General features: G+C 38.4%; 1 protein-coding gene across 3 annotated transcripts; it reads left to right on the top strand.

Moving 5' to 3' along the window:
- Positions 1 to 20,304: 20,304 nt before the first annotated feature.
- cpne5b (copine Vb) lies at positions 20,305 to 193,226 on the top strand. 3 transcript variants are annotated; one of them, XM_036151206.1, is made up of 22 exons: positions 20,305 to 20,450; positions 20,599 to 20,874; positions 56,797 to 56,837; positions 57,132 to 57,178; positions 67,391 to 67,494; positions 71,172 to 71,211; positions 73,507 to 73,521; positions 78,956 to 79,032; positions 130,109 to 130,172; positions 143,389 to 143,492; positions 145,807 to 145,911; positions 154,637 to 154,678; positions 154,880 to 154,955; positions 157,826 to 157,879; positions 158,477 to 158,538; positions 163,169 to 163,215; positions 171,160 to 171,341; positions 171,629 to 171,756; positions 176,002 to 176,104; positions 181,408 to 181,465; positions 183,734 to 183,807; positions 186,792 to 193,226. In XM_036151206.1, the coding sequence occupies exons 1-22, from the start codon at positions 20,440 to 20,442 to the stop codon at positions 186,981 to 186,983; spliced, it is 1,902 nt and encodes a 633-aa protein (XP_036007099.1). In that variant the 5' UTR covers positions 20,305 to 20,439; the 3' UTR covers positions 186,984 to 193,226. The 3 variants fall into 3 exon arrangements, with proteins under 3 accessions (XP_036007099.1, XP_036007100.1, XP_036007101.1); XM_036151207.1 differs by lacking the exon at positions 73,507 to 73,521 and having other exon boundaries at positions 20,306 to 20,450; XM_036151208.1 differs by lacking the exons at positions 20,305 to 20,450; positions 20,599 to 20,874; positions 56,797 to 56,837; positions 57,132 to 57,178; positions 67,391 to 67,494 and having other exon boundaries at positions 73,514 to 73,521.
- The last annotated feature ends 13,488 nt before the right edge of the window (positions 193,227 to 206,714 follow it).

Below are 206,714 nucleotides of genomic sequence, written 5' to 3'. Positions count from 1 at the left end.
TTTTTTGTGCATTTTTCCATGTACTTTGCAGATCTAGAGAATGCCATACGAATGCCTGCACATGCTAGGGGGTTTGCAAGTTTATTTGTTAGTACACAGACTAGACTTTTTGTCAAAGCAACAGTCTCCACCAACAGTTTTATATAATCACTATCATTGCTGTTCAGTCTTTGATGAACATTCCAAAATGTATATATAAACTAAATATAACTGTATTAACATAATGAGAAATAACCAATTACATGAAAGATGACACTAGGTTCTTCACTAGGGATGCTCATTCTTAGTTTTTCCATGGTTGTTTTTGATTTCTGTGTGTTATGTTTGCGTTCAGAGTCAAAGTCTCACCAACATTATGACTAATCAAAGATTCTTGATTAGTCAGGATAGAGTATAAAGACCAAATGTTTTTTTTTTCCCCCAGGTCCAATCCTTTTTCTTCAAATCTTTCTAAAATAGATCTTATTTGAATTGAGCTGTTACTTTCTCACTAATTCTGAGATTCTTGACCCAATTTGTATTCAAGGTGTTTTACCTTATTATATTTTTAAAGATCCATGTCCAGCTTTCATGCTGATTTATCTTTTTTTTGCCAGGTGTTTTCATGATGTGTTTTTTGTGATTTTGTATGTATGCCTGTGTTGATTTCATTAATACATTTAAGCAGATGTGGGTCTATGCTGTCTACAAGGCAAATCTACTTGAAGGTCTTAACTAACAAAGTCACCTTACCATAATCGTCTCAACTCTTAAGGTTAGGACTGAAAAGTAAAACTAGTTATTTGTATATTTACAGTACTTCCACCCTGTCTGTGTTGCAAAGCAGTTTTTTGATATTGTTTTTATGATACCTACTCCCCAAAACATTTTGATTATTTACGTAGTTTAAATGCATTCACCATGGCTAATTATTTTTCAACTCAATTCTAGGGTAAAAGGAAAAAGTTTCAAGATTTACTGTGCAGTTAACTCTGTGGTGGTTAGTACGCAACGTGGGATATCTTCCCTTTGCAATACTTTATTTCATGTTAGGTTTTAATGACTTCTCCTTGATTTTTTTTTGCACTATTTTCAGAAGAATATTTCTCCCTCTCGTTTTTTCTGCACATAAAAGACAACTTGGCAAACAAACTCTTTCTAAATTGTGTCTTTAGGCGTTTTGTTTCTACCAGCCTGTCATAAAGACACATAATTTGTCCCCATTTCTTACATTGCATCAGTAAGAAATGCCAATGATAACACAGTTTGACAGGCATAAAAATAGTACCTTTGCACAAGAGCTATTAGCTGAAACCCTGTCATGGTGTACAGTAGATGGATTCAGTGAAGGATGATGCATCTCTCTGGTTCTGTGTCAGGTATATGCAGGGGTTTTCTTTCTATTTTTCTTCAGGGCATACTTTTCAGAAACTCAATTTCCAGACCTGCCACTTCTTTTTTGGCATTCCTTCTCTATTTTTCTCCTTTTATTCAATGCACATCACACCACATTGAAATATGTGGACGTACATTATTGGGCAAATGTCTTTAGTCTCCCCTCATTTTGTTTTATCTTGCATTTAAAGTTGTTCTGGAAACCTGGTCGGTCTTGAGCAATTTGATCAGGGCCTTTGAAGGTCCTTACCAATTTGTCTTTATAAAAGCAAATTGTATAATGGTGCAAGGCAATTTAAGGTGGTTGGGTGAAACTTAAGGACATAGATCTGTTTATAGAAATTCTATTTACATTTGAAATCTGAAATATTTACATTCCCTGTATAAAAAGAAGTTAACCATTTTCTTCCCCTTGCTGCCTGACATTGAATTAGACTAAGCGTCTGTTTTTAGGTCAGTTGTCATAACTAACATTATTCATGTTTGCTAAATCCCAAAATAATGAGGGATTTATGTTTTAGGTTTACATGTATTACTATAGGGCTTCATAAGTTTATAACAATAGTTTGTGGGAATATTGGCCTATGTATGTTAGTCTGGTTTGAAGGTCACCTTGCTCTCACACACCTCTGCAGATCTGCTCACAAATTTTCAAACGTGTTTTTGTCAAGTGTTTAAATGAAAAACAATTGGACTTTTTGTCTTGCTTCTTGAAGAACTTTTTCTTATCTAAAAGCCTTCTTAACTTCTGAACATGGTTGGGAGTATTATTCTTACTGCTTTTTAATTGCAGCAAGAAATAATCACACAATCAGGGCCTTAAAGGTCATACAAGTCGCTGACCCCACCCTCCAAGCGGTTTCAGTGTCTGGGTATTTGCCACTTGTGTAATACTTCTCAGTATTGCCCTTGTTTTTTTTATTTACTTAGTTGGCTTCTTCCCCTCTTCTGTTGAACCACCTGTCTCAACTCTCTAAACCTGTAAATTCGTGTCTTTGAAAGAGTGTCTCTTTACCTTGAGACATACATAAACCGCAGTCTTGGTCTGATGAGCTGGCTCTTTGGTGTTCATGCATCCTTTGTGTATTTGCTGTCTTGTTTCTCCAGTGTGGAAATCTGAACAGTTCAAGTCATTTACCGGACTGTTGTAGTGTTGATCCCAGTCTCCAGTCTTTAGAGTCTTCCTTTTCTGGATTCCCGTGTATTTAGCTCCATCCTTCTTCATCTGACCAGCTTTCCTGTCCCCGCAGCAGAAAGGTGTCTCCACAGTATGACGCTGCTATCACCATCGGCGTGTTGAACTATGCACATTGTCAGCAGTTCCACGAAATATAAGCCAAAAAGTTCAGATTGTGTCTCTTGTCTGAGCAAAGTAAATCCTTCCAGATGGTACTTGCTGTGTTGCCTGCATGGCTTTATTTACACTTTAAAGGAAACTTCTTATGCCCAACAATGGTTTACTTCTTGCCACTCTTCCATTAAGGCTGGACATGTGGACTGCACAACTAATAGTTGTGTTGACACATTCTCCATCTGAGCTGTGGATCTCTGAAGCTATTGCATCTTCTGCTTCTCTGATGAATGCACACCTGACCCACCCCATCAGTTTAGAAAGAAAATAAAGTCTGGGCAGGTTTGCGGTTGAGCCATCTTTGTTTGTTTGTCAGACAATGGATTGAACATTTCTTAGCAAGATATTCACAGCTCTGGATTAGGGCTGGATGATATAGCAAAAAAGCATATTGATGAAATAAAAATCAATAATGTTGATCGCAATCGATAATTAACAAATTCAAAATATATATTTTAAACGTAGCCCTGGCCATTTTATGCGGTTGCTTAGTCCCCTGTTTTTAGATACAGAATGCACAAACACTGAATTCAAACTCAACCCTTTATTCAACCAACTTTTTACCAAAACTGCAAGTTTTTATCAAAGAAAAAAGAACGTAACCTCTCTGAACTCTTTGAAGGTGGCAGAGCTTGGTGACAGAGTGTTCCAGGGTCTGTGATTGTGATTGGTTGGGAGGATGTAGTGAATGTAATATTAACCAAAATGGGTATAATGCAAAAGGAAGGAGAACTGTTATTCTATTGAACTTTTTATTGATGCTTTTTTCCTATCATCAATATATATTATTAAATTATCGTCCAGCCCTACATAGGATATTGTACTCTGTCCTAAACCTTTACTCTTCATAACCTTCTCTTTGACCTGTCCGCTGTGTTGCTCAGTCTTCACATTTACTAATGTTCTCTAACAAACCTCTGATGCCTTCACAGAACAGCTGGACTTTTTTTTTACTGAAATTCAATTTACTTAGGTAAGGTCTGAAGGCAACAGATGCTCAGGGACCCAGAGTGAAAGACTGAGTTTCAAACTAGCGACCTTTGCGGCCTCTCCAAGATGCAAAAATCCAGCTCTCTAACCAGTTGGCCACTGCTCCCACAAAGTAAAGGTGAGTGAGTTCAAAAGCTCTCCACGCCTTTCGTGTTTGTATAACACTCGTGTTTGTATAATCCTCCTTCCATTTTACAGTAATGTGCTGGTTTGTTTTTCATAAATCACATGAAATCCTAATTAAAAAAAAAATCCAAGTTTGTGGTTGTAATGCGGTAAGTTGTTAAAAGAAGACAAAGAGAAGTAAAAACTGTCAAAAGTATGTGCAATAAATGTGGAGTCACTGATGCTTAAAGCCATCACCTTTATGTCAAATAAGAAACCAACATTTTCTGGTAAACAAATAAGCAAGAGACTTTCCGAGAGGAATGACTCATTTACATCCTGGCTGTATGACATAAATTCACTGAGGATTTTAACACTGAGCAACATAATAAATAATTATTCAAAAAAAAAAAAAAAAAAGCAACCCTCCAACTGAGCCTCAGATACACAGCAAGCATCTGTACGACTGCTGAACAAAGTGACTATCGAGCAAAAAGCATTCTAATCCCATTGTGCACTCCCTCTTTGAGTCCGAGTATGCATTCGCCACACTCTCTGTGTTACCAGGCTTAACCACATCAGAGGGCCACACTGTCATTCATGAACACAGGAGGATAATTAAAAAACCCAACATGTTTTCAGTTTTTTTCTGTCTTTGACGATAATTAGTCTTTTTTTGCTGACAGTCTTTGGATTATGTTAACTATTTTATCATTCCAGCCATCTGCCACTCTAAGAAAAGTTTCCTCAAGTTAAAATGATAATTAGAGGCACTGAGTTACTGTAGACTTAAATAATACAACAGTCAAAAGCAAGATCAGTGTTAAATGTGTTGTAGTTGGATGAGAATGTGCAAAGGTCACAAAACTAACAATGCCTCAAAGCTCCTACTTTGCTGTGTTCTGTTTACACTTGGGCAATCTGATGCTCCGACATGCTTTAATTATAATAAACAGCATAGTCCAATACATTCATTTATACACAACATTTTGGCTCCTTTTGTATGTTGATTATATTCACGCATGCACTTACATTCTCAGGATCTGAGAATTAATCATCTGAGGTTAGGATACCACAAATGAGCTGTTTCAGTCAGCCGCCTACCTTCGTTCATCATGGGCTTGAAGGTCATATTAGTGCTGAAGCTTTAAGAACGTGTATAAATCTATTTTGTGGAGTTATCATAAAAAAAAAAACGTACATTTTAAAAAACAAGAATTGGCTGCAAAAGTAAGATTTGTTTGAGGAGTTGTTTCTAATCTACAGAGTCAAAATTATGTATACAGCTTCAAAAATGTGCATGCGCCACTATTTATGATGGGATAGATGTCCCTAAGCAAGTTGCAGAGAATCTGCACTCTTTTTTGCTCTCATCAACAAGCTCATGGGATAATTATCAGTGGATATTCGACCACTCCTCTTATAGGAATGGATAGAAGTCATTTAAATTGGATGGTTTTGTCATGAGACCTAGCATTTAATTAAAGCCCATACCATATAATTGATGTTGAAGGTGGAGCTAGTCCCAAAGCCCAATGGTAGTCTCCTCTATCCACAGACATTTGCAGCTGCCCGCATAGATAATCCAAATCCACTTGAACAAAAAAGTTTGTGAGACAAGGCAACGATAGAGCAATCTGGTCACATTGACGACCTCTTATCACAAGAGGAAACAAGGAAGGGTCACAAACCTAGGAAGACTGAACCAGTTGTCAAGCATGGTGTTGGTTGCATCATGCTGAGGGTCAATATCGAAAACAGATAAATAAATCCAAGTCCATCCACTTTTTGTTTTTAAGAAGTATTCATGTTCGATGTTACAACATCTATCCACTGCAAAAATAAATGGTTCAAATACAACATTAAAAGGACAAAATCAATATGAAATTAATGCTGATAATGCGTAAACCTAAAATGCTGCATCTCCAGGAGCCATTCAGTTGCTTCCAAACAGGAATTTCCAAACATTTTGTGTTGAGTTTACCCATCCAGCTCATTTATGGAAAATTCACAAATGATCAGAGCAATAATTAACCTGTCTGGTGGTTCACTGTGAAAAAAATTTGTACGGTTTGTAACGTTTTTTTTTTTTACAGATTTTCATGTCCGGTGTTTATTTGCACAGGCCACCAAAAACACTTGTAGTACAGCTATCAAAGCAAAAATGAGCCATGAAAGATAAGGGAGAAGACTCATCAGCCATCTTTGATGTGCTGTAAATGCAACACTGTGGCTGCTGCAGCATTCGGTTGCATCACATCTTACACATCTTCCTGTCCGCTCTAACTGGGCATCACCCCCAAAAGGTTTAATAGATGTTTCAATACATCACGTAAAGAGAATCTCTTCCTGTGTGAACCAGTCGTGTCAAAAGCAGCTCTGGGCAGTTTCTGAAAATATTGCCTTGGATGTTGTCCAGGGCACACGGGAGAAAATTATATAATTTTTACTGTGGAAAAAACTGATTAATAGAAGAAAAGCACAATTTAATCTGAATTGCGTAGTCAAACTACATGCATGAATGCTTGTTCTTTGGTTATTTATGCACAGTATGTTCTCTCACATGCAATTTGTTCTGTATATTTCCCCTGCACAGTGAGTTCCTGGCTTTTATTTCTTCTTCTTCGAGACTTCTGCCTGTTTTGTCTCTCTCCACGGCAGGAAGTTGTAGGACACCAAAGCCGTGAGGAGGTAAGTGGCCATGCCGGTGTATTCTCCGATCACCAGACACAAGGGCTGCGCCAACACGAACAGGCAGAACACGTTCATCGATGCCCCGTCATTCAGCTCCACCTTGTCCTCCTTTGAGGCTTTCAGCACGCCAAAGAAGTAGATCAGTGCCACGGCGGGATAGAAGGCGAGCTCCTCCATGCTGAGAAACAGGAAGCACCCACGCACTGTCGAATGCTTTAAAATGAAAGTACACAGGTGTTAAGGAGGAAGCTTGTAGAATCCAGAGAAGCGATGACTTTTCGGGACACACACTCACCTGGCTGTGATTTACACTCTCTTCTTGTCGGAAATCCCTCTGAGGTGTGAAGGCGGATGTGACAGGAAAACAGAATTGGACCTTTGATCCTTTGCCATAAAAGTCCTGTGAAACATTACCTACCCTGCTGGGCTCCTTATCAAGACATTTAACCCTCATTACCATCACTACGACATGTGAGGATTATTTTATTTCATTTTTAATTAGAATAAACCCAGCTTGTAAATTCTCCACCTGTCCAAACCAATTACGCTGTCCTTTCATGTGCATCATTTCAAAAATGACAACCAGCTTCCCTCAACGGTTACATCAAAGTGGTCGTCAAACTTCAGCACAAGTTGGCTTGTGTAAATAACATGTCCTGAATTGATTCTGCTAGGAAAACTAGAGCACATAGAGTCACTTGCAAAACTTATTCACACCACTTGAACATTTTCAAAGTTTTTGACGTTGTTTTTGACATACACTTCAGGTATTTTTTTTATTTGGATTTCATGCTCTGAGTGTCAAAATACTATGTTGCTAATTGAAAAGAAATTGACTCATAGTTTTCAATTTTCTTTTCCAACAAGACATTTTGTGTTTAGCTTCCTTTATTCTGATGTCCATAAATAAAATCCAGTGGAAATATATGTATATGTAGCTGTGAAGACCTCAGAAGTTTATCTGACAAACAGCATAATGAAGACCAGGAAACTCAACAGACAGGTCAGTAAAAGATGTGGTGAAGTTTTAAGTTGGTCAAGATAACATTATTATTATTATTTTTTTTACCAAGCTTTGGATCTCATGGAGCTGTGTTTGAAATGGTGATAGTGTTGCACCACCCTTCAAAAATATGGTCATCCACCTGGCTTATGTATTCTGGTCAGTGAAACAAGAATTTACCTTTTTGGTCTGCAGGCAATGTGCTATTTGACAGAAAGCTAACTCTGCCCTAAACTTACCTCTGCCAAGGAAAAATGTAGTAGCAGAATCAAAATGATTAAAAGCTTTACATGGTCTCCAAGCCGCCTTTTGAAATTTGCTACAAGATATTTAGGAGACACAACATACATGTGGGAATAGGGGTTCTAGTCAGAAGATTTCAGAACATTAAATTTGCCCCTCTGGCCAACATCCAAAATGTCATTGGTGGAGGAAAATACTTCTTCTAGATCTGAAGACATCAGTCACATGGCAAAGCATGGTGGTGGCAGCATCATCCTGGGGGAATGCTGTTATTCAATAGGGCTATGGTAGTTGAGCACAGCTGTCTTTGAGCTTAAGCTAATGTGGAATGAAGAATGGGCAAAAATGTCAACTTCTTGAAGTGTAAAGCTGTTGGAAACATCATTCACCTTCATAGTTATTTGCACCATTGCTTTGATCTACATTATATCTCTAGAAAACGCATTAAGGTTTGTAGCTGTAATTTGACAAACTTCCCATGGGTAAAACATTTTCTGCAGGGCATTGTGACAGGTGTAATTAAAAAAAAACAAAAAACAGAAGTGTAGACCTTAGATTTGGTATTTTTGTACTTTTCTGAAAGGTCATTATCTTTCATGAAAGGAAACACCAAGACTGGAGTCATCGCCATATTCTTCCGTATATTCTATGTTAAGCCAGAGTTTAGGGAAGTGGACTTTAGCAAACAACCTTGCACACACACATTCACACCTGGGCAATTTAGTGAGACCAACTAACCTAATATGACCCATAGGCATATTTTTGGACTATGGGAGGAAGTGGGAGTACCCAGAGAAGACCCACACATGCACAGGGAGAACATGCAAGCTACATGTAGAAAGACCCCAGGGCGGGATTTTAATCATGGACTTTCCCTTTGCAAAGCAACAGTGCAGTGCAGCCCCTATAGAAAATGTGACTGACTAATAAGAGCCATCAGTATAAACATCAAGGCGAAGTCAGGCTGTTTCATCTTGTTTCATTTGATTAACAAACCAAACAAGAATTTTGTAATTTAAGTTTGGATCTATGTCATCAAAGCTCGGTAATGTAGGTGTGATTTTAATCATAAAATTGGAGCTTTCAAGGTTCAGATCAAAGCTTTAATATAATTTCCACAGTTACATTTGATGATAAAAAGCATTGTACTTTCACACAAGGTTCATTAAGTACATCTTTACCAATATCAAACAGGACTCATTCTTCAGCCATTTGGCCACATCTCATGCTGGTGTTAATAAAAGGCACAGTTAAAAATATGTTTTCATGCTAATGCTGAATAAATACATATAAAGCCGCATTATTCCACCAGTCATGACCCAAACAGAGCGCTTCCTCCGGATGTTTTAAAAAGTCCCTGAAGAGTCGTGGCCTTTATGCATTTGTGAGCCAGGCGGTCGAATACACATTTCAACTTTTAAACTCAGTCAGAGCTTGCAGCAATTTGCTGAAAACTAAACTTTCAAGACAGGCTTGGCTGGTGAGAAGGACCAAAGTGTCAAGGCAACATCCCTGGAGATGGTAACTTTCCCCAACCAATAAAGTTTTTTTTTTTTTTGAGTGTTGCAGCCTCTGATTTACCTCTTGGAGCTTGTTTTTGTATTGTGGAACAACTCATTGACAGATCTAGTAATTGTCGCTTTGCTCGCAGCTCTAATGCATCATCGTGTTTGAATCCTTGTTGCTCTCTGAGGGGACAAGGGGACCTGAGCCAGCCAGTAAGCCACAGGTCAACCGCGGCTGCTGCACGTGTGTGTTGGCTTGCCGGTGTTGATGCAGTCATTCATGAAAGGCTTCTTTGTGATGCTTGCCACCCGATGAGGGAGTTTTGATTCTGGATTAAGCAACTGGCTCACAGAGCAGGATTACTCTCTGGGAGGGAACATGTGGCCCTTTGAACTGGATTTTTCAAACCTCTTCCTTCCCTACGGGGTACAACTGAGGAACATGCTTGCATCTTTCAAAGAGAAACATACAGGGCAGGTCCAAAGCTTATATAGACTCCTGATCAGCATGAATGTCGTTGTATTCATTGTGGGCTTTTTCTGCGTTTAATCATTCTTTTTGTGGGTGGGTTGACAAAACTCTGCTTCATAGATCTTTAAAAACAAAGAATGGGCTGGTTAAGTCTGAATCTATGATGGCTTTGAGGAAAGAAAATAAACATACATATATTTACAACACCAGATGTATTTGAAAAATATTTAGCAATATACAGACAAACCCCTAAATCTTTGTTGGTAACAGTTTGGATCAGATGACCCAGCATGGATCAAGATGCTCAAATAGGACATTGATCCCAAATATAATTAAAAACTGTTTTTGGATTGGGTGTTTTCATTTGGATCTGTCATGAACATTGAATATTTGAGTTTTGATTTTGTTGGGATTCCTGGATTGTGCTTTCTTCAGTTCTTCATCCTTTAGCGTTCGTTTATTTTTTACCTTTAGTCAGTTTGGTTATTTCATTCTGCATCACTTTGGTATCTTGTTTCTTTCTGATATCTGCATTTCCTCCCTCTCTGCCATGCCCGCTATTCTCTTTCTCTCTCTGCCATCAGCCTTCATTGTTCCCAGCTGTTGCCCATACCAATCATCTGATTACCTCCTGCTCTCCATAGTTTCTTTCCCTCTCCTCCCCAGTAGTTAAGCAGCCTGTACTTATCTCCCAGTTGCTAGTTCATCCGTTTTTTCTTTCTGGATTAATGCCTGTTCCCCTCCGTGTGTTTAATCTCTTGCTGCCTTGTTTCTCTGCATTTGCTGTGACATTTTTTTTTTAAAGTTTCCTTGTTTTCCTCATTTAAATATCTTCACCGTTCACACTTTGCGCTTGGGTCTTTCTTCAAAAATCATGGCAAAACTATGCATATATATATATGTAAATAACAGACAATTGAGATAAATAAAATTGTGATGTCTCATTCTTCTTTAAATATGTATCTGCCTCTCCCAAAAGAGCATGTCTAGAGTGTTTCCTTAAAAACCTATGATGAATAGGATGATAATAATAATAATGATCATCTTTACTTGTCATAGCAACTTTGAACATTCAAGTGAATTTTGTCCTTTGTATTTAACCTATCCCTCAGGAAGAAGTGGGCTGCTACTCTGCTGTGCGTGGGGAGCATTCTGGGGCTGAGGGTCTTGCTCAAGGACCTGGAGTGGCAGTTTCTGGGAATCAAACCAAGGAATCCCACCAGGGAGGTGGGATTCCCTGATTCCCTTTCAAGGATAAAAGCACCCTGCTCGAACCACCAGGCTACCACTCCTCAGAAATGAGGTTCATTCTAATGATGAATTTAAGTAATGTTCAGAAAATAACAATAAATCCTCAGCAGATCCAGCAAATAATCACAAATCAGATGTGTTTGGTCTTCATTCAAAATATGGTTTGTTTTTGCTATATTGTCATTTCAGATGATGTTTGCTCTCACCGCCATTTCAAGAAAACAATTTCAAATCAAGGTGTCTGATGAGGAGATTTGCAATCACGCTGGTATTTGTCATTATATTGTAAAACAGTTTCTGACTCTCCGTGTGCTGCTATAAGCAAGGTTGTTGGAATGTACTTATCCTAAATCACATTAGCTTTTGGGTTCAGTTCATGTGAGACTGGATAAATAAAAGGTTCTTAAATATTAAGCTAACCTCCTGACAGTGTTAAAACAGGCCCCAAGCTTGGATTTATCTTATTTCAGTTCACTTTTTCTTAAATGAGATTTTTAGTAACAAAACTTTGGAAAATGTTCTACAAAGTCTTTGCTGAATACAAATAATCTGACTGCAGTCAACATTCTCATTAAACCATTCTATTAAAAGTTTAGATGGAATGGCTGAAGTGTCTAAAACCTGCTTTGGCATGCTAACAGTTCTGGTTCAATAAAGTTATTGTGAAATGGATCAATGGGGGCTTATTAGAAAGTTAGCAGACATTTAATTGCTCTTTAAACTTGATAAGGTTGCTGCTAATATTTGTCAGTTGATAATACTCTGCTCTGAAAATCTATGCATTAAAATTATGTTTTCTGGTTATGGGGTTCTGCACCCATTGATAAATGAGAGACAGAAAATAATTTGTTAATATCAAAGAGAAGGATTTTTTTTTGCCTATTGCATAACTGCATTGCTTTTGAGTAATGACACTTTCACTACACCCACTAGAACCCATGCAATTACTTTTGGCACTGAAATGACTAGCTGATGTCAAATTTGGAGAGGAAACCACACGTTCCTCTTAGGACAGCTGAAAATCCAGTTACTCCAATTAGCAGCACCGAAAAGCTTTAAGAAAGGACATCAGAGAATAGATATATCACCTAATGAGATACAGTATGTTACTTTGTCAATATACAAAAAAATCAGAAAACAATGTAATCAGACGTTTACTTGACATGACATTTGTTTATTTTTGCATAATTGCGGCCAGACAGGCAATATTTTTGGATGGCATGACGCAAGTCATGAATAAACACAGTAATTACTGCTGAGAAAACTGCAGGAAGCCAAAGAGAAAAGCACTGGGATGTAGGAGAGGATACATTTGAATCCCCCCATGGTGTTATTAATGTCACCAGCAGAACAAAGCGCTGACCACCTCCTGGTCCACTGCAGTTGGATGACAACAGCATTTAAACTGACATCTGCTTTGGAAACCCTTTCATTTGAAAATTTGACTAAAGAACGGACCATTTCGATGTAATTCATTAAAAGTAAAAATGCTATCTAATTGTTTTACTGGGTCTAATGAAAACTGTTTGACAGAGAAAAGAATCGATGCACCAAGGTTACTGGTGTTAATAAGTGCTAATCATTCTGCCTTCATTATTTTTGAAATGTCAGCTTTTAATTAGGAAGCTGTCCTCTACATAGCTGAGTGTTCTGAATTTATTTTTTGCTGTAGCTGATGACAAAAAGTTGCAGTCATAGATTTTTAAATGTCTGTTATTTGGATTTCATAGAATGGAGCAACATGACATTGTGTACACTTGTGAAGGATGGAAAATACTGTTTTTTTTCTTCAATATTACAAAGAAATCTAAAATAAAATTATCTGGTGGATTAGTATTTAAGGCAAGGCAATGCACGTTTTTTTATAAAGCACTTTTCAGTAACAAGACGATTGAAAGTGCTGTACATGAACAGAAAAACATTACAAAGGGAAATATTACATAGGAAAAGAAAAACATTACATTAACAAATGAATAAGCTTAGTAATTCCTTGAATAGACTTCTTTCATACATTAAAGATACAATCACATTACTTAATTATTTCTATTCATAGTAAGGAATAAACAATATAAACCCTTGGGGGTTTCTGTTCTAAAATAATTCAATCCAACTTTTCTAAAGCTACAACTAGAATAACTTCTTTTGTTTCATTGTGATGAATACGCTAAGTAAATCCTAGACTTATTTAGTTCCACTGGAACAAGCTTCATCACTTACATTCAAAGCTTAATTGTTTCTATTCATACATTAACTAAATCCTTAAAACTACAACTTATGGTCTCTGATCTGACCTAAGACTACAGCTAACGCAGAAGTCAAGCAGAGTGAAGGAAAATTGCACAGCAAAGGTGGTGTGTGCTAGTGTAGGTCTGTGAACTGTGGCAGATACCACTCGCAGTCATAGTCACTGATAGTGGTGGAATCTCCGGTCCTTTTACCCAGGAGAAGCTGAGGTAAAAGGCATCTAACCACCCAAAGGAGACGGTAGCTTTTACACGGGAAAGGCCAATGAGCTGGAGCTGAACCCAAGACAGCCGCGCCGGGGAATAACACTTCCACATACGGGTCACATGCGTAAGGCCAGCGCCACTGGCGTGTCGGATTTGGACAAGTTTTGAGTTTTAAGCAGGGTTGTTAAGCAACATCCCAAGCTTTGAACATCTCAAGGAGCACTGCCCAATCCTCAAAAATTCAGGAAGCTCACGGTATTTTTGAGGAGAGCAGCAGAAATCAGGTGGAAGAATCTGTTGACTTGAACTATTAGTCATGCTCTCCAAACATCTGGCCTTAAATTAATGTAACAAAAAGAAAACCATCATTATGGGAAGCTAAAAGAAGTCCTTCTTGTTTTTACCACAAGCCACATAGAGAATAAAGCAAATATGTGGCAGAAAACTGACCTTGTACGTCCCCCTGTAGTCTGACATGAAACATCAGCATCAGGGGAGGCAGCATCAGGCTGTGGCTATGCTTTTAACAGCAGAGGCAAGGAAGTCGGTAAGAGTTGAGATAAATGCCAGATGGAATGTCTTAGAAATAAAATGTGTTAAAATAGAGGACTCCAACCCTGGTCCCCAAGGTCCACTGTCCTGCATGTTTTAGATGATTCTCTGCTCCACCGCAGGAGTTTCAATTGAGGACTTTAGCTCAGCATGCCATCAAATTCAGCAGAGACCTATTAATGACCAATTCATTTAATTCTGTTTTTTTTTTTCAATACCTAGGACCAGGGGTGAGGACCACAATGTTAGATGCTGTAAAACAATTTAGAGGGCGCTTGGAAGTAATCTTCGAGCACCTCAACTGACCTAAACCTCCAGCTGGAGTTTAAAGAGAAATGTATGAAATCTAAACTTTAGATCAAAGCCAATTCATGGGTTAGACTGGCCCATTCAAAATCCAGAGTAATAAAAAAAATACTGTCTCTCGATGTGCAAAGCTGCTGGAGATATTGGCCCTAAAGGAGTAGCAGCTTTCATTGCAGCAAAAAGTGCAAAGTATCAATGCAGGGGCTTTGAATACAAATACAGAGCACACTACTGGGAAAATTGCCAACAGGAACTTTTGAAAATCATCTCGCATTTGCAGTTCGTCTGGTGATCTATCCAGAGCGTACCCTGCCTCTCGTCCAATGACCACAGGAGATGGGCACTAGCCAGTGTCGGATGGAAGGATTTGCTTTCCATTTTACAGTTATGTGCTATGCTCTGTCATTTTATCACATTAAACCTGAACAAAATACACTGCAAGTGTGTCGTTTTAACAAGACAAAATGTGAAAACGTTAAAGGATATGAATACTTTTGTAAGGCACCGTAATTCAGAAATACTTAGTGGTCATGGTGCAAACAGTTATTACTGTTTATTCCTGCTCTGATCAGGGGACCCTGCATTTTGGGGCCAGATATTAGAAAGGGTCCAATGTTAAACATAGAGTTTATGTTTGAAACATTATTTAAATTTCCTGCTCTGCTAGAGAGAACGGATATTGATCAGGTCTTGTGCGGCCTTTTTTCTACCCCCCCCCCCCTCCTTTTTGGTTCCCCAACTCTGCTCCAGCCAACCCACTCTGTGGAACATCTGCAATAACACGCTCTCCCACACTGAACCGTTAACCCTCAAAATACATGAATCATCCAGGAGAGAGGGGTTTGTGTGTGTGGTTGTGTGTGCCTCTTTATCTCTGTTTACGGGTCATTCAGTGACATATGAGAAAATAATTTGGTTTTATGTGTGCACAGCGCTGCATACTTCTGAAAGAATGATTGTGTGTGTCCCCCCTCGTGTGTCTGCATGCATGAGCGTTTCTGATGCAGAGCTGGAGGGCTGTGTGGGCAGAAGCATCCTGTGCTGGTGTAAATAGATTTCCAGAATCCAGACGTTAGGTGTTCTACGCAGGAAATGGAGCTGTGTGCTTCTGCAGCTTTTTATGAAAGGCGGGAAAATGCTCTATGCCTGTTTGTGTCTCCCCCTGTGTGTGTGAGATATGGGTGAAAAATAGCAAAAACAGGGAAAAAAGTATAAAGCAAAAGGTGCAGTGATATGTCTGACCATGAAATGCTTTTTTTTTTTTTTTTTTTGCTTTTTTATGCGGCTCTCCAAGTTGTTCTGAAGTAATTTGTGTCCAGATGCATTCCAAAAATCTATGGCAAACCACTGGTCAGTGGGTTATTCATGACCACAAGTGTTGCTGTGTATTTGCGAGTGGATCCTTTGTTTATTCACGAGAAGAGGCAGAAAGCAATGAGCAGTGTCAGAGCAGGTGAGATAAACAAGTGAGGTGGAGGGTTAGAAGATGTCAGACACCAACAGGGCTAGAATTAGCTGTTATCCAAAAGTGATAATCTGTTTTTTTTTTCTTTGCAATTTGGTAATTGTGTAAGTTTAGCATAAATATGTTTTACAGGTACAACAGGAGTTTAAATCTGAATATGATTTCCTTATCATGATTAATCCTAATTATTAAATCAGTCAGCCTAAAGCCTGAACTGCTAGTCTTCCAGAAATGCTGTACAGTCATGCACTGATGAAAAACTAAGTCTTAGTTGTGTTATGCCATAAGCTGGTTGAATATGCTTATTATTATTATTAATTATAATTTGGTATTATAATTTAAATAATAAATCATTCAACTCAAATTTCCGCTATAACAAATATAGTTCAAATGGTGGTGATGTTAGCTATAAGCTTGTAAGTATTTATACCACTAATGCATTAGTTAATTTGCTGTTATGAACTCAATTTATGCTGGAATAAATGATCCGGTCGGACTGTTAACCGACCAGGTTTATCCAGCAGGCTGTGAGAACCCCAATGTAACTGCAATTAGAGTTTAAATCCTTATTCCTTATCACCATCCAATGATATTGTCTCTGTATTAATATCAGATGTTAACTCCAAAGGAGGTTAGCTCTGATTTCTGAATACCCATGCAACTGTGAATTGGATTGAACACAAAACAATTTCTATTCCGCAGTCGTTGGTTTTATTGAACCAAAAGCAATTCCCTGTTACAGTAATTCTCTGATTCAAACAACTTTGGAATTCTTACTCATTACTAAACTAAAACATGCAAAATATATATGTGGAAATAAAGAACAAAACAAAATAAACAATGGATTAAAATGAGCGGTTAGCAGATCTTAACTTAACTCAAAGTTGTTTAACACCGCCCTCGAGACATCGGCATTTCACGTATCAGCCTTGATAGACAGAACAGCTTCGGGAATCTCACTGGACGCTTTGATGTCTTACACAAAGCTAGTTCAGCTAAGCTACCTACAGTTCAGATACACGTGACCCTCCCAAGATGGCTGCTACGATGACGTATGAGGGGAGGTCCTAATGACGTAACCACGCTTACGCTGATGGGGTAATGCCTCGCTTCAAGAGGGGGCAGCTAACTGGGAGTTTAAAGCAAAGCCCGCGACTTGAGCTCGGACAAAGAGATTAAACTGATAAGGAGAAGCGAAAAGAGAGAGGGGGGGGAGCAGGGAAAAAGATGCAAAGAAATAAGGCGGTAACCCACGGCGGGGTTATTGATGAATCACAAATCAACACAGCAAAATCAATTGTAAAATACATGCACATACAAAGAAAATGTTCAGCAAAATAATTCCAACTTCGTCGTGGAATAAAAGCATTAACCAACACCTACAAAGTTCTACGCCCCAGGCACTTCTAAACACCCTGTTGGTGAGACAGAAATAAAAGGGGAGAGTCCGTTACTTTGAGATGCCTCGGGGCTGGTCCGGAGCGCTCCCGAGTGTTGCGGCTTTCTGGATGCGTCTTGACGAGCGCAGTTATCCGCAGGCTGCAGCGGGACCGGGATGGGAAGAAGCTGCTTCGTTTCTTCCTCCGGGTCCACAGTCGCTTTGTTGGCCAGACAAAGCGGGGTCCTCTTCGATCACTGGGAGATATGGCGTCTCTCAGTCTTTTGATCAGAGGGAATTTAAAAGTACTTATTTTAGTCGACCTCCTGTCTGCACAGGGAATAGTTTGGCTTCGAAAAAACTCTCGGTCCAGCGAGGAATTCGAGCACGTGTTGTGGGATCACCCCAACGGAAACAGCTGTGTCTTCTCGGGTTGGCTAAAGCCAGGGAAGAAGAAAGATTTTCGTGGGTGATCGGCTTTTATAGCCATCACCATAGCAACCTTATCTTGATCGGCGGCCATTTTGCCGTGTTGCGTGATGGGAGTTGGTGGCCATTTTGACCACATGAGTTGGTGGCAATTTTGACCACATTGCATCATGGGTAACGCAGTCCGTTACGTCCCGAATTGATGCAGCTTTGTCACGTATGAACTGGCACAACAGTTGATTACATTGTAACCAACCATAAATTTTATTTTCTTAGATTCCAGTCAATAATTTTGAATAATCATAAAAGCTCAACAAGTAAAATACAGTTAAATGAAAAAATAAAATAAAAAATAGGAACCCCTATGACAACCTGTTCATTTTTCAACATGTCATGTTTGTCCCTGAATAAAGTTTTACAGAAAAAGCCCAGATGAAAACCACAGCCTCTAGTAAACAGATTAACTTGGACACCCAATATTTGGATGACAGCAGCATTTACATCCTGCATTTGCTGAGAATTCTCTTGGGGGGGGGGAACAGCTGAGCTATTGCTGCCAACAACTTCATGTTCTCTTTCTATAGATGTTACACTTGGCCGTGCCTTCTGTGTTTAACCCTGTCTGTCTCCTGGACATAGCTATTAGCAGTTTTAAATGCGACTAACTGTAGGTTCTCTCTTTCATCCTCTTGACTTGAAAACAGACTGAGAGCTTTTTGCTTAGCTGTATTACTCTTTTAGATTAAGCCACTAAGGGAGCAACTACTGCCATTTAACTTTTTACTTTTCTTTAACATAGAAGGTCTTCCTGGATCAGTGCTTCTGTGTTCTTTCTGTGGGCGTGTGCTTCGTCTTCTCAAGGTGTGTTCATACCGAACGCGATCCAGGTGAACATTTTGCCTCTCTCTCCCAGACAATCCTTGCTGACAACACAGTCATTTTACCGCTTCAGCTCGTCATCAAATAGTAGGAGTGTCTATCAGCTTGCCAGTGACCCTCCTGTCTGTTCAACTCACCATTACAGAGATGGATTTTACCACACATTGCTGTATTTAATGTGAAAAGCCTAACAATGGTGTTGGCACCCCTAGGTTCACCAGTTTCTCCAGAGACTCACCTGGTTTAGCGAGTACCTTTAGCTGCATATGGATGATGGTTGCTTCCAGTGGTACTTCCATCTTTCCAGGATCCTGCACGAGGAGCTGCTGCACCGTGTCAGGGCCGGAGGACAGATCTCCCTCCAAGACACCAGCTACAGTTAGTTACTCAAAAGTGCTATATAAATCACAATCATAAATTATAATTATACTTAAACTTGCCTTACCTTACAGGCTGTCTAAATATATGTAACACATAAAAACATTTTTGTACTTGAATAAATGGACGAGGAGGACCCATAACACAACATGAATTGACAGAAAAGTTCAAAAGTTTGAACACAAGCTATATTTCCCTTTGCTCTATTTGCAGATTTGCTTCGCTTTATTTGTGCTACTACCATGCCGTTCACAGTTTTGCTTCGCTCTAGTCTGTTCGGCCATTTCGTGCCGTTTGCCTCGCATGAAATGACTTGTTTGCAGTGCATACCATTAATTAGCCCTTGAACACACTTTCTCATAGGGATGACATGTAAATCACTTGTTCCAAACATTTTGTTAGTGTTCAGTGTAATGCACCCTTTAAACCCCCCTTCACTCGAGGCAGTGAGGGATTCACTATTAGGCTGTGAAAAAGAGCAACCTGAAATGCATGTAATTGATGTGGATTCTGTTTATATGATTTGATTGAATTTTTATTTTTTTGGTAAGGCACCATGAGAAGACATGTACTGAATTGGCTTTATGCATATATACCGAACATCCCAAAAAACTAAACAATAATACGTTGAGAGTGCAAATAACCAATACATATTTAAGATTTAATATTAATGCCACCCCCTTATCGTTGCCTCTCTGGGCAGTTAACCAATTCAACCCTGTGAAAAACCTGAAACATGAGTAGATAATGGTATTTGTTCACAAAAATGTACACATTACAAAAATGAAAGTAAAATGCAATACAATTTAGGGGAAAAACTCAAGCGGGGCAATGTTTCGTGTACACGTTGTAAGTAAAAACACTCTAAGGAGTTGTTGTTTTTCGTTACTGACCTCCAGCGTTTTGCTCAATGAGCTGTTCCGCTGCTGTGGTGCTGAAACGCCTGGCCATGCATCTCAGAGGATTTTCCCAAGCATTTTAAGTTACCTCGAAAACATAACTGCATCTACAACGTGATTTTGTTCATTTGTTTAAGATCAGTATTTCTTGATTTTATTTTACATCTTCATGTGTGGCGTTGGGATGTAATTTTAGGTAATTCAAATTAGAGACTTAAGTGTGTCATTCATCCTGTGATGACAGAAAGCTTTTTCCCCCCTTTATTTTATATTCATTGCTTTATCTGCCACCTAATCTTTCTATTAACAGACAATATATATATATATATATATATATATATATATATATATATATATATATATATATATATATATATGTGTATGTGTGTGTGTGTATATATATATGTTGCAGGGACCTTTGGTTAATATTTTTAGAAATGGGAAACCTTGTCATAAAGCAAAACACCTGTAACACAACATTACATCACATCGTCATTAAATTGCCAGTACTCCCTTACAGCTCCTCTTCTGCAGGGTGACAGCAGCAGCAGCAGTACCGGAGTATATGGGCTGGGTTGGCAGCACTTGAGTGTAATTCCATGTGGGAGGAGGATGGGTGGGTTTAAGAGCAGCTATCAGGTCTTTTCTTCTCACACGCTCCGTTGTGCGCACGGACTGAGGAGAAAATCAAAGAGCAGGTCCACCTCCCCATGCGATGTGCAGCAGGTCGGTGAGGGCGCAACAGTGATCTCAGATACTGTCCCCGCATTTCGATTAGATTCACGCCGTTTGGCGAGTTAACTAAGTCCGCAGCAGTTCTTAATTTTTTTTGCCGGTGTTTTCATTCACTCACTGCTCCCTCCATCTTCTCCAGCTTCAACATCTGTGAAGTGGCTGCCTCACCCGGTCGGACCGGAGGCCGTCTGGTCTCCGATCTGGTCTCAGGAGTCACCAGGGGAGACTCGACGCGTTCCGTTGGGGCCAGGCTGTGCGCCTCTCGGATCACACCGGAGCCGGCTCGGGCTCTCGCTATGGAGGTGATGGAAGGGGACGTTATGGACAAGCTGGAGGACATGTCATCGGTGTACGACTTTGACCCGATCACTGGCAACATTCCGGCCACGAAAGTGGAGATCACCGTCTCTTGCAGGTGAGCGACCGCGGAGCTGCGCGTATAAAAGTTCGGGAATCGGGAGGGCGTGCGGGGAAAGTTGTGAAAGAACCCCGCCCTTTCTTTGGGGTTTGTTTATTGGCAAACTGATGCAAATAAATAAATAAATAAAAATGCCACCTTCAGATAAATTACGATGTTGCTTATTTTGGATTCTGAGCGTGTGTAGGTGTGAGCGTGCGCGTGCGCGCACGCGTGTTTGTGTCTATTTGGGGAGGGGTGGTGGAGGTGATGGCGACTCCAATAACTCCTCACATATCAGTACGGTTTTACTTAAATAAAAGCAACATGGCTCTCTATCCAGGGCACATGGCACACTGGAGGTGAAGGTATGGGTGGGAGATTATAAGAAAAATAATTGCATGTCATTTGTGCCTAAAAAGGTGTTTTGTTGCTTATTTTCTGATCTAGTTTTTCAATAACAAAATGAAAATATTCGAAACAAAAGGTAACTGTTGTTTGTACCTGTCATGATCGTAAGAGAAACACCCAAATGCAGACAATAAAGGGAATAGCTTACAGATGTGGAGGCACAAGCAGAGCTAGGCATAAAAACAGGACATACAAATGGAGGGACAGAGTATGAGGCTGTACATCGCAAGAATCCAGCAACTGGTGGAGAACTGGTGAGTGTATATACTGAGAGAAATGTGGAGAATGACTCTAAATGCAGGTGAAATAAATAATAAGAAGGTGCTGTGGCAGAATTAACACAGGGAGACCAAGGAACAGAGATTAAGCATGAGTGGAGCTGAACAGAGATACGAAGAAACTGTCAAACCAAGGGGAAAATCTAGCAGAGATCTAATAATACCCAGTCTACAAAGAACCGAGCAGAACACGAAAACAAAGAAACCAAACACAGAGGAATGAACCAATAAGGCATCACCTTAAAGAAACAAAACAGGAAGATAAAAACAGAGATACAAGAAGAACCCAAAAATCCAAAACCGAAGGATCATGACAGTACCTGATTAAATTTCCTTCACTGTTTGCCTGTCCAATTACTGGAAATTGGATCTAGGCAAATCCTAAATTAGTCATAACACCTGAAGGAGAAGCAGAATAATGTGTATTATTCGTACAGACTAGAAGTTAAAATCTTCACTATTATTACTATTATTATGATTATTAATCAATTAATCAATAATAATGATATTATTAACAACAATAATAATAATAATAATGATGATGATAATAATTTCTTTTTTATACTTGTTTTTCAGGAAAAATTACACTATTTTTTTATGACACATCAGTAGTGTCTTTCCATCTGAAAGCCTCTTTCACACTGCAGGTGTGTACAGTTACTGACTCATTTCAGCACCAACAGACCAATACATTTCTCAACCCTTTCGCAGCTGGATTCTTTAAAAAAAAGGAACATTAAAATTTTTAAAGCTTTGCATCAAATTCACACTGTGGCCATGTCCCTGGCCTCAAACTCTCTCTCTATTCTATTCAGAAAATGTTTTTAATGGGTCTGCTACACCAGATCTATCTTCATACAGACAGCCTCTCCCCTTCATTACAGAAAGTATTTTTTAAGTTTGGGGCCACAATGCTCTTCCTGCCTTAAATTCTCCGGAGTGGGCATGCATGAACACAAACGCACGCCACACTCACACGTTTCCACTCTTTGATGCTGGGTTTTAGGTTGGTGTACCATCAGAGCTGAGTGAGTTTGAGTTATAACAAGCTGTGAGTGCATTATTGATGGGTCCTCTGACCTTCAGAGAAGCTTGCTTCAACATCTCTCGAATCAGAGTGGAAAAAGAAAAGAAAAATACGCACCCTTTCAAGAGATTTGCTGAATGAACAACGGTGATGTTCCAAGCAGAAATCTAGTACGAAATCAGTTTAAATGGAAAAAATGCCAGCTTGAGCACCAAGCAGAGCCTGACATAAATTTGGGATTTGAACCATTACAGCCTGGTAAGTCTTCCTGGCTGGGCTCACTTCATGCGCAATACGCAATTAAGCACCATCAAGGTAAATCATGAGTTTTATCCTGAAACCCCCCTGCATCTATGCAAATTTCTCCTCTGATAAGCAGCATCAGTATGTCCCTATGTTGACGTGTGTTGGAAAAATAGGTAACATAGAAGAGTGGTAAGCATTATTCCTTCTTGCAGAAAGAAGAGGAGATTGGGGAGAAACCAATAATTGCAAGAGGAGGGTTGGTGCTATTCCCTAATGCTGCACTCCCAGTGTTTCTGTAGAAAAGTGCCCATTTGAAGTGCAAAATATGTACATTTTCAATGCAAATCATATGGAAGATAAAAAGAACATGTGGCTTACAGTAATTAAGCTCATCCACTGCTCTGATGTGCTGTGGTTTGCAAAAGTAAGGCATAGAAAAATGTCTTTTAGTTTTTTCTTCTTCCTTCAAAGATATACAGTACTGCTCCAAAGTTTGGGGTTATTTAGAAATTTCGTTATAATTAATGTTTAAAAAGCACCATTTTTGCAATGAAAATAACATTAAATAATGGGAAATACATTTTAGAAATGATCAATGTGGTATTCTGTCTATGATGGATTGAGCTCAACCCTATTGAGCTGTTGTTGGAGTAGTTTGACCGTGTGGTGAGTAAGAAGTGCCCATCCTGCTAATCCAAATTGTTGGAGGGGTTTCAGGAATTATAAGGTGGCTCTTGCTGTTTACCTCAACAAACTAGCTACGTTTACATACACAATAGTAATCTGATCGGAATAAAAATGTGTCATGTAAACACGGCAATCAGAATATTGTGATCAGATTAAGCTCAATCTGAATGAAATTGTATTCCAAGTAGCTATGTTTACATGCCCCAAATTTCACAATCAGATTAAAATATTTTCGGATTAAAAAATTGGTTTGTACCGTTTATTGGGCACACAATCAGTTAATCCAATCACTGTGCAGTATATGCACCTGACTTTATTAAGACTATAACCATTCTGACATGGGCAATTATCAAATTCCCTTAAAAAATCAGAAGAAAAAGATCTTCCGTCTTTGCTAAACAAAGAATAGCAAACAACGCAGTGTATCACAAGTTTGTTTGTCTTCCGAGCGCCCTAGCTGGACTTGCACGATGTTCTAATTAAGGTTGAAAAGTAACTGAGTAAGCAACAACTTTGAGCTCCTTTATTTTTCGAACAGAAAGGTTCTAACGGGAGCCCCGACAGTTTTGTTTCCCGGCTAATTTCTGCCACTCAACGCGGAAATCCGTCACGTTTACGTAGGACTCGAGTCTGTTCACCACATTTGGAATAACTTGAGCCTGACAAGGGTTTACATGCACATTGATCGGTTTATCAATCGGCATAAACCACCCCTCTCATTCGGATTACAATTTCATTCCGATTGAGTTTAATCCGATCATCATATTCTGATTGGCCCTTTATTCCGATTACTTTTGTCCATGTAAACATAACTAATGAGATGGGTGATCTATGCCAATTGACAATCGGATCGGTATGCATGTAAATACTTGCCAGGATCAAATTATTCTGAATGTCTCAAACTGACCCCAGTGTGCATGTTCGCCTCACCTCAACGTGAGATAATTTGTACTTTGAGTGGCAGACATATGTCCAGGAGCAAAACTGATACAACCAGATACAACCTCTCAATTTGAAACATTAAAAGAGCTTAAAATTATTAATAATTCAGTAATGTTTCAACTGTAATTAGAACCTTGTGCAAGTCCAGTCTGGACGCTTGGAAGACAAACTAAGTCGTACACTACTGCTTTGTTTGCCATTTTTTGTTGCTCAGCAAAAACGGAAATATTTATTCTGTAATCCCTTTTTTTTTTTTTTTTTTTTCCTTTTTTTATCCAAGCTGCTGAAGGTGTAGGGCTGCAGTTGCTGCAAATGGAGTATTCTTTGATGAAAGCAAAGTTTAAAGGACAAAATTATGAGTACAGATCATTATTTCTAAACCTTGTCAACGTCTTGACTATATTTTCTATCAATTTGGCAATTAATTGATTAAATGTGAGCTTTCTTGGAAAAACATGACATTTTTTGGGCGACCCCATACTTTTTGAGCAGTAGTGTGTGCATATTTATATATATCAACAATAACAATAAAATAATAAAATTTCTTCATAGAGTAAATGTTTAAACAGTTTTATGGTATCTGTAACCCTATGGGATAATTTAATTCAAATTTCACATGTCTAGAGACACAAATGAAGAGGAATTTATCTTATTTTCTGCCTTGTGACGCCCCTCATCCCATACCTCCCTGGGCAAAGACCTACTGTATGTTGTTCAGATGAAGAAAATCCACAAAATACATTTGTTTCTTTAGGGACCACTTGTCTTGAGGTCTTCCATTGCTCATTTTAAGGCATAAGTGATAATTTATTGAAAAGAAAGCATTTTGTAGAAGTATTTTTTTCTCATCTCAATTTATCAAGGATTTTTTGGCTCATTGAACTGAATAGTTTCATCCCTTAACACTTAAATATGCTTGACACCAAGGTGGTGCAACACTAGCCCAAAGCAGAATTGATCCATGCTAATCTGCCTGCTTTGGTTCTTTAATGAAATTCTATAAAATTTTCCCCACTTTTGCTTAAATCATTGTGGTGAAAATATTTTCTAACTGTGGTCCAGGACTTTTTTTGTCATAAATGCTCTGGGTTTGCTTGGTGTGTGTTTGCTGACTTCTTCAGACTAAATATTATGATGAGAAAACACTGCAGGCCTACTTCTGATGAGTTCTGCATGAGGGTCATATTTGTCCAGATTTTTCTGCTCAGTGGAAATAAAGAATTCCCCCTTACAGACTTTGCTTTCTCGTTTGCTGAATGTTTAGGATGTAGAGACTTAAAATAAGTCACCTGGTGTTTCCTGGTGATTAATGTGAGTACTTCGCTCTTACAAACAAAACACATCCAAACAAATACTTGAATGTAGAAAACTTGCAAGATAGTTTATTTTAATCTCACAACTGCAATTTTTTTCAAGAAGCAGAAGAAATAGACATCTTTCTGTGACATTGAGACAACAAATAACCTTGTTGATCACCTAAATCATTTGCCCAGATGCTCCATGAGTCAGAAGCCTTTTCAGGAAAGATGTTTTTTGTGTCAGGTACTGTTTCCACTTCCTTAAAGTGAATGTTCTCTGTGATGCCCCCATCCATGATGATTGCTGTTCCTTGAGGGTAAATACCCCTTATTACAAGCTACAGCCGCGCTTTTGACAACACACTATTATCAGGACCAGTGTCAAACAGAGAGGGGTAGGTGGGCTCTTGATCGGGCAAATAGGGGGGAAATTATATGGAATTGGTTGGTCAGTCATTCAGTTTGAGAACACAAGTCAAGGGTTTGGTGGTAATAAGATGCAGATAAGGCTTTTAGAAAAAGAATGTGTACTTTGTTTTACTTTTGCTTTTGTAATTGCAAATTTACAAAAAGAAACTTTAAATATTGACTTTTGAACAACCACATTTTAAAAGTTTTCTGTTATTACCATCAGCAACTTTAATGTATTCTATTGGAATTTTACATGAATAAGGAAAATTGTATATTCCGCCCTAGCCATTTCTGTCCAATGGGAGAAACGTTTGTCAAAAATGTGTTTTTTTTTTTTTTTTTTTTTTACAAGTTATAGTTCACTTGCAATAAGTGCAATGTGAAAGCAAACTGCACCAAACGAAAAAACAAAGTAACGAAGTCCGCTTTTGTTCCTGACCAAACAAGCAGACCAAAGTACACCTTTAAACTGGTATTTATGATCCCAGAGTGCTTGCCAGTCAGTGGTCTGGTTCCCAAAGGTATAAATATGAAGACGCAAAAAAGGTACTATGTGGACAGGAGAGCAGATGTGTAATCTGTTTGCAACAAATCCACCATCCTCCATTCTGCTCCATCTAAAATCCTAGATGGAGCTGAATGGACAAATGTTCTCCAGCTTCTGCTCTGCTCACTTATGTGTGTATGTACACATTTGTATGTTGCCTTCAAAACTATTTGGGCCTCTGGGGGCAACCATCTGTTGCAGAATGCCTTCTTTCTGCTGTTTTTGATGGGCCTAATTACTCTGACCAGCTGCGTGTCGACAACCATCACCAGAGCCCAGAATCAATGAAACGTCTTCCCTGAAGGTCTAACTTGAGGAATAAGTTTCTAAGCACACAAAGTACCAGAAGCTTTTGCACAGCACTGTGGGATTAATGGGGACAAGGGAAGTTATGGGATTTGTGAGGTGTGACTCCTAACAAGGACAGAGTCAAAAGTTGCATTGAGTGAATGCAGAGCAGAGAACCAATTAAACTAATAACGGATTGTCCTTTTCCTAATTGTGACACGTAATCCATGTTCTTTATTAAAGTGAAGATAGCTCTTGAATTCTTGCATGATTTGTGGCTTCTTGTACCGTAATTACTCATTTCTTTGAGCAACTTAAATATAGGGACATGGGTTTCTTTTTGTTTGTTTTTTCCTTTGTGCAGTCAGTGCAAGTGTTGCTATAATTAGATTCCTTTTTTCCAAATGTCTGCATGACCTACATTTGCATAAATATTTCGGTTTATGAGAACCAGGCCTTTCAATTCCTAAAGCTTTCCTCGAAGATCTTAAATAGATTTAAAAGCATATCCTACAGTTTAGGACAGCCAAAGAGGGGGTTCCCCTCATTGCACATCATAGCTCAGACCTTAGCTCTTTCACATGGCTTGTCTTTGTGTTTGAGCTCCTCTCCTGCAAATAGGCTACATACCGCTCCAAAGAAATTAATTAGTTGTACAAACAAAACCTTTTAAAAAGATGGGTTTGCACATCGCAACATAATTATCCTGGACATGACAAGAGACCACCACTACCACTTAGAGCTTGGTGGGACTCTTTCACCCTGCACAGCTCTCAAACACTCATAACCTCGTTTTATTTTCTGGCACAATAAGCTGGGCACTCGGCCGAGTGTCACACAGTCCAACTTCTCTGGGGTGTGAGATAGAGGTACGGATGGAGAAAGAATGGGGAGATGTCAGATGAGACTGAGATGACAAATTGATGGTGGCGACACCCCAAATTGCTCTATACTAGGAGAACAGGAAATTCAATTCCTTATGGTCAGTAAAAAGAAGAGATTTAGAAATGAAACTTATGAAAATTGCAAGTAAAATGGCAGGAAAAGCCAAATATATAACAGGAAGATAGAATGTCAATTGTTACCAGTATAACAAGAGGATCATGTTGGGGTTACATGTATGGTTACTGTATGGTGTCTTGGAAAAGTAACATTTCCACATCTCGAAACTCAACTGAAATTTCATTGGGAATTTATTTGGAATACCAAAATAAGCTGTGCAAGATTGTAAAGTGGTAGAAAAAGGATACAATCGTTTTTAAAATTGGTTTGATCATGTACAGGGTAAATGTGAATCAAACAACTTTGTGAACTAAACTGTGATGTAGAGCTAATCAGCACAGCTAAAAGGGCAGGCCACGCATTTGTATTCAGCTCCATTCGCTCTGATACCTTTACATAAAACTGTCCCCCAACAACTGCCTTGGGTAGCCACCTAGTTGGCCAGCAGAATCAACCTCTGTGTAATTCATTAGAATAAATACAGCTGTTCCGTGAAGATCTCATAGATTTGTCTCATTACTCTATGGAACAAAAAGCATCATGAAGCGTTAGTAGTAGCATTCTTTGAGTATGTAGTCAAGTAGAACCAAGGGTCAGATTAGGCTGGAAGGTGCACAGCAGTTGCAGCTACTTGTCTCTGTGCTGTCCTGTCTTCTGCGATGCAGGGAGACCGCTTCATTGATGTAATTAGAGACAGACTTGTCTCTTCCTCTAGAATCTATGCTCAGATTCTACAGGATTGGGACCATAAGCAGTTTTCGGCCCTAATCATTACCGGATACACAAGCGGTGATCTTAAAGATTTTCTAGGCTTCTTCTTAGAAGGTTCAAAGACTTTCACTTGGCCAGCAAGTTTTAAGATGTTCACGCGTGAATAAGCGCTCACTTACAAGGTGAGCTGTCAGGATCGAAAAAGAGCAACTTTAAAGATATCATGTCAGCAGAATTTCCGACACTACTATGAATGCTTGGAGATGTAGTTGGATCAATCCTTTCTTTTCAGGTTGCTTGGCCCAGCAGTTGGGATATAATATTCCATGGTCTGAATATCTCACATAGCAATGCTCAGTCCGTGTGTAACAGAACCATCAAGACCAAAACTAATTAGCCAGTAAGGAGAGCTGGCTGACTGTGAAACCCTCACCCACACTTCAAAAATTAAAGAAATGAATAATAATAATAATAATAATAATAATAATAATAATAATAATAATAATAATAATAATAATAATAAATCCCCATGTAGTCATAGCTTTTCTTGCTCTGGACTGACCGTGATTCCTTTCATATTGCTGTGTATCTTGATTCAATCCAGTTCATTAAAACTAATTATATTGAAATTCAATTCCAATCCACTTTAGTCTGTTAGTGTGTATAAAGTGCTAATCTGCTAAAATACTAACCAAGGAAATAAACAGACTACTGCAAATCCTCACTTTGATGAAATACCCCATCGCGAGAAGGCGCTGAACATTATCTGTCATTAAAAACCGCGAACCAATTAGTAATCTTTTATCTCTAATATTGAACATGGTTTCGTCTTCCAGAAGCTACACTGGGAGCACTGTTCCACACAATCCTCTCGGCTCTTTTTCTGCACCATCGCAGTTCAAGAAGTCAGTCCGAGGTTCAAATATGATCGTTATTTTGGGATCGCTAGGAAGCTAATTAAGTTACAACATGTGGATCAAGAAGGATGAGAAACATATAAGTTTTAACCGTTTTAAGCAGGTTTTTACTGAGAAAAGCAGCCCCAATGAACCACCTGACGATCTGAGGTCTTTTGCAGCTTTAGGGAATAATTATATATAAACTCAAACTGTTCTCCACTTGCAGACACAGCTTGCTTTACTGAAATTTAGTACAGCTTAGGATATCACCACCCTCTAGTTTATGCATGCAATATACTCTTTTTATTTGTGTGGCACACCCACACAGTTAAAAAAAATGTATTTCCTTAGTGCTTAAGCTTCTGTAAATATGATTAATACAAAATGGCTTCAACGGCGATACACTCGGCTCCCTGACTGGAACCTCGACAAACTCGGCCTTTTGGGGCCAAACGTTGCAACTCGCAGCCTTAGATTTTCACATCCGCCGTTTCATCTTTCGCGGTTCACTTGGTTGCTTACGGTTCCTCGACAGCAACATGCTTCCTTTGGGAGTTGAATGAAAACGCTGTAAGCTAGAAACGGTGCATGTTAAGAGGAGGGTGTCAGAGTTGTTCTTTTTGTTGTTTTGGCTTTTTTCATTCCTGCCTACGAGACCACACTGAACTGCAGCCGGCATAAAACGTTTGCATACGGGAGAAAATTCAGATAGCACCGAGGTGCTTTTCTTTCAACCCAACCAAACATATTTTCAAATTTTCAGATTTTCCACACTCGTTCGCTAACAAAGCGACTGAGTGTGTTATAGACTGTGAACACTATTTGTCAACATTTGCCATCTGTCACAGTTCGGTACATTCTTTTTTTCCCTTTTCAACTGCTGTCTGAACTCTAATTGACAGACTGTGACTAATGCTTTCACTAAATCAATAACATGGACTGTGGGCATGTTGGAGAGATAAAGCGAGCTCTTTTTAAGAGCTTGCATCCACGATTTAATTGCCAAAGTTGCCTTTACTTGCATGTTTATGTTAACAATACATAAAATATCCTGATCTCTGCCATGAAATGCAAAACTTGATTTGATTAATAATACATATATAAAAGATGAATTTTAACCTGTCATCCAGTACCAAATAATTCCCTCCAACCCGGACATAACCGCTGTTCTGTGTGTCAGAGCTCTCACATCAGCAGCTATAATCAGCTGTGTCAGCTGAGAATAAAAATGTCTAATTTCTGCAGCCATCAAATTCCTCCAGCCTGCATCCTTGTATCGTGCTCATATCTTGCAGCCCCTGTCCCTGAGTGAGAGAATCTCCTCGAATGCAAACAAGGCCTGGTGAGCCAGTGGATGACACCCCTGAACATAAGCGATGTCAATTCCAGTGGAAGGAGGCTAACACTCGTTGGAAGTGTTAATGATGGTTCACTGTCATGCCGGCTTTAGTGGCTGAGAGACTGAGACGAGGCTTTGATCTGGGCTCTCAGGCTGACAGGGCTCGCAGGGGTATCTGGCGAGAACAGAGAAGTCATGGGCGGACAAAGTCAGATTTATCGGGGAAGGGCTGGAGCATTGCCGAAACACCATCTGTCCCTAGGACTCAAGGAGAGTTTGACCAGCAAACATGTATACACGAGGATAACTGCCACCCCAAATTCAGGGTTTTTTTTTGGGGGGGGGGGGGGGGGGGGGTCGGAGAGGATCATGCCACATCTACTTGGTGTTCAGAGTCACAGAAAATAAGCAAAAGCTTTCATGTGAGTCGTTTCTAAAATAGTTAGATTATTTTATTGAAGTCAGTACACTGATATTTTCGTATTAAAAATTCTCAGTTATCTGGGTCATCGCAACAGGAAGCAGGCTTAAATTAATTTAAACATCTGACTTACAATGCGCCTAGGAGGATGGGCCTCCATGTCCTTTAAAAGAAGAGCAGCACACCAACAGCAGGTTGCTCAAGTACGAACCACCACATTTGACAGACTCGTGGTTAGATGTCGAAACGTTTTCAGAAAGAATTGAATGAAAGTCCGGTTGCGTCAGTTTTAAAGTGGAGACAAATAATTGCTAATGCTGTTAAAAATGATCTTAAATTATTATTTAATTTGTTCATTGCTACACAGTGGAACAGTTCTTAGCAATGTGGCATTGCACAAGAACATCCTAGGTTTAAACCCTGGCCATGGCCTTTCTGCATGGAGCTCGGTGACAACCAGATAAACACCTGCAACCTGACAATGCTTGGCTGGACAGACTTGACTTTGACAAGAAATATTTTGGCATTTTAATGTCACAACATCTTGTGGCACTTTTTACACCCTTTATTTGATGTGCAGCTGAAATAGTGAACTTTTTACATAGAAGATTCATATATCCATTCATTTATTCATTCATTTATTGATTTATTCATTCATCCCTAGATTTTTTGAAGCTATAGAATAATGCTTTGTAAACAGGAAATCCTGGTATCCATCGCTACATTTTCTTCTTGTCTGGTTGATATACTAATTTAAATGTTTTACTTCAGCTACCTTAAATGTTGGGAATTACCTGAGAAAAGATTTACAAAACAATATCGAAGCTTTTCAGAATAGTGTAAAGGAATAGTAATCTGACTGTATGTAAGGCAGTAATTAAAACAGAAATTATTTTGGCATTTGGCAAATAGAAATAAACCCCTAACTGACCTCAAACAGGTTGGGGAATGTCAGTCTGATTAGGTGTCATAGAGGAAAAGCATGTAATGTATCATTTTCATGCAGTTTATGTAAACTTGTCTCAACTGTATACACTTTGGTTCAGTTTTTAATAAAATCGACATTATCAAGTCACACTTGCATTTGGCTCCTATTGAACACTTACTAGTTTTACTATGAGATAAGTCACTGGAGTAATCTATAAGCAGATGGACTGCATAATATTTGACCTGGAACTCATTTGTTATCTCAGTTCTCTAATAAGCATTGTATAAACGTTACCCCTGAATATACTGTTTGTGTTTATATCATCGGCATCTCGCGATTGTTGTACTTCTGGTTAGTTACATCTCTTTGTTTTTTATCTATTGTTGCTCTTAACAAATTAGACAAGGCTATAAAGCACCATTCGGACTCTTCAAACAGTGGTCATTGAAAGGAAAACAAAGCAGGTTGTTGAGCAAGCAGGTGAAGGATGCCTGGTGTAATCATATAGAGGCCAGATCCGACAGCTTCTTGTAATAAATTAGCGTTTATCCAAAAAATGCTGACGGGATTCACTCCCTACCAGCATAATGAGCTGAACCTCCGTCATTAATAGCATTGTTGTCATTAAATAGCCAAAACAGAAAGGCTTTCAGTGAATTTTTTTTTTTTTTGTTGGAAAATGTTAACATGAGTGCTTGTTTACAACAGCGAAGAAGAGGGTCACAGAATGAGTCATAAATGCAACTAAAAAAAAATTAAATAAACCAGCTCAGCTACAGACGTGGAGTCCCCTCAACGTTCCAGTCCAATAAATCACTTTGACAACGTCTGATATGCACCAAAAGTTCTTAGCAGAAGCATCGTAAAGTTTTAAAATCATATATACCTGCCAAAGGGGGGAATTTGCAGATAAAACATGGAAAAATGGAAAGTGGCAAACTTCTCTGCCTTCAAGATCCCGATAAAAAAAAGACACTTGCATGAAGAGTCATTCACCTGTGTGAATTGCACCCATTGTGCTCACCAGGAGCATCTGTTGACGACGTATGCGATGGACTAATGGGAGCTTAATAGCTCTGTCAGAGCTTTTGAGGAAGGTGAGTCACAGCTGTGGACAGCTTCCACTCCTGTGCAATCAGACAAATAGAGCTCCTTTTTTTTTTTCCTTTTTTCTTTTTGGCTTGGACCAAATGAGCACCAGTGGTTCATTTTAATTCCTTACAATGAACTAATTTGACTTTTAGTAATCTACAGTCATGAACAGAGGATATGAACTCCCTGCCATTGGTGGATCTTCCTCCAAATTTCTCTACACATGCTGCAGTGAATCTCAAAGCCATTCCAGTCCACATTCCAATAGTAGCCTCCATTTGTCTAAACAACCTTCCTAAACCACCATGGTAAATTTAATCTTATAATTAGAAATAATATGTGACAGACATGCTTCAGCTAGTTAGTTTCATGCCAGTTCTGGTCTGTATAGTATTAGTTTGCAGGAACCGAGAGTCCTACAGGTATCTATCTATGCCACCTTATTGCTAAACATTTAAATCCAGTGTAGCCAGACTGTATTTAATCACTTATGGTAAAAGCATGAAGGCATTCACACAATAAAGTACAATGCATTGCAAAGTAAAAGAGCTTTGGCGTTTGACTCTGCAGCAGATTTGTTAAAGTAGGACGCCATGCGCTCTGTGACAGCCGTCAGTAAAAACATTATGGTAAAAACATTTCAGCTTGTGATCCCTTGACGCCCAAAACCTTAGATTGCAGTTTGCCATTTCTTCTTAAAATCCACGTTTCATGATTGCAACTGAGAAATGAATGTGAATATTCATTTATTTCTCATTATTTCAGTTTGGTCAATGCTTGTTGAGTGAGCATCTTGTAGTGAAGGAGGCGTTATTGAGTTTACTCCTCAGAGTAGATATGAAATTGCTTGTCCATTTCCAGCCCATAGACCCATTTCAGCTCCGCCTGCGCTCCCTTCAGTGCAGAAAGGGGTGATTGTTCGAGACGGTCATGTGTGGTTATGACAAAGCTGGGGATGTGTGAAAGTGTGGGGGCGAGATTGCTGGATTTGATTATGGAGCAACCACTTGCCCTAAGGGGAACAATGTGATGAATAAGAAAAAAACAAAAAGGTCTGTTATTGAGCTTGATGGGGAATATCTTGTTTCCCCGGCTGCTTTTATAGCAACTTGATTGCATCTTCAAGTGGTTTTGGACGAATTTTGTTCTATTGTGTCTGCAAACATAACTGTACATCCACATTTCTTTTGACTTTCAGCACAGGTAAGGCAAATAACGCTGCATGCCTTTTTTCTTCAGTGTTGCCATGACAGATACTTCTCTAAAGATTTCCAGGATTCATATGTAGTAAATTGTACCATGTAAGACTCGATTAGTTTACTTTTTAAAATCTGAAATGGTAGCTATTAGTCTTGTTCACATTGACTTAAAGATATGTGCAATACAGTGGATAGATCATTTTCTCTGCACATTCATTGTTCACATAAACGTAAATTCTGAATTTCTTTAAAGCTACAAATAGAATTACATTGTACTAAAAGTTTATGTGCAACTATTTTTATTTTTTAACCACAATTTGTCTACAAATAATGATGTACACCACTTTGTACGTTTCACCCATGCATTATCAACAACCGTTTTCACTGTGTTAGCTGCCACTGAAATTTGAACTGAGTCAAAAAGGAATTAATTAATGAGGATTGAGTTGTTTCAGTAAATGAATCGGCCTATTATTCAAAAGGAATTAGGGAGACGGACAGAACATATTGTCAATCTCAAATAAGCTCCTTCTCCTGCCGCAGAGTTATTGTAAAAGGTTATTGCGCTGGGCTGGAAGTATCTCCTTTATTGGTACTTATTACAGTGCGGCTAAAGAAGCCTGAGACTGAAGGTCTGCAGCGGTTTAATCAAAGCGGTCCATTATGGAACAGCTCGAGCAACATCCATCTTCCCAACATTACTTTTAGTGGATTCCAAATTCATGTTTGGGTCATTGCCTCTAATGCTATCGCTCCAATGGATTATTACTAAGGAAGTGGGAACACAGACTTATGATATGCAACCAGTTCGGGTCATCGGCTTGTTCAGGATTCCATCAGCATGACCTCTCTTCTCCCCGAAGCAAGTCCTCTATTTCATCCCTGACCAGGCAAACCTAGTGTAGAAAGGACAAGGAAACTGTTTAGAGCAGTATCATTTTATTTCTATAAATCCTATGTTGTATTTTCTTTGGAGGAGGCATTCTCAAAGTGTTGGAAAGGTGTTAGTGTGACAGAGAAAAAGGTGAAAGAAATTGCGGTGTGTGCACTCATGTAACTTTGCAAAAGGTTGGCACGATTATACTCCTAAGGTTGATAGACGTAATTTAACATCTGTACAATCTCTGAAACACTAACTACATTAACATGGACAAAAGTATATTGTGATCAAACTAAGCTCAATCGGAGTGAAATTGTTTTCCGAATGAGAGTGGTGGCTTTGTTTACTACTTTTATTGTTCAGTACAGACGGACATTCTTCTTCTTCTGTGTTTTTGTTTAAGGAAATTTGACCAATGCAGATGTCAGAGCAGTTCTATTCTTAATTAAGCCAGGTACATATAAACACATTATGGTCTGATTAATTGATTGTGCAAACATATAAACAGTACAATCACATTATTTTTTAATCTGAATACATTTTAATCCAATCGTGAAATTCTGTGCATGTAAACATGGCTACTGTTTCTGCTCCTCGGAGTAACATTTCTTGGATTTCACAATGTGTTGCTAACAAAAAAAAAGCTTTCCACCTAAACTCTTGCCTCTCTCTGTGTTGACTTTGTCTGCCTTTACACTCTGAAAGCCTGACTGAGAGACATTAGAGTTTGCAATACTTCCCTGCTGTCCCGTTGGAATCCATAGAACTGCAAATCCAATATTCCCACTGTGTAATTTTTTTCAGCACTCATTTGTTTCATTTTAGAGGGACTTTACACTGACCTGTGGTGATGGAAATGGTTCTAAAGAAAGGTGGGGTTTAGGTGAGGGTCTCGTTTTGGGGATGAAAGGACAGGTTTTAATCACAATGTCGAGCTGCTTGACTGCATGCTGGTTGTGCACCAATACTGTAGATGTGACTTGCACAGCTTGTCTTATAAGTGCTATTTGATCTCTCACATCTGAAGGAATACTATTTTATTGAAATCTTCTGTACTACAGAAACACAATTTTATATCTTTGTACAGCTAAAAGCAGGAACCAGATTTGTACATTTACTGAATAGAAAGACAACTTTTTTTTCACATTCTCTGACAATAAATCAGAAAAAAATAATTTTCCTTTTTTGGTCAGTTAGAATAACCAATCTTATTTTTTTATTGTTAAATGCAAGAATAATGAAAGAGGTTTTATATTTATATGTAAGTTGGCATTCAGGTACAGCTCATACATTTTAGAAATTGTGAAAAAGTTCACTGTTTTTGGTCGCTCATTTCAGAAAGTGAAAGTCAAATTATATATAAATCCATTTAACAAAGTTAGAATATTTCTAGCCTTTTTTCTTGTAATTTTCTCTTTTTTCTTGTAATAGCATACAGATAATGAAACCCCCTATTCAACATCTCAGAAAACTCAACTATAGTATATAAGACCGATGAAATAAGTATATTTTAAACAGAAATGTCAGGCTTCTGAATGGTATGTTCGGTTCTATGGACTCAGAACTTGGTTGGGGCCGCATTTGCAAGAATTACTGCATCAATGCAGTGGCATGGAGGCAGTTGACAGATGGCACTGCTGAGTTGTGTCAGGTTTCTTTGATAGTGGACTTTAAGTCATCTGCCTTGTTGGACGTGGTGTTTCTCATCTTACTCCTTATAATCCTCAATAGATTCTCTATGGGGTTCAGGTCAGGTGAGTTCGCTGGTCAATCAAGCACAAACTCACCTCATTATCATTAAACCAGGTTTTGGTACGTTTGGCAGCATAGGCAGGTGCCAAGTCCTGCTGGAAAATCAGACCAGCATCTCCAAACAGTTTGTCAGAAGAAAGAACCAGAAAGTAATCCAAAAGATGCTAGACTTGAGAAAGCAGTGTACCAGCAAAATTACGTGACAAGACACCTCAAACCCTCACTGACTTTAAAAATGTCACAGTGGACTTCTAGCAGCATGGATTCTATTCCTCCCCACTCTTCCTTCAGACTCTGGGACCCAGGTTACCAAATTAAATGCAAACTTCAGTTTTATCTAAAAAGAGGACTTTGGACCACTAAACAACAAGCCAGTTATTTTTTTTCTCCTTAGCCCAGGTTAGACACTTGTAGCCAATGTGTGGGATTTTTCTATGGATATTGGCTGTTGATGTGATGAATCCAGCCTTAGTCAACTCCCTGTGAAGCTCTCCCAAGTTCTTGAATGGATTTTACTTGACAACCCTCTCAAGACTGTTGTTATCCCTATTCCTGGTGTACCTTTTTCGGTCACACTTTTTCCTTCCACTAAACTTTCTAGGAGTATGCTTGGATGCTTGGAGGGTGTCAATGACTGTAATCTGGACATCTCTCCAGTCAACAGTCTTCCCCATGATTGTGTAGCCTATTTACTGAGACTGAAACACCATTTGGAGGTACAGGAAACCTTTGTGGGTATTTTGTGTTAATTAGCTGATTAGGGTGTGACACCATTGGTGTGCAATATTTAACTCTTTCCACAATATTGTAATTTTCAAAGCAATGAATTTTGGGATTTCATCATCTTTAAACCCATCCATCCATCCATTTTCCGAACCGCTTTATCCCTCATGGGGTCGCGGGGGGTGCTGGTGCCTATCTCCAGCGTTCACTGGGCGAGAGATCTTTAAACCATCATAATCCAAATGTAAAGAAATAAAGGCTTGGACCATTTCTCTCATGTAATAAAGCTAAAATAATTGTTTAACTTTCTGTAATATTGAACCTTTTCTCTATATTCCAGTTTGAGATGTATCTGTAGCATGTGGTAGAATTGCCTTTGAAACTTTATGACTTGGGTCAAATATTCCAGGTTTTCTTTCACAAACTTCTTGCAGTAGTTGGTTTTCATTTTGCTCCATTGTTCCTGACAGACATAGTGTAACTGAATCAAATTTGTAGGCTGCCTTTTTTAAACAAAACTTTCCTGCTCATGTAACAAATATAATATTGTACCTGAGATCTGGGAAAGGGGCATGGCCACTCCAAAACATATATTTTGTTGACTGCCACTTTGTGAATAATTTGACATTTTCATTCACGTAGACGTAAACTGCAGTCATCCTAAACATTACTGAGGTAACTGTGGAATAGTAAGTATTAAAAAGGCCACCTAATAAAAGTTTTATCATAGCCTCTGATTTGATTTGTTAAAGTTATAGAATCAGACAGACAAATATATAAGGTTATGTGCAAATTCTGGCATTTTAAAGAATACAATAAAAATTAATAATCAAATAAATTATATCATTATAAAATAACAAATTCCATCAAAAACACATTTCTAAATTTAGTTATTTATTTTTTTTTTACAACATAATAATCTCTTTTGACACAATACATATTATAGGTAATGTATATATCTGGGGCAAAGCACCTCCACTGAAAATACTTACTCGTTTCTGTCCATCCACCTGACCTCCAAATGACAAAACAGGCTCAGTAGATAGAAAATATGGGGAACAAAAAAGCTTCTGCACATACATTATGTTCCACTTTCACATAAACTGTGTAGGTTTGTACCTGAAGCATTTCTGGTTAAAAGATCCTTGTTTTTCATTCAGTGAAATAACTAGAGGTAGGTAAAGTAGCCAGAGACTTAACTCAAGTAAACATGTCGTTATGTCAAAATAATATGACTCAAGAAGAAACAAAAAGTAGAACAATGTTTATTAATTTGTCAGGACATTTTGGGTCTGATCAACAGTTTTTGAGCTTAATGTGTGTCAGACACATCATCTGATCTACACTGGAAGAAAACCTGATTTGTTTTTCCCATAATAATTTTTTTTTTGGGTTGCCCTGGAGGAAATAGGACGGTCGGATCAGTTGTAGAATGAATTCAGCATCGTCAGCGCATGCAAACATGCATAGCGGCGCGATTAAGAAAGCAGTGACAGGCTCACCTCAACTGTGCCGGGCGCAACTGTAAACAACTCTGTTGGCATAGTTACTTGTTTCTTGAGATATTTTTGAAATGAGCAGAAATTACTTTAGCAAAGCAACATGCATCTGGCACAACTTTAAATTTGTCCAATTCCTCAAAATATTATAACACCTTGTAAATATTTGTACATTCGCGTGTAAACATTAGCATTTAGATTAAAGTATCTTGGCGCAGAGGTGCAGCCTCGCAGATACACGGGAATTAATGCGGTCTCTCACTCTGGATGTTATTCATGACGAGAGAATGATCCACGTTTTACTTTTGGTGTAGCTAGAGGAGCTCATTAGCCCAGAGAGAAGGTCCCAAAGGCAAACAGAGGTGGAAAGCTGACATAAAAATGTTCTCTCTGCCGTGACCCAATTCTCTAGTATAATTATGCAGTTCATAATGAATAAGTGTGATGAAGACTCAAAAATTCATACCTCAGGATATTGTGTTTAAAGTTAGAGTTACTTTTCGTTTTCTCATCGCATTTCACTTTCACTGATTCATTTCAAGAGCGAAATTGTAAAGGCAGAAAGTTGTACATCTCAAAGTTTGAAATTGTCGAATTGGTTAGAAGGTTTAAACGCTGTTGCCTGATTTGCAAATGAAATGCAAGCGGGTACCTGTGGTGCTTTTTCTTCTTCTAATTACTTGTTTTTTGTTAAAGATAACTATCAAATTTTCCAGCTCACAGAAAAGAAAAAAAAATCTCATATGCAACAATTCATAAATATTCCATGAATCTCATTTTGTCAGGGTCCTAACCTTTCAGTATGAGCTCCTGCTTGTTAGGAATTTTCTGATGATCCCGATCTTCCCTGGCAGGTTGCAGGCTCCTAATGTGTATCTGGCTTGCAGGGCGGGAGGCTCCCTGGAGGAGATCTCGGTCTGAATAATTCAGCAGCTGGTGGGAAAAACGATCCTGCTTGGTTCTGTCATCGATCTGACACTAAAGCAATGCCACTGCAATAATTTCACTTAGATGATAATTGGGAATTTGGGGGGCTACAAACTGGACTTTATTTATGAGCTGGTTCTGGTTTTAGCCTTTTTTATTTGTCTAAGGTGAACAAGAAATAATAATAACATGTGGAGAAAATATGTTCTTAGTTGTTTGAAAACTTTACAATAAGCTGTTTATATATATATATATATATTTCTGTTCTATACAGAGATATTTTTTTATTCAATTTTGCAATTAGGACAACAATAAGACAGTAAAGTAATAACAGAGAAAACATTATGAGACAAATAATATGTGTGAAAAAGAGACAGTGAAATGTGTTGGGACAACTCATCTTACTTTAATAAGAGTGTGCTCCATATGCTTAAGCCACTGCTTCATTCCTTTGCTCATAAAGATATTACTGTCATTCTTCCACCCCCACAGCTCCCTATATTGCTCATATTACACATTTCCTTAACTCTCCATCTGTTCACCCCACTCTTCTCTTGTTTTCTGTTCTCAAGTCCCCCTCCAGTGTCCTCTCTTTTTCCTCTTAACTTTTTCTACATCAACCCCTTGCTTTTGCATCTCAGCCATTCAATCTATTTGTTCCGCCTCCATTTTCATTCAACATATCAAACATAAGCCTTTATACCCAATGTCCTTGAGGCAAAATATCCACCTTGTATGTGTTTGTTATATTTTTTATTGCTGGGGCGATTTCTTATTTTTACCCAAACACTTTCTGATTTGGGTTTAAACCTGGGGTTTATGAAATATAACAAAATCTTTCTCTACATTAACACTCAATGGCCACTTGCCATTGCTAGACATCCTTAGTTTTTTATGGCATCAATTCGACAAGGTGTCCAAAACATTCTTGGCAGATTTTTGGTGCAGCCATGATGTTAATCCAAAATTGCTTTCTGGGTTGAGATCTGGTGACCACAGAGACTATGTTGGTCCAGTGAGCTCTTTGACAATGACAAGAAATCAGTTTGAGATTACTTAAGATTTGTGCCATGGTGCATTATCCTGCTTGAAGTTACTAATAAGATGATGGGTACACTTAGGTCATAAGGGGAAACAAATAGTCAGCCTTAACTGGTCATGAAGGGCTCATTAGGGTAGATTTGGGATTTGTATTGCCATTTATTTTTGTGTTATCTGCTTTTTATATTGATGTGTTTTGTATTGGTTTGAAAAGTGTGAAAAGTTGCTATTTAAACAAACTTATTTCATAACCTACTTTCCTACTTGTGACGGTTTAGCATGTTGTACATCCAGTGATGGTATTCAACATGCCTTGGTTGTAGTGAGTGGTTATTTGAGATACTGACAACTTTCTATCTTCTGCCCATTTTCCCCTGACCCCCGACATTGACTAATGTAGTGTTGTTCACAGAGCTGCTGTTTGCTATTTTTATTTTATTAGACCATTCTCTGTAAAACTTAAAGAGGGTTAGGTATGAAACCCAGTAGAACAGCAGTTTCTGAAATATTAAGACCACCTCTTTCTGGCAGCAACAACCAAGCCTTGTTCAAATTCATTTAGTCTCAACCTTGTCCATTCTGTTGCCCAGTTTGGATTTCAGCAAGTTGTCTTAAGTACGTAGATGCATTTAATTGATATGTTTGATTGGCTCATGTATTACTTCTGTTAATCAACAACAGGAAGACCCATCAAAGCAACCGGTGAGAATATTTATAAATATAACTGTTCTGACTTTGCATATATAGTGCCATCAAAAAAAGTCTTCGCCTGCTTACAGGTTTCTTCAGTTTTTGCTTTTTTGTTACACTTCCATTCATCCATCCATCCATCCATTTTCCAACACTTTAAAATCAGCTTCTCCTACGACTAGCTCTAACTCAATATCAGGTGGTTATCAATTGACCACAAACTCACTGGGCTGGAGACGGCCAGCCAGACCATTCACATCGAACTTCCACAGCTGACTGCTCAGGTAGCTCACCTCATACATTTGCTTACCTCTGTTGCAGTGTTACAATCTGCTCAAGTTCCCCAGGCTCCAGCTTTTGAAGCCCAACTCCTGTATCTGGCTCCGTCTTCGGCTGCCCCTCAACCTGCAGCTGCACCGGTAGTCCCCCATAGGGCATATGTTCCGGATCCACCCCCATTCTCCGAGGCTTCCTGTTACAATGTCAGATGGTGCTTAGCCAGCAACCCTCGGCTCTTGCTTCAGACCTATCAAGAATATATTATGTCATGGGTTTGCTGTGGGACCAAGCTCCAGCATGGACCCTAGCATTCAACTCTGCTAAAACTTCAACAAGGCTCCAATAATGCTGCAGAGTTTTCAGTGGACTTCCACACTGTGGCCGCCGAATCCGGATGGAACGATCAGTCTCTCAGAAGAGTGTATTACATTGCCTTAAATTAGGTTTTAAAAGACGAACTCTTGGTCAGAGGTGAAGCTAACGATTTGAACACTTTGATCACTCTATCTATCCATCATGACAACAGGCGTGAGCGACGCCGGGAATGGGGCGGCCCGACGTCACGGAGGTCGAGTGAAACCACAGCATGAGAGACTGAGAGCTGCTTGCTGTTAAGCTAGTCCTGGAGGAGTGGCAACATTGGCTGGAGGTTTCCACACAACCATTTATGGTCTGGACAGACCACAGGAACCTGTCCTACATACAATGCACTAAGAGGTTAACACCTCTTACGATTTTTTTCTCACGATTTAACTTTGTCCTGACCTTCAGACCAGGTTCAAAGAATGCCAAGCCTGATGCTTGATGAGTCGGGACTGATCTCGTCAGTCCCAACTCACCCAAAGAGAAACCTGAGACCATCCTGCCAACCTCTTATGCGGTGGCTACCCTTTCCTGGGAGATTGAGCAGTTGGTGAGGCAAGCCCAACTAGTACAACCCACTCCCAGTGACTGCCCAATCGACTGTCTTTTTGTTCCTGAGAGGGTTCGACCTAAGCTTCTGCAATGGGTTCACTTCTCCAAATTTGCCTGCCATTCTGAGGCTCAACGAACCCTTCTTCTTGTACAAAGGCACTTCTGGTGGCCATGTATAGCTCAGGACAATCGAGGAAAGTCCAGCAACAAACCACCCTTCGGTGATTTGTGGCCACTACCAATTCCAGGTAGACCCTGGTCCCATATCTCACTGGACTTTGTTACTGGTCTACCCATGTCCTGAGGTAACTCAGTCATTTTAACCATTGTTGATCGGTTCTTGAAAGCAGAACATTTTATTGCTCTCCCAAAGTTGCCCACAGCCACAGAAATGGCCAAGCTACTTGTTCTCCATGTGGCATTCCGCTGGATGCAGTTTCTGACCGGTAACCACAATTCACTTCCAAGGTTTGGCAAGCCTTCTTTCAGGCTTTAGGGGCCACAGTGAGCCTCTCATCTAGTTTTCACCCACAAACTAATGGCGAGACAGAGAGCGTGACTCAAGACCTGGAGGCAGCTCTTCGCTGTTTTATCATAGATAACCTGACATCCTGGTACCAGTATTTACCATAGGTAGAATATGCCCACAACTACCTCACCAGCTCAGCTACAGGTATGTCCACGTTCGAAGCATCACTAGGATACCAACCTCCTCTGTTTCCCTCTCATAAACAAGAACTTTCTATCATCTCAGTTCAACATCACTTTCGCAGGTGTCACAGAGTCTGGTGCAGGACAAGAGCTGCCCTTTCCAGGACTGTGAAACGTAACTGCCTCCTTACCAAGCGCCACAGGAACCCAGTCCCCAGTTTTCAACCGGGACAAGAAGTCAGGTTGTCCACAAGAAACTTGCCTTTGAAAGCCATCCGTAAAAAAACTCTCACCCCACTTTATTGGACCTTTCACAGTTGACCAGATCACAAACTTGGTGACCGTTCGCCTGAACCTCCCCAAGATGATGAAAATCCACCTATCCTTCTATGTTTCCCAGGTAAAACCTGTTGTTACCAGTCCATTGTGTCCTCCTGCCGGGCCTCCCCCGTCTCCCAGCATTATTGATGATGCTCCTGCTTACACGATACACCACCTCTTGGATGTTCGCCGTCGTGGGCGGGGTTTACAGTACTTGGTGAACTGGGAGGGGTACGGCCCTGAAGAATGCAGCTGGGTATCCCGTTCTGCAATCTTGGGCTCTTGACTCATCCAGGACTTCCACAGGCATGTGGGACGCCGCCGGCCATTTTGAAGGACCCCTTGAAGGGGTGGGGGACCTGCCACACCTGTGCTGTGACCATCATACTTGAGCTTCATCACCATGATCAGCAGCTGCTGCCATATAAGGACGGATCCTCCATCTGCACAGTGTCAGCTTGTTGTTTAACCCCAGTGGTAACGCTTTCAGCCCCTTTTTTCCATTTGAGTCAAGTTTGACTCAAATGGAAAAACTGATAACAAGGATTGCCTAACCACTGACTGAACTTACAGATCTGACCACTGCCTGTCTGACCAAGAGAGCCACAAAAATGAATTCAACCTAACCTAGCCAACTGGACTCTGTGTCCATCTGTGCCTGGAATGTATCAAATACAACTGACTGTAAACAAAGGTTGATTAGGTGACCTGTTTGATTGAGCAAAACTGGACAAATAATGTGAACAAAAACTTCTTGGTAGCTCTTTCTAATGGTTATGTTTGACAATGAAATTAAATTCATAATGCATTTTTCAAACCTTTCAGCTGTACTGTGCACAGGCAAGATTTCAAGCACAGAGCTTGGGTTGTATGCATTCAACTCAGACATATTTAACTCCCACAAACTGTTCTTCTTTCACCAGAAAAATACATCCTACGTGGTAACCTTTCACTGATATATGCTTAAAACTGGCCTTGTCTTTGATGCCAGTTTCTATGGAATACTGTGTTAACATAATTTGAATGTGCACATTACAGTATTGAATGTATTTTGGCAAGAAGAAAATTAGCAACGGTTAATCTCTCCAGCCTGTGGAGCCGCTCATTTATGGTAAATTACGCCATACATTTCTGTCACAATGTGCTTGTGTGGGGGAAACTATGCATATATGCTGCAATAATGTGAGGCAATTGTGAACAAATAAGCACGTGCTTATAAATCACTCCACAATTGAGCAGCACATCCATTAGGTCCCAAAGTTTTCCCTATTAGCCAGTGGCAGCCTATTTGTGCTGAGTTGTGCTTTGTTCCCAGTCAAGAATCTCAGCAGCTCAATATTCACATCTTCAAAGAGAGCCACTGATCCCTAGATATTTATCACCCTTCTCTCAGTCGGCTCTCTGAAGCGTTAGAGTTAGAATGATGAGGAGGCTCCCGCAGGTTAGAGGAAAGGGGAAGTCTAATTATTGTAGTTTGTGTCAGATTTCTGTAAATAAAGTCAGCAGTATCTGTGGGTCTGTGAAACAGACGTTTGTTTCTTCTTGTGCAAGAGGAACTCCGTTATGCTTGGTCTATTTCTGATATAGTCTCCTAGGACGGCACTCTTCCCTCTTTCCAACTCCATAAGCACTCACACGTTCTCTGACACATTTTTTCCTCCTCTTCAGTCTTCTGCTTGCATCTTATCTTTCCTTACATTCACACTCTCTTTTGATTTCACAAATACCCATGAGTGCATAGCCATAAATATGAAAATCTGGCACCCTCCTTTACAAGGATCTAGTTCCTAAGAAAAGAAAATCATATTGTAAAATAACTTTGATTAAGTTAGTTTTGAAACCCTTTTGCAGTATTGCTGGCTCTTTTGAAATTTAATTTATAAGATTTAATGTAGTGACATATTTTGCTCTAAATAGGATAAAAGAGATGCAACTTTGTGGTGTAGTTGATTGACACAGCACCTAATTAAAAAAGTTTTCTTTTGTAATCCTATTGAAAGACAAAAAATGATTTCAAAATTGTAAAAGTTTTTTGTGATTGCTAATTTTTGCTTTTCTCTGTGGAAAGCTGTGACCTAAAATTGCTAACACTCCCAGCTTACGGTGAGGAAAAAGACCTCATTTTGGAGCGAGAGCACTGCATTTTACAGTAATTACTGGAGTCTGCTTGCAGACAAGCGCTCTTTTCCTCCATATGAAAGCCTCAAAGTCTCTGCATTTTTAACAGCAACAACTGTTTGATTTTCGTTGGGCTCATTTAGGCGCTGCCTTCACCTGTGCTATAAAATACTGGAGAATTTCTGGTGTTGGCATGTTGTCGGAAGAATATTTTGGGTGGGGATTACTTTCAGATTTAGGACAGTACCATTGTTGTCTGGGGTGTAGGCAAGGCATTTGGTGTTGGGGCTGCACTTGACATTGGGATAAAATAATTGCTTTGACGGGGTCTCGTTTCAGTAGACCTACTTTTGCATTTACCCAAGTTAAACTCCCAATTGTTTGTGTGCTTGTATAGAACTTTCAGTTATTGCAACATTTTTGCCATTATTCTTTAATCTCTTACCCGTCTGGTGTCTATATAAGTCTGAGTGGAAGGAACATTAATGATACTTTTTAAATTTGATAAATATAAGAAACCATCTGAAAAGTGTGAAGAATATTTTCATCATTCCTTGGAACCCATTTCTGCTACAGTGAAAGCTGCAAGTCATTTAGGGCATGTCTGCACAAGCTTTGCACATCTGAAGAGTGACATTTAGTCCATCCTCAGTCAGACTGGGGGTGAAATGTTTGTGAGTATCATTTTTTAAGTCTTGTCAAAAATTCCTAATTGTATCTAGGTTTTGACTTTAAGTTGGCCATTCTAATGCATGGGTGTGCTTTAATCTAAACCTCTCCATTGCAGCTCTGGTTGTACATTTAGGGCTGCTGTCCTGCTTGAAGGTGAACCTATATGCTCCAGTCCCAAGTCTTTTGCAGCTTCCAACAGGTTCAATCGTAGGAATCCGCTTTATTTAGCCCCATCTGTCTTTTCTCTTGCTGCTGAGGAAAAACTTCCTCTCCACATTATGCAGCCACTGCCACGTTTCACTATGGGGATAAGTGTGTTTTGGTCTCGTCTGACCAGATAATCTTTTTCTGTATGGTTGCCATGTCACCCATAAGGCTTGTGACAAACTGCAAGCATCACTTAAAAGTCATGCTTTTAAGCCATTGCTTTTCACATTGAAATCATTCAGTTGTGGTCTGTATAAAGTTAGACCTGCAATACTTTGGTTTGAATTTCTCATTATTGTAGCTCCACATTCCCTCTTTTTATCCCTGTTATGAGGTGCATCTGAGAGCAACTCGTTTTTGTCATGATTGCTTACCGATGTACTCAGGACGCGCACACAGGACTAAAGGTTTTAAGAGTTTTATTACAAGAGGTTGCTGGATGGTGGGTGAGGAAGTCCGGAAGGTCAGTGTTGCAGAGGATCAGAGATGTAGGTGATGATAGGAGCTGACGGCCCAGAGCTAGAGTCCATAATAATCAAAAGTGGCCAGGAAGCTCAGTGCTACTAGTTAGCAGTTCTCTGGAGACACCGGAGCACAGAGCAGAGCTTCTTCTGGGCGGCTAGTCAGGTTAGCAGTTCTCTGGAAACACCAGGACACAGAGCAGAACTTCTCCAGGAACAAACAGAGAGTAAACAGTCCTTAGAGTGACTGGCAAGACTAACCTTAACAAGAGAGCAAACAAATCTTCCAAGGCAAAACGATGACTGGCATGGAGAGGTGGGTGACTGAAGACGGACCGGCACAAGAGTGAGACAGAGGGAGGCTTAAATAGGGAGACTAGCAGGTGAAATGCATCTGACTGAATGATTACCAACAGGTGTCACTGACTGCAAAGGGAGTGAAGGGAAAGCTTAAGTGAGGGGAAGGGAGGAGCTAAGACTAACAGAAATAAAGGTCAAATCATAACTACAACCTAAAAGAGCTGAAAACTGAAATATAATATTAAACAGAAAGCTAAGTCTCTACCATGACAGTTTTAGTTCTGTCTTTTTGAATCTAAAGGAGGCACTTCAGACTCCGCCCCCCTACAGGTCGAAGAGCGTTCCACTCCATGCCGTTCGGCCATGTTTTGTGGTATGCTAGGGAATGGTGACATTAATTGTATGGGTTAATACACCCAATGACCGAACACTTTCACTTATCTACTTGTAGCTTCGGGATCCTTTAGCATGGACTACAAAATCCCGTAAAAAATAAAAATGGTGGATTTGCAAAATTGGTAAGCTGGAAGTTCATGGCCTTGTTTAGCAACTCTGCAGCAAATTATCTGACATAATTGTTCAATAAAAACATAATAGAAAACAAAGACAACTGAACAGTGTCATGATGCTTTGGTGTTTGTCTTTTTTTATGTTCCTGGATCATGCTTTCTTTAGTTAGTTTTCCTTTATTAGTTGTTAGTTTTGTGGACTATTTATATATCCTGGTCATTGCCTTTGTTAGATTTCTTCAAGCCAGTCCCTGCTCAGTATGCTCTCTTCCCCCTGGCTGTTTGGTATTCTGTTGATTATTACTCACCCGATTCTCATGCAGCAGATTACTTCCCAGCTGTATTTAAGTTCCTGGTTTCTGTTTCTTCCCGGCTGGATTCTCGGATTTCTGTTGGTCATCCTGTGAACATCTGTTGTCCCTGGCGCTTATGTTTCCCCATTCTTGTAAGTTTTTGTTTCATCACTAAACCGTATCATCATCCCACCATGGCTCTGCACTTTCCCTGCCTTTAAAGATATCTGGGCAATACCTGGACAGACTACATAATTTTTTTCCACTTCACACTTTTTAGATTTTTTTTTTTTGTGTGTGAAAGAAGTGAAAGCTATAGTGAAAGCTTTGGCTACTGATTAGGTAATGACCATGTTGAGCTGGTTTTGACATTTGGTCCTACTTTATCCTTTTTTAGATATTGGATGGGAGAATGTTCCATAAAATGTTAAAAGCTAATGACTTTAAACCTTTTCACAGCTTTATTCCTGTCCTTTCTGCTCAGTTCCTTGGTCTTCATAATCCTGGTTGTTCACTAATGTTTTCAAACAAATCTCTTAGGCATCCATTGGACCACTGTTTATACAATGAGATTAAATTACTTGAAGGATGATCCTTTTACTAAGTAGGGGTCTTTTAAAATAAAATGGTTGTACTGGATTTTATTTAGGGGTATCAATATTAAAAGGGTCTGAATAAAAATCTGCTTCACACTTATTAGATTTTTTTGTGACAAAAGTGAAATCAATCATTTTGTCTTCCCCTTCATAATGATGTGCCACTTTTAGTTGGCCTTTCCCATAAAATCCCAATAGAGTAAATGTAAGTTATTTTTGTGAAGTGAGAAAAGATGAAAAGGCTCTTTTGTGTAAATAAACTTCGATCCAAAATCGTGTTCTTTCCATTATCCCCCATTCTGATAAAACATAGATGAGGCCAAGTACTTCAAATTGACCAGTGAGACAACCATCACGCAGCTCTATCTTTAACAACAGCCTGGAGCACCCTCAGACCTGCAGACATTTATTTTTTTTCATCTGTCAATCTACTGACGCCTTTCTCACCAACTCACAAATAAGACTGCAATACACCTCAAATTCTCCACCGCAAGAGACCATTAATTTCCAACCTGGAGCTCACAGTCGATGCCTTTCCATCTCAGAAGCATAGCCTCAAACGTGGAGTTGCTCATTCTGACACCAGTCTCTCCACACATAGCCCTAAACTATTTCCCATCTTTTCTCATTGTGATAGTCCTAAGGACTAGATTAACAATATGCCATTTTTGAAAAAGCAGTGATCTGCTCTATCAAACTCTTTAGAAATACTGCTCTTAATTTAGTGAGTGTAAAAAAAATGGATTTACAAATTAAAAATGATCCGTCTTAAAGGACATGGATACTTTTAGACACTGTTTGTCACCTTCTAATTTTACAGTTTTATTATTATTATTATTACTATTCACTATTTTGTCACACTTGACAAGACCAATTTTAGCCATTTCAGAAAGGGCCCTGTTTAGGTAATTTGTTAATTCTACATGTCTTGCGGTAATCAGACCTGGGGGTGGCTAGTAAAATTTAATTCACATTGAATTCACCTTATAAATGGGTTTATGTTTTCACAATGGAAAGTTAGGTTCAGATAGCTTTATCCAATCACTTGGAAACTGAAATCCTCATTTGAAAACTGATTTATTATATTTACTCAAAGTAATGTTGTCTGTTATACATTTGGTTGATGATCTGAAACATTTACTATAACAATAAAATAAAAACAAGAGGAATCTTGTTTTTGTAAAGGGCCAAATGCTACATTGTAACTACATGTAGAATGTATGACCTATATTTATTTATGGCAGACTATGTATATTTCAACACAAATTGCATTCTGAGTCCATATATTTGTTCTATCATGATAAATGTGATTAAAATGATAAAAGGGGCAAAACATATGGAATACCATGTTTTTATTTCTCACTTGTTTTTTCTATATCATTAAATAAAAAAAAAAACAGTTTTTAATAAAAGGAAGGAAAATAAAGAGTGGTGATGGGATGAAAATTGCTTGAGGCTCTGCTTACCATGACAGATAATGGTGATGCCATTAGGGGATTGATACACAGCCAGCAGATAAAACAGAAGGTGGAAATGACAGAGATAAAGAGAAGGCAGCAGTGGAGGACATATGGGCCGGTTTGATTTGTACCAGTGAGTGTCCAACAACATGAACTAAATTAGGAAGGAACAACTGGTTGGTACTTGCAGGATTGGGTGATAATGTCTGCATTGGCAAATAAATAGGTTAAACAACAACAGCAACAAAAAAACGCACAAAGATGAACACACGAGGATAAAAAATTTTATTCTGAAGAAAAATAAGAAGCAGGGATAGTCTATTTTCATGTCATAACAAGAAACAGAGTGAAACAAAGCAGTTTCCTTTTAGTTTCTTTTAAAATTCTATCAAGATATACAAGACAAACAGCTTCAATTAGCCTTTCCAAAAAGGCTGATACAGGTGGGGTTATTAGAAACAATGTTTTCATATTTACAGACCTTCTGCGTGCATTTCTTCTATGTTCATGGACAGCTTCAGCGGCAACCTTTCCATGAACTCACAGTTCCCTCTAATGTGTGATGGCAGTGTGGAAATTTCAACACAAACTGCATTCTGAGCTAAAAAATAAAAAATGAAAAATGAGGAGGGGAGGAAACTGAACATACAGAAAACACACATCTTCAATTTGCTGTATTTTGCTGCTGCTAAAAAAGGAGTTTTGTCATTACATATATACTAGAATGTATAATGAAGCTAAATAGCTTTTTTCTTTACTTAAGTGCATTCTTTGTATGATTTCTCAAAGAAAAATGTAAGCTGTCCATTGTTCACTTTAAAAGAGTATAACAATGGGTAATACAGTTTGGTACTTTGCATGGTTCTCATGGCTTGTTTATGGGGTACCTACAGTCCATTGTAGGTACTTTGTAGATACCCCTGTAGGTAGACAGTGAATGAAACTCTTGCAAGTACACAATTTGATAACTCATGAGGACAGATACATTTCTGGGCTTTACAAAGTCCATGTTACATCAAATACTGAGTGATAGATAATCATGGGCCTAAGGCATGTTTTGATGGTTAGTCCACCACGGCTATGCTTCACTGAAATACAAAACATTATATTTATCTGGAAATAAACTGTCCTTTTCCATGCTTCTTAAGATCAGTGATGCAATCAATCCTTTAACGAATCAGAGTGACAGAGAGAGTTAAGAATACTCATGAGAAACTAAACAGATATGAATTGATATAAAACATCCTGTTTGAGGGATTTCTCTCTTGCATTGTCCCATCTCCAATAAAACTGAGAGTTTTGTTTGGCACACAGCTTAATCTCATTTTCACTATTTTGGTATATATTCTTTTTCAAGTTGTATTACATCAGTGTTTATAACATTCTTGAATGTGTTGTTAGTCTTCTATCACACACTTAGTGAATTCCAATCATTGAGATGTTGTTAAAACCAATATGTAGCCGTCAGCCAGCTACCAACAGGCAGCGAGCATTGGGAAGAGTAAATAAAGATGGAGTAAACTTTGAGGAGGCACATGAGCTGTAATAAGCATCAGTTTTGCTCCTCAGAGAAAAAGCAAACCATTCTCTCAACTAGACCTAAGTGTGGACTATACATTTTTATTTGTATTTGTTGTTTTTCTTAACAAAGAAATTACTAAAATTAGCATTTGCTACTGTTTCTCATTAATATTCAACAGTTTTTTTCAATGGGATTGTTCCTTTTTTCACAAACAAACATTGATCTGCAGATACCGATTTTATCTTATTAAAATATATCTTAAACAAGAATAATAACATTAAAATTTGTTTTTAAAACATCTTGTAGTAAGTGGTCATAAACTGTGAGACAGTCTCACACTGCTGTGGGAGGGAGCAGTGATTAAACATTATTTCAATATTTCAAAAATGAATACTAAATTATCATGTATTGGACAATTTAAACCGTCATTAACATCTTTAGTTGGTGAATGGAGCCGCTTGCATTACTAAAATTGCAGTCTAATTGTGTTTGTTCCAAAGAACAGAAGTTTACTTCCCTCAGCCTTCCTGTTAGCTCCTGGATATCTTGCTCTCTCTTTTTCTTTCCCTCTGAATTATCTCAGCATACATAAAACCTAATTATAGTTTCCTTTTAGATTATTTCAACTTTGGGCTTCCTCTGACATCTTCCTGCAGCAACAACATTTTCAAAGGCGCAGGCTGTTTTATGTTTGGCGTATCGGCACAAAGTATGATGCATTCACAGATCAGATCTGATTTTTAGGTTTCAACCCTGATTTGATTTGGTCAGGGCAAATCAACCCGGTAAAGAGGCACATCCAGTTACCAGATGCGTTTTTTGGTGCAGTCATGTCTAAGGTATAAAGCTCCAGAACTAGAGATCTTCCACATAGCAAAAACAGTTCTAATTGTGCAATGTAAGGTTTGAATAGCCAAACTGCTTTTTGGATAAAATTGTCAAAATGTTTATTTGAATGTATTACTCCTTTTGTTTTGAGATGCAACACAGCCGTTAACACTTGTGCATTAAAAGTGACATTGCCAAAACTCGGCCGCATTTAGACAGCCACAATAAACCACGAATGGCTAGAATTGAATTGCTGCCTCACACACTGCATGCTAATGTACCTTTGAGGGCTGTTAGGGCTGGTGCGTGGAAAGGGTCCAAATGCAATAAAAAAAGTTTTATAGGGATAAAAGCTGAATAAATTAAACTTAACAACGCTGCCAGTTATCAGAAACAAAGCACCATGGAGACATTCTTTTATGCAAGTTTAGAAATTTAACAATGGAAATATTTCTTCCAAAATTACCCCTGTCTTGTTGGAGCAAATTAAATGAAACATATACATTATAAAATGACAATGTGCAAATTTTTTAAAAGTTATGTTGTTCTAATCAAATTTGCCATTTATTTATTTATTATTTATTTTTAAGATTAAATCAAAGCAAACACAATGCAATGTAATTTGATCCAGCACAGCTTTAGTCATAAACCATCACAGTAACAGATCTTTTCAACTTTACACATAAAATGAAAAACACAATACCTTAAGTCTTTTGTCCCTCTTTTCTTAACTTGAAAAAAAACTCTCTAAGTGTGATCTTCAAAGCTGTAAAGGAGGGACCAAGAAATGGAAGATCTGAAAGAACAAACAGACTGAGGCTGATGAAAGAGCATAGCTTACGGTTTGCAACGGAGGAGGAAAATGGAAAAAGCAGAGAGAAACATAAACTAAGACCTGGAGGAGACAGCAGGCTTTGGAATAAGAGAGAGCTCTCATGTCACTGTGGTGACCCTGTGAACAAAACAAAACAAGAAGGGTAATAGCGCTAGGTACACAGAAGCACCCCCTGGCAGACATGCAAAGGTCAAGTGAGCCTGATGGAAGTACAGACCCCTCAAACATGGGCAGAGATTAAGTCAGACAGAGAAAGACAGATGAATGAAAAGCACATTAACACCAGAAAAAGCTTAGACTATTTCTTTGGTGTAAAATGCTGTCGGTTTGTTTTGCAAACTTAAGCAATACAAATAAATTGAAATATCTCACAATGTTATGGTATTTCCTGATTGAATAGATGAAATTCTATTTCCCCATCCTGACTAAGCCCAAAGCAAAATATCACCTGGAATGGTATACAGAAATAGAGCTACAAGTATACATATTTCTTTTCCTTTCGGGACGGGTGGGTAAATATTTAAAAGACTGAGGATTACTGCACTGAGAGGGAGATGAGCAAATCAGGTGAGTAAACAGACTTATCACACCAGCAATCAGGATGCCTTTGTACATGATCTCACACACTGTAATCTTCTGGGGTGATGTTCCTGCTGGTAATGTTAGTTTGTAACCCATGAATGCATAAATGAGCCTGTTTGTGCACAGTCTATTTTTCACACACAACAATTTGCTTGATACAAGATGTAAAAGGTGTTTGAGGGTAAATGTAAAATTTTATGGTTTCAATTTTTTATTTTTTTGATAGCGTGAATTTGATCTGCGAAATCAACCTCTGCTCTACTATTAAACTTAAATGACAGGTGTCTCATTGCTTTATATATGTTGTGTTGGGTGTTAAGATCTGCATAGAAAGATTTGACTATGTCGGGCCTGAATGCTTCGCTCTATGTCTATTTATTTAAAGGGTTTTGTTATAATCACAAGACATCTGGATAAAATTATGACCATAATTTTAAATGTGAAATTTGATATTTTTGTGAAATCACCCATCTCCAGCTACATATCTTCATGTGTGTTAAGTTGGTATGCTGATTTAGAGGATTACACAGAACAGTGGTTGTATACCTTGCTGTAACAATGTACAACAAGACACTATGACTGCTAAAACCCTGGGAACCTGCAAACATATTGACCTTACAGCTGTTTTGTGGATGACAAAAGTTGGATTTTGTTTTTCTTCATAGCACATGAACATTTTGGATGACTACAACCAGAAAAAGCTCCATAAAACTACATATTCACACAGACCAGGCATCAAAGTTTTGTCTCATATGTTGTACCTAGATGTAGAGATGCAACCTCAGCGCTTAACAAATAACAATTACAAAGAGTCAAACTGGACCCCAGCTGTGTTTTCTATTGCTTATTTAGATGTCTGGTCAAGTTTACAGTGGGCACTGTAAGAAAATATGAACTAATCAAGATCCTAGCGGGATCTTATATGCACATTTCAACTTGGTCTTTTAGGAAAGGACTATTTTACTGTTTTTTTGTTTATATTCAGGAAAACTATACTGGAATGACACAACAGTGACTCTTTGACACAACCATAATATACATGTACAGGCAGAAATTATAATGGTAAATACATATAAATAGATAATAAAAAAAGTCATTCCTATATTGCCTTGCAATATAGTTGATGATAGACTCCATTATCAAAATTGTGTCAAGCCTTGAACTATCACTGTCTGTAACATTTAACAAGGTTGGAGCATACAGAGAGTGGGTCTTCTGACCACCCCTCTTTGCAAAGATTCATTTATATTTAGGATTTTAACAAATCTTTAGATGCCAACAAATTTGTTGTCTCTTTCTATCAATTTGTCAAATTTGAACAATATCTTACAACCAAAACATTTCTTTGCAGACCGCAGTACTTTTTCATCTCTAGAGGAATGTGTCCTCTCACACCTCAAATACTTGCAGAAAATCAGTGAAAGAGGAGGTGATGCAACACATTGATAAACACCCCTGCAAACCTATTTGGAAATATTTCCTTGCATCTAACCCAAAACACAACATTTTACTTGACATTTTTTGCTTTATGACTTTTTTTTTTGGGTGAGGGGGGGGGTGGTCTTATTTCTGAATAAACTCATTCTCCCTGTGGAATTGAAAGCATAGGTCCAACCAGCAGAATGGTTGAAAACATCTGGCTGAGTTGGGGAAAAAAGACAATAAGAAATGGATTACTAGCATGAAAACATACCTGAAGCAATTTAGTTTCCTGTCCCCTTCCTGAAAACATTCTGATCTTTCTATATGATTATATGCCAAGAGTTGAACAGGAGGGAGAATTACAAAACAATGTTTACTTTATAGAGGTAGAATTTTTCTTCCTCTGTTGTATGGTTGATTTAACTAATTTAAAAGTGTGCTACAAATTATTGCATTCCTTTTATACAATTTTCCCGTATGTAAGGTTTTGCAGTATGTTTTTGTCTGTTTAGAAGCCTACCAAAGTCAAGCTTTAAAACAGAATGGAAAGTTAAGACTGTTTAAGATAACCTAATGTAACAATAAAAAGCCACTAAAACTAAGAAATTAGGTTTTCAGATAATCTGAAAATAGTATAAAAGAAAATAACCAGTTTTAAATAATGCTTTTGATCTTTATTACTGAGCAAGAAGAATACTAATTCTTTCAATTATGTTCTCTTTTTCCACCAGAAACCTGCTGGATAAAGACACTTTCTCAAAGTCTGATCCAAGTAAGTACTCAGTAAAGACCAGCTTTAATTGTCTGTCAGCATTTTTTTAATCAATTTATGCAATTTTAACCCTTTAAAACACTGTTTCAATCATACTCTAGTGTTGCATGTCCCTTTTCTTTTTCATGTTGTGTTTTTGTCAGATTTTGAGATCAATGTGTGCTGTGATTTTTTTTTTACTTTGTGTTTTTTCAAAGCTATCCTTAAACTTAAAATATTTTCTGAATTTTGTTTGAGCTAGTTGGATTTTACATTTGGTCTTTCTCTCTCCTCTGTGTTTTTTTCCCCCCTCAGTGTGTGTGCTGTATACGCAGGGGGTTGAAACCAAACAGTGGAGAGAGGTGAGTGTACCTGTGTAAACACACACATGTCAACACAACAAAAAAAAAAACAAACAAGAAATTAATTCTTTCCAATTAAGCTACAATACTTTAGTCAAGACATTTAATTTCAGTAGCTGTGTCACTGAGAGCTTACGGCAGTTTGTTATAACGATTCATTAAAGCTTCTCAAGCATCAGTTTTCTGAAAATGTCAAGGAAACATCCCCCTAATTGGGGCTTTAAAGCAAAAGAAAAAGAAAAATGAAGGGGATGATCAATATGTTGGCATTTTGGGGACTAAAAAGCTCTCTGTGGAGGCATTAATGCTACTCTCACTGTAGCTTGCTTAGTTTATGTAGCTAATTTAGTATTAGTGCCAGTTCTTTCTTTGTCATATGATCTGCTTGTTTGTTTGTTTGACTTGTAAATCACCCTAATAATGTTGGTGGGCTGCAGTATTTAGTCTGACTACCCAAGAACAAAAAATAGTCAGGTAGACACAAATAACATATTAAAGTGGGCATATGTGCCTATGTATTTCTTATTTCATTCATTTATTGATATTTGACTGCAATATGCTGCAAAAGAAAATATGATAAAACAAAAACATCTGCAGTTCCAGTTTAGTTACATGTGACATGTATGTGAACAAAGTAATTGCACATTGTGAAGTAACATTTGAAACACCTGTGGGAAAATGTTACACATGCTGATATTGTGCTGCCCCAAATGCCAGATATGGTGTCACACTTTAAAAGGCTTATTAAGACCCTGGTTCAGACAGGAAACCTCTGCCGAAGCAACCTGGAGCCTGGCCGTGCTGAGGGTAGGCAGCTCACGGCAGAGGGTGACAGGCAAAATAGTTGAAGCTTGATCTGAATCCGAGAAGACAGGCGTGGGTCATACATGGGCTGACAGAGACAGACAGACAGACAGATCCGTAGAGCTAGGCAAGGTTTGTGGTCATGAGAACAGTCCAGGTTATGTCCAGGAAACAGAAGGCAGCATAGATATCTGACAGGGGCTTGGCAAGAAAGAAAGACATGTGGAAACGTGGTCAAGGTCAAAGCTTGGAATCAGGCAGGGAAAAAAACGTTGAACATCTACTGGCACAAGGCTTTGAATACTCTGATAGCTGTTGGTCGGTTGAAGACCAGTATATACAGGCAGAGGAACAGGTGAAGGGAATGAGCTGTATTGTGCTGCCGCAGGAGGCAGCTCACAGGTGCATCAGATTGCTGCAGAGCAGGAGGAGTGAGAGAGCATGCAGACAGACAGGCCAGAACATGACAGAACCCCCACCCTCAAGGGCAGATCCCAGACACCCACAAAAACGGTAAAAAAATAAATAAAATAAAAAAATCAACCCCAACAGGGTGTCAGAGGGGGCCTCGGAAGGAGGGCATGGGAGGGTCTTCAATTGGGAGATAATACGATATCCACATATTTATACATTTCTCTGTGATTTAGAAAATAAAAACACCTAAAACAGGAAAAGTTAACCTGAAAAAAATTAATAGTTATCATCAAGCAAAACCTCATTAGATGAAACCCTTTTACTTTGATGGATGGTATAAATTGTGTGCGTTGAAATAGTTAGTGAAAGATTTTGATTATTTTAGAAGATGGTCACACCTAACTATTTGCATAGTTGAAAATATGAAATAAGTTAATGTAAGACACACAATGGAAATTCCAGAATGCATCAGACCATAAAAAATAATCTTTGTGTGCCTGACCTTTGATTGATGTGAAATCATCCGTCCGTCCGTCCGTCGTCTTCCGCTTATCCGGGGTCGGGTCGCGGGGGTAGCAGCTTCAGTAGGGAGGCCCAGACGTCCCTCTCCCCAGCCACTTGGGCCAGCTCCTCAGGAGGAATCCCAAGGCGTTCCCAGGCCAGCCGGGAGACATAGTCCCTCCAGCGTGTCCTGGGTCTTCCCCTGGGTCTCCTCCCGGTGGGACGTGCCCGGAACACCTCTCCAGGGAGGCGTCCAGGAGGCATCCTGACCAGATGCCCGAGCCACCTCAACTGGCTCCTCTCGACGTGGAGGAGCAGCGGCTCTACTCTGAGTCCTCCCCGGATGACTGAGCTCCTCACCCTATCTCTAAGGGAGAGCCCAGACACACTACGGAGAAAACTCATTTCAGCCGCTTGTATCCGGGATCTCGTTCTTTCGGTCACGACCCAAAGCTCGTGACCATAGATGAGGGTAGGAACGTAGATCGACCGGTAAATCGAGAGCTTCGCCTTTTGGCTCAGCTCTCTCTTCACCACAACGGATCGGTACAGCGCCCGCTTCACAGCAGACGCTGCACCAATCCGCCTGTCGATCTCCCGCTCCATCTTCCCCTCATTCGTGAACAAGACCCCAAGATACTTGAACTCCTCCACTAGGGGCAGGACATCCTCCCCAACCCGGAGAAGGCACTCTACCCTTTTCCGGTTCAAGACCATGGTCTCGGATTTGGAGGCACTGATCTTCATCCCGGCCGCTTCGCACTCGGCTGCGAACCGCTCCAGTGAGAGCTGTAGATCACGCCCTGATGAAGCCAATAGGACCACGTCATCCGCGAATAGCAGAGACGCAATCCTAAGGCCACCAAAGCGGATCCCCTCAACACCTTGGCTGCGCCTAGAAATTCTGTCCATAAAAGTTATGAACAGAATCGGTGACAAAGGGCAGCCTTGGCGGAGTCCAACTCTCACCGGAAACGAGTCCGACTTACTGCCGGCAATGCGGACCAGACTCTGACACCGGTCGTACAGAGACCTGACAGCCCTTATTAAAGGGTCCGGTACTCCATACTCCCGGAGTACCCCCCACAGGATCCCCCGGGGGACACGGTCGAATGCCTTCTCCAGATCCACAAAGCACATGTAGACTGGTTGGGCAAACTCCCATGCCCCCTCAAGAATCCTGCTGAGGGTGTAGAGCTGGTCCAGTGTTCCACGGCCAGGACGAAAACCACACTGCTCTTCCTGAATCCGAGATTCGACTATCCGACGGACCCTCCTTTCCAGAACCCCTGAATAGACCTTACCAGGGAGGCTTAAGAGTGTGATTCCTCTGTAGTTGGAACACACCCTCCGGTCCCCCTTTTTAAATAGGGGGACCACCACCCCAGTCTGCCAATCCAGGGGAACTGCCCCCGATGTCCACGCAATGTTGCAGAGCCGCGTTAACCAACACAGCCCCTAGATTATGATGTGAAATCATAATCTAGCTAAATGTATTTGTGCAAATGTTTGTATTTAAAAGTACTTATGCTACAGCTGCTGCTCATATGTTCTGCTACACAATTAACAGATGGCTGTGTAGGTGTAGGTTTTTATTCAGATTTAGCTTAAGTCTATACAGTGTATGCTTGAATGCATTTATAGGTGTGGAAATATGTTGATGAAAACCTTTGTTTATTTTCCTCCCACTCCTTTTATTTATTCTAGTTTGTAGCTGATCACATAATTAAACAGACATAATACAGTTAGGATTATGCATTTCAGTTTATATAAAGCCAAATTTACCTTACACTTTTCTCTAGGAAACCTTTGATTCCATAATTATTCTTCAAGGAAAAGGCCCTTTATGTTTCATTATAAAGTTCTGGGGCCTCATATATAAAACATTGCGTAGAATCCATATTAAATTTGTGTGTGCATCTGCAGTTCCATTTTTTTTTGGACCATAAGGTGCACCAGATTATAAGGCACCTGTGTGAATTAACATGCCTATGTGTGTCTATGTCCACACATAAGGCGCACCAGATTATAAGGCGCATTAAATATTCTTCCCAAGTGTGTAATATCACTCTGCCCCTCCCCCATACACAGCTCTCTCCTGAGAGAGGGAGAGCTATCCGTCTCTGTCGAAAGGACAGAGTAGTTGGACTATACTGCCCTGTTTTAACATAAGGCTAAAATAGACGTAACATTTATATTGAATTAACTTGCTTGGTTTATTGTTGCTGGCGCGTACTCCGGGCACGGGCTGCCTTACATGAATGCATTAATAGTTTCGACAATATAGTCGGGCAGTCTTGTAGACAGATCAGGTAGAGACACAGTGTACCATAATGCTCCAAAAATCCATTGAGCGGAGCGGCTTCGTTGCTAACCAAAGTCGTACTTACACATTTTGATTTTTGAGTGCATCGTACCCCATAAAATAGGTCAGTAAGCACAACAGTAATCATATATAAGGCGCACCAGATTATTAGGCACACCATAAATTTTTGATAAAATTTAAGGAGCTTTATAGTCTGAAAAATACGGTACATAAAAAAACGAAAATGGCGTAGGCCAAAAAAACTTTAGATTCATAAAACCATGCGCACGCACACTAGAACGCAATTCTCTTGTGTAGATCACAGCTGCACCTAAACGTTTGCGTACCAGCTCCCACTTCATGTTCTGCTCTCTTCACCTCCAGATTTAACAGTAAGTAGTCAATGCAAGGCACCTGATGAATGTTAATGTGTATTTTTATGTCAGCTGATCATTTTTTCTTCCACGGTGAACTGACAACTATGGAGAAAAACCAAAGAAACTGTGAAAAGATTTCACAGAGAGAAGTTTATTAAATGTGAAAATCAGAGCTAAAGGCACATATGTTGTCCACATTAAAAGAACTTGTTAAAAAGTAAACTTGACTTCAATTTCAAATGTTGGATGATAGCCTTGCAGAGGTTCCATGTTGAAATTCCTCTGAGACTGTGCGTTCTGATTGATATTCTGGGGAAGAATGAGAGCCCCACCCCTCTCCAAAAAAAAAAAAAAAAACACTGCAGAAAATATTTTAGGATGCTAATAGGTGAGCGATGTGACGCTGCATCTGCTCAGCTGAAGCTGCATGGATGTGAGCAGTATTAAAGCGCCCCTTCTGCGCTCTGGGTTTTGGAGAGCAGGTTAAGCCCAGCACATGAGGTGGGGTGGGGGGGGGGGTACTCACTGTCCGCTGTAGGTTATAGCAGAATCCAGTGCTTGGACTGCATATGAGCCAGTCATCATCATCATGGTCAGAAAAGCTTTGATCCCTGAAACCGTGTTCCCTCCCAATTCTCACATTTACATGGTCTTCCAGGAGTGCCAAAGCATCCACCATTACACACGAGTGTGTTTGACTGTTTACAGCAATTAAAGTAATTACTTCACACCTTGTCACAGTTTATGTTAATCTGTGGTACACATCAACCTGGTAATCACTGGGGAGAGGAATGTGAGGGTAGAAAACCCAGATAGAATCTTTTGTGGACTTTCATTTTAGATTTAAATTATGAGAATTTATTTATTTGCTTGAAAATTCCATTTGTATAGCTATGTGTCACCAGTGCAAGCATGAATAACACTTGGTTTTTGAATGCTTATGGGTCAATCCATGACTGAAGTCTGATATGGAGTCACATTAAATGTTTCAGAGGAATCATCACGCCGTTTGGTTGCAATTCATGACTTTACCATCTGTGTCACCAATTTCCCTATCTCCCATTTGACCATATGCATGGGTCAGAGTTGTTGTGAGGACCACACATTTTACCATCAAGGTTTTAAAGAAATTGTAGATCCAAACTTTTGCGTGGAAAGTGGCAAATGCAATTTTCGGGCTCCATTTTGTGCATACTCCAGGTCTATAAATGAGACCCTTGGTGAGTGGCATTGAACACAGTGAGTACAGTGGCTTAAAAAATCCTCTCAAACCAAGGTTGAGCATTGCCTTTAGTGTAGATAACCTTCTACACCACAGTACCCTGCTCAAGATTGGTCAAAAATTACTTTAGGGCAATTTCTTGCTTTGACTGATTGCACTCAATCAGCAGCTATTTTCCAATGGGAAGGATGTATATATAACTCCAGTGCAGTTTAAGACCTGAGAAATGCATGCATCAATGGCATAAGCTGTGGAGTTTATCTGTTACATTTCTTTAAAAAAAGATTTTATGGAAATGCGCTTCCAACAACTGATCAAGGTCACAGCTTGTTGGCAGTTCTTTTAGAATAGAATAGAATTAAACTTTATTGTCATTGCACTGTCACAAGTACAAAGCAACGAAATGTGGTTTGCATCTATCCAGAAGTGCTATACAGGATATACATATTATTATAAGTGTATGTATGAGTAAAAAGTAATAGGTTACATCACAGGTGGACGGAAATAGTTCTCAGTATCATTTCTTGTGATTTTGGTGACTATGGCTTACAAATAATGAAAACACAAAGTTCCAAGTCTCAGAAGATTTGAATATCGTGAAAAAATTATAATATTGGAAATGTTGCAAACTACTGGTGTCACTCCTCAATCAGCTAATTAAGTCAAAACACCTGCAAAGGTGTCCTGGGCCTCTAAATGTTCTCTCAGTCTGGGTCAATAAACTAAACAATCCCAGCTGCTGACTTGACAGATATCCAGAAGACAATAATCGACACCCTTCGCAAGGAGGATAAGCCACAAAATTTGTAGTAAGTTACTCCACATTACTCCAGACTTTTTGAATTGAGGAAGCTTCCTGGAGAGTAGGCGAAATGTCTTCAACTACGGAAAACAAGTCCAGTTGTTTTGTTTTGTTTTTTACTTTTTTTTTTTTTTTTGGAATAAGCATCTTGCGGACTGCTTTCAGATTAAGCTTGTTTGGATGGCTAGACATGGATGTGTGATATGGCTGTATTGTTTTAGCCATTTGAAGAGTGAATAAATGTGAGGGAGTCCCAAATTATTCCACTCTTGAAATGGAACATTTTTACACTTTACAAAAAAGTTTATAACGTCCTCCCAATTTTTTCATGGGGCTATATGTGTTTCTGTGAGTTCCTTTCACACAATCGCAGCTCGAGCTCAAAGCTCAAAGCTCAGTCAAACCCCAGGATTATTTTTTTTTTTCAATTTAGCCACACAACGCTTTTCCACAAAGTTCCTCCCTGAGCAGCCAAAATGCTCCAGACGCTCTTTAATTCCTGGGGGTTTACTGAATGCTCTTTGTGTTTGCCGTGTGTTTCTCTCTTTGTTGGGGTTGGGGAGAATTTTTAAATACACCACAGAGCTTTTTAACTGAAGGCCAAAACGGGGGAAAAAAAAGGTTTGTCTCACGCTAATTCACACCAGTGTCATTTACCTCTGCCTGTGGAAGCGGAGGAAACCACCAAGCTCATTATTGCAACAGTATGTAACCGTCTACCGAACAGTCCATGAGGATAATAAAATCCCTTGTTGGTCAAAGAAGTGCACAAACCACCGCTGTGGTTTGTGTGTGCTCCGGGGAAGAAGATAATGAAATTTTGGTCAGGTTTGGCACAGAAGACCCACAGAGACAAAAGAGAATTATCCCTACATCTTAGTATCGCTCTCCTTAGCTGGGCTCTCGTGAATGTTTGCTCAGACCCACAGTGTGGCGGAGCTTTTGGAAACGTGTTCACACATCAGACACCGAAAGTCTAGCTGTTGCCTGAACAGTTCAGGTTAGCCTTATGTGCTACGAATCTGTGTGAGTTACCGTCCGTGTATGTGTGTGATATCGAGGGTGAAAACTCAGGGACTTCATGCCAGATTCTCATTAGCCGTCTCCTGCAGCCAAGCGGCATCTAATGAACTCTGAAGAACAGCATTGTCTCCTCCACTCAGCGGGGAAATCACATTACAGAGCTCATCTTTAACCATCACCCGCCTCTTTACTAACATGTGCTCACAGCTTCATCAACACCTCGGGGTCTCTTGGAGATTCGAGGTGCAGCACGGATTAAATTTATGCCTTTTATTTCCGTTTCTCCCTTGCTTATATACAATTCAGTTAGTGAGTTCTTTGGAAAAAGAGGTATTAAACTAAGCAAGGAGCTAGTCAACAATGTGTCATGTTCTCCTAAGTGCCTGGAGTTTACTCTGTCGGCTTCCTTACTGCAGACATTGAAAAGTCCTTTCCGACATCCAACAGTGACCAGCTTTACTCCTACTGGGAGAAAAAACAGAATAGCTTAAATTTGCAAATAGTTGCGGCAGAGTTTGCAGCTTGGTATGAATTTATTGTGCCCTTTTCAAGAGTCAGCAAATTCATCTGAAGCCAGATACTTGCATAAACTGGATTAAACAAAATCACAAAACCTTTTTTAGAACTTGCATTTGTTTTGGTCATTCCATATCATATATTTCTACATTTACTTATGTCAACTGGATGCTTGTCTATGTGTGAGCACCCTATCCCCAATGCAACTTCCTCGTATGTGTAAAATGCTACTTGGCAATGAAGCTCATTCTGATTTTTCACTGCCTGATATTAAATCAGAGGGAACATTTCTGGGTTTAGGTCAGTTAGGATTTTTAAATGATTTCTGTTTGCTGAACGAGAAACGAAAATATTCTGATAATTTTTTACATTTTATTCAGTAGTATTCTTAACATTTGACCCAAGTGAAACTGTATGACCTGGGTCAGATTTTTTGACCATACAAGCTCCTTACTGTTTTCTGAAATTTTGTCCCAGTCCTCCTGACAGACGTGGTGTAACTGAGTCGGGTTAGTGAGCTGCCTTGCTCACACACACCTTTCTGGGCTTTGTGACGTCTTCTCCAAAACATTATCTTTGTTGTCCTTAGCTACTTTAGCATTGTCCATTTGAAATACATTTTTAGGCGTAGATTATATGGCTGATGTATGGAGCTGTTGCTTCATTGTTTCCACATGCAGTTCCTCATAATGCCATCTATTCTGTAGAGTGCATCAGTCCCCCTGCAGCAAAATATCCCCACAACATGGTGCTGCCACCCCCGTACTTTAAAGTTTAGGCTTGCAAACTTTACCCTTTTTTCCTCCAGATATAATAATGGTCTCTATTGCATAACACTTGCATTTTAGTTTCATCAGCGTGTGTCTCTAAAAATTAAAATCTTTGTCCCCAAGAGCACTTACAAGCTGCAGTCGGACTTTTTATTTTGCTTTTGGAGTAATGGCTTCTTCCACACAGACTTGTCTTTTTACCCCATGTCAGAAAAAGACTGGTTTTACTGTTGACAATGGCACTCTCTCACCAACTTCAACCATAATCACGAATATAGCGCTTTTATGGTCATTCTGACCCCTGAAAGTGCTTTTCACTACAGCCACAATTCCCCTACCCTGCTAACAAAATCTCATATATTCGTATGTCGATGCGTGGATCAGAAATCTTTATTCCATTAGAGATGTTCACAATCATATCAACTATTGCTGACCTTATAATTTAAGGGTAACCCAGACGTGTAAAATCAGCACATCACCAGGGTAATGATGCAGTCTTCTAACTATTCTAATTGAAAGAGATTGAGACAACTACCAGCACTGATTTAGCTGTGTAGAAGTAACATTAAAAAAAATACTTATAATTGAGTGTATGAGTCAATACTTTGCACATCAAAAGTTATTGATTGACATAAATAAAAAGAATCTTGGCTGTTGGTAACGTTGTAAGATAAGAAACTCTTTATGGACTCACACCAGGGTGGCAAACTTTGAAAAGGGCAGAAATACAACAAAACCATAAACGGGGAATGTCGTGAAAATTGTCCACTCACTACACTATGCGTCAAATACAATTGGTGCAACAATGTATTACGTATGCTTGATACGATCTCATGTGAAACTCTCTTTAGCTAATTGTGCATCAGCAGGCATAGTTTTAGTTATCTTATTAACCTTTCTTTGGCATATTTTCCTGTGTTTGGCACATTGGAAGTGAAAACCCTGCTAATTAGGAAGCCCTAATCACTACTGCTCTCCACCTCTACTTTTCCCACCCTCGTACTCTCACCTCCTTTTTTGTCCAAAGCCCCTACTTTTGAGTAATGCCTCTTTTCTTATGCCTACTCTTTTTATCTTTTTATGCCATTTCTATTCCTAGTCTCATGTTTCTCTGCCTACACATTTTCCACATGATCTTTTACTTATCTCTTCTTCCTGTAAGATTCTGATGGTTATCCTTTTGTAATTAGGGATAAAGGTGAGGATCAGAGAAGTAAAGGAAATGCAAACCAGATTTGGTCCTGCACAGCAGCTGCTTGTGAAAACTTAGCTAATAACAAAGCCTGGGATAATTTATGGGTATCCCGTACATTATTCAGATTCTCTGCAATCTAATCCTCAGTGACCTAGGAACAGATTACTATGCAAACAAACACCACTAGCTTTTTAAGAATAATTTTATTTTAGGATTTTTTTTTCCCGTCTCCTTTCTTCTTTTCCTGTCTGCTGACCTTCATCTGGTTTATTTTCCTACGCAGTTTGGAAGGACGGAGGTGATAGACAACACCCTAAACCCCGACTTTGTCAGAAAGTACATCTTGGACTACTTTTTTGAGGAGAAACAGAACCTTCGCTTTGACTTGTGAGTTATTATTTATCATTTTCTCTCCTGTCTTCTGTCACTCTCCCTCAGTTTGGTTCTGATTTTACTGACAGAACAATGGGTGTAGTATTAAAGCTTCCTGGTTGGCAAAACAATTAAATTTTCAGTTTAATCAGGTGAACAGACATTTTATAGAGCTCTAAAAATGTGTTTATACTCTGTTAAGTCTTCTAACATTTTGTCACATTACAAGCTTTTTTGTATTTTATTGAAATTTTATGTGACAGAAACAAAAAGGCATATGATAGTGAAGCTGAATAAATATAATGTATAGTTTAAAAAAAATTCTATTAAAAAATGTTTCATGTATTTTTAATCAACTCGTGCTCAGATGATACTTTGTAGAATTATATTTCAATGCAACGACAGCAGCTAATCTTTTTGGGTATGACCACCATTTTTAAACATCTACAGATTGAAGTTCTGCCGACTCTTTAAATATTAATAGTTCAAGCTTAGTTAGATTAGATGCAAAGCCTCAGGTCCTGCTGGAAACAAAAAGCTTCCCCATAGCTTCCATCATCTTTGACCATGGGGTAATATGAAGTGTTGATTTTTCTATTTCTTAGCATAATATAGGCGAAATAAATCAAGAGCACCCTGTTGCAGTATGATGGCACTAACATTTTTACAATCAATGCTGGAAGCTTCTTATCCACCAATGTTAGGGTTGGGGTTAGCTCTCAGGGGAGGGGATAAACCACTAGCATTAAATAAGATTTAGGTATTAAATCCACTGACCCTAATTTTAAGTTTCCTTATGTTTCTCCGCATATAATATGAAGAAGAAATGTCCAAAACTTCTGGTGTAAACCTCTGGCATTGATTATAATATGGCAGTGCCCTGTGACTGCAGTAGGGTGCCTTTCACAAAGGTCCCATTTTGGTGGCATCTGATCAGAGCACCTTTTCCTACATGTTTAGTACCTGGCGTGTTGTATATTTTGTGCTTTTTTTGTTTTTAAAGAACTTTCTTTCTTGCCACCCCATCCAAATAGGCCAGATTAATTAAGTGCTTGACTAATAGTTGTCCTGTCAAAAGATTGTCTGAAGTGTGAATCTCTACTGCTCTCCCAGAGGTATGTGATTAATGTGCAGCAGACAGTTTAGTTGGACAGTCATGTCTTGGTACAGAAAAATGTTCTACATACATTGTACAGTGGAATCAAACTCACTACACTCTCAAACAGGGTTTATAAGATACAAACATTTTTGATGCATGTTAGATTTGGACTTTTCAATTATCTTTTTTTATGTTAACATTTTCCAAGAGGCCATTTTCTGCAATAGTACATAGTGAAAATAAAGCTTAAAAGATAAGCAATTTTTGTATAATCTTTTAAACACATTTTATATGGCGCTGTGCTCAAGCCCATAATGGCTGTCGTTCTGCAGACTTCTATCTGGAGATTATATCTCATGACTAGTTTGGGAACAGTTTTGTATGCCAATGGGAGAGCTGGAGGTCTTGGCAGGGGAATGGGAAGTCTGGGGATCACTGTTCAGACTGATGCTACTGCAGCTCAGTTTCAGATAAGGGGCAGAGAATAAATGAGTGTCTGAGTTTGGGGAAATATCCGGTTAACCTTGAAAAAGATACAGTTCTCAATATTCGTTGTAGGACACCATAAATATTTGTTTAAAATGATGTTAACTGAAAGCAACATACGACTCCCTCTTCTAACCACTCTGATTCTGTGTCTATAGTTTTTTGCTAAAATAATAATACCCATTGAGCTTTTCACATTTTTCTACCTTACACCATCAAATTTCTATCTATTTTATTGGTTATGACCAACAGAAAATAGTGCATAATTCAACCCCATTTACTCTGATACCATTTAGTCTAATCCAGAGCAAACGCACACGCTCAGAAGTCACCTAAAGTGTAAATGGAGTCTACATGTGTGTAATGTAATCTCATTGTAAATCTAGATATTGATTTGATCGGTGAGTGATAATGTTGTGGAGAACTTTAAAGCGTGGTTAACTTATAGAACACGCTTTGAACATCTCATAGAGCTCTGTTCAATCCATCATCTGAAAGTGGAAAGCATTGCAGTAGTAAGAGTACGGCACAACCAAAAACTTGCCATGACATGATCATCTGGCAGAGATAAGAGAACATTAATCAGAGAAGCAGCCAAAACATCCATATTCTGGAGGAGGTGCAGAGATTCACAGCTCAGGTGGGATAATCATTTGAATAGATGGGTTTTAATTGTGTTCTTCACAAATCCAGGCCAGAAAAAGTGTCAAGATTGATGTGCTGTTGAAAGAAAGCCTTAAGACATCGGGGACACAGCAAAATAGTATAAGGAGGTCTTTTGATCTGATGAGACTAAAACTAAAGCTGCACATCACCCTGAACACACCACCCACACCCTGAAACCTTCATACAGTGTGGTTATGGTGGTTTAAAAGGTATTCATGTATCAAAATGGCCTCCTCAAAGTCTAGACAAATAACAATCGCAAATTACAGTCTATAGGTGTGCAAAACTTATACAGAAATACCCACTAAAAAAATCAGCTCGAACACAAATCCCTTTCACACATTTAAGATTTTTATTCATAAAACATTTTGATAACCATGCATAAATCTTATACGTGCATACTTCAAATTAGGCTCTTCCTTCTGTAATTCTTCTGGTCTATTGCATAAATGTCTAACAAAATAATTTCAGGTGAGTAGTTGTAATGCAACAATGTGGTCTGTAAACGTTTAAGGAGTATTAATTATTTTACAAGGGAGTATGTGCTAATACAAACTGTCATAATTGGGTTTCGATATTAAGTAACTGGTAGGTTATGGATTTTTTTTTTAAAAGGGGTAAATTATATAATTTATATGCATGCAAAGAAAGCGTCGCACCCTTGGCAGCGTTGTCCAGATAAGTATTAGATCAGCAAACTGTTTAGTTAACAGCTCTTGCGTAAAAATGCCTGTCTATATATTTTTTTATAACTAAGTTCATCAGTTAAAAAATAAATATAAGATGATTTGTGTGACGCTACCCACACTGGATTAAAAAGGATCCATTGTTTTTGTCGCATGTTTGATATTGGTCCTACACATACGCTCTCTTTCCCTCACTTTCATTGTTTTATATTCACATGCAAATGAGATTAGGTTCACCTCTCAGGAAATAAAGGTTGGGTTGAACCCATCCTCATTTACTGAGCTGTGCAAATAATAACATCTGAACAGATACTTAGATCCAGGTTCTTTTCATCTTTGCCTCTTCCGAATTAACACATTGGATTAGTTTTTGTCTACCCAGCTCATCAAACACATCGGTTTTAGGTTTACCACATTCAAATATGATCTTTTTTTGACTGTGTTACTTCTTTTTTTTCTTTGCTCATTTATTTTCAAGTAATGCTTAGCTACAGTTGGTTGCTCCTGTACCTCCTTTGGTTGTTTGTGACAGCATGTCCTTGAATTTCTGAAATCAAAACTAAAAGCCAAAATTTTAATAGTGTACGGCACCAACAACACCTCCCTAATTCCCCCCTAGTGACTGCAATCCCTTGTAGTTTGATTACAGCTTTTTTTTTTCTTTTGGAGTATGCCACACAAAATATCTCAACTTGTACATAGTTTCTCTAGTAAAATATCTGCCTTGGCCTTTTTTTTTTCTTTTCCTCTTTCAGGTATGACGTTGACTCGAAAAGCCCAGACCTGTCCAAACATGTAAGTGCTTGTTTTTAATTTGACCTTAGACCTTAGAAAAATGGAATTTAATCTTGAGTAAAACCACAGCTGCAGGCTTGAAAAGCATCACTTTGTCAAAGCTTGATTTTTAGCTGATGAATCTGTCATGTATTATTATTTTTAATTTTTTTCTGCATGTTTTGATTGGGTGTTTCTCGCAGCATGTTCTTTTTTTTCCCCACAAAATGGAATAAAACAAACCCCTTTTTTGCCAGATTTTTTATATATCCAAATGCTAACTCAGTTTTTTTTCTTTTTAAACAATTTGGTTGGATAGTGATGGTTCATTCACGGATGATGCCCTGGGTGAGACCCTCATTCTGCCTTCCCATACACAAAGCCCAATTGGCATACAAGAAAACTGTTAGAACAAATCCTATTGAACATTAAGAGCAAACTATATTGATCTGATTTAAAAGGAAGAAAACAAAAGGTGTGCATCCTTAAACTAATACTTTCTGAATCACCTTTTTTATTCAATTCCAGCATTCAGTAACGAGAGTTCACACCTACCAGCAGTTATGTAAGGTCTGATTACCTGTGACTAAATCTCATCTTTCCTTGAAGGATTTTTCTGAAAGTTGCTGATTTGCATTCACTAAAGCAGCACTAAGTAATTTTCAAGTGCCGCTCCCCCGACAGTACCCATTTGAAAATAGCACTGTTATAAACACTGACCGCCCTCAATGTGCTTCGGACCCCACGGCTACATCAGACTGTCACTCTGAAAGCAGCAGGAAGATGCATATCATGACAAAGTGTCTGAAGAGTTAGTATTATATATAATCTCATACTTTAACAGTCATTTAAACCGATGATAGTCCGTTCTTGGAGCCAGGGATGATGGTAGAGTGTTTTAAGCAGATGGGGACTTCACACAGTTCTAAAGATTTGTTGAATATGTTGGTAAAGATCGGGGTTAGTTAGTCAGCCCAAGTTTTTAAGCAGAATGGAAAGACATCTTCCAGATCCAGTGCTTTCTTATCACACAGATGCTCGATTTATTGATGTCAAAGTCTACGGCAAGAGCGCCGGAGCTACAATGAATGGCTAACCGCTAACAAAGCCGCTAAGCTAACCGGATTCATAAACACTAGAAGTGCGCATGCGCAGCCAGCAAGTGGAAACCATGAAAGAACGAGCTCGGACATTGGCGTTTTGTGAGCGCGTCAGAATGATTGGCATGTGGGACAACCAACAGATGAGGCGATAACACCTGAACTTGAGGGACAGAGGGGAATGAAAGCAGGAGCAAAACTCTGTCAAATTAATGTTCTTCGGACAGATGGGCATGGATTTGATAGTTTTTACAGGTGTGCAGCTCCTACAGAAACAGAAAACGATGTTTTTAACCTCCTTTTTGTGGGTACATAATGTATGTACTATTTCAGGATGGAATTACAATTTTACCCAGTATTACACAAAGTGTTTCTGAACAGGATTACCAACTCTAACTTTAATATAAGATTGATACTGAACTAGTGCTGGTCAAATAAAGTCAAGGCTCCCTGAAAACGGAGCATTTTCTTACACTTTGGATGGCCCAGGTGGAACCCATTTGCCTATCACTGGACATGTAACCAGACAATATAAAACTTGTTTGGCATTGGGCTCAGTATGGGAAAGTGATAATGACAAACATTTTTTTTTTGTCCCTCTGATGTGGCGTCAATGAGACTTCCCCGCCCTGGGCAAAGAACCCTATTCCCCATTTCCAAAATTTCCACTGTTGTTAAATGTCGAATTTAATGACATTGCAGTTCTTATCCACTGTCTACTCCTATGAGTTTATAATTTAGATTTCTATTTTTACAGTTTACAACCTTTTGTAATTGTTGTATTGGGCCTGCAGTGGCAGGCACATTCAGATAAAACTTTTATAATGCAATGCTTTTGACCATTAGTTTCCATTTGAAACCATGCCACAGATTATGTTTCACGTTATTTTCTTTCACTGACAGCCCATTAGTAGTGTTTTTCCTATGAGGACCGGAAACTATGGTAACAGAAAGCATTGACAAAAGTTTGGAACAAAAATAATCATTCTCAATGATTATTTGATGTGTTTGGATAAGGGGGGTTTGTATTTTCCCATCATTAACTTCACCTGTAACAAGCTCTGTGTTTTGGTTCTTCCGCCTGGTGTCAATTAAAACAGCGCCATAGGAGGTTTTAGGTATTTGCCATTGTGCTGTGTCTTGGTATATGATGTGCTCTGTTGTTACTGTTGTTGCTGTCGTTGTTGTTGCTGCTGCCGCCCAACTTTTCTGGAAGCCCGCAGAACTCAATGTAGGTCCCTGCATCTCCTCTCACACTCACACTGCATGGCCGCTGCCTCACATTAATGATCTGTCTTTCAGAGGGAACGACTTTGTCAGTCATTAGGCCAAGCCAACTGAACATCTCCAAATCCCCGGGGTGCATCACAGAGGACACAGTGTGAACAAAATGTGTAGTCATCATTTATTTTTGGAATTTATAAATGGGGAAAAAACACCCATATTTCCATGATAACTTGCTGCTGGCCTCAACAGTTTAGAGTGAGTGCCATCAGTTGGCAGACTGGAGCAGAGATTTCTCTGAAATGTAAAACATTTCTGGCTGAGATGAATTATTTAATGGGCCCTGTCTGCAAGGGCCAAAGATAAGGACTTTTCGGTTTGGTTTGGATTGCCTCACCTTGCAATACTAAAACCAAATTGCAAGTCTGATTCTAGACCAAATGCTAAAGTGATCTTTGAATAACATTTTGTTGATAAAAACAAAGTGTTTTGGCAAAGTTATGATACCCCTTGAAGTCTTTCACATTTGGTAAGGTAATAATCAGTTCATTGTATTATATTGGGATTTTATATGATAGAACAAAAAAAAGCAGTGACTGACTATTAAGTTGAAAGTGTACATTGTCAAATTTTATCAAAACAAACATAGAAAATTTTGAACAATGTGTAATGCATTTCAATTCCTTCTCTTTAATCCAACACCCCCAAATAAAATACAATGCAACCAATGTCCTTTAAGAATCCCCAAATTATTTAAAAGCCCCCATTCTGCTCCTTTGTGCAATTTAATCTGAATTTAAACACGTGAACGCTGAAGATCACTGGTGAAGAAACGGCTTCATAAAGACCAGACACATGAGGGATAAAGTTTAAATGAGGGCTAGGCTATAAACTAAAATCCCAAGCAATGGAAAAGTCACAGAGCTACATTCTCTCTTTCAAAAATTGCAAGAGATAACATAACTGCAAACCTACCAAGACATGGCTATTCAGCTAAACTGACAGGCCTGGCAAGGAAAGCAATTATCATAGAAGCAGCCACACGGTATATGGTAACTCTGGAGGAACTGCAAAGATCCACAGCTCAGGGAGGAGATTGAAAGGACAGCTGTTAGTTGAGCGCTCCACAAATCGGGCCTTTTTGGAAAGGGGCAATCTATTGTTGATAGGAAGCCATAAGAAGTCCTCTTTGCACTTTGCCACAAACTGTTTTTTTAAAGGAAAACAATTGTGTGGAAAAATGTGTTCTGGTCAAATGACACCAAAGCTGGACTTTCTGGCCTACACGCAAAACACGGTACGTGGAGGAAAAGGAACATTGAACACAAACTTAACCCACTGTCACCACTGCGAAGCATGGTGGTGGAAGCATAAGGCTCTGGGGCTGCTTTCCTACAGCATGGATATGGAAGCTGGTCAGAGCTAATGGAGGATGGACAGAGATTACCAAAGAACAATCCTAGAATAAACCCGATCAGAAGCTGAACACCAGGGCTGAAGTTTCCTTTTCAGCAAGACAGTGACCCTAAACGTAAAACCATAGTTAGAACAATTAATGTTTGGTAGATCAAATGACTTTCATAAGTTACACATGCCATTGTCAAAGTCTAGTCTAGTTTGTGTTGGTCTGTCACATAAAATCCCGATAAAATACATAGACGATTGTGGAAAAGTTCAAGGGGTTTGAATGCTTTTCTTGTTGTTACAACACAATTATTTTATATAAAATAAGTCTCCATCAGAGTCTCAGATGAATGCTTCTTATCACAGAACATAATGTTTCAGCATCTGCATCCATTTGGCCTTTTATATACTTTAGGTCATTGACACAGCAGTGGTTTTCAATAGGCAGAAAAGAGCTAAAAACATTGACTCTGGGTTATTTCTGACTAATAGTAGCAAAAGGTCAGAGTCAGGTCCTCTTGTCTTAACAAAACATCAAATTATCAATTTCCATAAACATTTACATTTGTTAGATACTAAAGTAAATATGAAAATGGCTTTATGGTGTTAGGCACAATGTTTTGTGAGACATATGTTGAGAAGAAAATAAACATTTGTCTCAAATGGTAAGAATGGGGAACCGTTTAATCCTGCAGACATTTCAAAGATGTCTGCATGAGTTTATTTGATTTGTGCCACTGGGAGCAAATATACTACAAAATGTTTAACTTTTAGTGGTACACGGGCAAAAACTAGGTTATCTTGAGACCTGAGCCTTTTAAACTCTCTTTTACGTAAACCTTTTTAAATAACTGAATTTTCATTTTTATCCATTTTATTATGGTCATTTTTTTAGATTTTAGATATGGCATTGACTGTCTTTCCCTCAAACAGCTGTAGTTCACTTATAAATGAAATCTCTAAAAATGTTGCTTGGTCGTTATCCATTGCTTTCACATTTCAGTGTACTTGGTGCAACTTATTACTTTTTTACATGCAGGAATTTGATGCTCAGCATTTTTGTAAACCCACATGATTTGGAAATAAAATGACTTTTTGTATGATATGCAGCATTTCCATAATAAGGCAGGCCCGGACTGTGGTGCCATTCTGCTTTTTTGAAATAAGATATTATCCTCGGGTAACCTGAATGGTGAAAACTGATGGCAATGGATCTTGACTGGACTGAAATATCACATGTCAGAAGTGAAAACGGGATTAGATATTTGTAGAATCCCTTCATGTCTTCCATATTTGTGGTCAGTCCTGGTTGTAATTATTACTTAGGTTCCTTTAACTGATCATCTGCTAAAGTGCAGTGTTTCACAGAGTTTCATAGACATGTGATCATTATGGTGAGCAACATTTACTCAGTGCATTTAGTTATTGAGTCCTTGTAAAGCATAAATCAACTGCATCATTTGCATCCTTAGAGAATAATTGTGTTTAGTCCTGGCTTTTAGCGTAATAGATGTGTATAATAAAGCGCATTGTTTGCACTTTTTAGCAGAAATTGTTGCTGCTACATTTAACTTTTGGTATGTTGGTGTTCGATTTCAGTAACTCTTCATATTTCAAACCAAAGATAAAACATTGATGACCTACTGTTCAAATGGTAATGTTAGTAATGTTAGTTTTTAAGAAAAGTTTTTAAGAAAAGAAAATGAGGAATGGAGTGGCAGATACAGTGCTTTGCAAAAATATTCAGACCTTTTTTTTTTCTTTTTTTCCAAATTTGTCACATTACACACACAAGCTTCAATATGTGTTATTTAATTTGGATCCATTTTAAATAGAAGGAAAATGATAGCTGTTTTTTTAACAAAATGATAGTTGGACACAAAAATGCTAAAGTATGGTGTGCATTTGTATTGAGCTACCCCATCTCAATTGTACCTGTTGCTGCAATTACGGTTGCACGTCTTTCGGGATGTCTCTACCACCTTTGCAAATCTAGAGACTAAAATTCTTGCCCATTCGTCTTTGCAAAATCATACAAGTTTAGTCATTCTTGGAGAGGCTCTGTTGAACTCGTGTGTCATGTCATGCAACATATTCTCAGTCAAATATAACTTTTGACCAGGCAAGGTGAACCTCCGCTGTATTTAGCAGCCTGACTTTTTCCATCAACTATGACTGGCTTGCCTATCTCTCCTGAAAATAAGTGCCCCTAAATCATGATCCTGTCACTGCCATGTTGGTGGGCATCATGTGTTCAGGATGGTGGGCATTAATGTTGTTGGTAGGCATAGCCTTTTGCATGTAGGCTAGTGAGCTAAATTTTGGCCTCATCTAACCAGAGCACCTTGTTCCACGTGTTTGCTATGTCTTCTACAGGCTTTTGTCAAACGGCAAATTGAATTTCTAATAAGAATCTTGTTTATTTTTCTTGCCACTTCACAAGGAATGTTAGGTTTATAGAATTCAGGACAAGCAAGAGTTTCTCCCTCCTGAGTTGCAAGTCTATGTAGCTCCTCCTGAGTTACCACTCATGACTGCTTCTCTGATTGATGCTCCCCTTGCCCAGCCTGTCAATATAGGTGGGAAGTCATGTTTAGTAGGTTTGCAGTTGTGATGCACTCTTTCCATTTTCAGATGATGGATTGAACAGTGCTGTGAGTTTTACTCAAAGCTTGGGATGTTGTTTATAGCCAGCTGTATTTAGATTGATATCGCTCCGCCTAGCTTCACTCACATCCATCTGGGACATCGCCCATAGAGAGTGATTTCTCCAACCAATTTTATTGTCTAGTCAATCAGGACACAGGGCTGGAGTTTCATAGATGTGACGTAGTGGAGAAGCGACCGTGATGTGAGACTGTTTTCATTCAGAAAGAAATGGTGGCTCGCATCAAGGATGCAAGCCTTAATTTTGATGCTGCTATTTCTTCCGTGTTGTCCAATCTACCTAATATTGTTTCATTAAAAGAACATCAGAGAACGGCTCTGAAGGCTTTTGTTGATGGAAACAGTGTTTTTGCCCTTCTCCCGACCGAATTTGGCAAGTTTTGTTTTCTGGGGACACGCCCGCGGCGGAGCGGTTAGCACAAACCATGTTAGGAGGCCTTTAATCCTCGACGCGGTCGGCCCGGGATCGACTCCGACCCGCGGCACTTTGCCGCCTGTCTTTCCCCCTCTTCCTGTCAGGTCACTGTCAATAAAACGCGTGCCACTAGAGCCGCAAACACATTTACAAAAAAAAAAAAAAAGTTTAGTTTTTTCCTGCGTCACTCTCACAGCTTAACGGGTTAGCTTCGGTGTGAGTGGTTGAAATAGCACGTCGATAAAGATGACAGACAAGTGGCTTATCCAATCATATGCAAGGATTTTTGATAAGGCCCAGCCTTCAAAAAAGGCAATTCCTATGGAGATGTCCCAGATGGATGTGAGTGGAGCTAGGCGGAGCGACATCCATCTGGCTAAAGTCAGGTTAAGCTGTATTCACATTGTAAATGAATGATACACTTGGGAACTCTGCTAATTTATGTGACTTCTGAAGGCAGTTGATTGCCACCCTTAAACCAAATCCAGTGCAAAGGACAGAGAAATGATTATAAAATTCAGACTTGTATTTTTAAAATTCTGATCCAAATATAATTTTCCCTCTTCCTATGAAATACCCTCCGAAAATAGACATTTCTGATTATACCACGACAAAAAAAGAAAACGTTCTTGGGGAATGAATACTCTTTCAAGGCACTGTAGATGAATGGTGAGATCAGTCACTGCTTCAAATTATTTTACCTAAGATAAAATATCACACCGTTTTTAACAATGAATGCGTAATGCACAAGCCCTATTGTGAAGTTTAAATTTTGATCTGCAAATGTGAATGAGCACTGGTGTGCAACTTCTTTGGAAGAAACCAAAGCTTGAGAAGGTCACTTGCATGAACCTCAGTAAAAGTTGCCTTCTAAGTCTGCCCATTAATTTTTCTCTCTCTCTAATTGAAGTCCCCCTTCTGTTCTTTTCAACTTTCCCTTTTTGCTTCCCTCCAGGACTTTTTAGGTCAGATGTTCTGCACACTCGGGGAGATTGTTGGATCACCAGCCAGTCGACTGGAAAAACCACTGGGGTGAGTAAGAATTTCACGCTTTTTTTTTTTTTTTCATGCTCCCTGACTCCAAACGAGATTAAGAAACAGTTTATTGTGCTAAAATGGGGAGTCAAGAGAGAAGAGAAAAAATATTTTGGAAGCAAACATAATCACCTCTATTGAAGTGCATTAAATCAGCCATAAGGATTACTTCGGGTTTAAAATTTTGGAACTCTGCTTCATTTTCTGTGAAGGATTGGTAGACATAGAAGGAAACATGCTAATTCTGGAAAAATGAACCTGAGTCAGTAACAGAAGGAGAGTGAGATAAAGGAAAATGGAGGGGGAAAGGAAATAAATTTGGTTGAGTTAGACAGACATGTGAAAAAGACACTGCTCAGACCAAGAAAGGGTTAGTGTGGAAGAAGACAACACATCTACAGATGTTTTCCATGGATAATTATTGTCATTAAAGAAAAGGAAGAAGCAGAGAGCAAAATTACCCAAATTACAGCTCCTCCTTTTCGCCTGTGCTCTCATTCAAGTGCAGCAGAATGGACTGTTAATGGGGGCATCCTGTGATCTTACTTTTTACATCTGTCAACTGTCGTGTTTAGTGGCTGTTTCTGAGACTATTGTGCACATTAGGTGAAGACTAAGAAAGGCACCCAATATGTCTTACTTCTGATTATTCTATCTGGAGCCCCTTAAGTACCTTTGAAGGTCGTAATTATTGTCACTGAGTTTTTGGGGTAAATAACAGCTTGTCCATAAAAACTATAGACTGTGTAGAAATGTTTAGTCACTGGTGATCCATTGATTTGTTGACTGACTGTTTAAAACACCATATCCACTATATAATTTTGTGTTCTTGTGAAATATAAAAACACATAACCTACAAAACATCACAACATGTTCTTCTGGACTTTAGAAATGTCAATGGGTTTATGAGAGATGATTATTAGATTTTATTTTGGATTTTTGTTTTAAGTGCTCAAATAAGAAACCAGTCACCCATAGAGTATACATTGATGTGGCTTTGTTGCGCTGAAATGATAACAGTTTAAGAATTGTTAAGGAAATATGAATAGAATAGTTGGATTTTATTTGTTTTTATGATATTGTTTTTCAGAAATGTTGTGATGGTCAATGTTAGAAACAAGTTTATTTTTTATTTTTTTTTAAGAAAATAAAAAAAAAAACCTCTGCAGCAGAGTTGTTTTATACTCAAGCTAAATTATGTTAATAATAATAATGAGATGGAATAAAATCATTACAATATACAATAAATATTGATAGTAAAAACAATAAAACAGACTAAGCACACAGCTAAACAAATGCAGTTGAAAGCAAATGTTTCCACGCACTGTATAAAAATACACATACGTTTTTGACACTTTCATCTGTTCAAACAATCATATTGAGGCAACACATGATGAGAATGTCAAGCCATCATGCTCTTCAGGAAGAAGATGGCTTCTGTGTCAGGTCACATTAGCAACAAGTCCACAAGGGAAACCCAGACATCCCCAGCACCAATCTCAAGCTCACTCTGGGGGATCTCAGGGCAATAACAGAATATGCTGGAGTGACTAGATATCGCTTATAGCCTCAGTCTGCCCTAGGGTCTCCTCCTAGTAGGACATGCCCAGAAAACCTCCAAATGAGGCGTTCAGGAGACATCACGGTCAGAGGCTTGAACATCCTCAACTGACTCCTGTAAATGTGGAAGAGCAGTGGCCCAAGTCCAAGCATCCCTGCTCTATCTCTGAGGCCCAGCTAAAGCCTGGTTCACACGACAAGATTTTAAAATGGAGACACCACACGTAACGATACAAAATTGGAGATAAATCAGGTTTTCTCATACCATGTGTGGTGTCCAGTTCAATGGCAAGTACAACACATCACACACAAACAGATTTCACTCAGAATCATTCAGATGTTAGACGGGAAATCTTACAAAACCTCTCAAGACCAAACGTGAGTTCAGAGTAAATAAACATGGACAACGAGGACGAATAATGGTGATAGTTTGTGGACTCATTTTAACAGAGAAAAAAGATTACAAAAAGAAAAGGAATTGGTAAATGGAGTGGAGACGACGCGAATGGGCGACTCTATGTGTACTGCACCATAATATGGAGGTGAGCTGTTTTTTTTTTCTCTCAGGGTTTCCCTCACCTTGCTTTCTGATTGGCTACACGTCACATTCAACAGGCTGTGTGCTCGTTTTTCCTTGGGAAATACCCCACACGCTAGGATATCGGGGCGGGACAATCCAACATGTTGAATATCCTCGATTTGAGGTCGGTGTAATGATTCTGCCTGATCTCACTCTCTCTGAAAGTTTCTGCCTGCCCAGCTCAGCTCCTGCAATCAGGTCTGAGCAGTTACACCTGCAGCAGCTCCAATGGGGTACCGCGCACGTGACGTCACCGTCTCAAGAGCAACGCCCCTTTTGCCGCTTAGGTAGGGCATACAGGAGAGAACGCACGGATAACCCAGCTATTACAAGCGCAACAGAACCAGCGATATGACCGACTTTACAGCCGTTAAACTTTCCCAAGACGATGTCCCAGGCACACGGTTTACTGGTCGCACTGTCGAAGAACACACCAACCTTCAGCTCAAACGATGGATTGAGGTTCGAGGGCTTAAAAAGACTGAAAAACTGGCCGAGTTGATGAACGGTAAGCTTTGTTTTTTTTTCCTGCGCAGCGATCATGGCAGCGTCGGCCGTTTTTTTTGTTGTTGTTTGCAATCACCGTCCAGGAATGGGTATATGTTTAATGTTTGTCTCATTTGAAATGTTTTTGAGTAAGCCTGGTAGCAGGCTATCATGTTAGCGCCTGCTACCATGATAGCCTATATGCTGTCATGGTAGCAGGCGCTACTTTATTAACATGTCGGCCACCAAAATACTCTTACCTTGACTTGATGTCGCTGGAATTGGGTCAGGATGTTCTTCGGTTGTGCCCTTTCCTCCGACAAAATGCTTGCTACATATGTACTTGAATTTGGTAACTTTTTCCGGGTTGAACTGTTGTGTAGGCCGACCGCCCCGGTGTGCCAAGCGCACACATTTCTCCTTGGCAGTCTTGAAGAAAACATCCTTCATATGCGGCCGATCAGCGTAACTCGAGTCGCTGTTGCACTTTCCATAGCAACAATGTTTAAAAACCATGGTCTTAGATTTGGAAAAAGCAGTCGTTTACCGAGTAAAACCTAGGCTAACGCACGTCTCTTTTACAGCAAAACAGCGGGGTTTTCCGGAGTTTGCCCCACTGCGTACCACGTGATGTGACGTCATCGTGACGTTGTGTTTCTAAAAATAGCTTGCGCGCGGTACCCCATTAAGTGGAGTTGCTGTACCTGGGGAGACCACTATATATTCTTGACTCTCCCAGTGTGTAACTGCCAGATCCTTGAAAGCCTTTGTGCGAGTAGACCATCCAGCCTTCTTTGTTTGCCTGCCTGTGCTTGATCAGTTTTGCCTCGTGGATTTTGCCTGTTTGCCTTGCCCCTGTTGGACTCTCCTGTTGGCCTCTGTTTCTGGACACTGAAAACCTGAACTTGCTCACGGCCAAGCTTGCCTGCTTCTGCCCCTTTGAAAATATCTGCCTATGGATTCCCTTTCTGTGTCTGTCCCACACCCAATCTGCCTTAAATGGATCATTTATTCAGTGATTCAGATCAGTCAAGTGGAGCCCTTGGACCCACCGATCAGAACCAATGTAACCTCCTGGGTTCTGAATAGGTTAGTGGCTTTTTATTCAGTGCATGTTACATCACACTGAGTTGGTCTCGGCCATTAACTTGTTCTACTACTTACAGTGGTTCCTGAGTGCTCTCCAGTCAGCTTCTCTTCCAGCAACCCCAGTATTTCAATAAACCTTTTAAAACCATTTCTTTTGTTGGCTGAATTATCGGGTCTCCAGCTTCTGAACTATTACAGAAGAATAATCGGGCCTCTCGGAAGGGCGAAGATACGGTAAAAATTGGCCTAAAAATCTTGCCGTGTGAACCTGCCTTAACCCATAGAGAAAGCTGATTTCAGCCACTTGTATGCAGAATGTTGCTCTTTTGAGAGGGGCCCAACTAACAGAGATTATAAGATATCAAAGATCTTGATGACACCACTAAAGAGGCAAACTCTTACAGGGAAAGGGACATCCGGCCAACCTCCTGGATACACGACAACATTGTAGTTTTGTCAATGTTTAAAACAGACCAACAATGTCTAATTATCGTTAATGCCATGGTGTAGTCTAAATCAAGAGTTAAGGCCTAATTGGCAATGTTAAGCATCACTCAATTCATATTTATCTCCAAGTAAAAAAATCTAGGACCTCTCCTAAAAATTCTGTTTAGGAGACATGGTTATTCTGTTTGTTTTCCAAACCAAACTTCCTTCAACAACAACAACTGAAAAATGGGGCCCAATACATCTGGCACTGCAAGTTTACTGAAAGAAGGATGTAATATGTTGAAATTGTTGCTTATAACAACAAACAAACATGTCAGATTTTTGTACTTGTTTCTGTGCTTGAAATGTACCATCATAACTATACAATAGAAATGAATATTGGTTTGTACCAGCAAACCTATAATAATGAGAATGTTGCAAAGCAGTAAAAATATTTTTGTATTTTCGTGTTCTCTTCTCTTTGGGATTCATTATGTTTATTTGCTTTAAGGGATGTCAGCAGGTGCAAATATAGCTGAGCGCATAAACTTTAACAATGCTATTACAAGTATATCAAAACATTTCTTTTGAGCTCAGAACACGTATGATATGCTTCAGTGAAAATAAAATGGAATACTCGGCAAGTGAGTTATTTTTATCTTGACTCTGCAGCTGAGAGATAACACAACTACCTGCCAAACTGTATTCTTAGGACAGCTTTTAATCATTAAAAAAACAACAACTGATAAACAACTTACAAAAAAGAAACTCCCCATGGTGGGAAACTTCACAGCCAAAAAAAGCTAAAACAAAATTGCCTTTTCAACCTTTATATAGCGTATGTAGGGCAAGCCTGCCTCTGAAATGCCAGCACACGCTTTGTTCTACGTGCCTTTCATGTCATGGCTGGGAAATGACTGTACATACATAACTGATTTATTTTTATTTCTGGTGGACTGACACAGTTTGATGAATACAATGTTGAGCTCAGCCCCATTCGGCGTTCTGATGAATGAGCGTGAGATTTTTGTGGATGTGTGGAACAGCTTCCTCCTCCTGCATTATAGATATGAACTCTGGACTGCATGTAGATGTAAAAAGAAACCGTAGATGTGCAACTTTGGGTGTGCCTCCCGAGTATAACTGTGTTGTGCGTGTGTTTGATCTTCTTTGAGGGGAGGGAAGGGGCCATTTCACTGGGGTGGAGAAGCAGTAAACACAAACATATACTCACACAGCAGTAGATGGTATGTTCCCTGCTTGGGTTTGCTTCAATGTGATGCTGAAGGATGATTCATAGATCAGTGTGTAAAAATTGAATAGCATTTTGCCCTCGCCGTGCAGAGCCAGTGGGAGATTGTTTTCGACCATCAGCTTCTTTTTCCCACCTGCTCATAAAATACATCAAACGGAAAAAGAAATCACCTTGTGTCTGACCGTCTCTTCTAACCAATGTTGGTATTTTAGCAAAAATACAGGACAATACTTCTTTAGAAAATACAGATCACAACAGCGTAGATCTGGAATTTGCTTATTTTATAGGTGTCAGATGTATTTTGTCTTGTAAACTGTATGCGCACATGAGCTTGTTGTTTTCATTTTATAGTGCATTCTGCACTTTGTTTTATTGGCACATAAATGTTTTTTAATTTTGCCCTCTGTCTTTTTAATAGCTAATCATAAGGGCTTTAATCTTTCACAAATTACGGCTTGTTTAATTAGGCAGCGTGCAGTGTGGTTGCCATTACAGAAAAGAGGCTTCTCTAATTGTAGAAAGAGTGACATTAATGAGCAGTCAGGGATGCACATAAACGTCAGAGCAGAAAGAAGGCAGATAGCGGAAGAATTTGAGGAGTAAATATCTTTAACAAATGGGACTATTTGTCACAAAGAATATGCAATACAATGGAACCAGAGATTGTGCTGACTAATAATGTATAGGAACTGCGTTTGTAATCAGATTAAAAAGTTTTATTTTAATCTATCAATCAGTCAGCCAACCAAAATTATCTGAAATGCGTCATATATAATTTATTTACAACACTGAGCAGCAGAATAATAATTTTACATATGGCTGGAAATAAAAACCTCTAAATAAACCTATTCAAGATCTACATCATGCATTCAAATAGTCACAGCGCTTTGATCAAAAATATGCAAAACAAAAAAACACAAAAACAAAAAAAAAAGACTCTTCTTAGCATTTTCATAACCATGGTAAGATCTTTTTAGTTCATTATCCACCTCATACCAACAGCAGGCATCTAAGTCACATCCTCAAAAACTTAAAGGAGGACATCGACACTGATGTAATACCAACCTAAACAGGACTTCATTTGGATGGCAGCTACGGAGGTTCTTATGCGCAGTGAGTCTTGTCACTGTTTTGAATGCAACATAAAGGATTTCCCTAAGCTAGTAAAATGAACAAGTCACATTCTCCATTGTAAAAATATACACCACTCCCAGACCCTTGTTGCACAGAGACTGGTTCGACTTGTAATCACTGAGAAATAGGTCTACAAGCTGATGGGGAGCCCATTCATCCAACTGCTGGATGCTGGGAGAATATGAAAAGGTGTGGATTTTTTAAAGTTTTATTTTATTGCAATACAAATGTAAAATGCCATCAAACATAAATCCTGTATTTAGTATTTAGAAGGATGGAGAGAGCGAGGGAAACGGCCAAGAAAATGCTAAGAGTGATTGGCGCATGGGAATCATACGCACTGAGCCCTTCATTTTCACAGATGACACGCAAAGTGGTCTGTTTTACCTGGTGCAGAAACCTGCCCCATCTGCGTCCTTCAGCGTGACTAATGAGCTGAAAAGTTAAAGACAATCCAACTGAAACTCATGGTGGAAATGCAGAAACCTCCTATACTTCTAGGGAAATGATGCAGGATGTTAGGCAAAGTCCTATTGTTATTATGCTAACCGTGATAGTAGCATTTTGATTGGATGACTCAGAAAGCTGCAGCAATTAATTTATGTGTAAAGTAGTTAGAGTTGATGTTGCTGAAATCTGCCATCATTTAGCCAATTTGAACAGTCTTGGAGATCCTAGAGACTGTAGGGAAATCTTGATTAGCTGTGAGGGGAGCCAAATGAGTCAGATCGGGCAACAAAGACTTACCTGAGCTGTTCTCGGATTGATCAGTGCAGAATCTATACTTCTCACTCATCCCTTCCCATATTTTGTAATCAACACATACTGTAATCTTTCTCAAGATTACTCTTTCATCACTTTTATGATGTCAACAAAGAATCCTGATAAATGTATCAGGCTTCGAATTAGGTGTTGCTATTGCACTATGACACAAACATGGGACTGCTGTTTTGTTCAGTTTGTCTATGTCGATGTGTGTCTGTCCCTACCAAATAAACTTTGAAGTGAAATGAAAATATATTTTTGCAGCTATAGAATATCTAAAGTCTCAAGTTTCAAACCCAGTCCTATAGTTCTGTAACAAATGTGTGCTTTGTTCACATTCAGCCGCCTTTTTCTCAAACTCCCAACAAAGGGAAGGAAATAAATGATAATGTATTTTTAATAAACGCCTTGTATGTTACAGTTAAACCCCAAGTTATTAATAACACCTGCAGATATAGGTGAAAGGTAATCTTTAAATTTGACCCACATGTTGTTTTTTTCCTGTGCGAAAGTAACAACAGCGTTTTGGAGTGACTCAGCTAGAGTCCCGACTTGAGTCTGATACAATCTGTGGAGGGAGCTAAAACATAAGAGTAATGGAAAGGAGGGCTTCCAGCCTCAAAGACTTGGAGCTCATCACCAAAGACAAATCATCAAAGCTCCAGTGCAAAAAGGTAGTACATAATTACAAGAAGGGGTTGATTGCTGTAATGCAAATGAAGATTGTTTTAATTTCCTTTTCACTTTTTATTGAAATGTAAATGAAAATAGATGCATTATATTTTGTTTAAACTGATACTCCTTGTAGACCCTTTTGTTTTTATTTTTAGACGTCCCCTTCTCACTGCCCACCGGAAACGAACATCTTGGCTGAGAAAAAATAATGTTGAATCAAAATCTGCCAAGGGTTGGAATAATTTTGGTCTTAACTGCATACGAAGGCCCTAGGTACTTGTGGTGAAGGCTACCCACAATAAGGCCAGAGTTTGCCATTTCATGTACTGCCTGGACCTTTTCTGTTCTCGTCGTAATCACATCCAAATAATGACAGGACAGAGCAGGCTAAGTGGAACAAAAGAAGCAATGCTGGCTCTAGAAAGTCAAGGTTTAATTGAGATGCTGAATAATTTGTTCAGACATCCACAATTATATGGCTCAGCTGAAGGTCCGTAAACAACACCTGAAAGGAGTCTGTTTCCTTGGAAACATCGACTCACTCAGCAAAAGCAGTAAAGATATGCCAAATTAAAACACTTAATTTATTTCTCTGGGCTTCTCTTAGTGTTTTAAAACGTTGCTGAGCTGACCAAAATGAATAGCCATTTTCTGCATTGTGCAGATGTATAGTGTTGTGCCAAAGTATTCTTACTCTTTGAGCTCTTTCACATATTGTCATATTTTAACCAAAAAGTCCAATGTGTTTTATTGGTATTTTACATGATACAACAACACAAAATAAAGAGGTTGAAGTAAAAGGATTAAATTTAGTTTTTTTGCATTTATATTCAGCCCCTCTGTGTCTATACTTTACCAAATCTTTGACTGCAAGAACAGATTTTGGGGTATGTCTCTACCAGGTTTCCACATCTACAGTACTGGACTTTTTGTCCATTGTTCTTAGTAGAACATCTCAATCAGACTTGATGAAGAACATTTTTCAGACTCCATTTTGTATTTATTGTATTCAATTTGTTATTATTGCGCCAATTCACAACACGTGATCGATTTCTTGTATTTCTTCCAATTCTGAATTGGACTTGAGTGTTTACTACAACTGAGCAAGAGGCTTTGATATAAACCAAGATTGTCCTGTATTTAGCTCCTTCCATCTTCTTATCGAGTCTCACCAGCTTCCCTTTCCTTGTTGAGGAAAAGTATGCCCCCAGCATGATGCTGCCACCACCATGTTTCCATCTTGTTTTTTTTTACTGTGCAAAGAAAACACCATTATGTATTACTTTATTACTAGATTATGTCTATCAAGTAAAATTTCATGCAATACATTGAAGCTTGTATAAACTGGGGTATAAATTTTTTTTGAAGGAACTGTAATAAATGTATCTAACCAGTCAGTGTATTCTCTGTTAAGCAGTTCTAGAAAATTTTAACCCAATCGTATACAGTATATGTGAATGGATCTTATATTAATTCTTCATATGTTAAATGAGAATCTTTGTGACTGGATGCAGCACAACTTCACCTTATCATGAAACGTAAATGTAACAGATTATTGCGGAAATATGTGTGTGTACCCGTGTGTGGAAAGGGAGAGAGAGAGAGTGGTGACGGAAAGAGAAACACAGAAGCGAGCCGCCAAATGAGACATGTGTTTCATGTGAAGATCAAAGGCGCTTTGCTCTTTTATGATTGTTGCAGATTTGACAGTGCTTTCTCTCAAGATTTAAATGCATGAAAAGTGAATGCAGCATGTTACGTAATTAAATACTTTTATTTATTATAATTTGGATCATATGAGTAACAGTTTTTGTATTTAATAGGCAAACCGACATAAACTCTTTATTCCTAATAAAAAGCTTTTATGTTTCCCCACTCATTCATAACTCCCATTTATTTAGGTTACAATCTCAACTGAATTAATTTACAGCCATATTCTTTAATGGCGTTTCAACAACAGTATGCACAAAGTCCTGTTATGGCCTTAATTTTACTATGGTTAACTCCCTTTTGGTTATAAGATCAGTCGTTCATGAATAATGTCTTTAAATGTGGTCACAGATGGACATCTTTATTCTAACTTTTACTTTTCATTCGTCAAATTTCGGGGAAATACAGTAGGGAGATTCAGGGTTAGATGTTTACTGATACCTGTTAGAATAAATATTGTACTTTGCAAAGGATTTCATGGGTCTCAACATTTTTCACTTTATAATTGGTCACTGCCACAAAATTCCTTGTATTTTATTGGACTTTTGGGACTATTTCATAAAAAGTAGTGTATAATTGTTAGGTGGAAGGAACATTATGCGTGTTTTTTTTTTTTTGTAAATATCTATAAAGTGTGGGATGCATTCATACACTGATAAAATTCAGAGGCCTTCAAACATCATGTAATTAGTAAATTGTCAATTATATTGTTATCTCAGTATGGAAACAGCTGTTCTATGAAGTTTGTTAGGACATTAATCAACTACATCCTGACTTCCTTTGTGTCTTCCTTGGTCGTCTTGATGCAGTTTTTAAGAAGCTTTTGTAATGGATCAAATATTTTTTGCGTTATGACACTCTGCTCACCTTTTCACAGCATGTGTGTATACATGAGCACAATGTTAACACCTGCAAAGAGATGAAAAGCAGTGAAAGTACAGCATCATACATTGTCTGTACACTAGAGTCAGTGTCCGTTATTATTGAAGTTGGAAGAGACTCCACTGTCTCAATCATGGTTTGGCTATGAAAACATGCAGCACTGCAATCCCCATCATGAAAACATGGTCATGGCTTTCATCAGGGTGTAGGGATACATTATTTTAGAGGTGACAGGGCATCTGGTCAGACCTGATCTGTAGATGGATGGAGCTAAATAGAGGGGGAGACCAGAGAAAAACCTAGATGCTGCCGTAGTTTTGAGACCGGGTGGAGGCTCACATCCTAGTAAAGACCATGTCTGGGATGTTCTATCACATAAGATCCCAATAACATACATTGAAGTTTGTAGTTTCTTTTCAATCTATTGTATATCTCAGGATGTATTTGTGTCTTAATGGCATCACAGTTTTGTGGGATAACGGCTGGTCTGGCACAATCTGAAGCTCAGGCCTATGAATTTTCATGATGCTTTCACAGATTGTATGATTAGACAGTTAACAGCATGGCTTTCTGCTTGTTTACGAGTGGAATCCCCCTTGATGGTGTGGCATTTATGATCGAGCTATTTTATTTATTTATTTTTTGGTAGATGGAAAAGGATGTTTAATTTGTTCTTCTTTTTTGCCTTGTGACTCATAATTACTCAGAGAGGTTGTGGTTTGGAGGCTGGTCAGAGAGGCCGGTGTCTGTGCTCAGTGATGAAGGGAAACAAAACCGCTTTCCAGCAGTTAGAGTAAACACCTCCGTAATGTGAAATGAAAACATGGGTCATTATATTACCATAAGAAATAAGCCTTCAATTATCCAAACATCCCATGAGATGATGTAGCATTCTGTTGATGGTTCTGTCCTAATGTGACTGCAAAAACATAGATATAAAAGAGAAATTAACCGTTCGCATTGTGTCCTGAGGTGTTCGCTGCAAGCCTGTCATTACGCCCAGCAGAATTGCCAGTCATTTGCTGAAGTGGTAGATATGGCGAAGGAAAAACTGAATGAAATTGTTCAGTTAATGTTTTTGCTTAATGGCAGTCTTTTATAAATTCAGCAGATAAAATAGCCTTTACCTGTAAATGATTGAATTAGAAAGTGATCCACAAAAGATTGTGGCATCAATGTAAAATTAGTGATGTAGTTTCACTCTGATGCACCTAGTATAAACCCCAAACTTGTTCAGCCTGTTTCCAGTGCAGCTTGACCAGTGCTGAATGACATAGATGGCTTCATCGGGGATATGACACTGATTGACAAGTTGTCAGAGTTACTTCACTTTACTAAGCATACAATATCACATGTCCACATTGACTTTGTGTTTCAGAAATCCCAATAAAGTTCTGGCTTTTCTGAATATGCAACCAATAGCATAAAGTATTGCAAATTAAGTTGAGTTAGTATGAAGAACTTTACTGCAATATATTTGCAGTTTTAACTTTAAAGCACAAAAGAGACCAAAAAGTGACATGAAGAAAGTGGTTTTGCAGTGTGAGATTTTACTGGTTTTGGTATTCCATGAATGTCAGTGCAGATTACTAGATTCTTAAATGTCAATAGAGGCATCCATGCAAAAGTAGGATATCTAGCAATAAGAAAAAAGTCCAAAACACAAAACTCATACTTGTTCAATGTATAGTAAAAAGGTTTGGACCATCTCAATTTTATTCATTCATTTGGAACCAAAGATTCTTAGATATTTTACCAGTATTGTGGATGCAATGAATAAAGTATGAGAAGTAAAATATCTCTGGATCTGGTGCCAACATTTGACTGTTTTTATATGCTTCAACCAAATGTAAAATTTCTGATTTTCCCCCAAGCCAAAAAGTTTCCAATCTAAGGAAACCCAGCAGATTGCATCAAGTCTTGATAAGCTGCATTCACTCCTCCTGAAAGAGACTAGAGCCACAGGGAGAGTCGTCCGCATTGTCCATGGCTTTGCAGCAATCCCTCATACTGAGCATGCATGAAGCATCCCCCCCCCCCGGATGATGTCACAGCTAATGGAACCCCTGACCAGGTGTACCTACTATGAAGAGAAAAAAGACAGAGAGAACATAAAGTTAAAATAACAACAAGCAATACAAATCGGAGAACAGAAAGAGAAATCAGCAGAGAGAGAAAATAGACCCTGATGTCCTCCAGCAGCCTAAGCCGATAGCAGCATCACTACAAAGATAGCTTAGGGTAACCTAAGCCACTCTAACTATAAGCTTTGTCAAAAAAGAAAGTGTTAAGCCTAGTCTTAAAAGTAGACAGGGTGTCTGCCTCACGGACCAAAACTGGGAGTTGGTTCCACAGGAGAGGAGCCTGATACAGTAGCTAAAGGATCTGCCTCCCATTCTACTTTTAGAGACTCTAGGAACCACCAGCAGACCTGCAGTCTGAGAGCGAAGTGCTCTGTTAGGAACATACGGGGTAATCAGATCTCTGATGGTGATTGATTATTAAGGGCTTTATATGTGAGAAGGAGAATTTTATATTTAATTCTTGATTTAACAGGTAGCCAATGAAGGGAAGCTAAAATTGAAGAAATATGATCCCTCTTGTTAATTTTCATCAGAACTCTTGCTGCAGCATTTTGGATCAGCGGAAGATTTCGAACTGCATTTTGTGGACTTCCTGATAGTCAAGAATTGCAATAGTCCAGCCTTGAAGTAACAAATGCATAGACTAGTTTTTCAGCATCACTCCTAGACAGAATATTTTTAATTTTGGCAATATTTCTCAGGGGAAAAGGGAAACCCTGGAAACCTGTTTAATATGGGATTTAAATGACATGTCTTGGTAAAAAATAACACCAAAGTATTTTACCTTTATACCAGAGGCCAATTTAATGCCATTCAGATTAAGTGATTAAGAAGTTTATCTTTCATGGACTCTGGTCCAAAGATGACAACTTCTGTCTTGTCTTTTTTTTTTTTTCGGCAAGAAAAATAATCTGCCTGTAAGAATAGGCAGTTGTAATGTGCTTCCAGAGAACGAGTCATCATCTATGTGTGATGGTAGCTTTCCATTCTCCTGAGATCTCCTAGGACGACATTTAATTACTCAGCAGTGTCCTCTCTTGTAAGTTGTTTAGACACTGCTTTTAATGAACTCCTGTATAATTATTATTCTATTAATTATAGCATAATTGTTATAGTTACAAGCAGTATATTTATTTTAGTGTGAGACTCAGTTTGCTGCTCCAAATTTCTCTACAGGTTCTGACAGCAAACTCAAACTCAATTTTTCAGTGAAAATTAGTTTTGTCCACTAGTCATTGTCAACAAAAACATTTCAACAATTTGCTGTTTTGCTGAATAGTTGAGGAGCTCTGTGTTTCTTTTTTCTTTTACTCTTAAGCATTGTGGTAGGTTCAGATCACAATGTCTAAAATTTGCCAAAGTTAAAACCTTTTCCCCCTCTCTTTATCCTTTCTCAAAGGTCCAGGGATAGTTTGTTAACATGTAAAAAATTGTATATTTCACTCACACGTCAAACTTTTTAGGAAGGAAATAACATTTAAGTTATTGAATGAAGACTTTTTTCCATTTTTATCAGTACAGGAAGCCTCGGTTTGGGCAAAGAATGAGTCAGCTTCTTTATCATAAGACAACAATTAGCCCCAGCTTCCGAATCGTCAATATCCTGAGCAAATTTGCTTCAATGGGAAGAGTAGAGCCGCATGTTGATGTGCCGCTGTGTAAGGCCTTCAACCGTGGGTTTCCTACCTATTCTAATATTGGTGTATGAATGTGTGCCTATTTCTGAATGTGGACGTTCTGTGAAGCTCTTTGAGTGGTCAGTATGACTATAAGAGCATTGTATTAGTTGAGTCTATATGAGGCTGCAAACATGACCTTAATTTTCTTCTCCAATGTCATGGGCTTGTTTGGGTGTTTTCAATTCAGTAAAAAAAATAAGCCGCAAAGGACAAAGTTAGGATTAGAAGTTATTATAACTTTGAGAAAAGTTCAAAGAAGATGTATTAGATACATTTTAATCAGATTAGCATATAACCGGTTTCTGGTGAGATTCACACATATACTTCAATTTATTTTTCAATTATATTTTTCTTACTGCATCTTTTTTGTATTAGATGTTTCCGTTTCCATGATATGGTTACTGTGCTTTAATGCTGCGTTTATTCTGTGATATGGACCTTAAAAGTCATATCTCTGCATTTTTTTTAAGTTCAAAAATCTATTTTAGGTCGCAGAGACTCATTTACATTAATTGGAGATGGAAATTCTGATTGAATTCCTTTCAGTCTGGAATAGATTATGTTGTTTGAGGGCACATATTAAACACGCTACTCCAAGATCTAGTTCAGAGCTCTTGCTGTGAATGCATGAACTTTCTTTCAGACGTCTATGTCAGCATAACACTCTTCATGCTCGATTATCTGCATGGAAACAGTAATACATTATGACAAGACTATGAGTCGTCAATTTCAATCACACTGCCAACTGGAACAGATCAGTGGCATAGAGTTGGTTTTGAGCGGCTCAGTGATTGCGACTGGGAGGTCTTCTGTTTTGTCTGTCTGTCTTGCAGATCATTGCGCTACGCTTAAAACATCATCGAGCCCATACTGGATTGAGTAGCAGTTGTAATTTTCACACAAGGTTACATTGACTTCAGTGACAATTATTACAATTTAAAGGGAAATAGTTAGAAGTAGTACTGCCTATCTTGCGGTTGGACTTTAACACGTAGTGTGCAAAAAATATTAAAATATAATATTTTAATATATTTAAGTTTCTGTTAAAATATAATTATCTTTTATTATCCTTCAGTGGGGAAATTCAGGAAAAAGAAGAGTTTTCGACTCTTTATGCACAAGCAGGACGGAAATGAAGAGGAACAGAAACACACAACAGGTCTAAAAATAGATTTAAAAAAAGAAAACCCTGGACTGAAACAGGTTGCCCGCTTGTGCGGTATCGGAAGAAGGAAGTTGTATTAAGGAGACATATTCATCTTATCTGTTCAGACTGCTTCAGCAAGATTGAAAATAGAAGAATTTGAATTTCTCTGCAGGCTGGCTATCTGTGTGGCTGCTCAGCTTTCTTCTCAGCTCTCTGTTTCTCACTGACCTTACATAAAACCTCAGAATGCCTTGTGATAGCATGGCTTCCAGCATTTTCTGTCCTGTACTTTCAGTAATCTTTGCTCTGCTGGCTGCGTTTGGACTATTTGTGATATGCAGATCCACACAAATAGGCAACGAGAATAGGACTGGCAGTTCTAGGTGATGCCTCCTCCGTGTGACATTCATGTGATAAAGCTCATATATGTATGGCACCTCTGGGAGAAATAGCTCTGCTCAGGATAACATTATCTGCCATGTGAACCTTAGCTTTTACACCGTCCTCTGCTGTGGGGTCTTTGTATGTCTTGTATGGAAGTGCAGTTTAAAATCCAGAAGTGGGTTGGCTTTTTTTAATTCATATAACTTGGCTCAAACTTTTTGAGATACCTTATTAATCCTACCATTGTTCCATGGCATACACCAACCTCTGTCTTGAAGTTTAAAGATTTGGTCTGATGCTGAGTGCAAAAGGGCCAGTATTGTATCTTTCTTGCTTTGGCTTTTTTGTATAATGGTTTATAATCCTGTTTTCACAAATGGGATTAACATAGTTATGCGAGGATGTAAAAGCTGCATACCAGAAGGTGTGGTGCCAAGGGCTGGGGAAGGTCTGGTATAGGGCACTGAGAAACCTGTATCCTCCTCTGGTCTCATCTTTCCTTGACACTGAGACAGATCAAGTGTGTCCAACGGCAACACTTCCACAAGCGAACTTCTGTTTGCTAACAGATGTGCTCAATCATGCGTGCACAAAACATGCCCACAGAGATCACAAACAAACTGCATTAGATCCTCAGCTCAGCCCCTGTCATGAATATCCTCAGTGGCTATTCATCATTTCCAAAGACCCTACCCACACCTGTCCCTGACTGAATTATTTTGTCTTAAATGTACCTTTCATTTTTTGCCTCCTCAAACACCATTTCTCTCCCTTTATCTCTCTCTCTCTCTCTCTCTCTCTCTCTCTCTCACACACACACACACACACACACACACACACACACACACACACACACACACACACACTTTCTATGCCCTAACCCCAGACATAACCCTAAACTTAAGGTCACAGGGGCATACCTAACCAAAAACTGAACTTAAACTCAATTCACACCTTAGCCCTAAACCTAATTGGAAAACTGGCATTGGAAAATGTCCTTACAATGCCAATTGTCCACACAACATTGGTCTATTGTCAAGTTTTGGTTCTCACAACAATAGACATACATGCGCGCGCGCAGCCACACACACATACACACACACACCTCCTCAGATTAGACCGAATTCCACCAGAGCCGGCGGCGATGCTTTGATTGTACTCCAGGGAACTCTTGTTGGTGATTCAGGTGGCTATTGGAGGAGAAATTTATTCGCTGAGATGTCTACATTGTAAGTGTAGGCTACTATGGAGACAGAGGATCATATTGTAACTATAAGATATAGGGCTTATATCCTTCAGGGGGTTGTTTGGGCGGGCAGGAAAGAATGATAGCTCGGAGTGTAATTACTACTTGAGGGCTTCTTTTTCACATGAGTACCTCTTCCTCATCCCATGTCTGTTCGGTTTAAGGGTCTGGGTTGATGGGATGTTAGATTTCTTAGTAGGGTCACAGCTGTTTCTTTGTCCTCAAGGTGCATAGTTAGATCAGTAGAAAATAAATTGCAATGAGATGACAGAATAATTTTGCAAGGCAAACTTTGTGTTAAACCAGCACATCAAAGTAAAGGTTAACTATCTTAAGACTTAAATTAAAAACATATTTCAGGGACTCAAATCGACTTGTACCTCACAGCAATTCTCTAAGAATAGCTCAGCAGAAGTAACACCTCTGTCAAGCTTGCGCTGGGTTGACATGCCTCGAGCTCATGAAAGATAGAACGGCTGAAATGGCTTTATCAACCGCGGCTATTGCTGCAGTTGCTTCAGCATGTCCAGCTGCATTACAGATTACATCAAAGGTAGACATGCATGAGGCTTCTGCAATGTGTTGAAGCCAGGGCTTCATGTCAAATGGACAGTTTGGATTTTCTGAACTGATATTCTGTGAAGTTCTTATTAGCAATAGTTATTTTTGCCTGTAGTAGCTAAATGTCATATACTGAGTTTGTAGAAGTCCTCAGAGTGGCAGGAGGTTAACAACTAGGCTTATCATCTTTTAGCTGGTTTTAGTTAATAAAAAAAAAACTGTTTCCATAGAATTATAGGGTTAGGAGTATTGATTAATTAATTACAGGGAACTGCCTGCCTTGGTGGGGTATTGTCTGCGAGAGTGGTTGGCCCCCCATTTGGTGGTCTGTAGCTCCCAGTGGTGTGATGGGGTGGCTGGGGGCCATAGGGGCTGCTCTAGTCTCTGGTAGGCAACCCTCCCTCTTGACCTCTGAGACTGGCCTTCCATGGTAAAATACAATGTGTTACAATGTGTCAGGATTTGCTCTGATGAGCCCCGACACAACCACACACATTTTAAGAGTTTTATTTAAGCAAGGATGAGTTGTGGAGAGAGAGAGCTGCAGGGCTGCGCGTGCTGTACTATAGATCCAAGGAGACGCTCAGAGCCAAGGAGCATACAGTGCAGGCGTGAGAGCGCTGAGGTCCAGGAGGAGCCGGAAGCTCAGCAGCAGAGAGGGTTCTCGGAGCGCTGGGGTGTGGTTCAGCCAGCAGCACAGCAGCAAGAGTAGTTGGAGCGCTGGGGGAGCAGGAGAACCAGCAGCACAGTAGAGAGAGTACTTCCAGGCGGGCAGGCAGGCGTCGATGAAGGGAACTCTGACAGGCAGACGTATGAAGCTCTGGTTAGCAGGCATGGGAGCATTGACTAGCAGACATGAGACGCTCTGACTGGCAGACATAGGAAACACGAGACAGGACGAGGTTTGGATGAAGACAATCCGGCAGGGAAGAACAGACTGAGAAGGGCTTTTATAGAGAGGTGAGCAGGTGGAATGAGTCTGGCTTGATTGGAGCATGACAGGTGTAGTTGATTACAGTGGAAGGGAGCCGGGCAGTATGGAAGGCAGCGAGCACCAGAAAGTTCATGGAGAGACAGGCAGGCCAAAACTACACCATGACATTGTTTAACGTCGCTTCTTCGTGGTATGCTTGTGGCAGGGAGCATGCAAAGAGGGGAAAAAAACAGCTGAACATGTGTTAGTGATGCTATACCAGCAAGCTTTATGTCCTTTCTGGACTAAGAGCATATTTTGTTTTTACTCTATTACCATCTGGTTCAGATTTGGTTGTGAAAAATGTGCTAAATGTTGAAATCACATTTATACAAACATGCAATCACTGTAAAAAGTGATGCAGAGAAAGATGATATACTTTTGAATATAGAACAAAAAGACAAAAACCTTGTTCTGGAAAATAGAGTAGTGTTTAACTTTATTCCTAGCATAGATGCATGAATTAAGTGTATGACTTGTAAAATAGCTGGTTTACTAGCCACAAGACATTTTTTATGTAGCTGCATCTGTGTTTGTATGGTTGGGTGAACTGCTGCTAGAAAGCAAAGCCACATTTATTTTCTTATTGTGTCAAATATTGGTATTTGACAAAAACAATCACAATTAATTAGATTTTTCGATTTTTACTGTGTCGCGCAACTGGAATATGTTATATTTGCTGATCTTCCTCATATAGACCACCAAAGGACCCCTGCTAAAATTGATACAGTGTTCGTGTTGCTGTATTAAAGTTGTGTTGGGGTGGCAGTAGCACAGGAGCTAGGAGTTTGTCCTGTAACCGGCAGGTTGCTGGTTTGGACCCCTGCTCCAGCCGTTTGTCATTGTGTCCTTTGGCAAGACACTTGACCTGCTTTGTCTGTTGTCTCTTGTCAGAGAGCCCGGTGGATCTGATTGTATAGAAGCTGCCCTTCTGTCAATCTGCCCCAGTACAGCTGTGGCTTACCACCTTCAAGAGTGAATGTGGGAGTGAATGACTGATTGTAGTGTAAAGAGCTTCAGGGTCCTCAGGACTTAATAAAGTGTTATACAAGGACAGGCCTTTTTTTCCTATTTAACAGAGTTGACACTGCCGGCTGTCTCAATCAGTTGCTGAAATTCTCCTCCCAAACTCCCAAAGAATGTCTGAAACAGCACAAAACCATCAATATTCTAAGCAATTTCACAAGTTTACCCTCCTCTTGGGAGTGGAGTAAAGTTATTGTAAGGAGGAAATTGCCTGGCTAAGAAAACAGCAACAAAATTAAGAAGATATAGAAAGTCATTATCTGCTAACAGTGTTGTGTTGTATCCCACACACAAGCATTTTCAGCTTATTTTTACACAACCGCTTATCTAAAATGATCCCCATAAAAAGATTTATGTAGACACAAAAATCAAACAGAAAATACACTCTCATAGGGTTGTGTTTAGAAGAGCATTAGATGACAACTTAGCTGCAATTATCTTAATTAAATATCAAATTAGTAACTAAGTTCTGCTTGAGACAATTGCCCCATTAGTTCCAGTGATAGTAATCAGCTTTTGTAATTAAAACCCTTATAAAACAAATACTTGAGAAATGAGAAATATGATCATTATCTGTACAATAAATGAAATAACATTATAGAATTATTATTATTATTATTATTATTATTATTATTATTATTATTATTATTATTATTATTATTATTATAGTAACTGTAGTGGTATTTCTAATTTTTAATCTGTCAGTCAAGCATTGACTATTTCTCTAACATGATTCACAGCTCAAACACAACACTTCCATTAATCAGATTGTTTTAAGATTGAAGAGGATACTGTAAACTATTTTAATGAGATGTTTACTCACTAAATTGCATCTTTCCATGATTTAAATTATTTACGTAAATTTTAGTTTTCAGTGGGCAACACATTCGTAGTAATGTTGCCTTGTAGCAGGAGTGTGCTTGGGTTAGAATCCCAGCCTGCTCAGAGTTTGTATGTTCTCCTTCTTCATGGGTTTGTTATCCAAGTACTCGGTCCCACAGTCCAACAAATAATGACACAAAAGCACTAGTTCCACCGGCTCAGTTTGGCTCCACCAGTTTTTTTCAGGGCCAGCCTTGGTTCCTCCAGCCCTACTAAACAGCAGGGTCAAACCAAGCTGACTCAAGAGGAGTTTTGAGTGAACACACTGCTTGTCAGTGATTGGCAGAGGGGCATGGAGGAATTAAAAGGTTTTTCTCAGAGGAAGTCCAGAAAACTGAACAGCAACAACACTAATATTAAGGACCACTAGGTATGGAGTGGGTCAAACTGAAATATAATTTTAGTATTTACAAACCATGAACCAAAACCTGAAGGAAATAAAATAAAAGATAAAAGATACTTCAGCTTTCTATATCCATACACGCTGTATCAGATCTGTGGTTTTATCAAGACTTTCTCTCACTTTATACACACAGAAAGCTGTTAAGTTTTGTCTTTGAGGTGTCCATCCATTCACCTCATGCGGTAGAAGGCAGCGGCTGTCTGCCTTTCAGACTCAGAGCAGATGGTGGGAGCAGCAGGGTGCTTTCGTAGAGGTGGCCACTGAAAGCAGCTCGTACTTGGCAATCGCCTGAAAGCAGGAGCAGCCCACAGCCTTGGAGTCAGTGTGAAATGATAAAAACTATAAAAATAATTTGGTCAAATAGTTTAAGCTATTAATCCATTCTTGTCGCTCCCACCATGGCTGAGTCAAAAAATCTTATAATGCTGTAAATTTTAACTCTGAGGCAAAGTGGAGCAAGTAGACAGCTCACTCACTCACTCACTCACTCACTCACTCACTCACTCACTCACTCACTCACTCACTCACTCACTCACTCACTCACTCACTCACTCACTCACTCACTCACTCACTCACTCACACAGAGGCACAGGGACACAAACAGGCAGAAGCAGTGAGCTGTTCCTTATGTTACTATTAGTTTAAGATGATGTGTGATCCATATGTTTTTCCCAGTGAATCACCTTATCTTTAAAATATTTAAAATATCCTACACAATCTTGCATATACAATTATACAAACATTATTTGTCTATTTGTTTTGTTTTATTTATGTTTTATTTAACCTTTACCATTTCTCGCAGAGTTCTTTAAAGTGTTAATGTCGCAAACAGGGTGTGTGGTAATTCAGTAATCAAATTGGTGGGATCTATAGTCATCAATTGGATAGTACCAATGTTTGTTACCATGGAGACTTAATTACCCGGACCCAAGAGGCTGACCAAAGAGGCCCAGTGATTTATTGGGATGGAATTGGTCAGGTGCTATTCCCAGTCTCAAGTACTGTTTAATCTCTTGACATTTGAAAGAAGACCCCATTGATATTCTCCAGACATTTGAAATGCACTTTTGGTTTTTGTTATATGTAACATAAAAATAACTTACCTCTGTATTTCTCTATAGCAACACATTTAAAACTACTGCTCGTGACCACTGTGCCCTATTGAAAAACTATGAAAAAGTGGCATGACATATATTTTAAGTGGCAGATTCTGTAAAATGTCTGCCCATTATCATCTTTCCTTTTTTGAAGTGTGACAAAAACAGTGTCTCTGTAAGGAAAGATGGGTGTACAAGGGAGGAGAGAGGGAATATTTTTTTTTCTACTAACCCCTCCAGCTCCTGCGCTGACAGAGAAGTCTTTGATGCTGTGATGGAAAGTGACGGCTATAGTGCCCAGAGCAGCTTGTGTTCGCAGGACCAGGTGAAGTGAAGCAGATAGTTCAGAGTTTCTGAGCTCCATGGAAATGTGCTCACCAGGGTCAGGTTCTGACCCCTCTTCTGCAGGTTCATTAGCTGAACCTTTGGCCAGTACTAACTTCAAGAGGGACGATGCACAAATAATAGAAAAGCTATTCTTGTGTTGGAAGAGGGTCATAAGGATTTCAAAGACTAAAAGCCTGAAAAAATAATTTTTACATCTGTAAATGACATTCGGTTTCATGTTGCCATTTTTTTATTTTTATTAATTGCTTCAATTTGCTTTGTTCCTTCAAGAATTTACTTCTCATTTACCTGCCTTTTGTCTGATTAGGATGCTCTGCTGATTTATTGGTTGGGCAATCACTGGAATAGAAATCAAATTGGCATCTTGATTGTTTATCATGGTCTTTGCTGTTCAAATGATCTGTTACTTAAATTTGAAGGCTTTAGCTTCAATATGCTGCCTTAAAGTGCCACAAAAGCTTATCTAAAAGTACAGTTGGGAGTTCTATTGGTATTTTTGGATTATTATTAGTTCCCATCAAACATCCCAATGTACTGTATGTATATTTATGTAATGTTGAGATAATTGATAATTGGGTTTACCTCAATGAATACCAGACACTAAATGCAGATACTTTAAGGACATTATGAATTTTATTCTTAAAAGATAACTTAAATTTATATTGTAGGGTTTCATTGATTGGTCTTTGTAATAGTAATCTTTACCCCAGTGTAAGGTTCAGCAACATCAAAAATCCAAATAGGCATTTTGCATCCTTTTGTGGATAAAATAAAATGACAAAAGCTGCAAAACATAAATGACCCTTCAAAATAAAAAAAATAACTTATTGGGATGTTTGAGAACCTACCTCTTAAAGGGTATTTTTTTGCAGTAAGATTAATGAACCACGTTGTTATTTAAAGTATTTGATTTTGTGTATTAGGTGCGTGGATAGATGAACTGGGTCCTCGTTTACAGGGAATTATTTTCCAGTAGCTCTGAAAAACGTACATTGCTATGTAGATAATACAGTTAAAAACTTTGGTATTCACATCATCCATGATGACATTTCAGTTTTTCTGTGTTGGAACAAAACTCTAATGGAGTGATTGCTCAAAAACTATTCTCTGTTCTCCAAAGTGAAGACATTTAAAGTTAAGCTCAATACCTCCTATTTGTTACATCTTGACATTTGGGCTAGATATTATAGAGACTTTCTACAAAACAGAAATGTAACAAGGGCTGGTAAAATTGTCAAATTAACTATTTGCATTTTTTTTTATTATTATTTTGACGCAAACTGGTGTGTGCACTCCTTTGCATTAATAAAGTTATGAGTTACTTACTTCTTCACTAGAAATGTTCCCCCGAAAGGTGTGGCTGCTTTTCTCCTTTACCAATATGCGCATGTGTGCGCATATTGGTAAAGGACAGAAGGCAATGTGTGAAAAGGAAAAGGAGGGGCTGGGTTTTGTTTTGGTCTGCAGAGAGTGCTCAAGCATCACCTAGTGGTGAAATTTCGCTTATTGATCCTTTAACTATGAGTAAGTCTACTGAGTGTAACTATGTAGAGGCATGTATGCAGCACATCCAGGAGCTGCAAGACTCCTTGGCTCTGATTGGTTGTTAGCCATGTCAATCGCTCTTGTATACATCCTGCTCACGTTCTCCCCCACAGTGCTACCTTCATTCACAATGTTGTTTTAACCATGCCAAAAATCCCACAAATGTATGCTCCCAGGACTTAAAAAAACGTCATATCCGCTGTGGAGGAGGAGTTGTGGCGGGAGGACTGTAGCAGCAGAGCACCAAAGAGCAAGGGGGAGGGACCTGTAAGGTGTGCTCTTCAGATTTTTACGCTATAAGTCCACAATTTTCTCAACTGCAGCTTTAAATTATCTTTAACATAAGCTGACTTCAAATGTGATAATATTTTAAATGGATGTGCATTTATTTACTTAATTTTGATGAACTGATTAACAGACCTAGAAACAACACCAACATACACTCAATTTCCTCCAACATTTTCAGAATCTGTCTTCTCAACTCTAAATGGCAGTTGTACACCCACCCAACCCTGTGGCTCTGAATATATATATTTTTTAGATTTTGTTGCAAATTGATCCTTTCATGCATGAACTGAGCAAAAGTCAAATCAGTCAATGGTGAAATCAAATACGTTCGCCTTTGAAGTGAAAAGTAGAACGCTCACAGCGATGTCTATGAAATAAAACAAAGAACAATGGATCCTGTCGAGTGCAATATGATTTTTTGTCTTTGCTAAAAAGGAGTCTCCTTCAGTGAAGGTCCTCCTTTAGTGAAGGTCAGCAGCAGGAAAAAAGATACTGTAATAGTTTGCATGTGATTGATCTGTTCATTCATGTACAAATAACCACAAGGTTATGTGTATCTAAATATAAAGCTGAACATAAACTTTATAAACACAATAATGTTACATAAGCTAACCGTGTTTCTCAATTTTGGGCTAAACCTTTCCCGTCTTAGGTCATTATGGATTACCACAACAACCACAACATACATTACATAAACATAAAAATATTTGCTAAATACCAGAATAATGAGAAACAGATATATATTTTTTGAGCTTTTTAGCTTAAAGTCAGAAATTAGCAGACACTAAGTTTGGTATGCTGACTTTTGGTGAAGTGTCTTGCCCAAGGTTGGAGCAGAGGATCGAACCGGCAAGTGCAGAACAATTGCATAATGAACTCCCTAACTACTGCACCACTGTTGCCCGTTATGATATCAGGGCTTTTAAAGCTTCCAAAAGTTTAATTCACAACATTTGAGGCAATGGGAGAGCACACCTGTGGATGTGTTTTATGGTAAGACCTCAAACCGATTTCCCTGTTCTGTGATATCATGGAAAAAATTATCAGCCAAGATATCATGAAGAGAATTGAGGACTACAAAAAATCTGGTTAATTTTTAAGTATGTTCCAGATGCCCGATTTTTTTCAAAGTTCAGCTGTTCAAGCAATTATATTTTAGTCTATACATCATGGCAATGTCCAGCCATTATACTACTCTGAGACGGGTGTTTCAGATAAACTTCTTTTGGTGCAAAATATGCAACTCAAGGGTAGGTACGGGAGTGCCACTACTTACAGTGCAATCAATCATTTACTGGCATTGACTCTAAATCCATTTGGTGAAGAAGAAGCCATTACTCAGCAATGTAACAAGCAACTTAAGCCAGATTAAAGTTTGGAAATGGACTCAAGGACAAAAGCATACATTTTTGGATAAACGTCCTCTGTTAAAACTAAGATTGAAATGTTTGCATATAACATTTATTTTGTGGTCTTCACAAAATAAGACACCCGGCACTACAAATTCCAGATCTCAATCTAATTTCTAATCAGAATCTAGTTTCGGGCAGAGGAGAAAAAATTAAGTTCTGTCGTGAAAGATGACCCAATACTTCAGAAAGCTATTATGGGAAGCTTGTGGAAGGATTCCCAAAAGGTCATGCAGTTCAAAAGTCAGATTTACCAAATATTAAGGATGTGAAGTAAACTTGTGAATTTGAATAAAGTACATAAAATAAAAATCTTTGTCTCTTTACATCATCAGCCAAACACAAATAATTCCGATGATCCTTACTGACCTAAAGCAGGAAAAGTTTAGTCAGATTTATAACAGAGAGATGTTCTTTCATTCAGTGTATGTAAATATTTGGTTTCAATTGTAAATAAAAAGAATTGAGGTTCTCCAGTTGGACCCAGGACAAAAAAAAATGAAAAGAGAAAATCATTGGGGAAATTATTAATGTTTCATGACAAAAGAAGATAAGAAAAAACAACATTTAACCGGTGAAAATGCATTAAAAAGAAAACCATTGATTATTACATCTGGGAAAACAATGGATATAATAAGCCCGCCGTCTGGCTGTTCAGTCTAATTTGTTGTCTTGCCCTCCGGTTGGACTCATTTACCTCAATACAAAATTTAAATTATAAACTCATTTAAACCAAGGAGCCCTTATAAGAAAAGAGCATAGTGTTTTCCTCTGAATTAATTAAAAAAAAATTCCCATACTGCTGCTATGGACAGTATGATTAATAGAATGCAGATATCTATCAAATAACAGTGAATGTATTTGCACTATTAAAACAGCAGTCTTTAAAAAAATTAACATTATCAATAAAAGTCACTATTTACGAACCAAAGATTAAGCCAAAATAAATTAAAGAAGAAAACAAAAACAAGCTGTACTCCTGATAAACCTTAGAAAAATATACAAAATACATACAATTCATAAATGCTGAAGTAGGTGTTAATTATTTTCTGCAAAACTGCAGTGTACAAGGCAGTTTTACCCATAAGCTGTTTTGATTTAGTAAAAAAAACAAAACACCATCTAAGCTGCCCAGGCTAGTGCCTGATTGTGAAATACTCTGACAGGGGAGTTAAAACTTTCATGAGCAGAACCACTTTGCATGTATAGTAACAGGGCCAGGGCACAAGAGATAATGAGATTTCTTCATGGGTATTTTTTGCTTGTGGGTTGCAAACAGCAGCTGTATTGTCTTTTGTATCATTCAGAATGTAGCTAGCTCCCCTATTTTATGCTCTAACCTGAAGTCAGTCAGATTCTATTGATGAATTGCACATAAATTCATACCTCAGCTGTAGCTACAAGCATTCACATCTTTATTGACTGAGTGGTTGTAAAAAAAATCATGTATTATTAAACTTAAAAATATTTAGTAACTAGCTAATTTTAGGTAAATTCTCTGTGAGATTTGCAAAAATTCAGTCAGAAGCTTAAGCTGCAAAAAAAAAAAAAAAAACTAATTTCAGTTATATATTTAAAGATATATTAACCTCAAAGGGAGGCTATAGCGTTTTTGGTTTTAACATATAAAATGGTTGTCGTCGTCGTCAAGCGCTTTAACACCAGCCACAGCATCAAAGCAATAAAATGACACTAAGGACTAAAATAAATAAATAAACTAAGCACACAATAATAAATTAAGAAACACAATAAAACGATACAAATACAGATAAAAACTATAGCATTAAAATTAAGTAAAATCCCATCTAGGTTGGGTTGCAGGCCAGTTAGTAAAAGTAAGTTTTCAAATAGGTTTTAATAACGGGCAGTGAAGGGGACTGTCAAATGTGCAAGAGTAGAGCGTTCCATAACTTTCTCCTGTAAGCTTCCGCTTTGAGCTGAGAACCACCAGGAGAAACTGATCAGCGGGCCTAAGAGACCGATTGGGGGTGTGGCAGTGGAGAAAATCTACAAAGTAGGGCAGGGCCAAGTCATTCAAGACCTTAAAAACAAACGGAAGGATTTTAAAATGAACTCTAAAATACACTGAGAGCCAATGAAGAGAAGCCACGACCGGAGTAATGTGATACGTTGCACCAGCTACGGACGAGGGGCTGGTGCAAGTTTACACCACTCTGTTTGCCAGAGCTGATGTTCCCCTATGCACCTGCACGTGCTCTGCGTTCCTGGGGTGGTTAGTCCTCAGGGTTCCCAGAAGGACAGTTGGTAAGAAGTCGTTTTAATGCCATGCACCAACACTAGGAAACAGTCTATCTCCAGGGGCTGATAAACCTTTCCCGAATGTTGCTATACATAATAAAAATCATACTGTACATAACGACGCACACACCAGAAGCTATTGTTATCAGCTCCACCTAATAGTTGTTCCACATGGTGCGTTCACTGATCCAAAATGAGACTGGATTTAAAAATGTTTTACCAACTAGTTCCTGGTTGGGTGCTACTTACATGAAAATTGGCCACTGTTGCTCACTAGCACATTTATTGCTGAATCTGTAAGGTTTGCATGAGTTTATGATTTTGCATCAAAGAAAACTGATATTAGTATACTTTTACAAGGCTCTGCATGCTTGTTTTAATTGTTTTATTCGCATACAGAAACATATGTTCTATCTATGGTTATACATGTAATCATGCGCACTAATCCTGTGTCAAAACCTCCACAAAATTGGGCCAAAATTGTACGTGCATTATTGGTACTGACTAAGGAGCAGCTTGGAAGCGAATTGAGTCTCTGTTTGCTGAGCTCAGCCATATGATCTGGCCGACTGAAAAGGATAGGAATTTCATCATTAGCGAGTGCCTATGAAAGCATGCTTTGCCATGGCGATACACACATTTCCACACAGAAACAGACCCAGGAAGTGAAAACTTCATCAGTTTTGCTGTTGCAGCTAGTTACTGACAACTTTTGACAAGGTGTTTTCAAATTGTAAGACAACCCAAATTCTTCCTTACATGACGCTTCTTGAAGGAATGTGGATTTCTCACGATAACTTCGGATTTGTGTTTCCTGGCATCTCGTGTGTGAGTTTAAGGCTTTAGAATAACTCGACTCTCTGGATCTTTTAATGCAGCTCTTGAATGGTAGGATTTCTTTCCCATTGCCAACAAAAATCCCCCTCTATTCTTCTCCATGTTGTCTTCTTGTCCTCCAAATGACCTTGCCTGAGAAAAAGGTTACACTGATCTAATCTGGTCATGCTGCTCTCCCTCTGGATTTCATGTTGATAATCATGTAAAACTGAATGAGGGGCCAAATGTATATATATTTTTGTTTGTTTGCTTGTTTTAGAACACCTCCACAACTGATTTTGATGGAACAGAAATAATAGCGTTCTTGTATATTAGTAGTTTGATTATAATCGTCGAATTGAACCAGAGTTTGAGATTCTTTAGTTTCAGTGCTTTACTTTTCGAACAACAGTGTCCATTTGTTATTTAAAAATATAGTGGACAGTCTGCTTTCAGCTTCAAGTTCTGGGGGTCCTCCAGAGTGGCTGCTATTGCCCAAAGTGCTCCAGTGATCACGGGCACTCCTGTTGTTTTCACCTTCCAGGCTCGTTCTAGTTCTTCCCTGAACCCTTGGTATTTCTCCAGTTGCTCATGCTCTTTTTCCTGACATTTCCATGACTCGGGATGGCTACATCAACAACAACGACTGTCCTCTGCTGCTTATCAATAATCACAATATCTGATTGGTTGACCGTTACCATTTTGTCAGTTTATATATGGAAGTCCCACAGGATCTTAGCTCTGTCATTCTCCACCACCTTGGCAGGGGACTCCCATTTTAACCCGGGGGTCTCCCGTTGGTATTCTGAACAGATGTTTCTGTATGTACACTAGCCACTTGGTTATGGTGTTTGATGTATTCCTTCCCTACTAGTATCTTACCTCCTGCTGTTAGATGCTGGATGGTTTCTGGAGCCTCTCTGCATAGTCTGCACCTGAGATCTTGCATTGTATGGTAGATCTGGACCTCTATTGCTCTGGTGCTCAAGGCCTGCTCCTGTGCTGCCATGATCAGTGCTTCAGTGCTGTCATTCAGTCCAGCCCCCTATAGTCATTGTTAGTATTCGGTCATATCAGCCACTTCAGCTATCTGTTGGTGGTACATCCCATGCAGGAGTTTTTCCTCTCCTCAGTTCCTCATCCTGCATATGTACCCTGTACATATACAGAATTACATTATTTATTCCACAGATAAATTAAATTTGGTTTGTAACTTTAATTCAGGATTAAACAACTGTTAAATGGCACTACCAAGCCTACCAATGTTTTAGCATCAACCTTGACAATTATGAGACAAAAAATAAAGACTACATATTTTTTATGACCATCAGGAATATGCAGAATAAAATAATCCCCAGTCTACGCTACTAGACAGATTCATGAGAAAAAAACGACAGGCTCTGGCTGTGTGCTCTCTGACTCCCTCTTTTATGCCTTGTGTATCTGTGGCTTGTTAAAATGTATGGCTTCATTGTTCCCCTGCGAACTCTGACACTGCCCATCCAGACGGTGAGCTGGATGTTAAAGTTTCTCAGACAACCCCTCCAGAGCCATTTCACAAAAAAAAAAAAAAAAAAAGACAATCCTCACTACTGATGCTTTGGTACAGGAAGGGAGCTGTTGTCTGTATGACGGCTCTCCCACATCTGATACCCAAGTGGTTAATATCTCTGTGCAGAAATCTGTTCCTTTTCCAGCAGGCAGCAGCTGATCACATCTCTTGCTCTCCAAGCTGAGCCATCTGTCTGAAGAGCGATTTTTATTTATTTATTTATTTTTAGTCTTTGTGGATTCAGTTGGAGCTATGAGTTAGAATGACATATGAGGCTTTTTTGCATTAAATGAAACACACAGGTATTTTTTGAAAGATTAACAGTCGCATCTGGCAATGTTGCATTATACCATCATAGTCACTGGAATTAAACTGTACAGAGAAACATGTTACTCCACTTTCACTAAGCACAGCTTGTTTAACATTTGGAGGCAGCTCTTTTGGCAAATGAGATTGATTCCACCCCCCCAAATCGAATTAGTGGACTCAGCAGTGTTGATGGAAAACAAAGCATTACAAAGATTGGCTGCCTTTGTTTCAATAGTAATTGCCTGTGGTGTCATTTGTTTCCGAACCCAAAACAGGCAATGTTTTTTCTTCTGTTTTTTTTTACCTTTTGTTACTCAGGGCTATAAAGTAAAGGATGGTTTAGAGGTAATGTGCACTGAAATTTGTAATGATCATTTTATTGTGTTCTCATTTAAAATTCACCTGCTTAATGTCACATTTTCTTCACTTAGCTTTCTTTGAAAATCCATTACTTCTTGTATGTCTTCATGAGGTGAAAACGGGTTTTGCTCTGAAATTCCCATCAAACCGGCGTGATGTGATACTTTCATTAGCTGCAAATAATACATGTCTTCGGGACATGCTGGGCAGTGTTAGTTTTGTGAAACAAATACTAACATGTGGGACTGAAATGCTAAATCTTGATCTCATCTGACTAGAGCACCATCTTCCACACATTTGCCGTGTTCCCGACATGGCTTGTGGTAAACTAAAAGGAGGACTTCTTATCTTTGTGTTCATCAGTGATTTTCTTCTTGCCATTCCTACTATTGGTGTAGCACTAATAGTAACTCTCAAACAGATTCCGCCTTTTGAGCAGTGGATCAGCGAGCAGTGGATGGCTCGGGATGTTGTTTCATCCCTGCTGTATCCACTGTATTTTCTGACTTGTCTGCTATGTTCCTCATTCTTCTTGATGCTGTTTAATTACTAATCTCTGAAAAACCTTGGAGCCTTTAAACAATTACAGTTAAACATGATCTAAATCTGAACCGTACCGAATCAAACAACTACGACTTTAGTTCAGAACATGGAGCACGTATTACTGTAAAGTACAGTAAAGACTAAACTTTGACTGAGAACGTATTTGGTTGTGAAATGTATGCTATCAGAAGTACATTGTATATTATATTGTATATGCGGATACAAACATTGGAACTGGCTGTTTCCAATATAGATATCCATGCAGGTCATTTTCACCAACCCAGGCATTTCTGTCAGCTTCCTTCAATATGAGCAGCATGAGCCTTGGCTGCAGATTAATATTCAACAGACATCTGCTGTGAAAGTTTGCCAATAAAGACACTGTGACAGGGCATACTACTAAATCAGCTTGGTGGGATCCAGACATGTAATAAACTTATCAACCTTTGGATGCCTTCATCTAAATCGAATGTCAAATACAGAAATGTACTTAACATCTTTTTAACATCTGTTCTCTGAGGCGGTAACTCCCTTTGTTTCCAGACGTGGACGAGGCTCGCTGATGGATGCAGGCTCACACATCTTTCTCTCTCAGGCAGAATTCGAACAGCGACTCTGCAGTTCATTGCTCCTCTTTCCTGGGTGGCTGCTCACTCTTTGCCTCTGTTTGATTAATGACACCACCCCTCCGGTGGCTGTTGTAATAAAGTCAAATGAGGTCCCGAATGGCTGAGGCTTTGTGGAATCAGCAGCGGGTAATTGAGGAGGTGGTTATCTCAGGTGGCTTTGTGTCCTTATAGCAATAAAGCAGCACTTCTCTTTCCCCCCTTTGGCAGAGTTGGCGAAGATGGTAATTGTGTTAGAGAGTTTGTGCTTCATTGCACATCGCTGTTTGTTTGAAAGCTCTGTTTTAAAGGTTACAGAGCCGGCCATGCGGAAGAAGCATCTCTGGTTCCTGGACACATGAAAGAGTGCGCAGACTGTCTCCTGAATAATGCAGCGACAGAGAAGTGATCACTGACACAGTGTAATCCACAGTATCTTCTTTAAACAGCTGTCATGTCTCTTTTGTAAAGGAGACATGTGCTTCTTCCTGCTGTGAATTTGTCAGAGGAATTTCCAGGGAAAAAAAATCCACTTAATACTTTTAATCCTTCTTCTTACAAGACAAAATTGGATTGTCTGTGATTTCAGACAGTCTATTTGGAAAGCTAATGGGCAATAGATGGTGCAGAGCACTCCGCTTCCTCTGGGAAAATAGTGCTGATTCAAATTCAGTCCATTCTGCAAAACACAAACCAAGCCAGACTGAATGATGTGACTCACGATTTTGTCATTTCTGACACGACAAATACAGACTTTATTATTGGCTTCTTACAGCCTGCCTCTCTGTAAACTGTTGTATCAGTTCTTTTATGTAATGAAGTGCTAATGGACTTACTTGCTGGGTTAAATTCTGTGTGGAAAACACTAAAACTTTATTCAACATGCACCATTCAAGCCTTTTTTAAATTAATTCCTTTTTGTGTGCGTGTACATAATATCTAATCCCTTTATCAATAGTGACTTTATCATTTTGTTAGTTGTATTTTTGTTTTAAACTGTCGGTGAATAAAAATCTTTATATTTTATGACAAAGCCTTGACTTTTTTGTCTTCTAGCACATCAAAAAGTGGCCAGTATACATAGCATGCACAATTATTAGGCTGGTTGTATTGTGAGGACTGATTTTGATAATGAACAACATCAGTTAATCCAATTCTTTTTATAAACCTCAAATCTGAATATTTAAGACTTAAATTGAGGTTTTTGCTTTATTAGAAGAATATGTGTGCACAATTATTGAGCAACTAAATAAAGAATGAAACAGCTTACATCTCACCTATTTATTTTTATATCATAAAGTGAGAACAATAAACAAGCAATTAAACATTTACAGATAAACCTTCTGACGTTTCAAATAAAAGTAAAATCAGTGACTAATGAAACCCCCTTTTTCAATAACAGTTCCAAGTCCTGCATTCATGATCTCTGCCAGTGTCTTAATTTGTTGATGATCAATGTTTTGGGTAGCAGCAATTATACCTCACCAGATACTGTTTGAAGAGATATACTGTTTTCCTCAAGAAGACCTTAAAAGGTCTCACTTGGGTTTAGGTCAGGTGAGAACCTAAACCATATCAATATTCTTTTATCTTCCAGGTTTTATCATGTTAGGTTTGCAGTTGGACCCAAATGCAGACAGAAGCACAGGGTGGGAATATATAAAAAAGGCAAAAACTTAGAGAACTGCACAAGAGGAACATAACATGAAGTGTGACTGAGACACTAGGGGAATGACGAGGGGAAACAGGTATGACGATGGAAGGATCCAGCAGGATATTATGAGAAGCAGTGAGCAAATATAAAGAGACATGGGTGGAGAAATGAGGAACAAACCAACAATTAGAGGAGATGTGGAGCAGCTGTTTAAGAATGAACTCCAGGTAGCTGAGGGAGGGAGACCAATTAACACAGAGAAGGCTGGACTAAGATACAAATATACACAGGAGAAAATCTAACACACCTAATAGGAACAATTCTAAGTGAACAAAGTACAAATGGATAAACTAGAAAACTGAGCACAAAGGAATAAACTAAGGCAAAGGGGCAGTTTGGAGCCTTTTACTCCTTTGCTTTTATTCTCCACCGAGGAAACGCGGACAGAGGGTCTGGATGCATTTCATTGACACGTAAAGTAGAGTTCTAAGTTGCATCTATGTTAAAGTTGCACGAAGGACAAAGACTTGCACACTTTAGTTACACATGTAAGTCTTCTACATTTTCAAAACACTGCTGTTTTCGTTAGGTACACTTGCATCCCAAATCAAGACATGGACAAACATATTTCTGTAAGTATAAATTAGGGTTGTGTATCTCTAGTCTATGATCGATAGAATATGCATCTCAGTGTACTGCAAATGATCTGATTCATTTTAAATGAGTGTGGGAAAAACTATACAATACTCCATTCACAACTCTACCACAATTTTGTCAAGTTCTGGGATAAGGAAAACAAAGAACACAACCAAAGTACAAGTCAATGCAATGCTACCAAGCAAAGTGATTATCCTATGCAATTGAGTAAACATAATTAATTTGACAAGCAGATTTTGTCTGGTAATTCTATTAAACTTTTATATCCATATCTCTTCCTTGGCAGTGCAAGTTGTGGTCTGCTTCCTAACAATATGTCAACAAGAGTAATAACAAGTGATAACCTACAGAATCACATATTTGGATGGCCTCTAAATAAAGAGGACCTTTGTTAATGAGTAAATATATAAATACAAGAATGTCAAAACGGATGTATTTATATTTAATGTCCAGCTCTATCAGTGCATTCACACTTGGTGATTGTTTACAAGACACATGTTGGTTTAATGATATTGCATCTGTTCACGTACAACCAAAATCAGAAACAATTGATGTACTTTTTTCTTCAAGGGCCTCAAGTTTTACAATGAAATAGTTAAACTGTTTATGTTGAAAGAGAAAATTGTAGGCACAGGATTAGAAGAAGAAGTAGAGTTACCAAAGGGTAATAAGCCACCTTGGGTTGTTTCCCCTGCTCAACTGGTCTTGGAGCTTGCTTTACTTTATTCATGTCTTTTCCTACTCATGAAAGCTGGCACTAATCAGCTTGTTCTTTCTAAATATCATCTCTGTTCTGGAAGGAAGTAACCATTTTCGTCAGGAACTAGAGGAGAGCCTACGGAGGCTAATCAACATGTTTTGAACACCATGTTAAAAACTTTAGATTAAAATATTTATTTAGATTTTGATCAGTATAAGACCAGTAAAAACAAATGTATTAAAAAAGTGGGATTAGCTTTGGAGTAACTTAATTTGCTGTCTTCTTTGTTTGCTTTGTTCTCACCTGCCACAGAGTTTAAGTAGGTCAGTATGCCATATAGAGGTAGGCTAATGGCTGATACTTTCCGGGAAGTCAACAATTTATTTTCCAAGTCGGTTCTTAAATGCTGTTGCCTTAAACTTGCTTAACCCTCTTTTTCCCCAAATCAGCTGGTCAGGATTGTGAGACGTTCACAAAAAACAGTTGCTTAACACAGCGCGCATAATTGAAGATGCTAGTGCTTCTGTTTGTAGGGATACTATTGTCAACATGATTTGTCTTACTACACTGCAAAACCCAGAATAAAAAAAAAGAAGAAGAATCAATACTTTACTGGATAAGATGTTTGTAGCACACAATGACGTGGATCTGATCTGGCTCTTATGTTTTGAAAAACTGTAGCAGTTAAGAACTGGTTCAAAAACCAGCTCCAAACCTTTTAGTTGATGTGGTGTAAACGTACAGCTATTGCTTTACAAATCTTGTCACCATTTTGTGCCTTAGACTATAATTGCAAACAATTTCATTCAAAGAGCTAAATATAATGTTTTTTGTGAATCTCTAACTCATTTTGTTGTAAAGGAGTTCCTAAGGGCATAGTTAGAAAACTTTTTTCATGGATGGGAAACGATGAAGCATTGTTAAAACTGTGTTCCCCAGTGACTACCATTTGGCATAGATGTCATTGTTCCTCATTTTAACTCTGGAGAGAGAATATTCATATTAGAAATGTCAGGGTTCTCTGTGTTGGCTGCTCTACTCTACTCCTCAGGTGTGTCTAGTTGGCTGAGGAGGCGTGGTCCGCACCTGCAGCTCGTTGCAGGCGGCTTCCTCTGGCTTCTTAAGCAGAGCACTGGCAGATGGAAGACGCCGGAGCCTTAACCAGTCGTGATTTTGGTGCTTGGATGCACTCACCTGTCTTGACGTCCCGTCCGAAGAAACAGACCAGCAGACCTGTCTGCTCAGATTTTGCTCTGGCGCTCCCCTCATACTTCCTGGAAGTTACCCAGCGAGGCCTGAGATCCCCTTTCCCGGGTTCTGTTGGTTCTGTGCTCACTCTGGTCAATCCATCTGTCAACCGCTGCCGATGAGGTCGCCTCGGATTCCTCGCCAGCTACATCTGCCGCCCTCAGCCACTAGCCACCTATCTCCATCTGAGTAGTCACATAGAGTTCTCCTGACGCTACTTCTTCCCGGTTAGGTCCGCCCAGCCTAATGGTAAGCAGCGCCACTCCTAGCAAGTTTCCTGGCTCTTATTTCAGAAGAACTCACTTGCTCTTTCTTACAGACTCTCCAGCCGTGACGTTCTGACCCAGCCGAGTCACCTGTAGTTCCGTCCATAGACCTGCCTGTTTTCCTTTAATAAAAATCTTAAAACTGTGCATTGCCTCCCGTTCGTATCTGCATGTGGGCTCGTCATCTAAAAACCATGACAGAAGAAGGCTCCGGCCACCAGAGTCCAGCGGATACGTTCGGGCGGCAGATAGCCGCACAGCAGGAACAAATGCAGTCGCTAGGTTTTGCTGTCAATTCTACTCAGGAACAGCTTCAGAGATTAGCCGCTCAGGTTAGCCTACTTGTGGACACAGTCACTTCCGCGAAGACGTCACCTGTCACTCAGGATCACGTTACCCCGCCTTCCGACGCTCCGAGCATGGAGAATCAGGTTTGGACTCCACCACTTGAGGGCGCGTCACCTTGTCCGGAGAAATTCTCCGGTGACGGTGGAAGTTGCGGTGGTTTTCTTTTCCAGTGCAAACTGGTGTTTAACCGTTCTCCCCAGACTTTCGCCTCTGATGAGGTAAGGATATCTTATGTCTTACGTCTACTAACGGGTAGGGCTCTTAGGCGGGCCGAGGCTCGATTCCCTGATTGTCAGTCGTTTGGGATTACTTTTCAGGACTTCATTGCTGAATTTAAGACAATTTTTTCACCTGAGTTGGATTCGGCACAACAGTCTCGTCATCTCCTCACTTTGAAACAGCGCGGTCGACGCGTATCTGATTTTTCCGTAGAGTTTCGTACGTTTGCTGCTGCTGCGGGTTGGCAGCCGAGACCGTTAAAGGCAGCTTTCTTTCAGGCTCTAGACGAGTCGTTAAAGGATGAGTTAGCTCGGGTTGAGGAACCTGAGGATTTTGAGGAGTTTGTAGCACTTGCTATCCATTTGGATTCCCGATTACGCAGCCGAACCCGTTTTAGATCCAACCTTGCCTTGCAATCATCCACCTCCACCTCTTCTACATTTACCAAGAAGGAACCCCGTTCTTTTACACCTCCTCCTGAACCCATGCAGTTGGGGCAGGTTGGTCTTTCCAATAAGGAACGTCAGCAGCGTGTCTCGGAAAACTTATGTCTTTATTGTGGAGGTGAGGGTCATTACCTCAGAGATTGTCCTGTTCGGCCAAAAGACCGAGTCCGCCACTCTTAACGGGGGGATCGGTGGACAGGTTGGGATCTATTCCCCGGGAGGCTGTTAAGGCGTCATTTGGTTCTCGTTGTTGTTTACCAGTTACTTTAATATTCGACCAGGAAAGTTTTGATGTTTCAGCTCTAGTAGATTCAGGCTCTGATTTTAATCTCATAGATCAGGCGGTTGTGGACCAGCTTCGAGTACCTGTCGATCTTTTACCCGAGCCACTCCAGGTCTCGTCATTAGATGGGCAGAGATTGACTCTTATTACCCATCGCACCCGACCATTGGTAGTGATAGTTTCCGGTAACCATCGGGAACAGCTTTCCTTCTTGGTCTTCCCGGTAAAGCGTTCACCTGTGGTTTTTGGAATAGCCTGGTTAAGGGTCCACAATCCGCAGTTTAATTGGGCTGAGTCCCGACTGGAGTCATGGTCACCTACTTGTCATTCCCGCTGCTTGCAGTCCGCTCGGCCCGTAGCCGTCTCCTCTACTTCCTTGACAGATTCCGGAGACATGATTGACCTCTCTCGCGTTCCAGAGGATTACCACGACTTACAGCAGGTATTTAGTAAAACTCAGGCTTGTTCTTTGCCCCCACATCGCCCATACGACTGTGCGATTGACTTGTTACCTGGGGTCCCTCTACCGGTGAGTCGGCTCTATAACATCTCTAGGTCAGAACGTCAATCGCTTGAGAAATACATCAGTGAGTCTTTGGCTACGGGGTTAATTCGTCCTTCTTCCTCCCCATTAGGGGCTGGTTTCTTTTTTGTGGGCAAGAAGGACGGGACCCTTCGACCCTGTATAGATTATCGAGGGCTTAACCAGATAACCGTCAAGAATAAGTACCCGCTTCCTCTATTATCATCAGCCCTCGAGCCAGTCCAGAATGCCAAGATTTTTACTAAGCTTGATCTGCGCAACGCTTATCATTTGGTTCGGGTGAGACAGGGGGATGAGTGGAAGACGGCTTTTAAGACTCCGTTAGGTCACTTTGAGTACCTAGTCATGCCCTTCGGCTTGTGTAATGCCCCGGCAGTTTTCAGGCATTGGTTAACGACGTCCTGCGGGATTTTTTGAATGTTTTTGTTTTTGTCTATTTAGATGACATCCTGATTTACTCTCGTGACCTAGAACAACACAAGCAACATGTGCGACTTGTTCTCCAGCGATTACTAGAAAATCGCCTGTTTGTAAAAGCCGAGAAGTGTGAGTTCCACCAGACTTCAGTTTCGTTCCTCGGTCTTGTTTTGGAAGGCGGTCAAGTGATGTCAGACCCAGAAAAAATAAAAGCAGTAACGGAGTGGCCAGTTCCTGAGTCACGTAAACAGCTTCAACGTTTCCTTGGGTTCGCTAATTTCTATAGGCGTTTTATCAGGAACTACAGCCAGATAGCTTCCCCGTTACATGCTCTTACCTCCACCAAGGTCCCTTTTAGCTGGAGTCCTGAAGCCGATGAGGCATTTAATTGACTTAAGTCCCGTTTTTCCCAGGCTCCCATACTCGTTCACCCTGATCCTGCGAAACAATTCACCCTTGAAATAGACGCTTCAAACACAGGTGTGGGAGCGGTCCTATCCCAACAGTCTGAGATAGATAAAAAGTTACACCCTTGTGCATTCTTCTCCCGTCGCTTGTCCCCTGCCGAGCAGAACTATGATGTAGGCGATCGTGAACTGTTAGCCATTAAGTTAGCCTTGGAGGAGTGGCGGCACTGGCTAGAGGGATCCGAGCAGCCCATCATAATATGGACAGATCACAAGAACCTCTCCTATCTGCAGACAGCCCGTAGACTCAACTCAAGGCAAGCCCGTTGGTCATTATTTTTTTCTCGTTTCAACCTCACCATAACCTACAGACCAGGCTCCAGAAACATTAAACCAGATGCTCTGTCTCGTCAATTTGCCCCATTTGAACAAGAGAAGGAGCCGGAACTTATTCTTCCCCCCACATGCACTGTTGGAGGTCTGCATTGGGATCTGGAGGACAGGATTAACCAGGCCCAACTATTAGATCCGGATCCTGGTACGGGTCCACCGGGACTAAAGTATGTTCCCCAATCTGTTCGTCCGGAGGTTTTACGCTGGTGTCACGATGCTAAGTTTTCCGCCCATCCGGGCATTTATAGAACCCAGTCTCAGGTGTCCCGGCGATTCTGGTGGCCATCGTGGACCAAGGACGTCAGAGACTATGTTTTAGCTTGTCCTGTCTGCGCCCAGAATAAGTCTTCTAACCAGCCACCTTCTGGGTTGTTGAATCCTCTTCCTATCCCCAAACGTCCATGGTCCCACATTGCCATTGATTTTGTTACTGGACTCCCTGTTTCCCAAGGCATGTCAACGATTTTGACTGTTGTTGACCGTTTTTCGAAGTCTTGTCATCTCATTCCCATCCGTAAGCTACCTAACGCCCTCCAGACTGCCCAACTCCTCATTAAACATGTTTTCAAGCTCCATGGTATCCCTGTTGACATTCTCTCTGACCGGGGTCCCCAGTTTATTTCTCAGGTCTGGCGGCACTTTTGCTCCGCTCTGGGTGCCCGTTACACGCTCACCTCCGGATACCATCCTCAAACCAACGGCCAAACAGAACGAATGAATCAACAATTAGAGACCACTCTCCGTTGCCTCACGTCATCTTCACCTACCGACTGGAACAAGTTTTTGCCTTGGGTAGAGTATGCCCTGAACTCTCACATCACCTCAGCCACGGGACGTTCACCTTTTGAAGTTGCCTTAGGATATCAACCTCCACTCCTACCCACAGACGAACTCAGGATTCCCTTCACCTCCGTCAACGACTATATTGCTCGCTGCCAGAAGATATGGAAAGAGACGGTTACAGCACTCACTCGCACCGCAGAGCGGAGTAAGAGGTTTGCTGACCAGCACCGCAGACCAGCTCCCCATTATCGCCCCGGTCAGAGGGTTTGGTTATCATCCAGAGATGTATTGACTAACCCATCCGCCAAGAAGCTTGCTCCCCGGTTTACTGGTCCCTATGAAATAGAGACAGTTATCAACCCGACCACCGTCCGCTTACGTCTTCCCCCTCACTCTCGTGTTCATCCCACTTTTCATGTATCCCAGATTAAGCCCGTTTTGGACAATGATTCATTGCATATTTCCTTGCTTAAAATTCAACACACATGGACAATTTCTGACAGAAGCTAAAAAGAAAACTCTCAAGAAAACTTTCAGGATGGAACAGAGTCTAGAAGCATAAAAATATGATATTTATAATGAACGCTTTTTGACTGGAGCTGCAAGAAAAATGTGGACGAGTAAACAAAAACAGAGGTACTTTATCTTTTTGTGGTAGACCAAGCAATTACACTCACAAACAAACTATTTTTTTGTTAAATTAAAAAAATGCAATTTGTTTAAGTTGTAAATTGTATTTTTAACCATTAAACAATACATTTAAAACGCAATAGTTTAATAAAACATGTCCTTTTGTACAAAAGGAATCTGTAATTCTTTTCAGACCCAAAACATTATATTATATTGTCAATAGAAAGAATTTTTTTTTGCTTTGATTGTTTCTAAGTCTACAAAAAATGTTGAGCCTATTCTCAGGAACAAATCAAGGTGAATTATGGGTCACTTTTTCTTTGAAAACACTTTCTGTATTTAGCCAAGTTTAATTAACTTGTGCCCCAAATTCTGCTTTTAAGTAAAAGTCACTGGAGCCTTGTGGTCCAATTTATTATGGAAATAAAATTAAAGCAAAACACGTGGTTAATCAAAGTTTAACAGATATTTTTGTTGTAACTACTATATGTATTTTCAGAAGTTTAGTGAAAATTCACTATAGTGAAAATATTGAGCTACAAATGTAAAAGACAAAAAACTAAAATGTATTAAGCAATCTCGCTGGAAGGCCACATTTGTACCATCCTTGGTCAGAAAACCTTCGTGGATCTGGGCAGCAAAAAACCTTCCAAGGACCACAAATAGCCCTACTTTAGACTTTGTGCACAAAGCCAATAGAATGATAAACTGTTTTCTAAAGACGGCCTTCAAAGAAATCATGATTAGTAATGAACAACACAAGCTATCAGTCTATTGGCTAAGTATTTCCTTACTGGAGCTGTCTGACACCAACACCAGAGATTCACAGTCCCTGTTACTCAAGGAACACATTTAGGGAGATCAGTTAACCCATAAAGTAGAACAAGGTTTATCACACCACTATGGGAGTAATTTACAAATTATTTCTTATGCCCTTCTATGGAACAATGTGTGAAGAACCTAAAATAAAGGTTAAATATGACAATCCCTCATACCCTATTGCGTTTCTCCCAGGTACTTTACCCTGAAAGAATTAAATGCCATGGCTGGGATTTTTTTAAACCCTAACCCTATCGATCGATCGATAGATAGATAGAGTGGTGAGCTATATTAGTGGCCATAGATGCCCTGGGACAGGCTGAGCAGGTAATTGGGTGAAGTGTCTTGCCCAAGGACCCAACAACTGAGACGGTGGTAGCGGGGGCTCAAACAGGCAACCCACCAATTGCAGGTCTCCCTAACTCCTAAGCCACTGTCGCCCTGAAAGTGAAATCTGAAATAAGTGTGAAAATGGCAGTTTTCCTTGCAGGTTAATTTTTCATAGAGGTAGTTGTTTTAGGAAAATTATGCTTGGATGCATTTTTATTTAAATAAAGAAATTGATGTGCAACACTGAATCTGGTTGTGTATGCTATATGCCACAGTTACAGAGCTCTTTTGGGCTCTCATTTATAAAGCTTGCTTATGCACAAAATGGGGCCTGAAATAGGTTTCCCCCACTTTCCTCTCAAAAGTTGGGATTTATAAAAAAAAAAAAAAAAACTATTTGACAGGAAAAATGTGCGGTCCTCATGGCACTCTGATGATTCCTCTCAGACGTTCAATTTCACTCAATATCAGACTTTAATCATAGATCGACTTCATTACAAGCATTCAAAACCGCTGTGTTATATATGCTTGTGACACATAAGCACCCTCAAAATAAATACAAGAATGCCCATAAGCCATCTAAAATCTTAAATAAAAGTCTGCACAACATTTTATCAGGGTTTTATATCTCATTCCTCTCCCTGATGATCACCAGGGTGAGATTAAAGAATAAATTGTGACAAGGTGTGCGGCAATTACTTTAATTGCTGTAATCAGTCAAATACACTTGTGTGGTGGATGCATTGGCACTGCTGGAAGATCTTGTAAATGGAAGACAGGGAACGCAATCTCAGCAATCAAAGGTTTTCTGACTAATAATGATGACTGGCCATCATGACCCTTTAGACTCAAAGCATTGCATTCGACTATAACCTACAGGGCAGACGGGCTACACCCCCAGTTTTTGGGTCCAAAGAGAGCTCACAGAAGGTGTCAAGTGTCCACATCCCATTAGCTTCCTAAACAGCTTTTTTGTTATTTTTTTTCAGTTTTTTGGTGGGGGGATGTTTATCATCTGGGGGGAGACCTCTCATTCCTCATGGTCTTCCTCCTCAGATTGTCAAACTGAACGCACAGCCTCAGAGGAGTTTCAACATGGAGCACAGTGTGAGTCTATCATCCGGCGTTTAAAACTGAGATCAATTTAACTTTTTAACAAGTTATTGTTAATGTGGGCAACATATGTGCTTTTACCTCTGATTTACACATTTAATAAACTCTTCTCTGTGATTTTTTTTCACAGTTTCTTAGTTATTTTTCTGCCATTTCACCATGATGAAACAGCCGATCAGCTGACCCATTTTAATACATATTAAAATTCATGAGGTGCTTTGCATTGACCATTTATGGTTGCATCTGGGCGTGTTGAGGGCAGAACATGAGGCAGTAGCAAATGTTCAGGTACATCTGTGATCCATAAAAGAAAATTGCATGCTGGTGTGTTTGTACATAGGTTTAGAAGTCTGAATATTGTTTGGCACACAGCATTTTTTTTTTATGGCATACGTACACTGGAAGGATGGATTCCATGCAAAGTTTTATAAATGAGACCCTATGTCATTACTTGAAGTTCTCGTATTACTTTTGCGTAAAGTTACACCTCACTTTCAGGAATTCTTCAAATCAGTGGCTTTTACATGCTTACTGAAAGGTTTACACTGAGAATGTTATATTTGATCAACACCACAAATAAATAAAGAAAAATAATCCCTAACGGCACCTACACTACCAGTCAAAAGTTTGGACTCCCCTTTGTCATTTAATGGCTTTTCCTTACTTTTATGACTTTCTACGTTGCAGATACATCATGAAGACATCAAAACTATGACTAAAAAGTATGTACAATTGTTTATCAAACCCAAAGATGTGAAATAACTTAAAACATCTTGTATATTTGAACTTTTTCTAAATCCCCAGTTGGAAATGGTTTTCCAAATCTGGAGTCCCCAGAGGTAGTAGCAAAAATGAAGACAAACACTTGAATGAGAAGATAAGTCCAAACTTTTGACTGGCACTGTATATGTATGATAAACTTTCATGTTTGAAATACTTTTAAATCTTCACAATTCCCAACTAAACTAAATTGACCAACCTTTACGTAATTCTCAGTGTCCACCGCTGTGGTTTGACTCATCAGACTGTACAGTAAGAATGTGACCTGACAGTGTTCAGACCTGCATGTGATCCTGAAACGATCTGATGACCGAAGACAAGCAGAGCAAGACACATTTTAACCTTGTCAAGACACACTTGAACTAACTTTGGCAAAGTCCCTTTGTCTCTAGTTAGTGATTGTTCTGTAAAAACTCATATCTGTATTTTGCCTTGAGCAAGATTGAAAGCAATGCCTTTTAGCTTTCTGTTTTGTTTCAGGTTTCTTGTATATTGCTGCAGTTTGGTACTAAGTAGCTTATTTCTTACAATGCCTTAAACTTTAATTCAATTAAATTTTATTTTTAAAGCGCCAATTCACTGCACAGTCATCTCAAGGCACATTACAAAGTCAAATTCAATCAAATCATATTGGTCAAAAAGTTTCCTAAGGATAGATAGGAAAATGTCCACTGTATTTTTCAGTTCACAAGTCCACTTAAATTGTTCTGTTTTTGCAATATTGTCAAGGATGCTAATTCCACTGTTGAAGTGAAAATTCCTATAAGCTAAAGTGTTTTTCATTTTTGTTTTTCAATGACCAAAAATTTGGTTGCATTGTTTGATAAACAATCCAGCTATAATTGCAGGCTAATTCAGTCATCAGCAAAAGTACCACTTTGATTGTCCATTTACCTTGATGTTTTCAAAAACACTCCGTTTTAATCATATTCCATAATCAACATCTCCAGCAGGACCCCTGATGGGCACGCAGAGTACTTTTGCTTCTGCCTCATCTTGCTCAGTAACGACAGGCTGTATACGATACGAGACGGAGAATGTCTCCTCCTCTTATTAGCCTTCTTCACCCTGTTAACAAAACAGACATGCAGATTGTGAAGAATTTGGTAACGTTATGAGGATGCTTGTGTTAAAAAAATTTAACTGGCTGCATTACGTGGGAACTGTACTCTCTGTAAAATAAAATATATTTCCATATACCCTCATTTCGCAGTTTCAACCACAATACTTTTTCTTTTTTAGTTGTGCTCACTTTTCCAATAGGATTCATCATTTCTCCTCTCCACGTTTGTAATAAATTCCCATGAGTCTTTCCTAATAATTCACTTTTAAGTGTACACAGACTCGCATATGCAGACTAAATCTATATTACAGCATTGAGGGGCAATACAATGCATAAATAAGTCAGCCCTAGCATCTGTCTCATGGTAATCTGTGATGTGAGGAGAAATTTAAAGCCTTTAGGGAGTTGAAAAGATGTCAGTCCCTGCAATGAAGCTGTCTTAAGTTTTGAGGCATCCTCTTCCATCCGTACACCCCCTCTGGAGGAAATAAGCAACAGATGTTTCTCTATAAGGTTGCTGTCAAGCTATTCTGTTTCAACACCATCTATGCTCGACTCACACAGGTCTTTATTGGTAGGCAGCCACTGTAACGCGGCAACAAGACACAGGATTGTAAACAGCTTTCAGTTTGTTTTAATTTGCACGAGTATTAATGATCTTATCTACATTAACAATGTGAGCAAAGAAAGTTTGGTTTCCTGACGAGAAAGATAATGTTTCCACTCTGTTGACTGCAGTCATGATGGTCGCTCACAGAAACACGATTAGATGAATCATCCTTCTCCTTTAGAATGACCATTGCTCTTGAGTTGCAAATGAGCCTGACGCCGTGCACTGTGAGCTAATTAGCACCTGAAATCCAGAGTTCAGCTGGAAGGGATGATGGCGACCCACTGGTAAGGCGAGGAGTCTGTTTCCTGTTAGTGGGCTGGGTAAGGTTATCTTCACAGGCAATGTGCACATCTTAGTATATCCAATGGCGTGCTGGATGGGCAATTTCACAGGCTCAAATATATCTATATACCCTTACAAACATTTAGGTTAATGTCTCTCAGCCAGTTACAGAGACATTAAATACTTTTGTAGCCAACAAGCTTCTGGCACAACCCTGACTAAATATGTCTCAGCTTTTATTTGTCGAAATGGTCGAGGAAACTTGAATCGTTTGCTCCTCTGGGACAGACTCAGCATTCAAGGAAAATCTATACAGATTCAGGCAATTTAGCCGGCCGAAGGTTAGCCTGCTTTGTCCATTCAAAATAAACTTTTTTGATGCTTCTTTGGGATTATTATCCACCTACTTATGTCCATGTTTTAACCAACTGATCCAAACTTTCACCTTTACAAGAAACCATATCGTTCAGGATGTTTAGGAACAATCCCCAAACAACCAAATCTCAAGCCTAACATAAACTGAAAGATGATGAAACACCAGTTACACCATACACAGTATAGCCAGTTTAACATCAGCATAGATTCAGAGGGGGATAAGCAAAGTGGACGCCTTCATCAAAAGCCAAGTACCTTCTGGAGAAAGGTTTTATGGTCAGATGAGACATAGATTGAGCTGATTGGCCACAATGACAGAAGTCACTATTTGTCCACCCGGTATATAGCACCAAGTGGACAAGATATTGGCCCTAATTTATGTTACTCCCTTAAAACAAAAAGTTGTTTGGTTTAAACACGGACACAATAGCGCATTCCAACAAGAAAATGATCCCAAATACCAATCATAGCTGGTTTTGATATGGATAAAATATCATAACATTTACCTGCTGGAATTGCCCCAATTCTGTAAACTCTGAACCAGTTTAATAAACTTTACATATTCAGCAAGCGGAAGGGATCAAATCACCAGATCTGTGTCAGAAACCTGGTTGATTGCTATTAAAGCTGTTTATTATCTTTTAATGCCTGAGTGCATTCTCTTCTCCACAATAAATATGCTTATTTATTTCTTGTTTCAATAACAATCTTTTTTTTTTGTTAAATTTTCAAAGCAGACAAAGAATGGTTCAAATAAATAAATAATAAAAAAAACATATTTGCAAATCATGAAACTTTTCACAATGAAGACCAAAATTCATACTCCTTGCATATTTAGATTGGATTTAGAAACATTTACACGGGTTTTTCTGTTGACTGGAATTGATGTTACAGTTTTGGAGCAGCTCTGCTAAAGGCCTATCTTGAGTCTGATAATCTGTGGAGTGAGCAAATGATTAGAGTGATGGCAAGGAGGTCTTCCATCCTCCTTGGATCATCGAATTGGATCATTGTGTTGATCATCACCAAAGATAAATCTATACCAGTGGAGACATGCAAAAAGCTGGAAAGCAATCCTGATTACTGTTATGCCACTAAAGATGTTTATCTTTGATTTCTACAATGAAAATAAATTATTCTTGATGTGCCATATTTTGAAATAAATAATAAAATCATTAAACAACATTTATTTTCAGAATTAATACTGCTTTTATGTTGCTTAATGTCTTTTATGGGAGGCTTGTTTCATTTCTTATCATCGTAAAAACGCTGTAGTTTAATGAAAATTGTTTTAAATCTGAATCTGCCAGGGATATGAACAATTTCAGCAAAATGTAAACCTCTTAACATAACTGCATGTCGGGTTATAAAGTCAAATAAACACTACTAAATCCCTTCCAAGTTATCACATTATGTCTAGGTAGGAAGATTAACACCTTTTTTTCTGAAAGTAGACCCTCGTCTACAATCTTCAAATGCGTCCAGAATAAAACAGGAAACAAACATTTTATGCAGACTACCTAAAGAAGTGCTCGTCGACTGTAATTTTATCAGCTGCAACTGGGTATAATGACTCTACATTTTAAAATAGCCTATCTTTTGGAAAATCATCAGTTGTAATATACTTTGCTGACTGTTTTTTAAAGTATTTCATGCGTTTGTCTTCACAGTGGAAAAAAGTGAGCAGTATTTTTTTCCAAATATAAAGAACTGAAAGATAATTATATAGTGTAATGGGTCAAACGTTTATCTCTTTGGTCGCTGGGTCAGATAAGAAAAATGACGCAGTCATTCTTTGGCTCTGGTTGGTTGATGAGAAGAACCCCTGTATAAAGTGCTCTAAAATAAAGGTCTGTGGCTTTTTGCTTTAAAGCGCATAAAAGACAGAAGCACGTTAAAAAATGCCCTTTGAAGTTTGTATCATTTCGTTAACCTTCTTCCACTCACCCTTAGGTCAAACTTCTCATTTTTCTGTCTTGATCTATTGAATATTTTCCAAGCTCTCTGTCAGCTGAATCAATGAGGAGCCATTGTTTGGCAGAGTCCTCCTCTGGAAAGCTCACAGCTCAGTTTCTCTCAAGAGGTCTGAATATCCACAGCAGTGTTTGACCTTACACACAAGCTTCTCTGATTGAAAGTAGCTACGGTGCTGCCGTTAAACTCCTTCTCCACTAGAAAAAAGTTGTTGGGGAATATTTAAACACTTATGCATAGTAACTTTGTACAGCAAATCTCACTTGGAATAGTCTGACAAGTTGTGGAGTGTTTCTTGCTAATCATTTGTCACAATTGATTTTCAATCATACTTATATCAATCTAATTTATGGCATCACAATAAATGCATATCTTTGCATGTTTCATATTTTATGAGTGGAACAGACAAAATACAGCATATCTAAGAGATACAGCAGGTGAGGACCTTTTTCGACAAAATTATTATCCAAAAAAAACAGGGGGGAGTGTAGAAGTGGGACCATCTGTGCAGTTCCTCTGATGTTCTTTTCTTAGCTTCTCATAACTTTCATAAATAAATGTAACTGTTTTACTCAGAGCATCTTTGTGCATTGGTTCAAGTCTATCACTCCCTGAGGGTTTCTCTAAATGCAGGTTCTCATTACGGCGTAAAAATAGGGTATGCATACTTGTATGTGTGGATGTTTAGTGTCTTGGCTCATTTTCTGTCTTCACAGAAGATATATTTTCCGGTTTTGCTTTTACGTGCATGTAATATCTATTAATACACCACCTACCTGTTTTCCATATTGGATGTTCCGAGAGGGTTGGGGTGTTGCATGTAGGTCTTTGAAGCTCTATATTAATCCTAATAAAGCAAATAAATAAACAAATCCTTTATTTTCTGCTGCTCTAGGTTAATTCAAAAAGAGCTTTTCAATTTTTCAACGGTGCATTTGCTAGATTACTATTTCAAATATGAAGTTGTGTATTTTGTGCCACCCTCACAAGGATTCTAATTTGTTTTTCTACCAAATGAATATCAATATAATTTAGAGTGCAAAATACAAATGAGACCGTCTTGGACACATTTATTTCCATTTTCTTATATTTCCTTAAAAACAAGTTAAAATATTCCTTCATTTGGTAATAACAAGCAGGAAGGGCAGGTGATGGGTTGTTTTTAATTACCATCCAATTATTAGACAATGTCCTGCAAAAGTATTTATGCATCTTGTACTTTGTCACATTTTTCATACTACAACAGCAAAGTTGCATGTAAATGACAAAGAAACATTAGATAGCAATTGTGAAGTTGAAGAAATAATTTTAAAACATTTTACTAAAAATACAAGGGGCATGCAATCAGTGCCCCTGAGTCATGATCAGCTTTGTCCATCTACACACAGAAATCTTTGTAAAACTGAAAATATGTTCAAATAGGTGAATTTGTCTGTCTTGTAACTGAGAGCAAAGTGAAACACATGCAGCACTAGGTGGGGGAGGGACAACGCGTCAATACGTTTTGGTTTGTAAAGTCAATACAAACTCACTTTACAATACAAAGTTCTCTGGTATCTCAATAAAGCAAATTTAAATGCATGGCACAGTGTGACAGAAAGTTTTAGCAGCTGTTAAATCAGGACTTTTTTAAAACTTTGGTATACCTTGGTACTGCTAACTGAGACCAAGATCAACTCAAGTGACTGCACAGACATCACTTGGAAATAAGATCTGATTCTTTAGTCCTAACATCATTTGTACCTTTTCCAGCTCCAGATGAATTTCAAAGGCTTTCCATGCGAGTATTTTCCTGACATTTATTTCCCATAAAATGCAATTTTGTTTGGAAGCCTAGTCCGACAAGGCTTAATACTTAAGTGTTTAATTGCTAGCGATATACACGGCCCACCACCACCACTGATGTGTTGAATCAAGGTATTAAATAAAGGATTTCTTCGCGAACAAAACTGGATAGGGTTACATGCAGGGTGAGGCAATAAATTTGTGGAGAAAGGCATAGAGTGTTTTGAATCTGTGGCTGACAGGGTGCCAAGAGTCTGAGATGGTGGGTGTGAAACTTTAGGTGAAAAAACAAACAAAACAGAAACAGTTTCATGCATCCGTCACTTGTGTGAACAGGTCGTTTTTTTTTTCCCCCTCCTGAGGATCGATTGGAGTCTTTCAGTGTGTGAATCAAAGGTCTCCATCTTCTGCTCAAAAACACTCAAACCTGATAGAGGAGCTAAAAACAATTTCTCACACAGCTGGAAAACACTCTATTCAGGCCCCTGACCTTAGCCTGTTGAGTTAAAAACCCAAAGCGTCAAAACCATCACTCTTTTATACATGCAGCTGTCATGGAGATCTAACTAGTGGACGTTTCAGCTTCCTTGCAGTTTCTGTTTTGGCAAACAAAATGGGTTGTTGCGTTTTGTTGCTGTAAGCGTCACCTATCCAGTTCCTTTCTAAGGAGATACATGGTACACGGTCGAGCATTTGCTGTTTTCAAAGCTTTGTAGTAGTATTTCGAGTATTGTCTCATTAAGCACCCTGTTAGAGCGCTCTCTCTCTCTCTCACTCTCTCTCTCTCACATACATACATCAGCCTTGGTTCACAGGCCGCTGTCTGTGTCTTTCCATCAACGCTTTCCATCTTTTCTCCACAGAGGGATCCCCGGGAAGAAATGTGGCGCAATCATCCTGAGTGCAGAAGAGCTCAGCAACTGTCGAGTGAGTAAACTGTGATAATCTCCCAAATATATGTTAGCAAGCAAATATTAGTTTCCAAAGCCTGGTTTAGAAGTCTTGAGCTTAACAGGATGAGAGAAATGCCAACCAACGATTGCCTAGCCACTTTGAAAAAAGGAAAATCAATCTGCCATAGAGAGATTTAAAATGCCATGCAGGTAAATCCCATTAATTAATTTCAAAGAGAGATGAATTTATGTAGGAAAAATCCAAATAATCATCTTTGAAAATATATTTTCATTAAAATATAATTCAATTCACTTTTTACACACCTAACTTTGGTCAAGAGTGCAGCAAGTTACGGAAACCTGCCAAACTAACTTGTCTTTTGGCCGTGGGAGGAAGATGGAGAAGCCAGAAAAACGCATACAAAATTTGCAAATTCAACACAAAGACAATATATTCCTGTTTTGCTTTAATGTTTGTACTGCAGTTATATTGTCTATCAATCCATAATCAGACATGTCATTTTCTTAACTAAAATTTTTATTTAATCACCATGTTGTAATGTTCACATGCAAACTGATCCAATAAAAGGTAATAGAGGAAATGTTTAAGCCAGCCTGCTTCTGGGTACTCTGATGTAATACCAAGGTGTTACCAAATGATATCAGGATGGGTACATTTCCTTATTCATTTAGGAACTAAATGCCAGGTATTAAGATTACATTACATTAAATCACATAATTTCCAAAAACACTGGTTTATATCTGACAAATTGCACACATGTTAATGCTTTTGATTTGCTTAATATATCCAATAATTGAGTTAGTGAAGGCCTTTGACTTTTGGATAATTTTTTTTTAAAGTATGGAAATCCACAGCAAAGCAAGCAAAAACCAACAATAAACAAAAACAGAAAAATAATACACACATGTAACTCTTCTAACTTCTCGACAAATCTGTTATTCTAGACATTTTAGTTTTTATTCTTTTATTTTTTTCCATGTTAAACATATTTCCTCACATTAAGACACAGACAGTAGCACAAACCTACACCTACATAAGAGAAACCATAGCTTTTCCTCTCTCCTAGAAGAGACCTGCTGTGTAATAAAATGGTGCAGAAACATGAGGTTAAGTGCTGTATGCCCCCCCACCCCCCGACATGTGTGTAGTTTTCTCAGGTGTGCACCTTTGAATGCTACACTAGAGCTCCTCTCACACAAGATCAGGGTAGGATAGAGAGCAAATTCATGTCAATTAAATGGAACACAAAGCAGAATTTAAAATGTAGAGGAAATAGAAGAGAAAGCTGAGACAAAAGGGGCATGAGTGTATTAGAAAGGGTAGAACGGACAGGCTGAATAGATACAGTAACATGACAATGAATCAGCACAGGACCATTTAAAGCCAATGTTAACCTTCTCTTGGACACAAAAAATGCCTGTTTAATTTTAGTTGAAGGCATAGCGTAGGTTAATTATGAAGAACTGTGTGACCTTGTCCCCTGCTGGCTGCTGGTGTTAATTGTGTCTCTGTGGTTACAGTATGGTCAGCTGAATGAGTGTTCGTGGCTGTGGCCCATACACACTTAAACACAGCTGAATGATAAATTAATACACTCATGGATGCCTTATTTTCTCTCTTACAACTTTCTCCTTCTTATTTGGAACATACAAACTGAGCTACTCTAGGCTGAAGGGCTGAAAACGTTTCTGACATTTAAGATTGCATGTAAGGAATATAAATAAGGTGCATAGCAGTGTTGGGCAAGTTCAAGTTTGACAAGTAGTTCTCGATTCTGTTTCACACAGTAAAACTGAAGTAATGTTCAAACTTCATTTCCTGAAGCACTCTGAAATAAATTCACAGTTTAAACATGAACTACTTCTCATTCATTCATAATATTAATTATTTTAAAAGAAAGAATCAAAAAAAGCATCCACTGCATACCAGTTGGAATACTGATTCTGTTTGAATTTGCGAACTGGCCCTTGGCAGCTTATTCACGTTTGTTAAATTCTCTCCTGTTCTCTTAGTTGTTTTAATATTGCATTGTTTTCATTTGGTTGACTTATCAATAATGTTGTACTCATTTACACATGAACCTACTTTATTTCTTGGAAAACAAAATAAGACCCTGTTTACATGACTAGCATCCACTCAAAAATGAGACTTTTGTTCCATTTCTGTTAAAATATTTACATAACATTCAAATTACAATATCAATTTACACAGCACAATAGAAACATGAAAACGATGTAATACCCATGCTGTGCCACTAGTGGTACTATGTTCTTTGAAACTCAGCATGCTGCAAGTAGTATGATAAGTTCATAAGAGTGAGATGGGTAATGTTCCCGCGGGGTTGTAGGGCTTTATCGGCGTGCAATGCTGGCAGTGATGGTAGTGTGCTTGCCCGGTGGGGAGGGATCGGCTTTACTCTGCTGATGTTAACAGTGATATGAGCCACAGATGCCAACCAAGCTGTAACAAAAGTCAGAAATAGAAGGCAGTGCCTAGATGGAGCTCTGAACGAACAGTGCAGTGAATAGATCTCTACGCCCATTCAGCAAAGTGCTTGTGTCTCATGATCAATGCGTGACACTTGAGAGCAGTGCACATGCGTACTGCCTAAACGCCGCCACAACTAATAAACCTTCGAGATGGCAGACAATAAAGTTTTCCTATGGACAGACAATGAGATTACTCTGTTTCTTAAGGTAACTTTTAACTATATGCCATATTCCCATCCATGTTTTCTATTAAGAAGAGTCAGCAACCAAAACTGTACTTTCCTATCTGCCTTTTTTCTCTTCTTTGTGGTTTTTACAATTGTAGGCAGCCATAATGTTGTGCCTGTGCATTCATTTCTGCCGATCTGTCATGCTATGCATGAGCCAGTTCCCTGGAAGAAAAAGTGCTTCTTTTTTTACACAACAACAGAAACCGAGACCTTTTTAAAACCATCACGCTCTGGAACCTGTTTTCAAACTGTACGATTGTAAGAAAAAATATTTGCCATTGTCATGTAAGTTAATCGTACAAATGCAACCAAACTGTTCCGTTTTAACCAGATGTCATTCTCCTAGTGCCTAATTTCAATAGATAAGCCATTTTCTGCTGTCTCTGATTTAAAATTTATTCAGATGTCTTTGATGCAAGTACAGTATTCTCATTTTGCTGCTTAATGAGGCTTGAAAGGGTAACGTAACAACCGCACTGCATCGTGGGATACCGGGGCTTCGGAAATCGGGTTCTGCTTATTGACATAGCTCTCATCCGCAGTGTACATACAGTATAAATATCTAAACTTTAGAGGAAATAAATCTAAGACTAAAAGGAGTAGTATGCACATGTATATGTATGCTCACCCATTTGGAAAGAGAAAAAGGGAGGTTGTGATAGTGTAACTATGCCTTTTATTAGTTTCACAGCAGTGTAACTGACTGCTCAGGCTGTAAGGTGTTCATTATGTTCATCAGAGTGACAGTGGGGGAAAAAACTGTCTCTGTTGCAGCTGGTGTTTGCAAATATTTGTAGCACTATTTGCACTGGTTAGAAGAAGAGTGAGGAGAGAACACACCTCTGGCGGGCGCCGGTGCTGATCATTTTTTGAGCTAGAGAAGATGCTCCCCAGCCTCACTGCCAGTTAGTGAAGAAGGTGATCTAATAACAGATAGATGCTGACAATGTGAGCTTCCGGTGGAGAATGTCTGGGTTGATGGTGTTGAAGACCAAGCTGAAATGCACAATTAGGATCCCTGGGTGGCTGAGGGGGTGCAGAATGAAGTGTGTTATTCAGTTTTATTTTGTGCATCAATGAAATGAGCGTTCTTCACAATTTTTATTTAATATTCAAATACTTGAGGCTTCAGCCTTGTACTATCAGTTTGAAACTTGCTGTAGAGCAGTAGTTCCCAACCCTTGTCCTCAGGGACCATTTTTTAGGTGTCTCTTTGCTGCCGCACACCTGGATGGATGATCAATGACAGGACCCTGGTACAGGGAAACGTCTAAAACATGCAGGGCATGGGCCCCTGAGGACCAGGGTTAGGAAACACTACTGTAGAGGACAAAACACTGCCAGTGTGTCCATCGGGGGTTTTAGCCGCTCAAGTGGCAACCAATCAAAATGTTGTGAGATCAGCTGACTGTAAAGGGTAAGTGTTCACAAAACATTGCTTGAAACATCATCAGTCAATTAAGTTAGTGCTTTTAGGGCTTTCTGAGAAAAAGAATATTGTTTGAAAAGTTAAACTGTTGCCATGCACTGTAATCCTACACAAAACAAACCTTAGAATAAAACAGAGGAAGGCACAAATGTACCGAATGAGATATTTATAGGGACAGAAGGATGTGGCTCTAATTTGGTGCTTTGGTTGTTGAAAGCTAAATTGGTTCCTTCAAAGACCAGAGACAAACTTACTCCACTACCAACTCTGACTGAGCAGAAATAACCTGCTGGCAAAACCCTTGTTAGTGCTCTGTGAAGGATAACTATGCACGAGCAATCAGAAAGAATCATGGCTAATCATAAGCTATTATATTATTTTATTAAATCTCTACCTTCCTCCATCTGAAAATGACAAATCCTCCTTTCTTTCAGCGACCAGCAAAGCAGAGAATTTGTACAATTCAGAGGTTTGTGTGCCTCGTTTCTGCTGGAAGCCCAGTCCAGTGGGGAAGTGCAAGGCAAAGTACCTGATCTGGACATCTTATTTAATGGCATGGTTAAAGCCAGATCATAATTAAATGGATAAAAAAGACAAGAGCTGAGTTGTTGCAATGGACTTGTCAAAGATCAGACATTAGACGGTCTGAATGTGCTTTGGCAGGACCTTAATATAGATGTACAGAAAGAAGTGTCTGAAAACCTCCATGAACGTGGGATTAAATTTCTCAACAATTTGATACTGTGATCAGTCATTTCAACACTGCTTCAAGTTACATATTGTAAGGGTTCCACAACTCAAAAACTATTGAGTTTCAGTTTAGGCAAATAATACTAATAATAAAAAATACATTAGCAAGAGACTGGGAAGACAAATTCAGAATAAATAACACCAGATGTTAGTTGTTTACAGCCCCTTCACTCTCTGACTGTCGCACTTTCTAATTTTGAGGCAATCCTTCATTACAGATCTGTATATTGAAAAAGCAAAATTAGTTTGAAATAAAATGTCTGTGATCATTTTGAATCGCCATATTTCCAAAGTAGAATGACAGTGATGAATGTCCACCATATGGCATAAATCCAACAAAAATGGAAGGAACAGAGGTGGCAGTGAGACAAAGATTGTTCTCCCATTTGATCAGGTTTATGAGCCGTGCAATAAAAGAATTAATTTCAGCTTTTCTGAACATTTCTCTAAGTCATCATGAAAGCTATTAAGACGTTTTGGATTGTGAATAACAAAATAGATGCCTATGCAAATTAGATTAATTTGAAGTTTTTAACCCTATAAAAGCCAAACCAAATACTTAGTTTATGAGTTTTTGAAACTATAAACACTTTCTGACATTCATGATAAACACAAGCCTCACATTAACACTCAAGTTTAATGAATTCATTTTAAACTGCTGTAGATTTTTTTATTGGAAGTTTCATTCTGATATTATAGCAAGGTGTGAAGGTGCTCTAAGGTGCTCATAACACAATTTCCTCTGGATAATCATTTTACATCCTTGATGACATTCATTTAAAATTGCATTATACAGGTGCATCTGAATAAATTAGAATATCATCAAAAACTTTATTTACAGCAATTGAATTCAAAAGGTGAAACTCATATTATATAGATTCACCACACAGAGTGGTATATTAAATCTGCGGATTTTGATCATGCCTTCAAGCCAATAAAACCAAAAATTCTGTTTCTCAGAAATCGGAATATTAAATACAACCAATGAAATATATTTTAATACAGAAATGATTTATTATGCCAACACAACATTGAGAACCCCTTGACAGTTGTAGGTAAGCCACAAAAGGCCACTGCTTGGGAAGCTAGCTCTTCACAGATTGGTGTTTCTAAGCACACTGTTGGGACGTTGTGTGGAAGGTAAAGGTGTGGTTGAAAGGGTTCACAAGCAACAGGGATAACCCCAGTTCAGAAGGTTTTTGGAAATTACCAAGACATGGACTACAGCCCAGGTCAGTGCTCCAAGAGCCTTAACCCAGGGATGTATACAGGGCATGGGCTACAACTGTTGCATTCATGGTGTTTAGCCACTTCTAAACCAGAGGAGAAGGATGTTTCCATCTTAAACAGAACTGTTGTCTGCATGTGTCAAATGCCACACCCTGCTTTCTTTGCCTCCTTTTCTCTATTTCCATTGTACCTGTTGTCCTTTTTGGTGCTTTCAAAGTTAATTTCACAGTTTGCGAATTTAAAACTCAGAATTGAGTAGGTTTTCAAGTAAAAGGTAGTAAGTAAAATGTAGAAAAATATCAAATAGAAAAAAAAGAAAATGTAGTGAAGCTGGTCGCACAGCAATTAGAGAAAGGAAACTACAATGACTTTGGCAGCAGTTGCTCTGTTTCACTAATATACAGTCTTGTTTTGCAAATAAATCAGATAATGATTTCTCATCGCAATAAATCCTCAACGAGACATAAGTAAACTAATGCTAGCAAAGAACCACCTCAATGCAGAAATCACGTAAGTACAACCTGCATATTTAACATGCATTTCAGAGCCAGCCGAAATGTTTGTTCTCATTATTCTGGCTGAGCACTCAGGCGTACGCAGCATGAAGAAAAACCATACAATCAGCAGGATATCATTCATCACTGTCTATCCCGTTAAGTCCACCTTCATTATTTTCTCTCCACCGTATCTCCTCCCTGCTTTATCAATTTAGCTTTTAACTGATTCATTATTCTTTCTTTCCCTGTCTTGTATTTGCCATTTATCTTTTTTTCTGTGTTTAATCCCAGGAGTCACACAACATAGGCCGACACTAATTCTGTCTTCTCCCTATATCTCTTTCCTAATTAGTTTAGCTTTACCTCCAGAACGGTGACACACATTCTCACACTCAAACAGATCTTTTCTCTTGTCACAAACAATCTTTCATTCATCACCGGGGGGTTAAATGTGTCTCTACCTTGCCTGCCCCCCTCTTTAAATATTGATACACTGATTCTCTCCATATTAGCAAATGGCAGTTGATCACAGAGCTTTGCAAGGGTCTGTGTACGTGCTGCAGAACATTAATGAGCCTGAAGCAGATGCATATTTAATACCCCGAATGCATTCTATCACCATAAATGCTTTTATGTCCCCATCAGCTCTGTGGAGATTGTCTTGTGAGTCCTCACTCAGAGCAGCAACACAGAGAAACTTTCACTGTTGAACAACCCGAATGTGTGACCAGCTTGTTCGGAAAGTCACTGAAAGTGTAATTAATTCCCACCGAGGAAGCCAGTAAAAGCTGGTTAGAACATTGGTAATGAGATCTATACTACATTCATTTACATCTAACATAAGTGAGTTTTATCTGTCTTTGTCCAGTTGAGTGTGTCTTTAAACACAGATATTTAAATATCATATTCTTCAGTGCCTCTAAATGTGAATGCAGCTGAGCACAAATGCCAAATTATGGCCCCTCTTATGAAGTGTTCTTCTGAAAATAAATGTATAGGATGTCATTTGCAAGCTTTGTGATACAGACCACTGCTCCCCTCTTGTGACCCTGGCTTTGTTGCATAACTATACAGTGTCGGCTCTACATGTGTGCTCTTTGTCCTGTGCCTTCCACACAATTCCTAAAATGGTAGAGGTGCTCATTTCCAAAGCCATCAACAAGGCTTGCATCATGTTCAAAAACATGCGATGGAATGCCAGTAATGCTGAAATTTGCAGTTGCTGTGTTGGCTTTTTGGCACTTTGCCGAAATCTCTAAACTGTACAACACATAATTATGAATTTTATTGATTCATAATGGAAGATGGTTGGACAAACCAAAAATAGAGAAAGAAATGTATACAGATGTTTGTTTGTTTTTTCACAGAATCTACCATGATTGTTTTTGTTAATTTTATAACTATTTCTTCAATGTTTCTAGCAGTGTTTTGATATTGGTTTAATGGTTCTATGAGAATTAATAAAATCATCAGAATATGACATACAGGTGAAAGGTAAAACTAAGAAAAAACATGTCTCCAGTCTCCTCATCATTACCAATTCAAAGACGTTCAAAGATATTAAGTGTCTTAATTTCCAGTCAATCTACAACATCTTCTATGCTATTTAATTAAATCAAATTTTATTTATATAGTGCCAATTTGCAACACTTTACAAAGTTAAAATTAATCAAATCATACAGACAGATTGGTCAAAAACTTTCCTATCTAAGGAAACCCAGAACATTGCTTCAAGTCTTGACAAGCAGTATTCACTCCTCCTGAAGAAGCGTAGAGCCACAGGAAGAGTTGTCTGCATTGTTGATGGCTTTGCAACAATCCCTCATACTGAACATGCATGAAGCGAGAGTGGAGAGAAAACTCTTCTTTAACAGAGAAGAAAACCTTCAGCAGAACCAGGCTCAGTATGAACGGTCATCTGACACGACCAACTGGGAGTTAGAGAAGACAGAGCAGAGACACAAAAAAGAGACACAACAAAGCACAGAGGCACACATTTTTCCAGGAATCCTTTCTATGTTATAGGGTAATGGCAGATGATCTGCCCCCCTGAATGGTGTCACAGCTACTATGAAGAGAAAAAAAAAACAGAGAGAACATAAAGTTAAAAGTTGAAATAACATCAAACAATGCAAGCTGAAGAAAAGTAGAACTCAGCAGAGTGAGAAAAATAGACCCTGATGTCCTCCAGCGGCCTACGCTTATAGCAGCATAACTACAGCGATAACTCAGGTTAACCTAAGCCACTCTAAGCCAAACTAGAAGCTTTGTCAAAAAGGAAAGTTTTAAGATTACTCTTAAAAATATACAGGGTATCTGCCTCACAGACCAAAACTGGGAGTTGGTTCCACAGGAGAGGAGCCTGATAATTAAAGGATCTGCCTCCCATTCTACTTTTAGAGACTCTAGGAACCACCAGCAGACCTGCAGTCTGAGAGCGAAGTGCTCTGTTAGGAACATACGGGGTATGTTCCAATGAAGGGAAGCTAAAATTGGAGAAATATGATCCATCTTGTTGACTTTCATCAGATCTCTTGCTGCAGCATTTTGGATCAGTTGAATACTTTGAACTGCATTTTGTGGACTTCCTGATAGTAAAGAATTACAATAGCCTTGAAGTAACAAATGCATGGACTAGTTTTTCAGCTTATTCCCGGACAGCATATTTCTAATTTTGACAATTTTCCTGAGGTGAAATAAGGAAACCCTGGAAACCTGGTAAAATATGGGATTTAAATGACATGTCCTGATCAGAAATAACATGAAGGAATTTTACTTTATTACCGGAGGCCTATTTAATGCCATCCACATTAAGTGATTAATTAAGAAGTTTCTTTTTTCAGGACTCTGGTTAAAAGATTATAACTTCTGTCTTGTCAGAATTTCAGGTCATACAGGTTTTGATGTCATCAAGACATGACTGCAGTCGAAGTAATTGATTGGACCCATCAGGATTTATGGATAAATATATAATGTCATCAGTGGGAATGAATCCCATGCTGTCTGATAGTTTTACCAATCCGGAGCATATATGTTTAGCATTTAGAGTTTCCTTTATATATATATATATATATATATATATATATATATATATATATATATATATATATATATATATATATATATATATATATATATATTAGTAAAGAGAATTGGCCAAGGACTGAACCTTGTGGTACTCCATAAGTAACCCTAGAGTTTGAAGATTTATTATTAACGAACTGTCTGTTAGATAAGATTTAAACCAACCCAATGCTTTTTCCTTAATCCCTACAGTGTGTTCAAGTCTTTCTTTTAGAATATTGTGATCAACTGTATCAAATGCAGCACTGAGATCTAACAGGACAAGTACTGATACAAGTCCATTATCTGAGGCCATGAGAATATCATTAGTGAGCTGCTTTTGTGCTATGATGAGCTCTGAAGCCTGACTGCAACTCATTACTTTGTAAATGTTTACAAACCTGATTAGCAACTACTTTAGAAATAATTCTACATAAGAAAAAAAGAGTAGATATAGGTCTGTAATTTATTAAGTAATCTTGATCAAGAGAGGATTTCCTAAGTCAAGGTTTAATAACAGCTATTTCAACAGCCTGTGGTATATATACATTTACAAAGGATAGATTAATCATGTCTCAAATGGGGGCATTAATCAAGGGGAATACTTCCTTGAATAACTTGGTTGGGATTGGATCTAACATACAATTTGAAGGTTTAGTTGAAGCAACACTTTTACATAACTCAGAAAGCTCAACTGCATAGAGGTATTTGAACTAAACAGTCCAAACACCAATCAGGTTCTACATATTCCTCTAACAATGCCTCACTTACTGAGGATGTGTTAATCATGTTTGGGAAGATGCCAATGATTTTATTTTTAATAGAATCAATTTTATTAATGAATAATCCCATAAAGTCATTACTGCTGAAAGCTGAAGGAATGGATGGATCAACAAAGCTATCACTCTGCGTAAGTTTGACAACTGTACTAAAGAGAAACCTAGGATTGTTTTTATTCTCCTCTATTAATGATGAAAATATGAAGCTCTACCTCTTCAAAGGGTCTTTTCATACAAAACGAGACAGTTTTTCCAGATTAGGTAGGATTGCTCTAGATGTGTAGAGCACCATTTTCTGTCTAATTTCCTAACATTGTGCTTCAAACTATACTGCTCTAAATTAAACCAGGGAGCCAACTTCCTGTGAATATTCACCTTCTTTTTCAATGGGGCTACATTGTCTAATGCAAAATGTAACGAGAAAATGACAGCGTCAACAAAGGCATCAACTTGTGAATGGGAAGAAACAACATTGCTTGTAGATTTTCCTGTACAACTTACAGGTAACAGTGACCTCTTGGAGGAGAACTTCTTGTAATGTTCTCTAAGGTTTACCAAGCCAATGCTTATACTTAATGAGCTGACAGGCATTTGAATCAGCAGTTTATTTTATGTTGTGCAAGCTTTTTATTAAATCCAAACAGTCGTAACAGCAAATATTTCAATACTTTCACACATATAGGTGAAAAAAATATGAATATGCTTTTACATCCATCGGTGAGCAGTAAGGCAGCCCACAGCCTCCCAATGGATTAAAGGAGATTTCTTTTTAAAGAATTAGACGGCAAGCCAGAGTGAAGTATGCGTAGGCGGGCTGTGTCAAAAGCCAGTCATGTAGTGTGCACGTGTCCTCGGGGTGAGGGCATGAATGCAGATATAGGTCCCTTATTTCTGCTGGAGCTGAGTGGATGTGATGTGTTCAGGAGAGTGCGCTGCTCGGTGTCTGCTTGTGTCAGATAAAGACACACAGCAGACACGGTAGCAAAATGCACACGGGCTCTAAAATAATAATCGAGGTGCAATATGTGCATGTAGGAATGCTCACTGTCACCTACCCAGTTGGACATTGCCCTGCGGATTTGCCCCATGACACAAAGCCGTACTTGAGGGACTTACCGAAATATTTCAAACCCATGAACAGAAATCTATGGTGATACATCTGAATGCCTGTTAATAAAGTTAATGTGTTTCAAAGATTAGTGGCGGCTGCTTTAAAGCCAGAGACAAGTCAGACGCCATCGCACAGGGTGTGCCAAACAAGCTGGGAGGGGTTGAGGCAAACAAGTGCGATTAGATTCAGTGACAAGCAAGTCATTTGTACTTAGAGATCACAAAGATGCAGCATTTCATTTGAAGACCTTTTGGATAAAAATTCACCATCAGGCTCATTAATGCCGACAGCATAAGTGCTGCAATGGTTTCTAGAAATTGTGTGGAAGATTCCCAATAACTGATTTTGTAAATTCTGATGCATTGATTCCAGTTTTAGCCAAATTAGATTTTTTAAAATCATTTTAAAAAGCATTGATCATTTTTAAAACCATGAAAACTGACATTACAATTCCTTCTTTCTGGAAACTCTAAAACAATATAATTATAAATTACTACTGAAATGAAAAGCTAGGGTGCAAGAAAAAAAACTTAGCCCTGAAAGCGAAAATGCTCTGTGCTTTGTGTTTGTTTCTCTGGGTTCCACTGGAAGCATCTGATGCGTTCCCAATGGTTATGACAGGTATCACAAAGGGTTAGCATGATGACTATTACTCATGATAGAATTAGACTAATGTTGGCAAGACCGTTAGTCCATGGATGCAGTTGCCCGATATGAAATTTAGAATGCCTTCATAACATTTAGGTACACACAAACACATAACTGCTGGATCATTAGGTCGTGTTTGTAGATAATGGTAGAGTGGTTTCCTGGCTGAGAGCCTGTAGTCTACAGAGCAAAAGGCTTAAAAGCTGGTGACAATTACAATACGCAGACGAACTCTTGACAGAGAAACTTTTTCTAAAAAAAGGTTTACTCTATTGTGAGATTGTGACAGATTTCATTAAAATCTCCTGAAATCGGCACCTGCTGTGTTTGTTGGTCTCTCTTTGCGTTTGCAAGTCTGTTGCTGATCAGGTTTCAGAAGATCTTCTGAACAGCCTAACCATTTTTAAATTTCCTCCCACGAATCAGTCAGTTACATCCGCAAGTGGCCACTTACAAATAAAAGAGGAAAAGATTGTCCTAACTTCACACAAAAGAAAACATTTCAGAAGTAAATAACTTCTCCCATTATGAAGATACTAAATAAAATGTCAAAATCCCCGAACACTAGGTGGGATTCTAAATGCCCGGTAGCACAGGAAACCTTACTTCATTATCCAGGGGTCACATGTCAATGCTTGAACAGAAACCTCAGGTAGAGCTGAAGCTCTTAAAGTGCTTTTATCTTCCACCAGCACTTTGAATCGTCTTGTTACTGAAAAGTGCTTTATAAATAAACTTGCCTTGCCTTACCTGTTTTGCATTTTAAGTTATGAGAATGCAAAGTCGGAAGTTAGCCTAAAACAATGTTGTTGCTTAATGTATATTCCATCAAAATACAAATCTGTTTTTTTTTTCTTTTTGGGAATGTACAATTGTCGAGAACTTATAGAATTAAAATTAATGATGCCCGTCTTGTGATATTTAGAATCAGAGATGGATTAGGTCAGTGTAAATAGCACCTTAAAGAGATCTGCTGTCACTGATTTCTATGCTTTTCTGCAGGACAGTGCCACAATGCAGTTCTGTGCCAACAAGCTGGACAAAAAGGACTTTTTTGGCAAATCTGATCCTTTCATGGTTTTCTACAGAAGCAACGAGGATGGAACGTAAGTTCATCTGGATTTTCTTCTTTGCCAGAATGTTTGGCATGAGATTATTTTTCAACCATTAGACATTGTGTAAGGCTGTGTTTCATACACAACACCATGGAAATCTTAAGGTACAGATTTTGTCCTCCACCTAAAGTCCATTTTAGATTTCAAAGCAAATGTGTTTCAAAGGAATTCACCTCTAACCTTGCCTTACCTTCAATGATGCTCAACGGCTCTTTGTGAGCCTGAGTGCCATAATTTCCTCCTGATAAAGCAGCAAAGCCTGACCGCTTGTTTCATAAAAACAACTCATATATTTGCCTGTTGTAGTGTTGAAATGCTATTCGAAAGCTTTAAAGTTTTATCTTTTTTACAGTGCCTTCAATGATTAACCACACCCCTTGAACAGATTCAATTTTTTATCATGTTACAACAATATTTATATGTTGGTCAAACACAAAGGTGTGAATAATTGTGAGGTGAAAGAAAAATGAAATATGTTTTTAATAACAATGCTCAAATAAATCTGAATTGGATGCACGTGTTCAGCCCCCTTTACCTTAACGGCACTAAATAAAAACAGTCAATCCCTGTTAAACCAGACTTTTATCATAAAAATATGACCCAAGCTTTGTGCATTTCACAAAGCACTGTTTAATTCATAATTTCAGAATGGAAAGAATATTGCACAGCTGCAGACTTGAACTGACATTAGGACTGGACATCAATCAGACAGGCAACCAAGAAGGAGAAGCTGCAAAGATAAGCAGCTCAGTTGACTACAACTATTAGTTTAATACAGGGAAGTCCTTGAGGAAAACCTGGGGCTGCAAAAGATTTGAGACCGAGGTGGATGTGTAAACACTAAAGAAGACAACAGCATCTACATAAAGCAATAGCTACAATGAAATAGTTTAAAATAAAACATACTCGTGTTAGAACGACTTGCCTTGAACAATGATGTTCATGGATGCTATCCATTCATTCTGACTGAGCTTGAGCTTTTTTTAATGAAGAATAAGCAAAAACCTTTGGTTGCTAGATGTTGAAAACTGGTAGAGATGTATCTGAAAAAGACATGTCGCTGTAATTGTGTTCATACAAAGTGTTGACGTTTCAGATTGTATTTGTAACTTTGAGTTGGTCCATCTCAAAGTGTTAAGAAAGTTCATGCGGTATGAATGTGTTTGCAAAGGGTTACTTTGTTCCAAAATCCATCAGTTTTTTTCCTCACAACAAGCCTTTTTTTAAAGTAAATTTGTAATTTAAATTTCTTGTAGAAAAAAATTTATAAAAGTGGGGCAGAAAAGATTTAATGAGCTAAACTGTGGGTTGCCTTCTTGCTCAATTTGAGAGGGAAATTACAGTGGTTACTGAGGCATGCACGTTGTAGGAGGCTGTAAAAAGAGCCGTGTATCCTTTTCACACCACGGATGAAATTCCCATGATGTAACTTATAAATGACTCCAGCACTGCTAACACCAAATAACGGCCATTAATGTAAAAATGTATGGAAAGAGGGGGATAACAAAAACTCAGCATCTTGCATTCTAACTTAATGCGGGAGAAAGCAGTCATTTGCAGAGGCAATTTACTAAGAGATGCTTAACATTCTCCAATCTCCTCGCAGGAGGAGAACTGCGCTCAGAGTACTCCCTGGTTGATCGTAGGGCTTCTTGTTTGTAGCAAACGTCAGCTGAATCTGGCTAAAGATGTCTGCAGGCTTTCTGTTGTCCCTTTTCCAGCAAATTTACCAGGGTGGGAATGGATTCTTTAGTCATACTACAAGTATCTTCTATCGGTGCCAGACAAAGGTGCAAATTAGAGGGTTTTGTGGTTAAATAAGCCATCAGGCGTTAAAAGGCTCTCGGCACTTAGTCGAGCAAAAACAGCCTAATCCAGAGCTTTGGGTAAGGCAAACACAAAACCTCGATACATGTTGCTACTTTTGAAAAGGATATTTGGGTGGTATCTACTCTGAAAAACATTTCATATATCGGGAAAAACCCACATGCAGGTCATTGTCATGCTTGTTTTCCGCACAGAGGATTTAAAAGCCAGGACAGAATTTTAAATTGGTCTCTGTGGTCTGAGATGTGGGACCAGAAGAAAACAAAACCCTATTTAAAGCATTTCTCCTGTCACTGCAAGATATGACTGACTGATCTCTCTCCTGCTTTTTCAGTCATGCACTCCTCCCCCTTCTTTGCATATTTAGTGTATCTCTCTTTCATTCCCTCCAGGTTCTGTAGGCAACAAAGAATCACATTTCTCCCTGGCACTCTTCTTGAAGATACACTTTTTTATGTCCGTTCTCTTCTGCCTCTAGGTTTACTATCTGTCACAAAACAGAGGTGGTGAAGAACACATTAAATCCAGTGTGGCAGCCTTTTACCATCCCAGTGAGAGCACTCTGCAACGGAGACTATGACAGGTACAACACAGCCTCCCCCCAACTCTGTAGGCTCTGTTGTTTCTTTATCCACTGTTGCTCTTTCCCCTGTATTTGTTCCTGATTAATAATACATAATAATATATTCACCATGAATGCCGTCTGCTGTCTCAGTCCATCAACTGTCATTACAGCTCATTGCAGGAGTGTGCTATGTGGATTGATTAGTGCATCCTGTTCATACATAAAAATACCTAAACAAAAAGGAGTCCGTACCTGTTAAACATTCAATGTTTCTATAATCATATTACCACATAGAGGCTGTTATGTGTCTATTCATTCATATGAACCTAAGTTCAAAAGCATCCCTTAATGATTTGTTGATCTCAATATGATCCCACTCTATTCAGAGAATTCCTTGAACAAAAAAAGTGTACATTTGTTTCAGTCGTGTGCAATGACCTCTTCATAACTTTAATGTGTCCACTCGTAGCTCAGAAAGGTAGACTGTGTTATCCGCAATGGATCAAAAAGCATGTGTGTGTGGGGCAAAAGCAAATGCAATATATAAAATAGATCGAGGGTTGTTTCAGAGAATCTGTTGACAGAAATACAATCTCACAATGTTTTATAATCACAGAGGAAACCTGTGAATTAAATAGGTCATTAGGACAAAACATACATATCTACAGTAATCTTGACAAGTTACTCAGGAGCTCGTTATTTCATTTATTCGGTTTCCACAGAAGGGAAGACCTGTCGCAATATTGAAACGTTTTGGATCTTGTTTATATTTTGATCACTTTGTAGTTCTCTAGTTTTGCCTTTTTGAGGGCTCTTTATTAGACGTGGCCTTATTAGTTTATTTGTTTTAGAATTAGTGATGTTTATTTCTTCCCCTATTTGAGTCATGTGCTAGCTATGTATGTATGTATGTATGTATGTATATATATATATATATATATATATATATATATATATATATATATATATATATATATATACATATATATATATACATACATAAAGGAAACTCTAAATGCTAAACATATCCTAGATCTGAATGAATAAAAATATTGTTATTAAATACTTTGTTCTTTACATAGTTGAATGTGCTGACAACAGAATCACACAACAGTGATGAATGAAAATCAAATGTATTAACCCATGGAGGTCTGGACTTGGAGCCACACTCAAAATTAAAGTGGCAAAACACACTACAGGCAGATCCTGTTGTGTGTCCCAGATGTGCTTAATTGGATTCAGGTCTGGGGAACAGGCGGGCCAGTCTATAACATCAATGCCTTCATCTTACAGGAACTGCTGACACACTCCTGACACATGATGTCTAGCATTGTCTTGCGTTAGGAGGAACCCAGGGCCAATCACACCAGCATATGGTCCCACAGTGGGTCTGAGGATCTCAGACTACCTCTGGCGAGCACATGGAGGGCTGTGCAGCCCCCAAACAATAGCCATTAATAAAACTAGCCTCCTTAAAAGAGATTTACGTTATTGACCATCCTTACAGTTAGTGGAAGATCATTTCACAGTTTTGGGTGCTGCAACAGAGAAAGCTCTGTCTCCTCGGCTCTCAAGATGACTTCAAGGAACATCTAAAAGCAACAGGTTACCTGATCTCAGAGTTCTGCTGGGAACATGCTTGTGTAAATGCTCTGATAAGTGAGGAGATTTCTGAGCATTTAAACATTTAAAATCCAAGAGTAAAATCTTAAAAACAATCCTAAAACATACAGGCAGCCAATGCAGGTAGGACAATATGGGAGTAATGTGCTCATGTCGCCTGTTAAAGGCCAGCAGACAGTTGTCCGTCCCAATATCACAGCATTTGTGAGTGCAGTGAAATCACTTTTTATTAAAAATTTAATTTTAATAAATTTTAAAAATGTATTTTTTATTTATTATTAAAAATGTATCATTTATTTTATTGAAATAATTTTAAAATGATTCATAAAATGTACTGATAGCCAATGTGGCGAGGCTAAAACAGGGGAACTATGCTCACATTTTCATGTACCTGTTAAGAGATGTGCAGTAGCATTTGGTACTCTCTGAAGCTGGGAAATGCACACATCACTGGTTGCAAAGGTATGGATTACTGTTTCAAAATGCTGATCAGAAAGAATATGCTTTACTTTCGCAAGACGCCTTAAGTGGAAAAGGCTGGATTTTACAACAGCTGTAATGTGGGTTTCCAACCTAAGAAATGACACCAGGGAATCATTTTCTTCCACTTCACAACTGGACACTACTTTGTGTTGATCTTTCACCAAAAATATTATTGAAATACATTGCCGTTTGGATCCAAGAGGACAAAATATAGAAATGTTTAATGGCTAAGAATACCTTTTAAGGCACAATATTCAAAGACTGAGAGAATCACTATTCCAAATACGCTAACATTTCAGAGCAGGAATAATAAACATTGTTTTGCTTTTAGTGGGTTGCTTAGAAAAAAAAAAAAAAACAGAAACTCAGAGTTACAAAAAATAATGCTGGGTTGCTTCTTTCCCAGCAGGCACATAATTAATGCAAACTTGTTTAGTCAAAGACGATAAGAATTCACTTTCCTCAAAGCTTATCTGCACATTTCTAATTTAAAAAGACAGTGGTGTGAAGAAAACAAGATAAATCTTGAGAGAACTTTGAGGATAGATGAAAGGATAGAGTGACAGACAGATTGCCTTTATGGGGGCAAATATTTCACAGGGAATATTCAGTTCATTTTTCCAACTCTTCCTGTTCTAATCTCCGTCTCTCTGTCTCTTTCTCTCTCAAAGGTGTCTGCCGTATCTTGTTTGTATGCCGTCAAATTCTAATTACGGAAACTGCTGAAAACCTGGTGTGAGAAAAAAAGAAAGCTAAGACAAATCTCGAACAGACAGACATTTGTTTTATGGATATGCGCGGGGTTGCCACAGTATGAGTAAATATGAAGCTTGGGTAAAAATGGGTAAAACCTGTCAGGCAGTCAATCACACAGGAGTCCAAACAAGAGTTTTGTACCTTGTCAGAGTGAAATATACATGGACATGAAACGCTCCTGTGCCAAGCAAACGTTGTTAAACGGCTTAAAATGCTCACACAAGTACACACTGAGTGAAAAGAAAAATTATCATGGCACAAACCAAAACGTCTTGACATCTTGAAATATCACCGACAGAACAGTTAAAAGAAGTTTTGAATTTGTGTGGATCTGAATAGTCGTCCTGTTGGTGCTTGCTTATTTTGGTTCTAAGCATACAGATTAAGCCAGATATGTAAAGTAGATACAATGTATGAAAATACATCCCTTTCCGCTGTCTTCTGTTGAATCAGACCTAACAATTCCAGGTCAGATAGGATTACCACAATTATGTCAAAGGGTTACATGCAAGAGTAATAAGGGAGAGAGCAGCAATGTTCTTTGTGTTTTTTATACCTTTTCTAATAGTCTGAACTTTACATATATTTTGTTAGTATGGAGTTGAGTTACTATTTGAACTGTTAGTGTCTCTGCCACGAGCTTCTCACAATAATTAGCTTGAATCGTGGCCCGTTCCTCCTGTGAGAACCGGTGTAATTTGGTCTGGTCTGTAGGCCACCGTGTTCATACTTTGTGATATTGTTTCAATATTTTCACACATGCCATCCATAAAGTACATCCATCCCTTTTCATCAAACATTTCCTTGCATGCCTGTTTATGACTTAGGTTTTTGTAGAGATGTCATTCCAATGTGTTGGTACGTGTCAAAGACCAGTTTAATCTACTCAACAAAAAATAGTGTTGTGTCCAGGTAAAATCTGGAATCTAATCCGTCACCTTCACCAAAGACTGAACCCTCCTGCTAAATGCAGTGTGACATGTTCAGCTGAGCTACAAAATTAAAAAAAAATAACTCTTGACAAAAAAAAAAAATGGCACATGTACCTTATCAATTCAAACATCAGAATCAGATAAACTTTAATAATCCCAGAGGGAAATTACTGTTTCAGTACAACTGCCATAACATACATCACAAGCATGCATACATTTGTACTGCATTACCTATGAATTATGCAGATTAATTAATTTTGGCTTGCATGTCTCTCTCATTTGTGGATTCCAACAGGCCGATGCGATGCTGGAGAAAATTAACAAATTGTGTCTTAAGATTTTCAAAGTGGATACATTGCTGCTCTCATAACGTCAAGGTATTTTTCCAGGATATAGGAAAACAAAGAAATGCAAGAAGGGAAAGTAAAGAGGGTTTTCCAAATTTGCAACAAATACAAATCTTTACACACTGGAGTGTGTTAAGCATTTGTAATCAGCCCTCTTTACTCCAATACCCATAAATCATTGAGGATAAAAAAAAAAAAATACAAGCCTTTTAGTCTGATACTCCTGGGCATTTAGTCTTTAAAGTCACCTAATTAGTAAACAGTCCACCTCACCTATTATGTTGGTCTACTTTATTATGTTGGTCTACTGTGTTATATACCAAAAAAATATATTACATTTTGTGACAAAAGGAAAGGAGGTGAAATGTTTTTGCAGGGCAATAAATTTGTTTTTTTTCCTGTTATGCAGATTTAAATCTTTGTGTAGAAATACCTTAGACTTCATTAGAAAAAATTTAAGTATTCAGACATTTGAAAGACGGCCAATGGTAGACAGCTGTTGGTCTTCAGTAAATGTGTCATAATTAGGTGTTTACGTTCCCTAGTTGTTACACAATGTACCCAAATTAAGGCATGGTTTTACATCTGCTTTCTGCCAGAAAGGCTTTTTTTATGTAAGAAAAGCATGAAAATCTAAGCTCTAAATCTATGCAAGTATACGGGTTTATCACAGTTTAATCATATCAGATGGTAGCCCTTATAGCCATGGATAAAACTCAAATCTACCTTCAGCTTTATTTGAAGAAGATGTGCATAACCAGCATGGCTCATTCATTAGACAGATGGTCCATCAAGTAGCAATAAATCCCTCGCTTCACTTATTATTGTGTTAAACAAGAAAAGACTGGAAAGGATATGACTGAGTTTAAGGCAAGAAGAAGAAGAACAAAGCTAATGAGAGAGGAGTAATAGATCGCACGCAACAAGGTCCAGGATATTTACTTTGTAGCGGAATAAATGAAGAAATTCAATATGTCACGGACCCTGTTGCAGATGAGTTAATGGCGATTCATGTGGGAGTGGGGAGAGAAACAGAGGAAGTTGGACGCAATTCAGTGTTGAATATTTTGGTCAGAATATGTGAAAGGAAAGTGCAACTTGTTGGATCTTTCTATATCACTACCTGGAGAATTACGTGCCTTTAGGTACAGTTTTTTTCATTGCAAACTCCGAAGGTGTTTGCAATGAATAAAGGTTCTTATTATAAATAATGAATTTATAATAAGAATGAATAAAGGTTCTTATTATAAAACCATCTTGGATTACTGGAAGATCGTCTTTGGTTCTGGTAAGGAAAGAATAGAAAAGAAGAAATGAAAAGAGAAGGTAAAGAAACCGCAGAATTGAATAAATAAAGATTAACCATCTTTTGGTGCCTTTTACCAAACTTCAGTGATGAGTAATTAAAGACGCCGCTGAATTTCAGAGGAGAATATCTCTGGTGGATCAGTTTTGAAGTGTCTGTCATTCCACAAGAACAAGATACACACAAGGATCTAAGCCTCATGGTACTTATCCACAGCTGTAAGATAAGATACCAAGATCCCAAAAAAAAAGACTTGAGTTAACATGATGGCAGTATCTAGGTCCTTCATTAAAGAGGGCTTTTCCACAGCCATACCTTCTCTTGATTTGTTCCTGTGTTTAGGCCCGTAAAAGATGGAACGGTTCAGTCTGTTCTTTTTAACTTCCCTCCTGCTGTCTTTTTTTTTCAGTGTATGTTCTCCTTTTCCGTATCGGTGGAGCAAGGCACATGTTTCCACCGGGATGACAAGCAGATTCTCTGTGGCTCACATCCTGAAAAGAACAAACCTTCAGTCTGAAACAGCGTGGGGCAGATGGTAGGGAGGAAGTTGGGCTTCTAACAGGCGTCTCTTAGTTCCTCAGTTGCAGGAAAGCTTCAACGATGTATCACTTGATTCTGGTTTCTTTGGATCTGGAAGGTGTCGGCGCTCGGGCGAGACGGAAAAGGAGAGAGGGGAGACGGGGGTGGGATCAATGTGACTATGGAATGAAAGTGGCAAGAAAAGTTTTTGTTTTTCTTTCTTATCTCTGCAGGAACACTTTCTGCAGCATTTGTGTAAAATGTTAGGGTATGTGTTTTGGAAGCAAACACATGCTCTGAGTTTCTATTGGACAAAAAAGCTTTGCATAACTTGGCTTTTTCGCTACGATACTCATGCAGCTCAGCCTTCATCCAACAGCTGTGACATCCAGGTGTATAGCTGAGTGACATGAATTGTTATCGAATGACAAAACCCCCTCAAAAAAATTATTTCGGAGCATCTCATGTCTTTGTTGATTCGAAAAGCTTTTACAGCATTACTTTGCAAACATTTCCATCCACCACCATTGTTTTCAAATGTTATGTTGTAAACTTGTGTATTACCAGGAAATGATGTGAAAGGCCAACACATTCAATTCAATTCAATTCAATTTTATTTATATAGCGCCAATTCATATAACATGTCATCTCAAGGCACTTTACAAAGTCAAATTCAATCATATTATACAGATTGGGTCAGATTATACATGACTGGGAAGTAGATGGGAAAAATGGTATATGGTTTAAATTTTATTTTATTTATTTTGCAAATATGTATATGTAATATGCATGTATTTTTTTTACTTAATTTCAGTCAGCCAGAATCTGTCCATTGTAGGACCATCTTTGACTTGAATTATAGTTGCACATCTAAAGACAATCCTGATCCTCTTGAAATATGACTCCAGCCCTGTCAGAATGGACAGAGACTATTTGTTATGAGCAATATGCAAGTCATGACATGAATCTCAAATGAATTATGGTTGGGACTTTGACTAGGCCATTCTAACAGATAAGTATCCTTTGATATAAATCTGTTTTCTGGGGGGAAACCTCCATTCATATCTCTTTGGCAGCTTTTCCTGTCCCTACTAAGGGAAAGTTCCCCAGTTTGATTCTCCCACCACCCTGTTTTATGGTGGTTTGTCCAGTGCCCATTCCATATTTCTTTGTCTCCCTCACATGGCTTATGATAAACTTTTAACAGGATTTATTTAGGCTTGCCTTTTAAGGAAAACTTTCTTGTCACTCATTAATAAAGGTTGGATTTTTGGAGTACACGGCAAGTAGTTTTTCTTTAAACCTAAGCTCCTCTAGCTGTACCTTAGCCCTGTTAGTTTCTTATTTTAATAATGATTTGTACGAGTTTAGATAAAGAACAATGTCTTGATAGGTTTGCAGCCGTGCCATCCGCTTTGCATTTTCCAATAGAGTGGTGCAATGCGCGATCTTCAATTACAAAAAAACAAACAAAAAACACAATAAACAAACGTCCTGTTTGTTTATTGTGTTTTTTGTTTGTTTTTTGTTTGTGGTGTTGCACGTGGAGGCCACAGACATTTTATCCCGCCTTAATTTTTTCAGCAGATTGGATATTTTTTCAGTTTTACTTTCTCTGGTGACTTTAGATGAAGCCCTCTGGGTTGATAATTTTCATCAACTGATGGGACATCCTTTTTGTTTTCCCAACACTGTATTAAAATTCTCCACATCTTTATCCTTTGAATTGTATGATGGGGTTCTCGCCATTTTTTTCACTAACGGTCACCTCTGATACCGCCACAGAACAGCAGTGTTTGTAGTAAGATTAAAATACTCAACTGGACTATACTTCCTGCTTAGTTTACGTCTAAGGCAACTGGTTGAGCTGGATTTTATTGAGGCATATCAGGGTAAAGGGGGCTGAATACAAATCCACAGCCCACTTTTTACATTTAATTTTGTAAAACTAGGTGTTGCAGAGCAGGTTCAACAAAAAGTCAAGTAACTCAAATTAATCGAGAATATTTATTGTTAGAAAAATGTATCACATAAAGCTCTAGTTGTTCCAACCACTACAATTCATATGATCCACAATGCCCTGAGAAATCAGTGGAGACCCTGACAGAATTATTAATAATGTATCACCGCATTAGCATGCAACAAACTTCAGCTAACACAGCAAACTTTAGGATTACCAAATAACTTTACACATGAATTACAGTCCCAGACATAAAGACTTGTGGCTCTAAATGATGGCTACTATAAAAATAGGGAGTTCTACCTAGAAGACACTTGTTTTTTTAAAGTAGTTACAATTTATTCAACTGAACTCAAAAAGAACAGGACACAGTAGATCTTAAACTAAAACATGAAAGTCAAATTTATTCTAAACACTTCATAAGACAAATTACTTAATAATCATTAAAACACAATGTATATATTTATATCATATATATGTTATATATTTTTTATACTTATATACATTTTGTTCAGCAATCACATTAAATCCCAATAAAAAAATTCAGTTAATGTGTTGTAATTTAACAAAATGGCATTATACGGGTTTGTAAGAAAGTAATTGTGTGCTACGTTGCTTAATTTGCTCAATTAAGCCATTTAAGCCATATTTGTATATCTTATTCTTTTTATATCTGTTATTAGTGACAAGTTTGCGAATAAATGGAATTTATGCTCTGTAAATACTCAATGATTAATGCTGTTGCAAAGGGAGCTCTCGTATTTTTTTAAGCATATATGTGCAAAGTTTTTCTGACTCGAGTGTTTTCTCTGCACAGAACAATCAAGGTGGAGGTGTATGACTGGGACCGAGACGGCAGGTGATTGAATATGCTTACTTACCACATTCACGTACAATTCTATGCAACAGCACAACACGTTTTGACATTCAAACAGTGCAAAAAGCCTCTCTGATCAACGTAAAAGATTCCCTTCTGGGGTTTTAGGTTTGTTTTCTCAACAACAACAAAATTCTCTGTGGTTTCTCTCTTTTCGTTTTGTTCTCACTTTCTCCTCCCCAGCCACGACTTCATTGGGGATTTCACAACCAGCTACAGAGAGCTAGCTCGAGGGCAGAGTCAGTTCAATGTGTACGAGGTGAGTCCTCTCACTGTTCCCACTGTTCAGCAACATGTCTGTTCGCTCCTCAGACACCCAATGCCAGTGTGGGAGAGTTCTCGATCCCGTAACTGATGTACTTGACACTTCCATAGCTTGACAACCATGTTACACAGTTTTCCACTGATGTTAATGGATTTTTTTTTCTTCATGAACATTTTCTACAACTGTAGAATAAAGCAATCAAACATAAAAGCAAACCTACTGACCAGAAAATGACTCACACTGAAAAATGTATGTTTTGGGCAAAAAATTTTTTGGAGCTTGTTCACATCTTAGCATTCATGGTTGTCTCTCCTCCTTCCTTGAGCTGCAATATATTGGATCAAACCTGATTTACTCTTCCCCCCCCTGTAATCAGTAGTGTGCTTACACGCATATAAATGGAACTATTAGTAGCAAGATGAAGGAAGATTAATAGAACAAGTCAGGGATTTATTTGATCCTTAAAATGATCAAATAAATCCTGAGTATTTTCTCAATGTACAGCTTAGTGTGCAATCTCGCTCCAATAATGTTGCATCTGTGAATCCCAGATTGAATAGCAGTGCATGAAAATGAAATAGCTGTACATAATGTTTATCCCAAGTTCCCATTTTTATTTTACTGAAAACAATTTATTGCAAAGTGTGAAGGTTTTAGAACCACAACTCTTTAAGCTGCGTTTAAAACGCTACCATTCAGAAAGAGGGGATATCTTTGATATACAATTAAAAGTCAGACTCTTGCCAATAATAAAGGATGTGTCAATGCCTACATGCCCCTGTGGTTTGGTGGCCTTCAGCAAAGGACAAATACCTGTCTTTTAGATGTCAGCTCCATTATGCTCTACGTTTGATTCTTCTTTACCTCCCAGGGAGACTGAAAGGCCCTTTGGTTTTTGCATCAGCAGATTGTTTGGTGTGTCAGACAAATTGCCATCCCTCCACGTTAAATTAGGGGCTGTCATTTTCACGCCTGGCAGCCATTGAGAATTGAGGTAATGAGCTCAGACGTCTTTGGTGTCTGAATTGGCATTTCTCTCTTGTTCATTCGTAAGAATGCAGCTAAACGTTAGTCTTGTGCATTAAACCTATTTCCCTTGACAATTCAGTTTTAGCTTGACATTCAGGTATGAATTTTCCGACTTTCATCATCTATCAGTATTTCTGAGTACGCACACACACACACATACATACATACATACATACATATATATATATATATATATATATATATATATATATATATATATATATATATATATATATATATATATATATATATATATATATATATATTAGGGCTGGGCAACGATTAAAATATTTAATCGCGATTAATCGCCCTGATTAATCGCGATTAATCGCGATTAATCGCATTGTATTTACAAACTCCAAGAATGAATTCAAAAGTAGTGTAAAGAGCACTTTTATTTTAATGTTCTGCTGCCATATGAACAAAAGTGTTGTAACATTTGTAGCACTTATTTTATACTGGATATTTTCAACCCATCTATTGAATTTAGTGCACTAGTTGATCTTTTCTTCATAAGAGAACAGCAAGCACTGCAGCCAAAATATGGCCTTTTTTGACCTGCTGTATAATAGCCAGTCCCTAAGCTTGATGTATCATGAAACTGTTGACCTTTTGGGTTTTGTGGTTTTTATTTTATTATTACAATTAAATAATAATAATAATAATTATTATTATAATAATAATAATGTTATGTTCAGTGTTTTTTCGCTAATCCACCTCTTATATATTTCAATCCTTATGTAATTTTGTCTGTGTTGTGTGCGCCTGCCTGTTGCTTTAATCCTATAAATTTCCCCGTCATGGGATAAAAAAAGGATTAGCTAATGTTATCTTATCTTAAATAACACTTTTTAATATATGTACTGGGTTCTTTCAAGGTCTTAATTACATGTTATGTGTGGGCTCCAGTAACATCCATCCATCCATCCATCCATCCACTGATCTACCTGGATGTTCCCTGGAGGACTGAAACGCCTCAGTCAGAGACGTCTGTCGGGGCAGTGAGAGAAGTTTCGTCTCCTCTCTCCGTTTCTGGGGCTCGACGTTTTCATGTTTTTTCACGTGCTTAGATAAATTTGTTGTGTTTCCACTGAAATGAACCGTCTTTTTACAAAACATACAGCTTAATTTAATTTACGGTATTAGAATAAAGCCAAACGGTGCAACTTCCCGTGTTCATGTTTTTTCGCTACTGCGGTCTCTCTCAGCTGTTTGTGTGTTAAGTTTGTGAGAGCTGAGTATATAATATAAGCATTGGCGCCGCTGAGCCAATGCTTATATTTACATTCAAAGGATGCGTTTTCAAGTGATAAAGTTCAACATATAGTCATGATATACCTTATTCTATTTGGACAATATCGACATAAAGCTTTTTGTTGAGCTTGATTTATGAATATAGCTGACTAAAAAACATATTAGCAAACATCAGGCTGTAATAATAAGGGGTCATTCCTCTAGTTCTGGTTACATTGTGTCCTCGTTGTGTCCTCTTTATGTTGTGGTGCTTTGTGTGCAACATTTCAAAGTTGCGTGCTGTTGCGTAGAGACTTGCACTTCTTATCTACAGGTTTCCAGCAACATTGAATGTATCCAGTTTTTTTACCTGCTGACTGGAATGCCAACAAAAAACAATTTTGGAAGTGCATGTTGCTGATTACTTACATTCATATAAGTGAAGGAAAACAACCTGTTTAATTTCAAGCCAGGGCAGAAAAGGGAAGAAGAAACTAAAAAGATACTTTGGATCACTCAATTCAGAACCTAGCATTGCCAATCAAGTTTTGATAAGTTGTTCAAGGATATTTCTTGTATCTAATCATGTTTAATCTTTTTAGGTGATAAATACAAAGAAGAAAATGAAGAAAAAGAAATATGTTAACTCAGGAACAGTGAGTATTGCTCCGGGAACAGATCATAAATAGAAGTTGACCCCTATTTCCTTTATTTTGAGAAAACTCTGTTTTGTTTGGTTGCTCCTTTTAAATTATCGTCCAACTGGTTATTTTTGAAAGAAGAACATTTTCTGCATTGTGGGGGGAAAAAAACGAGATGAAAGGGCTGATTTGCTCAGCTGTGTTATTGCATGGAAAACATGATGGTAAGGCAGATTGAAAGAAAAGAAATGGAAAGAAAAAATTATGGTGAAATATCTGACTGGCTGTGGGGGAAAAAAACATAAAATTGATGAAAACTTGAAAGACATCAGAAAGATGAGTGACACGAACAACCAACTCAGACACCACTTTTCACACAGCTTAGTCAAAAGTGTCTGCTAGAGTGAGTAATGCATACAAATGCATCCCATCTACTCTTCAAACCTGTCCTTTGGCATTGCAAATAATTCAATTATTTGAAAAGGCAGTTTGCTTTCATCCTTATTCGAAGGGCTGATTTGAGTCAATATGTGGAGGCGTAGGATGTGTTAGGAGGAAAACATCAATGCCAATAGGTTTAATCAATTCTTTCTCCTTCTTTTTGACTCACAGGTGACCCTACTCTCATTCTCTGTTGAGTCAGAGTTCACCTTCCTAGATTACATCAAAGGAGGGTGAGTGGAGTTGACTATTTGCACATTAGAAAAAAAAAACCATCAAATGGCCATTTTCTTTTCCTGGTGTTGCCCATGACAGGAAAAAGATATCCAGATAATTACTTTGCGGATTTGTCCACATCTCTCTCTGCACAGAGGAGCAACATGAGATGTATTCTCACACCTTGACGTACTCTTGAGAGTAGTGACAAGGCTTTATGCTGCTGTACTCACAATATTTTATCTGACGCCAAAGCATGGGGGATAAGACTTTTATGTGCTAAGAATTTTAAGCAGTTTTATTACGCTATTTATATGTACTATTAACATGTATACATTAAAATGTCAAAGAAATTCAAATAAATTAAGGCACATTTTAGCAACTCTTACACATGCCTGTGATAGTCTTTAGAAGGGTTATAATCTGTATTTACACATCATGTCATACAGGATTTTCCTGATCAGATAGAGACGATAAGTCAGTGGTTCCCAAAGATTTCTAGGTGGGTCCCCGTGTGATTTAAAAGAACGTTATATATATATAAGTTATATATAACATAGGGCTGGGCAACGATTAAAATATTTAATCGCGATTAATCGCCCTGATTAATCGCGATTAATCAGGGCGATTAATCAGGGCGATTAATCGCATTGTATTTACAAACTCCAAGAATGAATTCAAAAGTAGTGTAAAGAGCACTTTTATTTTAATGTTCTGCTGCCATATGAACAAAAGTGTTGTAACATTTGTAGCACTTATTTTATACTTGATATTTTCAACCCATCTATTGAATTTAGTGCACTAGTTGATCTTTTCTTCATAAGAGAACAGCAAGCACTGCAGCCAAAATATGGCCTTTTTTGACCTGCTGTATATTAGCCAGTCCCTAAGCTTGATGTATCATGAAACTGTTGACCTTTTGGGTTTTGTGGTTTTTATTTTATTATTACAATTAAATAATAATAATAATAATAATAATAATGTTATGTTCAGTGTTTTTTCGCTAATCCACCTCTTATATATTTCAATCCTTATGTAATTTTATCTGTGTTGTGTGCACCTGCCTGTTGCTTTAATCCTATAAATTTCCCCGTCGTGGGATAAAAAAAAGGATTAGCTAATGTTATCTTATCTTAAATAACACTTTTTAATATATGTACTGGGTTCTTTCAAGGTCTTAATTACATGTTATGTGTGGGCTCCAGTAACATCCATCCATCCATCCATCCATCCACTGATCTACCTGGATGTTCCCTGGAGGACTGAAACGCCTCAGTCAGAGACGTCTGTCGGGGCAATGAGAGAAGTTTCGTCTCCTCTCTCCGTTTCTGGGGCTCGACGTTTTCATGTTTTTTCACGTGCTTAGATAAATTTGTTGTGCTTCCACTGAAATGAACCGGCTTTTTACAAAACATACAGCTTGATTTCATTTACGGTATTAAAATAAAGCCGAACGGTGCTACTTCCCGTGCTCATGTTTTTTCGCTGCTGCGGTCTCTCTCAGCTGTTTCTTTGTTAAGTTTGTGTAGGAGCTGAGTGCGCGGGCCAGGCTGAGCCTGCGTGCTGATTGGCTGGCGCCGCTGAGCCATGTACGAGAGGGGAGGGGGAGCGGGAGAGTGCTGCCGTGTGCCTGCTGACTGACACTGACTGAAAGCATGTGAGCAACATGCGTTAATGCGCGATAAAATAAATATCGCCGTTAATAGTCTAATGAATTAACGCGAAATTAACGCGTTAACTTGCCCAGCCCTAATATAACAATAAATTAAAATGCAATCTTCTTTAAATCACAAACTAAATTTAACTGTTTATTTTACGGTGTAATTGAATTCGACATTGGCATCAATATATCTTTTAAGTAACCGAAAATTTGGCATTTTTCCAGTCTATTTCTACCATGCCCCCCACGCAATTATGCAAGATTGCAATAAGATTAAAAGAGATTAGATCTGTTTTGTATGAAATTACTACATGCGCCTATTGAAATATTGTGTACTTGCCTAGTGTTTTTATGGAATGTGACGGTGCGCGTCTTTATGCGGAGGCAAATTGATGCAGGATTTAGCGGATTGCCGGTTTGATCCCCCGCTCCGGTTGTTGTGTCCTTGCGGCAAGACACTTCACCCAAATTGCCTGCTGGCAGTGGTCAGAGGGCCCGCGGCGCCGATGTATGGCAGCCTTCCTTCTGTCAGTCGGCCTCAGGCAGCTGTGGCTACTAACATATTGTACCAGCATCAGGGTGTGAATCTGTGTGTGAATGATTGTCGTGCGAGCCATTTACCATGATAGAAAAATATTCCAGCATTGCCTTCCACATCTTATGCTTGAACATGAGTAATTTAATGTCCCACTTGGCCAAGCTGCCCTACATGTTTTGGACTTAGTGAAACGTTCAATGGTCCAACAAAGCTTTATATACTGCAGATATGGCGTGCTGTGAGAAATCTTACCCCTCACTCAGACTGAAAATAGGTGCATTTGTCCTGTGTCAGTAAAAACCTCTAAATTTCAGAGTGTTGTCACCACAACCTGACAGCAGTTATGTGGAGCATTCATTGAACAGAAAAAGATCTTTCGTGTACAATCAGCCAGTCACCGTTCGGCTCTGATCAATTAGAAAATCGTGCGAATCAAGCCTGTTTTATCTGTGCATCTCTAATTGTTTGGGGGGGGGGGGAGTGATCTGAGAAACTGTCAGACACCGTGACCCATTTCAAAATTTTTCCATCTAACTTCCAGGCTTTTTTGCTCTCACAGGAATTCATTTTAATACGAAATAAAAGGAAATATATTTGCGTATTTCAATACGTATGTGTTAAGAATATTGAAATGCTCTTTAATTTAATCTTACCATCTTGTCGTTCATTTTTATCTGTATTACATGTATTTCTTGGTTCAAAGCAGGTTCTGTCACTCACTGATATTAAAGTTTCACCTATATGTGTAGTTTGACGAGTTAAAGCTTAACTCTCTTCACGGGGGATAACAGCCCTTGAACCTCAGTTTAGTTCTTAGCACCGAAGGTTGACATGTGCATTTCAAGTATTTCTCAGGTAAAGTGCTGCTTTCCAGGCAGACCGGCCCGCGCTTTGATCTCAGCTGTCTCTTCACAGCAGGGAAGCTGTCACAGGTTTTTATGTCCTGTGGCTGAACTGACAACTGTGACAGATTTTGCTGACAGCTCTCGGCTTCGGCTGATTTATGATACAATAATCTTAAGGTTTAGTGACCTGACTTCAAAAAATATCATCAGTCCGCCCCCTAACTTTAACCTGGCACTTAAATATTAGCGAGCCAGTTGTTGCGTCAGACAGCAAAAATTTTCTTCACAAGCTGTAAGCTTATTTGTAATGATAATTAAAGCTGATGCTTTTAATTGTTTTGTGATAAGTAAGGTGGTCATCAAAGACTCAGAATAATTTATAACATTCAGAAAATAATAACAAATAAGTCCAAAATCTCAATTTAGTCTGAGGTGAAGCAAAGTGTCATGAAGCTGTTGATTTTTCTGTCGTACCCTTAACAGAAGAGGGACATTCAATGGATTAGGACACGATGCCTGGAATGTAATGAGGAGACATCTCTCTGTATTGATTATCATTCAGAGTCCTCTCGTCACCTGAATCATTTGGATGACATTACCTATTACCAGCAAAGAATTTTGATTAGATTGAAGTAGGGTCTTAAAATGGAAAAGAAAAACTGTCTTAACACATTAATTCTAATCTATTGAAAATGGTTCCATTTTGGGGGGAAAAAATAAATAAAAAAATTCTGTGATAGGACACCCTTAAAAATCGCAAAGAGAAGAAAATAAACAAAAAATATAATTTACCAAGTTTAAAATACATGAAGTTAAAACTCTAAAAACCTCTACAAAAGATTTTATAAAGTCACCTTTAGTTCAAAAGGTGAATAAAGGAAGATCATTTTGAAGAAAAAAAGAGAATCAAAGAGAATACATGTTATTTCTTATTACAGATTAACCGTTTGCGAACCTTATTCAGAAAAAAAGTGAATTAATTAATAAAATTAACTTTAATTATGTTGGCACGGTCGGGCTGCGGAACATTATGGTCCTCTCGCCGAGCTGAAAGGTTAATGGGAATCGTTAACACATTCATTTTACCATCATTCTTTTACTGTTCTCTCTGGTGACTTTTCTAGATAACGAGAGGCTGTCATTCAAGCCCCTTAAGGCCTAATTTTGTCGTAAATTAGCTAGACGTAGAAGGGAGCGCTTCGTCAGCAGGGAAAATTGGATTATGATTTGCTCTTAAGTGCTCCATCAGTCTAATAGCTTGTTACTAGGCTTGGTCTCTCAGAGACAGCCCAGGCCTCTCATTGAGAAGGTGAAAGTCAGATACCTTGGATATCATGTCCGAATTTTTAATTGGCAACTGAATGGTTGCTCTTTGTGCTCTAATAGTGTTGTTATGGGTTTGCAAAATGTTAATAGCAATATTAAGTCCTATAGAATGAAAGTACAGCTGTATTCTGAGATTTGTATAAAGCCCTTTCATGTGCTTTGAGGATTTTTTTCATTATATTGTGTCACAGATTGTGTGAGTGAGACCACCTTAATTATTAATATAGCTGGCTGCTCCCTGTCGTTGACTCCTTTTTTTGTGTGTGTGTCTCTTCCAGGACACAGATCAATTTCACTGTGGCCATTGATTTCACAGCATCTAATGGTGAGTTCAAAGTGTGTGTTAGGAGAGGAGGGCAGGATTAAATTGGTGAGGGTGTCTGACTGTGACATGTTCAGTTTTAGAATCAATCTCAGAAACAGACAGTGCTTTCATGCATACTGTACACAATCACTGATCAGTAAGCTTAAACTCCCTTCTAGGGAGTTCCTCCTGCTAAATGCTCTGCTAGTCTGCTTATTGCTGGCCTAGTGGTTAGAGACCTGAGCACTTATATCCTGGAGAGGCTGCATGTTCCCAGGTTTGAATCCTACAGACTCCCACTCTGGGTCCCTTAGCAAGACCCCTAGCCCAAAAATGGAGCCCACTGCTCTTAAGGGATAGGTTGGATGTACAAGACAGATTTAATTGGAATGTATAAAGTTGCAGTCAGAAATAAAGATAATTATTAGAGATGGAAATTGTGTTGCAATGTTTGACCCTTCTAATTCATTTTACCATTCATATCAGGGTTTTTTTCTCAAAAAAAAAAAAATATAGATGTAAAAAAATGTCCTCTATTAATAATAAGTACTATTAAATAATACATACATTTCAACCCTTTAACTATGAAAATGTACACCACTCAAAAACCCTGTCATTTTAGACATAATAGTGATTGATCCTACAGAATGAGATTGGTAAATGAATTGATCTGTTAAAATGATAAATAATACTGCCGATGCACAAAAACAAGCAGGATGCCTGCATGGAGGAGGAGTTTTGGTGAGTGACGTGATGGTGATGCTGAAGAGGTTTTTGTTTTCTATTTGAACTTCAGACATAAATGACTGGGTGCTTTCCTTCCTGGGGTGTTTTTGAACGGGGCCCTTAACCCACCCTGCATGTCACTGTCAATAGAACAGTATGCAGGGAGGAAAGACAAAAAAGACCTCAATGGTTTGACTTTCAGCCTTCTTTCCACATAAACAACTAATTGTTTGCCACTATGCTAAGTACACATCGAATTTTAGCAACACAAAACTAACTTGTTGCTGTTGACTGAAAGGATGGATTTTACATTGTCCAACAGTGCATTAAAGTATTTTATGTGTAAAGTTTGTGTTTTTAATATACTTGATGATGTTTGAACTGGTGAATATTCATTCATCTGTGCACACTTAACATGGCTGGCACATCAGTTGAACAGGCTTTATTTACAGATTAATTAACTCAGTCTATGCAGCTTTGAACATTCAGTCTGGGATTGTTGGCAGTCAGTAAGTATAGAAAAAAAAATGAGTGCCATAATGGCAACTTTCTTATTTTTACACAGCAGCACACTGGTTTTCATGCAGCTGATACCCACAAAAAAATGTGTTTTGAGATATGTCAAATTACATCACAAAATACGAATCAGCCTGATTCAATGGGTGATTTTTTTTTTTACCTTTTCCAAGAGCTAAGTATGGTTCCTGAACAGGATGACCCTCTGTCTCACGATAAAATGTTTGGGTTACAGTTACATTGTGGGTTTTTACCAGACAGGTGTCCTGTAGTTGCATCCCCCATTGTCTCAGTCATTTCACCCCAAAGACAAGGCTTCATTTTTCTAATGTTTGTGCTAAGCAGACATCTGAGGACTCTAGACATAGCAAGCTAAAAGGAAATATTTACCTGTGCCCATATTCACAAAGATCCTCAGAGTCCTCTCAGAGAGCTCCTATCTTAGCCTGAAAATTCCTACCAAGGAGTCTTAGCTTTAGTGTGATTCAGATCACTTCTGAGAGCTTCTCTGAGTAAGAAAAAGACAGAAATATTTATCTTAGTGTGGTTGAACTCGTTGCTAGGTGTGACACTGTCTTCTAAGAGCTGTGATTAGTTGATGGTACAGGAAAAAAAATGCAACACAAATGCGCACCCAGTAATCAAAGGAGAGAAATTAACCAATTGCAGCAATCACAAGCGAGGAGATAGCATCACATAATCAAACTTCTAGATTACCATTTAAGCTACTGACATTATCAGGCAATACAGAGAATACTTTCTCACCTCTTTGATATTTTTTGTAAATTTCTCCTTATTATTCATGATTATTCAATATTTTTCCTATTATTTATTTAACCTTGATATAATTATATTACTAGAGCCGCATCTTTAACCTGTCAGGCCACTGAAAATAATAAATTTTCCTCTATGGGGATGATAAACCTTGTCTTATCTCCATGTTAATATTTGTATAATTTTTAAAGATGCTTATGTGCTCATATCCTCCACTGTTTAGATGGTGGATCAGCCAATCAGCTCTCTCTGTTTCACCAATTTCACTGCTGAAGACACTCTTAGGCCCACTGAAAGGCGTCTACACTACTCCTAACATTTTTCCACTTTATGAGCTCCCTTAGGGCCTAAGGTGCTTTGTGAATAACTTTTATCTTACTGAGGTAAAATTCTAAGAAAAATCTTAGAATTCAAGAAAACATGAGATTTTTCCTAAAATGACATCAGTAAGAGCTACTTTATATCTTTGGATTCTTTGTGAATAATGGCACAGGTCTCATTACATACTCTGCTTTTTTCCATAGACATTGAATACTCTCCCACATAGACACAACGGTATCCTCTCAATAGCAGAGAATATCTATAGTCGTGTAATAGAATTACATCGATCAAAATGATTTACAATTAATCTTTTATCATAAAAATTTCTGAATTCATCTCTTATTGTATGTAAAGTATTTAATATTCCCAACGTATTGCTTTTTGCTTTGATACATGAATGTTTGAATGAAAGGAGCTGATGTATCTGTCTACACTTGTGTCCTAAAGAGAGTTTTAAACACACTCAAACCATTTCCCATCACCGCTACACAAGGGCGTAATTTGTGGGGGGTTAGGGGGTTATGACCGCCAAAAAAATTGGATCTAGTCAATATAACCCCCTGCCCCCAAAATTAATGTCATTGATATTTACAAAGGTATTTTCATTTGCTATCTCAATATCATCTGATATAGTAACCCAACCCCCACTGCCTAAACTTGGTATCACCCGACCTACCCGCTTTCTCAACCTAGAGTTCACTGCTGTACTGTGAACGCCATTGCTGGTGAGAGTGGATATAAAGATGAAAAGAGCACCAAAAAGCACGCCTGTACACGCACACCTGTCCACACACGGACACACTGAATTTCACCACAGGTGCATGCATTTTGGCTAGTTAGCTCCGAGATACAGTTGTACACAGGTACGTCAATAAACCCGTGACTGTCCACCACACCTAACACGACAATGACTCATTGATGATGAGTGAGAAAACAAAAAAAAAGGTACGTCCGATGCATGTGGCACCGTGAATGCAAAACTACGAGCACAACTAGAGGTGGACTGGAAATGTGTCAATTCTGGAGAAGACCAGAACGGCTGAGTCCATTGCTGTCAGCCTGCCTTGATCGTTACCTGGAAAGTTGCACAGATCGCCTTTAACAGGGCTACACTAGGGGAGACAGGCAGACAGCTCATAAGAACAGCCGCAAAGTCAAGGGAGAGTGAGAGATTGGTGCGTGTGGCTCATAGGAACAGGTGGAAGCCGAGCAGCATAAGGCAGGCTGAAGTAAGGGGTAAAACGTGGATGCTAACTCTGTCAGATATAATTGTAAGCTACTGAAAATCCCTTATATTCACCCAAAAAGACATGAAGTGGAGGTGTACTCTAAGCATCTTCAGGATCATGATGAGGGGCGGAGAGCAGAGGGACTTTTATTTGAGACTGAGCTACAGTTTAAGGTAAATGGCCTGGCTGACAGTGATAGAACATATAAATCAGTCTGTGAGCTTCTAGATGGATTTGCATAATGATGTCAAATATCTGCTCATTTACTTCTGTCAAAAACAAAGTACCTTATCCTAAAGTTGCCAAACACATTAAAAGGTCCTTTTGATCATCCCATTGTGTTTCAATGCAGCAGCCAATTCTACAGTCCAGTTCTACATGTAGAGAAAAAAAAAGTGTAGCTCAATAAACTGAGCAAACATAACAAAAGTGCAAAAGTAAGCTTCCTTCTTTTCTTTCATCTGTGCTGATCCTAAACATAAATGTCTGGGCTTTTTAAAGGTGCAGAAGAAATAAAATAAATCACAGAAATGAAGTACAAGTGCATCATTAAGTAGTTAAGTGTTCTATTTCCTTGAATAATACATGTAACATGTAATATTATATAAACAACTCATTCAACAACAAGAATACGGTTTACCTCAAGTTAAAACATACATGCCATTTTATGTATTCAATTATTAGTAACTGTAATATTAGTATTTATAACAAAATAAAAGATGAGTGTTTAAGAAAGGTCCAGGAAGAGGCTCTATGTTATATTTTAAACACATCAAGTTAAAACCTTATTCTTCATAGAAAGCTTTTTATAGCAAAGATTACATTAAAGAACACTGGAGATAGGCACAAGCAACCCCCGCGACCCCATGAGGGATTAAGCGGGTCAGAAAATGGATGGATGGATTACATTAAAGACTCAAATGTTCAAATAAGAACCACAGACTGTGTTGTAAAAAAAAAAAAAGTATTATTATTTGTTATGTTTGACAGGGCGAATTGAAATAGTTATTTCCTAAGAATCCAAAGGGCTGGTAAGATGTGATAAAACAAAACAGGTTCCCAAAGGAAGGAACATATTTTAAAGAATAAATTATAATCGAATGATTGCAAGGTTTTCAACATAATTAAGACATATTAAGATAAATCTTACCATTTTACTAAGATTTTAGAAAATCAACGTATTGTTATCTTTTGGGATGGATTAGCTGGACCAAAATGTGAGCCAGACCTGTCAAAATGAGAATAAAAGTTTATGAAAAATCAAGGCACTTTCAAGGATACTGAACATGGAAGTTTGCTTTTTTATTTAGATGTTTTTTTTTTGTTCAGAACCAAGGAGCAACCTGCCCTCCAGCCTGTAACATTGCATTTTTGATGTGTTGAGTGTTTCCATTAACTGTCCACAAGACATTTGCGTGTGTAGTTCTTTTTACATCAAAAGAGTGATGCAAGAATTAAGCTTGAATGTTTTTGACTTTTTTCATAAATGATGGCTGCACACACAAAATTAAATGAGTGGAAGGCACTGCAGTCTTGCAAGATCTCTAACACAGAAATTTAGTGGCTAAGTACACATGTGCAACTACATTAACTTTCCTGCCATCATTGGATAAATGCAAACTTATTTCATGATTTACAATGTCATGTTTTCATGTCAGCATAATTGCTGAAAATGACAGGCAGGGTTTTTGTCCACTCTTGTCTAAATACTTTCTACTTTTAGAATAAAAAGTTGAAAAAATACGTGTTTCATTAACTGTTGAACTGATGTGAAACAGAAAATGTTTAAAGTAAATATAAAGAAAATAAATTTACAATAAAAGCATTACATTTATCTGTAATACAGGAACGTCAAATTAGCCTGAATCCTTTTACTAAAGTAAATGATTAAATAAATACATAAATAGAATGACAGTTTAACCAAACCCCCCCCCCCCCCCCCCCCCCACCCACATCCCCAATGGTAGACCCAAAGTTACACCCCTTGTCACTATACTAAAGCTGAATTGAAATTTCCTGTACAGCGGGTAGCAGTGAGACCTGTCAATGGAGGTAAGCAAACCAGGATCCTAAATATGACAAGCAGTAATTAGTGGGAAAAGGAACGGATGAGTATTGTAAATTAAAATGGAACAGCGGTGAGGGGAGCCTCGCTCTGAGGGAACTAATAGAAGGAGATGACTTAATTCAAAAAGCAACACAATGAAAACACAGAGACAATGGAGAAGATGAAATGACCGAACCAAGCATAACCCACTCACTCTGAATTGCAAAAACAATACAACAAATCCAAACACAAAGAAAATTCAAAATGTATAACCCAAAGCTCAAAGTCCTACTGATTCCTACAATTACATTGTGGTTCTACTGAATATTTTAATAAATAAATACTAATTTAGAAAATATATCAATACATAGATAAAGGCAGTTAAATGGTAGAAAATAAGACAGAAATCTTGGCCCAGATTTGTCAGATTAAAAATAAAGCTCTAATTCATGATGTTAGAGTTAATAATCTGCTGCTGTATGTTTAACATATCTTTGTATTTCTTATTAAAAAACAGATACAAAAACATAACGAATGTTAAAGGGAAAACATTCAGTTTCTCTTGCTTTGACATTCTAAGTTATATACTGATTTAATGTTTCATATTGAATGAATTACATTACAGAGCTCGACCAATCACATTTATGCAGTGTCAGATACAAATGACAAAAAGGGGCAAAACTTGTCATCTACATTCTGAGCGGTTTAAATGACACATATCTGAAATACTCTGCTATTAACACCTAATATCATAACAAAGATCATTAATTGGTCAGGGACCGTGACTGGTCAACAAGGGCGTAACCATCCTCTCAGAAGTGTGTGTGGGGGGGCTTTTTAAAAGCCTATTTAGTGATTTAGCATCCTCTCACACTTCTCCAGTAGCTAAAGAACCACATAAATCAGCAACAGTGCAGCGACCAACGTTAGTTCTTTAAATGAACAAAATCTAAAGTTTTAGTTGCCAAATTCTGGTTGAGTTGACACAATGACCCTCTGACATCTACAAGGCAAGTAGCCAGATCATAAGGTGCCAAATGAAAACACTGAACATAAGATGTTTGGTTAACATTCCTGTAAGGAAATTATTACGTATCATACATTTTACCCAGCAAGTCGTAACCTCTCCTTACCTGTGAAGACCCAGCATTATTGTCCACTACTGCTGGCTTCTGCTCTCCCTGCTTCTGTTCTTTCTATTGTGGCAATAAAGATTTAGTTTGAATATGTGGAAAAGCACAATGAGAACAAGGTATACACAGAAATTTAAAAGGTTTGTGTTTATTCTCACCATCAACTAACTAGCAAAGGATGCAACACAGAGGTAACAATAGTACTCTTGTTAACTAGCTTAACATGGTATTAACGAGTCATCATTTAGCTAAAATTATCTGCAACAGCGTTACTCAACTTACACGGTTTATTTAGGAAAAAAAAAAGTTCAAAGTTTTCTGCCTGGGATCCATGGAGCTTGCTTATAGTGTGTTAAAAGACAGCTCTAAAAAACACATTACCACATGTAAATAATGGATTAAAAAGTTGTAGCGGCTGAAAAAAGTGTGTATGTGTGGGGGGGGGAGCACAGATTGAAAATATGGGGGGTGGGGGTACGTCTCCCACCCGTACCCCCCGTCCGTTACGCCCATCCACAAGTGCAGTGAATACAGCTTACGACTGCCATGCCAAAATACATGGTTAAACTCAGATTTAGCATGTGCACTTTATAGTGGATTAGTTCCGGTTCTTAGGAACTACCTGAGCAGGTCCCCACCCAGAGACATATTTCGGAAGAAGGCCCAGAAGAAGGCCCAGCAGAGACTGCACTTCTTGCAGCAACTCAAGAAGTACAACCTTCCACTAGAACTGCTGGTCATTGTCCACACTGCCATTATTCAGTCTGTCTTGTGCTCATCCATCACTTCTTTGGTTTGGCTCACCCACAAAACAGGACAAGTCCAAGCTTGGACGCACAATTAGGCCTGTAGACAGGATCTTCAGTCCCTGCATCCAGGACTTGTACAGGTCCAGGGTCAGGAAATGAGATGCTAACATCTTTGCAGACCCCAGACACCCTGGACACTTTTACCTTTAGGTTTTTACTACAGAGCGCTATTTGCTAAAACTACCCGCCACCAAAACAATGTCTATTCCCAGGCTATAGCTATGGTGAAGACTTAATAGTCAGGGTACCCAGATCAATACTATACATATTTGTACGGACTTCCCTTGACTTTCTCTTTTTGTTAAAAAAAACAAAAACAAAAGAACTGTATATCTACATATTCACAAGATAACATTTATTTTTATTACACAAAATTGACAATTAAAGCTGATTAAGTCATTTATCCACAGGTAATCCCTCGCAGTCTACTTCACTGCACTACATGAACCCCTACCAGCTGAACGCCTATGCCATGGCCCTGAAGGCGGTGGGTGAAATCATTCAGGACTACGACAGCGACAAGATGTTTCCAGCTTTAGGCTTTGGAGCAAAACTGCCTCCTGATGGCCGAGTGTCTCACGAGTTCCCACTGGTGAATCTCCTTTCACTCATAATAACACCATTCAGTAGATTTTTCATACAATCAAATGTTTGTAATGGATTTTAAATAACCCTGATAATGATGATGATGATGATGATGATGATGATGATGATGATGATGATGATGATGATGATGATGATGATGATGATGATGATGACGTGCACGTAACCAATATAAGACATCTAATATGAAACAGTTTACAGAATTGTATGTTTCGCCTTTTGTAATTGTATCTATTATAATGAAATACCTTCTTTTTGTTTTTGGATAATTTTCAGAATGGAAACATGGAAAATCCCTATTGCAACGGTATTGAGGGCATCCTAGAGGCATACCATCAAAGTCTGAAGACAGTGCAATTATACGGGCCAACCAATTTCGCCCCTGTAGTGAACCATGTTGCCAGGTGTTGAACCACTTGTGATGTTTTCACTTTTTTATTGTTATTGTTTGTGGACCACTGTGGAGCCATCCTTGTGCAGGGTGTCAACGACAGTCTGCTGGACTAAACGTCAACTCTGTCAAATCAGTATTTAGTAGAAAATGAAATTAAGATCTAAATCAGTTGAGCCATAACAATTACAATTGGAAAAAACCCAACAACAAATAGCTTATTATACATAGCTTTGTGTAATGAATTAGCAGCTTTCGTTTTAATTTGATTGACAAAAATGAATTAACTTTTCAGTGAGGTATTGAGATCCACCTGTAACTGTGTGTCATTTTTGTAGTTAAGTTCCATTATTAAAATTGTTAGAAATAATGCATCATAAAATTAATTTGATGGAACCCATATTCAGAGAGAACTGGTCACGTAGCTATTACCACTGTTAAGACAACATCAATTATTCAGATTTTTTAATTAGATTAAGCAGTCTCAATAGTCATCAAAAAGCATTTTTAGATTTTAAAAATAGGAAATATGTGTTTATATTAACATTTTTAGGCGTTTTAAGCTTTTACTTCCTTTAGATTTCTGTTTTTTTGAGCAATTTTTGTCCAGTTGAATACAATAAATATTCTGTAATGTCCATAAAAATGTAGATCTATTGTCACATATCGTGTGTGAGCCAGATGTCATTATTGAGGCTGATATCAAAGACTGACATTTAGCAGAAAACTGTCTAAAATGTGTCACAATCTGAATGGATTCTTTTAAAGCAGAAGCATAATTTCAAAATGTATATTAAATGTATATTTAGATATATAATAAATTTTATTCTCACTAATTTGGACTACAAATAAAAAATAAACAAGAGATATTTCATCATAGTCGGACAACATTTCCACAAGTCGGCACAAGCTCCAGATTACTAACATTCCCCCAGACGTTCTCCAGGTGTTAAAACCCATTAACACCTGACACTAACATCTGCTGCATGCTGTCTGATTATTTCCAGACTGAATACAGGGTGTGAACAAACTTGAGGTCAGACTCGTTCAAATAATTTGCAGAACTGGTTGGTAAAACTTTTAGTTTTAGTTTAAGCAGTCTAAATGCAATCCATCCTGAGACAAACTGAAGGACCACCCACACTGACATGACTCCCCTCAAACAGCATTGTTGAGAGGCCTTCTGTTTTACAGAAGTCTGCAGCAGCTTGGCACAGCTCTGTCACGAACAGCAGAAAAAGGCAAAAGACCTATAAATCTTATTCTTTTTTACTCCTGCTCAACTTCCCTTGAGTCTGAATACCAACTTAGAAAAGGTGATGTCTTTGAGAAACCTTGGGTTACCGCCTAAGCCCAAATGACCCGGTACCGGGCCTAGAGGGCGATGCCCATTTTTCACCTCCTCTAAAAATAGTTCAGATGTGGTCATATTGTTTTCTCTCTGGTCTCTCCTAGGTTTTCAAAAAGACTTTTAGTGTTTTTTTTAGAAGAAACTTCAGTCGGGCTAAAAATATTTGATTATTTTCTTTGTTTAATTACAAATTAATCAAAGACAGTAACATTGTGAAAGTCCTTCCACTGGAAAAAATATATATAAGTCATATAGAGCTGGACAATATGGCCAAAGATTATATTACAATATACTTCTTAATTTTGGTTGATACAATATAATTAGAATATTGATATAAAGATGGCCAAGAATGCCAACAACAGGTGTCTGTACAAGCTTATGACAAATATTTTACTATCTTTATAAAACTCCTCCAATATAGCATTTCAGAAATATTTGCTTTAAAAAATAAAACAGATAAAACAGTGATAAATGCTGTTATCAAAGACTAATGTATACTGAAATGTCATAACCCCGTTATATAATACAGTTATATCGCAATATATTTTGGTATTGAACTATTGTCAACACCTAATGACTCACCCTTACATTGGCACCAAAATGTTGCATTTAGACCTGATAATTGTGGAGCTATTATTTCAGGTCCAGGCGGAAATTGCTTCTGAAATCCTCAACATAGCTGCCACATGTTTAAAACTTAGTTTCTTTTGTACTATGTACATTAACCAGTAGTACACACCATACTGTAGAGTCTCTGTTTAGGAACATGTTCCTTCAGTGTTTTGAAGACATAAAATACAGAGAAACACATAATCCCCTTTTACCGCTACTTAAATTTAGTATCAGAAAACTGAGCAAATCCTACAAGAATGCACTCAGCTCAAAGATAATTTCATCCCCAGATGTAATGCTGACTTCTGACACAATATGAACCATTATTCATGATCTGAGTTGAGAAAATAGTAAAGGTTCCGTAAACAGCTTTGTCAAAATCAGAACTGCTTTCAACTCATCTACAATGACAGAAGTATTTTTTTTATCCTGTACAAATTTGGATTCTTGGACAACCCTGCTCCCCAAGTTTATGTCATTGATCAGTAAATATCAGGATGCAGTGTGGGTGAGACATTTCTCTCTGTAGTATGTAGTTTATTATGATCATGGTGGTCATTGTAAAATCATCCCTGTCAATCAAATGTCATTTATATGCAGTTTGGTCACTTCCTTTCACATCTGACATGCATAATAAATGTGTGTGGACCAGCTCAAAGCTGCCAGAAAACTGCCAACAAGGAGTTTTACTGCGGTGCTGCTTAATGGGTTAAAATCACCCGCATCTTGTGCGCTGCTGTAGAGCCCTGTCTCGCAGTCTGCTTTAGTTTTTTCTCATTTATTGCTCTCCGCTAAACCACGCAATTCAGCTCAAGAGTGTTGCAGCAAAAATACGACTATAAAAATGTGACTCAAGTTATTTTTACCATATTAATGTCTTAATAATGTTGTTCAAGCGTCTGAATGTGTTGCGGTGTTAACGATATTTCCACAAGACTGAGGGACGGTTCAAGGCCGAGGGATGTTTATTTGCATGTAAAGTGGCTAACTGAGATCTGATTTCAACCTAGATGTTGAATGGTGGTTGGTAGGCTTGTCTGCATACAGCTGCATCCACCTGCTTGCATATTTACCCAGGTCCAGTGTCATTTTGGACATAAGCCCTGTCCGGCACAAAGAAATGTTGAGAACTGGGGCACAATTTAATTTTTTTTTTTTGCAAAAATGTAAGAAATGGATATACTTTAATAGATATGCCAAATTAAACTGTGTCAAAGACTCTATGTGGTCTGTAAATGCAAGCCATTATGTTCTCTCCATAAGACAGGGACTTTCTCTGCTCTGTATAATTATGTTGTTGGTCATCTCAGTGAAATGTTCTGCTGGGGAGTCGCAGGCCATGACTTTCACCCTATCAAAACATCGTTAATAATCAAGCACATCCATCTAATGGCAACAGCCCATCCCTGGCAGTGTCCTCCCTCAGCAGGATTTTGAGCCCTGGACGCTCTGGCAGGCTGTCTGTAATTTGGAGCTCTTGCCTTGATGAGGACATCTGGTCTCAGAATGAGAAAAGGAGCCATCCCTTTGATTCAGTTCGCCAGAAATGCTAGTTAATTTTAAAATAATAATCAAATTTGGAAAACAAGCCAAACCAATTTTATGTTTTGTCTTATCTCCTTCAAACCACAAAACAAAAAAACAAAATAAAACTTGTTTTATTGTTTGGAGATGGGTTTTTGTTTGTTTGTTTTTTAATAAATTGTACTTTTAAAACTACAACAAGCCATACAGCTTGTCAATAATTAAGATCTGCACTAAAGCACCAAATGTTGTTTGATTTATGCACTTAATCCTTGAATTGAATTATGAAAACCTTGCTTTAGACATCGTTGTTTGAACATTTCCTTTTTCCAATGACAGCTCAAGAACAGCAGTAATATTACAAAGCATTTTTCATTTGATGTTGTGTGAGGAAATGTCAAAAGCAGTGAAGTCTTCCCGTGAATTTGAATTGTGTATTTGTAGTTTAGATGACTATAGCAGAAATCGGAGGCAACCGGACTTTTACCCAGTTCTTTCTGAAAAGTTTTGACACTTATCCAGGAGTCGTTGTCAATTGTAGTGGCTCGCACTTGAGCAACAGAATTGACAAAGACTCCTGGATATGTGTTGAAATGTTTTCAAAGTCTGGTTGCGTCCGATTTAAGCCTGTTTGCTGTTGCGATGACACGGATAACAGAGTTTGCACAGGTATTGAGAAGACTATATGAGGTAATCTTAATTTCAGGCTTCTTTTGAACTGTTGTGAATAACAAATGATCTTCTAATGTTTGATTTTGTCTGTGTATGCAGATATGCAGCGGCAGTGCAGGATGGCTCCCAGTACTTTGTCCTCCTAATCATCACAGATGGTGTCATTTCAGACATGGCCCAGACCAAAGAAGCCATCGTAAATGTAAGAAGTGAAGGCAGTTATTTTTTATTTCCTACACCGTATGAAGCGAGACACATCCAAGGATACAGATTTGAAGGCACTGGAGCTATGTGTTAAGGCAGAGGCAGGTATTCATTTTTTTGGTAAAGGGCCACCTGGCTTGTTGATGGCCAGATCCTCTGCTGAAGTTACTCTAAAAAAACAGTATGATGAAAAACTGCTGGTAACAATAGTCATTGCGATTTGATAAAACATGCTATTGAAATATGGACAACTAAAGCTTTATATTATCTAGTTTTAAACAATTATCATTTGCAAAAACAGTTGTGATAAAAAGTGTACTATTCTATTTAATTGTATCATTAGTCTCATGTAAAGTAATGCTGTAATCCTTTAGAACAGCAATCTGTTCTGAGAACTGTTTTACCTTTTGCTATGTTAAATGAATACTGCAAGAGAAAGGCTGAATGATGTTAGCTACTTACATTTTGATACAATTGCTTTCAATACTCTCTGACCCTTAAAACATCTTGGGCACAAACATATGTTCCAGGTGTAGGAATCTGTCACAGGGAGCCTCCTTCAACCATGCTGAACATCTTATTGGCAAGCAAAGGGTGTATGTATGACAAAGGGAAATACAAACGCAATATTGCAGTCCAAGAGGTCCTTTGAAATAACATCAACACAAACATTGATATTATGAAGATGATGTGTTGTACTGCCTTTCCATAGAAGTCCAACTACGAGACGGTGTTAATGAGCTATCCACCTTATTTAAAAAAAAAAAGTTTGTCTTTTTTTAGAAATAAAAGCAGCACTTATAAATTACCTTGCAAGAGAACACTTGATTGCATGTTAAATTGTAAAACCTTTCATTTACCACCATAAGCCAATCTATGTAAATGGATGTGCTAAGGTGTATACAACTGCATGGTAAGGATATTAGTAGTAGATTAAAGTCAATTTACATTTTTATTATATGCAAATACTTCTGAAATGTTGGTATATACATTTAAAAAACAATGTCATGGATGTAATTATGTTGTTGGTCACTTCAAATGCTTGTATATATATATTTAGATAGATAGATAGATAGATAGATAGATAGATAGATAGATAGATAGATAGATAGATAGATAGATAGATAGATAGATAGATAGATAGATAGATAGATAGATAGATAGATAGATAGATAGATAGATAGATAGATAGATAGATAGATAGATAGATAGATAGATAGATAGATAGATACAATAACTTGTACAAAATCATCACTGCAGAAAACTGTTTGTTTTGGTCAAGGACTTAAAAAAAATTCACATTTACCAAAAGCATTAGCTGACATTTAAAAGCCAAGACAAAAGCAGGTAACCCAAAAAAATCTAAAAAGCTTAAATGATTATCAGTCCTTTTTGTTATTTTCATACCAATCCAGACACAGCAGGAGCTTTGCATAAAGAACAGCTGTTCAGCAATATGCAGAAAAAGGCCCTTGAGCCATAGTTTCATGTAACAGTCTCAAAAGTTTTTAGAGCAAAAGAGAAGATATACAGTATTTGTTATTTCTTTCAGTTACAGATGATTACCTTTCTACCAAACACTATATGTTATAGATATTTAAAAGATTTTAATGTGTTTATGAATACAGCATAAAAATAAATCTAGTCCCCTGAGGCTTTTCTGAAACTCGTCATGTATTTTTTTTCCCTTCTTTCAGCTGTAAATAGCAGATGTCTGCTACTTTTTTTTTTCTTTTTCTTTAGCGTCTCCTTCTTTTCTCCACTCTTCCTGCACCTTCTTCAGCCTGCCACAGGCACAGAACACCCAGCAGACTGGATTTAAAGGGAATTTGCGACTGTTAATCGAAACATTAGAACAGCCACACCTTCCTTTTAAGATCTTGCCTGCTGCTCTATCTCACGGCCTCCAGCCCTGTGGACTCCTGATGCACGCTGCTTTCCGCTGCTCTTCCTTTTTACTCTGCATTGCTCCTGGATGAGAGAGAACAGGTTGCTGGGGTCATGCATATATATTCCTGAAACTAAATCGTGCTCCATTGCAAGTTTCACAAATGAGTAGAGGAACTTTTAGATTCAGAAAATCTAAAAGTGCTCAACTCTTCATAAACATCTCAGCACTAGAAGTGTTTAGTTAGGTTGTGAGCATGAGGCTGGTGATTTTTATCTATGTCCATACATAAAAACAGAGCACATTCAGCCTCTACCTCTACTCACTTCTTGGTTCTCTTTTCAGCTGAATTTCCTCTCCCTCTAAGAAATCGTAGAATCCATTTCCTCAAGGGAATTTTCTGGCTCTGCATATATACCAATCTAATATCTTGGTCTTCTGTCAGATTTTTACACTGCATCTGATTTTGTTTCTTCCTTTCTCATGTTGTGTTACATTTCTGTTCTTTAAGCTCTCCTAATTATAGGAATCTGTAAATTGCATGGCACTTCACAACCTTTTAAATTCATATCCCGTGTGTTAGGGGAAGTAAATAGGTATTCATTTTTCTTCTTTTAACAAAGTAAGTATGGGATACACTGTTTTAAAGTTAAGATATAATGCACAGTTTGTCTTGTTTAAACCACAAAGTTAACAGGATTTATTGGAATTTCATATGATATACCGAATAAATAGGGCACAATTATGACATGAAAGAAAAACAACACCTTTTTTTTCCAAAAATAAAAAGCTAAAATGTGATGTGCCTTTGTATCATCCTTCTATAATTAATCATTTAGCAACTTTTGTTGCACTCACTGCCACAATTCTTTGGGGAAATGCTTATGTAAGCTTAGTCCATCTATTAACTGATTTTTTTTTCCTATCGTTCAACAGAATCTGAATCAAATAAATTGTTCATCACCAGACTTCTGCAAAACTTGTTAAAATAATGAGGATGCAACAACAGCATTTAAAATGGCTATTTTACATGGCTTTTAAATGGACACATCCAAAACATGCAGGACCGCAGCAGTTGAAGTTCAGACTTGGACAACACTTAAAAGATAAATTCATTAAAAATTGAAATGTTTAGGTTCATTTTCCTGCTGGAAGGTAAACCTTTTCCCTGGTTTCAAGTCTTTTGCAGCCTCTGACAGGTTTTCTTCCAGGATCCCCCTTCCATCAAGTCTGCTGAAATTCCCTATCCCTGCTGAAGGAAAGCACTCCCCTCAGCATGATCCTGCTGCCACCACAGTAAGAGTGACGTCTTCAGGGTGCTGCTAATTTTGAGTTTTGCCTATAGTGCATAGTGTATCAACCCTCAAGACCTGAGTGGTCTGGTGGGTTGTAATTTGATTGGCTAAAAACCGCTTGACTCGATCTAGTCCTGATTGCCTTGGCTTGAGTCACCAGAAGGTCAGGACATTCGTAGGCAAATTTATGCAGCAGAATTTTTACAGGCAAATTTTTGCAGGTGTAATTTTCACTTGCAAATTTAAAGTTACAAAAAAATCTAATAATTGCACAGGTTAAAAAAAAATCTATGAATTCAATGTCTAAAAAAGTCTGATTCTATTGAGACCATATTTCTTCCATGTGGCATTCCAAAGTCCTCCGTGTTCACATATGAGTCGTCCAATTTTCCTCGAATAGACGTTTCACTCCATAAATTAATGAGGTCTAACATCTGGCTGTCCTTCCACTGAGCAGTACTGTGGCAGGCAGCTGGTGTCTGTCTTAGTAATGCTAACTGCTATCATTTCCAGCCGCCGGCAGCACAAAGTTGAGACAAATGTTGACGGAAAGTGACATCAAAGTTGCACTTAAATCTGCTTGGGTTGTTCCCACTGGAGTCACATTCCAAAACATCAGTTACGAATAAGATTCAGGACCACATATGGAAGTAGCTCCAATCTGATCTGAAGGTTCCCACTGGTTCTAAAAAGCCTGACCTGGTCATTTGACCCCCAAAGATTAGATGTGGGCCCCTTTTACCTGCATTAGCTTTATGTTCGCACACAGTTTTATAAACTTCAATTTTGGCCTCATCTAATCAGAGCTCACTCAGTGTTACCATAAACTTCCTTTTATGCTTCTTAATCATAGATTCAGGTGGAGGGTTCTGAAATATGTTTATAGTTTAACGCTGCTTTAAACTTCTCCACAGCTTAATCCCTGCACTGCTTCATGATCTCCATGACCAGCTGTGTGTTCACTGATCCTTTCTCTTACAAACCGTCCAGGCCTTTACATAACAGCTGGGATTGTTCTGGGATTAAGTTACAAAAGACTTGACTCTATTTAACAATTAGGTGACACCCGAAAGCAATCAGTTCACTTTATTTATGTATATCAAACAGGAGGAAGTCAATACAAATACAGTACATGCCACACTTTTTTACTTGTGAAACATTTCAAAGTGATGTGTTGTTTTGCTTTCACTTCATAATGACGCTTTAGTTTGTGTTGGTCTATCACATAAAATCCAAATAAAATTCATAGAAGTTTTGGTTTCTCCTGTGAGCTGATTTACACTCTACCATGGTCCGAAACAATAACTGGCAATTCTGTCAGTTGTTTGTTTCCATAATGAAAACCAAACCATTGTCTTATTTGACTTGAGGTTTGAGTTGGGAGTAGATGGGCAGGTGAACGGAGACAGTGGCTGTAATTATTTGACCTAGCACCTCCGTCCTTCCTTCCTCTCCTGGCTCATCCATCTGCTGCAATATAAGACGTATTCAAGCTTGCTGCCAAGAAATTTGTTCTTTTTTTTCCTCCAAGCCTACATGTCGACCAGCCATTTGTCCCCCCCATACTTCTCTTTTTATAGGTGAACACACTGCTGAGGCAGACTGCTATTGTAAGATAAGATCATAATGTTCTTAAGGGGGAATAAAACGACTTATCTGAGTGACTTGCTATGGTTAGATTGGTTGTGTAGCTGTCAAAGCATCGTCAGCTGAAAAAAATAAATCTGCCCCTGCCTTTCAAGTTGCACTGTTACTACAAGCAGTCAGTTTACTCCTCCATCTAGAGTCCAATAACTAACATTTAGTGTCCTGCTCGTGTTGTAATGGGGTTCAGTCATATCAAAAATATGTTAAGGTCAGTAGCATTTCAGGAAACGTCAAAAACAAGCTTAAAAAACACAATGTCAATGTATTAAATTCTTAATCTTTCTGATATTTCCTCAATATCAATAAATCGGTTTTCTTTTACTTAAATTGAGGGTCATTCATCATGTCAAATGTTAATATGCAACATTATTGTAATCAGATGGTGGCAACCTCAGACCAAGGAAATTTGCACATAGTGTTTTTTTCAGGGAACCAATTTTTCATATGTTTTGTATTCTGGTTACTTCGCAGGCTGCCAAGCTTCCTATGTCCATCATCATTGTAGGAGTGGGTCAAGCTGAGTTTGACGGTAAAATAACTTTAGTGTTTTTATAAACATATAGCACCTTGCCAAAGTGTTCATACTCTTTAAACCTCTTGCTACAACCTGAAACTTTAATGTATCCTTTAAGATTAAAAGTCAAATATGAACAAAAAGTAGCAATTAATTGTGAAGTGGAAAGAAAGCAAGAATTCCCAGAGTTTAATACCGCTATCACCATATGGCCAAGTGTTCATGGCAATGTGTATTTCTAATTCTCCGCCACACATGGGATGTTACATTCTACTAAAGAGTTACATTTTGTGCCAGAACACCTTCTAAGATGTTTGCTGTGTCCACTACAAAATTATGGCAAACTACAAAGATGATTTTTTATTTATTTTTTTAGGCTTTAGGATATTAGTGGCTTTTTTCTTGACACTTTTTTATTAAACATACAGGCCAGATTTGTTTTCTCATCTGAGCTTTGGATCTCTGAAGCTCTTCCAGTGTTACCATGGGTCTTCTGGATGCTTCGCCGATTATCTCTTTGTCAGTTTACAGTGGACGTCAACATCTTGGTAGGCTTCCACTTGTTCTATCCTCTTTTCACTTTTGGGATTGAACAGTGCTCAGTGAGATATTAAAAGCTTGGGTTATTGTTTTTAAGCTTTCCCCTACTTCTCTTCAACTTTATCCCTTAAATGTCTGTTGTTATTAATGGTTTTCATAAAACTATTTTAAAAATAATGTTCTCTAATAAACATCTGAGGCCATTGCAGAACAGCTGGATTTATACTGAGATAAAAATGACACATAAGTGGACACTTTACTCAACTAGCTGATAACTAAGGGAAATTGGTAGCATTGTATTTTTACACAAATACACACCACACAAATTTGTGTTAGCAAAACATATTATTTTTCTTCCACTTCACAGTTTTTTGTTGTTATATCAATGACATAAAGTCCCTGTATTTCAAAGTGTGTAAATGTAATGTAACACACTTTGTTAAAAATGCAAGGATTATCAATACTTTTGCAAGGCACAATGTGAGTGTTACGTTCTATCAGTATTTGGGTTTTGGTTGTCATTTGTTTGCGTTTTAGTTCATTTCTTTGTGTTAATTGGTGTTGGAAAGTTACTGCTGTATTCATTATTTTAGGTTTAGCTTATTACTGCTTTCTGGTGTTTTTTTATTTGTATATTCTAGTTTATTCTCTTAGTATTAGTCCTTTTCCCTTAGTTTTCAGTTTACTTTGTGTGTAGCTTAGTTCATTGTGTGTTAGTTAGGCTCCTTCTCTGAGTTCCCCTGCTCAGCACTGTCATCTCCTAGCTGTTGCTGGATCCAATGCCATTCTCCACTCTTTCCTCAGTAAATAAACTAACTGGTTTACAGAGGTTTTTTTTTACTGGTTCCTTCCTGCTTTGTGTAATGCTGCACTTTATTTTGCAGATACAGCCTTCTACAGGCTTTTCTATGGCAAGAGGCAAACAGAAAAATACAGCCACTCTCATTGCAAAAATCTGAGTAATTCAATATAATTACCCTGTACTGAGTGGCAAAGATAAACTAATTTTAGCATTTTAGCTAGGATATGTCTGATGCATGGTTGTCTCCAGAGAAACAAGAAAAGATAAAAGAGACAGGACGTTTTCTGTATAAGCCTGCTTTTATCTAAAGCACACTGACACTTTGTCACTGGCTCATGTCAGCTCTCACTTTGTTCAAAGGTTGAGGTCGTAAAATATTCAGAATATGGCAAAAATATACAGTACATACAAATACTTCTAGAGTACCGGTTGACAGAACAGGAGAACTGCTCAGAATGCTTTATTAAGATTAAAACCCATATATATATATATATATATATATATATATATAGTGTGTGCGTACATATACATAAAAACAGACATCCTTCCTGGCTGTGCTTCACAGTGAAAATTGCAGTTCAAACCCGTCTAAATTTGAAGAGAAGGGAATGTGTAGGTGGATGCATACATAATTGCCAAAGAAATGGCTAAGGTTAATTGCAGGGTTTGCAATGTCTAGTGCTGATGATTTGAAATTGCAAAGTCTATAATAGAGGATTTATTAGGTGATTAGACCGACAATAAAGACTGCACAGCTTAACGTATTTTACTACATACAACATGTATTATTATAAATGTAAGATAATACATAGATACATTGACACCTAAGCCTTTACATGAGCATGGAGCAGCCTTATCTTGGTTGTTATGGTAGCTGTTTTTGAAGAGGTTTAACACCACATAATTCTGTGCATGCATGCTTGTGCTTTTCTGTCTTGCAGCTATGGTGGAGCTGGATGGCGACGACATCAGGGTCTCATCTCGAGGGAAACTGGCAGAAAGAGACATTGTTCAGGTGACTGTTCTCCAGAGTATGGAAGATATTGGGGCTTTATTCTCACAAACACAACATTATGGCCTAAGAAACTCTGTGGGTATTTTAATCTCCATTAGACGTAATTGCCAAGTGGTGAATTAGAATAAAAAAATGTTGCATAGAGACAAATGTTTTTTTGTTTTTCACTAACTAACATATTTCGTTTCACAAATGATCAGCAACAGTGCTTTCATGTTCCATAATTTTGACATTAGCATTTTGTTTACTGATGTGTGCACATCCTAAAAGATAATTTGTAACTACTCACAGATGATGACATAAATCTATTTTCTGTGAGTGCATGTGGGACAAAGCCTTGAAAATGTTTTGTTATGCATGCCACTCCAGGAAACATTATGTGTCGCACCTGTGGAGCTGTTTCAGCTGCAGTGAGTTGCCATCTGTCCACATCCAAAGTTTTAAAATTTAGGATTCAAGCAATTGTATGCTTGAACAGTGAAGAATGATGTGCATACTTTCTAAGCATTCTTTATAAATACAGAAGCTTCATCCCTTCCATATTTAAAACTACTGATAGACGAAGAGTTGTTTTGGGTTATTTTATTGTCTAAAATAGATCACAAGTGTAAATCTCATATAGCTTACCATGTTTACCTATAGGGCTATGTTGGTGTTTTTTAGGGATAAACTTACATCTTATCAGAAAGGTTGTCATATCTAAAACAGGCTTTATGAATTTTCAAAGAAATTAAGCCACATTTTGTGAAATTAATCCCTTTCATGTTTATGAAGTACATGCATTGCTTATAATGTACTACCCTTTTTAAATCGGGTGTATAGTGAAGAGATTTTGGGTGCCCCCAAGTGGGGAAACAATTGTACGCAGAATTAATCACAAAGTAGTGGTCACAAAGTCTGTCCTGCTCCTCAGCCTTCCTCCTCACCTTCCCTATAAGCATTCAACATGCCAAGGTAAGTGAATTTTCTGGGGTGCTGACAGAGTGTTAACATGGCGCAACACCAGATAATATAGTGTTAGTATTGAGGCGTTGCTGTGACATTTGAGTAGTACTTGCAAAGATTCTGTGGCAGTGACATATATGGGTGATATACATAGAACATAGCCCTCAGAGTCCACCACATTAAGTTGGTAATTCAATAGAGGGAGGAACTATGTTATCTGCGGGGAGCACCAAGTAGAGCTGCTTCTTCTCCACATTAAAAGGAGCCATGCATCTGATCAGGATTCCCCCTGGGTGCCTCCCTTTGGTGGTTTTCCGTGACATTCAGGCGTAGGGGTTGAACCCAAGACAGCTTAGTTGAGGGCTATAGCCTTTTTGGCTATATGGTGCCCCTGCTATTCATACTGTTTTTCATCCTTTATAATGATGGTCACTTCCTGTCTGCATGTCCCATGTGATCTGTATGTCCCCAGTTATCCCCTGACAGCTCTTTGTTTAGGAGAAGCAGCTGCATGTGGAACCGCACTAAAATGTGTTACAAGGCCGAATTATCTGTCAGGTTTGAGTAGTTTAAAGCTGGACCAAAACGCAGACAAGAGCTGGGGAGCTGCATAGTATTTGGGAGGGTAAAGGTTTGTTGAATCCAAAAGCTACAAGCTTATAGGCGATGTATAGGTAAGGACAAGGACCGGGCAGAAACAAGGAGCTGACAAGATAGGTGAAGCATAACAGATGGTCTGACAAAGGCAGCAAGGAGACTGGCAGGTTAAATAGGGGAGAGAACAAAGGGAATGGCAGGTGAGAATTAGTAGCACAGGTGACAGAAATGAGAGTGATAGAGTTGAAGGAGAGAGGGAGAGAGAGCAATGTGGTGGCAGGGGTTGAAGGAAACCAGAACTTAAAAATTGAATAAACAGAATATGACTAAATAAACTCACCAGCTAAACTAAAGGCAGGCAGGAAAATAAGGATCTCACAGACACAAGAATAAACAACTACAATCCTAATAAGCAGACAGCCGACTGATGACAAACTACATCTGAAGATAAAGTAAAAATGTGGAAAACATAAACAGACTGACAACATCACAGCAGACAGTGATAGCCCGTTAGGATTAGCTTTTGCAAACTGCTTGCAGTGACAACGTATTTCTTGCCGTAAGGAAAAACTCACACTTCTGGGTCCACAGATCGCTGCTGAATTGAGTTAATGTTTATGCCACCTACTGAACTGACATGGATGTTTTGATATTTCTTGTCAGCATTTCTGCTTCTCATCTAGATGAAGATTTTATTTAAACAAAAAACAATGTATCTGTTTAAAGAGGTCTGGTCACATTCTCTGACCATTAAAAAAAACTATATTCATCTTCAGATCAAACAATATACGGCACGCGTTCGTTGTAATAGTATTTAGTCTTTCGTTTAAGTGCTTGAGTCCTTTTTGAGCCTGACAAAAATTTTGTGCCAGGCACGTTCAGCAGATATAAACAATGTTGAGCTATCTACGGCAGTACCACAAAAAATTATGAAGATGGCAATAATTAAAGCTAGAATCTGTGATTTTTCTGGAAGTCCCTTTTTTTTAATTACTGTGCATGTGCAAGACCGTCTTACCTACTTTTCAGCATTTCAGGGGGATCGCTTAAAAAAATCTCCCAAATCCACTCTGGTCTCTTCTTATAAACATGAATGGGGTTTGCTTCTTGCGACTCTCAGCCATGTTCACACACAAAAGTGTTTTATGTCTCTAACAAATAGTGCAAAGACAAAGTGTAAACCACAGAAATAAAATGTAATAACCCAACAGGGCACTCTAATTTAATCGGAAAACCTTTGTATGCAACCAGAGTGACCTACTGCCGTATTGCTTGTCTGGGCCCCTTTGAAGTAATGTCAGAAGTAATGTAGTCAAAAGCTAAACGAGGATAAAAATATCATGTTTGAAGGAGCCAACAGATATATTGAGGCAAGAGTTTTAAATTATGCTTTTTGCTTTATCCGTTAAGCTATGTCTTTTCTGTCTGTTATTGTTCTTCAGTTTGTTCCTTTTAGAGATTACATGGACCGGACGGGAAACCACGTGTTGAGCATGGCGCGGCTTGCCAAAGACGTGCTAGCAGAAATCCCTGACCAGTTTATCTCGTACATGAAGACCAGAGGGATCAAACCCAACCCTGCACCGCCGCCATACACTCCACCTGGAAACACACACCATCACACACAAATCTGAGACCCTTCTGGTGGCTTTTCACTGAGGACAGCTAGCATGCAGCAGCCACTCAGAGTCCAGTGGGAACTCTCTACCTCCTGATTTTATTTTACTTTTTTTGCTGTGAACAGGAGACCAAGAAATGGGTGTAAAGTTTTGTGCTGTACCCCCTGTTGACTACAGAAGCAGTATTTTTTTTTTCTTTTATGGCTTGGGTTTTGTTTCTACTGTGATGTTTCTTTGTAGTCTCTCTTCAGGAGATGCTGACCCAACTTTTCAGGGCTTGCTGCTGAAAGCCTTTCGGGCAGTGACTGTTTCACGTCTACTTTTGACAGCAGGTTGATTCAAAGAGGTCATGTCGTGGTTGAACCTTGTGCCTGTCTGTGCTCGTTTCTCTAAGTGTATCAGGACATGTAAACTTGACCCAAACCCTGCTTGTCACTCATCAGTGTGGCCTAATGCAGTGATATTTTTTTAGCCACCTTCTCCTTCTCAAATACGTTTTTATATTAGGGGTTGATCTCCATTTCTGATAATGACATTTCCGATACTTTCCAAGTAACACCACCTACTTTCCTCTTTAATACTAAATGTTTGTATGAGCATGTCGTATGAGATTTATTTGCATTTTTTAAGAATGGCATGGATATTTGATATATTTAATTTTAAAAGTTAAATAAACCTAATCAATTTTAATTATTATTATTTGAGTGACTGAATTTAAAAGCTAGCACAACTACAATGACTGTACCCAATTGTTCGTATACTATCAGTTGGGGAGCTGCTAATCATTAACCTTGAGGAAGTCATTTATCCTTTTCAAATTTTTTTAGTCTGCCACCAACATTTTATATAAAATTCAAAGTTAAGTTTAGGGAAAATTGATTCCTATCACTTTGTTTGTGGGAGGTTTATCTAAAAGCCCATTGTATATCCACACAGATGTTTATGGAGCCAGACCAAGGCATAAATGTAACCATCAGGAGTCACACAAGAACAGCTGAATTCTCGTGTAGAAGACAGAGAGTAGTTTTTTTTCTCCTTCTGTTTATTGACAATGAGCATACTTTTAAATATAAACTGTTTCAGGACACTCATTCAAAAGATGTAAGTATTTAACATTTAAAATTACATTTTTAAATGTTTTCTTAGCTCAAAATAAGCAGCAAATGCGCTAATTGCATATAATACAGTATATCACCGCAGCTATAATGAAATCCTTTCTACTACTTTACAATCACATAGAAGCAGACCCAATTAAACTTGGAATCAATCAAATTTTAAGCTCTTTTTACTCTTAGAAGAGATTAAAGAGATAGGAAACACTGCCTAATGAGGACGCCTTCAAACCAGACTAAGATCACACCTCAATGTAAAAAAATAAATAAAAAATAAGTCAGAACAAGGATGGTCCCTATAGGTTTGTTAAGAGGTCATCTGAGGTACATCAAGAACACAGTGCTCTCTCCATTATTCACTTTGGGGTGTGAGAGTTCCCTGATTGCTGAAAATGCATAAATGCATAAAAACTTATACATTGAGATGATGGTTGTTCATCAAAATCATGTTGGTTACCCAACTGTGTCTATGGTCCATCCTGGAGGAGACTGATAGCAGCAGGGACCACTTATCCATGAGGTGTGGCTTGGTCCATTTTTTTGGTCATCAGAAAATCTGAGCACTACTGCTTCTTTTCACAGAGCAATCACTGCTCTGTCGAGAATGAAAAAGCCGGCACCGAATGGTCCCCAGAGAGCACCTGATGTATGCTGAAGTAGATAAGTTGATAATGGTCAGGTGTGACTGGCTCCGTCTTGAGGGTAATTGAAGGGAGAACAGAGACCTGAATCGGAGTGGCTAATGTTATGGTGGAAATTGTTTAACCAGGTTATGGTCTATAAGATTCTGTTCGCATCCTGAGTCAACAAGGGCCTAAGTTTGAAGAGTGCCAGCATAGAGCATGATGGCAGCTGGGAGAAGACACCTTAGTGGAAGTGTCCATCGGTATACCTATGTAGTCTGACAGACTCTCTTTTGGTGGGCTTGGGCAGGATGCAATGAAATGTCCAGTTTTGTCACAATATTTACATTCCTCCGAATCCTATGAGAGTTGCCGTTTCTCCTGTGAGTGTACCCGATTTGCACAGATTCACCTTGATTGAAGGACTGGATTGGTGGGATGGAGTGGGAGGGCTTCAGGTGAAAGTGGAATAAGAGCTTGTTTTGGAACTGAATTATCGTTGCCTTTTCTTGCTTTTATTTGAGGTTATCTATCCAGGTACCTAGGGAGCTTAGCTCATTTAATGGACTTTGGCTCACTTCATATTGCAATTTTGTGTTTTATTGTTTATTTAAAGAGCACGTTACAAAGTTGTCCAGAGGCTAAGGGTTCCTGGGTGTGCAGCAAATCAGCTGGTGAGTGGGCAGGGTCAGGGCTCGAAGTGGAAAGCTGTTTATGACGACTATGGAGACAGATGTATGTTCAAAAACATGTTGGACCGGGAGCCATTGGTAAGGAGATCTATATGAGAATTATGGTTGGGTATATACTTTCTCAGGTACGCTCAGCAGTGGTTGACCATCAGGCTCCAAATGATCGTCAGAGAGTTCTTTAAGTATTCTGAAGTAGATGAATTGATAACAGCTAGATGGGGGTGTAGTTCTCAGCCAAGGCCATGCCATAGTTCTGAAGCTTCTGGAGAGAAAACACAAGCACACCCAGCACAAACATACTGTAGTTCAAAACCAAGACATAAGCACTCCCTTTCCAAGTTAAGCATAGACATTTGCGATGATGTTGACCTTAAATCTATCTGTAATTTAGTTGCTCTGAATTTTGACTAAATTAATGGTTAGAGGGTTAGGGTTACAACTACGTAGATTATAGGTAAATACTGAAATGATATAAATAACTATAAATACTTTAGGTTAAGTTTAAGAGGTTATCTTTTTAAAATGTGTCAGTTATGAGCTGATATGTCAAACAGCCACCACACAGTAGATATAAAAAAAAACTAGGTTGGGTTTTGACAGGCCTATGGTTCCCGTTAGCAGTGCCTGTAGACAAGAACATAACATCTAAATGTGTCCTTAGAGATTTTATTTTATTTCAACATATTAAGAGGCTATTTAAGAGGATGGATTATTTTTGTATGATATTTAGGTTGGAGTTATGCAACCTAATATAATTTTACTGATCTGCCATGGACATATAATCCAAAATGCCACCGAGTACAATTGTACAACTTGTATTCTTCAGAACTCTATATGAGTAAAGTCATAAAGAGCATAACGACTATCTTGATGTAAAATAAGTACAAATCTTTTAAGTAAATTCTCAAATTCTACGACCTTAGTGGGTTTTCCCTTTTAGGTATATACGTTTGTACTGCTAATTTGTTTATTTTAATTTACATGCAACAATAACTATTAAAACTCCACCTGATTTCTGGATGAGTAAGTCAAAAAGTCCCCAAAAAGAAGTTTAATGGCACGTTATAGTCAGGTGATGTACCTCTTTGTTCTATTTTTTTTTAGCATGTTTGGATTGGATTACACTTAATAGCTCAGAGCAGCTCTCTAAAATAAGCTTGAATGTAGTATAGGGTTTGACTTAGCTAAAATATACATATTAAAGCAGGATGTTGGATGACATTGTGGCATTGCATTGCTTTACAGTTACTCATAAAATAGAAGGTTTCCTAAAGCAATGACTAGTGATGAGTAGCCAAACATCACTGGAGAGAAAGTTGTAGCTCAAGAAAGTATCATTTGTAGTCAGTCTTCAGAGTAAAAGCCATTATTTATTTTCTATGCAAATGAACTCATTAAAAAGTTTACAAAATCATATTAGTGGGAAAACTCTGTTTTCTAAAAGGGCCACAAACAGCAAACTATGACAATGTTTTTGATATTTTCTGGTAGTATCACAATAGTAAGCTCAACTAGTGCTAAGCCTGTGAACATAAAGACACCATATGAAAAAAAAAGACTGTCGCTGGCTACATTTCTAATTTACATATAAATGCTGAGTTTAGTTCTCCATAAGCGAGAAAGTTAACGCAATGTAATTTCAGAAGAAATCTTCTAATCATCTTCTCTCAAATGGACATTAATTAGGTAAAAGCAATTTGCCGCAGCTTTTGTTTTCTTTAGCATTAGTATATTTAGCACTATACTGAGTATTAGCCTGATGACTTTCAACATTGGACTTTGATCTTCAGGGGGACATGAAACCTTCTTTTGTTCAAAGTCAAGCTGTGGCCTGAGTTAAAAACCTTCCCCTTACAAGCAATATGAAAAGAAACTTACAAAGAATAGAGACAAGAAGACATTTTTTTCCTCTTTTATAGTTGTTTTAGTTTGCACCTTTTAATTGGCACCATAGAATGAGTTACAATGACGATTTTGCAGAGGATGTTAAGCAGTTGAGATGACAGAAATATGCAGCTAAACATGTTCCATTTTTTCCGCTCCTTTGCATGCAGACTTCAGTCAGAAATGTAGGTCAATGTAATGCTGAGATATTTCAGCATGATCCCTTCATCAGATTTCTACATTTGTCAAAATTGTGCTATTCTTTATGTGCCAATTACAGAGGCTCTGCGATTAGAGCAATGCTGATATTGTATTTAAGATTATTTTAAACAAGAAAATATATATACTGTATATTTCTAGGGGTATACGGCCACCACTTCTGAGACGTATGTGAATGCATGGAAATGTTGGAAGACAACTGAAGCACTACTGGTTGGAATAATCTGTTACAAGGGTAAAAACACTCCTCATGTGGCATAGGTATCCACAGCTCTGTTTTAATTATTAGAATTTTCTTTTGTACACATTTTCTTTCCAAAACACAAGAAAGAAAAATTTGCGTGATTGGAACAGATTTTATTTCAGGCTGTATTATCTTTTTGAAATGTCCTCTCAAACCTCATCTTTTTGCAGAAATGTGCTTGGTCCAGTGGCTTTTGTCTTTTGTCTTACTAACATAAAGTAATTGTAATGCACTTCCAATAATTACCTACTGCAGTGAAATTAGTAATATTAAATAAAAAAACATTTCTCTAGTTTGTGTCTAATCTAAAGTGGCTCTGATTGATAGACCATATAATGAAAGAGTACATGTTTCTTTGAAAGACATCAGAGCAACAAAGAAGCAGAATTAATTTGATTCAAAAGGCTTGTGCTCAAATGTTTAATGTAGCGAACTATAAAGGCCTTAATCATTTGAACAGCAGTCACTCCATCCTATTTAGTCCTGTCCTAATAGCAGAAGATGGATGGGTAAGGTTAGGAGTAAAGTAACGTCCGGTTTGAATAAAGAGTCAATTATTATAACTCCTTACTGGTACAAAAGTTTGCCTTCACATCTTTGAACATGTCAGAAACACATTTTATAGAGTAACCACAACTAGTTTGGCCTGATAATGAACAAGATTGTCTTGTTAAGAGGAAAGTGTGAGTTCCTCTAAGTGTGAGTTCTAGGATTTAAAGTTGTTGAATTTTTAATAACTATCTTTTCTGTTGTTTTGCAGCTTTCTTGGGTTAGGATCTTAGATGATTTCAGCAAAAGACTGTCCTGGGCTTAAACAGTCCCTTTCACAAATGAAAGCACATTTTAAAAATGCTTTATAAAGAAAAAAAAAAAACATTTTTAGAAGAAGAAATCTCCTTCAGCCATTCAGATCTAATCTCTAAAGAGTAGGCTAACTGTAAAGGTTTTTATATATTTTTTGGATGATTGCTGTCTTAAAAATATTTGTTACATTTTTTAGAACATTATGAAAAGCCATTGATCCTTTTATCCTATCAAGCTCTAAAATTATCTTTATCAAATGCATGTTGTTTGTATGCCTTCTTCTATAGGAGAAAAAAATATATACAGCCCATACGGATTACATGCATTTCTGCACCAAACATTTCACTGAATATGGACTTTAGGTATCTCTTCTCTCTTGTGCCTGACTCCTGAGAAATGTCCCGTATCACCAGTTGTTATGAAGAAAATGAAAAGAAGCTGTAGCTAGTTTGCATGTTACAGTTAACACCCTTTTTTTATCTGTTTATCATTATTTTCGGTCTGATTCACCTGTTTATATCTCTATTATTTAAATATCTTCAGTTTTCTGTTTTGCATGACTCTGCTTCACGTTTCAAGGGTTTTTATTGTACATGAATAGTGTCATATGGTGGGTTGTGAAATGCTTTGTATTGGATTGCCTTAAATCAAAATTATTAAAAGCTGACTACTTTTATAAATGCTTGTGAAGCGTTTGTTTGATGTCCTTTGTCGGTACTGCAGTTTTGTGGCTTTGAATTAGCAGAGAAAATGAAGTCTCACACTGTGTTACCTGTTTGACAAAGCAGCAGGCTGCAAGACAACTAATTAAGCCTGTGAGTTAGATGTTATAAAAAATGCTATATTCTGGAAAACAGTTGCAAACTTATTTGCTTCATTGTAATTGCATTACTTTCCTTTGTGCTTTCCCTGACTTCACAAAAAAACTCAACTTTTACTTCTTAGAAATGACTCGTTATACTTTCCACAAACATTTTATAATGGCATTGTTTTATTCTTAATATTGCAATACCCTGCATTCTTATTATTCAAGTGCATATATCCTAATTTGTACTACATTTTCTTTTCAGTTGTGCTTAGGCTTGTGTGAAACACACAAAAAGGAAAAGACAAAACACAAGACAAGTTCATATTTAGCATCAGTGATCACTAGCAATAAAGAAATAAAGTTTTCAACTCAAATGTGAGTTCATAAAAGAAATATATTTATTGAGACTTCTCTGGGGAGGAGGAGGACATCAGGGGGTAATTAAAAAAAACTGAAATCTGGCAACATGCAAGTAGACCTAATGTTTGTTCGGGTTCTTACAAGCATTGAGACTCTGAGGTGCACTGGCATGAGCCAGCACTCCCATTTCTCACAACAAGTGTGTCACCAAAATTCGTTCAATGTGCAAGTCTCACTTTTTTCCACATAATCAAGCCAGGTCTTACTCTAAGGGATTTGCTGTGCTACAGTATGTAGCTGACAAAACAGCCCACTGCCATGCCACTCACACTATATGAATCCACATGCAGTTAGTTAAGATAATTCCTTCATTGTCGCGCAAAATGGAAATTCAGGTGTGACAGTGACAAACACACAGACAGTTACACACAATTATTAGCAATGAAAAGAGGAAGAAAAAGGGAACAAACTAGTCTAATCGAAATGAGCTCTAAAGAAACGTCAACAATAGGAGATAAAAAGTAAATATCAGAGTAAATATTGCACAGTGTAAAACATTTAACAGTGGAAGAGACTCCAGCCTATTTAAACAACTCACCACAATACAATATGCAATGTGCATGATTGCATTGCAACAGCCTCCCGAAGTAGCTGAGTGCAACTTTACCTTAGCATCTGGGAACAATGTAAACATTAACATTCTAAGATCATAAAGTTTCTTAGTTTAGTGGCTTTTGTTTGTTTCTTGCGGTTTATGAAACACATATGATGAATTGGAAGGGAAGCTTAACTACATAGGGAGAGCAACAACTAAGGCCATGTACACATGTATGTAGGTAATTATATTCCAAAAAAGTTAATAAACAAAAACAACTGGACTTTTTTTTCTAAGTTTGAAGACATTTCGTTTCCTATCCAGAAAGATTTCTCAATTAAAATAAAGATAGTTCTCAATTTTTTACTTTGTATTGAATTCTCAATGTATTGAGAATTCAGGTGCACTTACTTCATTTAATCACATGGTAATGTCGGTGCATACTTTTAAGGGGCATTTTTAGGGTCTTGTAACATTGGGAGCTTCAGCCCAAGCCCCTCGTTCCTCTTCCTCCCTTTTTAAAAGAGTGTTTTATAGTCTGTATTTATGAATTTTTCCCACAATGTTCATCCCTCATGCACAGTGCAGAACTGAAAGGAAGAATTGTTTCCGCTCCCCACATCGTCTCTACCTGGAATCATTGAACAAAGTATGCTGGGACCGGACAATCAGTTCCCAAATAGCCTATTGTTTTTCTATAGCCATCTAAGCTGTGTAGAAAAGTGTGAAGCTTTGAAGTGCAGAGCCTAAAGGCTACGTCTATACTCATAGAATTTGGGGTTATGATACATAAATAAAAGTGCTATTTCCTATATTGCTATTTCCTATAAGCTTAAGATTAATGCTAGTGGGTTAATGGCAAAGCAGGAGTCCATGCCTCACTGGGTCCGCTTGGAGCACAAACATAAAACATCTGCTCAGAGAACAACTTCAAATTCAGCCTTCCACACTACCGTCATTTCAAATCCAGTGTAAAATAAATAGTCATGTTGCAAGCTGTGAGGTGTGCTGATAAAAACAGGGTAGTGCTTTAACTTAATACATGACATTTCCACAGAATTTATGTTGCAGGTGTGGGCCATGCATCCAAACTCTTCACAGATGTCACTGAGTGATCTGCATGCATGGGTTGCAAAACAGAGCTCACACTTTAGTAGAGCGTGAGCACGGATTTCCACCTGCTTTGTTTTTTTGTTTTAACCCACTGACACCTGCTTTCTTTTATACGGAGCCCGGCAAAAGTTTTCCATTCATTAAAAGACGGTTTCGTGTGTCCTGGGCATCTGGATCGATGAAGACACGACAGCCGTTCCTGAGTGACATTGCGTTCAGAAACGGAAGTAATAACTTTGATGGGCTGCCGCAGTTTAAATGATCCAGCAGCTACTACGCCGTGTCTGTGGCTCTAAGTCATCTTATAGGTGAGTCCTGAATATTTTTTTCCGCTCTCAATTCAAGGATGATCACTTGAACAGAGAAGGTATTTTCTCCCTCCCCTCAGCCTGTAACTTACATACGTGCAACTTACAAATAAACTTACTTTCAACTATAAGTATTTGGCCCACCCATTTTTATTAGGCTCAGCCAAAAAGCCATTTCTGACCATGACACTGATGTGGACAAACTGTATAGTTATAATGTTCCATGTACGCTTTTACTTTGATGTCTCAATACCGAGGCGAAGACAGGAAATGCTGTGCAGTTCCGAGGGTCAGTTGGAAATAGACTACCACAGATGCTGAAGGTTAGTGAAATTGTCCAGTTTAACATTGATTAGACACATATTGTTAACAACAAAAATGTAGAAATCAGCTCCTCTCTGACAACATTTACTTTTTACTCCACTGTATGGCCAAGTCCATAACAATGCCCACAAGTGACGTCAGCGGCAGGATGCACCGGACACTGTCTCGTCACGTACGCACGCAGGCTCAAAAACTTTAGAAATCTCCACTTTGACCCGGAGTTTTCAGAATCATTCGATTTCAGAGATGTAAAACGCTGTTTACGTGTGGATGAAATGCCTAACCGCATAAAAATGTTTCCGTTTAGCCAGATATCCGGCTGCGTGTGGAATATGCCTAAATGTTTCCTCCTTCAATTAGCTTATTGAGCTCAAACACAGAGAATAAACTAGTTGCTGCTAATTATCTTGGGTAAACATGCAAGAGAACTGCTTGCAGAAAGCGGCAACATATGTATTTAATTACACTATCCATGGACATCAGTAGATGTTTTGCACAGAGAATGCAAAACAAATAAAAGCCACTGTAAAATAGCAAACTTTCTGACCTTAAAAGGTTTATGCTCACAAATAACACCTCGGTGGTCTGTCTGTTGACACCCTCCTCAAGCCATCTGCATTAGCTAAGGCTATACATCTATTGTATCCTCATTTTACAGGTTTTAATTGTAGCTTACCTAAAGTCCAGGCTCTAATTCTTCCTTAATCCTGGGGTGGAAACGGTTTCTAATAGAGAGACTGTTTTTTTGGGGGGTGGACAGAAGTCTTCTTCTAGTGTTTCCATGGAGCTGACCCATCATTCCTGCATTGATGATCTTTGTGGTGAAATTGCCTCCTTTTCTGGTATTCTCTTAAATGTTCACTCATTCTTTGAACAAATTCCTACTAGAAATGTCTTTTTTGCCAGGTAACCAATTGGATTTTTGTTTAAAGCACTAACAGGTTTTGTCAACACCTACATCTGGTTTCGAGGGTGGAACTCAAAGGCCACTTTTTTGATTGTGAAAAATTCATTTTAAATGTTGGAATTTGGAGCATAGATTTTCAGAATGTCTAGCTATAAACTGTGATTATATGGAAGCACTTTAAATTTACCTCCTCCTACTGTTTGACAGAGCAAATGTTAAAAAAAAAATTCAAGAAATTTGACTAATTACAATTTCAAAAAGATTTTTTAATTAAATTACTTAATTAATTTTTGTAAATACTATTTTTTAAACTAATTTCATTGGCAGAAACATTTCTTCTGTACATTTTTTAGTAGAGATCAAATAGTTTCTCAGGCTATTCTTCAAGCTATAAAAACTGAAGGGCTTTTATCTAAATTCTGATAGAAATCTATAAATAAAATCAGTTTACTTTTCACATTCCACAAGTTTGTTCTCCCTAAATTATTCAGTTTCTGTTATGCTGTATATGCATGTCTCAACCGGCTGTGGGGGTGGCAGCAGTGACAGCTGTCATAAATCAAATCAAACCCTTAAACAAATGTGAAACAATATGTTCATCCCTGCTGCTCATAACATCCCCGAGTAGCTTCTTGGCTAAAAAAAGGTTTAGTCGCAGCGTAAACAAACAAGTTGTCTCATAAACAGTGTGCTCATTTATTTTTGTAAGAAGAAAATCCCCTTAATGCACTCTGTTTTCTGAAAGGTCTGCCACTTACCTGGGCTGTGTTGGCCACCTTTTGGGAGTGATTTACTTTCTAGACTTGAATGTCCTTGAGAGATTCATAAGAATATTTTTGGTTTCTAGGTCAAGAGAAAATAACAAGGAAGAAATGCAAAAGTCCTGGATTTAAGTTTTTTTTCCTTCTACAAATTCTGAAGCCTTATTATTCTAGGATGTGGATAAATTAGACATACTGACACTAATGAGTACAAAAGCTCATTCAAGAAAGGGATTGATATATTTTTTTCTTTAAAGATATACTCTGCATGTAAATGCCCTTTCATTATCTGAATCCCTTATTGGTCAAACCTGTCATAATGTCCTTGTGCAGTAAGCACTCAAACAATGATGTTAAACGACAAACGAGCTTTTAAAATAGGCCAAGAACATTACTTACATGGAACAGTGATACCAAAATGTTGCTCATGTCAAATTATATATATATATATATATATATATATATATATATATATATATATATATATATATATATATATATATATATATATATATATATATATAAACTTTTTTTTTTTGCCAATTTACATGTCCAGCATTGTGTGATGAGTAAATGTGATTTCAGCGTGACAGCCAGTGTGCTGCAGGGCTGTCTAATTAAAACAACAGTCAAGACCAACAGTGGTCTCACCCCAGACTGTTTCAAGGAATCTGACATGTTAGCAGACCAATTTCCTGCCAGGATAGAGACGAGAAAATCCGAAAACAGAAGGTAAGGATGACAGCCAGAAGCTGATTAGCTCAAAGAGGAGCGTCCAGCGCTGCAGGTGACTGTATAATAAGGTTGTATAACATTGAAGAAACTGACAAGATAATGTTTACTGTGTCTGCAGTATGTCATTGAACTTCTGTGCACCATAGTTCCTTTCCTCAGAAAGATGTGATTTCACACACTTTAAACCACTCTTTTTGCATTGGTAGGTACAACTTGCCTCAAGCTGTAAACTTCAATAAGAGGGTCAATTAATTAATGCAGAATGATTAAGACTTGACTTTACAATTTCCTTACCTTTCTAGTTGGAGACTTTCCTATTTAAACCACATCTTCTTTGTTTGTGGCAGAATCCAGTAAACCCTGGATGTCTTCAACTTCACAGCTAAACTTTTAGAAGTTGCATCTGTGTAACATTTACTCTGAAAACCACATTTTAACCATAGAGTTGGGATACTTTAGTGTGGAAAATGATAAAAAAAAAGTATCAGATGATTAACTATGCAAATCCTGATGCCAAAAGCCTGAGCACTACTCTAAATATTTGAATATGGATATCTCCTGACCAAAGCACCACACCTGCCATCTGAGCACATTTTGGCACCATACGTAATCTTTCTCTGGTACCAGACTGAAAAACTAAATTTATTTATCTGATATATGACTCTGGTTAATCATTCAATGCAAAAATATTTTTTTACCCATTTTGAATCATCCAGAATTTTATACCTTTTTCCACACATTGGAAATAAAGTCTGTCTCCATCTAGGGAACACTTACTTTATGACAAAGGAAATTTGAAAAATATAGTGAGATACTTCAGAATGAAAGGCAATGCCACAAGAGCAGTTATAATATAATATAGTACAGTGAAGTAAAGCAAAAAGAAAACTATATCGTTTGAAACAGATTAATTCATCACAGGCAATATGGTTAATCCAGTCCTGATTAAATAAACAATCCATGACAAAACAGAGATTACGTACCTTTCCAGTGGAGTATAATTGAAATCAGGTTCCTCAGAGACATATCCAAGCAGGTTGATTGACGCCCACCATGAGCTTGCTTATCCATGCAGGTTTGTGGGGTAGGTGGGGCATGCCTACCTCCACCATTCACACACACACACACACACATACACAATCACACACACACACTCGTACCTAAGGGTAACTTAGTGCAACCAATTAACCTTAGAGTCATTTTTTTGGACTGTAGTAGAGAGCCGGAGTACTTGGAGGGAACCCACACATACAGGACAGTTTTGCTGCAAAGCAGCCGTGCTAACAACTGCCACAGTATATATCCTGTGTATTGTATATGCTGCCTTTAAAGCACCTTGATTCAGCTGAGGTTGTTGTATGCTCTGCAAGGACATAAATCAAAATATTAATGAGTGAATATCTTCTGGAAATATAAATATAAAGAGCAGTAGACATTACGTCCTGGTGGATTCTCTTTTCATTTGTTTTGGGGTATCTGTAAATGCATATGTCCAGAGAAAAAGGCTACTATGAGTCCTGTGTTGCGTCAACAGTGAAGCATCCTGATAAAATCCCTCTGTTGGGCTGCTTCACACATAAGGGGGTGGGGCTTACCCAAAATTCTAACAATAGAGCCATTTATAAAGAATAAAGAATGTTGGGATCCAACATAATCCTACAGAAACTTTTTCCAGCAATCAAGGGTTAATTTGATTATGATGATGAGTGTATTTTTCAAGAGTTATGGAGCATTGTATCACATCCAAAAGTTAGAATGAAGTGCCAAATAGCATAAGTGTCATGGTCTGCACCTGCTTTTTTTTCTGTTAATTGCATCCACCTGTTTTCGGTTTCTTCTCAGTTGTTTTTAAGCCAGTGTTTTCTGTACCCTTATTGTGTGGTCGGCTGTGTTCTGTCACAAATTCCTGTGTTACTTTGTGTCTACATTAAAATATATCCATCCAACATGCGCCCCCTGTCCTGTTGCCGCTTTAGCTTTTCACCACCGCAAAACATGACAATCAGACAGTTTGGATAAGTGAACAGGGAACTAGACATATCTTAACCCCTCTGAGGTAAAAAGAAACACACAATGACAAATCACATTTTCTACAGCAATCTTTTGAAATCAGTGTTTGCAATAATGTATATATGTTACAATCTCAACTGCATTTATGGTTAAAACAGTTCATTAATTAGAGATTGGTAAAGTAGCCAGATGTCCTCAACTAAGAGTAGTATTAATGTAAATAACATTACAGAAAAACAAATGAAAAGTATGGTGGAGTAAAACTACTCCAAGAGGTACATTTATTTAATAAAATGCACTCAAGTAAATCTAACTATGTAAACTAGTTCCTATACACCACCGCTAAATATTATAAGGTGAAACTTGCTGTTTTTTATCAACAAGAATAAGGAGAAAGCAAAAAAGTTAAATCCATAAAACTTTCTGACACTGTCAAAACTTTTGGCAATGACTTCTGGCTCTTCTCTTGTTTCTTCCCATGGTGGGCATCTGCTCATTCTTTCCGTAATTAGTCAGAGGCAGTTCTGTCTTCTTGGTTGCTGCTGCTTTTGTGTTTGCATTCTCACACAGATGAGTCTGTGATCTCATAAGCAAAGGAGGCAAGTTATCCACTCGTTGCCAAAAAGTTCAGATATATGACTTGGCACTGAACTCTTCAGACGGGTGCATGATTGCAAAGATGTTCAGCTGAAGTAAACATCAGTTTTTCCCCCATTATAAAATTCAATTTGTGCTTCTAGGTTTGTTTTCTACTAAGTGATTCATACAAGTGTGTACTAAATCTAGAGCATATTAATTATTTACCTTCTGAAAGAGATTGTGTTTGGTCTGACAACAGTTTAACACTGAGGAGAACTATTTACATAATCATATAGACATAGGTGTATAAAGTTGTCAGGTTGTATTCCTAGTGTGGAAAACTAAAGGGTCAAAGACCCGAATGGTAGCAAATTTTAAAGAAAGAGAGCCAAGTAGGATACAGAGAAAACAGGTCTTCTGTCTGATTAAAGTACACAAACTGGAAACGCAGAGTAAGCAAAATGACAAGGTTCTGACATGAAGTTCCAATACAAATGGACATACACCATCATCATCATCATCATCATCATCATCCTCATCATCATCATCATCATCATCCTCATCATCATCATCATCAGAATTTGATGTCATCTTAATCTGTCCCCCTTTATCTTCAGAGAAAGATTAGGTCATATATTTGAAACTCGATTGAAAGTTGTATGTTCCAACAGGACAACAATCTAAAACACAGTTTAAACTGGTGTTTGGACTTTGGTGGGCCTTGGCTCTCATAGTTTGGTCCTCTCCACCTGGCTGAAACCTGTACCAGACCTAGTAAAAAGTCATAAACTGAAGAGTCAAGACAAATTCCAAGTGAAGATAAACCTTGGAAATCGAAACACGGGTTCTCGCCATAGAAACTGTGTTAAACCAGAACTCACTTTGTCCATTTGAGTGACGCTGCCAGGAATTCATCCTGTGTTTTAGAATTTGGTAAAGCGTTGATTAAACAAATAAGTCTCAAAGTCTGTCCAGGTTCACTGAGCTGCTGTAGTTCACATATTTCTTCTAGCAACAGAAGCTCCTGAGCCAAACTGTACCTAACACCTAAGTCCGTTAATCCATCTGTTACATCTGCTAACCTAGAAATGGTTAGAAAATCCATCATGGAAAAAAGCATGGACAATGCAAAGTTTTTCAACTATTCATATCTTTCTGTGGTTTATTGTCTTAAAAAGGGAACAAAAATAATAATTATACCCTCCTGACGACACCGGTCATTTACTAACATCGCGGCTTCCAAGATGTTGGCTGTTCTGTTTTGGCTTTCCCGGCATCGCTCTCATCAACAACACAAGTTGGTTTTGATTTGAGTGGTGGAAGTAGCCCATCAGTAAAGAAGTTTATCCAATCATATGTTAGAATTTTTGATAAGGGTCCTCCTGAAATACATCTCCAATGGAGCAATCCCTGATGGATGTGTGGAGCTCTGTGGAACAAAATCCGTCTGCCAATACTCAAGCTACTGATATACAGCCAATCCTATAGTATAATTTCTTCTAATAAGACAAATATCAAGCTATAAAAGTTTGTCAAATATCCAGACAGAATGGCAGAAGTTACTGATAGAGGCACAAAACAGCATGTAGTCATGATGTAAACTGCAAAAGGCACTTTTTGTTAAGGGATACTAAACCAAATATTCCTGGGGTGTATGTAAGTGTTAAGCCTCTGTATAACACAGTAAAAATAAGAAAAAATATACAATAAATTCCAATAGATGAAGCTAGTTATTTTTTTATTATTGAAGTTGTGCATTTCATAATCCTTCGAAACTGGATAAAGAACTGTCAGGTGTCATTCAAAGCCTAAAAGTATTACAACATTCAAACCTATAATGACCTCAAGTAAATGTCTGAATGAAACCATATAGAAAAAGATAAAATAATGCAGCCTTTGCAAGTGTGACAAGGGAAAAAAGATGCAAACAAAACCAACAATAAAATAAGAATCTTTTTGTTGCATAAAAAGAAAAAACTCAGAATTGCACACAGTGCTATGTGTCAGTTTCATGCTGTAATCTAATCAATATCAGTGCTTACTCAATAAAATTTTGATTTCTTATGGGACTTTATACTATGCATTCTTTATGCCTGAGTCCCAAAATAACTACTGACAAATAGGCTATATGGTAAAGAATACAGCACTTCTATACAGCTGATTATGTCAAAGAATTATTGTGCTGATATTGTCACAATAAGATACTAATCCTTTGTGGTTTTGAATAAATTCTATGTGCATTATGACTTGTTACATTTGCAAACAAAGTGGATATTTAATGAGTTTACTAAAGACCGTTACTGGCTGGCAGGCTCTTCACTGTTGCATTAAATACTGAAAAATCAACATGTATTATGGAGACTTTATTAATAGATAGATAGATAGATAGATAAATAGATAGATAGATAGATAGATAGATAGATAGATAGATAGATAGATAGATAGATAGATAGATAGATAGATAGATAGATAGATAGATAGATAGATAGATAGATAGATAGATAGATAGATAGATAGATAGATAGATAGATCCCCCCCTCCCCCATTACTTTCCCATCACAAACAGCAACCCCGTTTATCCAGGTGTCTCTAGAGCATCACAAAAGAATATTTTCATAATCTCCGTGTAAATCTCCTAACACTTTTGGAGCTCATTTTATTTCCTAACTTAGTTTTCTCATTTTCATCTGCAAGGACGAGTCTGTGCTACTTTTAGTTTTTGCACTAATAGGCTGTGACTTTTCACAAATTTGTGCAAATATGTGTCTTCCAAGAAAATAGTTTTACACAAAAGAAATGACTACATAGTTGCCAAATCGCTAGATTCTTATAATCAGTCTAAAAATGCATCAGATAGTTGTTAGGAGTTTGGTCTAGGAAAGATTGGGTATTTCTTTTTCATTCAGATTTAAAGAATACAATTAAATCAGTCACAGTATTAGACAAAAGTATTTAAATCTCTTGAATTTGTTCACAGTTTGTCATAATACAACCCCAAACTGGACAGGAAAGCTGGTAGGAAAACCTGTCAGAGGCAGCAACAGACTTGAGACTAGGGTGGAGATTACCTTTCCAGCAAGACAGCAAATGTGATGCCAAAGCCACAGTGAAATTATCTAGATCAAGGGTCTCCAGGTTCAGTGATTCAAGATTTATCTCTTTGATCCACTCATTTCAAGTCATCTATGTCTAAGTTTAAGAAAAGATCTGAAGTTTGAAACAAAACATTAGTCTTTAATCCCTCAAAAAACTTGCAGCTTTAATTGCTATTGATAATATTTTTGATTATATTTCAGATTATAGTTAATTTGGCGAAAAAGCATAACATCAATGCAAAGATTGTTTTTAAAAATTGTTGTTTTTTTAAAGACAGATTCCACTGACAAAAAAGGCCAATAGTTCTGATCTGCCATTTGAAAAGGGCACTTACTCTTAAACAAAAAGGGCAAAAGATTTTATTCTCTCGCACCACCTCCCTCCTTCCCCTAAATCCTGCTCCACAGTCAGACTCGATGGGCAAACAAATCATCAAAAATATAATAAATGTGGGGTGGCAGAGAGGTCACCATGCATGTATTTGTTCAGCTAAAACCTGGAAGCCAAATAGGCTCTCGACCACAAGATTCAGAACCTGAAGGACTTTTAAGCCCATGACAGTAAGTTTTAGTTATAGGAGAACCTTCTGTAACAACTCAGCTTTATGCTGAGTGTAAAGATTATACATATTTGTCAATAAGAACACCAGCGTTAATATATGGCTATGGTCAACTCATCAGCTCAAGTGCAATATGGAAATGATTGCACTCAGACAAATCTTAAATCGGTGTTGACATAAAAAAATAGCAACAAACCTAAAATAAAAAGGAAACAGTGTGTGTCTGAAGCTTGCTGTTATATTTATAAAATATTGTGGATGCCCAACAGTATTTTATATTCACAAAGCCAGTGTTAGAAATCCTCCTCCTCCTTCGGCAGCCTTTGTTCTCAGGAAGGAAATGCAAAATTCCTCAAAGCAAAGGAGGCAACCTGGTGGGAAATCACCTCAGCTCATGAATATACATAAGAATCAAATTTCAATATTTATGCTGATTAAAATTTGGAAAAACCCATCTTAATGTGGTGCAATACAGTACATTGTTAAACTTATTTTACATTTTGTCACATACCCAATACCAACTTTAGGATATTTTGTTTGGACTTAGAAAAACATGTGTAACCTGTTTGCCACTGTTTATTATTAAATCAGATTAACCCTTTGCTTTTTTAGGTCACTTGGGATTACTGAGATTTTTAGAGAATCCTTTGCAACTTTCTTCAAAATCAGAAATATTCCATTTCTGCAGCATTTGGTAGATTTGCCTTTCAAACTGTATGGTTTTGGTTCAAATGTTTCTGGGTCTCCTCACACAATCTTCTCACAATAGATACTTTTTACAATTTTCTCCTATTTCTGTCATGTTTTGGTCAAGGAAGAACCCAGGTACAGACAAACCAGTAAGTGAAGATGTGTAATAATAAGTCAAGCAGAAACATACAGACAAAAGAAACGGGGCAAGGAAACATCGCCTATTAAAGTTGAATGATGGGGAAAAATTGGGCAATGGAACAAAACAACATGAAGCATCAAGACAAGACAACGGAAGAAACCAGCAAGAGAAACGAAAACCAGGGAGTTTAAATCCAGGGGAATGTTTATGGAAAAGTGAGGCAGGGACAATTGAAGGTAATCAATAAGAGATGAGGAATAGCTGAGACCATTGAAGACAAAAGAGCTGGGAGGAGGGCAATGGATGGAAAGTGAAGGGAAACACATGGAAGGAATAACACAAAATGCACATAGAATGAACTAAGAACCTACTCTACAAATCAACTAAAATAATACAAACAGGAAAAAACAGCAACACAAAGAAAACCAAAAACTCAAACATCTAAGAATAAGCGTAAGGCGATAACTAAAGAAAGCATGATCTAAGGTACACAGCAAAGAAGTACCGTGTTTTTCTGACAATGATTCAGACTTTTTTTTCATTGTTTGGCCAATCCTGTGACTCATAGTCAGGGGCAACTTATATATCAATTTTAAATGGTAATTCATATTGACCATGAACCAACAAGTATACATTACTGTCTATAGTTGCAAGAGGGCTCTCTAGGCTTGTTAAAAGCCGGTGTCTGTCTAAAAAAAAATGTCACCACGGTAATGCATGGTGACAAAGATTCTTGATTACAAAACACAGAGTTTGGTGTTATTAAAGGTTGAGTGGGTGATTTTTTCAGAAATGTAGGTAAGAAACGTCTGTCCCTTTTTTTTAATAACTGCGCAAGTGCAGTACTGTCTTACTTGCTCTTCCGCTCCTCAGGGGAATCAGGGGGGAAACAATCTCGCAAATACACTCTTGTCTTATTTTTTTCTTCTGAGGCCTTCCTCTTCTTCTCATAAACTTCTAAGACAATTTGCTTCCTGCGACTCTCAGACATTTTCAAAGGATATGATGAGAACAGCGGAGCTACAATGAACAGCTAACTAGATACATTAACACAAGAAGTGCGCATGTGCAGCCAGAAATAGGAAACGATCAAGGAGTGCACGCATATTGGCGCTCCATGGGAGCATCACAAGGATTGAAGGACAATAGGGTGATCCCCCCCACACACACACACACGCACA

The sequence above is a fragment of the Fundulus heteroclitus genome, chromosome 20, assembly GCF_011125445.2.
Source record: "Fundulus heteroclitus isolate FHET01 chromosome 20, MU-UCD_Fhet_4.1, whole genome shotgun sequence".
NCBI lineage: Eukaryota > Metazoa > Chordata > Actinopteri > Cyprinodontiformes > Fundulidae > Fundulus > Fundulus heteroclitus.
Note: the sequence above shows the minus strand (reverse complement) of the source record. Positions and strands in the feature narration are given on the sequence as shown.

What these genes read in the sequence shown, in the direction of transcription:
- cpne5b (XM_036151206.1), top strand. An exon ending in GAGATCACCGTCTCTTGCAG is followed by an intron (nt 20,875 to 56,796) that starts GTGAGCGACCGC and finishes TTTTTCCACCAG; the next exon opens with AAACCTGCTGGATAAAGACA. An exon ending in AGAAGCAACGAGGATGGAAC is followed by an intron (nt 143,493 to 145,806) that starts GTAAGTTCATCT and finishes TTCTGCCTCTAG; the next exon opens with GTTTACTATCTGTCACAAAA.